This window comes from Oncorhynchus nerka, linkage group LG18 (assembly GCF_034236695.1).
Source record: "Oncorhynchus nerka isolate Pitt River linkage group LG18, Oner_Uvic_2.0, whole genome shotgun sequence".
NCBI lineage: Eukaryota > Metazoa > Chordata > Actinopteri > Salmoniformes > Salmonidae > Oncorhynchus > Oncorhynchus nerka.
The window spans coordinates 85,110,488-85,371,206 of NC_088413.1; the positions used below are offsets into that span (position 1 = coordinate 85,110,488).

Consider the following 260,719-nt stretch of genomic DNA (forward strand, 5'->3'; position numbering starts at 1 on the left):
TCTGGTATGATGGGGTGGTGTAGGTTAGGGTGGTGTGGGGTATGGTATGATTGGTTGGTGTAGGTTAGGGTGGTGTAGGGTCTGGTATGATTGGGTGGTGTAGGTTAGGGTGGTGTGGGGTCTGGTATGATGGGGTAGTGTGGGGTCGTGTCTTTACTATCATTAAATTGAAGACTTAGTTGTCAAAGATTCTCTGTAATTAGTATTACGCGATCAACTGATTAATCATGTAACTGTAACTAACTAGGAAGTCGGGGCACCAAGGAAAATATTCAGATTAAAGTTATAATTTCCTAAAATAAGTCTTTAGACATTTTATCTGACCAATTAGTCTTCAAATTAATTAATTATTTATTTTACCTCACGTTATTCTCATTCCAAACGTCGTAAATTGTTGGTTATGTGCACTTACCCAGTCTTCACTATGAGTCATCCATACATCAATTGTCTTAAATAATTTATTTATTACTAACTAAGTAATTCACAGAAATGCACAAACAAACAAGGTAAATGGGCTCATGAAATGAGAATGTCCCAGGATGCCTGGCCTGAACTGGGCTCATGGGCTGTCCCATGATGACAAAAGGGAACTGGGCTCATAAGAAGTCCCAGAGTTAATAATTATAACAATTGAAATGCTAATCCTTTACACATGAACATTCACTCATTCGGGAACAATTGCAATCAATATATATATTTACGCTCAGTGTGTCGTCTTGATCTTTGTTGAAAAGTTGGTTTCTGTTGGAGAGTTTTCGTCCTTGCAGAATAGGGGCTGTCCCAGGATGCCTGACCTTAACTGGGCTCATGAGCTGTCCCAGGATGCCTGACCTTAACTGGGCTCATGGGCTGTCCCAGGATGCCTGACCTTAACTGGGCTCATGGGCTTTCCCAGGATGCCTGACCTTAACTGGGCTCATAGGCTGTCCCAGGATGCCTGGCCTTAACTGGGCTCATGGGCTGTCCCAGGATGCCTGACCTTAACTGGGCTCATGGGCTGTCCCAGGATGCCTGACCTTAACTGAGCTCATGGGCTGTCCCAGGATGCCTGACCTTAACTGGGCTCATGGGCTGTCCCAGGATGCCTGACCTTAACTGGGCTCATGGGCTGTCCCAGGATGCCTGACCTTAACTGGGCTCATGGGCTGTCCCAGGATGCCTGGCCTTAACTGGGCTCATGGGCTGTCCCATGATGCCTGACCTTAACTGGGCTCATGAGCTGTCCCATGATGCCTGACCTTAACTGGGCTCATGGGCTGTCCCATGATGCCTGGCCTTAACTGGGCTCATGGGCTGTCCCATGATGCCTGACCTTAACTGGGCTCATGGGCTGTCCCAGGATGCCTGACCTTAACTGGGCTCATGGGCGGTCCAGGATGCCTGACCCTAACTGGGCTCATGGGCTGTCCCAGGATGCCTGGCCTTAACTGGGCTCATGGGCTGTCCCATGATGCCTGGCCTTAACTGGGCTCATGGGCTGTCCCATGATGCCTGGCCTTAACTGGGCTCATGGGCTGTCCCATGATGCCTGACCTTAACTGGGCTCATGGGCTGTCCCAGGATGCCTGACCTTAACTGGGCTCATGGGCGGTCCAGGATGCCTGACCCTAACTGGGCTCAGGGGCGGTCCTCTGATTTAGTTCAACTCAAAAGGGAATTGGAGTTTCCTTCATTAAACAGTCCAAAATCAAATTACCCAATTTTACAAACAGTATCATACTCACTCATTCATCTTATACAACAATTAGATGTAAACCTCATATCTGAGGCTATTATATAAACAGCGTTATGGTAATGTGGCCACACCGTCTCCCATGAGCTTCCCAAGTTGTGACAAACGGACCAGTTCGTAGCTGGATTCTTCACCGATCTTTTATACTTTCTCCGGAACATAAACGTTGTTCGGACCTCAAGTTATGTGAGGTGGAAGAAATTCCTTTGTTCTCTATGAAAATCCACTCTGTCTCTTATACTGTGTGGCCATGAGGCAGGGTCTTGGCCTGGTTGAGCGGGTAGATGGTGTTCGCTGTACCCAAAGCGGGCAACGTCATGACAGAGCTATATCCCCTATGTAGTGCGCTATATTTGGAATTCGGATGCACAATGTGTTTTTTTGAGTGTGCCAAAATGGGCTGTCCTCGTTCTTCCTCACTTGACCCTCTTCTTCCCCTCAGCAACTCCTCCGTGAGATGCAGCAGATGGCTAGCCGGCCGTTCGCCACCATCAATGTTGCCTTGGAAATGGACGAGGAGCCACCGGACCTAATTGGTGGAAACGTCAAGGTGAGTGACATCACTGTCCCTTCCCCCCAAGCCACTTGTCCTAAGAGCTGTGGTGTCGGTGGCAATGGGGGAATGCTATCATCATCAGTTCTTTCATTATGTTATTGGTGAAAAGGTTTGAGTGTTCCTATCAGTAACACTTTATTTTCATAGAGGAGATTATAACAGTACATGGCCAAGATGTTCAAATGTTCATAGATGACCAGCAGGGTCAAAATAATAATAATCACAGTGGTTGTAGAGGGTGCAACAGGTCAGCACCTCAGGAGTAAATGTCAGTTGGCTTTTCATAGCCGAGCATTCAGAGTTCGCGACAGCAGGTGCGGTAGAGAGAGAGAGTTGAAAACAGCAGGTCCAGGACAAGGTAGCACGTCCGGTGAACAGGTCAGGGTTCCATAGCCGCATGCAGAACAGTTGAAACTGGAGCAGCAGCACAACCAGGTGGACAGCAAGGAGTCATCATGCCAGGTAGTCCTGAGGCATAGTCCCAAGGGTTCAGGTCCCCAAGGAGGAGAGAAAGAGAGAGAGAGAATTAGAGGAGCATACTTAAATTTACACAGGACACCGGATAAGACCGGAGAAATACTCCAGATATAACAATGACCCTAGCCCCCCGACACATAAACTACTGCAGCATAAATACTGGAGGCTGAGACAGGAGAGGTCGGAATACACTGTGGCCCCATCCGACGATACCCCCGGAGAGGGCCAACCAGGGAGGATATAACCCCAAAGCACAGCCCCAAATCTCTAGAAGGATATCTTCAACCACCAACTTATCATCCTGAGACAAGGCAGAGTATAGCCCACAAAGATCTCCCACGAACCCGAGGGAGGGCGCCAACCCAGACAGGAAGATCACATCAGTGACTCAACCCACTCAACTGACACACCCCTCCTAGGGACGGGATGGAAGAGCACCAGTAAGCCAGTGACTCAGCCCCTGTAATAGGGTTAGAGGCAGAGAATCCCAGTGGAAAGAGGGGAACCGGCCCGGCAGAGACCGCAAGGGCAGTTCGTTGCTCCAGAGCCTTTCCATTGACCTTCACACTACTGGACCAGACTACACTCAATCATATGACCTACTGAAGAGATGAGTCTTCAGTAAAGACTTAAAGGTTGAGACCGAGTTTGCGTCTCACATGGGTAGGCAGACCGTTCCATAAAAATGGAGTTCTATAGGAGAAAGCCCTTCCTCCAGCTGTTTGCTTAGAAATTCTAGGGACAGTAAGGAGGCCTGCGTCTTGTGACCGTAGCGTACGTGTAGGAGAGATAGGTAGGAGCAAGCCCATGTAATGCTTTGTAGGTTAACAGTAAAACCTTGAAATCAGCCTTGCCTTTACAGGAACCCAGTGTAGAGAGGCTAGCACTGGAGTAATATGATAAAAAATATTTTATCTAGTCAAGATCCTAGCAGCCGTGTTTAGCACTAACTGAAGTTTATTTTGTGCTTTATTCGTGTAGCCGGAAAGTAGAGCCTTTCAGTAGGCTAATCTAGAAGTGACAAAAGCATGGAGTAACTTTTCTGCATCATTACAATGTTATGAATATGGAAAATGGCTGTCCTTGAAATGTTCGTCGAAAGAGAGATCTGGGTCCAGGGTAACACCGAGGTCCTTCACAGTTTTATTTGTGACCACTGCACAACCATCAAGATGAATTGTCAGATCCAACAGAAGATCTCTTTGTTTCTTGGGACCTAGAACTAGCATCTCTGTTTTGTTCGAGTTTAAAAGTAGAACATTTGCCACTTCCTTATGTCTGAAACACAGGCTTCCAGGGAGGGCAATTTTGGTGTAGTCACAATGTTTCATCGAAATGTACAGCTGTGTGTCATCCGCATAGCAGTGAAAGATGACATCACAAAGAGGTAGAATATATAGTGAAAACAATAGTGGCCCTAAAACGGAACTTTGAGGAATACCAAAACGCACAATTAATTTGTCAGATGACAGAGCATCCACAGAGACAAACTGATATCTTTCCGACAGATAAGATCTAAACCAGGGAAGAACTTGTCCGTGTAGACCAATTAAGGTTCCTAATCTCTCCAGAAGAATGTGGTGATTGATTGTATCAAAAGCAGCACTATGGTCTATGAGCACGAGGACAGATGCAGAGCCTTGGTCTGATGTCATTAAAATGTAATTGACTAACTTCACGAGTGCAATCTCAGTGCTATGATGGGGTCAAAAACCAGAATGAAGCGTTTCGTATACATTGTCTTCAGGAAGGCAGTGAGTTGATGGGCAACAGCTTTTTCAAAAATGTTAGAGAGGAATGGGAGATTTGATATAGGCCGATTTTAGTTTTTTTTACATTTTCCCGGCCAAGGTTTGGATTCTTCAAGAGGCTTTATTACTGACTATTTTTATGAATGTGTCAAGAATTACAGGATTTAAAACCCTTGATGTCCAGGACAACTGAGCAGATTCAAAGAGGAGTCCATAATTTGCTTTCTATTGATCATGATGTTTTCATCAAAGAAGTTCATGAATTTATCACTGCTGAAGTGATGAATGCTGCTTTTTAGTTTAGTTAGTTTGGCGACAGTAAATAGATTATTCTGAATTAGGTTGGAAAAATAGGATGATCGAGCAGCAGTGAAGGCTCTTCGGTACTGAACGGTAATGTCTTTCCAAGCTAGTCAGAAGACTTCCAGTTTGGTGGAGCAGCAGTGAGAGCTCTTCGGTACTGAACGGTAATGTCTTTCCAAGCTAGTCAGAAGACTTCCAGTTTGGTGGAGCAGCAGTGAGGGCTCTTCGGTACTGAACGGTACTGTCTTTCCAAGCTAGTCAGAAGACTTCCAGTTTGGTGGAGCAGCAGTGAAGGCTCTTCGGTACTGAACAGTAATGTCTTTCCAAGCTAGTCAGAAGACTTCCAGTTTGGTGGAGCAGCAGTGAGGGCTCTTCGGTACTGAACGGTAATGTCTTTCCAAGCTAGTCAGAAGACTTCCAGTTTGGTGGAGCAGCAGTGAGGGCTCTTCGGTACTGAACGGTAATGTCTTTCCAAGCTAGTCAGAAGACTTCCAGTTTGGTGGAGCAGCAGTGAAGGCTCTTCGGTACTGAACGGTAATGTCTTTCCAAGCTAGTCAGAAGACTTCCAGTTTGGTGGAGCAGCAGTGAGGGCTCTTCGGTACTGAACGGTAATGTCTTTCCAAGCTAGTCAGAAGACTTCCAGTTTGGTGGAGCAGCAGTGAGAGCTCTTCGGTACTGAACGGTAATGTCTTTCCAAGCTAGTCAAAAGACTTCCAGTTTGGTGGAGCAGCAGTGAAGGCTCTTCGGTACTGAACGGTAATGTCTTTCCAAGCTAGTCAGAAGACTTCCAGTTTGGTGGAGCAGCAGTGAGGGCTCTTCGGTACTGAACGGTAATGTCTTTCCAAGCTAGTCAGAAGACTTCCAGTTTGGTGTAGCAGCAGTGAGGGCTCTTCGGTACTGAACGGTAATGTCTTTCCAAGCTAGTCAGAAGACTTCCAGTTTGGTGGAGCAGCAGTGAGAGCTCTTCGGTACTGAACGGTAATGTCTTTCCAAGCTAGTCGGAAGACTTCCAGTTTGGTGGAGCAGCAGTGAGAGCTCTTCGGTACTGAACGGTAATGTCTTTCCAAGCTAGTCAGAAGACTTCCAGTTTGGTGTAGCAGCAGTGAGGGCTCTTCGGTACTGAACGGTAATGTCTTTCCAAGCTAGTCAGAAGACTTCCAGTTTGGTGGAGCAGCAGTGAGAGCTCTTCGGTACTGAACGGTAATGTCTTTCCAAGCTAGTCAGAAGACTTCCAGTTTGGTGGAGCAGCAGTGAGGGCTCTTCGGTACTGAACGGTAATGTCTTTCCAAGCTAGTCAGAAGACTTCCAGTTTGGTGTAGTCCCATTTCCCTTCCAATTTTCTGGAAGCTTCAGGGCTCAGGTATTTTCCAGGAGCAAATTTCTTGTAACAAATGTTTTTGTTTTGTTTTTATGGGTGCGACTGCATCTAGGTTATTACGCAAGGTTAAATTGAGGTCCTCAGTTAGGTGGTTAGACAATTTCTTGTCCTTGGGTAGGTGGAGGGAGTCTGGAAGGGTATCTAGAAATCTTTGGGTTGTCTGAGAATTTATAGCATGGCTTTTGATGATCCTTGGTTGGGGTCTGAGCAGATTATTTGTTACGATTGCAAACGTAATAAAATTGTGGTCCGGTAGTCCAGGATTATGAGGAAAAACATTAAGATCCACAACATTTATTCCATGGGACAGAACTAGGTCCAGAGTAAGACTGTGACAGTGAGTAGGTCCAGATACATGTTGGACAAAACCCACTGAGTCGATGATGATTCCGAAAGCCTTTTAGAGTGGGTTTAGGGATATTTCCATGTGAATATTAATATTCAAATTTTTGGTGACTTTATCTGCCGTGACTACAATGTCCAAATAGGAATTCAGGGAACTCAGTGAGGAACGCTGTATATGGCCCAGGAGGCCTGTAAACAGTAGCTATAAAAAGTGATTGAGTTGAGCTACATAGATTTCATGACTAGAAGTTCAAAAGAAGAAAACGCAGTCATTTTTTTTTTGTTGCAAATCGAAATTTGGTATCGTAAATGTTAGCAACACCTCCGCCTTTGCAGGATGCCCAGTGGATATGGTCACTAGTGTAACCAGGAGGAGAGGCCTCATTTACCACAGGGAATATGGTCACTAGTGTAACCAGGAGGTGAGGCCTCATTTAACACAGGGGATATGGTCACTAGTGTAACCAGGAGGTGAGGCCTCATTTAACACAGGGGATATGGTCACTAGAGTAACCAGGAGGAGAGGCCTCAATATGGTCACTAGAGTAACCAGGAGGAGAGGCCTCAATATGGTCACTAGAGTAACCAGGAGGAGAGGCCTCAATATGGTCACTAGTGTAACCAGGAGGTGAGGCCTCATTTAACACAGGGGATATGGTCACTAGAGTAACCAGGAGGAGAGGCCTCAATATGGTCACTAGAGTAACCAGGAGGAGAGGCCTCAATATGGTCACTAGTGTAACCAGGAGGAGAGGCCTCAATATGGTCACTAGAGTAACCAGGAGGTGAGGCCTCATTTAACACAGGGGATATGGTCACTAGTGTAGCCAGGAGGAGAGGCCTCATTTAACACAGGGGATATGGTCACTAGTGTAACCAGGAGGAGAGGCCTCATTTAACACAGGGGATATGGTCACTAGAGTAACCAGGAGGAGAGGCCTCAATATGGTCACTAGAGTAACCAGGAGGTGAGGCCTCATTATGGTCACTAGTGTAGCCAGGAGGAGAGGCCTCATTTAACACAGGGGATATGGTCACTAGTGTAACCAGGAGGAGAGGCCTCATTTAACACAGGGGATATGGTCACTAGTGTAACCAGGAGGTGAGGCCTCAATATGGTCACTAGTGTAACCAGGAGGAGAGGCCTCAATATGGTCACTAGAGTAACCAGGAGGTGAGGCCTCATTTAACACAGGGAATATGGTCACTAGTGTAACCAGGAGGTGAGGCCTCATTTAACACAGGGGATATGGTCACTAGTGTAACCAGGAGGAGAGGCCTCAATATGGTCACTAGAGTAACCAGGAGGTGAGGCCTCATTTAACACAGGGAATATGGTCACTAGTGTAACCAGGAGGTGAGGCCTCATTTAACACAGGGGATATGGTCACTAGAGTAACCAGGAGGAGAGGCCTCAATATGGTCACTAGTGTAACCAGGAGGTGAGGCCTCATTTAACACAGGGAATATGGTCACTAGTGTAACCAGGAGGAGAGGCCTCATTTAACACAGGGGATATGGTCACTAGTGTAACCAGGAGGAGAGGCCTCATTTAACACAGGGGATATGGTCACTAGTGTAACCAGGAGGTGAGGCCTCAATATGGTCACTAGAGTAACCAGGAGGTGAGGCCTCATTTAACACAGGGAATATGGTCACTAGTGTAACCAGGAGGTGAGGCCTCATTTAACACAGGGGATATGGTCACTAGAGTAGCCAGGAGGAGAGGCCTCATTTAACACAGTAAATTCATCAGGCTTAAGCCATGTTTCAGTCAGGCCAATCACATCAAGGTTATGATCAGTGATTAGTTAATTGGCTCTGACTGCCTTGGAAGTGAGGGATCTAACATTAAGTAGCCCTATTTTGAGGAATGAAGGTGGTCGTTATTCCAGTGAGATTGCTAAAATGAACACCGCCATGTTTAGTTTTGCCCAACCTAGATCGAGGCCCAGACACGGTCTCAATGGGGATAGCTGAGCTGACTACTTGTCACGATCTCTTTCAATAATGGCAGGAATGGAGGAGGTCTTTATCCTAGTGAGATTGCTAAGGCGAACACCACCATGTTTAGTTTTTCCCAACTTAGATCGAGGCACAGACACGGTCTCAATGGGGATAGCTGAGCTGACTACACTGACTGTGCTAGTGGCACACTCTACTAAGCTGGCAGGCTGGCTAACAGTATAGCCTGCTCGGCGAAGGATTCATGGGATGCTGCCCATTTTAAAGGAACTTGGAATTGGGACATGCCAATTGTGACGTCCTGCCTAGAAATACTGCCAGAAAAATACAACATCCTTGTTGATTGGAATAAGGCCTATGTGTGGGTTCCCTCTTGTTGATTGGGATAAGGCCTATATGTGGGTTCCCTCTTGTTGATTGGGATAAGGCCTATGTGTGGGTTCCCTCTTGTTGATTGGGACACAGCCTATGTGTGGGTTCCCTCTTGTTGATTGGGATAAGGCCTATGTGTGGGTTCCCTCTTCTTGATTGGGATACAGCCTATGTGTGGGTTCCCTCTTGTTGATTGGGACACAGCCTATGTTTGGGTTCCCTCTTGTTGATTGGGACACAGCCTATGTGTGGGTTCCCTCTTCTTGATTGGGATACAGCCTATGTGTGGGTTCCCTCTTGTTGATTGGGACACACCCTATGTGTGGGTTCCCTCTTCTTGATTGGGATACAGCATATGTGTGGTTTCCCTCTTGTTGATTGGGACACAGCCTGTGTGTGGGTTCCCTCTTGTTGATTGGGACACAGCCTATGTGTGGGTTCCCTCTTGTTGATTGGGGCACAGCCTATGTGTGGGGTCCCTCTTGTTGATTGGGACACAGCCTATGTGTGGGTTCCCTCTTGTTGATTGGGACACAGCCTATGTGTGGGTTCCCTCTTGTTGATTGGGACACAGCCTATGTGTGGGTTCCCTCTTGTTGATTGGGACACAGCCTATGTGTGGGTTCCCTCTTGTTGATTGGGACACAGCCTATGTGTGGGTTCCCTCTTGTTGATTGGGACACAGCCTATGTGTGGGTTCCCTCTTGTTGATTGGGACACAGCCTATGTGTGGGTTCCCTCTTGTTTATTGGGACATAGCCTATGTGTGGGTTCCCTCTTGTTGATTGGGACACAGCCTATGTGTGGGTTCCCTCTTGGAAAGAGAGTTATGTGTCCGTGTGCATGTGTGTGGGATAGAGGAAAGAGAGCGAGATAGATAGATAGACGAAGAAGAGGAGGGGAGAAGAGAGAGAAGGATAAAGCTGAAAGCAGAATAGAGATTGAAAGAGAGATTGTTAGAGATAGATGGTGAGAAGGGCTGTCGAGGAGGAAGAGAGAGATTGATAGAGAGATTGTTAGAGATAGATGGTGAGAAGGGCTGTCAAGGAGGAAGAGAGAGATTGATAGAGAGATTGATAGAGAGATTGATAGAGATAGATGGTGAGAAGGGCTGTCAAGGAGGAAGAGAGAGATTGATAGAGAGATTGATAGAGAGATTGATAGAGATAGATGGTGAGAAGGGCTGTCAAGGAGGAAGAGAGAGATTGATAGAGAGATTGATAGAGAGATTGATAGAGAGATTGATAGAGATAGATGGTGAGAAGGGCTGTCAAGGAGGAAGAGAGAGATTGATAGAGAGATTGATAGAGATAGATGGTGAGAAGGGCTGTCGAGGAGGAAGAGAGAGATTGAAAGAGAGATTGATAGAGATAGATGGTGAGAAGGGCTGTCGAGGAGGAAGAGAGAGATTGATAGAGAGATTGTTAGAGATAGATGGTGAGAAGGGCTGTCAAGGAGGAAGAGATAGATTGATAGAGAGATTGTTAGAGATAGATGGTGAGAAGGGCTGTCGAGGAGGAAGAGAGAGATTGATAGAGAGATTGATAGAGAGATTGATAGAGATAGATGGTGAGAAGGGCTGTCGAGGAGGAAGAGAGAGATTGATAGAGAGATTGTTAGAGAGATTGATAGAGATAGATGGTGAGAAGGGCTGTCGAGGAGGAAGAGCGAGATTGATAGAGAGATTGATAGAGAGATTGTTAGAGATAGATGGTGAGAAGGGCTGTCAAGGAGGAAGAGAGAGATTGATAGAGATAGATGGTGAGAAGGGCTGTCGAGGAGGAAGAGAGAGGTTGTTCTCTGTTGGGTGAGGCTAGAGTGTTAACTGTCTTAACACTGCGATCCACTGTGTCTGTCTGACTGGAGAGCTCTGATGAATTGTTGCAGTAAAGTGTACAGGAGCATTCAGCTGGTTATCCTGACTGCCAGTCTGTTTCTGCTCTTCAGCCAACTCCTTGTCACGCCCAGCAGGACTGTTGATATGACACAGAGAATTAAAAACAACGGAAATTGTATCTATAACGTCTTACCTGATGTCTCTCTTTCCTGTCCAGACGGTGCCCAAGCCCATCGCCATGGAGCCGTGTTTTGGGAACAAGGCTGCTGTCCTCTCCATCTTCGTCCGTTTACCCAGAGGCACCGGGGGCATCCCCCCACCCGGTCAGTCTGGTAAGATAGAGGGATGACCCCCCCGCTCACTCACTCTCTCCCCCAATCTCTCTCCCCCCCACTCTCTCTCTCCCTCTCCCCCTTCGCTCTCCCCCTATCTCTCCTTATCCCTCCCCCTCTCTCCCAGTCTGTCAGCTTTAGGTCTTTTATTAATTAAATTGTCACTCTGTCATAACAAACCCTTCCATCTGGAGCTCACAGAGGCGGCCTCCTCCCCAAGGTTATTTTTCAGGCCTTTACACAACATGTCATTTATCATCATGTTCTGACCATCAACAGCCCTGCTGCCATCACATAATGTTCTGACCATCAACAGCCCTGCTGCCATCACATAATGTTCTGACCATCAACAGCCCTGCTGCCATCACATCATCATGTTCTGACCATCAACAGCCCTGCTGCCATCACATCATCATGTTCTGACCATCAACAGCCCTGCTGCCATCACATCATCATGTTCTGACCATCAACAGCCCTGCTGCCATCACATCATAATGTTCTGACCATCAACAGCCCTGCTGCCATCACATCATCATGTTCTGACCATCAACAGCCCTGCTGCCATCACATCATCATGTTCTGACCATCAACAGCCCTGCTGCCATCACATCATCATGTTCTGACCATCAACAGCCCTGCTGCCATCACATAATGTTCTGACCATCAACAGCCCTGACCATCACATCATCATGTTCTGACCATCAACAGCCCTGCTGCCATCACATCATAATGTTCTGACCATCAACAGCCCTGCTGCCATCACATCATGTTCTGACCATCAACAGCCCTGCTGCCATCACATCATAATGTTCTGACCATCAACAGCCCTGCTGCCATCACATCATCATGTTCTGACCATCAACAGCCCTGCTGCCATCACATAATGTTCTGACCATCAACAGCCCTGCTGCCATCACATCATAATGTTCTGACCATCAACAGCCCTGCTGCCATCACATCATCATGTTCTGACCATCAACAGCCCTGCTGCCATCACATAATGTTCTGACCATCAACAGCCCTGCTGCCATCACATAATGTTCTGACCATCAACAGCCCTGCTGCCATCACATCATAATGTTCTGACCATCAACAGCCCTGCTGCCATCACATCATCATGTTCTGACCATCAACAGCCCTGCTGCCATCACATAATGTTCTGACCATCAACAGCCCTGCTGCCATCACATCATCATGTTCTGACCATCAACAGCACTGCTGCCATCACATAATGTTCTGACCATCAACAGCCCTGCTGCCATCACATCATAATGTTCTGACCATCAACAGCCCTGCCGCCATCACATAATGTTCTGACCATCAACAGCCCTGCTGCCATCACATCATCATGTTCTGACCATCAACAGCCCTGCTGCCATCACATCATAATGTTCTGACCATCAGCAGCCCTGCTGCCATCACATCATCATGTTCTGACCATCAACAGCCCTGCTGCCATCACATCATAATGTTCTGACCATCAACAGCCCTGCTGCCATCACATCATAATGTTCTGACCATCAACAGCCCTGCTGCCATCACATCATAATGTTCTGACCATCAACAGCCCTGCTGCCATCACATCATCATGTTCTGACCATCAACAGCCCTGCTGCCATCACATCATCATGTTCTGACCATCAACAGCCCTGCTGCCATCACATAATGTTCTGACCATCAACAGCCCTGCTGCCATCACATCATCATGTTCTGACCATCAACAGCCCTGCTGCCATCACATCATAATGTTCTGACCATCAACAGCCCTGCTGCCATCACATAATGTTCTGACCATCAACAGCCCTGCTGCCATCACATCATAATGTTCTGACCATCAACAGCCCTGCTGCCATCACATAATGTTCTGACCATCAACAGCCCTGCTGCCATCACATAATGTTCTGACCATCAACAACCCTGCTGCCATCACATCATAATGTTCTGACCATCAACAGCCCTGCTGCCATCACATCATGTTCTGACCATCAACAGCCCTGCTGCCATCACATCATAATGTTCTGACCATCAACAGCCCTGCTGCCATCACATCATCATGTTCTGACCATCAACAGCCCTGCTGCCATCACATCATAATGTTCTGACCATCAACAGCCCTGCGTCCATCACATCATCATGTTCTGACCATCAACAGCCCTGCGTCCATCACATCATCATGTTCTGACCATCAACAGCCCTGCTGCCATCACATAATGTTCTGACCATCAACAGCCCTGCTGCCATCACATAATGTTCTGACCATCAACAGCCCTGCTGCCATCACATCATAATGTTCTGACCATCAACAGCCCTGCTGCCATCACATCATCATGTTCTGACCATCAACAGCCCTGCTGCCATCACATCATGTTCTGACCATCAACAGCCCTGCTGCCATCACATCATAATGTTCTGACCATCAACAGCCCTGCTGCCATCACATCATCATGTTCTGACCATCAACAACCCTGCTGCCATCACATCATAATGTTCTGACCATCAACAGATGTTATTGGTCACATGGTTAGCAGATGTTATTGGTCACATGGTTAGCAGATGTTATTGGTCACATGGTTAGCAGATGTTATTGGTCACATGGTTAGCAGATGTTATTGGTCACATGGTTAGCAGATGTTATTGGTCACATGGTTAGCAGATGGTATTGGTCACATGGTTAGCAGATGTTATTGGTCACATGGTTAGCAGATGGTATTGGTCACATGGTTAGCAGATGTTATTGGTCACATGGTTAGCAGATGTTATTGGTCACATGGTTAGCAGATGTTATTGGTCACATGGTTAGCAGATGTTATTGGTCACATGGTTAGCAGATGTTAATGGTCACATGGTTAGCAGATGTTATTGGTCACATGGTTAGCAGATGTTATTGGTCACATGGTTAGCAGATGTTATTGGTCACATGGTTAGCAGATGGTATTGGTCACATGGTTAGCAGATGGTATTGGTCACATGGTTAGCAGATGTAAATGTGAGTGTAGCGAAATGCTTGTGCTTCTAGCTCCGACAGTGCAGTAATAACCAACAAGTCATCTAACAATTCCACAACTACTTAATGAACGCACATCTAAGTAAAGGAATGGAATAAGAAAATATACAAATAAATATATGGATGAGCAATGACAGAGCGGCATAGGCAAGATGCAATATATGGTATAAAATACAGTATATACATTTCTGTATAGGAGGATGTGAGCTGTGATTAGCATCTGGACCGGATTAAAATGCTTTAATTCTGAACACTGATGTAGAACTATGTTAATAGACTATATGTTTATCTGAACACTGACGTAGAACTATGTTAATAGACTGTATGTTTATCTGAACACTCTGACGTAGAACTATGGTGATAGACTGTACACTCTTGACGTAGAACTATGTTAATAGACTGTATGTTTATCTGAACACTCTGACGTAGAACTATGTTAATAGACTGTTTATCTGAACACTCTGATGTAGAACTATGTTAATAGACTGTATGTTTATCTGAACACTCTGACACATAACTATGTTAATAGACTGTATGTTTATCTGAACACTGACGTAGAACTATGGTGATAGACTGTATGTTTATCTGAACACTCTGACACATAACTATGTTAATAGACTGTATGTTTATCTGAACACTCTGATGTAGAACTATGTTAATAGACTGTATGTTTATCTGAACACTCTGATGTAGAACTATGGTAATAGACTGTATGTTTATCTGAACACTCTGACGTAGAACTATGGTAATAGACTGTATGTTTATCTGAACACTCTGACGTAGAACTATGTTAATAGACTGTATGTTTATCTGAACACTCTGACGTAGAACTATGTTAATAGACTATATGTTTATCTGAACACTCTTGACGTAGAACTATGTTAATAGACTGTTTATCTGAACACTGACGTAGAACTATGGTAATAGACTGTTTATCTGAACACTCTGATGTAGAACTATGGTAATAGACTGTTACCATAGTTCTACGTTAGAGTGTTCAGATAAACAGTCTATTACCATAGTTCTACATCAGTGTTCAGATAAACAGTCTCTAAACATAGTTCTACGTCAAGAGTGTTCAGATAAACTTATAGTCTATTAACATAGTTCTACGTCTATAGAACCATGTTTATCTGAACACTCTTGACGTAGAACTATGGTAATATAGTCTATGTTAATAGACTGTTTATCTGAACACTCTGACGTAGAACTATGGCAATAGACTGTTTATCTGAACACTCTGATGTAGAACTATGTTAATAGACTGTTTATCTGAACACTGATGTAGAACTATGGTAATAGACTGTATGTTTATCTGAACACTCTGACGTAGAACTATGTTAATAGACTGTTTATCTGAACACTCTGATGTAGAACTATGGTAATAGACTGTATGTTTATCTGAACACTCTGACGTAGAACTATGGTAATAGACTGTATGTTTGTCTAGTTCTAACGTAGAACTATGTTAATAGACTGTATGTTTATCTGAACACTCTGACGTAGAACTATGTTAATAGACTGTATGTTTATCTGAACACTGATGTAGAACTATGGTAATAGACTGTATGTTTATCTGAACACTCTGACGTAGAACTATGTTAATAGACTGTATGTTTATCTGAACACTCTGATGTAGAACTATGGTAATAGACTGTATGTTTATCTGAACGCTGACGTAGAACTATGTTAATAGACTGTTTATCTGAACACTCTGATGTAGAACTATGTTAATAGACTGTATGTTTATCTGAACACTCTGATGTAGAACTATGTTAATAGACTGTTTATCTGAACACTCTAACGTAGAACTATGTTAATAGACTGTATGTTTATCTGAACACTCTGACGTAGAACTATGTTAATAGACTGTTTATCTGAACACTCTGATGTAGAACTATGTTAATAGACTGTATGTTTATCTGAACACTGACGTAGAACTATGGTGATAGACTGTATGTTTATCTGAACACTGACGTAGAACTATGGTAATGGACTGTTTATCTGAACACTCTGATGTAGAACTATGTTAATAGACTGTTTATCTGAACACTCTGACGTAGAACTATGGTAATAGACTGTGTGTTTATCTGAACACTCTGACGTAGAACTATGTTAATAGACTGTGTGTTTATCTGAACACTCTGACGTAGAACTATGTTAATAGACTGTTTATCTGAACACTCTGACGTAGAACTATGTTAATAGACTGTTTATCTGAACACTCTGATGTAGAACTATGTTAATAGACTGTTTATCTGAACACTCTGACGTAGAACTATGGTAATAGACTGTATGTTTATCTGAACACTCTGACGTAGAACTATGGTGATAGACTGTATGTTTATCTGAACACTCTGACGTAGAACTATGGTGATAGACTGTATGTTTATCTGAACACTCTGACGTAGAACTATGGTGATAGACTGTATGTTAATTCTGACACATAACTATGTTAATAGACTATGTTTCTCTATATACTAAACACTAATCAGATAAACCTATATAATGAACACTACTCATATATGAATCTATATAATTAGTCTTTCAAACCTCAGAGTGGTTTGATGAATAATTATATTAATACGTCATATTCTATTTGTTTAAATCGCAACCATCGCCTGAATTCAACACATGTATGTAATGTATCCTAAGGCCCATATTGTTTAGTGACAAACTAATACATCACTTCCTGTTACTAATATATCACTTCCTGTCTCTGTGTAGGTCTAACGGTGGCCTCGGCCCTGGTGGATGTGTCTCAGCAGATGTGTCTTGGTTACAAGGAGAAGTCATGTGGTCTGAGGAACAGGAAGCAACACCCCTCTGCACAGCCCTCCACCTGTATCTGACCACACCCCCTGCCACAGTCCTGGACCCCACCCTGCTCCACCCTAACCCCTCCCCCTGCCCCAGAGACTACACCCCCGGACTGGAAGGAGGGATGAAGAGAGAGAGAGGCAGGGGGTTTCCTGGGGGGAGCTGCATACCTGCTGAGAGGAGGAGGGGAGCGGGAGAGGGATGTCTGATGGACAGTCACACCCTGCAGCTTCCCAACGGACACCTGCTGCACCTGGGGAACCACACCTGGCTGACAGACATGTGGAACTTAGGGGAAAGAAAAAAAGACTTGTATTAGTCCTCTACCACCTGGTCAGAGTAAAGGAGAAGCTTGATCGCTGTCTATTGTCTGATCAAGTACCAGTCATTCTACTTGGTATGCTGTCTGTCTGTCTGTCTGTCTGTCTGTCTGTCTGCTAGACTGTCTGATCAACTACCAGTCATTCTACTTGGTATGCTGTCTGTCTGTCTGTCTGTCTGTCTGTCTGTCTGCTAGACTGTCTGATCAACAACCAGTCATTCTACTTGGTATGCTGTCTGTCTGTCTGTCTGTCTGTCTGCTAGACTGTCTGATCAACAACCAGTCATTCTACTTGGTATGCTGTCTGTCTGTCTGTCTGTCTGTCTGTCTGCTAGACTGTCTGATCAACAACCAGTCATTCTACTTGGTATGCTGTCTGTCTGTCTGTCTGTCTGCTAGACTGTCTGATCAACAACCAGTCATTCTACTTGGTATGCTGTCTGTCTGTCTGTCTGCTAGACTGTCTGATCAACTACCAGGCAACCTACTTGGTATGCTGTGTGTCTGTCTGTCTGTCTGTCTGTCTGTCTGTCTGTCTGTCTGTCTGTCTGTCTGTCTGCTAGACTGTCTGATCAACTACCAGTCATTCTACTTGGTCTGTCTGTCTGTCTGTCTGTCTGATTAACTACCAGTCATTCTACTTGGTATGCTGTCTGTCTGTCTGATCAACTACCAGTCATTCTACTTGGTCTGTCTGTCTGTCTGTCTGTCTGTCTGTCTGTCTGTCTGTCTGTCTGTCTGTCTGTCTGTCTGTCTGTCTGTCTGATTAACTACCAGTCATTCTACTTGGTATGCTGCCTGTCTGTCTGATCAACTATCAGTCATCCTACTTGGTATGCTGTCTGTCTGCTAAACTACCAGTCATCCTACTTGGTATGCCTTCTACTACCAGATAGCGGTCACATTTAGTTTGTTTCTACACCTCACCAGTTATATCAGTTAGTCCCCAGCCTGAGTGCCAGTCTGTTTGTCTGTCTTGACAATGACAGCAATGGAGTTGGCAAGAGCACAAACAGATGTGTCACTCAGGCTCTGTATAATAGCCTGTTGTTTACTTTACTGTAGCAGTAAGCTAGGTGTTGATAGTAACTGGCTGACTCATTCAGGGCTAATGTAACGTTAGTCTAGTAGGGCGTCTAGTAGGGCTAACGCTAGCAGTCTAGCAGGGCTAACGTTAGCAGTCTAGTAGGGCTAATGCTAGCAGTCTAGCAGGGCTAACGTTAGCAGTCTAGTAGGGCTAATGCTAGCAGTCTAGCAGGGCTAACGTTAGCAGTCTAGTAGGGCTAATGCTAGCAGTCTAGCAGGGCTAACGTTAGCAGTCTAGTAGGGCTAATGCTAGCAGTCTAGCAGGGCTAACATTAGCAGTCTAGTAGGGCTAACGTTAGCAGTCTAGTAGGGCTAACGTTAGCAGTCTAGTAGGGCTAACGTTAGCAGTCTAGCAGGGCTAACCTTAGCAGTCTAGTAGGGCTAACATTAGCAGTCTAGTAGGGCTAACGTTAGCAGTCTAGTAGGGTTAACGTTAGCATTTTTTTCACCTTTATTTAACCAGGTAGGCCAGTTGAGAACAAGTTCTCATTTACAACTGCGACCTGGCCAATATAAAGCAAAGCAGCCCGACACAATCAACAACACAGAGTTACACATGGAATAAACAAACATACAGTCAATAACACAATAGAAAAGTCTATATACAGTGTGTGCAAATGAGGTAAGATTAGTGAGGTAAGGCAATAAATAGGCCGTAGTGGCGAAGTAATTACAATATAGCAATTAAACACTGGAATGGTAGATGTGCAGAAGATGAATGTGGAAGTAAAGATACTGGGGTGCAGAGGAGAAAAAAATATATAACAATATGGGGATGAGGTAGTTGGATGGGCTATTTACAGATGGGCTGTTTACAGATGGACTATGTACAGGTGCAATGATCTGTGAGCTGCTCTGACAGCTGATGCTTAAAGTTAGTGAGGGAGATATGAGTCTCCAACTTCATTGATTTTTCCAGTCATTGGCAGCAGAGAACTGGAAGGAAAGGCGGTCAAAGGAGGAATAGGCTTTGGGGGTGACCAGTGAAATATACCTGCTGGATCGTGTACTACGGGTGGGTGCTGCTATGGTGACCAGTGAGCTGAGATAAAGCGGGGCTTTACCTAGCAAAGACTTATAGATGACCTGGAGCCAGTGGGTTTGGTGATGAATATGAAGCGAGGGCCAACCAACGAGAGTGTACAGGTCGCAGTCATGGCTAGTATATGGGGCTTTGGTGACAAAACGAATGGCACTGTGATAGACTGCATCCAGTTTGCTGAGTAGAGTGTTATAGGCTATTTTGTAAATGACATCGCCGAAGTCAAGGATCAGTAGTATAGTCAGTTTTACGAGGGTATGTTTGGCAGCGAGTGAAGGATGCTTTGTTGCGAAATAGGAAGCCGATTCTAGATTTAATGTTGGATAGGAGATGCTTAAAGTGAGTCTGGAAGGAGAGTTTACAGTCTAACCAGACACCTAAGTATTTGTAATTGTCCACATATTCTAAGTTAGAACCGTCCCAAGTAGTGATGCTGGACGGGCAAGCAGGTGTGGGCAGCGATCGGTTGAAGAGCATGCATTTAGTTTTACTTGTATTTAAGAGCAGTTGGAGGCCACGGAAGGAGAGTTGTATGGCATTGAAGCTCGTCTGGAGGTTAGTTAACACAGTGTCCAACGACGGGCCAGAAGTATACAGAATGGTGTCGTCTGCATAGAGGTGGATCTGAGAATCACCAGCAGCAAGACCAACATCATTGATGTATACAGAGAATAGAGTCGGGCTGAGAATTGCACCCTGTGGCACCCCCATAGAGACTGCCAGAGGTCCGGACAACAGGCCCGCCGATTTCACACACGGAACTCTTTCTGAGAAGTAGTTGGTGAACCAGGTGAGGCAGTCATTTGAGATACCAAGGCTGTCGAGTCTGCCGATAAGAATATGGTGATTGACAGAGTCGAAAGCCTTTGCCAGGTCGATGAAGACGGCTGCACAGTATTGTCTTTTATCGATGGCGGTTATGATATCGTTTAGGACCTTGAGCGTGGCTGAGGTGCACCCATGGCCAGCTTGGAAACCAGATTGCATAGTGGAGAAAGTACGGTGGGATTCGAAATGGTCGGTGATCTGGTCGGGACAGTTAGCTAGCAACTTTGTAAGTTGATTTGTAACAATAAATTCATAGTATTTGCTTGTAAGTTGGCTAAAAATTCTATTCAAACCAGTAGTCATGACGATTTGGTTTAATTGTATACATTTGAAGTTATATTTTGTTGGAGTTTACGTTATAGGGAATAGGCTTGATGGGTCCTCTATTATTACATCACACCCGGAAAAACATTTTCTGACATGACTTGGGCATTGTTGGGAATTCTGATGGGTGTTCTGTCTTAACTCCTGTAATAGAAAAGGGAGGGATATTTGCATTGGGACTTTTGATGAGTAAACTAGTGTAAATCATTACATGTTACATTACATGTGGTTATGTTTATGCTAACTACCCTTTAAATAGTTAGCATAGTGGTGGTTAGAGTGTTGGGCCAGTAACTGAAAGGTTCCTAGATCGAATCCCGAGCTGACAAGATAAAACATCTGTTGTTCTGCCCCTGAACAAGGCAGTTAACCCACTGTTCCCCTGAACAAGGCAGTTAACCCACTGTTCCCCGGTAGGCCGTCATTGTAAATAAGAATTTGTTCTTAACTGACTTGCCTAGTTAGATAAAGGTTAAAATAAAGGTTAAATATATTTTTATTTTAAACACTTAAATGCAGCAACACATCCAGACAGAGCTGTTGGAGAGAACAGGCATCATGGACTATGTGTCTTACTAGTTTAGAACAGGACCTTATGGCTGTGCTTTATTCAATCCCAGATCTGTTTATGTTGTCTTGCCAGCTCCCTGTGGTCATTGACATGCCAAACTGATCTGGGACCAGGCTAGTCCATGTTTTCTTCCCCTCTTGTGTTTCCTCTGTTGATGTCCTGACTCACTGACACCCCTGAATACTCCAGCCTCCTCTGTTAGGCTGGAAAACCCCAGTCAGATTGTATAGTTTTAACCGGAGCTACCAACCACATCCTTGTAGGTTAAAGCCACTGGGCTGTGCTGGTTCATTCCTGTACAGGCGTTGTTTTCCCATATGTTAATATTCAAAACACACCTCAATAACCCCAGCTCTCTGCCTCCCCTCTTAGCCTGTAAGTCCTCATGGAGCCAGTCAGGCGGTGTAGTTGATAGTTGTCTCCATGTCTCTCTCTCCTAACAGAGATCTCCATGTCTCTCTCTCCTAACAGAGATATCATGTCTCTCTCTCCTAACAGAGATATCATGTCTCTCTCTCCTAACAGAGATCTCCATGTCTCTCTCCTAACAGAGATATCATGTCTCTCTCTCCTAACAGAGATATCATGTCTCTCTCTCCTAACAGAGATATCATGTCTCTCTCTCCTAACAGAGATATCATGTCTCTCTCTCCTAACAGAGATATCATGTCTCTCTCTTAACAGAGATATCATGTCTCTCTCCTAACAGAGATCTCCATGTCTCTCTCTCCTAACAGAGATATCATGTCTCTCTCTCCTAACAGAGATATCATGTCTCTCTCTCCTAACAGAGATCTCCATGTCTCTCTCTCCTAACAGAGATATCATGTCTCTCTCCTAACAGAGATATCATGTCTCTCTCTCCTAACAGAGATATCATGTCTCTCTCTCCTAACAGAGATCTCCATGTCTCTCTCTCCTAACAGAGATATCACGTCTCTCTCTCCTAACAGAGATATCACGTCTCTCTCTCCTAACAGAGATATCACGTCTCTCTCTCCTAACAGAGATATCATGTCTCTCTCTCCTAACAGAGATCTCCATGTCTCTCTCTCCTAACAGAGATCTCCATGTCTCTCTCTCCTAACAGAGATATCATGTCTCTCTCTCCTAACAGAGATATCATGTCTCTCTCTCCTAACAGAGATCTATGTCTCCTCCAGCCTCCTCTCCTCTGAGAGCCTGTAGCCTCCTCTCCTCTGAGAGCCTGTAGCCTCCTCTCCTGTGAGAGCCTGTAGCCTCCAGTCTCCTGTGAGAGCCTGTAGCCTCCTCTCCTGTGAGAGCCTGTAGCCTCCTCTCCTGTGAGAGCCTGTAGCTTCCTCTCCTGTGAGAGCCTGTAGCCTCCAGTCTCCTAAATTGAAGATGCATTTCCCGTCATTTTCGCTCGCATTACTCTTCTCATTGTTTAAAATTCTTCCGCATTTATGACAAGAATTATGGGATCTTAGAATCCTCTTGTCCTAACCTGGGCATCTCCACCTAGTATCTAACAACCTCCAACCCACCTGGCTTCTGAAGGACCTTCTGTGCGGCAATACATTGGTAGGGCTTGGGGAGGGATTTGACCCGTGGAGGCAGTGTAAACTTCCTCTCTTCTCCTCCCATCTTCACAGCAGCCGCAGATCTCCCTCTATACCTCGCTGGGACAGACAGGCTGGGGGACATGTACATGTCTATGACCTCTTATGGGACAGACAGGCTGGGGGACATGTACATGTCTATGACCTCTTATGGGACAGACAGGCTGGGGGACATGTACATGTCTATGACCTCTTATGGGACAGACAGGCTGGGGGACATGTACATGTCTATGACCTCTTATGGGACAGACAGGCTGGGGGACATGTCTATGACCTCTTATGGGACAGACAGGCTGGGGGACATTTAAATTTGATTACATTTAGTAATAATAACACAAAGGGGAAAATATTGTTCTCTGTAAATGAATGTAGGCCTTTGGCAAGAGAAACTGTCATGGGATGAGTGTCTCTGTGAACTCTATCATGGGATGAGTGTCTCTGTGACCTGTAGACCTGTATTATGGCAAGAGAAACTGCAACCTCTATCATGGGATGAGTGTCTCTGTGAACTCTATCATGGGATGAGTGTCTCTGTGACCTGTAGACCTGTATTATGGCAAGAGAAACTGCAACCTCTATCATGGGATGAGTGTCTCTGTGAACTCTATCATGGGATGAGTGTCTCTGTGAACTCTATCATGGGATGAGTGTGTCTGTGAACTCTATCATGGGATGAGTGTCTCTGTGAACTCTATCATGGGATGAGTGTCTCTGTGAACTCTATCATGGGATGAGTGTCTCTGTGACCTGTAGACCTGTATTATGGCAAGAGAAACTGCAACCTGTATTATGGGATGAGTGTCTCTGTGACCTGTAGACCTCTATTATGGGATGAGTGTCTCTGTGACCTGTAGACCTCTATTATGGGATGAGTGTCTCTGTGACCTGTAGACCTCTATTATGGGATGAGTGTCCCTGTAGACCTCTATCATGGGATGAGTGTCTCTGTGACCTGTAGACCTGTATTATGGGATGAGTGTCTCTCTGACCTCTATTATGGGATGAGTGTCTCTGTGACCTGTAGACCTCTATTATGGGATGAGTGTCTCTGTGACCTGTAGTCTTCTATTATGGGATGAGTTTCTCTGTGAACTGTAGACCTCTATTATGGGATGAGTTTCTCTGTGAACTGTAGACCTGTATTATGGGATGAGTGTCTCTGTGAACTCTCTTATGGGATGAGTGTCTCTGTGACCTGTAGATCTCTATTATGGGATGAGTTTCTCTGTGATCTCATACAGTAAATCCCTCTACAGAGAGAGATGCAGGCAGGGGGTACAATATTTTCAACCAGTCCCCTGTACCCTGTCCTCTACCTGGGGTGGCACCTGTACCCTGTCCTCTACCTGGGGGAGGGGGCCCTGTACCCTGTCCTCTACCTGGGGGAGGGGGCCCTGTACCCTGTCCTCTACCTGGGGGAGGGGGCCCTGTACCCTGTCCTCTACCTGGGGTGGCACCTGTACCCTGTCCTCTACCTGGGGGAGGGGGCCCTGTACCCTGTCCTCTACCTGGGGGAGGGGCCCTGTACCCTGTCCTCTACCTGGGGGGGGCCTGTACCCTGTCCTCTACTCTCCTCATTACATCATGATGCCCCTTGCCTGGTGACACCTTTTAAAATCTGTCCAACAGGTAACCAAACCCCTGCTGCCCCTCCTATTCTGTCAGCTCATGCTATCACACAACAACCCCCTAGGAACTGGTCTCCGTTAACAGAGATACACAACAACCCCCTAGGAACTGGTCTCCGTTAACAGAGATACACAACAACCCCCCTAGGAACTGGTCTCCCAGAGTTAGGAACTGGTCTCCGTTAACAGAGATACACAACAACCCCTAGGAACTGGTCTCCGTTAACAGAGATACACAACAACCCCTAGGAACTGGTCTCCGTTAACAGAGATACACAACAACCCCTAGGAACTGGTCTCCGTTAACAGAGATACACAACAACCCCTAGGAACCCCGTTAACAGAGAACTGGTCTCCGTTAACAGAGATACACACCCCCTGGGAACTGGTCTCTCCGTTAACAGAGATACACAACAACCCCCTAGGAACTGGTCTCCGTTAACAGAGATACACAACAACCCCCTAGGAACTGGTCTACGTTAACAGAGATACACAACAACCCCCTAGGAACTGGTCTCCGTTAACAGAGATACACAACAACCCCCTAGGAACTGGTCTCCGTTAACCCTAGGAACTGGGTTAACAGAGATACACAACAACCCCCTAGGAACTGGTCTCCGTTCTAGGAACTGGTCTCCGTTAACAGAGATACACAACAACCCCTAGGAACTGGTCTCCGTTAACAGAGATACACAACAACCCCCTAGGAACTAACAGAGATACACAACAACCCCCTAGGAACTGGATGTTAACAGAGATACACAACAACCCCCTAGGAACTGGTCCCGTTAACAGAGGAACTGGTCTCCATTAACAGAGATACACAACAACCCCCTAGGAACTGGTCTCCGTTAACAGAGATACACAACAACCCCCTAGGAACTGGTCTCCGTTAACAGAGATACACAACAACCCCCTAGGAACTGGTCTCCGTTAACAGAGATACACAACAACCCCTAGGAACTGGATGTTAACAGAGATACAACAACCCCCTAGGAACTGGTCTCTATGTTAACAGAGATACACAACAACCCCTAGGAACTGGTCTATGTTAACAGAGATTAACAGAGATACACAACAACCCCTAGGAACTGGTCTCCGTTAACAGAGATACAACAACCCCCAACTGGTCTCCGTTAACAGAGAACTGAACTGGTCTCCGTTAACAGAGATACACAACAACCCCCTAGGAACTGGTCTCCGTTAACAGAGATACACAACAACCCCCTAGGAACTGGTCTCCGTTAACAGAGATACACAACAACCCCCTAGGAACTGGTCTATGTTAACAGAGATACACATCAACCCCCTAGGAACTGGTCTATGTTAACAGATACACAGATAGGACCTGGTCTATGTTAACATACAACAACCCCTAGGAACTGGTCTCCATTAACAGAGATACACAACAACCCCCTAGGAACTGGTCTCCGTTAACAGAGATACACAACAACCCCCTAGGAACTGGTCTCCGTTAACAGAGATACACAACAACCCCCTAGGAACTGGTCTCCGTTAACAGAGATACACAACAACCCCCTAGGAACTGGTCTCCGTTAACAGAGATACACAACAACCCCCTAGGAACTGGTCTCCGTTAACAGAGATACACAACAACCCCTAGGAACTGGTCTCCAGAGATACACAACAACCCCTAGAACTGGTCTCCGTTAACAGAGATACACAACAACCCCCTAGGAACTGGTCTCCGTTAACAGAGATAGGAACTGGTCTCCGTTAACAGAGATACACAACCCCTAGGAACTGGTCTCCGTTAACAGAGATACACAACAACCCCCTAGGAACTGGTCTCCGTTAACAGAGATACACAACAACCCCTAGGAACTGGTCTCCGTTAACAGAGATACACAACAACCCCTAGGAACTGGTCTCCCGTTAACAGAGATAACAGACACACAACAACCCCCCCTAGGAACTGGTCTCCGTTAACAGAGATACACAACAACCCCTAGGAACTGGTCTCCGTTAACAGAGATACACAACAACCCCCTAGGAACTGGTCTCCGTTAACAGAGATACACAACAACCCCTAGGAACCTGGTCTCCGTTAACAGAGATACACAACAACCCCTAGGAACATACATACCCTGGTCTCCGTTAACAGAGATACACAACAACCCCTGGTCTCCGTTAACAGAGATACACAACAACCCCTAGGAACCTGGTCTCCTAACAGAGTCAACAACCCCTAGGGATACCCTGGTCTCCGTTAACAGAGATACACAACAACCCCTAGGAACTGGTCTCCGTTAACAGAGATACACAACAACCCCCTAGGAACTGGTCTCCGTTAACAGAGATACACAACAACCCCTAACCCCCTAGGACCTGGTCTCCCCACTAGGAACTGGTCTCCGTTAACAGAGATACACAACAACCCCTAGGAACTGGGAGATACACAACAACCCCTAGGAACATACATACCCTGGTCCGTTAACAGAGATACACAACAACCCCTAGGAACTGGTCTCCGTTAACAGAGATACACAACAACCCCCTAGGAACTGGTCTCCGTTAACAGAGATACACAACAACCCCCTAGGAAAATACGTACCCTGGTCTCCGTTAACAGAGATACACAACAACCCCTAGGAACTGGTCTCCGTTAACAGAGATACACAACAACCCCTAACTGGTCTCCGTTAACAGAGAGATACACAAGAACCCCCTAGGAACTGGTCTCCGTTAACAGAGATACACAACAACCCCTAGGAACATACATACCCTGGTCTCCGTTAACAGAGATACACAACAACCCCAGACCCTGGTCTCCGTTAACAGAGATACACAACAACCCCTAGGAACCTGGTCTCCGTTAACAGAGATACACAACAACCCCTAGGAACATAGGATACCCTGGTCTCCGTTAACAGAGATACACAACAACCCCCTAGGAACATACATACCCTGGTCTCCGTTAACAGAGATACACAACAACCCCCTAGGAACATACATACCCTGGTCTCCGTTAACAGAGATACACAACAACCCCCTAGGAACATACATACCCTGGTCTCCGTTAACAGAGATACACAACAACCCCCTAGGAACTGGTCTCCGTTAACAGAGATACACAACAACCCCCTAGGAACTGGTCTCCGTTAACAGAGATACACAACAACCCCCTAGGATACCCTGGTCTCCGTTAACAGAGATACACAACAACCCCCTAGGAACTGGTCTCCGTTAACAGAGATACACAACAACCCCCTAGGAACTGGTCTCCGTTAACAGAGATACACAACAACCCCCTAGGAACTGGTCTCCGTTAACAGAGATACACAACAACCCCCTAGGAACATACATACCCTGGTCTCCGTTAACAGAGATACACAACAACCCCCTAGGAACATACATACCCTGGTCTCCGTTAACAGAGATACACAACAACCCCCTAGGAACATACATACCCTGGTCTCCGTTAACAGAGATACACAACAACCCCCTAGGAACATACATACCCTGGTCTCCGTTAACAGAGATACACAACAACCCCCTAGGAACATACATACCCTGGTCTCCGTTAACAGAGATACACAACAACCCCCTAGGAACTGGTCTCCGTTAACAGAGATACACAACAACCCCCTAGGACCTGGTCTCCGTTAACAGAGATACACAACAACCCCCTAGGAACATACATACCCTGGTAACAGAGATACACAACAACCCCCTAGGAACATACATACCCTGGTATCCAACAACCCCTAGGAACATACATACCCTGGTCTCCAACAACCCCCTAGGAACATACATACCCTGGTCTCCGTTAACAGAGATACACAACAACCCCCTAGGAACTGGTCTCCGTTAACAGAGATACACAACAACCCCCTAGGAACTGGTCTCCGTTAACAGAGATACACATCAACCCCCTAGGAACTGGTCTCCGTTAACAGAGATACACAACAACCCCCTAGGAACATACATACCCTGGTCTCCGTTAACAGAGATACACAACAACCCCCTAGGAACATACATACCCTGGTATCCAACAACCCCTAGGAACATACATACCCTGGTCTCCGTTAACAGAGATACACAACAACCCCTAGGAACATACATACCTGGTCTCCCAACAACCCCCTAGGAACATACATACCCTGGTATCCAACAACCCCCTAGGAACTGGTCTCCGTTAACAGAGATACACAACAACCCCCTAGGAACATACATACCCTGGTCTCCAACAACCCCCTAGGAACATACATACCCTGGTCTCCAACAACCCCCTAGGAACATACATACCCTGGTCTCCAACAACCCCCTAGGAACATACATACCCTGGTATCCAACAACCCCCTAGGAACATACATACCCTGGTCTCCGTTAACAGAGATACACAACAACCCCCTAGGAACTGGTCTCCGTTAACAGAGATACACAACAACCCCCTAGGACCTGGTCTCCGCTAACAGAGATACACAACAACCCCCTAGGAACATACATACCCTGGTATCCAACAACCCCCTAGGAACATACATACCCTGGTATCCAACAACCCCCTAGGAACATACATACCCTGGTATCCGTTAACAGAGATACACAACAACCCCCTAGGAACTGGTCTCCGTTAACAGAGATACACAACAACCCCCTAGGAACTGGTCTCCGTTAACAGAGATACACATCAACCCCCTAGGAACTGGTCTCCGTTAACAGAGATACACAACAACCCCCTAGGAACATACATACCCTGGTCTCCGTTAACAGAGATACACAACAACCCCCTAGGAACATACATACCCTGGTATCCAACAACCCCCTAGGAACATACATACCCTGGTCTCCGTTAACAGAGATACACAACAACCCCCTAGGAACATACATACCCTGGTCTCCAACAACCCCCTAGGAACATACATACCCTGGTATCCAACAACCCCCTAGGAACTGGTCTCCGTTAACAGAGATACTAGGAACAACAACCTGGTCTCCAACAACCCCTAGGAACATACATACCCTGGTCTCCAACAACCCCAACATACATACCCTCCAACAACCCCTAGGAACATACATACCCTGGTCTCCAACAACCCCTAGGAACATACATACCCTGGTCTCCAACAACCCCTAGGAACATACATACCCTGGTCTAGGAACCAACAACCCCCTAGGAACATACACCCTGGTCTCCAACAACCCCTGGTACCCTGGTCTCCAACAACCCCCTAGGAACATACAACCCTGGTCTCCGTTAACAGAGATACACAACAACCCCGAACATACATACCCTGGTCTCCAACAACCCCTAGGAACATACATACCCTGGTCTCCAACAACCCCTAGGATACACAACAACCCCCTAGGAACATACATACCCTGGTATCCAACAACCCCTAGGAACATACAACCCTGGTATCCAACAACCCGTTAACAGAGATACCCTGGTACAACAACCCCTAGGAACATACATACCCTGGTATCCAACAAAGCCTCAAATTCCTCAGAGTTTTCTGTTTTATCTCTCCCTTTCTCCTCTCTCTTCTCTCTCTTCTCTCTCTTCTCTCTCTTCTCTCTCTTCTTCTCTCTCTCTCTTCTCTCTCTCTCTCTCTTCTCTCTCTTCTCTCTCTTCTCTCTCTTCTCTCTCTTCTCTCTCTTCTCTCTCCTCTCTCTCTTCTCTCTCTTCTCTCTCTTCTCTCTCTTCTCTCTCTTCTCTCTCTTCTCTCTCTTCTCTCTCTTCTCTCTCTTCTCTCTCTTCTCTCTCTTCCTCTCTTTGTAAATTGGCATTGTAGATACTTGAGGAAATAGTTTGTTAATATGTATAATTTAGCAGCAATGCTGTTTTTTTCTTTTTTAAATAATGACAAAGTATTGTGAATGATATATTTGTTGATTGGTTTTGAAAATCCAACTCCTGAGGCTCTTAAAGTACAGTAATGTAAGGCGGCACATGATGTTCAGCAGAACAAAAAGCTCCACTAGAAAAGTGATTAAACTATGTTGAAACTGAGGATTACTAGCTAAGTGATGATATTGTAATTACAAATGTAAATAAAATAATGACATGAATGTTTTATAATTAAATGGTAAAATTCACCTGTTGTTGTCTACCTTTTTCTGTTGTGTTAGAAACTAAAGCTGTGTTTTTAAATGAGAACAGGTATTGATCTGAAGCCGGGTGGAAAAAATAAGGAAATTCACATGAGCACCACCAATGCCTATTCCACCCATGCTTTACCAAGGTTTTCCATCACACAGCTTCGACCTACTACAGTAGCTATGTTGATATTGTACCCCAAACTATGTGTAGGCAGGTTTTGCTTAGGATTCAAACCTCAAACATCCTAATTCACACTCTTAGAGGAGGCGCTTCCACACAATAATGGGATTTGTACCACATACAAGATGAAGTATTGGATTCTCCACAGTAAGACATTATCATACAGCTATTTTATTATTAAATAAACGCAGGCTTTGCAAGGCTTGACGGAGCTGTTTTGTCTCGTATAAATGTGGTGCCTTTTTATTTCCTTAAACCTGTATTTTAGCAAAACATCAGAATTAACTATAGCTTTGTTGGTCAGTAGGTAAACAGCAGGTGGAGATGTGATGGACAGCTCAGATAAAGCCTGTCTGCATTCCTGGTTTATGTAACCGTTAGTTTACCTACCAAAACATCAGAATAACTATAGCTTTGTTGGTCAGTAGGTAAACAGCAGGTGGAGATGTGATGGACAGCTCAGATAAAGCCTGTCTGCATTCCTGGTTTATGTAACCGTTAGTTTACCTACCAAAACATCAGAATAACTATAGCTTTGTTGGTCAGTAGGTAAACAGCAGGTGGAGATGTGATGGACAGCTCAGATAAAGCCTGTCTGCATTCCTGGTTTATGTAACCGTTAGTTTACCTACCAAAACATCAGAATAACTATAGCTTTGTTGGTCAGTAGGTAAACAGCAGGTGGAGATGTGATGGACAGCTCAGATAAAGCCTGTCTGCATTCCTGGTTTATGTAACCGTTAGTTTACCTGTGGAATATTGACATAAACTCAGGACCGCTTGTGTTTCCAACGTGGTCCTGGTTAATCATGGCTATGCTGGCCAATAGACAGTTCCTTACCTCTGTCAAAGTAATATGTAGCTTAAAGATGTGTGTTTGTACTCGTATTTCTTTGCGCAATAATGATGGTGACGCAACAATAATACACATTTACAATAGGTCTATATCAACAAATACATACAGACAAATAATCTACAGTGCATTCAGGAAGTATTCAGATCCATTGGCTTTTAACACATTTTGTTTGTTAGGTTACAACCTCATTCTAAAATTGATTAAATATTAGATTAAAAAAAACATCTACACAACACCACATAATAACAAAGCGAAAACAGGTTTTAGAATTTTTTGTAAATTTATTTAAAAAAATAAACAGATACCTTATTTACACAAGTATTCAGACTCTTTGCTATGAGACTCTAAATTTAGTTCAAGTGCATCTTGTTTCCATTGATCATCCTTGAGATGTTTCTACAACTTGATTGGAGTCCACCTGTGTTAAATTCAATTGATTGGACATGATTTGGAAAGGCACACACCTGTCTATATAAGGTCCCACAGTTGACGGTGAATGTCAGAGCAAAAACCAAGTAATGAGGTCCAAGGAATGGTCCGTAGAGCTCAGAGACAGGATTGTGTCGAGGCACAGATCTGGGGAAGGGTACCAAATTGTTTTTGCATCATTGAAGGTCCCCAAGAACACAATGGCCTCCATCATTCTTAACTGGAAGAAGTTTGGAACCACCAAGACTCTTCCTAGAACTGGCTGTCCGGCCAAACTGAGCAATCGGGGGAGAAGGGCCTTGGTCAGGGAGGTTACCAAAAACCCAATGGTCACTCTGACAGAGAGCTCTAGAGTTCCCCTGTGGAGATGGGAGAACCTTCCAGAAGGACAACCATTTCTGCAGCACTCCACCAATCAGGCCTTTATGGCCGAGTGGCCAGACGGTAGCCACTCCTCAGTAAAAGGCACATGACAGCCCACTTGGAGTTTGCCAAGAGGCACCTAAAGGACTCTCAGACCATGAGAAACAAGATTCTCTGGTTTGATGAAACCAAGATTGAACTCTTTGGCCTGAACCTGGTTACATCCCTATGGTGAAGCATGGTGGTGGCAGCATCATGCTGTGGGGATGTTTTTCAGCAGCAGGGACTGGGAGACTAGTCAGGATCGAGGTAAACATGAACAGAGCAAAGTGCAGAGATCCTTGATGAAAACCTGTTCCAGAGCGCTCAGGATCTCAGACTGGAGTTAAGGTTCACCTTCCAACAGGACAACAGCCCCAAGCTCACAGCCAAGACAACGCAGGAGTGGCTTCGGGACAAGTCTCTGAATGTTTAATTCAGTTTCATTTCAAAATAGCGTTTTCGTGTCTCAATTACTTTTAATTGAGATTTTAATTTAATTTAATTATATTGTATAATTATGTTGTATTATGATGCCAGTCAACTAGGCAGAGTTGCAAAGAAAAAGATATCTCAGACTGGCCAATAAAAATAAGAGATTAAGATGGGCAAAAGTACACAGACCCCGGACAGAGGAACTCTGCCTAGAAGGCCAGCATCCCGGAGTCGCCTCTTCACTGTTGACATTGAGACTGGTGTTTTGCGGGTACTATTTAATGAAGCTGCCATTTGAGGACTTGTGAGGCGTCTGTTTCTCAAACTAGACACTCTAATATACTTGTCCTCTTGCTCAGTTATGCATCGGGGCCTCCCACTCTTTCTATTCTGGTTAGAGCCAGTTTGTGCTGTTCTAGGAAGGGAGTTGTACGAGATCTTCAGTTTCATGGAATAGCCTTCATTTCTCAGAACAAGAGAAGACTGATGCGTCTCAGAAGAAAGTTCTTTGTTTCTGGTCATTTTGAGCCTGTAATCGAACCCAGAAATGCTGATGCTCCAGATACTCTGGAGTCTAAAGAAGGCCAGTTTTATTGCTTCTTTAATCAGGACAACAGTTTTCACCTGTGCTAACATAATTGCAAAAGGGTTTTCTAATGATCAATTAGCCTTTTAAAATGATAAACTTGGATTAGCTAACACAACGTACCATTGGGAGCACAGGAGTGATGGTTGCTGATAATGGGACTCTGTACGCCTATGTAGATATTCCATTTAAAAAATCTTCAGTTTCCAGCTACAATAGTCATTTACAACATTACATTAACAATGTCTACACTGTGTTTCTGATCAATTTGATGTTATTTTAATGGACAAAAAATGTGCTTTTCTTTCAAAAACAAGGACATTTCTGAGTGACCCCAAACTTTTGAACGGTATATTTAGTCCCTGTTTATTTTGTATTTAGTGGATTACATTTATAAAAATCCTGTTTTCACTCTATTTAGCAATATTTAGCATTTATTTACCAAATTAGTGCCGTTCTGCCGTTGATCAAACCACAGAGTTATATTTAAGTGATAATTGATATATTATAGGATATATTGAACATAGTTATATTTAAGTGAAAACTTATACAACGGCTTACGAATAATGCTGTACATATATTTTCATTACAAACTTTATGCAGAGGCCTCCCGAGTGGTGCAGCTGTCTAAGCCACTGCATCGCATTGCTGAGGCTTCACTACAGATCTGGGTTCGATCCCAGACTGTGTCACAAACCTGCCCTGAAGTTAAACTGTCATGGTCAAAACATATTGACACATCAGAAGCTAAGAGGTGGAGAAGTATGTCCATAATAAAGCGCTGCTCTTCTTGACAGCATTATCAACAAGGCAGGTCCTTTAGGCTCTAGTTTTGTCGCACCTGGACTACTGTTTAGTCGTGTGGTCAGGTGCCACAAAAAAGGACTTAGGAAAATTACAATTGGCTCAGAACAGGGCCGCACGGTTGGCCCTTGGATGTACACAGAGAGCTAATATTAATAATATGCATATCAATCTCTCCTGGCTCAAAGTGGAGGACAGATTGACTTCATCACTACTTGTATTTATGAAGAGGTATTGACATGTTGAATGCACCGAGCTGTTTGTCTGAACTACAGGCACACAGCTCGGACACCCATGCATAGCCCACAAGACATGGCACCAGAGGTCTCTTCACAGTCCCCAAGTCCAGAACAGACTATGGGAGGCACACAGTACTACATAGAGCCATGACTACATGGAACTCTATTCCACATTACTATATAGAGCCATGACTACATGGAACTCTATTCCACATTACTATATAGAGCCATGACTACATGGAACTCTATTCCACATTACTACATAGAGCCATGAGTACATGGAACTCTATTCCACAGTACTACATAGAGCCATGACTACATGGAACTCTATTCCACAGTCCTACGTAGAGCCATGACCACATGGAACTCTATTCCACAGTACTACATAGAGCCATGACTACATGGAACTCTATTCCACAGTACTACATAGAGCCATGACTACATGGAACTCTATTCCACAGTACCACATAGAGCCATGACTACATGGAACTCTATTCCACAGTCCTACGTAGAGCCATGACCACATGGAACTCTATTCCACAGTACTACATAGAGCCATGACTACATGGAACTCTATTCCACAGTACTACATAGAGCCATGACTACATGGAACTCTATTCCACAGTACTACATAGAGCCATGACTACATGGAACTCTATTCCACAGTACTACATAGAGCCATGACTACATGGAACTCTATTCCACAGTACTACATAGAGCCATGACTACATGGAACTCTATTCCACAGTACCTCATAGAGCCATGACTACATGGAACTCTATTCCACAGTACTACATAGAGCCATGACTACATGGAACTCTATTCCACAGTACTACATAGAGCCATGACTACATGGAACTCTATTCCACAGTACTACATAGAGCCATGACTACATGGAACTCTATTCCACAGTACCTCATAGAGCCATGACTACATGGAACTCTATTCCACATCAGGTAACTCACGCCAGCAGTAAAATTAGATTTTAAAAAACATTACAAAAACACCTTGCGGAACAGCGTGGACTGGGAAGAGACACTAACATAGGCACACACACACACACACACACACACACACACACACACACACACACACAATACCACACGCACACACACACACACACACACACGATACCACACGCACACACACACACACGATACCACACGCACACACACACACACACACGATACCACACGCACACACACACACACACACACACGATACCACACGCACACACACACACACACACACACGATACCACACGCACTATACACACACGTACACATGGATTTAGTACTGTAGATATGTAGTAGTGGTGGGTACACTGTCTGAGTGTATTGTGATGTTTTAAAATGCCTTAATTCTGAAGCTGGACACTGTTGTTCAGAGGAGCTAGCCAACAACACAGCTGTCACAATCACTTCAAACTGAAGCTGGAAACTGTTGTTCAGAGGAGCTAGCCAACAACACAGCTGTCACAATCACTTCAAACTGAAGCTGGACACCTGTTGTTCAGAGGAGCTAGCCAACAACACAGCTAACACAATCACTTCAAACTGAAGCTGGACACCTGTTGTTCAGAGGAGCTAGCCAACAACACAGCTAACACAATCACTTCAAACGGAAGCTGGAAAGACTTCAAACTAGTTTCACTTCGTTTGGTTTACCTGTTTTCTATTGATAGTTCTTTGAATATATACAAATGCTGCTGATTCATGATTTTGACTGGCTGAGAAACGCTGTCTCGTCCTGACTCCCGACACATTCATTACTACGGGACAGCTGGAGATCGAATTTGAATATTGAAACAATGTTACAAATGTCGGCGAGACAGACAGCAGGTTTATACAAATCTCCGCTGTTGAAAACTAAATGTTAGTTTAAAAGAAATGTGAGATAATGTCTAGATGCTTTTTATAGTGGATACCAAGTTTATACATTCCCTGCCTGGGCTGATGAGATAGTGGATTGCACAGTCAGATGGAACAGAGTAAATAGGCATTTTAATTGTCATAGATTTAGCCGGCGCTAACTTGTGGAATAGACACCGGTTGGAATGCGCTTTTAACCAATCAGCATTCAGGATTAGACCCACCCGTTGTATAATGAGCAGTGACTACTTTTTGATCATGTCTGTGGTTACATTTCATTCACTTTTCAACATGGTAAATTGTTGGTTACTTTTAAAACATATATATGGTGGAGGTGTGGTTTGTTTTTCTGACTTTTCTATAAATCTTGAATGAATTAATCATTTCATTGGAAAAGTACCCAATTGTCATACTTGAGTAAAAGTAAAGATATCTTAATGGAAACTCAAGACTCAAGTGAAAGTCACCCACTAAAATACTACTTGAGTAAAAGTATTTGGTATTAAATATACTAAAGTATCTAAAGTAAATGTAATTGCTAAAATATACTTAAGTTTCAAAAGTAAAAGTATAAATCATTTCAAATTTAATTTACTGAGGGGGCACACTCCAACACTCACATCATTTACAAATGAAGCATTTGTGTTTAGTGTTTCCTTCAGATCAGAAGTTTTCTTGATCATGAATTGGACCATTTTCCTTTCCTGTAACGAGTACTTTTGGGTGTCAGGGAAAATGTATGGAGTAAAAAGTATATTATTTTCTGTAGGAATGTAGTGAAAGTAAAAGTACAGATACCCCCAAAACTACTTAAGTAGTACTTTAAAGTATTTTTACTTAAATACTTTACACCACTGCCCATGATGACTAAAAAAATATATAGCTAGGTAGCTTTCCTCGCTTGTTGGTTAGTGACCTAGCCAACGTTAGCTCTCATATGACAGGTATAAAAAATAAAACCAAATACCTATATTTGCCTGTTCATTAGCTAGCTAGCTTTCAGATGACTGTTGTTAGCTAGCTACAGAGACTAACTGCTGGACTTTGTACAAGCATGCTAACGTTAGCTAGGTAATGTTAGCTAGCTAGCTACCTAGCTAATCAAACTATCTGCTTGCATTTATTCATTAACCTCAGCATAGATACCACCGTATCGCTAGCTATCTACAGTAGCCTAGGTTTGTTAGCATTATGACTGGCTGCCAGGTGCAAGCAGCTGTGTTGTTGCCCAGCAACACAGCACGGTCAGAAATACTACAAAAAGGAAGCACCTATGAGGATGCATCATAAAAGTAATAAAAACTGTTTAACCTACGAACCTAAAAATGTAAATCCATTTGTCACTTTATGGACGCTATAGTCTCATTTTAATCCGACATCTATAATTTGAGTTTGGTAGCCTGTTGGGAAAATTATGATTAAATGACTGAACAAATCATTTTAAATGGAACTGTAACTAAGTAAACTTATACTCTGTTTTATTATATCTGATTAACAATATGAGTTCATAAGAAGGGATTGTGTGACACGGACAAGGAGTATTTAAAGTTAATGAACACCATTCCAACTGGGCAGAAACGAATGGGTTGTGGATTAAGTAAACAGATAAGGTAGTTAACCTATGGTTGAACCGACGAAACTGAGCCCTGGGGTGTTTTAGATAAGGAAGTGAGTGCATTCCTAGGTTTTCTGTTAATTAGATCTGCCAGCTAAGTGGTGATCAATAATGTTGGGGGGTCAAAAGATAATTCAGTTATGTTGTGTGACCTGGGAGTGTGTTAGTAAGTTAGAATTAACTATTAACCTCACTTTGTCCCGGTCGAGAGGAGGGGATTCCGTTAAGCAATGAAATGACGTCATGTTACTGTATATAAACTGTTGCTCGTGGTAACGTGGCAGCTCGCTCCGAGAATACATTCTGTTACCTATTATTGAAAAGACTGGTCTCCGTCTATTTTATGCAAACAAGAATCTTACAAATTCTCATAAAATAGATTAAGGGTTTTCAATGAATGAAAACACATTGGCATCATTAAATTACAGTAACATAGCAAGCAGAAAATACTCAATTGCCAACTAAGGTGTTCAAAACCGGTATGTGGTTCTTGATACTGGCCAGATGAATCATGATGAGAAGTGGGGAGTGTGTAGTGTACCTCAAACTCCCCCTCAGCAGCCCCGTCCTACTCCCCCTCAGTAGCCCCGTCCTCCTCCCCCTCAGTAGCCCCGTCCTCCTCCCCCTCAGTAGCCCCGTCTCCCCCTCAGTAGCCCCGTCCTCCTCCCCCTCAGTAGCCCCGTCCTCCTCCCCCTCAGTAGCCCCGTCCTACTCCCCCTCAGTAGGCCCGTCCTCCTCCCCCTCAGTAGCCCCGTCCTCCTCCCTCCTCAGTAGCCCCGTCCTACTCCCCTCAGTAGCCCCCTCCCCCTCAGTAGCCCCGTCTCCCCTCAGTAGCCCCGTCTCCCCCTCAGTAGCCCCGTCCTACTCCCCCTCAGTAGCCCCGTCCTCCTCCCCCTCAGTAGCCCCGTCCTCCTCCCCCTCAGTAGCCCCGTCCTCCTCTCTCCTCAGTAGCCCCGTCCCTACTCCCCCTCAGTAGCCCCGTCTCCCCCTCAGTAGCCCTGTCTCCCCCTCAGTAGCCCCGTCCTACTCCCCCTCAGTAGCCCCGTCCTCCTCCCCCTCAGTAGCCCCGTCCTCCTCCCTCCTCAGTAGCCCCGTCCTACTCCCCCTCAGTAGCCCCGTCCTCCTCCCCCTCAGTAGCCCTGTCCTCCTCTCTCCTCAGTAGCCCTGTCCTCCTCTCTCCTCAGTAGCCCCGTCCTACTCCCCTCAGTAGCCCCGTCTCCCCCTCAGTAGCCCTGTCTCCCCCTCAGTAGCCCCGTCCTCCTCCCCCTCAGTAGCCCCGTCTCCCCCTCAGTAGCCCCGTCCTCCTCCCCCTCAGTAGCCCCGTCCTACTCCCCCTCAGTAGGCCCGTCCTCCTCCCCCTCAGTAGCCCCGTCCTCCTCCCTCCTCAGTAGCCCCGTCCTACTCCCCCTCAGTAGCCCCGTCTCCCCCTCAGTAGCCCCGTCTCCCCCTCAGTAGCCCAGTCCTCCTCCCCCTCAGTAGCCCCGTCCTACTCCCCCTCAGTAGCCCCGTCCTACTCCCCCTCAGTAGCCCCGTCCTCCTCCCCCTCAGTAGCCCCGTCCTCCTCTCTCCTCAGTAGCCCCGTCCTGCTCCCCTCAGTAGCCCCGTCTCCCCCTCAGTAGCCCTGTCTCCCCCTCAGTAGCCCCGTCCTACTCCCCCTCAGTAGCCCCGTCCTCCTCCCCCTCAGTAGCCCCGTCCTCCTCCCTCCTCAGTAGCCCCGTCCTACTCCCCCTCAGTAGCACCGTCTCCCCTCAGTAGCCCCGTCCTCCTCCCCCTCAGTAGCCCCGTCCTCCTCCCCTCAGTAGCCCCGTCCTACTCCCCCTCAGTAGCCCCGTCCTCCTCCCCCTCAGTAGCCCCGTCCTACTCCCCCTCAGTAGCCCCCTCCTCCCCTCAGTAGCCCCGTCATCCTACCCCTCAGTAGCCCCGTCCTCCTCCACCTCAATAGCCCCGTCCACCTCCCCCTCAGTAGCCCCGTCCTCCTCCCCCTCAGTAGCCCCGTCCTCCTCCCCCTCAGTAGCCCCGTCCTACTCCCCTCAGTAGCCCCGTCCTACTCCCCCTCAGTAGCCCCGTCCTCCTCCCCCCTCCTCCCCCTCAGTAGCCCCGTCTCCCCCTCAGTAGCCCCGTCCTACTCCCCCTCAGTAGCCCTCCTCCTCCCCTCAGTAGCCCAATCCTCCTCCCCTCCTAGCCCCCCCTCAGTAGCCCTGTCCTCCTCCCCTCAGTAGCCCCGTCCTCCTCCCCCTCAGTAGCCCCGTAGCCCTCCTCCTCCCCCTCAGTAGCCCCGTCCTCCTCCCCTCAGTAGCCCCGTCCTCCTCCCCCTCAGTAGCCCCGTCCTACTCCCCCTCAGTGGCCCCATCCTCCTCCCACCTCAGTGGCCCCGTCGTCCTCCTCCCCTCAGTAGCCCCGTCCTCCTCCCCCTCAGTAGCCCCATCCTCCTCCCCCTCAGTAGCCCCGTCCTCCTCCCCCTCAGTAGCCCCGTCCTACTCCCACCTCAGTAGCCCCGTCTCCCCCTCAGTAGCCCCGTCCTCCTCCCCCTCAGTAGCCCCGTCCTCCTCCCCTCAGTAGCCCCGTCCTCCTCCCCCTCAGTAGCCCCGTCCTCCTCCCACCTCAGTGGCCCTGTCCTCCTCCCCCTCAGTAGCCCCGTCCTCCTCCCTTCAGTAGCCCTGTCCTCCTCCCCCCTCAGTAGCCCCGTCCTCCTCCCCCTCAGTAGCCCCGTCCTCCTCCCCCTCAGTAGCCCCGTCCTCCTCCCCCTCAGTAGCCCCGTCCTCCTCCCCCTCAGTAGCCCCGTCCTACTCCCCTCAGTAGCCCCGTCCTCCTCCCACCTTTGTGGCCCCGTCCTCCTCCCCCTCAGTAGCCCCGTCCTCCTCCCCCTCAGTAGCCCCGTCCTCCTCCCCTCAGTAACCCCCTCCCCTCAGTAGCCCCGTCCTCCTCCCCTCAGTAGCCCCGTCCTACTCCCCCTCAGTAGCCCTGTCCTACTCCCCCTCAGTAGCCCCGTCTCCCCCTCAGTAGCCCCGCCCTACTCCCCCTCAGTAGCCCGTCCTCCTCCCCCTCAGTAGCCCCGTCCTCCTCCCCCTCAGTAGCCCCGTCCTCCTCCCCCTCAGTAGCCCCGTCCTCCTCCCCCTCAGTAGCCCCGTCCTACTCCCCTCAGTGGCCCCATCCTCCTCCCACCTCAGTGGCCCCGTCGCTGCCCTCCTCCTCCCCTCAGTAGCCCCGTCCTCCTCCCCCTCAGTAGCCCCATCCTCCTCCCCCTCAGTAGCCCCGTCCTCCTCCCCTCAGTAGCCCCGTCCTACTCCCACCTCAGTAGCCCCGTCTCCCCCTCAGTAGCCCCGTCCTCCTCCCCCTCAGTAGCCCCGTCCTCCTCCCCCTCAGTAGCCCCGTCCTCCTCCCCTCAGTAGCCCCGTCCTCCTCCCACCTCAGTGGCCCTGTCCTCCTCCCCTCAGTAGCCCCGTCCTCCTCCCCCTTCAGTAGCCCTGTCCTCCTCCCCCTCAGTAGCCCCGTCCTCCTCCCCCTCAGTAGCCCCGTCCTCCCTCTCCCCCCTCAGTAGCCCCGTCCTCCTCCCCCTCAGTAGCCCCGTCCTCCTCCCCCTCAGTAGCCCCGTCCTACTCCCCTCAGTAGCCCCGTCCTCCTCCCACCTTTGTGGCCCCGTCCTCCTCCCCTCAGTAGCCCCGTCCTCCTCCCCCTCAGTAGCCCCGTCCTCCTCCCCCTCAGTAACCCCCTCCCCCTCAGTAGCCCCGTCCTCCTCCACCTCAGTAGCCCCGTCCTACTCCCCTCAGTAGCCCCGTCCTACTCCCCCTCAGTAGCCCCGTCCTACTCCCCCTCAGTAGCCCCGTCCTCCTCCCCTCAGTAGCCCTTTCCTACTCCCCCTCAGTAGCCCCGTCCTCCTCCCCACTCAGTAGCCCCGTCCTCATCCCCCTCAGTAGCCCCGTCCTCCTCCCCTCAGTAGCCCCCTACTCCCCTCAGTAGCCCCGTCCTCCTCCCCCTCAGTAGCCCCGTCCTACTCCCCCTCAGTAGCCCCGTCCTCCTCCCCTCAGTAGCCCCGTCCTCCTCTCCCTCAGTAGCCCCGTCCTCCTCCCCCTCAGTAGCCCCGTCCTCCTCCCCCTCAGTAGCCCCGTCCTCCTCCCCTCAGTAGCCCCGTCCTACTCCCTCCTCAGTAGCCCCGTCCTCCTCACCCCTCAGTAGCCCCGTCCTCCTCCCCACTCAGTAGCCCCGTCCTCCTCCCCCTCAGTAGCCCCGCCCTCCTCCCCCTCAGTAGCCCCGTCCTCCTCCCCCTCAGTAGCCCCGCCCTCCTCCCCCTCAGTAGCCCCGTCCTCCCTCCCCTCAGTAGCCCCGTCCTCCTCCCCTCAGTAGCCCCGTCCTCCTCCCACCTCAGTGGCCCCGTCCTGCTCCCCTCAGTAGCCCCGTCCGCCTCCCCTTCAGTAGCCCCGTCCTCCTCCCCCCTCAGTAGCCCCATCCTCCTCCCCCTCAGTAGCCCCGTCCTACTCCCCCTCAGTAGCCCCGTCCTCCTCCCCTTCAGTAGCCCCGTCCTCCTCCCCCTCAGTAGCCCCATCCTCCTCCCCCTCAGTAGCCCCGTCCTACTCCCCTCAGTAGCCCCGTCCTCCTCCCACCTCAGTGGCCCCGTCCTCCTCTCCCTCAGTAGCCCCGTCCTCCTCCCACTCAGTAGCCCCGTCCTCCTCCCCTCAGTAGCCCCGTCCTCCTCCCCTCAGTAGCCCCGTCCTCCTCCCACCTCAGTGGCCCCGTCCTCCTCCCCTCAGTAGCCCCGTCCGCCTCCCCCTTCAGTAGCCCCGTCCTCCTCCCCCTCAGTGGCCCCGTCCTCCTCCCCCTCAGTAGCCCCGTCCTACTCCCCCTCAGTAGCCCCGTCCTCCTCCCCCTCTGTAGCCCCGTCCTCCTCCCCATTCAGCATGTCACGGTAAGGTCTACTACACCTGTTGTATTCAGCATGTCACGGTAAGGACTACACCTCTTGTATTCAGCATGTCACGGAAAGGTCTACACCTGTTGTATTCAGCATGTCACGGTAAGGACTACTACACCTGTTGTATTCAGCATGTCACGGTAAGGTCTACTACACCTGTTGTATTCAGCAAGTCACGGTAAGGTCTACACTTGTTGTATTCAGCATGTCATGGTAAGGTCTACACCATCTCGAATCCCACCGTACCTTCTCCGCTGTGCAATCTGGTTTCCGAGCCGGTCACGGGTGCACCTCAGCCACGCTCAAGGTACTAAACGATATCATAACCCCCATCGATAAAAGACAGTACTGTGTAGCCGTCTTCATCGACCTTGCCAAGGCTTTCGACTCTGTCAATCACCATATTCTTATCGGCAGACTTAGTAGCCTCTGTTTTTCGGATGACTGCCTTGCCTGGTTCACCAATTACTTTGCAGACAGAGTTCAGTGTGTCAAATCGGAGGGCATGCTGTCCGGTCCTCTGGCAGTCTCTATGGGGGTGCCACAGGGTTCAATTCTCGGACCGACTCTTTTCTCTGTATATATCAATGATGGTGCTCTTGCTGCGGGCGATTCCCTGATCCACCTCTACGCAGACGACACCATTCTATATACATCCGGCCCGTCCTTGGACACTGTGCTATCTAACCTCCAAACGAGCTTCAATGCCATACAACACTCCTTCCGTGGCCTCCAACTGCTCTTAAACGCTAGTAAAACCAAATGCATGCTTTTCAACCGTTCGCTGCCTGCACCCGCACGCCTGACCAGCATCACCACCCTGGATGGTTCCGACCTTGAATATGTGGACTTCTATAAGTACCTAGGTGTCTGGCTAGACTGTAAACTCTCCTTCCAGACTCATATCAAACATCTCCAATCGAAAATCAAATCAAGAGTCGGCTTTCTATTCCGCAACAAAGCTTCCTTCACTCACGCCGCCAAACTTACCCTAGTAAAACTGACTATCCTACCGATCCTCGACTTCGGCGATGTCATCTACAAAATTGCTTCCAACACTCTACTCAGCAAACTGGATGCAGTTTATCACAGTGCCATCCGTTTTGTCACTAAAGCACCTTATACCACCCACCACTGCGACTTGTATGCTCTAGTCGGCTGGGCCTCGCTACATATTCGTCGCCAGACCCACTGGCTCCAGGTCATCTACAAGTCCATGCTAGGTAAAGCTCCGCCTTATCTCAGTTCACTGGTCACGATGGCAACACCCATCCGTAGCACGCGCTCCAGCAGGTGTATCTCACTGATCATCCCTAAAGCCAATGTGACAGGTTAAAGGACATATTCATAGCCTGTTATACATTGAAAAGTATGAGTAAGTTCATAGTATGTGAGGATCTTAAAACATCTAAGGTTAAAATATGCATTCAGTATTAGTTGATAGAGATTGATAACATTCATATAATTGTGTTAAAGTTCAAATCTGTCAAAGGGTACGAATTGTGAGAGTAATGTGTAAACGTTATATTGATTACTTTATTTTGTGGTGCCTAAAAGTGTTAATCTGTGATCTACGAAATGCTTTTAATCTATGAGCCGGAGATCGATTGCTCTGGTCTCCACCCATATTCCTGGGGAAATTCGCGGTCTTTTTCTCATTGAACTAAATGTTGACTTGAGAATACAACACCGTATCACTCTCGTGATTATTTCTCCCCTGTTTTCAGGTATTTTATTGATGATAAAAATAGTAATTTAAATGTTATAACTAGCGAACATGTCAAGAGTGTTTAAGGTGTGTTTTAGTAACGTCTTGAGGAAGTTAGAGTTAAGTTTGAAGAGAGTAATATTAGCCCTGCTCGGTTGAAGTGAAGGATAGCATCGTACTGAGAGTAGCTGCCATTTTATGTTGATTGTGAATGAACGTGCGTGTTGTTAATAAGATATTTTGCTGTGTTATTTGTATAATGGGTTTTCTGTTATGTAATGTGTTACTTTTGTGAAATCATTGAACTAAATGTTGACTTGAGAATACAACACCGTATCACTCTCGTGATTATTTCTCCCCTGTTTTCAGGGGCGTAACACCAACACCTCATTTAGCCGCCTTTCGTTCCAGTACTCTGCTGCCAGTGACTGGAACGAATTGCAAAAATCGCTGAAGTTGGAGACTTTTATCTCCCTCACCAACTTCAAACATCAGCTATCTGAGCAGCTAACCGATCGCTGCAGCTGTACATAGTCTATTGGTAAATAGCCCACCCATTTTCACCTACCTCATCCCCATACTGTTTTTATTTATTTACTTCTCTGCTCTTTTGCACACCAATATCTCTACCTGTACATGACCATCTGATCATTTATCACTCCAGTGTTAATCTGCAAAATTGTAATGATTCGCCTACCTCCTCATGCCTTTTGCACACAATGTATATAGACTCCCCTTTTTTTCTACTGTGTTATTGACTTGTTAATTGTTTACTCCATGTGTAACTCTGTGTTGTCTGTTCACACTGCTATGCTTTATCTTGGCCAGGTCGCAGTTGCAAATGAGAACTTGTTCTCAACTAGCCTACCTGGTTAAATAAAGGTGAAAAAAATCATTTTAAAAAACACTTGTTTTATTCAGCATGTCACGGTAAGGTCACAAACTTCTACAGATGCACAATCGAGAGCATCCTGGCGGGCTGTATCACCGCCTGGTACGGCAACTGCTCCGCCCTCAACCGTAAGGCTCTCCAGAGGGTAGTGAGGTCTGCACAACGCATCACCGGGGGCAAACTACCTGCCCTCCAGGACACCTACACCACCCGATGTTACAGGAAGGCCATAAAGATCATCAAGGACATCAACCACCCGAGCCACTGCCTGTTCACCCCGCTATCATCCAGAAGGCGAGGTCAGTACAGGTGCATCAAAGCTGGGACCGAGAGACTGAAAAACAGCTTCTATCTCAAGGCCATCAGACTGTTAAACAGCCACCACTAACATTGAGTGGCTGCTGCCAACACACTGACATTGACACTGACCCAACTCCAGTCACTTTAATAATGGGAATTGATGGGAAATGATGTAAATATATCACTAGCCACTTTAAACAATGCTACCTTATATAATGTTACTTACCCTACATTATTCATCTCATATTATACGTATATACTGTACTCTATATCATCGACTGCATCCTTATGTAATACATGTATCACTAGCCACTTTAACTATGCCACTTTGTTTACTTTGTCTACATGCTCATCTCATATGTATATACTGTACTCGATACCATCTACTGTATGCTGCCCTGTACCATCACTCATTCATATATCCTTATGTACATATTCTTTATCCCCTTACACTGTGTATAAGACAGTAGTTTTGGAATTGTTAGCTAGATTACTTGTTGGTTATTACTGCATTGTCGGAACTAGAAGCACAAGCATTTCGCTACACTCGCACTAACATCTGCTAACCATGTGTATGTGACCATGTGTATGTAAAATTTGATTTGATTTGATGAAGCTGACAACCTAACTCCACCTGCGAGAAACCGGCGTTCCAGAGAACAGGAACATTGTTGTCCAGCTAACTTTGATAAACAGCAAGACACATATCTTGATTTCCAGTTTGACTAAGAAAACTACATTTGTAGATTAGTTGTTGAGCCAATTTTAAGTCTATGGCCGAGATTCAATCTGGGTCGCGGAAGATCTGCGCTTTATTCACTTGTTTTTTTTAATAGTTAACTTATTGATCCAGCTTTCTGTAACAGCCCACAGAGAAACTGGTGGAAGTACACGCCACTCTACAGTGTTATCTGGCATCTTTATTGGCAGGGACTGAGAGTGACACATGAGATCCTCCAATCAGAGAGCCAGGAACCAATTGCCCCAAGAGAGAGAGGAACAGGAAGCAGGTTAGTCAGTCATTTCTGTCTCGGTGCAGAAGAACATCAGAACACCTCCTGACTGGTTCACTGCCTTCATAACAAACCAATCAGAACAGACCAGGGCAACAGAATTGTGCTGGGTTCAACTAGTGATGGGAGACAGAGGCTTCCAGGACAAGGCATTATGGATTTAACTGTTTTAGTCTATACTTGACTAGAGTTGAAAATCCAGGTATTTTCTCACAAATTTCCAGGTTTTCCAAAAATCCCATGTGGAAGATTATTGGAATCAGAAGGGAATAAGCCAGGAATCCAAAAATCCTCCAACCAGGATTTCTGGAAAACCTGGGAATTTGGGGAAAGTTTCCTAAATTTTTGCAACCCTCTCTGTACCTAAGCCCAGGACCTGTGCTATCCGTTCATCAAACCCGTCTCTCATCACTAGAGTCAATATTTAAAATGATATCATGGCTTTTTAAAGAAATCCTGTTCTGTTTGTCCCATGTAGGTAGTAGTTCCCTGTGAAAGGTACACTATACAGTGCATTCGGAAAGTATTCAGACCCCTTGACTTTTTCCACATTTTGTTACGTAAACCGCCCTATTCTAAATGAATTTAATATTTTTTTCCCCTCATCAATCTACACACAATACCCCATAATGACGAAGCAAAAACAGGTTTTAAGACATTTTTGCAAATGTATAAAAATAAGAAAAATGTAAGTATTCAGACCCTTTACCCAGTACTTTGTTGAAGCACCTTTGGCAGTGATTACAGACTTCTTGGGTATGACGCTACAAGCTTGGCACACCTGTGTTTCTCCCATTCTTATCTGCAGATCCTCTAAAGCTCTGTCAGGTTGGATGTGGAGCGTCACTGTACAGCTATGTTCAGGTTTCTCCAGAGATGTTCAATCGGGTTCAAGTCTGGGCTCTGGTTGGGCCACTCAAGGACATTCATATTTGTCCCGAAGCCACTCCCGTTGTCTTGGCTGTGTGCTTAGAGTCGTTGTCCTGTTTGAGGTTCTGAGCATTCTCGAGCAGGTTTCCATCAAGGATCTCTCTGTACTTTGACCCGTTCATCTTTCCCTCGATCCTGACTAGTCTCCCAGTTCTTGCAACTGAAAAACATCCCCACAGCATGATGCTGCCACCACCATGCTTCACAGTGGGATGGTGCCAGGTTTCCTCCAGACGTGACGCTTGGCATTGAGACTAAAGAGTTCAATCTTGGTTTCATCAGACCAGAGAATCTTGTTTCTCATGGTCTGAGAGTCTTTAGGTGCCTTTTGACAAACTCCAAGCGGGCTGTCATGTGACTTTTACTGAGGAGTGGCTTCCGTCTGTCCACTCTACAATAAAGGCCTGATTGGTGGAGTGCTGCAGAGATGGTTGTCCTTCTGGAAGCTTCTCCCATCTCCACTGAGGAACTCTGGAGCTTTGTCAGAGTGACCATCAGGTTCTTGGTCACCTCCCTGACCAAGGCTCTTGTCCCCTGATTGCTCAGTTTGGCTCTAGGAAGAGTCTTGGTGGTTCCAAACTTCTTCCATTTAAGAATGATGGAGGCCACTGTGTTCTTGGGGACCTTCAATGCTGCAGAATGATGGAGGCCACTGTGTTCTTGGGGACCTTCAATGCTGCAGAATGATGGAGGCCACTGTGTTCTTGGGGACCTTCAATGCTGCAGAATGATGGAGGCCACTGTGTTCTTGGGGACCTTCAATGCTGCAGAATGATGGAGGCCACTGTGTTCTTGGGGACCTTCAATGCTGCAGAATGATGGAGGCCACTGTGTTCTTGGGGACCTTCAATGCTGCAGAATGATGGAGGCCACTGTGTTCTTGGGGACCTTCAATGCTGCAGACATGTTTTAGTACCCTTTCCCAGATCTGTGCCTCGAAACAATCCTGTCTCTGAGCTTTATGGACAATTCCTTCGACCTCATGGCTTGGTATTTGCTCTGACATGCACTGTCAACTGTGGGACCTTATATAGACAGGTGTGTGCCTTTCCAAATCATGTCCAATCAATTTAATTTATCACAGGTGGACTCCAACCAAGTTGTAGAAACATCTCAAGAATGATCAACGGAAACAGGATGAACCTGAACTCAATTAATTATTATTATGCACCTGAGTTCAATTTAGAATCTCATAGCAAAAGGTCTGAATAATAAATAACGTATTTCTGTTTTAGTTTCTTTTATACATTTGCAAACATTTCTAAAAACCTGTTTCACTTAGTCATTATGGGGTATTGTGATGTCTACGTATGTGTGGATTGTTGAGGAATAATTATTATTTAATCCATTTTAGAATAAGGGCTGTAAGAAAATGTGGAAAAAGTCAAGGGGTCTGAATACTTACCGAATGCACTGTATTTACAAAAATATGTGGCACCTTCATAGGATGCCACCTTTCCATCAAGTCAGTTCGTCAAATGTCCACCCTTCTCGAGCTGCCCCAGTCAAATGTCAGTGCTGCTATTGTGAAGGGGAAATGTCTGGGAGCAATAACGGCTCAGCCGCAAAGTGGTAGGCCACACAAGCTCACATAATGGGACCGCCGAGTGCTGAAGCGCTTAAAAATGGTCTGTCCTCGGTTGCAACACTCAGTACCGAGTTCCAAACTGCCTCTGGATGCAACAGCACAAGAACTGTTCGCCGGGAGCTTCATGAAATGGGTTTCCATGGCCGTGCAGCGGCACACAAGCCTAAGATCAGGCCTGCGAGTCAGGTCTAATCGCCCAACATCAGTCCCCGACCTCACTAATGCTCTTGTGGCTGAATGGAAGCAAGTCCCCGCAGCAATGTTCCAACATCTAGTGGAAAGCCTTCCCAGAAGAGTGGAGGCTGTTATAGCAGCAATGTTCCTACATCTAGTGGAAAGCCTTCCCAGAAGAGTGGAGGCTGTTATAGCAGCAATGTTCCTACATCTAGTGGAAAGCCTTCCCAGAAGAGTGGAGGCTGTTATAGCAGCAATGTTCCTACATCTAGTGGAAAGCCTTCCCAGAAGAGTGGAGGCTGTTATAGCAGCAATGTTCCAACATCTAGTAGAAAGCCATCCCAGAAGAGTGGAGGCTGTTATAGCAGCAAAGAGGGGACCAACTCCATATTAAAGCCCATGATTTTGTAATGAGATGTTCGACAATCAGGTGTCCACATACTTTTGGTCATGTAGTGTCTGTTCTGTTTGTCCCATATGGTGAGTAGTTCCCTGTGAAAGGCTAATATGGAACATGTTTACTCTTAGGACGTGTCCCAATTAACTCTCTTTCCTCCTGAAGTGTGCACTTGTACACTTCCCTTCGTGGATTTGAAAGGAAAGGGACATATATATGGAAACTCCCTCTCAAGCCCAAGACCAACCCGATGCTGTGTGGAGTAGTGAACGAGTGCACACTTCTGGAGGTACAAGAGATCATTGAGATGCAGCCCTCTGACTGTAGAAAGATAGGCTGACACATGGAACATAGTGAGATCCATGGCATCTGTCTTGCCCCGGGATCTCCACAATGGTGTGGTGAAGTCCAATTACATTCAAATAAATGTACTTCTCTCTTAACATCTTAAACATTTAATTTGAATATCTACATTATTGAGGAATCCCTCGCAGGTACAAGTCCAACCAGAGTTCCAAATGGCCCCCTATTCTTTATATAGTGCACTACTTTAGACCAGAGCCCTATTAGAGATCTATGGGTCCTGGTCACAGTGCCCTATTAGAGCCCTATGGGCCCTGGTCAACGAGCCCTATTAGAGCCCTATGGGTCCTGGTCAAAGTGCCCTATTAGAGCCCTATGGGTCCTGGTCACAGAGCCCTATTAGAGCCCTATGGGTCCTGGTCAAAGTGCCCTATGGGTCCTGGTTAAAGTGCCCTATTAGAGCCCAATGGGTCCTGGTCACAGAGCCCTATTAGAGCCCTATGGGTCCTGGTCAAAGTGCCCTATTAGAGCCCTATGGATCCTGGTCAAAGTGCCCTATGGGTCCTGGTCACAGAGCCCTATTAGAGCCCTATGGGTCCTGGTCAAAGTGCCCTATTAGAGCCCTATGGGTCCTGGTCAAAGTGCCCTATTAGAGCCCTATGGGTCCTGGTCAAAGTGCCCTATTAGAGCCCTATGGGTCCTGGTCACCGTGCCCTATTAGAGCCCTATGGGTCCTGGTCACCGTGCCCTATTAGAGCCCTATGGGTCCTGGTCAAAGTGCCCTATTAGAGCCCTATGGGTCCTGGTCAAAGTGCCCTATTAGAGCCCTATGGGTCCTGGTCAATGTGCCCTATTAGAGCCCTATGGGTCCTGGTCAAAGTGCCCTATTAGAGCCCTATGGGTCCTGGTCAAAGTGCCCTATTAGAGCCCTATGGGTCCTGGTCAATGTGCCTTATGGGTGATGGTATAGGGAATAGGGTGCCATTTGGTCGTTAACCTTCTTCTTCCTCCACTCGCCCTGTAAATGATGTCATGACAACAGAATGTTCTTCACCAGATGTTTGTAACTTAAACATTACCATACATTACCATACAATACCAAACAGTTTAGTAAAAGGTTAACAGCATGGTGTAACCATTCTCATCCTATGTAGTTGTGCTCAGAGTGTCTGGTAACAAAGTGAACTATGACATAATTTAGTGTTGCTGGTAACATAGTGAACTATGACATAATTTAGTGTTGCTGGTAACAAAGTGAACTATGACGTAACTTAAGTAAAAGGGTGAGTTGCTTGAAGATGGAATTTAGTGTACTACTTTTGATGAGAGTCCTATGGGCCCTAGTCAAAAGTAGTGCACTACATAGGGAACAGGGTGACATTTGGGATGCAAGCTAATTCTCTGTTCTGATGTTGTGCTGCTGTGTCTATCAGGCCAGTTGGTATTGGAGAAGGTGGAGTCTTCAGAATGTTCACATTGATATATCACATGACGGAGGAAAGTTCTGAATGTCCTGAGCCGTTAGAATTCGGTCGGCCCATTCGGACAGAGAGTGCATCTGATCTGAGTGATCCATAGAAAATAGAGGGAAAAAAGACTGGTTTGTGAAGGGGGAGAGATGAGAGTGGTTTGTGAAGGAAGGAGGAGAGATGAGAGTGGTTTGTGAAAGGAGGAGAGATTAGTGGTTTGTGAAAGGAGGGTGGAGAGATGAGTGGTTTGTGAAGGAAGGAGGAGAGATTAGTGGTTTGTGAAAGGAGGGTGGAGAGATGAGTGGTTTGTGAAGGAAGGAGGAGAGATTAGAGTGGTTTGTGAAGGAAGGAGGAGAGATGAGTGGTTTGTGAAGGAAGGAGGAGAGATGAGTGGTTTGTGAAAGGAGGAGGAGAGATGAGAGTGGTTTGTGAAGGAAGGAGGAGAGATGAGTGGTTTGTGAAGGAAGGAGGAGAGATGAGAGTGGTTTGTGAAGGAAGGAGGAGAGATGAGTGGTTTGTGAAGGAAGGAGGAGAGATGAGAGTGGTTTGTGAGGGAAGGAGGAGAGATGAGTGGTTTGTGAAGGAAGGAGGAGAGATGAGTGGTTTGTGAAAGGAGGAGGAGAGATGAGTGGTTTGTGAAAGGAGGACGAAGGGGGAGAGATGAGTGGTTTGTGAAGGAAGGAGGAGAGATTAGTGGTTTGTGAAAGGAAGGAGGAGAGATGAGTGGTTTGTGAAGGGGGGACGAAGGGGGAGAGATGAGTGGTTTGTGAAGGAAGGAGGAGAGATTAGTGGTTTGTGAAAGGAGGGTGGAGAGATGAGTGGTTTGTGAAGGAAGGAGGAGAGATTAGTGGTTTGTGAAAGGAGGGTGGAGAGATGAGTGGTTTGTGAAGGAAGGAGGAGAGATTAGTGGTTTGTGAAAGGAGGGTGGAGAGATGAGTGGTTTGTGAAGGAAGGAGGAGAGATGAGAGTTGTTTGTGAAGGAAGGAGGAGAGATGAGAGTGGTTTGTGAAGGAAGGAGGAGAGATGAGTGGTTTGTGAAGGAAGGAGGAGAGATGAGAGTGGTTTGTGAAGGAAGGAGGAGAGATGAGTGGTTTGTGAAGGAAGGAGGAGAGATGAGTGGTTTGTGAAGGAAGGAGGAGAGATGAGTGGTTTGTGAAGGAAGGAGGAGAGATGAGTGGTTTGTGAAGGAAGGAGGAGAGATGAGTGGTTTGTGAAAGGAGGAGGAGAGATGAGTGGTTTGTGAAAGGAGGAGGAGAGATGAGTGGTTTGTGAAGGAAGGAGGAGAGATGAGAGTGGTTTGTGAAGGAAGGAGGAGAGATGAGTGGTTTGTGAAGGAAGGAGGAGAGATGAGTGGTTTGTGAAGGAAGGAGGAGAGATGAGTGGTTTGTGAAGGAAGGAGGAGAGATGAGTGGTTTGTGAAGGAAGGAGGAGAGATGAGTGGTTTGTGAAAGGAGGAGGAGAGACAGAACATACCTTCCTTTTCTTTACACATGTACAGGGGCTTCAGAAAGTATTCACACCCCTTGACTTATCCACATGTTGTTGTTACAGCCGGAATTCAACATGGATTAAAGTTGTTTCACCGAAATACACACAATACCCCATAATGAAACAATGAAAACATTTTTTTTTACATTTTTGCAAATGTATTGATAATGAAATACAGAAATATCTTATTTACATACAGTGAGCTCCAGAAGTATTGGGACAGTGACCATGTCTTGGTGTTGTTTAGCCTCTATACTCCAGAAGTATTGGGACAGTGACCATGTCTTGGTGTTGTTTAGCCTCTATACTCCAGAAGTATTGGGACAGTGACCATGTCTTGGTGTTGTTTTGCCTCTATACTCCAGAAGTATTGGGACAGTGACCATGTCTTGGTGTTGTTTTGCCTCTATACTCTAGAAGTATTGGGACAGTGGCCATGTCTTGTTGTTTTGCCTCTATACTCTAGAAGTATTGGGACAGTGGCCATGTCTTGTTGTTTTGCCTCTATACTCCAGAAGTATTGGGACAGTGACCATGTCTTGGTGTTGTTTTGCCTCTATACTCCAGAAGTATTGGGACAGTGACCATGTCTTGGTGTTGTTTTGCCTCTATACTCCAGAAGTATTGGGACAGTGACCATGTCTTGTTGTTTAGCCTCTATACTCCAGAAGTATTGGGACAGTGACCATGTCTTGTTGTTTTGCCTCTATACTCCAGAAGTATTGGGACAGTGACCATGTCTTGTTGTTGTTTTGCCTCTATACTCCAGAAGTATTGGGACAGTGACCATGTCTTGTTGATGTTTTGCCTCTATACTCCAGAAGTATTGGGACAGTGACCATGTCTTGTTGTTTTGCCTCTATACTCCAGAAGTATTGGGACAGTGACCATGTCTTGGTGTTGTTTTGCCTCTATACTCCAGAAGTATTGGGACAGTGACCATGTCTTGTTGTTTTGCCTCTATACTCTAGAAGTATTGGGACAGTGGCCATGTCTTGTTGTTTTGCCTCTATACTCCAGAAGTATTGGGACAGTGACCATGTCTTGTTGTTTTGCCTCTATACTCGAGAAGTATTGGGACAGTGACCATGTCTTGTTGTTTTGCCTCTATACTCCAGAAGTATTGGGACAGTGACCATGTCTTGGTGTTGTTTTGCCTCTATACTCCAGAAGTATTGGGACAGTGACCATGTCTTGTTGTTTTGCCTCTATACTCCAGAAGTATTGGGACAGTGACCATGTCTTGGTGTTGTTTTGCCTCTATACTCCAGAAGTATTGGGACAGTGACCATGTCTTGTTGTTTTGCCTCTATACTCTAGAAGTATTGGGACAGTGGCCATGTCTTGTTGTTTTGCCTCTATACTCCAGAAGTATTGGGACAGTGACCATGTCTTGTTGTTTTGCCTCTATACTCCAGAAGTATTGGGACAGTGACCATGTCTTGTTGTTTTGCCTCTATACTCCAGAAGTATTGGGACAGTGACCATGTCTTGGTGTTGTTTTGCCTCTATACTCCAGAAGTATTGGGACAGTGACCATGTCTTGTTGTTTTGCCTCTATACTCCAGAAGTATTGGGACAGTGACCATGTCTTGGTGTTGTTTTGCCTCTATACTCCAGAAGTATTGGGACAGTGACCATGTCTTGGTGTTGCATTGCCTCTATACTCCACAAGTATTGGGACAGTGACCATGTCTTGGTGTTGTTTTGCCTCTATACTCCAGAAGTATTGGGACAGTGACCATGTCTTGTTGTTTTGCCTCTATACTCCAGAAGTATTGGGACAGGGACCATGTCTTGGTGTTGTTTTGCCTCTATACTCCAGAAGTATTGGGACAGTGACCATGTCTTGTTGTTGTTTTGCCTCTATACTCCAGAAGTATTGGGACAGTGACCATGTCTTGTTGTTGTTTTGCCTCTATACTCCAGAAGTATTGGGACAGTGACCATGTCTTGTTGATGTTTTACCTCAATACTCCAGAAGTATTGGGACAGTGACCATGTCTTGTTGTTGTTTTGCCTCTATACTCCAGAAGTATTGGGACAGTGACCATGTCTTGTTGTTTTGCCTCTATACTCCAGAAGTATTGGGACAGTGACCATGTCTTGGTGTTGTTTTGCCTCTATACTCCAGAAGTATTGGGACAGTGCCCATGTCTTGTTGTTGTTTTGCCTCTATACTCCAGCACTTTGAATTTGACCTGATACCTGATACATGACTATTGGGTTAACTATTGGGTAGACTGTCAGCTCTAATTGGAGGGTATTTTCATCCATATTAGGTGAATCATTTAGAAATTACAGCACTTCCTGTACCTAATCCCCCCATTTTAGGGGACCAAAGGTATTGGGACAAATTCACTTACAGTATATGTGTATTAAAATAGTCAGAAGTATTCGGTCCTATATTCTTAGCACGCTATGATTACATCAAGCTTGTGACTCTACGAACCTGTTGGATGAATCTGCTGTTTGTTTTGGTCGTTTCGTGCCAGTGACCATGTCTTGGTCTTGGTGCCCAATTACATTTATTGTAAAAAATAATATAGAACACATTGAGTGGACACAACATTAGGAACACCTGCTCTTTCCATCGACTGACCAGGTGAATTCAGGTGAAAGATATGATTCCTTATTGATGTCACTTGTTAAATCCACTTCAATCAGTGTAGATGAAGGTTAAAGAAGGATTTTTAAGCCTTGAGACAATTGAGACATTGATTGTGTATGTGTGCCAATCAGACGGTGACTTGGCAAGACAAAAGATGTGTGCCTTTGAACAGGGTATGGTATTAGGTGCCAGGCTCACCGGTTTGTGTCAAAAATTGCAACGCTGCTGGGTTTTTCACACTCAAGCTAAACCGTTTCCTGTGTGTGCCACGAACGGTCCACCACGGAAAGGACATCCAGCCAACTTGACACAACTGTGGGAAGCATTGGAGTCAACATGGGCCAGCATCCCTGTGGAACGCTTTAGACACTTTGTAGAGTCAACATGGACCAGCATCCCTGTGGAACGCTTTAGACACCTTGTAGAGTCAACATGGACCAGCATCCCTGTGGAACGCTTTAGACACCTTGTAGAGTCCATGTCCCTGACGAATTGAGGCAGTTCTGAGGGAAAAAGAGGGTGCAACACCATTAGGAAGGTGTTTCTGAACACTTCTACATTAATGTGGATGCTACCATGGTTACGGATAGTCCTGAATGAATTGCGAATAATGATGAGTGAGAAAATTACAGACGTACAAATATCATGATGTGATGAGGGATATATCTGGTAAAATGTATACCATAGTTTAGAGTGTTGGAAATTTACAAGAGCACAGTGGTCTCCATCATTTGGAAATGGGAAAAAATATGGAGCTACCCAGACTCTGTCTGGAGTTGGCCGTCCGACCAAACTGAGTTCCCGTGGCAAGAAGAACCTTGGTCAGGGTGGTGACCAAGAACCCAGTGACCACAGAGTTTTACAGTTCCTTGGCTGAGATGGGAGAACCTTCCAGAAGGATAACAGTCTCTACAGCATGCCACCAATCTGGGCTTTATGGGAGAGTGGGTAGACAGAAGCCACTCCTGAGAAAAAGGCACATGACAGCACGCCTGGATGTTTGCAAAAAGGCACGTGAAAGACTCTGAGATCATAAGGCAAAACATTGTGTGATCTGGTGAGATAAAACATTTACACTTTGTCCTGAATGTAAAGCACTATGTCTGGAGAAAACCAGGCACAGCTCATCACCTGTCTGACACCCTCCCTACCACGAAGCATAGTGGTGGCAGCATCCTGCCATGGGGATGCTTTTCAGCGGCAGGGACTAGCAAACTGGTAAGATTAGAGGGAACAATGAATAGAGCCAAATACAGGCAATTCCTTGATGAGAACCTGCTTCAGAGCGCAAACGACCTTAGACTGGGGTGAAGATTTACGTCCTAACAGGACAATGACCCCAAGCAAACAGCCAAAGCAATGCTGGAATTGCTTCAAACAAGAATGTGAAAGTCCTTGAGTGGCCCAGCCAAAGCCCAGACTTGAATCCCATTGACAATCTGTGGGAAAAAAATGAAGATTGCTGTTCACTGCCTCTCCCCATCTAACGTAACGGAGCTTGAGAAAATCTGCAGGGAAGAATGGTAGAAAATCACCAAATCCAGATGTGTTCACTTTGTCATTATGGGGTATTGTGTCAAGATGGGTGAGAATTATTTTTCAATTCAGGCTGTAACACAAAATGTGGTCAAAGGATATGCATACTTCCTGAAGGCATTGTACATACATCTCTCTCTCTCTCTCTCTCTCTCTCTCTCTGTGCTGTGTTTCTCTCTCTCTCTCTCTCTCTCTCTCTCTCCACCCCCAGTTTTGATCAGTGTGTAGTGTAGTCTATGGAGCCCCAGGGCCAGGCCAGACTACTGGTAGCACAGCAGCATGGAGAGACCCAGGGGAATGGTCCAGCCTAGGGCAGACAGGTGGAGGGGAGGGGCTCCATGGTCTAATAGCTCCGGCAGGGTCGAGTCTTCACCATCATCACCCCACAGTCTATCCTTGTCATTCACCTGCATGGGGAGACACAAACTCTGTTAGTAAGTAGCAGTTTAAACTGTATTTCATTCACCTGGGGAAGAAGGGAATTGTTTGAACAAAAAGACAACACTACACCGCAAGTCTCCTGCACGTAATGCATTTACACAATAAGGATGGACTGAATTAGCGACTGCGATAGACTAGTGTCCTGTCCAGGGGGTGTCCTGTACATCAAGCTGTCTCACTACAGAAGCAGGAGATAGACCAGTGTCCTGTCCAGGGGGTGTCCTGTACATCAAGCTGTCTCACTACAGAAACAGGAGATAGACCAGTGTCCTGTCCAGGGGGTGTCCTGTACATCAAGCTGTCTCACTACAGAAACAGGAGATAGACAAGTGTCCTGTCCAGGGGGTGTCCTGTACATCAAGTGAGACTATCCTATTCTACTATTGGTTAAGGACACTATCCAATTCTGCTATTGGTTAGTGAGACCACACCTTGTTACTGTAGGACTGCCTGTTACATCATCGTGGCTGTTACCTCAGGTTCTCTACTGTTACCTCATCATGGCTGTTACCTCAGGTTCTCTACTGTTACCTCATCATGGCTGTTACAGCAGGTTCTCTCCTGTTACAGCAGGTTCTCTCCTGTTACCTCATCATGGCTGTTACAGCAGGTTCTCTCCTGTTACCTCATCATGGCTGTTACAGCAGGTTCTCTCCTGTTACCTCATCATGGCTGTTACAGCAGGTTCTCTCCTGTTACCTCATCATGGCTGTTACAGCAGGTTCTCTACTGTTACCTCATCATGGCTGTTACAGCAGGTTCTCTCCTGTTACCTCATCATGGCTGTTACAGCAGGTTCTCTACTGTTACCTCATCATGGCTGTTACAGCAGGTTCTCTCCTGTTACAGCAGGTTCTCTCCTGTTACAGCAGGTTCTCTATTGTTACCTCATCATGGCTGTTACAGCAGGTTCTCTCCTGTTACAGCAGGTTCTCTCCTGTTACCTCATCATGGCTGTTACAGCAGGTTCTCTCCTGTTACAGCAGGTTCTCTCCTGTTACAGCAGGTTCTCTCCTGTTACCTCATCATGGCTGTTACAGCAGGTTCTCTCCTGTTACAGCAGGTTCTCTCCTGTTACCTCATCATGGCTGTTACAGCAGGTTCTCTCCTGTTACAGCAGGTTCTCTCCTGTTACCTCATCATGGCTGTTACAGCAGGTTCTCTCCTGTTACAGCAGGTTCTATCCTGTTACAGCAGGTTCTCTCCTGTTACCTCATCATGGCTGTTACAGCAGGTTCTCTCCTGTTACAGCAGGTTCTCTACTGTTACCTCATCATGGCTGTTACAGCAGGTTCTCTCCTGTTACAGCAGGTTCTCTACTGTTACCTCATCATGGCTGTTACAGCAGGTTCTCTCCTGTTACCTCATCATGGCTGTTACAGCAGGTTCTCTCCTGTTACCTCATCATGGCTGTTACAGCAGGTTCTCTACTGTTACCTCATCATGGCTGTTACAGCAGGTTCTCTACTGTTACCTCATCATGGCTGTTACAGCAGGTTCTCTCCTGTTACCTCATCATGGCTGTTACAGCAGGTTCTCTACTGTTACAGCAGGTTCTCTACTGTTACAGCAGGTTCTCTCCTGTTACAGCAGGTTCTCTCCTGTTACAGCAGGTTCTCTACTGTTACCTCATCATGGCTGTTACAGCAGGTTCTCTCCTGTTACCTCATCATGGCTGTTACAGCAGGTTCTCTACTGTTACAGCAGGTTCTCTACTGTTACAGCAGGTTCTCTCCTGTTACAGCAGGTTCTCTCCTGTTACAGCAGGTTCTCTCCTGTTACCTCATCATGGCTGTTACAGCAGGTTCTCTACTGTTACCTCATCATGGCTGTTACAGCAGGTTCTCTACTGTTACAGCAGGTTCTCTACTGTTACAGCGGGTTCTCTCCTGTTACAGCAGGTTCTCTCCTGTTACAGCAGGTTCTCTCCTGTTACCTCATCATGGCTGTTACAGCAGGTTCTCTACTGTTACAGCAGGTTCTCTCCTGTTACCTCATCATGGCTGTTACAACAGGTTCTCTACTGTTACAGCAGGTTCTCTACTGTTACCTCATCATGGCTGTTACAGCAGGTTCTCTCCTGTTACCTCATCATGGCTGTTACAGCAGGTTCTCTCCTGTTACCTCATCATGGCTGTTACAGCAGGTTCTCTACTGTTACCTCATCATGGCTGTTACAGCAGGTTCTCTCCTGTTACCTCATCATGGCTGTTACAGCAGGTTCTCTACTGTTACCTCATCATGGCTGTTACAGCAGGTTCTCTCCTGTTACCTCATCATGGCTGTTACAGCAGGTTCTCTACTGTTACAGCAGGTTCTCTCCTGTTACAGCAGGTTCTCTACTGTTACCTCATCATGGCTGTTACAGCAGGTTCTCTCCTGTTACAGCAGGTTCTCTCCTGTTACAGCAGGTTCTCTACTGTTACCTCATCATGGCTGTTACAGCAGGTTCTCTCCTGTTACCTCATCATGGCTGTTACAGCAGGTTCTCTACTGTTACCTCATCATGGCTGTTACAGCAGGTTCTCTCCTGTTACAGCAGGTTCTCTCCTGTTACAGCAGGTTCTCTCCTGTTACCTCATCATGGCTGTTACAGCAGGTTCTCTCCTGTTACATCAGGTTCTCTACTGTTACCTCATCATGGCTGTTACAGCAGGTTCTCTCCTGTTACAGCAGGTTCTCTCCTGTTACCTCATCATGTCTGTTACAGCAGGTTCTCTACTGTTACAGCAGGTTCTCTCCTGTTACAGCAGGTTCTCTCCTGTTACATCATCATGGCTGTTACAGCAGGTTCTCTCCTGTTACAGCAGGTTCTCTACTGTTACAGCAGGTTCTCTCCAGTTACAGCAGGTTCTCTCCTGTTACAGCAGGTTCTCTCCTGTTACCTCATCATGGCTGTTACAGCAGGTTCTCTCCTGTTACCTCATCATGGCTGTTACAGCAGGTTCTCTACTGTTACAGCAGGTTCTCTCCTGTTACAGCAGGTTCTCTACTGTTACCTCATCATGGCTGTTACAGCAAGTTCTCTCCTGTTACATCAGGTTCTCTCCTGTTACCTCATCATGGCTGTTACAGCAGGTTCTCTACTGTTACAGCAGGTTATCTCCTGTTACAGCAGGTTCTCTACTGTTACATCATCATGGCTGTTACAGCAGGTTCTCTCCTGTTACCTCATCATGGCTGTTACAGCAGGTTCTCTCCTGTTACCTCATCATGGCTGTTACAGCAGGTTCTCTCCTGTTACCTCATCATGGCTGTTACAGCAGGTTCTCTACTGTTACAGCAGGTTCTCTACTGTTACAGCAGGTTCTCTCCTGTTACCTCATCATGGCTGTTACAGCAGGTTCTCTCCTGTTACAGCAGGTTCTCTACTGTTACCTCATCATGGCTGTTACAGCAGGTTCTCTCCTGTTACCTCATCATGGCTGTTACAGCAGGTTCTCTCCTGTTACAGCAGGTTCTCTACTGTTACCTCATCATGGCTGTTACAGCAGGTTCTCTACTGTTACAGCAGGTTCTCTCCTGTTACAGCAGGTTCTCTACTGTTACCTCATCATGGCTGTTACAGCAGGTTCTCTCCTGTTACCTCATCATGGCTGTTACAGGAGGTTCTCTCCTGTTACCTCATCATGGCTGTTACAGCAGGTTCTCTCCTGTTACCTCATCATGGCTGTTACAGCAGGTTCTCTACTGTTACAGCAGGTTCTCTCCTGTTACAGCAGGTTCTCTACTGTTACCTCATCATGGCTGTTACAGCAGGTTCTCTACTGTTACCTCATCATGGCTGTTACAGCAGGTTCTCTCCTGTTACCTCATCATGGCTGTTACAGCAGGTTCTCTACTGTTACAGCAGGTTCTCTCCTGTTACAGCAGGTTCTCTACTGTTACCTCATCATGGCTGTTACAGCAGGTTCTCTCATGTTACAGCAGGTTCTCTCCTGTTACAGCAGGTTCTTTACTGTTACCTCATCATGGCTGTTACAGCAGGTTCTCTCCTGTTACCTCATCATGGCTGTTACAGCAGGTTCTCTCCTGTTACCTCATCATGGCTGTTACAGCAGGTTCTCTCCTGTTACCTCATCATGGCTGTTAGCAGGTTCTCTCCTGTTACCTCATCATGGAACACACATTAGGCCTGTGTTCCAAATGACACCCTATGCACTACTTACCTGAGTGGGCATCTGTGCTCCCAAGACGTTAAGTTCAGTTTCCATGGTGATGCCAGAGACGGTGGTTGCCAGGCGCTGGATGTGGTTGTTGAGGGTAGTGTGAGCCGGGCCGGGCATGTCTGGTTGGCTTGCTGCTCCTGCGGAGAACTGCGTGTCTGTCCCATTCCCAAACGCTAGCATGGCTTTCCCTGTTCAGAATGACAGAAGACAGTGAAGTGAGGTAGGTAGGTAGGTAGGTAGGTAGGTAGTTGGGTAGGTAGGTAGGTAGGTAGGTAGGTAGGTAGGTAGGTAGGTAGGTAGGTAGGTAGGTAGGTAGTTGGGCAGGCAGGCAGGCAGGCAGTTGGGCAGGCAGGCAGGCAGGCAGGCAGGCAGGCAGGCAGTGGGCAGGCAGGCAGGCAGGCAGGCAGGCAGTGGGCAGGCAGGCAGGCAGGCAGGCAGGCAGGCAGGCAGGTGGGTGGGTGGGTGGGTGGGTGGGCAGGCAGGCAGGCAGGCAGGCAGGCAGGCAGGCAGGCAGCAGGCAGGCAGGCAGGCAGGCAGGCAGGCAGGCAGGTGGGCAGGGTGCAGGTGGGTGGGTGGGTGGGTGGGTGGGTGCAGGTAGGTGGTTGGGTGGGTAGTTGGGCAGGCAGGCAGGCAGGCAGGCAGGCAGGCAGTTGGGCAGGCAGGCAGGCAGGCAGTTGGGTGGGCAGGCAGGCAGGCAGGCAGGCAGGCAGGCAGGCAGGCAGGCAGGTGGGTGGGTGGGTGGGCAGGCAGGTAGTTGCAGGCAGTTGGGCAGGCAGGCAGGCAGGCAGGCAGGCAGGCAGTTAGGGGTGGGGGCAGGCAGGCAGGCAGCAGGCAGGCAGGCAGGCAGGCAGGTGGGCAGACAGGCAGGCAGGCAGGCAGTTTGGCAGGCAGGCAGGCAGGCAGGCAGGTGGGCAGCAGGCAGGCAGGCAGGCAGGCAGGCAGGCAGGCAGGCAGGCAGGCAGGCAGGCAGGTGGGTGGGTGGGTGGGTGGGTGGGCAGGCAGGCAGGCAGGCAGGTGGCAGATAGGCAGGCAGGCAGGTAGTTGGCAGGCAGGCAGGCAGGCAGGCAGTTGGGCAGGCAGGCAGGCAGGCAGGGTAGGTAGTTGGGCAGGCAGGTGGGTAGGCAGGCAGGCAGGCAGGCAGGCAGGCAGGCAGGCAGGCAGGCAGGCAGGCAGGTAGGTGGGCAGGCAGGTAGGTAGGTGGGTGGGTGGGTGGGTGGGTGGGTGGGTGGGCAGGCAGGCAGTTGGGCAGGCAGTGGGCAGGCAGGCAGGCAGGCAGGCAGGCAGGCAGGTAGGCAGTTGGCAGGCAGGCAGGCAGGCAGGCAGTTGGGCAGGCAGGCAGGCAGTTGGGTGGGCAGGCAGGCAGGCAGGCAGGCAGGTGGGCAGACAGGCAGGCAGGCAGGCAGGCAGGCAGGCAGGCAGGCAGGCAGTTGGGCAGGCAGGCAGTTGGGCAGGCAGGCAGGCAGTTGGGCAGGCAGGCAGGCAGGCAGGCAGGCAGGTGGGTGGATGGGTGGGTGGGTGGGTGGGCAGGCAGGGTAGTTGGGCAGGCAGGCAGGCAGGCAGGCAGGCAGGCAGGTGGGCAGACAGGCAGGCAGGCAGGTCGTTGGGCAGGCAGGCAGGCAGGCAGGCAGGCAGGCAGGCAGGCAGGTAGTGGCAGGCAGGCAGGCAGGCAGGTAGGTGGGGGGGGTGGGTGGGTGGGCAGGCAGGTGGGCAGGCAGGCAGGCAGGCAGGCAGGCAGGCAGGCAGGCAGGCAGGCAGCTGGGCAGGCAGGCAGGCAGGCAGGTTGGGTGGGCAGGTATGCAGCCAGGCAGGCAGGCAGGCAGTTGGGCAGGCAGGCATGCAGGCAGGCAGTTGGGCAGGCAGGTAAGCAGGCAGGCAGGCAGGCAGGCAGGCAGGTGGGTGGGTGGGTGGGTGGGTGGGTGGGCAGGTGGGTGGGTGGGTGGGCAGGCAGGCAGGCAGGCAGGCAGGCAGGCAGGCAGGCAGGCAGGCAGGCAGGCAGGCAGGCAGGCAGGCAGGCAGGCAGGCAGGCAGGCAGGCAGGTGGGTAGGTGGGTGGGTGGGTGGGTGGGTGGGTGGGTGGGTGGGCAGGGTGGGTGGGTGGGTGGGTGGGTGGGTAGGCAGGCAGGCAGGCAGGCAGGCAGGCAGGCAGTGGCAGGCAGGCAGGCAGGCAGGCAGGCAGGCAGGCAGGCAGGCAGTTGGGCAGGCAGGTAGCAACAGGCAGGCAGGCAGGCAGGCAGGCAGGTGGGCAGGCAGGCAGGCAGGCAGGTGGCAGGCAGTTGGGCAGGCAGGCAGGAAGGCAGGCAGGCAGTTGGGCAGGCAGGCAGGCAGGCAGGCAGTTGGGCAGGCAGGCAGGCAGGCAGGCAGGCAGTTGGGCAGGCAGTTGGGCAGCCAGGTATGCAGTCAGGCAGGCAGGCAGGCAGGCAGTTGGGCAGGCAGGCATGCAGGCAGGCAGTTGGGCAGGCAGGCAAGCAGGCAGGCAGTTGGGCAGGCAGGCAGGCAGGCAGGCAGTTGGGCAGGCAGGCAGGCAGGCAGGCAGGCAGGCAGTCAGGCAGGCAGGCAGGCAGTTGGGTGGGTAGACAGGCAGGCAGGTGGGCAGACAGGCAGGCAGGCAGGCAGTTGGGCAGGCAGGCAGGCAGGCAGGTAGTTGGGCAGGCAGGCAGGTGGGTGGGTGGGTGGGTGGGCAGGCAGGCAGGCAGGCAGTTGGGTAGGCAGGCAGGCAGGCAGGCAGGTGGGCAGGCAGGCAGTTGGCAGGGTGGCAGGCAGGCAGGCAGGCAGGCAGGGTGGCAGTTGGGCAGGCAGGCAGGTAGGTGGCAGGCAGGCAGGCAGGTGGCAGGCAGGTGGGTTGGCAGGCAGGCAGGCAGGCAGGCAGTTGGGCAGGCAGGCAGGCAGGCAGGCAGGTTGGGCAGGCAGGCAGGCAGGCAGGCAGGCAGGCAGGTTGGGCAGGCAGGCAGGCAGGCAGGCAGTTGGGCAGGCAGGCAGGCAGGTATGCAGGCAGGCAGGCAGTTGGGCAGGCAGGCAGGCAGGCAGTTGGCAGGCAGGCAGGCAGGCAGGCAGTGGTTGGCAGGCAGGCAGGCAGGCAGGCAGGCAGGCAGTTGGGCAGGCAGGCAGGCAGGCAGTCAGGCAGGCAGGCAGGCAGTTGGGCAGGCAGGTATGCAGGCAGGCAGGCAAGCAGGCAGGCAGTTGGGCAGGCAGGCAAGCAGGCAGGCAGTTGGCAGGCAGGCAGGCAGGCAGGCAGGCAGGCAGGCAGGTATGTAGGCAGGCAGGCAGGCAGGCAGGCAGGCAGGCAGGCAGGCAGTTGGCAGGCAGGCAGGCAGGCAGGCAGGCAGGCAGTTGGGCAGGCAGGCAGGCAGGCAGGCAGTTGGGGCAGGCAGGCAGGCAGGCAGGCAGTTGGGCAGGCAGGCAGTTGGGCAGGCAGGCAGGCAGGCAGGCAGTTGGGCAGGCAGGCAGGCAGGCAGGTGGTTGGGCAGGCAGGCAGGCAGGCAGGCAGGCAGGCATGCAGGCAGGCAGGCAGGCAGGCAGTTGGCAGGCAGGCAGGCAGGCAGGCAGGCAGGCAGGCAGGCAGGTGGTAGTTGGGCAGGCAGGTATGTAGCAGGCAGGCAGGCAGGCAGGCAGTTGGGCAGGCAGGCATGCAGGCAGGCAGTTGGGCAGGCAGGCAAGCAGGCAGGCAGTTGGGCAGGCAGGCAGGCAGGCAGGTAGTTGGGCAGGCAGGCAGGCAGGCAGGCAGGCAGGCAGGCAGGTGGGCAGCCAGGCAGGCAGGCAGGCAGTTGGGTGGGCAGATAGGCAGGCAGGTGGGCAGACAGGCAGGCAGGCAGGCAGTTGGGCAGGCAGGCAGGCAGGCAGTTGGCAGGTAGGCAGGTGGGTGGGTGGGTGGGTGGGTGGGCAGGCAGTAGGGCAGGCAGGCAGGCAGGCAGGTGGGCAGGCAGGCAGTAGGTGGGCAGGCAGGCAGGCAGGCAGGCAGGCAGGTTGGGCAGGCAGGCAGGCAGGCAGGCAGGCAGGCAGGCAGGCAGGCAGGCAGGCAGGGTGGGCAGGCAGGCAGGCAGGCAGGCAGGGCAGGTGGGGCAGGCAGGCAGGCAGGCAGGTGGGCAGGCAGGCAGGCAGGCAGGCAGGCAGGCAGGCAGGTGGCAGGCAGGCAGGCAGGCAGGGTGGGCAGGCAGGCAGGCAGGCAGGCAGTGGGCAGGCAGGCAGGCAGGCAGGTGCAGGCAGGCAGGCAGCTGGGCAGGCAGGCAGGCAGGCAGTTGGGCAGGCAGGCAGGCAGGCAGGCAGGCAGTTGGGCAGGCAGGCAGGCAGGCAGGCAGGCAGTTGGGCAGGTAGTTGGGCAGGCAGGCAGGCAGTTAGGCAGGCAGGCAGGCAGTTGGGCAGGTAGGTATGCAGGCAGGCAGGTAAGCAGGCAGGTAGTTGGGCAGGCAGGCAAGCAGGCAGGCAGTTGGGCAGGCAGGCAGGCAGGCAGGCAGGCAGGCAGGTAGGTATGTAGGTAGGTAGGTAGGTAGGTAGGTAGGTAGTTGGGTAGGTAGGTAGTTGGGTAGGTATTTGGGTAGGTAGGTAGGTAGTGCGTGCGTGCGTGCGTGCGTGCGTGTGGAGGCTCTACTCCATGGGTCTCCAACATTTTCCAGAATGAGAGCTAATTTAAAAAATGAAACATTTCACAAGCTACTCATTTAGTCTTGAGTAGAGTTTACAGTGAAAGAACACCGTGTTTGAGGAGAGTTTACAGTGAAAGAACACCGTGTTTGAGGAGAGTGCACAGTGAAGGAACACCGTGTTTGAGGAGAGTGCACAGTGAAAGAACACCGTGTTTGAGGAGAGTGCACAGTGAAAGAACACCGTGTTTGAGGAGAGTGCACAGTGAAAGAACACCGTGTTTGAGGAGAGTTTACAGTGAAAGAACACCGTGTTTGAGGAGAGTTTACAGTGAAAGAACACCGTGTTTGAGGAGAGTGCACAGTGAAAGAACACCGTGTTTGAGGAGAGTTTACAGTGAAAGAACACCGTGTTTGAGGAGAGTGCACAGTGAAAGAACACCGTGTTTGAGGAGAGTGCACAGTGAAAGAACACCGTGTTTGAGGAGAGTGCACAGTGAAAGAACACCGTGTTTGAGGAGAGTTTACAGTGAAAGAACACCGTGTTTGAGGAGAGTTTACAGTGAAAGAACACCGTGTTTGAGGAGAGTGCACAGTGAAAGAACACCGTGTTTGAGGAGAGTTTACAGTGAAAGAACACCGTGTTTGAGGAGAGTTTACAGTGAAAGAACACCGTGTTTGAGGAGAGTGCACAGTGAAAGAACACCGTGTTTGAGGAGAGTGCACAGTGAAAGAACACCGTGTTTGAGGAGAGTGCACAGTGAAAGAACACCGTGTTTGAGGAGAGTGCACAGTGAAAGAACACCGTGTTTGAGGAGAGTGCACAGTGAAAGAACACCGTGTTTGAGGAGAGTGCACAGTGAAAGAACACCGTGTTTGAGGAGTGTTTACAGTGAAAGAACACCGTGTTTGAGGAGAGTTTACAGTGAAAGAACACCGTGTTTGAGGAGAGTTTACAGTGAAAGAACACCGTGTTTGAGGAGAGTTTACAGTGAAAGAACACCGTGTTTGAGGAGAGTTTACAGTGAAAGAACACCGTGTTTGAGGAGAGTGCACAGTGAAAGAACACCGTGTTTGAGGAGATTGCACAGTGAAAGAACACCGTGTTTGAGGAGAGTTTACAGTGAAAGAACACCGTGTTTGAGGAGAGTGCACAGTGAAAGAACACCGTGTTTGAGGAGAGTGCACAGTGAAAGAACACCGTGTTTGAGGAGAGTGCACAGTGAAGGAACACCGTGTTTGAGGAGAGTGCACAGTGAAAGAACACCGTGTTTGAGGAGAGTGCACAGTGAAAGAACACCGTGTTTGAGGAGAGTGCACAGTGAAAGAACACCGTGTTTGAGGAGAGTTTACAGTGAAAGAACACCGTGTTTGAGGAGAGTTTACAGTGAAAGAACACCGTGTTTGAGGAGAGTGCACAGTGAAAGAACACCGTGTTTGAGGAGAGTTTACAGTGAAAGAACACCGTGTTTGAGGAGAGTTTACAGTGAAAGAACACCGTGTTTGAGGAGAGTTTACAGTGAAAGAACACCGTGTTTGAGGAGAGTGCACAGTGAAAGAACACCGTGTTTGAGGAGAGTGCACAGTGAAAGAACACCGTGTTTGAGGAGAGTGCACAGTGAAAGAACACCGTGTTTGAGGAGAGTGCACAGTGAAAGAACACCGTGTTTGAGGAGAGTGCACAGTGAAAGAACACCGTGTTTGAGGAGAGTGCACAGTGAAAGAACACCGTGTTTGAGGAGAGTTTACAGTGAAAGAACACCGTGTTTGAGGAGAGTTTACAGTGAAAGAACACCGTGTTTGAGGAGAGTTTACAGTGAAAGAACACCGTGTTTGAGGAGAGTTTACAGTGAAAGAACACCGTGTTTGAGGAGAGTGCACAGTGAAAGAACACCGTGTTTGAGGAGAGTTTACAGTGAAAGAACACCGTGTTTGAGGAGAGTTTACAGTGAAAGAACACCGTGTTTGAGGAGAGTGCACAGTGAAAGAACACCGTGTTTGAGGAGAGTGCACAGTGAAAGAACACCGTGTTTGAGGAGAGTGCACAGTGAAGGAACACCGTGTTTGAGGAGAGTGCACAGTGAAAGAACACCGTGTTTGAGGAGAGTGCACAGTGAAAGAACACCGTGTTTGAGGAGAGTGCACAGTGAAAGAACACCGTGTTTGAGGAGAGTTTACAGTGAAAGAACACCGTGTTTGAGGAGAGTTTACAGTGAAAGAACACCGTGTTTGAGGAGAGTGCACAGTGAAAGAACACCGTGTTTGAGGAGAGTTTACAGTGAAAGAACACCGTGTTTGAGGAGAGTGCACAGTGAAAGAACACCGTGTTTGAGGAGTGTGCACAGTGAAAGAACACCGTGTTTGAGGAGAGTGCACAGTGAAAGAACACCGTGTTTGAGGAGAGTTTACAGTGAAAGAGCACCGTGTTTGAGGAGAGTTTACAGTGAAAGAACACCGTGTTTGAGGAGAGTTTACAGTGAAAGAACACCGTGTTTGAGGAGAGTGCACAGTGAAAGAACACCGTGTTTGAGGAGAGTTTACAGTGAAAGAACACCGTGTTTGAGGAGAGTGCACAGTGAAAGAACACCGTGTTTGAGGAGAGTGCACAGTGAAAGAACACCGTGTTTGAGGAGAGTGCACAGTGAAAGAACACCGTGTTTGAGGAGAGTGCACAGTGAAAGAACACCGTGTTTGAGGAGAGTGCACAGTGAAAGAACACCGTGTTTGAGGAGAGTTTACAGTGAAAGAACACCGTGTTTGAGGAGAGTGCACAGTGAAAGAACACCGTGTTTGAGGAGAGTGCACAGTGAAAGAACACCGTGTTTGAGGAGAGTGCACAGTGAAAGAACACCGTGTTTGAGGAGAGTGCACAGTGAAGGAACACCGTGTTTGAGGAGAGTGCACAGTGAAAGAACACCGTGTTTGAGGAGAGTGCACAGTGAAAGAACACCGTGTTTGAGGAGAGTGCACAGTGAAGGAACACCGTGTTTGAGGAGAGTGTACAGTGAAGGAACACCGTGTTTGAGGAGAGTTTACAGTGAAAGAACACCGTGTTTGAGGAGAGTTTACAGTGAAAGAACACCGTGTTTGAGGAGAGTTTACAGTGAAAGAACACCGTGTTTGAGGAGAGTGCACAGTGAAAGAACACCGTGTTTGAGGAGAGTTTACAGTGAAAGAACACCTGGTTTGAGGAGAGTTTACAGTGAAAGAACACCGTGTTTGAGGAGAGTGCACAGTAAAAGAACACCGTGTTTGAGGAGAGTGCACAGTGAAAGAACACCGTGTTTGAGGAGAGTGCACAGTGAAAGAACACCGTGTTTGAGGAGAGTGCACAGTGAAAGAACACCGTGTTTGAGGAGATTGCACAGTGAAAGAACACCGTGTTTGAGGAGAGTTTACAGTGAAAGAACACCGTGTTTGAGGAGAGTGCACAGTGAAAGAACACCGTGTTTGAGGAGAGTGCACAGTGAAAGAACACCGTGTTTGAGGAGAGTGCACAGTGAAGGAACACCGTGTTTGAGGAGAGTGCACAGTGAAAGAACACCGTGTTTGAGGAGAGTGCACAGTGAAAGAACACCGTGTTTGAGGAGAGTGCACAGTGAAAGAACACCGTGTTTGAGGAGAGTTTACAGTGAAAGAACACCGTGTTTGAGGAGAGTTTACAGTGAAAGAACACCGTGTTTGAGGAGAGTGCACAGTGAAGAGTGCACAGTGAAAGAACACCGTGTTTGAGGAGAGTTTACAGTGAAAGAACACCGTGTTTGAGGAGAGTTTACAGTGAAAGAACACCGTGTTTGAGGAGAGTGCACAGTGAAAGAACACCGTGTTTGAGGAGAGTGCACAGTGAAAGAACACCGTGTTTGAGGAGAGTTTACAGTGAAAGAACACCGTGTTTGAGGAGAGTTTACAGTGAAAGAACACCGTGTTTGAGGAGAGTGCACAGTGAAAGAACACCGTGTTTGAGGAGAGTGCACAGTGAAAGAACACCGTGTTTGAGGAGAGTGCACAGTGAAAGAACACCGTGTTTGAGGAGAGTGCACAGTGAAAGAACACCGTGTTTGAGGAGAGTACAGTGAAAGAACACCGTGTTTGAGGAGAGTGCACAGTGAAAGAACACCGTGTTTGAGGAGAGTGCACAGTGAAAGAACACCGTGTTTGAGGAGAGTGCACAGTGAAAGAACACCGTGTTTGAGGAGAGTGCACAGTGAAGGAACACCGTGTTTGAGGAGAGTGCACAGTGAAAGAACACCGTGTTTGAGGAGAGTGCACAGTGAAAGAACACCGTGTTTGAGGAGAGTGCACAGTGAAGGAACACCGTGTTTGAGGAGAGTGCACAGTGAAGGAACACCGTGTTTGAGGAGAGTGCACAGTAAAGGAACACCGTGTTTGAGGAGAGTGCACAGTGAAAGAACACCGTGTTTGAGGAGAGTGCACAGTGAAAGAACACCGTGTTTGAGGAGAGTGCACAGTGAAAGAACACCGTGTTTGAGGAGAGTGCACAGTGAAAGAACACCGTGTTTGAGGAGAGTGCACAGTGAAAGAACACCGTGTTTGAGGAGAGTGCACAGTGAAAGAACACCGTGTTTGAGGAGAGTTTACAGTGAAAGAACACCGTGTTTGAGGAGAGTGCACAGTGAAAGAACACCGTGTTTGAGGAGAGTGCACAGTGAAAGAACACCGTGTTTGAGGAGAGTGCACAGTGAAAGAACACCGTGTTTGAGGAGAGTGCACAGTGAAAGAACACCGTGTTTGAGGAGAGTGCACAGTGAAAGAACACCGTGTTTGAGGAGAGTTTACAGTGAAAGAACACCGTGTTTGAGGAGAGTGCACAGTGAAAGAACACCGTGTTTGAGGAGAGTGCACAGTGAAAGAACACCGTGTTTGAGGAGAGTTTACAGTGAAAGAACACCGTGTTTGAGGAGAGTGCACAGTGAAAGAACACCGTGTTTGAGGAGAGTGCACAGTGAAAGAACACCGTGTTTGAGGAGAGTGCACAGTGAAAGAACACTGTGTTTGAGGAGAGTGCACAGTGAAATCAAATCAAATCAAATGTATTTATATAGCCCTTCGTACATCAGCTGATATCTCAAAGTGCTGTACAGAAACCCAGCCTAAAACCCCAAACAGCAAACAATGCAGGTGTAAAAGCACGGTGGCTAGGATAAACTCCCTAGAAAGGCCAAAACCTAGGAAGAAACCTAGAGAGGAACCAGGCTATGTGGGGTGGCCAATCCTCTTCTGGCTGTGCCGGGTAGAGATTATAACAGAACATGACCAAGATGTTCAAATGTTCATAAATGACCAGCATGGTCGAATAATAATAAGGCAGAACAGTTGAAACTGGAGCAGCAGCACAGTCAGGTGGACTGGGGACAGCAAGGAGTCATCATGTCAGGTAGTCCTGGGGCACGGTCCTAGGGCTCAGGTCCTCCGAGAGAGAGAAAGAAAGAGAGAATTAGAGAGAGCATATGTGGGGTGGCCAGTCCTCTTCTGGCTGTGCCGGGTGGAGATTATAACAGAACGTGGCCAAGATGTTCAAATGTTCATAAATGACCAGCATGGTTGAATAATAGTAGAGTGCACAGTGAAAGAACACCGTGTTTGAGGAGAGTGCACAGTGAAAGAACACCGTGTTTGAGGAGAGTGCACAGTGAAAGAACACCGTGTTTGAGGAGAGTGCACAGTGAAAGAACACCGTGTTTGAGGAGAGTGCACAGTGAAAGAACACCGTGTTTGAGGAGAGTGCACAGTGAAAGAACACCGTGTTTGAGGAGAGTGCACAGTGAAAGAACACCGTGTTTGAGGAGAGTTTACAGTGAAAGAACACCGTGTTTGAGGAGAGTTTACAGTGAAAGAACACCGTGTTTGAGGAGAGAGCGTCTGCTAAATGACTTAAATGTAAATGTAAATGTTAGGAACTTGAAATTGTATTAATAAACCATCACACTTGGTCAGTCTTGAACTGTAACGGAAAGGTTCATTGGATGTTCTTTGTATTATCTTTAACCAGATCTAATGTGTTATATTCTCCAATATTAATTTTACATTTCCACAAACTTCAAATTGTTTCCTTTCAAATGGTATCAAGAATATGCATATCCTTGCTTTAGGTCCTGAGCTACAGGCAGTTAGATTTGGGTAGAGGTGGATTCTATAAATCACATCAGAAGACCATTTTTGAGGTAAAAAAAAATGATAACACATTTAGATTTTTGACTGTAATTCATTGTGCATCTAGCAAGAGAGGAATGTCAGTATTTCTGTGTTTCTGCTGTTAGGCCTACTGCTGTTAGGCCTACTGCTGTTAGGCCTACTGCTACAGCACATCATGGCAAAATGGCAAAATAATAATCTTTGGCAAAATAATCGCCACCCAATTGATGCAAATAATTATTATACAGTCTACTTTGTAGCTAACATTTAATTGAGAAGGTTTTGGGGAAAGTGTTTCTGTCTCCCCACAAGACCGTTCTGATTATTATAATAATAATTATTATTATTATCATTAGCATCACTGTCTGGCTACATAACCCCGCAGGGTCTACAGTCAATCACAGATTACAAAAGATAACCCGTCTTGCTCCCAGACAAATTAAACAACTTATTTTCTCACTTTGACAATACGGTACCACTGACAACAGCCCGCTACCAAAGCCTGTGGGCTCTCCTTCTCCGTGGCCAACGTCATCAAGTTTGCAGACAACACTACAGTGGTAGGATTGATTACCAACAATGACGAGACGGCCTACAGGGAGGAGGTGAGGGCCCTCGGAGTGTGGTGTCAGGAAAATAACCTCTCACTCAATGTCAACAAAACAAAGGAGATGATCGTGGACTTCAGGAAACAGCAGAGGGAGCAGCCCCCTATCCACATCGACGGGACAGTAGTGGAGAGGGTAGCAAGTTTTAAGTTCCTCGGCATACACATCACAGACAAACTGAATTGGTCCACTCACACTGACAGCGTCGTGAAGAAGGCGCAGCAGCGCCTCTTCAACCTCAGGAGGCTGAAGAAATTCAGCTTGTCACCAAAAGCACTCACAAACTTCTACAGATGCACAATCGAGAGCATCCTGGCGGGCTGTATCACCGCCTGGTACGGGTGGAAAGGTAAGTTCCTCGGCGTACACATCACGGACAAACTGAAATGTTCCACCCACACAGACAGCGTGGTGAAGAAGGCGGCTGAAGAAATTCGGCTTGTCACCAAAAACACTACCGGGCTTCACAAACTTCTACAGATGCACACCTGGTGTGGCTCCTCCCACAACCGAAAGGCTCTCCAGAAGCTGCCAACACACTGACTCAACTCCAGCCACTTTAATAATGGAAAAATGTATGTAATAAATGTATCACTAAACAATGCCACTTTATATAATGTTTACATACCCTACATTACTCATCTCATATGTATATACTGTACTCTATACTATCTACTGCATCTTGATGTAATACATGTATCACTAGCCACTTAATATAATGTTTACATACCCTACATTACTCATCTCATATGTATATACTGTACTCTGTACCATCTACTGCATCTTGCCTATGCCGTTCGGCCATCACTCATCCATATATTTATATGTACATATTCTTATTCATTCCTTTACACTTGTCTATTTAAGGTAGTTGTTGTGAAATTGTTAGGTTAGATTACTTGTTAAGATATTACTGCATGGACGGAATTAGAAGCACAAGCATTTCGCTACACTCGCATTAACATCTGCTAACCATGTGTATGTGACAAATAACATTTGATTTGAGTAAAACATTTAAACGTGTTAACTCTCGCAAGGCTGCCGGTCCAGAAGGAATCCCTCGCCGCGTCCTCAGAGAATGTGCAGATCAGCTGGCTGGTGTGTTTACGGACATATTCAACCAATCCCTATCCCAGTCTGTTGTCCCCACATGCTTCAAGATGGCCACTATTGTTCCTGTACCCAAGAAGGCAAAGATAACTGAACTAAATGACTACCGCCCCGTAGTACTCACTTCCGTCATCATGAAGTGCTTTGAGAGACTAGTCAAGGACCACATCACCTCCACCCTACCTGACACCCTAGACCCACTCCAATTTGCTTACCGCCCCAATAGGTCCACAAATGACGTAATCTCAACCACACTGCCCTAACCCATCTGGACAAGAGGAATACCTATGTGAGAATGCTGTTCATCGATTACAGCTCGGCATTTAACACCATAGTACCCTCCAAGCTCGTCATCAAGCTCGAGACCCTGGGCCTCGACCCCGCCCTGTGCAACTGGGTACTGGACTTCCTGACGGGCCGCCCCCAGGCGGTGAGGGTAGGTAACAACATCTCCACCCCGCTGATCCACAACACTGGGGCCCCACAAGGGTGCGTTCTGAGCCCTCTCCTGTACTCCCTGTTCACCCATGACTGCGTGGCCATGCACGCCTCCAACTCAGTTATCAAGTTTGCAGGCGACACTACAGTGGTAGGCTTGATTACCAACAACAACGAGACGGCCTACAGGGAAGAGGTGAGGGCCCTCCTAGTGATGTCAGGAAAATAACCTCTCACTCAATGTCAACAAAACAAAGGAGATGATCGTGGATTTCAGGAAACAGCAGAGGGAGCCCCCCCCATCCACATCGATGAGCAGGGGTGGAGAAGGTGGATCGATTTTAAGTTCCTCGGGGTACACATCACTGACAAACTGAAATGGTCCACCCACACAACCTCAGGAGGCTTAAGAAATTTGGCTTGTCATCTAAAACACTCACAAACTTTGACAGATGCACAATCGAGAGCATCCTGTCGGGCTGTATCACCGCCTGGTATGGCAATTGTACCGCCCTCAACCGCAAGGCTCTCCAGAGGGTAGTGAGGTCTGCACAACGCATCACCGGGGGGGAAACTACCTGCCCTCCAGGACACCTACACCACCCGATGTTACAGGAAGGCCATAAAGATCATCAAGGACAACAACCACCCGAGCCACTGCCTGTTCACTCCACTATCATCCAGACGGCGAGGTCAGTACAGGTGCATCAAAGCTGGGACAGAGAGACTGAAAAACAGCTTCTATCTCAAGGCCATCAGACGGTTAAACAGCTTCTATCTCAAGGCCATCAGACTGTTAAACAGCCACCACTAACATTGAGAGGCTGTTGCCAACATACAGACTCAACTCCAGCCACTTAAGTAAATGGACTTGATAAAGGCATCACTAGTCACTTTAATAATGATTACATAGCCTACATTACTCGTCTCATAAGTTGAAGAGTAGGCAGCACCATAAGTACAGTTGAAGAGTAGGCAGCACCATAAGTACAGTTGAAGAGTAGGCAGCACCATAAGTACAGTTGAAGAGTAGGCAGCACCATAAGTACAGTTGAAGAGTTGAAGGCAGCACCATAAGTACAGTTGAAGAGTAGGCAGCACCATAAGTACAGTTGAAGAGTAGGCAGCACCATAAGTACAGTTGAAGAGTAGGCAGCACCATAAGTACAGTTGAAGAGTAGGCAGCACCATAAGTACAGTTGAAGAGTAGGCAGCACCATAAGTACAGTTGAAGAGTAGGCAGCACCATAAGTACAGTTGAAGAGTAGGCAGCACCATAAGTACAGTTGAAGAGTAGGCAGCACCATAAGCACAGTTGAAGAGTAGGCAGCACCATAAGTACAGTTGAAGAGTTGAAGAGTAGGCAGCACCATAAGTACAGTTGAAGAGTAGGCAGCACCATAAGTACAGTTGAAGAGTAGGCAGCACCATAAGTACAGTTGAAGAGTAGGCAGCACCATAAGCACAGTTGAAGAGTAGGCAGCACCATATGTACAGTTGAAGAGTAGGCAGCACCATAAGTACAGTTGAAGAGTAGGCAGCACCATAAGTACAGTTGAAGAGTAGGCAGCACCATAAGTACAGTTGAAGAGTAGGCAGCACCATAAGTACAGTTGAAGAGTAGCAGCAGCACCATAAGTACAGTTGAAGAGTAGGCAGCACCATAAGTACAGTTGAAGAGTAGGCAGCACCATAAGTACAGTTGAAGAGTAGGCAGCACCATAAGTACAGTTGAAGAGTAGGCAGCACCATAAGTACAGTTGAAGAGTAGGCAGCACCATAAGTACAGTTGAAGAGTAGGCAGCACCATAAGTACAGTTGAAAGAGTAGGCAGCACCATAAGTACAGTTGAAGAGTAGGCAGCACCATAAGTACAGTTGAAGAGTAGGCAGCACCATAAGTACAGTTGAAGAGTAGGCAGCACCATAAGTACAGTTGAAGAGTAGGCAGCACCATAAGCACAGTTGAAGAGTGAAGGCAGCACCATAAGTACAGTTGAAGAGTAGGCAGCACCATAAGTACAGTTGAAGAGTAGGCAGCACCATAAGTACAGTTGAAGAGTAGGCAGCACCATAAGTACAGTTGAAGAGTAGGCAGCACCATAAGTACAGTTGAAGAGTAGGCAGCACCATAAGTACAGTTGAAGAGTAGGCAGCACCATAAGTACAGTTGAAGAGTAGGCAGCACCATAAGTACAGTTGAAGAGTAGGCAGCACCATAAGTACAGTTGAAGAGTAGGCAGCACCATAAGTACAGTTGAAGAGTAGGCAGCACCATAAGTACAGTTGAAGAGTAGGCAGCACCATAAGTACAGTTGAAGAGTAGGCAGCACCATAAGTACAGTTGAAGAGTAGGCAGCACCATAAGTACAGTTGAAGAGTAGGCAGCACCATAAGTACAGTTGAAGAGTAGGCAGCACCATAAGTACAGTTGAAGAGTGAAGGCAGAAGTACAGTTGAAGAGTAGGCAGCACCATAAGTACAGTTGAAGAGTAGGCAGCACCATAAGTACAGTTGAAGAGTAGGCAGCACCATAAGTACAGTTGAAGAGTAGGCAGCACCATAAGTACAGTTGAAGAGTAGGCAGCACCATAAGTACAGTTGAAGAGTAGGCAGCACCATAAGTACAGTTGAAGAGTAGGCAGCACCATAAGTACAGTTGAAGAGTAGGCAGCACCATAAGTACAGTTGAAGAGTAGGCAGCACCATAAGTACAGTTGAAGAGTAGGCAGCACCATAAGTACAGTTGAAGAGTAGGCAGCACCATAAGTACAGTTGAAGAGTAGGCAGCACCATAAGTACAGTTGAAGAGTAGGCAGCACCATAAGTACAGTTGAAGAGTAGGCAGCACCATAAGTACAGTTGAAGGGTAGGCAGCACCATAAGTACAGTTGAAGAGTAGGCAGCACCATAAGTACAGTTGAAGAGTAGGCAGCACCATAAGTACAGTTGAAGAGCACCATAGGCAGCACCATAAGTACAGTTGAAGAGTAGGCAGCACCATAAGTACAGTTGAAGAGTAGGCAGCACCATAAGTACAGTTGAAGAGTAGGCAGCACCATAAGTACAGTTGAAGGGTAGGCAGCACCATAAGTACAGTTGAAGAGTAGGCAGCACCATAAGTACAGTTGAAGAGTAGGCAGCACCATAAGTACAGTTGAAGAGTAGGCAGCACCATAAGTACAGTTGAAGAGTAGGCAGCACCATAAGTACAGTTGAAGAGTAGGCAGCACCATAAGTACAGTTGAAGAGTAGGCAGCACCATAAGTACAGTTGAAGAGTAGGCAGCACCATAAGTACAGTTGAAGAGTAGGCAGCACCATAAGTACAGTTGAAGAGTAGGCAGCACCATAAGTACAGTTGAAGAGTAGGCAGCACCATAAGTACAGTTGAAGAGTAGGCAGCACCATAAGTACAGTTGAAGAGTAGGCAGCACCATAAGTACAGTTGAAGAGTAGGCAGCACCATAAGTACAGTTGAAGGGTAGGCAGCACCATAAGTACAGTTGAAGGGTAGGCAGCACCATAAGTACAGTTGAAGAGTAGGCAGCACCATAAGTACAGTTGAAGAGTAGGCAGCACCATAAGTACAGTTGAAGAGTAGGCAGCACCATAAGTACAGTTGAAGAGTAGGCAGCACCATAAGTACAGTTGAAGAGTAGGCAGCACCATAAGTACAGTTGAAGAGTAGGCAGCACCATAAGTACAGTTGAAGGGTAGGCAGCACCATAAGTACAGTTGAAGAGTAGGCAGCACCATAAGTACAGTTGAAGAGTAGGCAGCACCATAAGTACAGTTGAAGAGTAGGCAGCACCATAAGTACAGTTGAAGAGTAGGCAGCACCATAAGTACAGTTGAAGTAGGAAGTTTACATACACCTCAGCCAAATACATTTAAACTCAGTTTTTCACAATTCCTGACATTTAATCCTAGTAAAAATTCCCTGTTTTAGGTCAGTTAGGATCACCACTTTATTTTAAGAATGTGAAATATCAGAATAATAACAGAGATAATTATTTATTTTAGCATTTATTTATTCACTTTTCACACCAAAGTACGTTCATCTCTAGGAGACAGAATGAGTCTCCTTCCTGAGCGGTATGACGGCTGCGTGGTCCCATGGTGTTTATAGTTGCGTACTATTGTTTGTACAGATGAACGTGGTACCCTTCAGGCATTTGGAAATTGCTCCCAAGGATGAACCAGACTTGAGGAGGTCTACAATTTTTGTCTGAGGTCTTGGCTGATTTCTATTGAATTTCCCATGATGTGAAGCAAAGAGCACTGAGTTTGAAGGTAGGCCTTGAAATACATCCACAGGTACATCTCCAAATGACTCAAAAAAGCTTCTAATGCCATGATATCATATTCTAGAAATTTCCAAGCTGTTTAAAGATACAGTCAATTTCGTGTACGGTATGTAAACTTCTGACCCACTGAAATTGTGATACAGTGAATTATAAGTTAAATAATCTGTCTGTAAACAATTGTTGGAAAAATGACCTACACAAAGTAGATGTCCTAACCGACTTGCCAAAATATAGTTTGTTAACCTCTTGTGGAGTGGTTGAAAAACTAGTTTTAATGACTCCAACCTAAGTGTATGTAAACTTAACGTATCTACCTGTTGGAGAGCCCTGGCTTAACTACCTTAACTAACTTATCTACATGTTGGGGAGCCCTGGCTTAACTAACTTATCTACATGTTGGGGAGCCCTGGCTTAACTACCTTAACTAACTTATCTACCTGTTGGAGAGCCCTGGCTTAACTAACTTATCTACCTGTTGGAGAGCCCTGGCTTAACTATCTTAACTAACTTATCTACCTGTTGGAGAGCCCTGGCTTAACAATCTTAACTAACTTATCTACCTGTTGGAGAGCCCTGGCTTAACTATCTTAACTATCTTATCTACCTGTTGGAGAGCCCTGGCTTAACTACCTTAACTAACTTATCTACCTGTTGGAGAGCCCTGGCTTAACTACCTTAACTAACTTATCTATTTGTTGGAGAGTCCTGTCTTAACTACCTTAACTAACTTATCTACCTGTTGGAGAGCCCTGGCTTAACTACCTTAACTAACTTATCTATTTGTTGGAGAGTCCTGTCTTAACTACCTTAACTAACTTATCTACCTGTTGGAGAGCCCTGGCTTAACTACCTTAACTAACTTATCTATTTGTTGGAGAGTCCTGTCTTAACTAACTTATCTATTTGTTGGAGAGCCCTGGCTTAACTATCTTATCTACCTGTTGGAGAGTCCTGTCTTAACTACCTTAACTAATTTATCTACCTGTTGGAGAGCCCTGGCTTAACTACCTTAACTAATTTATCTACCTGTTGAAGAGCCCTGGCTTAACTACCTTAACTCATTTATCTATTTGTTGGAGAGCCCTGGCTTAACTACCTTAACTGATGAGGAATCTCCAGACAGGCAGCTGAACTAACACCAGTTTATTGTACAGTATGGTGAGGGGCTGAAACACTTGTCCATAGTGTTAGTGGTGTTATGGCAGACAATGTTGATGGTGTGGTGGTAATTTGACAGTGTTACTACAGTTGTAGTGTTTTGGCGGCAGTGTTACTACAGCTATAGTGTGTTGTTGTTAATTGACAGTGTTTCTACGGTTACTATAGTGCACGTTGACTGGTGCTGTCACTCACTCAGGCAGATGTTGTCATGGAAATATTCCAGGAAGTCATCGCACTGCTCTCGGTGGTTCCCGGAGGCAGAGCACGAACACCACGGACCCACATTAGACGTCGAGTTATCCAGGTAGTTAGGCGTTATCGTACTGCCTGGAGAGAGAGAAGGCGGGAGGGTGAGAGAGAGGCAGGACGGGAGGGTGAGAGAGAGGCAGGGCGGGAGGGTGAGAGAGAGAAGGCGGGAGGGTGAGAGAGAGGCAGGGCGGAAGGGTGAGAGAGAGGCAGGGCGGAGGGTGAGAGAGAGGCAGGGCGGGAGGGTGAGAGAGGCAGGCGGGAGGGTGAGAGAGAGAAGGGTAGAGGTGAGAGAGAGGCAGGGCGGGAGGGTGAGAGAGAGAGGCAGGGCGGGAGGGTGAGAGAGAGGCAGGGCGGGAGGGTGAGAGAGAGGCAGGGCGGGAGGGTGAGAGAGGCAGGGCGGGAAGGTGAGAGAGAGGCAGGGCGGGAGGGTGAGAGAGAGAAGGCGGGAGGGTGAGAGAGAGGCAGGGCGGAAGGGTGAGAGAGAAGGTGGGAGGGTGAGAGAGAGGCAGGGCGGGAGGGTGAGAGAGAGGCAGGGCGGGAGGGTGAGAGAGAGGCAGGGCGGGAGGGTGAGAGAGAGAAGGTGGGAGGGTGAGAAAGAGGCAGGGCGGGAGGGTGAGAGAGAGGCAGGGCGGGAGGGTGAGAGAGAGAAGGCGGGAGGGTGAGAGAGGCTGGGCGGGAGGGTGAGAGAGAGGCAGGGGCGGGAGGGTGAGAGAGAGAAGGTGGGAGGTGTGAGAGAGAGGCAGGGCGGGAGGGTGAGAGAGAGAAGGTGGGAGGGTGAGAAAGAGGCAGGGTGGGAGGGTGAGAGAGAGGCAGGGCGGGAGGGTGAGAGAGAGGCAGGGCGGGAGGGTGAGAGAGAGAAGGCGGGAGGGTGAGAGAGAGGCAGGGCGGGAGGGTGAGAGAGAGCCAGGGCGGGAGGGTGAGAGAGGCAGGGCGGGAGGGTGAGAGAGAGGCAGGGCGGGAGGGTGAGAGAGAGAAGGCGGGAGAGTGAGAAAGAGAAGGCGGGAGGGTGAGAGAGAGGCAAGGCGGGAGGGTGAGAGAGAGGCAGGGTGGGAGGGTGAGAGAGAGGCAGGGCGGAGGGTGAGAGAGAGAAGGCGGGAGGGTGAGAGAGAGGCAGGGCGGGAGGGTGAGAGAGAGGCAGGGCGGGAGGGTGAGAGAGAGGCAGGGGGGAGGGTGAGAGAGAGGCAGGGCGGGAGGGTGAGAGAGAAGGCGGGAGGTGAGAGAGAGGCAGGGCGAGGGAGGGTGAGAGAGAGCAGGGCGGGGGAGGGTGAGAGAGAGGCAGGGCGGGAGGGTGAGAGAGAGGCAGGGCGGGGGGTGAGAGAGAGGCAGGGCGGGAGGGTGAGAGAGAGGCAGGGCGGGAGGGTGAGAGAGAGGCAGGCGGGAGGGTGAGAGAGGGAGGGCGGGAGGGTGAGAGAGAGGCAGGGGCGGGAGGGTGAGAGAGAGAAGGCGGGAGGGTGAGAGAGAGGCAGGCGGGGAGGGTGAGAGAGAGAAGGCGGGAGGGTGAGAGAGGCAGGGCGTGAGGGTGAGAGAGAGGGAGGGCGGGAGGGTGAGAGAGAGGCAGGGCGGGAGGGTGAGAGAGAGGCAGGGCGGGAAGGTGAGAGAGAGGCAGGGCGGGAGGGTGAGAGAGAGAGAAGGCGGGAGGGTGAAAGAGAGGCAGGGCGGAAGGGTGAGAGAGAGAATGTGGGAGGTGAGAGAGAGGCAGGGCGGGAGGGTGAGAGAGGCAGGGCGGGAGGGTGAGAGAGAGGCAGGGCGGGAGGGTGAGAGAGAGGCAGGGCGGGAGGGTGAGAGAGAGGCAGGGCGGGAGGGTGAGAGAGAGGCAGGGCGGGAGGGTGAGAGAGGCAGGGCGGGAGGGAGAGAGAGAGAGGGAGGGCGGGAGAGAGAGGCAGGGCGGGAGGGTGAGAGAGAGGCAGGGCGGGAGGGTGAGAGAGAGGCAGGGCGGGAGGGTGAGAGAGAGGCAGGGCGGGAGGGTGAGAGAGGCAGGGCGAGAGGGTGAGAGAGGCAGGGCGGGAGGGTGAGAGAGAGGCAGGGCGGAGGGTGAGAGAGAGGCAGGGCGGGAGGGTGAGAGAGAGAAGGCGGGAGGGTGAGAGAGAGGCTGGGCGGGAGGGTGAGAGAGAGGCAGGGCGGGAGGGTGAGAGAGAGAAGGTGGGAGGGTGAGAGAGGCAGGGCGGGAGGTGAGAGAGAGAGAAGGGGAGGAGAGAGAGGCAGGGCGTGAGGGTGAGAGAGAGAGGAGGGCGGGAGGGTGAGAGAGAGGCAGGGCGGGAGGGTGAGAGAGAGGCAGGGCGGGAAGGTGAGAGAGAGGCAGGGCGGAGGGTGAGAGAGAGAAGGCGGGAGGGTGAAAGAGAGGCAGGGCGGAAGGGTGAGAGAGAGAATGTGGGAGGGGAGAGAGAGGCAGGGCGGGAGGGTGAGAGAGAGGCAGGGCGGGAGGGTGAGAGAGAGGCAGGGCGGGAGGGTGAGAGAGAGGCAGGGCGGGAGGGTGAGAGAGGCAGGGCGGGAAGGTGAGAGAGAGGCAGGGCGGGAGGGTGAGAGAGAGAAGGCGGGAGGGTGAGAGAGAGGCAGGGCGGAAGGGTGAGAGAGAGAAGGTGGGAGGGTGAGAGAGAGGCAGGGGGCGGGAGGGTGAGAGAGAGGCAGGGCGGGGGGTGAGAGAGAGAAGGTGGGAGGGTGAGAAAGAGGCAGGGCGGGAGGGTGAGAGAGAGGCAGGGCGGGAGGGTGAGAGAGAGGCAGGCGGGAGGGTGAGAGAGAGAAGGCGGAGGGTGAGAGAGAGGCTGGGCGGGAGGGTGAGAGAGAGGCAGGGCGGGAGGTGAGAGAGAGAAGGTGGGAGGGTGAGAGAGAGGCAGGGCGGTAGGGTGAGAGAGAGAAGGTGGGAGGGTGAGAAAGAGGCAGGGTGGGAGGGTGAGAGAGAGGCAGGGCGGGAGGGTGAGAGAGAGGCAGGGCGGGAGGGTGAGAGAGAGAAGGCGGGAGGGTGAGAGAGGCAGGGCGGGAGGGTGAGAGAGAGCCAGGGCGGGAGGGTGAGAGAGAGGCAGGGCGGGAGGGTGAGAGAGAGGCAGGGCGGGAGGTGAGAGAGAGAAGGCGGGAGAGTGAGAAAGAGAAGGCGGGAGGGTGAGAGAGAGGCAGGGCGGGAGGGTGAGAGAGAGGCAGGGTGGGAGGGTGAGAGAGAGGCAGGGCGGGAGGGTGAGAGAGAGAAGGCGGGAGGGTGAGAGAGAGGCAGGGCGGGAGGGTGAGAGAGAGGCAGGGCGGGAGGGTGAGAGAGAGAGGCAGGGAGGGAGGGTGAGAGAGAGGCAGGGCGGGAGGGTGAGAGAGAGAAGGCGGGAGGGTGAGAGAGGCAGGGCGTGAGGGTGAGAGAGAGGCAGGGCGGGAGGGTGAGAGAGAGGCAGGGCGGGAGGGTGAGAGAGGCAGGGCGGAGGGTGAGAGAGAGGCAGGGGCGGGAGGGTGAGAGAGAGGCAGGGCGGGAGGGTGAGAGAGAGGCAGGGCGGAGGGTGAGAGAGAGGCAGGGCGGGAGGGTGAGAGAGAGAAGGCGGGAGGGTGAGAGAGAGGCAGGGCGGGAGGGTGAGAGAGAGAAGGCGGGAGGGTGAGAGAGGCAGGGCGTGAGGGTGAGAGAGAGAGGGCGGGAGGGTGAGAGAGAGGCAGGGCGGGAGGGTGAGAGAGAGGCAGGGCGGGAAGGTGAGAGAGAGAGGCAGGGCGGGAGGGTGAGAGAGAGAAGGCGGGAGGGTGAAAGAGAGGCAGGGCGGAAGGGTGAGAGAGAGAATGTGGGAGGGTGAGAGAGAGGCAGGGCGGGAGGGTGAGAGAGGCAGGGCGGGAGGGTGAGAGAGAGGCAGGGCGGGAGGGTGAGAAGAGAGGCAGGGCGGGAAGGTGAGAGAGAGGCAGGGCGGGAGGGTGAGAGAGAGAAGGCGGGAGGGTGAGAGAGAGGCAGGGCGGAAGGGTGAAGAGAGAGAAGGTGGGAGGGTGAGAGAGAGGCAGGGCGGGAGGGTGAGAGAGAGAGGCAGGGCGGGAGGGTGAGAGAGAGAGGAGGGAGGGTGAGAGAAAAGGTGGGAGGGTGAGAAAGAGGCAGGGCGGGAGGGTGAGAGAGAGGCAGGGCGGGAGGGTGAGAGAGAGGCAGGGCGGGAGGGTGAGAGAGAGAAGGCGGAGGGTGAGAGAGAGGCTGGGGAGGGTGAGAGAGAGGCAGGGCGGGAGGGTGAGAGAGAGGCAGGCGGGAGGGTGAGAGAGAGGCAGGGCGGGAGGATGAGAGAGAGGCAGGGCGGGAGGGTGAGAGAGAGAAGGCGGGAGGGTGAGAGAGGCAGGGCGTGAGGGTGAGAGAGAGGCAGGGCGGGAGGGTGAGAGAGAGGCAGGGCGGGAGGGTGAGAGAGAGGCAGGGCGGGAGGGTGAGAGAGAGGCAGGGGCGGGAGGGTGAGAGAGAGGCAGGGCGGGAGGGTGAGAGAGAGGCAGGGCGGGAGGGTGAGAGAGAGGCAGGCGGGAGGGTGAGAGAGAGGCAGGGCGGGAGGGTGAGAGAGAGGCAGGGCGGGAGGGTGAGAGAGAGGCAGGGCGGAGGGTGAGAGAGGCAGGGCGAGAGGGTGAGAGAGGCAGGCGGGAGGGTGAGAGAGAGGCAGGGCGGGAGGGTGAGAGAGAGGCAGGGCGGGAGGGTGAGAGAGAGAAGGCGGGAGGGTGAGAGAGAGGCTGGGCGGGAGGGTGAGAGAGAGGCAGGGCGGGAGGGTGAGAGAGAGAAGGTGGGAGGGTGAGAGAGAGGCAGGGCGGGAGGGTGAGAGAGAAGGTGGGAGGGTGAGAAAGAGGCAGGGTGGGAGGGTGAGAGAGAGGCAGGGCGGGAGGGTGAGAGAGAGGCAGGGCGGGAGGGTGAGAGAGAGAAGGCGGGAGGGTGAGAGAGAGGCAGGGCGGGAGGGTGAGAGAGAGCCAGGCGGGAGGGTGAGAGAGAGGCAGGGCGGGAGGGTGAGAGAGAGGCAGGGCGGGAGGGTGAGAGAGAGAAGGCGGGAGAGTGAGAAAGAGAAGGCGGGAGGGTGAGAGACAGGCAGGGCGGGAGGGTGAGAGAGAGAGGCAGGGCGGGAGGGTGAGAGAGAGGCAGGGCGGGAGGGGTGAGAGAGAGGCAGGGCGGGAGGGTGAGAGAGAGAAGGCGGGAGGGTGAGAGAGAGGCAGGGCGGGAGGGTGAGAGAGAGGCAGGGCGGGAGGGTGAGAGAGAGGCAGGGGGGGAGGGTGAGAGAGAGGCAGGGCGGGAGGGTGAGAGAGAGAAGGCGGGAGGGTGAGAGAGAGAGGCTGGGCGGGAGGGTGAGAGAGAGGCAGAGCGGGAGGGTGAGAGAGAGGCAGGGCGGGAGGGTGAGAGAGGCAGGGCGGGAGGGTGAGAGAGAGGCAGGGCGGGAGGGTGAGAGAGAGGCAGGGCGGGAGGGTGAAAGAGAGAGGCAGGGCGGGAGGGTGAGAGAGGCAGGGCGAGAGGGTGAGAGAGGCAGGGCGGGAGGGTGAGAGAGAGGCAGGGCGGGAGGGTGAGAGAGAGGCAGGGCGGGAGGGTGAGAGAGAGGCAGGGCGGGAGGGTGAGAGAGAGGCAGGGCGGGAGGGTGAGAGAGAGGCAGGGCGAGAGGGGGGGATGGAAGGGGAGATGTGAAATGAGACATCTATGCAACATTTAAAATACAGAATCAGTTGGGGAATCTAATTGTGCAACCTTGTTGTTTGAGGCAGACTGCTCTGACACACATGTTGGTTGAGGCAGACTGCTCAGACACACATGTTGGTTGAGGCAGACTGCTCTGACATATGTTGGTTGAGGCAGACTGCTCTGACACATATATGTTGGTTGAGGCAGCCTGCTCTGACACACATATGTTGGTTGAGACAGACTGCTCAGACACACATGTTGGTTGAGGCAGACTGCTCTGACACACATATGTTGGTTGAGACAGACTGCTCTGACATATGTTGGTTGAGGCAGACTGCTCTGACACACATGTTGGTTGAGGCAGACTGCTCTGACACACATGTTGTTTGAGGCAGACTGCTCTGACATATGTTGGTTGAGACAGACTGCTCTGACATATGTTGGTTGAGGCAGACTGCTCTGACACACACATGTTGGTTGAGGCAGACTGCTCTGACACACATGTTGGTTGAGGCAGACTGCTCTGACATATGTTGGTTGAGGCAGACTGCTCTGACACACACATGTTGGTTGAGGCAGACTGCTCTGACACACATATGTTGGTTGAGACAGACTGCTCTGACATATGTTGGTTGAGACAGACTGCTCTGACACACACATGTTGGTTGAGGCAGACTGCTCTGACACACATATGTTGGTTGAGGCAGACTGCTCTGACACACACATGTTGGTTGAGACAGACTGCTCTGACATATGTTGGTTGAGACAGACTGCTCTGACATATGTTGGTTGAGGCAGACTGCTCTGACACACACATGTTGGTTGAGACAGACTGCTCTGACACACACATGTTGGTTGAGACAGACTGCTCTGACACACATGTTGGTTGAGGCAGACTGCTCTGACATATGTTGGTTGAGGCAGACTGCTCTGACATATGTTGGTTGAGGCAGACTGCTCTGACATATGTTGATTGAGGCAGACTGCTCTGACATATGTTGGTTGAGACAGACTGCTCTGACATATGTTGGTTGAGGCAGACTGCTCTGACATATGTTGGTTGAGGCAGACTGCTCAGACACACATGTTGGTTGAGGCAGACTGCTCTGACACACATATGTTGGTTGAGGCAGACTGCTCTGACATATGTTGGTTGAGGCAGACTGCTCTGACATATGTTGGTTGAGGCAGACTGCTCTGACACATATGTTGGTTGAGGCAGACTGCTCTGACATATGTTGGTTGAGGCAGACTGCTCAGACACACACGTTGTTTGAGGCAGACTGCTCTGACACACATATGTTGGTTGAGACAGACTGCTCTGACATATGTTGGTTGAGACAGACTGCTCTGACACACATATGTTGGTTGAGACAGACTGCTCTGACATATGTTGGTTGAGGCAGACTGCTCTGACATATGTTGGTTGAGGCAGACTGCTCTGACATATGTTGGTTGAGGCAGACTGCTCTGACATATGTTGGTTGAGACAGACTGCTCAGACACACATGTTGGTTGAGGCAGACTGCTCTGACACACATATGTTGGTTGAGACAGACTGCTCTGACATATGTTGGTTGAGGCAGACTGCTCTGACACACATGTTGGTTGAGGCAGACTGCTCTGACACACATGTTGTTTGAGGCAGACTGCTCTGACATATGTTGGTTGAGACAGACTGCTCTGACATATGTTGGTTGAGGCAGACTGCTCTGACACACACATGTTGGTTGAGGCAGACTGCTCTGACACACATGTTGGTTGAGGCAGACTGCTCTGACATATGTTGGTTGAGGCAGACTGCTCTGACACACACATGTTGGTTGAGGCAGACTGCTCTGACACACATATGTTGGTTGAGACAGACTGCTCTGACATATGTTGGTTGAGACAGACTGCTCTGACACACACATGTTGGTTGAGGCAGACTGCTCTGACACACATATGTTGGTTGAGGCAGACTGCTCTGACACACACATGTTGGTTGAGACAGACTGCTCTGACATATGTTGGTTGAGACAGACTGCTCTGACATATGTTGGTTGAGGCAGACTGCTCTGACACACACATGTTGGTTGAGACAGACTGCTCTGACACACACATGTTGGTTGAGACAGACTGCTCTGACACACATGTTGGTTGAGGCAGACTGCTCTGACATATGTTGGTTGAGGCAGACTGCTCTGACATATGTTGGTTGAGGCAGACTGCTCTGACATATGTTGATTGAGGCAGACTGCTCTGACATATGTTGGTTGAGACAGACTGCTCTGACATATGTTGGTTGAGGCAGACTGCTCTGACATATGTTGGTTGAGGCAGACTGCTCAGACACACATGTTGGTTGAGGCAGACTGCTCTGACACACATATGTTGGTTGAGGCAGACTGCTCTGACATATGTTGGTTGAGGCAGACTGCTCTGACATATGTTGGTTGAGGCAGACTGCTCTGACACATATGTTGGTTGAGGCAGACTGCTCTGACATATGTTGGTTGAGGCAGACTGCTCAGACACACACGTTGTTTGAGGCAGACTGCTCTGACACACATATGTTGGTTGAGACAGACTGCTCTGACATATGTTGGTTGAGACAGACTGCTCTGACACACATATGTTGGTTGAGACAGACTGCTCTGACATATGTTGGTTGAGGCAGACTGCTCTGACATATGTTGGTTGAGGCAGACTGCTCTGACATATGTTGGTTGAGGCAGACTGCTCTGACATATGTTGGTTGAGACAGACTGCTCTGACATATGTTGGTTGAGGCAGACTGCTCTGACATATGTTGGTTGAGGCAGACTGCTCAGACACACATGTTGGTTGAGGCAGACTGCTCTGACACACATATGTTGGTTGAGGCAGACTGCTCTGACATATGTTGGTTGAGGCAGACTGCTCTGACATATGTTGGTTGAGGCAGACTGCTCTGACATATGTTGGTTGAGGCAGACTGCTCTGACATATGTTGGTTGAGGCAGACTGCTCAGACACACACATGTTGGTTGAGGCAGACTGCTCTGACATATGTTGGTTGAGGCAGACTGCTCTGACATATGTTGGTTGAGACAGACTGCTCTGACATATGTTGGTTGAGGCAGACTGCTCTGACATATGTTGGTTGAGGCAGACTGCTCAGACACACATGTTGGTTGAGGCAGACTGCTCTGACACACATATGTTGGTTGAGGCAGACTGCTCTGACACACATGTTGGTTGAGGCAGACTGCTCTGACACACATGTTGGTTGAGGCAGACTGCTCTGACATATGTTGGTTGAGGCAGACTGCTCAGACACACATGTTTTTTATTTATTTTATTTATTTCACCTTTATTTAACCAGGTAGGCAAGTTGAGAACAAGTTCTCATTTACAATTGCGACCTGGCCAAGATAAAGCAAAGCAGTTCGACACATACAACGACACAGAGTTACACATGGAGTAAAACAAACATACAGTCAATAATACAGTAAAAAAAACAAGTCTATATACAATGTGAGCAAATTAGGTGAGAAGGGAGGTAAAGGCAAAAAAGGCCATGGTGGCAAAGTAAATAAAATATAGCAAGTAAAACACTGGAATGGTAGTATTGCAATGGAAGAATGTGCAAAGTAGAAATAAAAATAATGGGGTGCAAAGGAGCAAAATAAATAAATAAATTAAATACAGTTGGGAAAGAGGTAGTTGTTTGGGCTAAATTATAGGTGGGCTATGTACAGGTGCAGTAATCTGTAAGATGCTCTGACAGTTGGTGCTTAAAGCTAGTGAGGGAGATAAGTGTTTCCAATTTAAGAGATTTTTGTAGTTCGTTCCAGTCATTGGCAGCAGAGAACTGGAAGGAGAGGCGGCCAAAGAAAGAATTGGTTTTGGGGGTGACTAGAGAGATATACCTGCTGGAGCGTGTGCTACAGGTGGGAGATGCTATGGTGACCAGCGAGCTGAGATAAGGGGGACTTTACCTAGCAGGGTCTTGTAGATGACATGGAGCCAGTGGGTTTGGCGACGAGTATGAAGCGAGGGCCAGCCAACGAGAGCGTACAGGTCGCAATGGTGGGTAGTATATGGGGCTTTGGTGACAAAACGGATAGCACTGTGATAGACTGCATCCAATTTGTTGAGTAGGGTATTGGAGGCTATTTTGTAAATGACATCGCCAAAGTCGAGGATTGGTAGGATGGTCAATTTTACAAGGGTATGTTTGGCAGCATGAGTGAAGGATGCTTTGTTGCGAAATAGGAAGCCAATTCTAGATTTAACTTTGGATTGGAGATGTTTGATATGGGTCTGGAAGGAGAGTTTACAGTCTAACCAGACACCTAAGTATTTGTAGTTGTCCACGTATTCTAAGTCAGAGCCGTCCAGAGTAGTGATGTTGGACAGGCGGGTAGGTGCAGGTAGCGATCGGTTGAAGAGCATGCATTTAGTTTTACTTGTATTTAAGAGCAATTGGAGGCCACGGAAGGAGAGTTGTATGGCATTGAAGCTTGCCTGGAGGGTTGTTAACACAGTGTCCAAAGAAGGGCCGGAAGTATACAGAATGGTGTCGTCTGCGTAGAGGTGGATCAGAGACTCACCAGCAGCAAGAGCGACCTCATTGATGTATACAGAGAAGAGAGTCGGTCCAAGAATTGAACCCTGTGGCACCCCCATAGAGACTGCCAGAGGTCCGGACAGCAGACCCTCCGATTTGACACACTGAACTCTATCAGAGAAGTAGTTGGTGAACCAGGCGAGGCAATCATTTGAGAAACCAAGGCTGTCGAGTCTGCCGATAAGGATGTGGTGGTTGACAGAGTCGAAAGCCTTGGCCAGATCAATGAATACGGCTGCACAGTAATGTTTCTTATCGATGGCGGTTAAGATATCGTTTAGGACCTTGAGCGTGGCTGAGGTGCACCCATGACCAGCTCTGAAACCAGATTGCATAGCAGAGAAGGTATGGTGAGATTCGAAATGGTCGGTAATCTGTTTGTTGACTTGGCTTTCAAGACCTTAGAAAGGCATGGTAGGATAGATATAGGTCTGTAGCAGTTTGGGTCAAGAGTGTCCCCCCTTTGAAGAGGGGGATGACCGCAGCTGCTTTCCAATCTTTGGGAATCTCAGATGACACAAAAGAGAGGTTGAACAGGCTAGTAATAGGGGTGGCAACAATTTCGGCAGATAATTTTAGAAAGAAAGGGTCCAGATTGTCTAGCCCGGCTGATTTGTAGGGGTCCAGATTTTTCAGCTCTTTCAGAACTTCAGCTGAATGGATTTGGGAGAAGGAGAAATGGGGAAGGCTTGGGCGAGTTGCTGTTGGGGGTGCAGTGCTGTTGACCGGGGTAGGAGTTGCCAGGTGGAAAGCATGGCCAGCCGTAGAAAAATGCTTATTGAAATTCTCAATTATGGTGGATTTATCAGTGGTGACAGTGTTTCCTATCTTCAGTGCAGTGGGCAGCTGGGAGGAGGTGTTCTTATTCTCCATGGACTTTACAGTGTCCCAGAACTTTTTAGAGTTAGTGTTGCAGGAAGCAAATTTCTGCTTGAAAAAGCTAGCCTTGGCTTTTCTAACTGCCTGTGTATAACGGTTTCTAGCTTCCCTGAACAGCTGCATATCACGGGGGCTGTTCGATGCTAATGCAGAACGCCATAGGATGTTTTTGTGTTGGTTAAGGGCAGTCAGGTCTGGGGAGAACCAAGGGCTATATCTGTTCCTGGTTCTAATTTTCTTGAATGGGGCATGTTTATTTAACATTGTTAGGAAGGCATTTTTAAAAAATATCCAGGCATCCTCTACTGACGGGATGTTGGTTGAGGCAGACTGCTCAGACACACATATGTTGGTTGAGGCAGACTGCTCTGACATATGTTGGTTGAGGCAGACTGCTCTGACATATGTTGGTTGAGACAGACTGCTCTGACACACATATGTTGGTTGAGGCAGACTACTCTGACATATGTTGGTTGAGGCAGACTGCTCTGACATATGTTGGTTGAGACAGACTGCTCTGACACACATATGTTGGTTGAGGCAGACTGCTCTGACATATGTTGGTTGAGACAGACTGCTCTGACACACATATGTTGGTTGAGGCAGACTGCTCTGACCCCACATATGTTGGTTGAGGCAGACTGTTCTGACATATGTTGGTTGAGGCAGACTTCTCAGACACACATGTTGGTTGAGGCAGACTGCTCTGACACACATATGTTGGTTGAGGCAGACTGCTCTGACACATGTTGGTTGAGGCAGACTGCTCTGACACACATATGTTGGTTGAGGCAGACTGCTCTGACATATGTTGGTTGAGGCAGACTGCTCTGACACATGTTGGTTGAGGCAGACTGCTCTGACACAAATATTCACATGTTGCACTACTGTCACGTTCTGACCTTAGTTCTTTTGTTATGTCTTTGTTTTAGTATGGTCAGGGCGTGAGTTGGGTGGGTTGTCTATGTTCCGTTTTCTATGTTGTGTTTGCGTTTGACCTGGTATGGTTCTCAATCAGAGGCAGGTGTCGTTAGTTGTCTCTGATTGAGAATCATACTTAGGTAGCCTTTTCCCACTTGTGCTTCGTAGGTGTTTATTTTCTGTTCTGCGTTTTATTTCACCGTTCAGGACTGTTTGTTTGTCATTTTATTGTTTTTGTTTCAGTGTTCACTATTCGTATTAAAAATCAAGATGAACACTTACCATGCTGCGCTTTGGTCCTCTCCTTCATACGACGACCGTTACAACTACTAATAGTCTTAACAAATATACATGTTCTGTTTCAAAAGAACAATTCCCAGAGCATATTGTTTTCCACAGACTATGAACGGGGAATATGGAGGGTGGAGGGGAGGGTGAATGGATACCTGGTAGGGGGAGTGGAGGCTAAATGGATACCCGGTAGGGGGAGTGGAGGGTGAATGGATACCCGGTAGGGGGAGTGGAGGGTAAATGGATACCCGGTAGGGGGAGTGGAGGGTGAATGGATACCCGGTAGGGGGAGTGGAGGGTGAATGGATACCCGGTAGGGGGAGTGGAGGGTGAATGGATACCCGGTAGGGGAGTGGAGGGTGAATGGATACCCGGTAGGGGGAGTGGAGGGTAAATGGATACCCGGTAGGGGGAGTGGGGGAGGCTAAATGGATACCCGGTAGGGGAGTGGAGGGTGAATGGATACCCGGTAGGGGGAGTGGAGGGTGAATGGATACCCGGTAGGGGAGTGGAGTGGAGGCTAAATGGATACCCGGTAGGGGGAGTGGAGGGTGAATGGATACCCGGTAGGGGGAGTGGAGGGTGAATGGATACCCGGTAGGGGGGAGTGGAGGGTAAATGGATACCCGGTAGGGGGAGTGGAGGCTAAATGGATACCCGGTAGGGGGAGTGGAGGCTAAATGGATACCCGGTAGGGGGAGTGGAGGGTGAATGGATACCGGTAGGGGGAGTGGAGGGTAAATGGATACCCGGTAGGGGGAGTGGAGGGTGAATGGATACCCGGTAGGGGGAGTGGAGGGTGAATGGATACCCGGTAGGGGGAGTGGAGGGTGAATGGATACCCGGTAGGGGGAGTGGAGGGTGAATGGATACCGGTAGGGGGAGTGGAGGGTAAATGGATACCCGGTAGGGGGAGTGGAGGGTAAATGGATACCGGTAGGGGGAGGGAGGGTGAATGGATACCCGGTAGGGGGAGTGGAGTGTAAATGGATACCTGGTAGGGGAGTGGAGGGAGGGTAAATGGATACCCGGTAGGGGGAGATAAAGGGGGGTGGAATGGATGAATGGATACCCGGAGTGGGGGGAATGGATGGAGTGGAGGGTAAATGGATACCCGGTAGGGGGAGTGGAGGGTAAATGGATACCCGGTAGGGGAGTGGAGGGTAAATGGATACCCGGTAGGGGGTGGAGGGAGGGTGAATGGAGGTAAATGGATACCCGGTAGGGGGAGTGGAGGGTAAATGGATACCCGGTAGGGGGTGGAGGGGAGGGTGAATGGATACCCGGTAGGGGGGTGGGGAGGGTAAATGGATACCCGGTAGGGGGGGAGTGGAGGGTAAATGGATACCCGGTAGGGGGAGTGGAGGGGAGGGTGAATGGATACCCGGTAGGGGGGTAAATGGAGGGAGGGTAAATGGATACCCGGTAGGGAGAGTGGAGGGTAAATGGATACCGGTAGGGGGTGGAGGGTAAATGGACCCGGTGAATGGATACCCGGTAGGGGGAGGGAGGGTAAATGGATACCCGGTAGGGGGAGTGGAGGGGAGGGTAAATGGATACCCGGTAGGGGGAGGGATACCGGAGGTGGAGGAGGGTAAATGGATACCCGGTGGAAGGGGGAGGGGAGGGTAAATGGATACCCGGTAGGGGGAGTGGGGGGTAAAGGTAGGGGGAGAGGAGGGTAAATGGATACCGGTAGGGGGAGGGGAGGGTGAATGGATACCCGGTAGGGGAGGGGAGGCTAAATGGATACCCGGTAGGGGGAGTGGACCCGGGGGAGGGTAAATGGATACCCGGTAGGGAGTAAAGGAGGGTGAATGGATACCCGGTAGGGGGTAAAGGGGTGAATGGGAGTGGAGGGTGAATGGATACCGGTAGGGAGTGGAGGGTGAATGGATACCCGGTAGGAGTGGAGGGTAAATGGATACCCGGTAGGGGGAGTGGAGTGTAAATGGATACCCGGTAGGGGGAGTGGAGGGTAAATGGATACCGGTAGGGGGGTGGAGGGAGGGTGAATGGATACCCGGTAGGGGGAGGGGAGGGTAAATGGATACCGGTAGGGGGAGTGGAGGGTAAATGGATACCGGTAGGGGGAGTGGAGGGGAGGGTGAATGGATACCCGGTAGGGGGAGTGGAGGGGAGGGTGAATGGATACCCGGTAGGGAGAGAGGGAGGGTAAATGGATACCCGGTAGGGGGAGGGAGGGTGAATGGATACCCGGTAGGGGGGGAGGGTAAATGGATACCGGTAGGGGGGAGTGGAGGGGAGGGTAAATGGATACCCGGTAGGGGAGTGGAGGGTAAATGGATACCCGGAAGGGGGAGTGGAGGCTAAATGGATACCCGGTAGGGGGAGTGGAGGTTAAATGGATACCCGGTAGGGGGAGTGGAGGGTAAATGGATACCCGGTAGGGGGAGTGGAGGGAGGGTGAATGGATACCCGGTAGGGGGAGGGGAGGGTAAATGGATACCCGGTAGGGGGAGTGGAGGGGAGGGTGAATGGATACCCGGTAGGGGGGGAGGAGGGTAAATGGATACCCGGTAGGGGGAGGGGAGGGTAAATGGATACCCGGGGGAGTGGAGGGTAAATGGATACCCGGTAGGGGGGGGAGGGTGAATGGATACCCGGTAGGGGAGGGGAGGCTAAATGGATACCCGGTAGGGGGAGTGGAGGGTAAATGGATACCCGGTAGGGGGAGTGGAGGGTAAATGGATACCCGGTAGGGGAGTGGAGTGGAGGGTGAATGGATACCCGGTAGCGGGAGTGGAGTGGAGGGTGAATGGATACCCGGTAGGGGGAGTGGAGGGTGAATGGATACCCGGTAGGGGAGTGGAGTGGAGGGTGAATGGATACCCGGTAGGGGGAGGGAGTGGAGGGTAAATGGATACCCGGTAGGGGGAGGGAGTGGAGGGTGAATGGATACCCGGTAGGGGGAGTGGAGGGTGAATGGATACCGGTAGGGGGTGGAGTGGAGGGTAAATGGATACCCGGTAGGGGGAGTGGAGGTTAAATGGATACCGGTAGGGGGAGTGGAGGGTGAATGGATACCCGGTAGGGGGAGTGGAGGGTGAATGGATACCCGGTAGGGGAGTGGAGTGTAAATGGATACGCGGTAGGGGGAGTGGAGGGTAAATGGATACCCGGTAGGGGGAGTGGAGGGTGAATGGATACCCGGTAGGGGAGTGGAGGGTGAATGGATACCCGGTAGGGGAGTGGAGGGTGAATGGATACCCGGTAGGGGGAGTGGAGCGTGAATGGATACCGGTAGGGGGAGTGGAGGCTAAATGGATACCCGGTAGGGGAGGGAGGCTAAATGGATACCCGGTAGGGGGGAGTGGAGGCTAAATGGATACCCGGTAGGGGAGTGGAGGGTAAATGGATACCCGGTAGGGGGAGTGGAGGGTAAATGGATACCCGGTAGGGGGAGTGGAGTGTAAATGGATACCCGGTAGGGGGAGTGGAGGGTAAATGGATACCCGGTAGGGGGTGGAGGGGAGGGTGAATGGATACCCGGTAGGGGGAGGGAGGGTAAATGGATACCCGGTAGGGGGAGTGGAGGGTAAATGGATACCCGGTAGGGGGAGTGGAGGGAGGGTGAATGGATACCCGGTAGGGGGAGTGGAGGAGGGTGAATGGATACCCGGTAGGGAGAGGGAGGGTAAATGGATACCCGGTAGGGGGAGGGGAGGGTGAATGGATACCCGGTAGGGGGAGGGGAGGGTAAATGGATACCCGGTAGGGGAGTGGAGGGGAGGGTAAATGGATACCCGGTAGGGGGAGTGGAGGGTAAATGGATACCCGGAAGGGGAGTGGAGGCTAAATGGATACCCGGTAGGGGGAGTGGAGGTTAAATGGATACCCGGTAGGGGAGTGGAGGGTAAATGGATACCCGGTAGGGGGAGTGGAGGGGAGGGTGAATGGATACCCGGTAGGGGGAGGGAGGGTAAATGGATACCCGGTAGGGGGAGTGGAGGGAGGGTGAATGGATACCCGGTAGGGGGAGGGGAGGGTAAATGGATACCCGGTAGGGGGGGAGGGAGGGTAAATGGATACCCGGTAGGGGGAGTGGAGGGTAAATGGATACCCGGTAGGGGGAGGGAGGGTGAATGGATACCCGGTAGGGGGAGGGGAGGCTAAATGGATACCCGGTAGGGGGAGTGGAGGGTAAATGGATACCCGGTAGGGGGAGTGGAGGGTAAATGGATACCCGGTAGGGGGAGTGGAGTGGAGGGTGAATGGATACCCGGTAGCGGGAGTGGAGTGGAGGGTGAATGGATACCCGGTAGGGGGAGTGGAGGGTGAATGGATACCCGGTAGGGGGAGTGGAGTGGAGGGTGAATGGATACCCGGTAGGGGGAGTGGAGTGGAGGGTAAATGGATACCCGGTAGGGGGAGTGGAGTGGAGGGTGAATGGATACCCGGTAGGGGGAGTGGAGGGTGAATGGATACCCGGTAGGGGGAGTGGAGTGGAGGGTAAATGGATACCCGGTAGGGGGAGTGGAGGTTAAATGGATACCCGGTAGGGGGAGTGGAGGGTGAATGGATACCCGGTAGGGGGAGTGGAGGGTGAATGGATACCCGGTAGGGGGAGTGGAGTGTAAATGGATACGCTGTAGGGGGAGTGGAGGGTAAATGGATACCCGGTAGGGGGAGTGGAGGGTGAATGGATACCCGGTAGGGGGAGTGGAGGGTGAATGGATACCCGGTAGGGGGAGTGGAGGGTGAATGGATACCCGGTAGGGGGAGTGGAGCGTGAATGGATACCCGGTAGGGGGAGTGGAGGCTAAATGGATACCCGGTAGGGGGAGGGGAGGCTAAATGGATACCCGGTAGGGGGAGTGGAGGCTAAATGGATACCCGGTAGGGGGAGTGGAGGGTAAATGGATACCCGGTAGGGGGAGTGGAGGGTGAATGGATACCCGGTAGGGGGAGTGGAGGCTAAATGGATACCCGGTAGGGGGAGTGGAGGCTAAATGGATACCCGGTAGGGGGAGGGGAGGGTAAATGGATACCCGGTAGGGGGAGTGGAGGGTAAATGGATACCCGGTAGGGGGAGTGGAGTGAAGGGTGAATGGATACCCGGTAGGGGGAGTGGAGTGTAAATGGATACCCGGTAGGGGGAGTGGAGGGTGAATGGATACCCGGTAGGGGGAGTGGAGTGTAAATGGATACCCGGTAGGGGGAGTGGAGTGTAAATGGATACCCGGTAGGAGGAGTGGAGGGTAAATGGATACCCGGTAGGGGGAGTGGAGGGTGAATGGATACCCGGTAGGGGGAGTGGAGGGTGAATGGATACCCGGTAGGGGGAGTGGAGGGTAAATGGATACCCGGTAGGGGGAGTGGAGGGTAAATGGATACAGGGTAGGGGGATTGGAGGGTGAATGGAAACCCGGTAGGTATCACATAACCCAACAGTGCTGGGTCACAATAACCCAGTGATGTAATATAGTTACCCAGTGATGTAATATAGTTACCCGGTGATGTAATATAGTTACCCAGTGATGTAATATAGTTACCCAGTGATGTAATATAGTTACCCAGTAATGTAATATAGTTACCCGGTGATGTAATATAGTTACCCAGTAATGTAATATAGTTACCCAGTGATGTAATATATTTACCCAGTAATGTAATATAGTTACCCAGTAATGTAATATATTTACCCAGTGATGTAATATAGTTACCCAGTGATGTAATATAGTTACCCAGTGATGTAATATAGTTAACCAGTAATGTAATATAGTTACCCAGTGATGGGAATGTAATATAGTTACCCAGTGATGTAATATAGTTACCCAGTGATGTAATATAGTTACCCAGTAATGTAATATAGTTACCCAGTGATGTAATATAGTTACCCAGTGATGTAATATAGTTACCCAGTGATGTAATATAGTTACCCAGTGATGTAATATAGTTACCCAGTGATGTAATATAGTTACCCAGTGATGTAATATAGTTACCCAGTAATGTAATATAGTTACCCAGTGATGTAATATAGTTACCCAGTAATGTAATATATTTACCCAGTAATGTAATATAGTTACCCAGTAATGTAATATAGTTACCCAGTAATGTAATATAGTTACCCAGTAATGTAATATAGTTACCCAGTGATGTAATATAGTTACCCAGTGATGTAATATAGTTACCCAGTGATGGGAATGTAATATAGTTACCCAGTGATGTAATATAGTTACCCAGTGATGTAATATAGTTACCCAGTGATGTAATATAGTTACCCAGTGATGTAATATAGTTACCCAGTGGTGGGAATGTAATATAGTTACCCAGTGATGTAATATAGTTACCCAGTGATGTAATATAGTTACCCTGTGATGTAATATAGTTACCCAGTGATGTAATATAGTTACCCAGTGATGTAATATAGTTACCCAGTGATGTAATATAGTTACCCAGTGATGTAATATAGTTACCCAGTGATGTAATATAGTTACCCAGTAATGTAATATAGTTACCCAGTGATGTAATATAGTTACCCAGTAATGGGAATGTAATATAGTTACCCAGTAATGGGAATGTAATATAGTTACCCAGTGATGTAATATAGTTACCCAGTGATGTAATATAGTTAGTTACCCAGTGATGGGAATGTAATATAGGTACCCAGTGATGTAATATAGTTACCCAGTAATGTAATATAGTTACCCAGTAATGTAATATAGTTACCCAGTGATGTAATATAGTTACCCAGTGATGGGAATGTAATATAGTTACCCAGTGATGTAATATAGTTACCCAGTGATGTAATATAGTTACCCAGTGATGGGAATGTAGTATAGTTACCCAGTGATGGGAATGTAATATAGTTACCCAGTGATGTAATATAGTTACCCAGTAATGTAATATAGTTACCCAGTGATGTAATATAGTTACCCAGTAATGTAATATAGTTACCCAGTAATGTAATATAGTTACCCAGTAATGTAATATAGTTACCCAGTAATGTAATATAGTTACCCAGTGATGTAATATAGTTACCCAGTGATGTAATATAGTTACCCAGTGATGTAATATAGTTACCCAGTGATGTAATATAGTTACCCAGTGATGTAATATAGTTAACCAGTAATGTAATATAGTTACCCAGTGATGTAATATAGTTACCCAGTGATGGGAATGTAATATAGTTACCCAGTGATGTAATATAGTTACCCAGTGATGGGAATGTAATATAGTTACCCAGTGATGTAATATAGTTACCCAGTGATGTAATATAGTTACCCAGTGATGTAATATAGTTACCCAGTGATGGGAATGTAATATAGTTACCCAGTGATGTAATATAGTTAACCAGTAATGTAATATAGTTAACCAGTAATGTAATATAGTTACCCAGTGATGTAATATAGTTACCCAGTGATGTAATATAGTTAACCAGTAATGTAATATAGTTAACCAGTAATGTAATATAGTTACCCAGTGATGTAATATAGTTACCCAGTGATGTAATATAGTTACCCAGTGATGGGAATGTAATATAGTTACCCAGTGATGTAATATAGTTACCCAGTAATGTAACATAGTTACCCAGTGATGTAATATAGTTACCCAGTGATGTAATATAGTTACCCAGTGATGTAATATAGTTACCCAGTGATGGGAATGTAATATAGTTACCCAGTGATGTAATATAGTTACCCAGTGATGGGAATGTAATATAGTTACCCAGTGATGTAATATAGTTACCCAGTAATGTAATATAGTTACCCAGTGATGTAATATAGTTAACCAGTAATGTAATATAGTTACCCAGTGATGTAATATAGTTACCCAGTGATGTAATATAGTTACCCAGTGATGTAATATAGTTACCCAGTAATGTAATATAGTTACCCAGTGATGTAATATAGTTACCCAGTGATGTAATATAGTTACCCAGTGATGGGAATGTAATATAGTTACCCAGTGATGTAATATAGTTACCCAGTGATGGGAATGTAATATAGTTACCCAGTGATGTAATATAGTTACCCAGTGATGTAATATAGTTACCCAGTGATGTAATATAGTTACCCAGTGATGTAATATAGTTACCCAGTGATGTAATATAGTTACCCAGTAATGTAATATAGTTACCCAGTGATGTAATATAGTTACCCAGTGATGTAATATAGTTACCCAGTGATGTAATATAGTTACCCAGTGATGTAATATAGTTACCCAGTGATGTAATATAGTTACCCAGTGATGGGAATGTAATATAGTTACCCAGTGATGTAATATAGTTACCCAGTGATGTAATATAGTTACCCAGTGATGGGAATGTAATATAGTTACCCAGTGATGTAATATAGTTACCCAGTGATGTAATATAGTTACCCAGTAATGTAATATAGTTACCCAGTAATGTAATATAGTTACCCAGTGATGGGAATGTAATATAGTTACCCAGTGATGTAATATAGTTACCCAGTGATGTAATATAGTTACCCAGTGATGGGAATGTAATATAGTTACCCAGTGATGTAATATAGTTACCCAGTGATGTAATATAGTTAACCAGTAATGTAATATAGTTACCCAGTGATGTAATATAGTTACCCAGTGATGTAATATAGTTACCCAGTGATGGGAATGTAATATAGTTACCCAGTGATGTAATATAGTTACCCAGTGATGGGAATGTAATATAGTTACCCAGTGATGTAATATAGTTACCCAGTGATGTAATATAGTTACCCAGTGATGTAATATAGTTACCCAGTGATGTAATATAGTTACCCAGTAATGTAATATAGTTACCCAGTGATGTAATATAGTTACCCAGTGATGTAATATAGTTACCCAGTGATGTAATATAGTTACCCAGTAATGTAATATAGTTACCCAGTGATGGGAATGTAATATAGTTACCCAGTGATGTAATATAGTTACCCAGTAATGTAATATAGTTACCCAGTGATGTAATATAGTTACCCAGTGATGTAATATAGTTACCCAGTGATGTAATATAGTTACCCAGTGATGTAATATAGTTACCCAGTGATAGGAATGTAATATAGTTACCCAGTAATGTAATATAGTTACCCAGTGATGTAATATAGTTACCCAGTGATGTAATATAGTTACCCAGTAATGTAATATAGTTACCCAGTAATGTAATATAGTTACCCAGTGATGGGAATGTAATATAGTTACCCAGTGATGTAATATAGTTACCCAGTGATGGGAATGTAATATAGTTACCCAGTGATGTAATATAGTTACCCAGTGATGTAATATAGTTACCCAGTGATGTAATATAGTTACCCAGTGATGGGAATGTAATATAGTTACCCAGTGATGTAATATAGTTACCCAGTGATGTAATATAGTTACCCAGTAATGTAATATAGTTACCCAGTGATGTAATATAGTTACCCAGTGATGTAATATAGTTACCCAGTGATGTAATATAGTTACCCAGTGATGGGAATGTAATATAGTTACCCAGTGATGTAATATAGTTACCCAGTGATGTAATATATTTACCCAGTGATGGGAATGTAATATAGTTACCCAGTGATGTAATATAGTTACCCAGTGATGTAATATAGTTACCCAGTGATGGGAATGTAATATAGTTACCCAGTGATGTAATATAGTTACCCAGTAATGTAATATAGTTACCCAGTAATGGGAATGTAATATAGTTACCCAGTGATGTAATATAGTTACCCAGTGATGTAATATAGTTACCCAGTGATGGGAATGTAATATAGTTACCCAGTGATGTAATATAGTTACCCAGTGATGTAATATAGTTACCCAGTGATGTAATATAGTTACCCAGTGATGTAATATAGTTACCCAGTGATGTAATATAGTTACCCAAATTGGGTCATTATTGACCCAGCATTATTTGTGTTAAAATTAGTACAATAATATTAAAAATGAAATACAGAAATATCTAATTTACATAAGTATTCACACCCCTGAGTCAATACTTTGTAGAAGCACCTCTGTCAGCAATTACAGCTTGTGAGTCATTCTAAGAGTAAACTTGCCCAAACTATAGTTTGTTAGCAAGAAATCTGTGGAGTGGTAGAAAAATGAGTTTTAATGACTCCAACCTAAGTGTATGTAAACTTCCAACTTCAACTGCTGTTATTACAGACTCTGTCAGGGACAGGTTGGAAATGTCAGTGAAGACACTTACCAGCTGGTCAGCGCATGCTTTGAGTATGCTTCCTGGTAATCCGTCTGGCTCTGCGCCCTTGTGAATGTTAACCTTTTTAAGGTCTTACTCACATCAGCTACGGAGAGCTTGATCACAGACGTCCGGAACAGCTGGTGTTCTCATGCATGGTTCAGTGTTGCTTGCCTCGACGCAAGCATAGAAGGAATTTAGCTTGTCTGGTAGGCTCACGTCATTGGACAGTTCACAGCTTTGTCTTTCCTTTGTAAACCATAATAGTTTGCAAGCCCTGCCACATTACACATAATGTAACTGATATTAACTGATGTGTTCAGGTAATGTAATTGATATAAACTGATGTGTTCAGGTAATGTAATTGATATAAACTGATGTGTTCAGGTAATGTAACTGATATAAACTGATGTGTTCAGGTAATGTAACTGTAAATTAAGGTCAAATTTAAAAACATCGACTGTGTATCGGTACCCGCCTGTATATAGTCTCGCTATTATTATTTTACTGCTGCTCTTTAATTACTTGTTACTCTTATTTCTTATTCTTATCCACATTTTTTTTTAAACAAAATTGTTGGTTAGGGGCTCGTAGTAAGCATTTCACTGTAAGGCTGTATTCTGTGCATGTGACTAATACAAATTGATTTGGACCCCAGGACGAGTAGCTGCTGCCTTGGCAGGAATTAATGGGGATCCATAATAAACCCCAGGAAGAGTAGCTGCTGCCTTGGCAGGAACTAATGGGGATCCATAATAAACCCCAGGAAGAGTAGCTGCTGCCTTGGCAGGAACTAATGGGGATCACCACCCTGGATGGTTCCGACCTAGAATATGTGGACATCTATAAGTACCTAGGTGTCTGGCTAGACTGTAAACTCTCCTTCCAGACTCATATCAAACATCTCCAATCTAAAATCAAATCTAGAGTCGGCTTTCTATTCCGCAACAAAGCCTCCTTCACTCACGCCGCCAAACTTACCCTAGTAAAACTGACTATTGTTGGGGAATAATTCAGAATTAGTTGGTAACATAGGTAAGATGTTTTATATTCATCATATGTTTGTAAGTTACTTCTCATCAGAATGGTATGTTTATATAATACTGTGGTTGCAGTCATCTGTTCTATGTCAAGACTAAGTTACATGGGCCGCAGAGAGGGGAGAGGTCAAAGTGTCATCACGTGTAAACATATCTTTTACTCCCTACCTTTTTCTAGTGGGGAAAGGAGGGTGGCAGTGTCTGGAATCATTCTCATGCTCCCTTTTATCTTAACCTATAGCCTCACTCTCCTCTCCGTGAGCTTGTCCAGGATTGGTTGTATTTATAATTGGTTGTATCTAAATGACAATTTGATATATATCATAGGGTGGGGGTAATGTCTTGGTACCATTTTGTACCAAGGATGAAAAAAAGAGCTTTGTTTAGGAGACCAAACTGAATGATAATTTACAGCCAACTCTGTCTGGCTAGGGGATACTGCTCTCTGAAGAAAAGTATTTTCTTTGTGTAAGTTCCTAAAGACCTGTGGTTTGTCATGTCGTCTAGGGGGGGTGGATCTTTGCTATAAAGGATCTCAGTTGCAATATAGAGGGGGCTCTCAGAGAATTCATTGATAGACACTGAATTGATCTGAGAGTCACAGGGTTGTGATGGAGCTCATATAATTAAAGATGGACTTTATGATAACTCTGACTTGTGTTGTGGTTTGCTCTCATGATTTGGTAAATAGAGGAAATTTCCACGACACTATCCTACCGATCCTCGACTTCGGCGATGTCATCTACAAAATAGCTTCCAATACTCTACTCAGCAAACTGGATGCAGTTTATCACAGTGCCATCCATTTTGTTACTAAAGCACCTTATACCACCCACCACTGCGACCTGTATGCTCTAGTCGACTGACCCTCGCTACATATTCGTCGCCAGACCCACTGGCTCCAGGTCATCTACAAGTCCATGCTAGGTAAAGCTCCGCCTTATCTCAGTTCACTGGTCACGATGGCAACACCCACCCGTAGCACACGCTCCAGCAGGTGTATCTCACTGATTATCCCTAAAGCCAACACCTCATTTGGCCGCCTTTCGTTCCAGTTCTCTGCTGCCTGTGACTGGAACGAATTGCAAAAATCACTGAAGTTGGAGACTTTTATCTCCCTCACCAACTTCAAACATCTGCTATCTGAGCAGCTAACCGATCGCTGCAGCTGTACATAGTCTATCGGTAAATAGCCCACCCAATTTTACCTACCTCATCCCCATACTGTTTATATTTATTTACTTTTCTGCTTTTTTGCACACCAATATCTCTACCTGTACATGACCATCTGATCATTTATCACTCCAGTGTTAATCTGCTAAATTGTAATTATTCGCCTACCTCCTCATGCCTTTTGCACACAATGTATATAGACTCTCTTTTTTTTCTACTGTGTTGTTGACTTGTTCATTGTTTACTCCATGTGTAACTCTGTGTTGTCTGTTCACACTGCTAAGCTTTATCTTGGCCAGGTCGCAGTTGCAAATGAGAACTTGTTCTCAACTAGCCTACCTGGTTAAATAAAGGTGAAATATATATATATATATATATTTTAAATAAAAAAATCCATAATAAACCCCAGTAAGAGTAGCTGCTGCCTTGACAGGAACTAATGGGGATCCATAATAAACCCCAGTAAGAGTAGCTGCTGCCTTGACAGGAACTAATGGGGATCCATAATAAACCCCCAGGAAGAGTAGCTGCTGCCTTGGCAGGAACTAATGGGGATCCATAATAAACCCCAGTAAGAGTAGCTGCTGCCTTGACAGGAACTAATGGGGATCCATAATAAACCCCAGGAAGAGTAGCTGCTGCCTTGACAGGAACTAATGGGGATCCATAATAAACCCCAGGAAGAGTAGCTGCTGCCTTGACAGGAACTAATGGGGATCCATAATAAACCCCAGGAAGAGTAGCTGCTGCCTTGGCAGGAACTAATGGGTATCCATAATAAACACCAGGAAGAGTAGCTGCTGCCTTGACAGGAACTAATGGGGATCCATAATAAACCCCAGGAAGAGTAGCTGCTGCCTTGACAGGAACTAATGGGTATCCATAATAAACCCCAGGAAGAGTAGCTGCTGCCTTGACAGGAACTAATGGGTATCCATAATAAACCCCAGGAAGAGTAGCTGCTGCCTTGACAGGAACTAATGGGTATCCATAATAAACCCCAGGAAGAGTAGCTGCTGCCTTGACAGGAACTAATGGGTATCCATAATAAACCCCAGGAAGAGTAGCTGCTGCCTTGACAGGAACTAATGGGTATCCATAATAAACCCCAGGAAGAGTAGCTGCTGCCTTGACAGGAACTAATGGGGGTCCATAATAAACCCCAGGAAGAGTAGCTGCTGCCTTGGCAGGAACTAATGGGGATCCATAATAAACCCCAGGAAGAGTAGCTGCTGCCTTGACAGGAACTAATGGGGATCCATAATAAACCCCAGGAAGAGTAGCTGCTGCCTTGACAGGAACTAATGGGGATCCATAATAAACCCCAGGAAGAGTAGCTGCTGCCTTGACAGGACCTAATGGGGATCCATAATAAACCCCAGGAAGAGTAGCTGCTGCCTTGACAGGAACTAATGGGGATCCATAATAAACCCCAGGAAGAGTAGCTGCTGCCTTGACAGGAACTAATGGGGATCCATAATAAACCCCAGGAAGAGTAGCTGCTGCCTTGACAGGAACTAATGGGGATCCATAATAAACCCCAGGAAGAGTAGCTGCTGCCTTGACAGGAACTAATGGGGATCCATAATAAACCCCAGTAAGAGTAGCTGCTGCCTTGACAGGAACTAATGGGGATCCATAATAAACCCCCAGGAAGAGTAGCTGCTGCCTTGGCAGGAACTAATGGGGATCCATAATAAACCCCAGTAAGAGTAGCTGCTGCCTTGACAGGAACTAATGGGGATCCATAATAAACCCCAGGAAGAGTAGCTGCTGCCTTGACAGGAACTAATGGGGATCCATAATAAACCCCAGGAAGAGTAGCTGCTGCCTTGACAGGAACTAATGGGGATCCATAATAAACCCCAGGAAGAGTAGCTGCTGCCTTGGCAGGAACTAATGGGTATCCATAATAAACACCAGGAAGAGTAGCTGCTGCCTTGACAGGAACTAATGGGGATCCATAATAAACCCCAGGAAGAGTAGCTGCTGCCTTGACAGGAACTAATGGGTATCCATAATAAACCCCAGGAAGAGTAGCTGCTGCCTTGACAGGAACTAATGGGTATCCATAATAAACCCCAGGAAGAGTAGCTGCTGCCTTGACAGGAACTAATGGGTATCCATAATAAACCCCAGGAAGAGTAGCTGCTGCCTTGACAGGAACTAATGGGTATCCATAATAAACCCCAGGAAGAGTAGCTGCTGCCTTGACAGGAACTAATGGGTATCCATAATAAACCCCAGGAAGAGTAGCTGCTGCCTTGACAGGAACTAATGGGGGTCCATAATAAACCCCAGGAAGAGTAGCTGCTGCCTTGGCAGGAACTAATGGGGATCCATAATAAACCCCAGGAAGAGTAGCTGCTGCCTTGACAGGAACTAATGGGGATCCATAATAAACCCCAGGAAGAGTAGCTGCTGCCTTGACAGGAACTAATGGGGATCCATAATAAACCCCAGGAAGAGTAGCTGCTGCCTTGACAGGACCTAATGGGGATCCATAATAAACCCCAGGAAGAGTAGCTGCTGCCTTGACAGGAACTAATGGGGATCCATAATAAACCCCAGGAAGAGTAGCTGCTGCCTTGACAGGAACTAATGGGGATCCATAATAAACCCCAGGAAGAGTAGCTGCTGCCTTGGCAGGAACTAATGGGTATCCATAATAAACACCAGGAAGAGTAGCTGCTGCCTTGACAGGAACTAATGGGGATCCATAATAAACCCCAGGAAGAGTAGCTGCTGCCTTGACAGGAACTAATGGGTATCCATAATAAACCCCAGGAAGAGTAGCTGCTGCCTTGACAGGAACTAATGGGTATCCATAATAAACCCCAGGAAGAGTAGCTGCTGCCTTGACAGGAACTAATGGGTATCCATAATAAACCCCAGGAAGAGTAGCTGCTGCCTTGACAGGAACTAATGGGTATCCATAATAAACCCCAGGAAGAGTAGCTGCTGCCTTGACAGGAACTAATGGGTATCCATAATAAACCCCAGGAAGAGTAGCTGCTGCCTTGACAGGAACTAATGGGGGTCCATAATAAACCCCAGGAAGAGTAGCTGCTGCCTTGGCAGGAACTAATGGGGATCCATAATAAACCCCAGGAAGAGTAGCTGCTGCCTTGACAGGAACTAATGGGGGTCCATAATAAACCCCAGGAAGAGTAGCTGCTGCCTTGACAGGAACTAATGGGGATCCATAATAAACCCCAGGAAGAGTAGCTGCTGCCTTGACAGGAACTAATGGGGTCCATAATAAACCCCAGGAAGAGTAGCTGCTGCCTTGACAGGAACTAATGGGGGTCCATAATAAACCCCAGGAAGAGTAGCTGCTGCCTTGACAGGAACTAATGGGGGTCCATAATAAACCCCAGGAAGAGTAGCTGCTGCCTTGACAGGAACTAATGGGGGTCCATAATAAACACCAGGAAGAGTAGCTGCTGCCTTGACAGGAACTAATGGGGGTCCATAATAAACCCAAGGAAGAGTAGCTGCTGCCTTGACAGGAACTAATGGGGGTCCATAATAAACACCAGGAAGAGTAGCTGCAGGAACGTAACCTTAATAAAGTTGGGAATTGATTGAGATATTTTCTTGGAAAAATATTTTCTTATTTTGGAGTATTTCTCACAGTAGAGGAAGAAGTGAAATCTGTCTTCCTCCCCCGTCTCCCCTGCCTTCCTCCCCCTTAATCCCCTGCCTTCCTCCCCCTTAATCCCCTGCCTTCCTCCCCCTTAATCCCCTGCCTTCCTCCTCTGGCTCCCCTGCCTTCCTCTCCCTCTCACTCCCCTTTCTCCCCGTCTTCCCTTCCTCCCCCTTACTCACCTGCCTTCCTCCCGTCTCCCTGCTTTCCTCCCCCTTACTCCCCTGCCTTCCTCCCGCCTCCCTGCCTTCCTCCCGCCTCCCTGCCTTCCTCCCCCTTACTCCCCTGCCTTCCTCCCCCTTACCCACCTGCCTTCCTCCCATCTCCTGCCCCCCTTACTCACCTGCCTTCCTCCCGTCTCCCTGCCTTCCTCCCCCTTACTCACCTGCCTTCCTCCCCCTTACTCACCTGCCTTCCTCCCATCTCCCTGCCTTCCTCCCCCTTAATCCCCTGCCTTCCTCCCCCTTACTCACCTGCCTTCCTCCCGTCTCCCCTGCCATCCTCCTCCTTACTCACCTGCCTTCCTCCACCCTTACTCACCTGCCTTCCTCCCCCTTACTCACCTGCCTGCCTCCCCTTACTCACCTGCCTTCCTCCCCCTTACTCACCTGCCTTCCTCCTGTCTCCTGCCTTCCTCCCCCTTACTCACCTGCCTTCCTCCTGTCTCCCTGCCTTCCTCCCCCTTACTCACCTGCCTTCCTCCTGTCTCCCTGCCCCCCTTACTCACCTGCCTTCCTCCCATCTCCATGTCTTCCTCCCCTTACTCACCTGCCTTCCTCCCGTCTCCCTGCCTTCCTCCCCTTACTCACCTGCCTTCCTCCCCCTTACTCACCTGCCTTCCTCCCGTCTCCTGCCTTCCTCCCCCTTACTCATCTGCCTTCCTCCCGTCTCCCTGCCTTCCTCCCCCCTTACTCACCTGCCTTCCTCCCCCTTACTCACCTGCCTTCCTCCCCTTACTCACCTGCCTTCCTCCCGTCTCCTGCCTTCCTCCCCCTTACTCACCTGCCTTCCTCCCCCTTACTCACCTGCCTTCCTCCCGTCTCTCCTGCCTTCCTCCACCCTTACTCACCTGCCTTCCTCCACCCTTACTCACCTGCCTTCCTCCCCCCCCTTACTCACCTGCCTTCCTCCCCCTTACTCACCTGCCTTCCTCCCCCTTACTCACCTGCCTTCCTCCCCCTTACTCACCTGCCTTCCTCCCCCTTACTCACCTGCCTTCCTCCCCCTTACTCACCTGCCTTCCTCCCCCTTACTCACCTGCCTTCCTCCCCCTTACTCACCTGCCTTCCTCCTCCTGTCTCCTGCCTTCCTCCCCCTTACTCACCTGCCTTCCTCCCCCTTACTCACCTGCCTTCCTCCCCTCTTACTCACCTGCCTTCCTCCTGTCTCCCTGCCTTCCTCCCCCTTACTCACCTGCCTTCCTCCCGTCTCCCTGCCTTCCTCCCGTCTCCCCTGCCTTCCCCCCCTACTCACCTGCCTTCCTCCCGCCTCCCTGCCTCCCCCCCTTACTCACCTGCCTTCCTCCCGTCTCCCTGCCCCCCACCTTACTCACCTGCCTTCCTCCCGCCTCCCCTGCCTCCCCCTACCCCCTGCCTCCCCCCTTACTCACCTGCCTTCCTCCCGTCTCCCCTGCCTTCCTCCTCCCTCCCGTGCCTTCCTCCCCCTTACTCACCTGCCTTCCTCCCGCCTCCCCTGCCTTCCTCCCCCTTACTCACCTGCCTTCCTCCCGTCTCCCTGCCTTCCTCCCCCTTACTCACCTGCCTTCCTCCCGTCTCACCTGCCTTCCTCCCCCTTACTCACCTGCCTTCCTCCCCCCTACTCACCTGCCTTCCTCCCCCTTACTCCCCTGCCTTCCTCCCCTTACTCCCCCTGCCTTCCTCCCCCCTTACTCCCCTGCCTTCCTCCCCCTTACTCACCTGCCTTCCTCCCCCTTACTCCCCTGCCTTCCTCCCCCCTTACTCCCCCTGCCTTCCTCCCCCTTACTCCCCTGCCTTCCTCCCCCCTTACTCCCCTGCCTTCCTCCCCCCTTACTCCCCTGCCTTCCTCCCCCTTACTCCCCTGCCTTCCTCCCCCTTACTCCCCTGCCTTCCTCCCCCTTACTCACCTGCCTTCCTCCCCCTTACTCACCTGCCTTCCCCCCCCTTACTCCCCTGCCTTCCTCCCCCTTACTCACCTGCCTTCCTCCCGTCTCCTGCCTTCCTCCCCCTTACTCACCTGCCTTCCTCCAGTCTCCCTGCCTTCCTCCCCCTTACTCACCTGCCTTCCTCCCCTTACTCACCTGCCTTCCTCCCCCCCTTACTCACCTGCCTTCCTCCCCCTTACTCACCCTGCCTTCCTCCCCCTTACTCACCTGCCTTCCTCCCCCTTACCCCCTTCCTCCCCCTTACTCACCTGCCTTCCCCCCTTACTCCCCTGCCTTCCTCCCCTTACTCCCCTGCCTTCCTCCCGTCTCCCCTGCCTCCCCCCTACTCACCTGCCTTCCTCCCATCTCCCTGCCCCCTTACTCACCTGCCTTCCTCCCGTCTCCCCTGCCTCCCCCTTACTCACCTGCCTTCCTCCCGTCTCCCCTGCCTTCCTCCCTTCTCCCCTGCCTTCCCCCTACTCCCCTGCCTTCCTCCCGTCTCCCTGCCTTTCTCCCCCTACTCACCTGCCACCCCCTTACTCACCTGCCTTCCTCCTGTCTCCCTGCCTTCCCCCTTACACACCTGCCTTCCTCCCGTCTCCCTGCCTTCCTCCCCCCTTACTCACCTGCCTTCCTCCCGTCTCCCCTGCCCCCCTTACTCACCTGCCTTCCTCCCGTCTCCCCTACCTCCCCCTTACTCACCTGCCTTCCTCCCATCTCCCCTGCCCCCCTTACTCACCTGCCTTCCTCCCGTCCCCCTGCCTCCCCCTTACTCACCTGCCTTCCTCCCGTCTCCCCTGCCTTCCTCCCGTCTCCCCTGCCTCCCCCCTACTCCCCTGCCTTCCTCCCGTCTCCCCTGCCTTCCTCCCGCCTCCCTGCCTTTCTCCCCCTACTCACCTGCCACCCCCTTACTCACCTGCCTTCCTCCTGTCTCCCCCTGCCTTCCCCCCTTACACACCTGCCTTCCTCCGGTCTCCATGCCTTCCTCCCCCTTACTCACCTGCCTTCCTCCCGTCTCCCCTGCCCCCCCTTACTCACCTGCCTTCCTCCCGTCTCCCCTACCTCCCCCCCTTACTCACCTGCCTTCCTCCCGTCTCCCTGCCTTCCCCCTTACTCCCCTGCCTTCCTCCCCCCTTCCTCCCTGCCTTCCTCCCCCTTACTCACCTGCCTTCCTCCCCCTTACTCACCTGCCTTCCCCCCCTTACTCACCTGCCTTCCTCCCCCTTACTCACCTGCCTTCCCCCTTACTCACCTGCTCCCCCCTTACTCACCTGCCTTCCCCCTTACTCACCTGCCTTCCTCCCCCTTTCTCACCTGCCTTCCTCCCCCTTACTCACCTGCCTCCCCCCTTACTCACCTGCCTTCCCCTTACTCACCTGCCTTCCCCCTTACTCACCTGCCTTCCCCCCCTTACTCACCTGCCCCCCTTACTCACCTGCCTTCCCCCCTTACTCACCTGCCTCCCCCCCTTACTCACCTGCCTTCCCCCTTACTCACCTGCCTTCCCCCTTACTCACCTGCCTCCCCCCCTACTCACCTGCCTTCCCCCCCCACTTACTCACCTGCCCCCCTTACTCACCTGCCTCCCCCCTTACTCACCTGCCTTCCCCCTTACTCACCTGCCTTCGCCCCCTTACTCACCTGCCTTCCCCCTTACTCACCTGCCTTCGCCCCCTTCCTCACCTGCCTTCCCGCCCTTACTCACCTGCCTTCCTCCCCCTTACTCACCTGCCTTCCTCCCGTCTCCCTGCCCCCACCCCCTTACTCACCTGACTTCCTCCAGTCTCCCTGCCTTCCTCCCCCTTACTCACCTGCCTTCCTCCCGTCTCCCCTGCCCCCCCCCACCCCCCCTTACTCACCTGCCTTCCTCCGCCTCCCTGCCCCCACCCCCTTACTCACCTGCCTTCCTCCCGTCTCCCTGCCTTCCTCCCCCTTACTCACCTGCCTTCCTCCCTCTCCTGCCTTCCTCCCCCTTACTCACCTGCCTTCCTCCCGCCTCCCCTGCCCCCCTTACTCACCTGCCTTCCTCCAGTCTCCCTGCCTTCCTCCCCCTTACTCACCTGCCTTCCTCCCGTCTCCCCTGGCCCCCCTTACTCACCTGCCTTCCTCCCCCTTACTCACCTGCCTTCCTCCCGTCTCCTGCCTTCCTCCCGTCTCCCCTGCCTTCCTCCTCTTTGCTCCTCTGCCTTGCTCCCCCGTCTCCCTGCCTTCCTCCTCTTTACTCCTCTGCCTTGCTCCCCCGTCTCCCTGCCTTCCTCCTCTTTACTCCTCTGCCTTGCTCCCCCGTCTCCCTGCCTTCCTCCCCCTGTCTCACCTGCATTCCTCCACCATCTACCCAGCTTACCCCCAGGTTTCATTTGAATAAACGGGAGCATCTCACGATCTGCAAATTTTATCCGTCCAGTTTTGCAAGCCTATTATTAACAAACATGTTAGTGTTAGTTCTTACCTATGAGGCCGGTATAGGCAAGGAGACAGACTGCGTAATTGTCCTGCTTGCAACCGCTGGCAACGTGCTCTGAGGGCTGGCAGTCATACTGGAACTGGGCCCAGCGGGACCTGGGGAGGAGGAGGGAGGAATGCAGAATACAACATCCATCACTTACCACAGAGCCTTACCCACAGATGGCTACCACGGAGACTTACCCACACATGGCTACCACAGAGCCTTACCCACACATGGCTACCACAGAGCCTTACCCACACATGGCTACCACAGAGCATCACCCACACATGGCTACCACAGAGACTTACCCACTCATGGCTACCACAGAGCATCACCCACACATGGCTACCACAGAGACTTACCCACTCATGGCTACCACAGAGCTTTACCCACACATGGCTACCACAGAGCCTTACCCACACATGGCTACCACAGAGTCTTACCCACACATGGCTACCACAGAGCATTACCCACACATGGCTACCACAGAGACTTACCCACTCATGGCTACCACAGAGCCTTACCCACACATGGTTACCACAGAGCCTTACCCACACATGGCTACCACAAAGCATTACCCACACATGGCTACCACAGAGACTTACCCACTCATGGCTACCACAGATGCAGAGCCTTAACCACACATGGCTACCACAGAGCCTTACCCACACATGGCTACCACAGAGCCTTACCCACACATGGCTAACACAGAGACTTACCCACTCATGGCTACCACAGAGTCTTACCCACACATGGCTACCACAGAGCATTACCCACACATGGCTACCACAGAGACTTACCCACTCATGGCTACCACAGAGCCTTACCCACACATGGTTACCACAGAGCCTTACCCACACATGGCTACCACAAAGCATTACCCACACATGGCTACCACAGAGACTTACCCACTCATGGCTACCACAGATGCAGAGCCTTAACCACACATGGCTACCACAGAGCCTTACCCACACATGGCTACCACAGAGCCTTACCCACACATGGCTAACATAGAGACTTACCCACTCATGGCTACCACAGAGTCTTACCCACACATGGCTACCACAGAGCCTTACCCACACATGGCTACCACAGAGACTTACCCACTCATGGCTACCACAGAGCATTACCCACACATGGCTACCACAGAGACTTACCCACTCATGGCTACCACAGATGCAGAGCCTTACCCACACATGGCTACCACAGAGACTTACCCACACATGGCTACCACAGAGCCTTAGCCACTCATGGCTACCACAGAGCCTTACCCACACATGGCTACCACAGAGCCTTACCCACACATGGCTACCACAGAGACTTACCCACTCATGGCTACCACAGAGACTTACCCACACATGGCTACCACAGAGACTTACCCACTCATGGCTACCACAGATCCTTACCCACACATGGCTACCACAGAGCCTTACCCACACATGGCTACCACAGAGACTTACCCACTCATGGCTACCACAGAGGCTTACCCACACATGGCTACCACAGAGACTTACCCACTCATGGCTACCACAGAGACTTACCCACTCATGGCTACCACAGATGCAGAGCCTTACCCACACATGGCTACCACAGAGCCTTACCCACACATGGCTACCACAGAGCCTTACCCACACATGGCTACCACAGAGCCTTACCCACACATGGCTACCACAGAGACTTACCCACTCATGGCTACCACAGAGCCTTACCCACACATGGCTACCACAGAGCCTTACCCACACATGGCTACCACAGAGCCTTACCCACACATGGCTACCACAGAGACTTACCCACTCATGGCTACCACAGATGCAGAGCCTTAACCACACATGGCTACCACAGAGACTTACCCACTCATGGCTAGCACAGAGCCTTAACCACACATGGCTACCACAGAGCCTTTACCACACATGGCTACCACAGAGCCTTACCCACACATGGCTACCACAGAGCCTTACCCACACATGGCTACCACAGAGCCTTACCCACACATGGCTACCACAGAGCCTTACCCACACATGGCTACCACAGAGCCTTACCCATACATGGCTACCACAGAGACTTACCCACTCATGGCTACCACAGAGACTTACCCACTCATGGCTACCACAGATGCAGAGCCTTACCCACACCACGCTGTATTACATAAATGCCAAAGTGATGTTAGCTGATGAAGATTATCTCATAGAACAAAATGTATAAGATCTCCTGGCTGCTAGTCCAAGGGAATTAGACTAATGACTGCTAGACCAAGGGAATTAGACTAATGACTGCTAGACCAAGGGAATTAGACTAATGACTGCTAGACCAAGGGTATTAGACTAATGACTGCTAGACTAAGGGTATTAGACTCATATGGATCTGCTATGATATACAGTACCATACCTCATACCCACTAACACCCTCCCGTGTCCCTCATCATCATCATCATATAGAACTCCTTCTCTTCCCTTCTCCTCTCCTCCTCCTCTTCCCTTCGACCAAGATGGAGGTAAAGGTTACAGAGAGGTCTATGTGGGTTCACGCCAGACATTTTATGGCTCCTGAGAGGAGCAGAACAGCACAAAGCAAGAAGTGGCCACAATGCAACTGAAGTATGCAACACCAGCATAGTCCCACGGCGACTTAAATAACAGCCACTCCAGCTCGAGCCAACCGCAGGCTCAGGACGAGACTTAAATAACAGCCACTCCAGCTCGAGCCAACCGCAGGCTCAGGACAGGAGTCCAGCAAACAATAACCGCCACATTGCTGGAAGAAGCAGGAGGTCGATGCTGAACGCCTGTACTGTGGACAGTGTCAACGTGATGACTGTCCTCTTTGTACAGATGAAGAGTGTATTCCTGTGTAACTGTATAAATGATGATTCCCTGAAGAATGTTTTGCACCATGTGAAGGTAAAAAAAACTCAGAGGCTCAACAGAAGCCATTTACAAAGATAATGTACTAGTGTAAGAAAACCCTCTCCAACAATGTTTTATATTTTGCTTGGTTGAATTTTTGCTTAGATTATGACATAATTGGCTTACATTATGAATTATTACGTACATGCTTACTTGTAATTTAGTATTAGGTTGAAATTAGTCTCAAAAGGGAGGAATATGGTGGGGACAATAACAAACTCTGTTATGCGCATGTGCTGTACAAGCCTTAAACCTGTACATTTCCACTGTCTGTTTCTGTCATGAAAGAAGAAGCAAGTATTTTTCCTCTCTTGTCTCAGTGTAACTTAGTCACGTGGCCAAAGACAAAGGGCTGCCTGAGAGTGACCAATTTTTGGTCCATCCTATTCGTATCTTTCAAGGGCACAGCTGTGAGGTGATATGAAGATAACATAGGCTAGCTGGAGCAGCATCAGCTAGATAGTAACGAAACTGGCGTTATGACTTGTTTGTACGCTATGTTCCCACCAGGCTCTCACACATCTGTTAAACTGCCACGTAGACAAAGGTTATAAAAGCTGAGACCCAACTCTTGTTCGTTCTTAACTCTGCACCTTTTGAGTGATTGTTAACCGTTCCAGATCTTATAATAAAAAGTTGTTGTGTGAAGAATCAACAGTCTCTCTTCCTTTCTGGTTAGAATTTCCATGACAACAGTGCTTTGCATTCAGGCCAAATAGTTAAATGTTGGTCTGATCAGACCACATAATCTTTTGCCAAATGCTTTCCAAAGTCTTTCATGTGTCTTTTTGCAAACTGCTGTCATGTGCCTTTTTCTCAGGAGTGGCTTCTATCTGGCAGATTGGTGAAGTGCTATAGAGACTGATGTCATTCTGGCAGGTTCTCCCATCAAAGCCAAGGAACTCTGTGGTTCTGCCAGAGTGGTCATTGGGTTCTTGGTCACCTCCCTGACCAAGGTCCTTCTTGCCTGGTTGCTGTTTGGTTGGGCAGCCATTTCTAGACAGAGACTGGGTAGTTCTATATTTTTTTCTAATCCACAATGATGGAGACCACTGTGCTCTTGGAGACTTTCAACACTCTAAAAATATTTTTATACTCTTCCCCAGATACAGTGCTGTGAAAAAGTATTTGCCCCCTTTCTCATATTGCATATTTTTGGTACTGAATGTTATCAAATCTTTAACCAAAAACTAATATTCGATCAAAGGAACCTGAGCACTTCCTGAAGTTATCGATCAGTCTCTAACTGGACCATCCAACAATATAGTATGTTGAACTGGACCCTCCAACAGTATAGTATGTTGAACTGGACCCTCCAACAGTATAGTATGTTGAACTGGACCCTCCAACAGTATAGTATGTTGAACTGGACCCTCCAACAGTATAGTATGTTGAACTGGACCATCCAACAGTGTAGTATGTTGAACTGGACCCTCCAACAGTATAGTATGTTGAACTGGACCCTCCAACAGTATACTATAGTAGTATGTTGAACTGGACCCTCCAACAGTATACTATAGTAGTATGTTGAACTGGACCATCCAACAGTATAGTATGTTGAACTGGACCATCCAACAGTGTAGTATGTTGAACTGGACCATCCAACAGTATAGTATGTTGAACTGGACCATCCAACAGTGTAGTATGTTGAACTGGACCATCCAACAGTATAGTGTGTTGAACTGGACCATCCAACAGTATAGTATGTTGAACTGGACCATCCAACAGTATAGTATGTTGAACTGGACCCTCCAACAGTATACTATAGTAGTATGTTGAACTGGACCATCCAACAGTATACCATAGTAGTATGTTGAACTGGACCATCCAACAGTATAGTATGTTGAACTGGACCCTCCAACAGTATACTATAGTAGTATGTTGAACTGGACCATCCAACAGTATAGTATGTTGAACTGGACCATCCAACAGTGTAGTATGTTGAACTGGACCATCCAACAGTATAGTATGTTGAACTGGACCATCCAACAGTGTAGTATGTTGAACTGGACCATCCAACAGTATAGTATGTTGAACTGGACCATCCAACAGTATAAAATAGTAGTATGTTGAACTGGACCCTCCAACAGTATAGTATGTTGAACTGGACCCTCCAACAGTATAGTATGTTGAACTGGACCCTCCAACAGTATACTATAGTAGTATGTTGAACTGGACCCTCCAACAGTATAAAATAGTAGTATGTTGAACTGGACCATCCAACAGTATAGTATGTTGAACTGGACCATCCAACAGTATAGTATGTTGAACTGGACCCTCCAACAGTATAGTATGTTGAACTGGACCATCCAACAGTATAGTATGTTGAACTGGACCCTCCAACAGTATACTATAGTAGTATGTTGAACTGGACCATCCAACAGTATAGTATGTTGAACTGGACCATCCAACAGTGTAGTATGTTGAACTGGACCCTCCAACAGTATAGTATGTTGAACTGGACCATCCAACAGTATAGTATGTTGAACTGGACCATCCAACAGTGTAGTATGTTGAACTGGACCATCCAACAGTATAGTATGTTGAACTGGACCCTCCAACAGTATAGTATGTTGAACTGGACCCTCCAACAGTATACTATAGTAGTATGTTGAACTGGACCATCCAACAGTATAGTATGTTGAACTGGACCCTCCAACAGTATAGTATGTTGAACTGGACCATCCAACAGTATACTATAGTAGTATGTTGAACTGGACCATCCAACAGTATACTATAGTAGTATGTTGAACTGGACCATCCAACAGTATAGTATGTTGAACTGGACCATCCAACAGTGTAGTATGTTGAACTGGACCATCCAACAGTATAGTATGTTGAACTGGACCATCCAACAGTATAGTATGTTGAACTGGACCCTCCAACAGTATACCATAGTAGTATGTTGAACTGGACCCTCCAACAGTATAGTATGTTGAACTGGACCCTCCAACAGTATAGTATGTTGAACTGGACCATCCAACAGTGTAGTATGTTGAACTGGACCATCCAACAGTATAGTATGTTGAACTGGACGCTCCAACAGTATACCATAGTAGTATGTTGAACTGGACCCTCCAACAGTATAGTATGTTGAACTGGACCCTCCAACAGTATAGTATGTTGAACTGGACCATCAAACAGTATAGTATGTTGAACTGGACCATCCAACAGTATAGTATGTTGAACTGGACCCTCCACCCGTATAGTATGTTGAACTGGACCCTCCAACAGTATAGTATGTTGAACTGGACCCTCCAACAGTATAGTATGTTGAACTGGACCCTCCAACAGTATACTATAGTAGTATGTTGAACTGGACCATCCAACAGTATAGTATGTTGAACTGGACCATCCAACAGTGTAGTATGTTGAACTGGACCATCCAACAGTGTAGTATGTTGAACTGGACCATCCAACAGTATAGTATGTTGAACTGGACCATCCAACAGTGTAGTATGTTGAACTGGACCATCCAACAGTATAGTATGTTGAACTGGACCATCCAACAGTGTAGTATGTTGAACTGGACCATCCAACAGTATAGTATGTTGAACTGGACCATCCAACAGTATAGTATGTTGAACTGGACGATCCAACAGTATAAAATAGTAGTATGTTGAACTGGACCCTCCAACAGTATACTATAGTAGTATGTTGAACTGGACCCTCCAACAGTATAAAATAGTAGTATGTTGAACTGGACCATCCAACAGTATAGTATGTTGAACTGGACCCTCCAACAGTATAGTATGTTGAACTGGACCATCCAACAGTGTAGTATGTTGAACTGGACCATCCAACAGTATAGTATGTTGAACTGGACCCTCCAACAGTATACTATAGTAGTATGTTGAACTGGACCATCCAACAGTATAGTATGTTGAACTGGACCCTCCAACAGTATAGTATGTTGAACTGGACCATCCAACAGTGTAGTATGTTGAACTGGACCATCCAACAGTATAGTATGTTGAACTGGACCATCCAACAGTATAGTATGTTGAACTGGACCCTCCAACAGTATACCATAGTAGTATGTTGAACTGGACCCTCCAACAGTATAGTATGTTGAACTGGACCCTCCAACAGTGTAGTATGTTGAACTGGACCATCCAACAGTATAGTATGTTGAACTGGACCCTCCACCCGTATAGTATGTTGAACTGGACCCTCCACCCGTATAGTATGTTGAACTGGACCCTCCAACAGTATACTATAGTATTATGTTGAACTGGACCCTCCAACAGTATAGTATGTTGAACTGGACCATCCAACAGTATAGTATGTTGAACTGGACCCTCCAACAGTATAAAATAGTAGTATGTTGAACTGGACCCTCCAACAGTATAGTATGTTGAACTGGACCCTCCAACAGTATAGTATGTTGAACTGGACCATCCAACAGTATAGTATGTTGAACTGGACCCTCCAACAGTATACCATAGTAGTATGTTGAACTGGACCATCCAACAGTATACCATAGTAGTATGTTGAACTGGACCATCCAACAGTGTAGTATGTTGAACTGGACCATCCAACAGTATACCATAGTAGTATGTTGAACTGGACCATCCAACAGTGTAGTATGTTGAACTGGACCATCCAACAGTATACCATAGTAGTATGTTGAACTGGACCATCCAACAGTGTAGTATGTTGAACTGGACCATCCAACAGTATAGTATGTTGAACTGGACCATCCAACAGTATAGTATGTTGAACTGGACCCTCCAACAGAATAACTCTAGACTCTGTGGAAACGTATGGTCTCAACACACCCCCACAAATATACATTCAAACACACAAAGCTGCACATCCGCCCACCCAACCAGCCAACCCACCCACCCACCCATGCATATACCCACCCATACAGCCACCCACCCAGCCATCCCACCCATACACCCACCCACCCAGCCCACCCAGCCAACCCACCCATACACCCACCCACCCACCAACCCACCCAGCCAACCCACCCATACACCCACACAGCCAACCAACCAACCTAGCCAACCCACCTAGCCAACCAACCCAGATAACCCACCCATACACCCACCCACCCCACCCAGCCAGCCAGCCAGCCAGCCAACCCACCCACCCACCCAGCCAACCCACCCAGCCAGCACACCCATACAACCACCCACCCAGCCAACCCACCCAGCCAGCCAACCAACCCACCCATACACCCACCCATACACCCACCCACCCAGCCAACCCACCCAGCCAGCCAGCCAACCAACCCAGCCAACCCACCCATACACCCACCCACCCAGCCAACCCACCCATACACCCACCCACCCACCCATACACCAACCCACCCAGCCAGCCAACCCACCCATACACCCACCCACCGAGCCAACCCACCCAGCCAACCCACCCAGCCAGCCAGCCAGCCAACCAACCCAGCCAACCCACCCATACACCCACCCACCCAGCCAACTCACCCAGCCATACACCCACCCACCCAGCCAACCCACCCACCCATACACCCACCCACCCAGCCAACCCACCCATACACCCAGCCCACCCACCCATACACCCACCCACCCATACACCCACCCACCCAGCCAACCCACCCATACACCCACCCACCCAGCCAACCCACCCACCCACCCAGCCAACCCACCCATACACCCACCCACCCACCCACCCAGCCAACCCACCCAACCCACCCATACACCCACCCACCCAGCCCACCCACCCACCCAGCCCACCCACCCATACACCCATCCACCCACCCAGCCCACCCACCCATACACCCACCCACCCAGCCAACCCACCCATATACCCACCCACCCAGCCAACCCACCCATACAGCCACCCACCCAGCCAACCCACCCATACACCCACCCACCCAGCCAACCCAGCCAACCCACCCACCCACCCAGCCAACCCACCCACCCACCCAGCCAACCCAGCCAACAAACCCACCCACCCACCCAGCCAACCCAACCAACCCACCCACCCACCCACCCACCCACCCACCCAGCCAACCCACCCAGCCAACCCAGCCTTACCTGCAGACGTAGTCGTTCTACAGAGTCGCAGTGCAGCCAGACAGTTGGGTTTGTCTTGGTCCTCGTAGGAGCAGGCTGGTATGATGGTCTGTCTCCGTCTCTCAGCGCACGCCATGTCTGGACAGGGTTAGACTGGGTTAGTTCCACACTCACCCACCCACTACACTCAAACACACACACCCACACACTACACTTACACTCACTCACACACCCACACACTACACTTACACTCACTCACACACCCACACACTACACTTACACTCACTCACACACCCACACACTACACTTACACTCACTCACACACCCACACACTACACTTACACTCACTCACACACCCACACACTACACTTACACTCACTCACACACCCACACACTACACTTACACTCACACACCCACACACTATACACACCCACACACTACACACACTATACACACCCACACACTACACACACACACACACACACCCACACACACACACACCCACACACTACACTTACACTCACACACCCACACACACTACACTTACACCCACACACTACACACACTATACACACCCACACACTACACACACACACACACACTCACTCACACACCCACACACTACACTTAAACTCACTCACACACCCACACACTACACTTACACTCACTCACACACCCACACACTACACTTACACTCACACACCCACACACTATACACACCCACACACTACACACACTATACACACCCACACACTACACACACACACACACACACACACACACACACACACCCACACACTACACTTACACTCACTCACACACCCACACACTATACTTACACTCACACACCCACACACACTACACTTACACTCACACACCCACACACTATACACACCCACACACTACACACACACACACACACTACACTTACACTCACACACTATACACACCCACACACTACACACACACACACACACTACACTTACACTCACACACCCACACACTATACACACCCACACACACACTATACACACCCACACACTACACTCACACACCCACACACTATACACACCCACACACTACACACACACACTATACACACCCACACACACACACTCACCCACTACACACACTACACACTCACACACTACACTAGACACCCACACACTATACACACCCACACACTATACACACCCACACTACCCCCCGCCCCTCCTACCTGTGCAGGGGCAGAACAGCAGCTGGTGGGTGTAGTCAGGAGGGACCCGGTCGAAGAACTTCCTGAGAGCCTTGTTACACCTGGCTCTGTTACAGGGGCCTGAGCGGGCCGACGGCTGGATGCAGGCCGAGACGTATTCCGTACGGAGCTTCTGACACGTCTCGTCCACGTTACACGCCTTCGCCGCGTCCAGACAACGGTTCAACGTCGTTATGCCTACCTCATCTACTGGAAACAAAACAAGGAATAACACTTTGTGACATCGGATTATGTAAAAACAGCTTCATTAATAAATAATAACTATAAATACATTTAAAAAATATATTTCATTGAGTAAATGTTGACTTTAAGTCTGGTCCCTAACCCTGTCCCCTATGTAGTGGTCCCTAACCCTGTCCCCTATGTAGTGGTCCCTAACCCTGTCCCCTATGTAGTGGTCCCTAACCCTGTCCCCTATGTAGTGGTCCCTAACCCTGTCCCCTATGTAGTGGTCCCTAACCCTGTCCCCTATGTAGTGGTCCCTAACCCTGTCCCCTATGTAGTGGTCCCTAACCCTGTCCCCTATGTAGTGGTCCCTAACCCTGACCAGGACCCAAACAGGATGTCTTCTGACCAGGACCCAAACAGAGTGTCTTCTGACCAGGACCCAATCAGGATGTCTTCTGACCAGGACCCAAACAGGATGTCTTCTGACCAGGACCCAAACAGAGTGTCTTCTGACCAGGACCCAAACAGGATGTCTTCTGACCAGGACCCAAACAGGATGTCTTCTGACCAGGACCCATACAGGATGTCTGTCCCAATGATTAATAAGACTAATTGAAGTTTTTAGTGATAAGCCTCCTGCATCTGGAAATTAAATGAAAAGGATTCATTCTATGTAAATTAAAAAGCAATCTAAAATAAGTCTTATCTGTAGAAGGTACTAAATATAACATGAATCAAGTGTTGGATGTGTCTGTTCTGTCTGGACACTGTCTGAGTTTAATTAGCCCTCATCGTTTAATATCATATTTTGGAGGGTTAATGCAGAGCTCTGTGTGCCTTGCCTTGCCTTGCCTTGCCTTGCCTTGCCTTGCCTTGCCTTGCCTTGCCTTGCTGAACAATTCATTGCATGTTATTTTATATAATTATATAAATATGGTATCAAAATGTTGAAAATGATCATAGTTTAAAGAAACAGGCCCGAAGAAGAGTGAGTTTATCTGTGGTGGTCGGTGAACCCCTCCAACCCCTAAAGACGAACAATGGGTACATATTGAAGATGTACATGCTCGTCCCCAGAATCTTTTCACATGACGATCTTCAAAGGATACGCAAGGAAAATTAATTCGCTTTTCACAATTCACAGATAAATTGGTCCACATGGGAAAACTAAAGGCATAGAAACCACAAATGGTAATAGGAAATACATTTATTTCCATGGCAGAAATAAAAAGTCATTTTGGACTGACCAAATAAATGCAACTTAAAAGTTACATATCACGAAATGTCTATTCTATAGACAGGTTAGTCTAGTTGGTCCCAGGGTAGACACACAGACAGGTTAGTCTAGTTGGTCCCAGGGTAGACACACAGACAGGTTAGTCTAGTTGGTCCCAGGGTAGACACACAGACAGGTTAGTCTAGTTGGTCCCAGGGTAGACACACAGACAGGTTAGTCTAGTTAGACACACAGACAGGTTAGTCTAGTTGGTCCCAGGGTAGACACACAGACAGGTTAGTCTAGTCCCAGGTCAGACCAGGGTAGACACACAGACAGGTTAGTCTAGTTGGTCCCAGGGTAGACACACAGACAGGTTAGTCTAGTTGGTCCCAGGGTAGACACACAGACAGGTTAGTCTAGTTGGTCCCAGGGTAGACACACAGACAGGTTAGTCTAGTTGGTCCCAGGGTAGACACACAGACAGGTTAGTCTAGTTGGTCCCAGGGTCAGACAGGTTAGTCTAGTTGGTCCCAGGGTAGACACACAGACAGGTTAGTCTAGTTGGTCCCAGGGTAGACACACAGACAGGTTAGTCTAGTTGGTGGTAGACCCAGACAGGTTAGTCTAGTTGGTCCCAGGGTAGACACACAGACAGGTTAGTCTAGTTGGTCCCAGGGTAGACACACAGACAGGTTAGTCTAGTTGGTCCCAGGGTAGACACACAGACAGGTTAGTCTAGTTGGTCCCAGGGTAGACACACAGACAGGTTAGTCTAGTTGGTCCCAGGGTAGACACACAGACAGGTTAGTCTAGTTGGTCCCAGGGTCCAGGGTTAGTCTAGTTGGTCCCAGGGTAGACACACAGACAGGTTAGTCTAGTTGGTCCCAGGGTAGACACACAGACAGGTTAGTCTAGTTGGTCCCAGCGTAGACACACAGACAGGACTATAGCTGTCCCAGGGTAGACCCAGACAGGTTAGTCTATCTACCCCCAGGGTAAACACAGGTTAGTCACCTAGACACACAGACAGGTTGTCTAGTTGGTTAGAGACACACAGCACAGGACTATAGCTACCCCCAGGGTAAACACTCACCTGCAGTGATAGAGGCACAGGACTATAGCTGCCCCCCTCTATCTACCCCCAGGGTAAACACTCACCTGCAGCCATGTAGGCCAGGACTATAGCTGCCCCCCTCTATCTACCCCCAGGGTAAACACTCACCTGCAGCCATGTAGGCCAGGACTATAGCTGCCCCCTCTATCTACCCCCAGGGTAAGCACTCACCTGCAGCCATGTAGGCCAGGCGTACGTAGTCAAAGCCCCTCTCCTCTGGTTCGTACGGGTAACTCTCCACCAGACTCAGTCCTGCAGACAGACACACGTCAATGTTTTCAGGAATCACCCAATAAATGTTTAGTAATTGAAGTAGGTGGACATACAGTCGAGCTGACAAAGTAGGTACAGACTAGAGTTCCTTGACCCCGTGTCTGATCTTTGACCCCTGACATCTCCCCTGGCCTTTCCTGTGGTCTCACTATGCAGGCTCCAATAGATACTGAGACAGTTTGTCTCTCCCTGTCCCTCTCTCTCTCTCTCCCTGACACTCTCTCTCAACCTGTCCCTTTCTCTCCTTGTCCTCTCTCTCTCTCTCTCTCTCTCTCCCTGTCCCTCTCTCTCTCAACCTGTCCCATTCTGTCCTTGTCCTCTCTCTCTCTCAATCTCCCTGTCCTCTCTCAATCTCACTGTCCTCTCTCAATCTCCCTGTCCTCTCTCAATCTCCCTGTCCCTCTCTCTCCCTGTCCCATTCTGTCCTTGTCCTCTCTCTCTCCTTGTCCTCTCTCAATCTCCCTGTCCTCTCTCAATCTCCCTGTCCCTCTCTCCCTGTCCCATTATCTCCTTGTCCCCTCTCTCTCTCTCCTTGTCTACTCTCTCCCTCTCCCTGTCCTCTCTCAATCTCCCTGTCCCTCTCTCTCCCTGTCTCTCTCTCTCTCTCTCTCTCCCTGTCCTCTCAATCCCATGTCCCTAAGTGCTATAGACTAAACATGTAGGACAGACTGGTACTATAGATTAGGAGTAGGTGTTATATAGACTGGTACTATAGATTAGGGGTAGGTGTTATACAGACTGGTACTATAGATTAGGGCTAGGTGTTATATAGACTGGTACTATAGATTAGGGCTAGGTGTTATATAGACTGGTACTATAGATTAGGGCTAGGTGTTATATAGACTGGTACTATAGATTAGGACTAGGTGTTTTATAGACTGGTACTATAGATTAGGGTTAGGTGTTATATAGACTGGTACTATAGATTAGGGCTTGGTGTTATATTGACTGGTACTATAGATTAGGGCTAGGTGTTATATAGACTGGTACTATAGATTAGGGCTAGGTGTTATATAGACTTGTACTATAGATTGGGGTTAGGTGTTATCACCATTGACTGGTACTATAGATTAGGGCTAGGTTTTATATAGACTGGTACTATAGATTAGGGCTAGGTGTTATATAGACTTGTACTATAGATTGGGGTTAGGTGTTATAATCTCACCATGTAGGATAGACTGGTACTATAGATTAGGGCTAGGTTTTATATAGACTGGTACTATAGATTAGGACTAGGTGTTATATAGACTTGTACTATAGATTGGGTGTTATATAGTGGTACTATAATTAGGCTAGGTGTTATATTGACTGGTACTATAAATTAGGGCTGTGTTATATAGACTGGTACTATAGATTAGGTTAGGTGTTATATAGACTGGTACTATAGATTAGGGCTAGGTGTTATATTGACTGGTACTATAGATTAGGGCTAGGTGTTATATAGACTGGTACTATATGTTATATAGACTGGTACTATAGATTAGGACTAGGTGTTATATAGACTGGTACTATAGATTAGGACTAGGTGTTATATAGACTGGTACTATAGATTAGGGCTAGGTGTTATATAGACTGGTACTATAGATTAGGGCTAGGTGTTATATTGACTGGTACTATAGATTAGGGCTGTGTTATATAGACTGGTACTAGATTAGATTAGACTGGTAATATAGATTAGGAATATATTGACTGGTACTATAGATTAGGCTAGGTAATATATCTCACCATAGACTGGTACTATAGATTAGGGCTAGATGTTATATAGACTGGTACTATAGATTATGACTACGTGTTATATAGACTGGTACTATAGATTAGGGCTAGGTGTTATATAGACTGGTACTATAGATTAGGGCTAGGTGTTATATTGACTGGTACTATAGATTAGGGCTAGGTGTTATATTGACTGGTACTATAGATTAGGACTAGGTGTTATATTGACTGGTACTATAGATTAGGGCTAGGTGTTATATTGACTGGTACTATAGATTAGGACTAGGTAATATAATCTCACCATGTAGAACAGACCGGTACTATAGATTAGGGCTAGATGTTATATAGACTGGTACTATAGATTATGACTACGTGTTATATAGACTGGTACTATAGATTAGGGCTAGGTGTTATATAGACTGGTACTATAGATTAGGCTAGGTGTTATATTGACTGGTACTATAGATTAGGCTAGGTGTTATATTGACTGGTACTATAGATTAGGGCTAGGTGTTATATAGACTGGTACTATAGATTAGGACTAGGTGTTATATAGACTGGTACTATAGATTAGGACTAGGTAATATAATCTCACCATGTAGGACAGACCGGTACTATAGATTAGGGCTAGATGTTATATAGACTGGTACTATAGATTATGACTACGTGTTATATAGACTGGTACTATAGATTAGGGCTAGGTGTTATATAGACTGGTACTATAGATTAGGGCTAGGTGTTATATTGACTGGTACTATAGATTAGGGCTGTGTTATATAGACTGGTACTATAGATTAGGACTAGGTGTTATATAGACTGGTACTATAGATTAGGGCTAGGTGTTATATAGACTGGTACTATAGATTAGGACTAGGTGTTATATAGACTGGTACTATAGATTAGGCTAGGTGTTATATAGACTGGTATTATAGATTAGGGCTAGGTGTTATATAGACTGGTATTATAGATTAGGGCTAGGTGTTATATTGACTGGTACTATAGATTAGGGCTAGGTGTTATATAGACTGGTACTATAGATTAGGACTAGGTGTTATATAGACTGGTACTATAGATTAGGGCTGTGTTATATAGACTGGTACTATAGATTAGGACTAGGTGTTATATAGACTGGTACTATAGATTAGGGCTAGGTGTTATATAGACTGGTACTATAGATTAGGACTAGGTGTTATATTGACTGGTACTATAGATTAGGGCTAGGTGTTATATAGACTGGTACTATAGATTAGGACTAGGTGTTATATAGACTGGTACTATAGATTAGGACTAGGTAATATAATTTCACCATCAGGACAGAATCAAATTTAGATTTATATAGACTGGTACTATAGATTATGACTAGGTGTTAAAGCTGGTACTATAGAAGGGCCAGGTGTTATAAACTGGTACTACAGAAACAAGGTGTTATATAGACTGGTACTATAGATTATGAAATAGACTGGTACTATAGATTAGGGCTAGGTGTTATAAACTGGTATTATAGATTAGGGCTAGGTGTTATAAGAATGGTATTATAGATTGGGCTGGTGTTATATTGACTGGCTATAGATTAGGGCTGGGTGTTATATTGACTGGTACTATAGATTAGGGCTAGGTGTTATATTGACTGGTACTATAGATTAGGACTAGGTAATATAATCTCACCATAAGGACAGACCGGTACTATAGATTAGGGCTAGATGTTATATAGACTGGTACTATAGATTATGACTAGTCCTCTTCTGGCGTGTCATATAGACTGGTACTATAGATTAGGGCTAGGTGTTATATAGACTGGTACTACAGATTAGGGCTAGGTGTTATATTGACTGGTACTATAGATTAGGGCTGTGCCAGTATAGACTGGTACTATAGATTAGGGCTAGGTGTTATATAGACTGGTACTATAGATTGTTCAAATGTTATAAATGGTACTATAGATTAGGCTGTGTTATATAGACTGGTACTATAGATTAGGACTAGGTGTTATATAGACTGGTACTATAGATTAGGGCTAGGTGTTATATAGACTGGTACTATAGATTAGGACTAGTATATATGTCAGGTAGATTAGGGCTGTGTTATATAGACTGGTACTATAGATTAGGACTAGGTGTTATATAGACTGGTACTATAGATTAGGGCTAGGTGTTATATAGACTGGTACTATAGATTAGGACTAGGTGTTATATAGACTGGTACTATAGATTAGGGCTTGGTGTTATATAGACTGGTACTATAGATTAGGACTAGGTGTTATATAGACTGGTAATATAGATTAGGAATAGGTGTTATATAGACTGGTACTATAGATTAGGACTAGGTGTTATATAGACTGGTACTATAGATTAGGACTAGGTGTTATATAGACTGGTACTATAGATTAGGGCTAGGTGTTATATAGACTGGTACTATAGATTAGGACTAGGTGTTATATAGACTGGTACTATAGATTAGGGCTTGGTGTTATATAGACTGGTACTATAGATTAGGACTAGGTGTTATATAGACTGGTAATATAGATTAGGAATAGGTGTTATATAGACTGGTACTATAGATTAGGACTAGGTAATATAATCTCACCATGTAGGACAGACCGGTACTATAGATTAGGGCTAGATGTTATATAGACTGGTACTATAGATTATGACTACGTGTTATATAGACTGGTACTATAGATTAGGGCTAGGTGTTATATAGACTGGTACTATAGATTAGGGCTAGGTGTTATATTGACTTGTACTATAGATTAGGGCTAGGTGTTATATTGACTGGTACTATAGATTAGGACTAGGTGTTATATTGACTGGTACTATAGATTAGGGCTAGGTGTTATATTGACTGGTACTATAGATTAGGACTAGGTAATATAATCTCACCATGTAGGACAGACCGGTACTATAGATTAGGGCTAGATGTTATATAGACTGGTACTATAGATTATGACTACAGTGTTATATAGACTGGTCACCTATAGATTAGGGCTAGGTGTTATATAGACTGGTACTATAGATTAGGCTAGGTGTTATATTGACTGGTACTATAGATTAGGCTGTGTTATATAGACTGGTACTATAGATTAGGCTAGTTTATATAGACTGGTACTATAGATTAGGACTAGGTATTATATAGACTGGTACTATAGATTAGGGCTGTGTTATATAGACTGGTACTATAGATTAGGACTAGGTGTTATATAGACTGGTACTATAGATTAGGGCTAGGTGTTATATAGACTGGTACTATAGATTAGGACTAGGTATTATATAGACTGGTACTATAGATTAGGGCTGTGTTATATAGACTGGTACTATAGATTAGGACTAGGTGTTATATAGACTGGTACTATAGATTAGGGCTAGGTGTTATATAGACTGGTACTATAGATTAGGACTAGGTGTTATATAGACTGGTACTATAGATTAGGGCTTGGTGTTATATAGACTGGTACTATAGATTAGGACTAGGTGTTATATAGACTGGTAATATAGATTAGGAATAGGTGTTATATAGACTGGTACTATAGATTAGGACTAGGTGTTATATAGACTGGTACTATAGATTAGGACTAGCTGTTATATAGACTGGTACTATAGATTAGGAATAGGTGTTATATAGACTGGTATTATAGATTAGGGCTAGGTGTTATATAGACTGGTATTATAGATTAGGGCTAGGTGTTATATTGACTGGTACTATAGATTAGGGCTAGGTGTTATATAGACTGGTACTATAGATTAGGACTAGGTGTTATATAGACTGGTACTATAGATTAGGGCTGTGTTATATAGACTGGTACTATAGATTTTATTTATATAGACTGGTACTATAGATTAGGCTAGGTGTTATATAGACTTCAACTATAGAAGGACTAGGTGTTATATTGACTGGTACTATAGATTAGGGCTAGGTGTTATATAGACTGGTACTATAGATTAGGACTAGGTGTTATATAGACTGGTACTATAGATTAGGACTAGGTAATATAATTTCACCATGTAGGACAGACCGGTACTATAGATTAGGGCTAGATGTTATATAGACTGGTACTATAGATTATGACTAGGTGTTATATAGACTGGTACTATAGATTAGGGCTAGGTGTTATATAGACTGGTACTATAGATTAGGACAAGGTGTTATATAGACTGGTACTATAGATTATGACTGGGTGTTATATAGACTGGTACTATAGATTAGGGCTAGGTGTTATATAGACTGGTATTATAGATTAGGGCTAGGTGTTATATAGAATGGTATTATAGATTAGGGCTAGGTGTTATATTGACTGGTACTATAGATTAGGGCTGGGTGTTATATTGACTGGTACTATAGATTAGGGCTAGGTGTTATATTGACTGGTACTATAGATTAGGACTAGGTAATATAATCTCACCATGTAGGACAGACCGGTACTATAGATTAGGGCTAGATGTTATATAGACTGGTACTATAGATTATGACTACGTGTCATATAGACTGGTACTATAGATTAGGGCTAGGTGTTATATAGACTGGTACTATAGATTAGGGCTAGGTGTTATATTGACTGGTACTATAGATTAGGGCTGTGTTATATAGACTGGTACTATAGATTAGGGCTAGGTGTTATATAGACTGGTACTATAGATTAGGACTAGGTATTATATAGACTGGTACTATAGATTAGGGCTGTGTTATATAGACTGGTACTATAGATTAGGACTAGGTGTTATATAGACTGGTACTATAGGGACTAGATTAGGACTAGGTATTATATAGACTGGTACTATAGATTAGGCTGTGTTATATAGACTGGTACTATAGATTAGGCTAGGTGTTATATAGACTGGTACTATAGATTAGGAGTGTTATATAGACTGGTACTATAGATTAGGACTAGGTGTTATATAGACTGGTACTATAGATTAGGAGGTGTTATATAGACTGGTACTATAGATTAGACAGGTGTTATATAGACTGGTTATAGATTAGGAATAGGTGTTATATAGACTGGTACTATAGATTAGGACTAGGTTATATAGACTGGTAATATAGATTAGGACATCAGGTGTTATATAGACTGGTACTATAGATTAGGCTAGGTGTTATATAGACTGGTACTATAGATTAGGACTAGGTGTTATATAGACTGGTACTATAGATTAGGGCTTGGTGTTATATAGACTGGTAATATAGATTAGGAATAGGTGTTATATAGACTGGTACTATAGATTAGGACTAGGTAATATAATCTCACCAGAAGGACAGACCGGTACTATAGATTAGGGCTAGATGTTATATAGACTGGTACTATAGATTGGACTAGGTGTTAATGGTACTATAGATTAGGGCTAGGTGTTATATAGACTGGTACTATAGATTAGGACAAGGTGTTATATAGACTGGTATTATAGATTGTTCTTATTTATAGACTGGTATTATAGATTAGGGCTAGGTGTTATATAGACTGGTACTAGATTAGCTATATAGACTGGTACTAGGCTGTGTTATATAGACTGGTACTATAGATTAGGCTAGGTGTTATATAGTGGTATTATAGATTAGGGCTAGGTGTTATAGACTGGTACTATAGATTAGTGTTATTTGGTGTTATATAGACTGGTACTATAGATTTAGGTGATTATATTAGACTGGTACTATAGATTAGGGGTGTTATATAGACTGCTACTATAGATTAGGACTAGGTGTTCAGAGACTGGTACTATAGATTAGGGCTGTGTATTAGACTGGCTATAGATTAGACTAGGTGTTATATTGACTGGTACTATAGATTAGGGCTAGGTGTTATATAGACTGGTACTATAGATTAGGACTAGGTGTTATATTGACTGGTACTATAGATTAGGCTAGGTGTTAGACTGGTACTATAGATTAGGGCTCTGACTGGTACTATAGATTAGGACTAGAGTAATATAATCTCACCATAGACTGGTACTAGATGTTAAGGGCTCAAGGAGGCTAGGTGTTATATTGACTGTACTATAGATTAGGCTGTGTTATATAGACTGGTACTTTTAGATATAGGGCTAGGTGTTATATAGACTGGTACTATAGATTAGGGCTAGGTGTTATATAGACTGGTACTATAGATTAGGACTAGGTGTTATATAGACTGGTACTATAGATTAGGGCTAGGTGTTATATAGACTGGTACTATAGATTAGGACTAGGTGTTATATAGACTGGTACTATAGATTAGGGCTTGGTGTTATATAGACTGGTACTATAGATTAGGACTAGGTGTTATATAGACTGGTAATATAGATTAGGAATAGGTGTTATATAGACTGGTACTATAGATTAGACTAGGTAATATAATCTCACCATAGGACAGACTGGTACTATAGATTAGAGCTAGATGTTACATAGACTGGTACTATAGATTGGGGTTAGGTGTTATAATCTCACCATGTAGGAGAGACTGGTGCTATAGATTAGGGCTAGGTGGTATATAGACTGGTACTATAGATTGGGGTTAGGTGTTATAATCTCACCATGTAGGACAGACCGGAACTATAGATTAGGGCTAGGTGTTAAACAGACTGGTACTATAGATTAGGGCTTGGTGTTATATAGACTGGTACTATAGATTAGGACTAGGTGTTATACAGACTGGTACTATACATTAGGGCTAGGTGTTATATAGACTGGTACTATAGATTAGGACTAGGTGTTATACAGACTGGTACTATAGATTAGGACTAGGTGTTATACAGACTGGTACTATAGATTAGGACTAGGTGTTACATAGACTGGTACTATAGATTAGGACTAGGTGTTATATAGACTGGTTCTATAGATTAGGGCTGGTCTATATAGACTGGTACTATAGATTAGGGCTGTGTTATATAGACTGGTACTATAGATTAGGGCTGTATTATATTGACTTGTACTATAGATTAGGGCTAGGTGTTATATAGAGTGGTACTATAGATTAGGGCTAGGTGTTATATAGACTGGTACTATAGATTAGGACTAAGTGTTATATAGACTGGTACTATAGATTAGGGCTGTGTTATATAGACTGGTAGTATAGATTAGGGCTAGGTGTTATATAGACTGGTGCTATAGATTAGGGCTAGGTGTTATATAGACTGGTACTATAGATTAGGGCTAGGTGTTATAATCTCACCATGTGGACAGACTGGTGCTATAGATTAGGCTAGGTGTTATATAGACTGGTACTATAGATTACGGTTAGGTGTTATTGTCTCACCATGCAGGACAGACTGGTACTATAGATTAGGGCTAGGTGTTATATAGACTGGTACTATAGATTAGGAGTAGGTGTTATATAGACTGGTAATATAGATTAGGGTTAGGTGTTAAACAGACTGGTAATGTAGATTAGGGTTAGGTGTTATATAGACTGGTACTATAGATTAGGACTAGGTGTTATATAGACTGGTAATATAGATTAGGAATAGGTGTTATATAGACTGGTACTATAGATTAGGACTAGGTAATATAATCTCACCATGTAGGACAGACCGGTACTATAGATTAGGGCTAGATGTTACATAGACTGGTACTATAGATTGGGGTTAGGTGTTATAATCTCACCATGTAGGAGAGACTGGTGCTATAGATTAGGGCTAGGTGGTATATAGACTGGTACTATAGATTGGGGTTAGGTGTTATAATCTCACCATGTAGGACAGACCGGAACTATAGATTAGGGCTAGGTGTTAAACAGACTGGTACTATAGATTAGGGCTTGGTGTTATATAGACTGGTACTATAGATTAGGACTAGGTGTTATACAGACTGGTACTATACATTAGGGCTAGGTGTTATATAGACTGGTACTATAGATTAGGACTAGGTGTTATACAGACTGGTACTATAGATTAGGACTAGGTGTTATACAGACTGGTACTATAGATTAGGACTAGGTGTTATACAGACTGGTACTATAGATTAGGACTAGGTGTTACATAGACTGGTACTATAGATTAGGACTAGGTGTTATATAGACTGGTTCTATAGATTAGGGCTGGTCTATATAGACTGGTACTATAGATTAGGGCTGTGTTATATAGACTGGTACTATAGATTAGGGCTGTATTATATTGACTTGTACTATAGATTAGGGCTAGGTGTTATATAGAGTGGTACTATAGATTAGGGCTAGGTGTTATATAGACTGGTACTATAGATTAGGACTAGGTGTTATATAGACTGGTAATATAGATTAGGAATAGGTGTTATATAGACTGGTACTATAGATTAGGACTAGGTAATATAATCTCACCATGTAGGACAGACCGGTACTATAGATTAGGGCTAGATGTTACATAGACTGGTACTATAGATTGGGGTTAGGTGTTATAATCTCACCATGTAGGAGAGACTGGTGCTATAGATTAGGGCTAGGTGGTATATAGACTGGTACTATAGATTGGGGTTAGGTGTTATAATCTCACCATGTAGGACAGACCGGAACTATAGATTAGGGCTAGGTGTTAAACAGACTGGTACTATAGATTAGGGCTTGGTGTTATATAGACTGGTACTATAGATTAGGACTAGGTGTTATACAGACTGGTACTATACATTAGGGCTAGGTGTTATATAGACTGGTACTATAGATTAGGACTAGGTGTTATACAGACTGGTACTATAGATTAGGACTAGGTGTTATACAGACTGGTACTATAGATTAGGACTAGGTGTTACATAGACTGGTACTATAGATTAGGACTAGGTGTTATATAGACTGGTTCTATAGATTAGGGCTGGTCTATATAGACTGGTACTATAGATTAGGGCTGTGTTATATAGACTGGTACTATAGATTAGGGCTGTATTATATTGACTTGTACTATAGATTAGGGCTAGGTGTTATATAGAGTGGTACTATAGATTAGGGCTAGGTGTTATATAGACTGGTACTATAGATTAGGACTAAGTGTTATATAGACTGGTACTATAGATTAGGGCTGTGTTATATAGACTGGTAGTATAGATTAGGGCTAGGTGTTATATAGACTGGTGCTATAGATTAGGGCTAGGTGTTATATAGACTGGTACTATAGATTAGGGCTAGGTGTTATAATCTCACCATGTAGGACAGACTGGTGCTATAGATTAGGGCTCGGTGTTATATAGACTGGTACTATAGATTACGGTTAGGTGTAATTGTCTCACCATGCAGGACAGACTGGTACTATAGATTAGGGCTAGGTGTTATATAGACTGGTACTATAGATTAGGAGTAGGTGTTATATAGACTGGTAATATAGATTAGGGTTAGGTGTTAAACAGACTGGTAATGTAGATTAGGGTTAGGTGTTATATAGACTGGTACTATAGATTAGGACTAGGTGTTATATAGACTGGTAATATAGATTAGGAATAGGTGTTATATAGACTGGTACTATAGATTAGGACTAGGTGTAATATAATCTCACCATGATTAGGGCTTGGGACAGACTGGTACTATAGATTAGGCTAGATGTTACATAGACTGGTACTATAGATTGGGGTTAGGTGTTATAATCTCACCATGTAGGAGAGACTGGTGCTATAGATTAGGGCTAGGTGGTATATAGACTGGTACTATAGATTGGGGTTAGGTGTTATAATCTCACCATGTAGGACAGACCGGAACTATAGATTAGGGCTAGGTGTTAAACAGACTGGTACTATAGATTGGGCTTGGTGTTATATAGACTGGTACTATAGATTAGGACTAGGTGTTATACAGACTGGTACTATACATTAGGGCTAGGTGTTATATAGACTGGTACTATAGATTAGGACTAGGTGTTATACAGACTGGTACTATAGATTAGGACTAGGTGTTACATAGACTGGTACTATAGATTAGGACTAGGTGTTATATAGACTGGTTCTATAGATTAGGGCTGGTCTATATAGACTGGTACTATAGATTAGGGCTGTGTTATATAGACTGGTACTATAGATTAGGGCTGTATTATATTGACTTGTACTATAGATTAGGGCTAGGTGTTATATAGAGTGGTACTATAGATTAGGGCTAGGTGTTATATAGACTGGTACTATAGATTAGGACTAAGTGTTATATAGACTGGTACTATAGATTAGGGCTGTGTTATATAGACTGGTAGTATAGATTAGGGCTAGGTGTTATATAGACTGGTGCTATAGATTAGGGCTAGGTGTTATATAGACTGGTACTATAGATTAGGGCTAGGTGTTATAATCTCACCATGTAGGACAGACTGGTGCTATAGATTAGGGCTCGGTGTTATATAGACTGGTACTATAGATTACGGTTAGGTGTTATTGTCTCACCATGCAGGACAGACTGGTACTATAGATTAGGGCTAGGTGTTATATAGACTGGTAATATAGATTAGGGTTAGGTGTTAAACAGACTGGTAATGTAGATTAGGGTTAGGTGTTATATAGACTGGTACTATAGATTAGGGCTAGGTGTTAAACAGACTGGTGCTATAGATTAGGGTTAGGTGTTATTGTCTCACCATGCAGGACAGACTGGTGCTATAGATTAGGGCTAGGTGTTAAACAGACTGGTGCTATAGATTAGGGCTAGGTGTTATTGTCTCACCATGCAGGACAGACTGGTATTATAGATTAGGGCTAGGTGTTAAACAGACTGGTAATATAGATTAGCGCTAGGTGTTATTGTCTCACCATGCAGGACAGACTGGTGCTATAGATTAGGGCTAGGTGTTAAACAGACTGGTGCTATAGATTAGGGTTAGGTGTTATATAGACTGGTGCTATAGATTAGGGCTAGGTGTTAAACAGACTGGTGATATAGATTAGGACTAGGTGTTATATAGACTGGTGCTATAGATTAGGGTTAGGTGTTATATAGACTGGTAATATAGATTAGGGTTAGGTGTTATTGTCTCACCATGCAGGACAGACTGGTGCTATAGATTAGCGCTAGGTGTTATTGTCTCACCATGTAGGACAGACTGGTGCTATAGATTAGCGCTAGGTGTTATTGTCTCACCATGTAGGACAGACTGGTAATATAGATTAGGGCTAGGTGTTATTGCCTCACCATGCAGGACAGACTGGTGCTATAGATTAGGGCTAGGTGTTTAAACAGACTGGTGCTATAGATTAGGGCTAGGTGTTATTGCCTCACCATGCAGGACAGACTGGTGCTATAGATTAGGGCTAGGTGTTATATAGACTGGTAATATAGATTAGGGTTAGGTGTTAAACAGACTGGTAATATAGATTAGGGTTAGGTGTTATATAGACTGGTACTATAGATTAGGGCTAGGTGTTAAACAGACTGGTGCTATAGATTAGGGTTAGGTGTTATTGTCTCACCATGCAGGACAGACTGGTGCTATAGATTAGGGCTAGGTGTTAAACAGACTGGTACTATAGATTAGGGCTAGGTGTTATTGTCTCACCATGCAGGACAGACTGGTGCAGGCTCCAATAGATACTGAGGCAGTTCTTCTCTCTCTTCATGCCTCGTTTACACTGGCAGCCATGCAGTGGGGAGGACAGCAGGGCCGTGACTGCGTTCTCACACTGGTTCCTGGCTCCAGGGCCCAGCTTCACACTGCCGTCCCCCGCCACACACTGTCTCAGCGTCCGCAGACGAGGGCTGCATGTGTCATCACTGGAGCAGGTGTCCCCAGCCTGTAGACAGTCTCTGTCCCTCCCCGCAGACACAAATAGGGGTAGCCCTGGGGAAAATAGAAACAGCAGTGGTTAGAGGTCAGGGGTTAGAGTTAGAGGTCAGGGTTTAGGGTTAGAGATCAGGGATTATGGTTAGAGGTCAGGGGTTATGGTTAGAGGTCAGGGGTTATGGTTAGAGGTAAGGGATTAGAGGTCAGGGGTTAGGGTTAGAGGTAAGGGATTAGAGGTCAGGGGTTATGGTTAGAGGTCAGGGGTTATGGTTAGAGGTAAGGGATTAGAGGTCAGGGGTTAGGGTTAGAGGTAAGGGATTAGAGGTCAGGGGTTATGGTTAGAGGTCAGGGGTTAGAGGTCAGGGGTTAGAGTTAGAGGTCAGGGGTTAGGGTTAGAGGTAAGGGATTAGAGGTCAGGGGTTAGGGTTAGAGGTTAGGGTTAGGGATCAGGGATTATGGTTAGAGGTCAGGGGTTATGGTTAGAGGTAAGGGATTAGAGGTCAGGGGTTAGGGTTAGAGGTTAGGGTTAGAGGTCAGGGGTTAGAGCTCAGGGGTTAGGGTTAGAGGTAAGGAGTTAGAGGTTATGGTTAGAGTTCAGGGGTTAGGGTTAGAGGTCAGGGATTAGAGGTAAGGGATTAGGGGTGAGGGGTTAGGGTTAGAGGTCAGGGTTTAGAGGTCAGGGGTTGGGGTTAGAGGTCAGGGGTTATGGTTAGAGTTCAGGGGTTAGGGTTAGAGGTCAGGGATAAGAGGTAAGGGATTAGGGGTGAGGGGTTAGGGTTAGAGGTCAGGGTTTAGAGGTCAGGGGTTGGGGTTAGAGGTCAGGGGTTATGGTTAGAGTTCAGGGGTTAGAGGTCAGGGGTTACTGGTTATGGTTAGAGGTCAGCGTTTAGGGTTAGGACTAGTTTATGATATGTCATCTTTTAGAATGCAGTATAACAGCAGGGGTCAGGAACAGGTCAGTATAACAGCAGGGGTCAGGAACAGGTCAGTATAACAGCTGGGGTCAGGAACAGGTCAGTATAACAGCTGGGGTCAGGAAGAGGTCAGTTTAACAGCAGGGGTCAGGAAGAGGTCAGTATAACAGCAGGGGTCAGGAACAGGTCAGTATAACAGCAGGGGTCAGGAAGAGGTCAGTATAACAGCAGGGGTCAGGAAGAGGTCAGTATAACAGCTGGGGTCAGGAAGAGGTCAGTATAACAGCAGGGGTCAGGAAGAGGTCAGTATAACAGCTGGGGTCAGGAAGAGGTTAGTATAACAGCTGGGGTCAGGAAGAGGTCAGTATAACAGCTGGGGTCAGGAACAGGTCAGTATAACAGCTGGGGTCAGGAAGAGGTCAGTATAACAGCAGGAGTCAGGAAGAGGTCAGTATAACAGCTGGGGTCAGGAAGAGGTCAGTATAACAGCTGGGATCAAGAAGAGGACAGAATGACACAAAGTAGAGTAGAACAGCCCTGAAACAGAGACCCTACACAGACGCTGTGCCCCAGAAGAGGAAAGAACTGATCCCAGCCATGAAAGCTGCCAGAGCGCGTGAGGATATTGCTTACATCCGCTATGACAGGCTCATTGTCCACCCTCCCTCCTGGAAGCCTGGAAGGATTGAGAGAGCCAAGCCTGTGGATTCATAGCTTTTATTTTTACCTTTATTTAACTAGGCAAGTCAGTTACGAACAAGCTTCAACCCCACAGCGCGCGCACGCACACACACACACACGCACACACGCACACACGCACCCACGCACGCACGCACGCACGCACGCACGCACGCACACACACACACACACACACACACACACACACACACACACACACACCAACTGATTAATGGGCTACTGAATGTATGTATTTGTAATCTTCTTTGTTTGTCTTTTCCATATTATGTCTATTTATTACAAACTTCCCAGGAAATGTCTGAAAATAGCCAATATTAATACATGTAGCCTTTGAAATAAGGTTCGTGAAATCAATAACTTACTAACATCAGATAACATTCATATATTAGCCATTTCTGAGACTCACTTAGATAATTCATTTGATGATACAGCAGCAGAAATACAAGGATATAACATCTAGAAGAGACAGGAATGTTTATAGGGGAGGTGTTGTTGTATATATTCAGAGCCATATCCCTGTAATGTTTATAGGGGAGGTGTTGCTCTCTATATTCAGAGCCATATCCCTGTAATGTTTATAGGGGAGGTGTTACTGTATATATTCAGAGCCATATCCCTGTAATGTTTATAGGGGAGGTGTTGCTCTCTATATTCAGAGCCATATCCCTGTAATGTTTATAGGGGAGGTGTTACTGTATATATTCAGAGCCATATCCCTGTAATGTTTATAGGGGAGGTGTTGTATATATTCAGAGCCATATCCCTGTAATGTTTATAGGGGAGGTGTTGTATATATTCAGAGCCATATCCCTGTAATGTTTATAGGGGAGGTGTTGCTGTATATATTCAGAGCCATATCCCTGTAATGTTTATAGGGGAGGTGTTGTTGTATATATTCAGAGCCATATCCCTGTAATGTTTATAGGGGAGGTGTTGCTGTATATATTCAGAGCCATATCCCTGTAATGTTTATAGGGGAGGTGTTGCTGTATATATTCAGAGCCATATCCCTGTAATGTTTATAGGGGAGGTGTTGCTGTATATATTCAGAGCCATATCCCTGTAATGTTTATAGGGGAGGTGTTGTATATATTCAGAGCCATATCCCTGTAATGTTTATAGGGGAGGTGCTGTATATATTCAGAGCCATATCCCTGTAATGTTTATAGGGGAGGTGTTGCTGTATATATTCAGAGCCACGTCCCTGTAATGTTTATAGGGGAGGTGGTGTTGTATATATTCAGAGCCATATCCCTGTAATGTTTATAGGGGAGGTGTTGCTGTATATATTCAGAGCCATATCCCTGTAATGTTTATAGGGGAGGTGTTGCTGTATATATTCAGAGCCATATCCCTGTAATGTTTATAGGGGAGGTGTTGTATATATTCAGAGCCATATCCCTGTAATGTTTATAGGGGAGGTGTTGTTGTATATATTCAGAGCCATATCCCTGTAATGTTTATAGGGGAGGTGCTGTATATATTCAGAGCCATATCCCTGTAATGTTTATAGGGGAGGTGTTGCTGTATATATTCAGAGCCATAATCCCTGTAATGTTTATAGGGGAGGTGTTACTGTATATATTCAGAGCCATATCCCTGTAATGTTTATAGGGGAGGTGTTGTATATATTCAGAGCCATATCCCTGTAATGTTTATAGGGGAGGTGCTGTATATATTCAGAGCCATATCCCTGTAATGTTTATAGGGGAGGTGTTGCTGTATATATTCAGAGCCATATCCCTGTAATGTTTATAGGGGAGGTGTTGTTGTATATATTCAGAGCCATATCCCTGTAATGTTTATAGGGGAGGTGTTGCTGTATATATTCAGAGCCATATCCCTGTAATGTTTATAGGGGAGGTGTTGTTGTATATATTCAGAGCCATATCCCTGTAATGTTTATAGGGGAGGTGTTGTTGTATATATTCAGAGCCATATCCCTGTAATGTTTATAGGGGAGGTGTTGTTGTATATATTCAGAGCCATATCCCTGTAATGTTTATAGGGAGGTGTTGTTGTATATATTCAGAGCCATATCCCTGTAATGTTTATAGGGGAGGTGCTGTATATATTGTATATGTTTCAGAGCCATTCAGAGCCATCCCTGTAATGTTTATAGGGAGGTGTTGCTGTATATATTCAGAGCCATATCCCTGTAATGTTTATAGGGGAGGTGTTGCTGTATATATTCAGAGCCATATCCCTGTAATGTTTATAGGGGAGGTGTTGCTGTATATATTCAGAGCCATAATCCCTGTAATGTTTATAGGGGAGGTGTTGTTGTATATATTCAGAGCCATATCCCTGTAATGTTTATATGGGAGGTGTTGCTGTATATATTCAGAGCCATATCCCTGTAATGTTTATAGGGGAGGTGTTGCTGTATATATTCAGAGCCATATCCCTGTAATGTTTATAGGGGAGGTGTTGCTGTATATATTCAGAGCCATATCCCTGTAATGTTTATAGGGGAGGTGTTGCTGTATATATTCAGAGCCATATCCCTGTAATGCTTATAGGGGAGGTGTTGTATATATTCAGAGCCATATCCCTGTAATGCTTATAGGGGAGGTGTTGTTGTATATATTCAGAGCCATATCCCTGTAATGTTTATAGGGGAGGTGTTGCTGTATATATTCAGAGCCATATCCCTGTAATGTTTATAGGGGAGGGGTTGTTGTATATATTCAGAGCCATATCCCTGTAATGTTTATAGGGGAGGTGTTGTATATATTCAGAGCCATATCCCTGTAATGTTTATAGGGGAGGTGTTGTATATATTCAGAGCCATATCCCTGTAATGTTTATAGGGGAGGTGTTGCTGTATATATTCAGAGCCATATCCCTGTAATGTTTATGGGGGAGGTGTTGTATATATTCAGAGCCATATCCCTGTAATGTTTATAGGGGAGGTGCTGCTGTATATATTCAGAGCCATATCCCTGTAATGTTTATAGGGGAGGTGTTGTATATATTCAGAGCCATATCCCTGTAATGCTTATGGGGGAGGTGTTGCTGTATATATTCAGAGCCATTTCCCTGTAATGTTTATAGGGGAGGTGTTGCTGTATATATTCAGAGCCATATCCCTGTAATGTTTATAGGGGAGGTGTTGCTGTATATATTCAGAGCCATATCCCTGTAATGTTTATAGGGGAGGTGTTCCTGTATATATTCAGAGCCATATCCCTGTAATGTTTATAGGGGAGTGTTTGTATATATTCAGAGCCATATCCCTGTAATGTTTATAGGGGAGGTGTTGTTGTATATATTCAGAGCCATATCCCTGTAATGTTTATAGGGGAGGTGTTGCTGTATATATTCAGAGCCATATCCCTGTAATGTTTATAGGGGAGGTGTTGCTTTATATATTCAGAGCCATATCCCTGTAATGTTTATGGGGTTGGTGTTGTTGTATATATTCAGAGCCATATCCCTGTAATGTTTATAGGGGAGGTGTTGCTGTATATATTCAGAGCCATATCCCTGTAATGTTTATAGGGGAGGTGTTACTGTATATATTCAGAGCCATATCCCTGTAATGTTTATAGGGGAGGTGTTGTATATATTCAGAGCCATATCCCTGTAATGTTTATAGGGGAGGTGTTGTATATATCCAGAGCCATATCCCTGTAATGTTTATAGGGGAGGTGTTGCTGTATATATTCAGAGCCATATCCCTGTAATGTTTATAGGGGAGGTGTTGCTGTATATATTCAGAGCCATATCCCTGTAATGTTTATAGGGGAGGTGTTGTTGTATATATTCAGAGCCATATTGTCACGAACCGGCTCAAAGCCCGTAACAAAGGGAGACAACGTGGAGATAAGGAGTAGCAAAACATATATTTATTAACTAAAAAACTAAGTATAATATACAATGGTGTGTGTAATCAGTAATCAGTAGTGTAAGTGAGTGTTTTGCATGCATGAATGTGATAAAGCAGGGTGTTGAAAGGTGCCAAAGCAAACAAACAAAAGGCCACCAAGAACCACAACACAATCTACAAAGGTGTCTGCATGGAGAGAGTCTCCTCCATGAATGTGGAAGAGGTCTATTTATCCTGGGAGACACCTGGCCCAGGTGTTTCCCATGTAGCTGACGACCCTCCCAACTCCGCCCACCGGCATCCTAATAAGGAAACAAGAACAAAGACAGAATACGGCAGACAGAGTGGGAGGGTCGTCACAATCCCCCCCATAAAACCGGGGACCAGCAAGGACCCCGGAACAACATACCAGCCTCCCGCGTCCCAAATTGACACAGGCCTCCCGCGTCCCAAATTGACACAGGCCTCCCGTGTCCCAAATTGACACAGGCCTCCCGCGTCCCAAATTGACGAGGGGTTATGTGTTCACATCTCCACCTGCACCAACCAACCTCCTCCTCCCCAGACCTCAGCAACCTTTGTGCATAGGAAGCAATATTTTAAGAGGAAAGAAGAACACAAGACCAGGAGGGAACAGACAGCAAAGATAGAACATGACAACCCGAAACAATGGTCAGTCACGTAAACATTCAGGAACATGGCACAAAAGACCAACAGCTACAAACTCCAACGAAAAGAACATCAGGGTCCTTCTTAATTTTTACAACTCCCAACGATTCATAGTCACTTCCAACGATTCATAGTCACTTCCAACGATTCATAGATTTCACGTGCCCTACTCGTCAGTGGCACCTGCCAATAGCCTTTTAACAGGTCAAATTTGCTCACAAACTTAGCTGCACCGACTTGATCAACACAGTCCTCCATCCGAGGAAGAGGAAATGAATCTGGCTTTGTGACAGTGTTTACCTTACGGTAGTCCGTACAAAACGGTTTGTTCCATCCGGTTTACTGACCAAGATACAGGAGAAACCCAACTGGAGAAAGAAGGCTCTGCTATCTTACTCTCCAGCATGTACTTGACCTCAGCATCCAGACAACGTAATTTCTCTGAAGAAACTCTATAGAACCGCTGACGAATGGGGTCAGCACCTCCAATGTCAATATCATGTTCTATTAAGTTTGTACGTGTAGGTGTATCAGAAAACAAACCTGGAAATCTCTGAATCAGACCAACCATTTCTTTCCGCCCATCAACAGGTAGGTGAGTGAGAAGACCGTCTAAAATATCCAGTGTTTCTGAATTTTTCAATCTACCCTGCAATATACAATCGTCAGGACCAGGAACATCTTCCTCCTCATGCACAGATCTAGCACGACAAGAACCCAAGGAAACAACGGTATCAGCCAAAAGAACAGGTTTACCGTCCTCTGTAGAATCACACTGTTCAGTCTCAGAGGAAGGTGCATAATAGGGTTTTAACAGATTTACATGGCACAGCTGGTGTGCTTTCCTCCATTCTGGAGTGGCAACTAGATAATTTTGCTCAGTGTACTGGCACACCACTGTATATGGACCTTGAAACTTGGCTTGAAAAGGAGAACCAACAATTGGTGAAGATGATAACTTCTCTTTAGCCATTTCACCAGCGGCGTACAGCCATCGCCGGAAATCACACACATACGATAACAGGGACTGAGGAGGCTCGGGAGACTTCCAGTCATCCTGGAGAACAGATAAAAGTCCACGCACCCTATGTCCAAACACAAGGTCATTTGGACTGAAACCTGTGCTCTCCTGTGAAACTTCCCTAGCGGCTAACAGTAACCAAGGCAACCCCTCCTCCCAATCCTTATCCATCTCAGTACAATAAGCTCTCAACAAAGACTTAAGTGTTTGATGGAAACGTTCCAGTGCTCCTTGACTTTGCGCGTGATAGGCGCTAGACAAATTGTGTTTAATATGGAGCTGTTGAAGAACCTGACCAAACAGATTAGAGGTAAAATTAGATCCTTGATCACTCTGAATGACCTTAGGGATTCCAAACAATGAGAGAAACTGAGTCAGAGCTTTTAACACCGATTTTGTCGTGATAGATCGGAGAGGATAGGCAGCAGGAAACCTAGTGGTGTGACACATCACAGTGAACAGGTAACTGCTACCCTTTTTAGAACGAGGCAGAGGACCCACACAGTCAATAATCAGATACTCAAAAGGTTGGCTGAGTACAGGAATAGGAAACAATGGTACTGGTTTAATAGCTTGATTAGGCTTACCAGTTAATTGACAGGTGTGACAAGTTTTGATAAAATCAGAAACATCCCTCTTTAATCTAGGCCAAAAGAAATGTCTTAATATGCGATTGTAGGTTTTCCTCACCCCCATATGTCCAGCCACGTCGCTGTGAGAAGTTTCCAACACCAACTCACGAAGCTTAACTGGTACAACAACCTGACTAATTGCCTCCCCCAGAAAAACACTATCATGAGACACCCACTTTCTCATCAGGACATCCTCTTGGAGAAAATAGCCATGGGCGACAACTCCCAACTGTTCTATAGGCACAATTTGATCACGCAACTCTTCCAACGTGGGGTCATCCCGTTGTGCCTTGATTAGATCTGAGCGGGTTACAGATAACGGGTTAACCTCTTCAGTCGACCCTCTACTTTTTTGAACATTCTGTTAAAAATCGCGCAACATTTCAGCGCCCTGCTACTCATGCCAGGAATATGGTATATGCATTTGCTTAGTCTGTGTGGATAGAAAACACTCAGCCGTTTAAAAAACTGGTTAAATCACTGCTGTGGCTTTACCAGAACGGCATTTACATCGAAAAGCACAGGAAAAACTGATCACTGAAAATGGGGAAAATATATCCATGCGCTACTTGAACCCATTGATAAACGTGAACCACAATTAATTGACTGAGGTTGCAGTACCTACAGCTTCCACAGGGTGTCTAGAGTCTTGTCATTTCCCTTCGAGTTTTTTCTTGGTCAAACACATACAGGACACCGTATCTAATCCGGTCTAGGACCGGATATTTTCGTTGAGTTTCTAGCCGGACATTTTTCCAGACGGACAGCTAATGATCTTTACATCGCCTCCTGATGAATTTTATCGCTTATTAACGTTTACTAATACCTAAAGTTGCATTACAAACGTATTTGAAGTGTTTTGTGAAAGTTTATCGTCGACTTTTGAATTTTAAAAAATGACGTTACGTTTTGAAACGATGTTTTTTTCGTTTATCACACAGTCTACATATAACAATATCTAGGCTTTATATGGACCGATTTAATCGAAATAAAGACCCAAATAGTGTTTATGGGACATCTAGGAGTGCCAACAAAGAAGATGGTGAAAGGTAATGAATGTTTTCTATTTTATTGTGCGGTTTGTGTAACGCCGAAATGCTAATTATTTTGTTTACGTCCCCTGTGGGTCTTTTGGGGTGTTGCATGCTATCAGATAATAGCTTCTCATGCTTTCGCCGAAAAGCATTTTAAAAATCTGACTTGTTGCCTGGATTCACAACGAGTGTAGCTTTAATTCGATACCCTGCATGTGTATTTTAATGAACTTTTGAGTTTTAACTAATACTATTAGCATTTAGCGTAGCGCATTTGCATTTCCAGAGCTCTAGTTGGGACGCAAGCGTCCCGAGTAGAAGCAACAGGATAACAGGGAAAGCAGTGACATACTTTGTATTATTATCATTAGTCGGCGCAGTGACCAGTTCGCCACGGCTCATAGAACGTGTCACTGCACACGCAGAGAACACCTCTGGGAAACTCTGTACACTCTCATCAGGAATCCCAACAAATGACGGCTTAGTGGAAACCACTAGAGATGGAAACACGACAGGCCATACACGCTCACCAGCCAAGTTATTCCCAAGGATAACATCGATACCCTCAATAGGCAACGAAGGACGCACACCCACAACAACTTCACCCTGCACCAGCCCACAATCCAACATCAGTTTATGCAATGGAACTGACAGAGTGTTCAAACCTATTCCCCTAATTAGAACACTATTCCCCGAATCAGTCTCAGCAGAAAAGGGTAACACAGACTCCAACACAAATGATTCAGAGGCACCTGTGTCTCTCAGGATCTTCACTGGCACTAGGTCTTTACTTCCTAACATAGACACAAAACCTTCCGTAATGAAAGGTAAATAGTCTGGATCAATATGGACTTTCACATTCTCCTGGGCCTGAGGAAATGAGTCATGAATGAACTGATGTGGAACAGGTGCAGCTAACGCAGTAGGCTTAGATTTAGCGTAAGCACCCTTTGACCTGAGAAGTGGACATTCGTTTTTCCAATGACCTGAACCTTGACAGTAGTGACACTACTGCCCAAAGTCAGCTTTACCATGGGAGTCAGGTTCAACCCTAGTTGAATAGAACTCTGCCGGAGAACCAAAGTATCTCGGTGAGCGAAGCCCAAATCTATCCGAACGCCCCCACTCTTTCCGAATACGGGGCTCTGCAAAGACACTTTTGTGAGTCAACACATACTCGTCCGCCAAAACCGCAGCTTCAGCAACATTCTTTACTTTCTGTTCATTAATATACGTGGCAATACGATCAGGAATTGTGTCCTTAAATTGCTCTAACATAATCAGATCACACAGCCCTTGGAAAGTCACAACTGCAGAGGCGGAACACCAGCGATTAAACTGTAAAGATAACTGTCGCGCAAACTCAACATGAGTCTGGTTATCATCCCTTTTAAAGTTCTAAATCGTTGGCGGTAAGCCTCAGGGACCAATTCATAAATCTGTAACACAGCTGTTTTAACTTTATCATAACTGGCACTGTCGTGTACACTAAGAGCTGAATATGCTTCCTGCGCTTTACCAGTCAGCACACACTGCAACATTAAAGTGCGGTCAGAATCAGGCCAACTCCTAGCGTCAGCAACCCGCTCAAACAACGAAAAGAATGTCTCGGGGTCCCTTTCATTAAACCGAGGCAATAACCGTAAGTTCCCAACAATATCAAATGTCTCTGGGGCACGACCAAAAGCAGAACTACCCCTAGGTAAATCTGGGTCATCTTCCCAAAACAAACTCTCCCCTGAGATCTTTCCTTCCCTAACCAACTCTATACGTTCTTGTTGCAACTTGATTTTAGCACGCTCCATTTCTTGTTTAAATGCCAATTCCTTTTCATATTTTACACGATCATGCTCTAGCTTCTCACGATCATGCTCCCGATCATGCTCTCTCTTCTCACGATCATGCTCCAGCTGTAACAAAAGCAGTTCTTTCTGCTGTTCAAAAAGAAGGCTACTAGGACTAACCGATGGAATGGCCATTGTAACGTTATGGGGAGACGACAAATCCTCAGCAGAGGCTGGCCCAGTGGTAACTTCAAGAATACCACTCTCCATCAGATTGGCCTTCAATATCAACCTAATAGAATTCTTTAGACGTTTATCACTAATCTCAACCTCGTAGTGTTCCGTGACCTTTAACAGCTGTTCTTTAGTACCTAAATCTAACAATTCCTCTGATGGAGAGCGAATGAACTTATCTACATAAGACGCCATAATCACACAAAAAAAATTCTCGCTCTTCCCTTCTGCTGAGCACACCAGACCACAACCCGAGAATTGACAATCACCCTGAGCACCACAGAAGAGAGATGAGATACGGAGCTTCCCCAAAACCTACAATAACTCAACCCTAGTCTTCGTGCAGATTTGCGGTGGGAATTTACGCACTGTAGCCCGCTGGCAAGGAAATAGACCTCCCCAGCATGCTGGCAAATTCCACCAAGCCACGGATGTGCCCCCGAGACAACTGCTCAGTCCACAGACACCACACAAAAATAACAAACATTAACCATGCCCAACATATTCCAAAAAATGAAACACGTCGCTAAACCTATCAGGGGAAAAAGGCTATAGCTCCGGGTAGCAAGTTCCACTACCCTACCCAAATCTCCCACCGAGGTACACAGCAGATTTACTCACCTCCTCAGACTGACTTCCCAACAGAAAGTAGAACAAGAGTTCAGGCTAGGCAGGGCCTGGAAACTAACCATTATAGTCTCTCCAACACAGCACACAAACCAAACAACAAAGGCAACCAATACTGGGCCGATCACACTCAAACACCATATTCAAACCAAACACGTACCTCCATGGTCTCCCAAACCAATACTGGGCCGATCACACTCAAACACCATATTCAAACCAAACACGTACCTCCATGGTCTCCCAAACCAATACTGGGCCGATCACACTCAAACACCATATTCAAACCAAACACGTACCTCCACGGTCTCCCAAACCAATACTGGGCCGATCACACTCAAACACCATATTCAAACCAAACACGTACCTCCACGGTCTCCCAAACCAATACTGGGCCGATCACACTCAAACACCATATTCAAACCAAACACGTACCTCCACGGTCTCCCAAACCAATACTGGGCCGATCACACTCAAACACCATATTCAAACCAAACACGTACCTCCACGGTCTCCCAAACCAATACTGGGCCGATCACACTCAAACACCATATTCAAACCAAACACGTACCTCCACGGTCTCCCAAACCAATACTGGGCCGATCACACTCAAACACCATATTCAAACCAAACACGTACCTCCACGGTCTCCCAAACCAATACTGGGCCGATCACACTCAAACACCATATTCAAACCAAACACGTACCTCCATGGTCTCCCAAACCAATACTGGGCCGATCACACTCAAACACCATATTCAAACCAAACACGTACCTCCACGGTCTCCCAAACCAATACTGGGCCGATCACACTCAAACACCATATTCAAACCAAACACGTACCTCCACGGTCTCCCAAACCAATACTGGGCCGATCACACTCAAACACCATATTCAAACCAAACACGTACCTCCACGGTCTCCCAAACCAATACTGGGCCGATCACACTCAAACACCATATTCAAACCAAACACGTACCTCCACGGTCTCCCAAACCAATACTGATCACACTCAATCACACTCAAACACCATATTCAAACCAAACACATACAAACTCCACGGTCTCCCAAACCAATACTGGGCCGATCACACTCAAACACCATATTCAAACCAAACACGTACCTCCACGGTCTCCCAAACCAATACTGGGCCGATCACACTCAAACACCATATTCAAACCAAACACGTACCTCCACGGTCTCCCAAACCAATACTGGGCCGATCACACTCAAACACCATATTCAAACCAAACACGTACCTCCACGGTCTCCCAAACCAATACTGGGCCGATCAAACTCAAACACCATATTCAAACCAAACACGTACCTCCATGGTCTCCCAAACCAATACTGGGCCGATCACACTCAAACACCATATTCAAACCAAACACGTACCTCCACGGTCTCCCAAACCAATACTGGGTCTATCAAACTCAAACACCATATTCAAACCAAACACGTACCTCCAAGGTCTCCCAAACCAATACTGGGCCGATCACACTCAAACACCATATTCAAACCAAACACGTACCTCCACGGTCTCCCAAACCAATACTGGGCCGATCACACTCAAACACCATATTCAAACCAAACACGTACCTCCACGGTCTCCCAAACCAATACTGGGCCTATCACACTCAAACACCATATTCAAACCAAACACGTACCTCCACGGTCTCCCAAACCAATACTGGGCCGATCACACTCAAACACCATATTCAAACCAAACACGTACCTCCACGGTCTCCCAAACCAATAGTTCAAATATCCCGGATGAGCCCCCACTTGTCACGAACCGGCTCAAAGCCCGTAACAAAAGGGAGACAACGTGGAGATAAGGAGTAATAAAATATATATTTATTAAATAAGTAACCAAGTATAAATTACAATGGTGTCTGTAATCAGTAGTCAGTAGTGTAAGTGAGTGTTTTGCATGAATGTGATAATGCAGGGTGTTGAAAGGTTCCAAAGCAAACAACCAAAAAAAAACACCAAGAAAAACAACCACATCTATAAAGGTGTCTGCATGGAGAGAGTCTCCTCCATGAATGGGGAAGTGGTGTATTTATCCTGGGAGACACCGGGCCCAGGTGTTTCCCATGTAGCTGACGACCCTCCCAACTCCGCCCACCAGCATCCTAATAAGGAAATAACAGAGAGAATACGGCAGACAGAGTGGGAGGGTCGTCACAATATTCAGAGCCATATCCCTGTAATGTTTATAGGGGAGGTGTTGTTGTATATATTCAGAGCCATATCCCTGTAATGTTTATAGGGGAGGTGTTGTATATATTCAGAGCCATATCCCTGTAATGTTTATAGGGGAGGTGTTGTATATATTCAGAGCCATATCCCACATTTTTACTAATACTGTAGAACTTTGTTCTAAAGCTGTATCCATACCCGTTGGATGCAGTGATCACAACAAAATAGTATAAAATAGTATAAGAGATCATACAAAATATTTAACTGTGACCCTTATGCTCTGACTCAGATGTGGCAGGGCTTGAGAACTATTACAAAAGGGAGATCTAGACGCGAGCTGCCCAGTGACGAGAGCCTACCAGAAGACCTAAATGCCTTTTTTTCCGAGGCAAGCAACACTGAAGCAGCTGTTCTGGACGACTGTGTGGTAACGCTCTCGGTAGCCAATGTGAGCAAGACCTTTAAACACGTCAACATCCACAAAACTGCAGGGCCAGATGGATTACCAGGACGTGTACTGCGAGCATGCGCGGACCAACTGGCAAGTGTCTTCACTGACATTTTCAATGTCTCCCTGACCGAGTCTGTAATAACCACGTTTCAAACAGACCACCATAATCCCTGTGCCCAATGAAGTGAAGGTAACCTGTCTAAATAATTACCGCCCCATAGCACTCCCGTCCATAGCCATGAAGTGTTTTGAAAGGCTGGTCATGGCGCATATCAACAGCATCCTCCCGGATACACCAGAACCACTCCAATTGGCATATTATTTTTTACTTTAGTTTATTTGGTAAATATTTTCTTAACTCTTCTTGAACTGCACTGTTGGTTAAGGGCTTGTAATAAGCATTGTATTCAGCGCATGTGACAAATAAAGTTTGATTTGAAAATATATTTATATTTGAGATACTTCAAAGTAACCACCAGCAGGAGTTTAAAAACAAACAAAAAAAAAAAAACTAATTTGTCACATGCGCCAAATAAAACAGGTGTAGACCTTACCGTGAAATGCTGAATACAAGCCCTTAACCTTACCGTGAAATGCTGAATACAAGCCCTTAACCTTACCGTGAAATGCTGAATACAAGCCCTTAACCTTACCGTGAAATGCTGAATACAAGCCCTTAACCTTACTGTGAAATGCTGAATACAAATGCTGAATACATCCTCAGCCCTTAACCTTACCGTGAAATGCTGAATACAAGCCCTTAGCCTTACTGTGAAATGCTGAATACAAGCCCTGCTGAAATGCATCTAACCTTGAACTGTGAAATGCTGAATACAAGCCCTTAACCTTATCTGCGTGAAATGCGCCCAACAAAATGCTGAATACAAGCCCTTAACCTTACTGTGAAATGCTGAATACAAGCCCTTAACCTTACTGTGAAATGCTGAATACAAGCCCTTAACCTTACTGTGAAATGCTGAATACAAGCCCTTAACCTTACTGTGAAATGCTGAATACAAGCCCTTAACCAACAGGTGGAGACCTTACTGTGAAATAGATGGTGGTGTAGATGAGGCTGGGTCTAGTCATGTTATGGATGAGGCTGGGTCTAGTCATGTTATAGATGAGGCTGAGTCTAGTCATGTTATGGATGAGGCTGGGTCTAGTCATGTCATGGATGAGGCTGGGTCTAGTCATGTTATAGATGAGGCTGGGTCTAGTCATGTCATAGATGAGGCTGGGTCTAGGGTCATAGATGAGGCTGGGTCTAGTCATGTTATAGATGAGGCTGGGTCTAGTCATGTTATGGATGAGGCTGGGTCTAGTCATGTTATAGATGAGGCTGGGTCTAGTCATGTCATAGATGAGGCTGGGTCTAGTCATGTTATAGATGAGGCTGGGTCTAGTCATGTTATAGATGAGGCTGGGTCTAGTCATGTTATAGATGAGGCTGAGTCTAGTCATGTTATAGATGAAGCTGGGTCTAGTCATGTTATAGATGAGGCTGGGTCTAGTCATGTTATAAATGAGACTGGGTCTAGTCATGTTATAGATGAGGCTGGGTCTAGTCATGTCTAGTCATGTTATAGATGAGGCTGGGTCTAGTCATGTTATAGATGAGATTGGGTCTAGTCATGTCTAGTCATGTTATAGATGAGGCTGGGTCTAGTCATGTTATAGATGAGGCTGGGTCTAGTCATGTTATAGATGAGACTGAGTCTAGTCATGTTATAGATGAGGCTGGGTCTAGTCATGTTATGGATGAGGCTGGGTCTAGTCATGTTATAGATGAGGCTGGGTCTAGTCATGTCATAGATGAGGCTGGGTCTAGTCATGTTATAGATGAGACTGGGTCTAGTCATGTTATAGATGAGACTGGGTCTAGTCATGTTATAGATGAGACTGGGTCTAGTCATGTTATAGATGAGGCTGGGTCTAGTCATGTTATAGATGAGACTGGGTCTAGTCATGTTATAGATGAGACTGGGTCTAGTCATGTTATAGATGAGACTGGGTCTAGTCATGTTATAGATGAGGCTGGGTCTAGTCATGTTATAGATGAGACTGGGTCTAGTCATGTTATAGATGAGACTGGGTCTAGTCATGTTATAGATGAGACTGGGTCTAGTCATGTTATAGATGAGACTGGGTCTAGTCATGTCTAGTCATGTTATAGATGAGACTGGGTCTAGTCATGTTATAGATGAGACTGGGTCTAGTCATGTTATAGATGAGACTGGGTCTAGTTATGTTATAGATGAGACTGGGTCTAGTCATGTTATAGATGCGGCTGAGTCTAGTCAGGCTATAGATGGTGGTGTAGATGAGGCTGGGTCTATTCATGTTATAGATGGTGGTGTAGATGAGGCTGGGTCTAGTCATGTTATGGATTGTGGTGTAGATGAGGCTGGGTCTATAAAGGCCCTCTGCGGGAGTGGGAGAGAGTAGCAGCATGTCTAGTCATGTTATAAAGGGGTCGGGCAATGATGAAACTGGGTCTGGGTGGCCATTTGATTAGACATTCAGGAGCCTTATGGCTTGGGGTTAGAAGCTGTTTAGAAGCGTCTTCGACCTAGACTTGGCACTCCGGTATTGCTTGCCGTGCGGTAGCAGAGAGAACAGTCTATGACTTGGGTGACTGGAGTCTTTGACAATTTTTTGGGCTTTCATCTGACACCGCCTAGTATATAGGTCCTGGATGGCGGGAAGCTTGGCCCCAGTGATGTACGCACTGTCCTCTGTAGCACCTTACGGTCAGAAGCCAAGCAGTTGCCATACCAGGCGGTGATGCAACCGGTCAGGATACTCTTGATGGTGCAGCTGTATAACTTTTTGAGGATCTGGGGACCCCTGTCAAATCTCCTGACGGGGAAAAGGTTTTGTCGTGCCCTCTTCATGATTGTGTTGGTGTTTGGACCATTATAGTTTGTTGGTGATGTGGACACCAAGGAACTTGACGCAGTCGACCTGCTCAACTACAGCTAGACCCAGCCTCATCTACAACATGACTAGACTCAGCCTCATCTATAACAGGCCCCCAATAACATTGATGGGGCTGAGATGATTGTGGACTTCAGGAAACAGCAGAGGGAGCACCCCCCTATCCACATCGATGGAACAGTAGTGGAGAGGGTAGCAAGTTTTAAGTTCCTCGGCATACACATCACAGACAAACTGAATTGGTCCACTCACACAGACAGCATCGTGAAGAAGGCGCAGCAGCGCCTCTTCAACCTCAGGAGGCTGAAGAAATTCGGCTTGTCACCAAAAGCACTCACAAACTTCTACAGATGCACAATCGAGAGCATCCTGGCGGGCTGTATCACCGCCTGGTACGGCAACTGCTCCGCCCTCAACCGTAAGGCTCTCCAGAGGGTAGTGAGGTCTGCACAACGCATCACCGGGGGCAAACTACCTGCCCTCCAGGACACCTACACCACCCGATGTTACAGGAAGGCCATAAAGATCATCAAGGACATCAACCACCCGAGCCACTGCCTGTTCACCCCGCTATCATCCAGAAGGCGAGGTCAGTACAGGTGCATCAAAGCTGGGACCGAGAGACTGAAAAACAGCTTCTATCTCAAGGCCATCAGACTGTTAAACAGCCACCACTAACATTGAGTGGCTGCTGCCAACACACTGACACTGACACTGACTCAACTCCAGCCACTTTAATAATGGGAATTGACGGGAAATGATGTAAATATATCACTAGCCACTTTAAACAATGCTACCTTATATAATGTTACTTACCCTACATTATTCATCTCATATGCATACGTATATACTGTACACTATATCATCGACTGCATCCTTATGTAATACATGTATCACTAGCCACATCATTAACTATGCCACTTTGTTTACATACTCATCTCATATGTATATACTGTACTCGATACCATCTACTGTATCTTGCCTATGCTGCTCTGTACCATCACTCATTCATATATACTTATGTACATATTCTTTATCCCCTTACACTGTGTATAAGACAGTAGTTTTGTAATTGTTAGTTAGATTACTTGTTGGTTATTACTGCATTGTCGGAACTAGAAGCACAAGCATTTCGCTACATTCGCATTAACATCTGCTAACCATGTGTATGTGACAAATACATTTTGATTTGGTTTGATTTGATTTTCCTGCAGTCCACGATCAGCTCCTTTGTCTTGCTCACATTGAGGTAAAGGTTGTTGTCCTGGCACCACACAGCCAGGTCTTTGACCTCTTCCCTATAGGTTGTCTCATCGTTGTCGGTGTTGGGAGTCGTGTTTGGCCACACAGTCGTGGGTAAACAGGGAGTACAGGAGGAGACTAAGCACGCACCTCTGAGGGGCCCCAGTGTTGAGGATCAGCGTGGCAGATGTGTTGTTGCCTACCCTCACCACCTGGGGACAGCCCGTCAGGAAGTCCAGGATCCAGTTGCAGAGGGAGGTGTTTATTCCCAGGGTTCTTAGCTTAGTGATGAGCTTTGAGGGCACTATGGTGTTGAACGCTGAGCTGTAGTTAACCTCTCTAGGATACGTGGGACGGTAGCGTCCCACCTGTCAACAGCCAGTGAAACTGCAGGGCGCCAAATTCAAAACAACAGAAATCCCATAATTAAAATTCCTAAAACATATAAGTATTTAACACCATTTTAAAGATATACTTGTTGTAAATCCAGTCACAGTGTCCGATATCAAAAAGGCTTTACGACGAAAGCAAACCAAACGATTATGGTCAGAGCCAAGTCACAGAAAAACACAACCATTTTTCCAGCCAAAGAGAGGAGTCACAAAAATCAGAAATATAGCTGCTGGCAGACCTATGACTCATTCCCCTCTCATTTGGCCCCACTTCACAGTAGAAGCATCAAAGAAGTTTCTAAAGACTGTTGACATCTAGTGGAAGCCTTAGGAAGTGTAACATGACCCCATAGACACTGTGTATTCGAAGAGTCGAAAAACTACAAACCTCAGATTTCCCACCTCCTGGTTTTTTCCTGCCATATGAGTTCTGTTATACTCACAGACATCATTCAAACAGTTTTAGAAACTTGAGTGTTTTCTATCCAAATCGACTAATTATATGCATATTCTAGCTTTTATGGCAGAGTAGCAGGAAGTTTAATTTGGGCACGCTTTTCATCCAAAATTCCCAATGCTGCATCTTACCCTAGAGAAGTTAATGAACACCATTCTCACATAGGTGTTCCTTTTGTCCAGGTGGTAAAGGGCAGTTTGGAGTGCGATTGAGATTGTGTCATCTGTGGATCTGTTGGGGCAGTACGCACATTTGAGTGGGTGTTTCTGGCATGATGGTGTTGTGAGCCATGACCAGCCTTTCAAAGTACTTCATGGCTACAGACGTGAGTGCTACGGGGCAGCAATCATTTAGGAAAGTTACCTTTCTTGGGCACAGGGACTATGGTGGTCTGTTTGAAACATGTAGGTATTATAGACTCGGCCAGGGAGAAGCTGAAAATGTCAGTGAAGAAACTTGCCTCTTCCTCTGTGCATGCTTTGAGTACACGTCCTTGTAATCCGTCTGGCCCTGTGGCTTTGTGAATGTTGACCTGTTTAAAGGACTCTCCCACAGTGGCTACGGTGAGCCTGATCACACAGTCATCCAGAACAGCTGATGCTCTCATGCATGCTTCAGTGTTGCTTGCCTCGAAGCGAGCATAAAAGGCTCGTCTGGTGGGCTCGCGTCACTAGGCAGCTTGTGGCTGGGTCTCCCTTTGTAGTCCGAAATAGTTTTCAAGCCCTGCCACATCCGACGAGCATCAGAGCCGGTGTAGTAAGATTCAGTCTTAGTCCTGTATTGACGCTTTACCTGTTTGATGGTTCGTCTGAGGGCAGAGCGGGATTTCTTATAAGCGTCCGGATTAGTGTCCCGCTCCTTGAAAGCATCAGCTCCACTATGGGGTGGCAAAGTCTAATTATGATTTTATTCATACACTATGGGGTGGCAAAGTCTAATAATGAGGCCCAGTAAAGTCAAACACGTAATTTTCCTGTGTTCATATTTATTTCCAAACTATGAGGTTGAATCTTCATGGTACATGAATGGTACAGCTACATGGATAACAGACATCTATCATGGTACAGCTACATGGATAACAGACATCTATCATGGTACAGCTACATGGATAACAGACATCTATCATGGTACAGCTACATAGATAACAGACATCTATCATGGTACAGCTACATGGATAACAGACATCTATCATGGTACAGCTACATGGATAACAGACAGACATCTATCATGGTACAGCTACATAGATAACAGACAGACATCTATCATGGTACAGCTACATGGATAACAGACAGATATCTATCATGGTACAGCTACATGGATAACAGACATCTATCATGGTACAGCTACATGGATAACAGACATCTATCATGGTACAGCTACATGGATAATAGACATCTATCATGGTACAGCTACATGGATAACAGACATCTATCATGGTACAGCTACATGGATAACAGACATCTATCATGGTACAGCTACATGGATAACAGACAGACATCTATCATGGTACAGCTACATGGATAACAGACAGACATCTATCATGGTACAGCTACATGGATAACAGACAGACATCTATCATGGTACAGCTACATGGATAACAGACAGACATCTATCATGGTACAGCTACATTGATAACAGACATCTATCATGGTACAGCTACATGGATAACAGACATCTATCATGGTACAGCTACATGGATAACAGACAGACATCTATCATGGAACAGCTACATGGATAACAGACATCTATCATGGTACAGCTACATGGATAACAGACAGACATCTATCATGGTACAGCTACATGGATAACAGACATCTATCATGGTACAGCTACATGGATAACAGACATCTATCATGGTACAGCTACATGGATAACAGACATCTATCATGGTACAGCTACATGGATAACAGACATCTATCATGGTACAGCTACATGGATAACAGACATCTATCATGGTACAGCTACATGGATAACAGACATCTATCATGGTACAGCTACATGGATAATAGACATCTATCATGGTACAGCTACATGGATAACAGACAGACATCTATCATGGTACAGCTACGTGGATAACAGACATCTACCATGGTACAGCTACATAGATAACAGACATCTATCATGGTACAGCTACATGGATAACAGACAGACATCTATCATGGTACAGCTACATGGATAACAGACATCTATCATGGTACAGCTACATGGATAACAGACATCTATCATGGTACAGCTACATGGATAACAGACAGATATCTATCATGGTACAGCTACATGGATAACAGATATCTATCATGGTACAGCTACATGGATAACAGACATCTATCATGGTACAGCTACATGGATAACAGACATCTATCATGGTACAGCTACATAGATAACAGACAGATATCTATCATGGTACAGCTACATGGATAACAGACATACATCATGGTACAGCTACATGGATAACAGACATCTATCATGGTACAGCTACATGGATAACAGACATACATCTATCATGGTACAGCTACATGGATAACAGACATATATCATGGTACAGCTACATTGATAACAGACATCTATCATGGTACAGCTACATGGATAACAGACATCTATCATGGTACAGCTACATGGATAACAGACAGACATCTATCATGGTACAGCTACATGGATAACAGACAGACATCTATCATGGTACAGCTACATGGATAACAGACATCTATCATGGTACAGCTACATGGATAATAGACAGACATCTATCATGGTACAGCTACATGGATAACAGACATCTATCATGGTACAGCTACATGGATAACAGACAGACATCTATCATGGTACAGCTACATGGATAACAGACAGACATCTATCATGGTACAGCTACATGGATAACAGACAGACATCTATCATGGTACAGCTACATGGATAACAGACATCTATCATGGTACAGCTACATGGATAACAGACATCTATCATGGTACAGCTACATGGATAACAGACATCTATCATGGTACAGCTACATGGATAACAGACATCTATCATGGTACAGCTACATGGATAACAGACATCTATCATGGTACAGCTACATGGATAACAGACATCTATCATGGTACAGCTACATGGATAACAGACATCTATCATGGTACAGCTACATGGATAACAGACATCTATCATGGTACAGCTACATGGATAACAGACATCTATCATGGTACAGCTGCATGGATAACAGACAGACATCTATCATGGAACAGCTACATGAATAACAGACATCTATCATGGTACAGCTACATGGATAACAGACATCTATCATGGTACAGCTACATAGATAACATACAGACATCTATCATGGTACAGCTACATGGATAACAGACATCTATCATGGTACAGCTACATGGATAACAGACATCTATCATGGTACAGCTACATGGATAACAGACAGACATCTATCATGGTACAGCTACATGGATAACAGACATCTATCATGGTACAGCTACATGGATAACAGACATCTATCATGGTACAGCTACATGGATAACAGACATCTATCATGGTACAGCTACATGGATAACAGACATCTATCATGGTACAGCTACATGGATAACAGACATACATCTATCATGGTACAGCTACATGGATAACAGACAGACATCTATCATGGTACAGCTACATGGATAACAGACAGACATCTATCATGGTACAGCTACATGGATAACAGACATCTATCATGGTACAGCTACATGGATAACAGACAGACATCTATCATGGTACAGCTACATGGATAACAGACATCTATCATGGTACAGCTACATGGATAACAGACATCTATCATGGTACAGCTACATGGATAACAGACATCTATCATGGTACAGCTACATGGATAACAGACAGACATCTATCATGGTACAGCTACATTGATAACAGGCATCTATCATGGTACAGCTACATAGATAACAGACATCTATCATGGTACAGCTACATGGATAACAGACATCTATCATGGTACAGCTACATAGATAACAGACAGATATCTATCATGGTACAGCTACATGGATAACAGACATACATCTATCATGGTACAGCTACATGGATAACAGACATCTATCATGGTACAGCTACATGGATAACAGACATCTATCATGGTACAGCTACATGGATAACAGACATCTATCATGGTACAGCTACATGGATAGACAGACATCTATCATGGTACAGCTACATGGATAACAGACATCTATCATGGATACAGCTACATGGATAACAGACATCTATCATGGTACAGCTACATGGATAACAGACAGACATCTATCATGGTACAGCTACATGGATAACAGACATCTATCATGGTACAGCTACATGGATAACAGACATCTATCATGGTACAGCTACATGGATAACAGACAGACATCTATCATGGTACAGCTACATGGATAACAGACATCTATCATGGTACAGCTACATGGATAACAGACATCTATCATGGTACAGCTACATGGATAACAGACATCTATCATGGTACAGCTACATGGATAACAGACATCTATCATGGTACAGCTACATGGATAACAGACATCTATCATGGTACAGCTACATGGATAACAGACAGACATCTATCATGGTACAGCTACATGGATAACAGACATCTATCATGGTACAGCTACATGGATAACAGACATCTATCATGGTACAGCTACATGGATAACAGACATCTATCATGGTACAGCTACATGGATAACAGACAGACATCTATCATGGTACAGCTACATGGATAACAGACATCTATCATGGTACAGCTACATGGATAACAGACAGACATCTATCATGGTACAGCTACATGGATAACAGACATCTATCATGGTACAGCTACATGGATAACAGACATCTATCATGGTACAGCTACATGGATAACAGACATCTATCATGGTACAGCTACATGGATAACAGACATCTATCATGGTACAGCTACATGGATAATAGACAGACATCTATCATGGTACAGCTACATGGATAACAGACATCTATCATGGTACAGCTACATAGATAACAGACATCTATCATGGTACAGCTACATGGATAACAGACATCTATCATGGTACAGCTACATGGATAACAGACATACATCTATCATGGTACAGCTACATGGATAACAGACATACATCTATCATGGTACAGCTACATGGATAACAGACATATATCATGGTACAGCTACATTGAAAACAGACATCTATCATGGTACAGCTACATGGATAACAGACATCTATCATGGTACAGCTACAGACATCTATCATGGTACAGCTACATGGATAACAGACAGACATCTATCATGGTACAGCTACATGGATAACAGACATCTATCATGGTACAGCTACATGGATAATAGACAGACATCTATCATGGTACAGCTACATGGATAACAGACATCTATCATGGTACAGCTACATGGATAACAGACAGACATCTATCATGGTACAGCTACATGGATAACAGACAGACATCTATCATGGTACAGCTACATGGATAACAGACAGACATCTATCATGGTACAGCTACATGGATAACAGACATCTATCATGGTACAGCTACATGGATAACAGACATCTATCATGGTACAGCTACATGGATAACAGACATCTATCATGGTACAGCTACATGGATAACAGACATCTATCATGGTACAGCTACATGGATAACAGACATCTATCATGGTACAGCTACATGGATAACAGACATCTATCATGGTACAGCTACATGGATAACAGACATCTATCATGGTACAGCTACATGGATAACAGACATCTATCATGGTACAGCTACATGGATAACAGACAGACATCTATCATGGAACAGCTACATGGATAACAGACATCTATCATGGTACAGCTACATAGATAACAGACAGATATCTATCATGGTACAGCTACATGGATAACAGACAGACATCTATCATGGTACAGCTACATGGATAACAGACATCTATCATGGTACAGCTACATGGATAACAGACATCTATCATGGTACAGCTACATGGATAACAGACATCTATCATGGTACAGCTACATGGATAACAGACATCTATCATGGTACAGCTACATGGATAACAGACAGACATCTATCATGGTACAGCTACATGGATAACAGACATCTATCATGGTACAGCTACATGGATAACAGACATCTATCATGGTACAGCTACATGGATAACAGACATCTATCATGGTACAGCTACATAGATAACAGACATCTATCATGGTACAGCTACATGGATAACAGACAGACATCTATCATGGTACAGCTACATGGATAACAGACAGACATCTATCATGGTACAGCTACATGGATAACAGACATCTATCATGGTACAGCTACATGGATAACAGACAGACATCTATCATGGTACAGCTACATGGATAACAGACATCTATCATGGTACAGCTACATGGATAACAGACATCTATCATGGTACAGCTACATGGATAACAGACATCTATCATGGTACAGCTACATGGATAAGAGACAGCCATATATCATGGAACAGCTACATGGATAACAGACATCTATGATGGTACAGCTACATGGATAACAGACATCTATCATGGTACAGCTACATGGATAACAGACAGATATCTATCATGGAACAGCTACATGGATAACAGACATCTATCATGGTACAGCTACATGGATAACAGACAGACATCTATCATGGAACAGCTACATGGATAACAGACATCTATCATGGTACAGCTACATGGATAACAGACAGATATCTATCATGGTACAGCTACATGGATAACAGACATCTATCATGGTACAGCTACATGGATAACAGACATCTATCATGGTACAGCTACATGGATAACAGACATCTATCATGGTACAGCTACATGGATAATAGACATCTATCATGGTACAGCTACATGGATAACAGACATCTATCATGGTACAGCTACATGGATAACAGACATCTATCATGGTACAGCTACATGGATAACAGACATCTATCATGGTACAGCTACATGGATAACAGACATCTATCATGGTACAGCTACATGGATAACAGACAGACATCTATCATGGTACAGCTACATGGATAACAGACAGACATCTATCATGGTACAGCTACATGGATAACAGACATCTATCATGGTACAGCTACATGGATAATAGACATCTATCATGGTACAGCTACATGGATAACAGACATCTATCATGGTACAGCTACATGGATAACAGACATCTATCATGGTACAGCTACATGGATAATAGACAGACATCTATCATGGTACAGCTACATGGATAACAGACATCTATCATGGTACAGCTACATAGATAACAGACATCTATCATGGTACAGCTACATGGATAACAGACATACATCTATCATGGAACAGCTACATGGATAACAGACATCTATCATGGTACAGCTACATGGATAACAGACATCTATCATGGTACAGCTACATGGATAACAGACAGATATCTATCATGGTACAGCTACATGGATAACAGACATCTATCATGGTACAGCTACATGGATAACAGACAGACATCTATCATGGAACAGCTACATGGATAACAGACATCTATCATGGTACAGCTACATGGATAACAGACAGACATCTATCATGGTACAGCTACATGGATAACAGACATCTATCATGGTACAGCTACATGGATAACAGACATCTATCATGGTACAGCTACATGGATAACAGACATCTATCATGGTACAGCTACATAGATAACAGACAGACATCTATCATGGTACAGCTACATGGATAACAGACAGACATCTATCATGGTACAGCTACATGGATAACAGACATCTATCATGGTACAGCTACATGGATAACAGACATCTATCATGGTACAGCTACATGGATAACAGACAGACATCTATCATGGTACAGCTACATGGATAACAGACAGACATCTATCATGGTACAGCTACATGGATAACAGACATCTATCATGGTACAGCTACATGGATAGACAGACATCTATCATGGTACAGCTACATGGATAACAGACATCTATCATGGTACAGCTACATAGATAACAGACATCTATCATGGTACAGCTACATGGATAACAGACATCTATCATGGTACAGCTACATGGATAACAGACATCTATCATGGTACAGCTACATGGATAACAGACATCTATCATGGTACAGCTACATGGATAACAGACATCTATCATGGTACAGCTACATGGATAACAGACATCTATCATGGTACAGCTACATGGATAACAGACATCTATCATGGTACAGCTACATAGATAACAGACAGACATCTATCATGGTACAGCTACATGGATAACAGACAGACATCTATCATGGTACAGCTACATGGATAACAGACATCTATCATGGTACAGCTACATGGATAACAGACAGACATCTATCATGGTACAGCTACATGGATAACAGACATCTATCATGGTACAGCTACATAGATAACAGACATCTATCATGGTACAGCTACATGGATAACAGACATCTATCATGGTACAGCTACATGGATAACAGACATCTATCATGGTACAGCTACATGGATAACAGACATCTATCATGGTACAGCTACATGGATAACAGACATCTATCATGGTACAGCTACATGGATAACATACATCTATCATGGTACAGCTACATGGATAACAGACATCTATCATGGTACAGCTACATAGATAACAGACATCTATCATGGTACAGCTACATGGATAACAGACAGACATCTATCATGGTACAGCTACATGGATAACAGACAGACATCTATCATGGGAACAGCTACATGGATAACAGACATCTATCATGGTACAGCTACATGGATAACAGACATCTATCATGGTACAGCTACATGGATAATAGACAGACATCTATCATGGTACAGCTACATGGATAACAGACATCTATCATGGTACAGCTACATAGATAACAGACATCTATCATGGTACAGCTACATGGATAATAGACATCTATCATGGTACAGCTACATGGATAACAGACATCTATCATGGTACAGCTACATGGATAACAGACATCTATCATGGTACAGCTACATGGATAACAGACATCTATCATGGTACAGCTACATGGATAACAGACATCTATCATGGTACAGCTACATGGATAACAGACATCTATCATGGTACAGCTACATAGATAACAGACAGACATCTATCATGGTACAGCTACATGGATAACAGACAGACATCTATCATGGTACAGCTACATGGATAACAGACATCTATCATGGTACAGCTACATGGATAACAGACATCTATCATGGTACAGCTACATGGATAACAGACATCTATCATGGTACAGCTACATAGATAACAGACAGACATCTATCATGGTACAGCTACATGGATAACAGACAGACATCTATCATGGTACAGCTACATGGATAACAGACATCTATCATGGTACAGCTACATGGATAATAGACAGACATCTATCATGGTACAGCTACATGGATAACAGACATCTATCATGGTACAGCTACATAGATAACAGACATCTATCATGGTACAGCTACATGGATAACAGACATCTATCATGGTACAGCTACATGGATAACAGACATCTATCATGGTACAGCTACATGGATAACAGACATCTATCATGGTACAGCTACATGGATAACAGACATCTATCATGGTACAGCTACATGGATAACATACATCTATCATGGTACAGCTACATGGATAACAGACATCTATCATGGTACAGCTACATAGATAACAGACATCTATCATGGTACAGCTACATGGATAACAGACAGACATCTATCATGGTACAGCTACATGGATAACAGACAGACATCTATCATGGGAACAGCTACATGGATAACAGACATCTATCATGGTACAGCTACATGGATAACAGACAGACATCTATCATGGTACAGCTACATGGATAACAGACATCTATCATGGTACAGCTACATGGATAACAGACATCTATCATGGTACAGCTACATGGATAATAGACAGACATCTATCATGGTACAGCTACATGGATAACAGACATCTATCATGGTACAGCTACATAGATAACAGACATCTATCATGGTACAGCTACATGGATAACAGACAGACATCTATCATGGTACAGCTACATGGATAACAGACAGACATCTATCATGGTACAGCTACATGGATAACAGACATCTATCATGGTACAGCTACATGGATAACAGACATCTATCATGGTACAGCTACATTGATAACATACATCTATCATGGTACAGCTACATGGATAACAGACATCTATCATGGTACAGCTACATGGATAACAGACATCTATCATGGTACAGCTACATGGATAACATACATCTATCATGGTACAGCTACATGGATAACAGACAGACATCTATCATGGTACAGCTACATGGATAACAGACATCTATCATGGTACAGCTACATGGATAACAGACATCTATCATGGTACAGCTACATGGATAACAGACATCTATCATGGTACAGCTACATAGATAACATACATCTATCATGGTACAGCTACATGGATAACAGACAGACATCTATCATGGTACAGCTACATGGATAACAGACAGACATCTATCATGGGAACAGCTACATGGATAACAGACATCTATCATGGTACAGCTACATGGATAACAGACAGACATCTATCATGGTACAGCTACATGGATAACAGACATCTATCATGGTACAGCTACATGGATAACAGACATCTATCATGGTACAGCTACATGGATAACAGACATCTATCATGGTACAGCTACATGGATAAGAGACAGACATCTATCATGGAACAGCTACATGGATAACAGACATCTATCATGGTACAGCTACATGGATAACAGACATCTATCATGGTACAGCTACATGGATAACAGACAGATATCTATCATGGAACAGCTACATGGATAACAGACATCTATCATGGTACAGCTACATGGATAACAGACAGACATCTATCATGGAACAGCTACATGGATAACAGACATCTATCATGGTACAGCTACATGGATAACAGACAGACATCTATCATGGTACAGCTACATGGATAACAGACATCTATCATGGTACAGCTACATGGATAACAGACAGACATCTATCATGGTACAGCTACATGGATAACAGACATCTATCATGGTACAGCTACATGAATAACAGACATCTATCATGGTACAGCTACATGGATAACAGACATCTATCATGGAACAGCTACATGGATAACAGACATCTATCATGGTACAGCTACATGGATAACAGACATCTATCATGGTACAGCTACATGGATAACAGACATCTATCATGGTACAGCTACATGGATAACAGACATCTATCATGGTACAGCTACATGGATAACAGACATCTATCATGGTACAGCTACATGGATAACAGACATCTATCATGGTACAGCTACATAGATAACAGACATCTATCATGGTACAGCTACATGGATAACAGACAGACATCTATCATGGTACAGCTACATGGATAACAGAGACATCTATCATGGTACAGCTACATGGATAACAGACATCTATCATGGTACAGCTACATGGATAACAGACATCTATCATGGTACAGCTACATGGATAATAGACAGACATCTATCATGGTACAGCTACATGGATAACAGACATCTATCATGGTACAGCTACATAGATAACAGACATCTATCATGGTACAGCTACATGGATAACAGACATCTATCATGGTACAGCTACATGGATAACAGACATCTATCATGGTACAGCTACATGGATAACAGACATCTATCATGGTACAGCTACATGGATAACAGACATCTATCATGGTACAGCTACATGGATAACAGACATCTATCATGGTACAGCTACATGGATAACAGACATCTATCATGGTACAGCTACATAGATAACAGACAGACATCTATCATGGTACAGCTACATGGATAACAGACAGACATCTATCATGGTACAGCTACATGGATAACAGACATCTATCATGGTACAGCTACATGGATAACAGACATCTATCATGGTACAGCTACATGGATAACAGACATCTATCATGGTACAGCTACATGGATAACAGACAGACATCTATCATGGTACAGCTACATGGATAACAGACAGACATCTATCATGGTACAGCTACATGGATAACAGACATCTATCATGGTACAGCTACATGGATAATAGACAGACATCTATCATGGTACAGCTACATGGATAACAGACATCTATCATGGTACAGCTACATGGATAACAGACATCTATCATGGTACAGCTACATGGATAACAGACATCTATCATGGTACAGCTACATGGATAACAGACATCTATCATGGTACAGCTACATGGATAACAGACATCTATCATGGTACAGCTACATGGATAACAGACATCTATCATGGTACAGCTACATGGATAACAGACATCTATCATGGTACAGCTACATGGATAACAGACATCTATCATGGTACAGCTACATGGATAACAGACATCTATCATGGTACAGCTACATGGATAACAGACAGACATCTATCATGGTACAGCTACATGGATAGACAGACATCTATCATGGTACAGCTACATGGATAACAGACATCTATCATGGTACAGCTACATGGATAACAGACAGACATCTATCATGGTACAGCTACATGGATAACAGACATCTATCATGGTACAGCTACATGGATAACAGACATCTATCATGGTACAGCTACATGGATAATAGACAGACATCTATCATGGTACAGCTACATGGATAACAGACATCTATCATGGTACAGCTACATGGATAACAGACATCTATCATGGTACAGCTACATGGATAACAGACAGACATCTATCATGGTACAGCTACATGGATAACAGACAGACATCTATCATGGTACAGCTACATGGATAACAGACATCTATCATGGTACAGCTACATGGATAACAGACATCTATCATGGTACAGCTACATTGATAACAGACATCTATCATGGTACAGCTACATGGATAACAGACATCTATCATGGTACAGCTACATGGATAACAGACATCTATCATGGTACAGCTACATGGATAACAGACATCTATCATGGTACAGCTACATGGATAGACAGACATCTATCATGGTACAGCTACATGGATAACAGACATCTATCATGGTACAGCTACATGGATAACAGACATCTATCATGGTACAGCTACATGGATAACAGACATCTATCATGGTACAGCTACATGGATAACAGACATCTATCATGGTACAGCTACATGGATAACAGACAGACATCTATCATGGTACGCTACATGGATAACAGACAGACATCTATCATGGTACAGCTACATGGATAACAGACATCTATCATGGTACAGCTACATGGATAACAGACACATCTATCATGGTACAGCTACATGGATAACAGACATCTATCATGGTACAGCTACATGGATAACAGACATCTATCATGGTACAGCTACATGGATAACAGACATCTATCATGGTACAGCTACATGGATAACAGACAGACATCTATCATGGTACAGCTACATGGATAACAGACATCTATCATGGTACAGCTACATGGATAACAGACATCTATCATGGTACAGCTACATGGATAACAGACATATATCATGGTACAGCTACATGGATAATAGACAGACATCTATCATGGTACAGCTACATGGATAACAGACATCTATCATGGTACAGCTACATAGATAACAGACATCTATCATGGTACAGCTACATGGATAACAGACATCTATCATGGTACAGCTACATGGATAACAGACATCTATCATGGTACAGCTACATGGATAACAGACATCTATCATGGTACAGCTACATGGATAACAGACATCTATCATGGTACAGCTACATGGATAACAGACATCTATCATGGTACAGCTACATGGATAACAGACATCTATCATGGTACAGCTACATGGATAACAGACAGACATCTATCATGGTACAGCTACATGGATAACAGACAGACATCTATCATGGTACAGCTACATGGATAACAGACATCTATCATGGTACAGCTACATGGATAACAGACATCTATCATGGTACAGCTACATGGATAACAGACATCTATCATGGTACAGCTACATGGATAGACAGACATCTATCATGGTACAGCTACATGGATAACAGACAGACATCTATCATGGTACAGCTACATGGATAACAGACATCTATCATGGTACAGCTACATGGATAATAGACAGACATCTATCATGGTACAGCTACATGGATAACAGACATCTATCATGGTACAGCTACATAGATAACAGACATCTATCATGGTACAGCTACATGGATAACAGACATCTATCATGGTACAGCTACATGGATAACAGACATCTATCATGGTACAGCTACATGGATAACAGACATCTATCATGGTACAGCTACATGGATAACAGACATCTATCATGGTACAGCTACATGGATAACAGACATCTATCATGGTACAGCTACATGGATAACAGACATCTATCATGGTACAGCTACATGGATAACAGACATCTATCATGGTACAGCTACATGGATAACAGACATCTATCATGGTACAGCTACATGGATAACAGACATCTATCATGGTACAGCTACATGGATAACAGACATCTATCATGGTACAGCTACATGGATAACAGACAGACATCTATCATGGTACAGCTACATGGATAACAGACATCTATCATGGTACAGCTACATGGATAACAGACATCTATCATGGTACAGCTACATGGATAACAGACATCTATCATGGTACAGCTACATGGATAACAGACATCTATCATGGTACAGCTACATAGATAACAGACATCTATCATGGTACAGCTACATGGATAACAGACAGACATCTATCATGGTACAGCTACATGGATAACAGACAGACATCTATCATGGTACAGCTACATGGATAACAGACATCTATCATGGTACAGCTACATGGATAACAGACATCTATCATGGTACAGCTACATTGATAACATACATCTATCTTGGTACAGCTACATGGATAACAGACATCTATCATGGTACAGCTACATGGATAACAGACATCTATCATGGTACAGCTACATGGATAACAGACATCTATCATGGTACAGCTACATGGATAACAGACATCTATCATGGTACAGCTACATGGATAACAGACATCTATCATGGTACAGCTACATGGATAACAGACATCTATCATGGTACAGCTACATGGATAACAGACATCTATCATGGTACAGCTACATGGATAACATACATCTATCATGGTACAGCTACATGGATAGACAGACATCTATCATGGTACAGCTACATGGATAACAGACAGACATCTATCATGGTACAGCTACATGGATAACAGACATCTATCATGGTACAGCTACATTGATAACAGACAGACATCTATCATGGTACAGCTACATGGATAACAGACATCTATCATGGTACAGCTACATGGATAACAGACATCTATCATGGTACAGCTACATGGATAACAGACATCTATCATGGTACAGCTACATGGATAACAGACATCTATCATGGAACAGCTACATGGATAACAGACATCTATCATGGTACAGCTACATGGATAACAGACATCTATCATGGTACAGCTACATGGATAACAGACATCTATCATGGAACAGCTACATGGATAACAGACATCTATCATGGTACAGCTACATGGATAGACAGACATCTATCATGGAACAGCTACATGGATAACAGACATCTATCATGGTACAGCTACATGGATAACAGACAGACATCTATCATGGTACAGCTACATGGATAACAGACATCTATCATGGTACAGCTACATGGATAACAGACAGACATCTATCATGGTACAGCTACATGGATAACAGACATCTATCATGGTACAGCTACATGAATAACAGACATCTATCATGGTACAGCTACATGGATAACAGACATCTATCATGGAACAGCTACATGGATAACAGGCATCTATCATGGTACAGCTACATGGATAACAGACATCTATCATGGTACAGCTACATGGATAACAGACAGACATCTATCATGGAACAGCTACATGGATAACAGACAGACATCTATCATGGTACAGCTACATGGATAACAGACATCTATCATGGTACAGCTACATTGATAACAGACATCTATCATGGTACAGCTACATGGATAACAGACATCTATCATGGTACAGCTACATGGATAACAGACAGACATCTATCATGGTACAGCTACATGGATAACAGACATCTATCATGGTACAGCTACATGGATAACAGACAGGCATCTATCATGGTACAGCTACATGGATAACAGACATATATCATGGTACAGCTACGTGGATAACAGACATCTATCATGGTACAGCTACATGGATAACAGACATCTATCATGGTACAGCTACATGGATAACAGACAGACATCTATCATGGTACAGCTACATGGATAACAGACAGACATCTATCATGGTACAGCTACATGGATAACAGACATCTATCATGGTACAGCTACATGGATAACAGACATCTATCATGGTACAGCTACATGGATAACAGACATCTATCATGGTACAGCTACATGGATAACAGACATCTATCATGGTACAGCTACATGGATAATAGACAGACATCTATCATGGTACAGCTACATGGATAACAGACATCTATCATGGTACAGCTACATGGATAACAGACATCTATCATGGTACAGCTACATGGATAACAGACAGACATCTATCATGGTACAGCTACATGGATAACAGACATCTATCATGGTACAGCTACATGGATAACAGACATCTATCATGGTACAGCTACATGGATAACAGACATCTATCATGGTACAGCTACATGGATAACAGACATCTATCATGGTACAGCTACATGGATAACAGACATCTATCATGGTACAGCTACATGGATAACAGACATCTATCATGGTACAGCTACATGGATAACAGACAGACATCTATCATGGTACAGCTACATGGATAACAGACATCTATCATGGTACAGGTACATGGATAACAGACATCTATCATGGTACAGCTACATGAATAACAGACATCTATCATGGTACAGCTACATGAATAACATACATCTATCATGGTACAGCTACATGGATAACATACATCTACCATGGTACAGCTACATGGATAACAGACATCTACCATGGTACAGATACATGGATAACAGACATCTACCATGGTACAGCTACATGGATAACAGACATCTATCATGGTACAGCTACATGGATAACAGACATCTATCATGGTACAGCTACATTGATAACAGACATCTATCATGGTACAGCTACATGGATAACAGACAGACATCTATCATGGTACAGCTACATGGATAACAGACATCTACCATGGTACAGCTACATGGATAACAGACATCTACCATGGTACAGCTACATGGATAACAGACATCTATCATGGTACAGCTACATGGATAACAGACATCTATCATGGTACAGCTACATGGATAACAGACATCTATCATGGTACAGCTACATGGATAACAGACAGACATCTATCATGGTACAGCTACATGGATAACAGACATCTATCATGGTACAGCTACATGGATAACAGACATCTATCATGGTACAGCTACATGGATAACAGACATCTATCATGGTACAGCTACATGGATAACAGACAGACATCTATCATGGAACAGCTACATGGATAACAGACAGACATCTATCATGGTACAGCTACATGGATAACAGACAGACATCTATCATGGTACAGCTACATGGATAACAGACATACATCTATCATGGTACAGCTACATGGATAACAGACAGACATCTATCATGGAACAGCTACATGGATAACAGACAGACATCTATCATGGAACAGCTACATGGATAACAGACATCTATCATGGTACAGCTACATGGATAACAGACATCTATCATGGTACAGCTACATGGATAACAGACAGATATCTATCATGGAACAGCTACATGGATAACAGACATCTATCATGGTACAGCTACATGGATAACAGACAGACATCTATCATGGAACAGCTACATGGATAACAGACATCTATCATGGTACAGCTACATGGATAACAGACAGACATCTATCATGGTACAGCTACATGGATAACAGACATCTATCATGGTACAGCTACATGGATAACAGACATCTATCATGGTACAGCTACATGAATAACAGACATCTATCATGGTACAGCTACATGGATAACAGACATCTATCATGGAACAGCTACATGGATAACAGACATCTATCATGGTACAGCTACATGGATAACATACATCTATCATGGTACAGCTACATGGATAACAGACAGACATCTATCATGGTACAGCTACATGGATAACAGACAGATATCTATCATGGTACAGCTACATGGATAACAGACATCTATCATGGTACAGCTACATTGATAACAGACATCTATCATGGTACAGCTACATGGATAACAGACATCTATCATGGTACAGCTACATGGATAACAGACATCTATTATGGTACATCTACATGGATAACAGACAGACATCTATCATGGTACAGCTACATGGATAACAGACATCTATCATGGTATAGCTACATGGATAATAGACATCTATCATGGTACAGCTACATGGATAACAGACATACATCTATCATGGTACAGCTACATGGATAACAGACATCTATCATGGTACAGCTACATGGATAACAGACATCTATCATGGTACAGCTACATGAATAACATACATCTATCATGGTACAGCTACATGGATAACAGACATCTACCATGGTACAGCTACATGGATAACAGCCATCTACCATGGTACAGCTACATGGATAACAGACATCTATCATGGTACAGCTACATGGATAACAGACATCTATCATGGTACAGCTACATGGATAACAGACATCTATCATGGTACAGCTACATGGATAACAGACAGACATCTATCATGGTACAGATACATTGATAACAGACATCTATCATGGTACAGCTACATGGATAACAGACATCTATCATGGTACAGCTACATGGATAACAGACATCTATCATGGTACATCTACATGGATAACAGACAGACATCTATCATGGTACAGCTACATGGATAACAGACAGACATCTATCATGGTACAGCTACATGGATAACAGACATCTATCATGGTACAGCTACATGGATAATAGACATCTATCATGGTACAGCTACATGGATAACAGACATACATCTATCATGGTACAGCTACATGGATAACAGACATCTATCATGGTACAGCTACATGAATAACATACATCTATCATGGTACAGCTACATGGATAACAGACATCTACCATGGTACAGCTACATGGATAACAGCCATCTACCATGGTAGAGCTACATGGATAACAGACATCTATCATGGTACAGCTACATGGATAACAGACATCTATCATGGTACAGCTACATGGATAACAGACATCTATCATGGTACAGCTACATGGATAACAGACAGACATCTATCATGGTACAGCTACATGGATAACAGACATCTATCATGGTACAGCTACATGGATAACAGACATCTAACATGGTACAGCTACATGAATAACAGACATCTATCATGGTACAGCTACATGAATAACATACATCTATCATGGTACAGCTACATGGATAACATACATCTACCATGGTACAGCTACATGGATAACAGACATCTACCATGGTACAGCTACATGGATAACAGACATCTATCATGGTACAGCTACATGGATAACAGACATCTATCATGGTACAGCTACATTGATAACAGACATCTATCATGGTACAGCTACATGGATAACAGACAGACATCTATCATGGTACAGCTACATGGATAACAGACATCTATCATGGTACAGCTACATGGATAACAGACATCTATCATGGTACAGCTACATGGATAACAGACATCTATCATGGTACAGCTACATGGATAACAGACAGACATCTATCATGGAACAGCTACATGGATAACAGACAGACATCTATCATGGTACAGCTACATGGATAACAGACAGACATCTATCATGGTACAGCTACATGGATAACAGACAGACATCTATCATGGTACAGCTACATGGATAACAGACAGACATCTATCATGGTACAGCTACATGGATAACAGACAGACATCTATCATGGTACAGCTACATGGATAATAGACATCTATCATGGTACAGCTACATGGATAACAGACAGACATCTATCATGGAACAGCTACATGGATAACAGACAGACATCTATCATGGTACAGCTACATAGATAACAGACAGACATCTATCATGGTACAAGTATATTAGAGTGTCTAGTTTGAGAAACAAACGCCTCACAAGTCCTCAAATGGCAGCTTCATTAAATAGTACCCGCAAAACACCAGTCTCAACGTCAACAGTGAAGAGGCGACTCTGGGATGCTGGCCTTTCTGTCCAGTGTCTGTGTTCTTTTTTTCCATCTTAATCTTTTCTTTTTATTGGCCAGTCTGAGATTAGGCTTTTTTCTTTGCAACTCTGCCTTTTCGTTTCGTCAACATGAAGGAGAGGAGGATGGCATCGGTGCTCCTCTACAACTAGGGAGTCAACATGTTTTTCTACTTGAACTAACACGCACACACACACACACACATACACACACACACACACACACACGCACACACGCACGCACGCACACACGCACGCACGCACACACGCACGCACGCACACACGCACACACACACGCACCAATCAGAACCATGGAGAGCCACATCATATTTATCTTATGTTGACTGAGCTAAATAGTTTTTGGTATCTTTTAGTTGTCACTGTATTAAACTAAGCAGAGGTGATTTTATATTGAAATGGTGCTGAAATAGTGGAGGCAGCTCCTGTTTTCTACTTTCTCCGTGGTTCTAAATCAATAGTTGTTTAATGTCGGAAACACCCAACCAGGTAACTATCTGTTACTAGCTGTAGGTCATGTAACTAACTATCTGTTACTAGCTGTAGGTCATGTAACTATAGTTACTAGCTGTAGGTCATGTAACTATCTGTAGGTCATGTAACTATAGTTACTAGCTGTAGGTCATGTAACTATAGTTACTAGCTGTAAGTCATGTAACTATAGTTACTAGCTGTAGGTCATGTACCTATAGTTACTAGCTGTAGGTCATGTAACTATAGTTACTAGCTGTAGGTCATGTAACTATAGTTACTAGCTGTAGGTCATGTAACTATAGTTACTAGCTGTAGGTCATGTAACTATAGTTACTAGCTGTAAGTCATGTAACTATAGTTACTAGCTGTAGGTCATGTAACTATCTGTTACTAGCTGTAGGTCATGTAACTATAGTTACTAGCTGTAGGTCATGTAACTATAGTTACTAGCTGTAGGTCATGTAACTATAGTTACTAGCTGTAGGTCATGTAACTGTTACTAGCTGTAGGTCATGTAACTATAGTTACTAGCTGTAGGTCATGTAACTATAGTTACTAGCTGTAGGTCATGTAACTGTTACTAGCTGTAGGTCATGTAACTATAGTTACTAGCTGTAAGTCATGTAACTATAGTTACTAGCTGTAGGTCATGTAACTATAGTTACTAGCTGTAGGTCATGTAACTATAGTTACTAGCTGTAGGTCATGTAACTGTTACTAGCTGTAGGTCATGTAACTATAGTTACTAGCTGTAAGTCATGTAACTATAGTTACTAGCTGTAGGTCATGTAACTATAGTTACTAGCTGTAGGTCATGTAACTATAGTTACTAGCTGTAGGTCATGTACCTATAGTTACTAGCTGTAGGTCATGTAACTGTTACTAGCTGTAGGTCATGTAACTATAGTTACTAGCTGTAAGTCATGTAACTATAGTTACTAGCTGTAGGTCATGTAACTATAGTTACTAGCTGTAAGTCATGTAACTATAGTTACTAGCTGTAGGTCATGTAACTATCTGTTACTAGCTGTAAGTCATGTAACTATAGTTACTAGCTGTAGGTCATGTAACTATAGTTACTAGCTGTAGGTCATGTAACTATAGTTACTAGCTGTAGGTCATGTAACTATAGTTACTAGCTGTAGGTCATGTAACTATAGTTACTAGCTGTAGGTCATGTAACTATAGTTACTAGCTGTAAGTCATGTAACTGTTACTAGCTGTAGGTCATGTAACTATCTGTTACTAGCTGTAGGTCATGTAACTATAGTTACTAGCTGTAGGTCATGTAACTATAGTTACTAGCTGTAGGTCATGTAACTATCTGTTACTCTACATGGTTGAATTTGCCCCTGTCTTCTTATTGTCTCTGCCTTTAGGCCTCTATATCACAGTCACAAGGCATATGAACTAACAGGTTATAGAGCAAACAATACAAACATTACAACACATAGAGCTTCCCCAGTGAGTTTACCCATGCACCGCTAATGCTAACAACTGACAACAAGAACCAAACAGGTTTATAAAATGGGTTCTGAAAGGCATCCATTGGGGTGCCTACTGCCTGGGTGGTGGCCAAGCAAAAATGGAACTGATGACAGCTTTGCACACTCTTGATATTCTCTCAACCATCTTCACCTGGAATGCTTTTCTAACAGTCTTGAAAAAGTTCCCACATATGCTGAGCACTTGTTGGCTGCTTTTCCTTCACTCTGCAGTCCAACTCATGAGGTCGGGTGATTGTGGAGGCCGGGTCATGTGATGCAGCACTCCATCACTCTCCTTCTTGGTCAAATAGCCCTTACACAGCCTGGAGATGTGTTGGGTCATTGTCCTATTGAAAAACAAATATGTGGAAACTCCTTCAAAACTGTTGGAAAGGCATTCCAGGTGAAGCTGGTTGAGAGAATGCCAAGAGCGTGCAAAACTGTCATCTAGGCAAAGGGTGGCTACTTTGGAGAATCTCAAATATAAAATATGTTTGAATTTGTTTAACACTTTTTTGGTGAGTATATTATTCTATATGTGTTATTTCATAGTTTTGATGTCTTCAGTATTAGTCTACAATGTAGAAAATAGTAAAAATAAAGAAAAACTATTGAATGTGTAACGGCTCTCTTCTATCTCCTCCTCTGACGAAGAGGTAGAACAAGGATCGGACCAAAATGCAGCGTGATGATGATTCATGATATTTTAATGAAGGAAAAACTATACATACAGAAACTACAAAAATAAATGAAATGAAATAACGAAAACCTATACAGCCTATCTGGTGCAAACACAAAGACAGGAACAATCACCCACCAAACACTCACAGAATATGGCTGCCTAAATATGGTTCCCAATCAGAGACAACGATAATCACCTGACTCTGATTGAGAACCGCCTCAGGCAGCCATAGACTACGTAGACACCCCACAAAACCCCAAGACGGAAACACACCACAATAATCCATGTCACACCCTGGCCTGACCAAATAAATAAAGAAAACACAAAATACTAAGACCAAGGCGTGACAGAACCCCCCCCCCCCTAAGGTGCGGACTCCCGGACGCACATCAAAACCATAGGGAGGGTCCGGGTGGGCGTCTGTCCATGGTGGCGGCTCCGGCTCGGGACGTGGACCCCACTCCATAAATGTCTCAGTTCCTCCCCCTCCCGTCCTGGGATAGTCCACCCTCGCCGCCGACCATGACCTAGTAGTCCTCACCCAGAACCCCACTGGACTGAGGGGCAGCTCGGGACTGAGGCAGCTCGGGACTGAGGGGTAGCTCGGGACTGAGGGGAAGCTCGGGACTGAGGGGCAGCTCGGGACTGAGGGGCAGCTCGGGACTGAGGGGCAGCTCGGGACTGAGGGGCAGCTCAGCACTGAGGGGAAGCCCAGCACTGAGGGGAAGCTCAGCACTGAGAGGAAGCTCAGCACTGAGAGGAAGCTCAGCACTGAGAGGAAGCTCAGGCAGGTAGTTGGCTCCGGCAGATCCTGGCTGGCTGGCGGATCTGGAAGAGTCTGCTTGACTGGCAGATCTGGAAGAGTCTGGTTGACTGGCAGATCTAGCTGCTCTGGCTGCTCCATGCAGACTGGCAGCTCTGGCTGCTCCATGCAGACTGGCAGCTCTGGCTGCTCCATGCAGACTGACAGCTCTGGCTGCTCCATGCAGACTGACAGCTCTGGCTGCTCTATGCAGACTGACAGCTCTGGCTGCTCCATGCAGACTGGCAGCTCTGGCTGCTCTATGCAGACTGGCAGCTCTATGCAGACTGGCAGCTCTGGCTGCTCTATGCAGACTGGCAGCTCTATGCAGACTGGCAGCTCTGGCTGCTCTATGCAGACTGGCAGCTCTATGCAGACTGGCAGCTCTATGCAGACTGGCAGCTCTGGCTGCTCTATGCAGACTGGCGCTCTATGCAGACTGGCAGCTCTGGCTGCTCTATGCAGACTGGCAGCTCTGGCTTCTCCATGCAGACTGGCAGCTCTGCAGACTGGCAGCTCTGGCTGCTATGCAGACTGGCAGCTCTGGCTGCTCTATGCAGACTGGCAGCTCTGGCTGCTCTATGCAGACTGGCAGCTCTATGCAGACTGGCAGCTCTGGCTGCTCCATGCAGGCTGACAGCTCTGGCTGCTCCATGCAGGCTGACAGCTCTGGCTGCTCTATGCAGGCTGACAGCTCCATGCAGACTGGCAGCTCTGGCTGCTCCATGCAGACTGGCAGCTCTGGCTGCTCCATGCAGACTGACAGCTCTGGCTGCTCCATGCAGACTGGCAGCTCTGGCTGCTCCATGCAGACTGGCAGCTCAGGCTGCTCCATGCAGGCTGACAGCTCTGGCTGCTCCATGCAGACTGGCAGCTCAGGCTGCTCCATGCAGACTGGCAGCTCAGGCTGCTCCATGCAGGCTGACAGCTCTGGCTGCGCTGAACAGGCAGGAGACTCCAGCAGCGCTGTAGAGGAGGAAGGCTCTGGCAGCGCTGAACAGGCGGGAGTCTCCAGCAGCGCTGTAGAGGAGGAAGGCTCTGGCTGCGCTGAACAGGCAGGAGACTCCAGCAGCGCTGTAGAGGAGGAAGGCTCTGGAAGCGCTGAACAGGCGGGAGACTCCAGCAGCGCTGTAGAGGAGAAAGGCTCTGATAGCGCTAGACAGGCGGGAGACTCCGACAGCGCTGGAGAGGCGAGGCGCACTGTAGGCCTGATGCGTGGTGCTGGCACTGGTGGAACTGGACCGAGAACACGCACAGGAAGCCTGGTGCGGGGAGCTGGCACCGGAGGACTGGTGTGTGGAGGTGGCTCTGGATAGACCGGACCGTGCAGGCGCACTGGAGCTCTTGAGCACCGAGCCTGCCCAACCTTACCTGGCTCGATGCCCACTCTAGCCCGGCCAATACGAAGAGCTGGTATGTACCGCACCGGGCTATGCACCCGCACTGGAGACACCGTGCGCTCCATAGCATAACACGGTGCCTGCCCCCCGGTAAGCACAGGGAGTTTGCGCAGGTCTCCTACCTGGCATAGCCATACTCCCTGTGAGCCACCCCCCAATAAATGTTTGGGGCTGACTCTCAGGCTTCCATCCGCGTCGCCGTGCTGCCTCCTCATACCAGCGCCTCTCCGCTTTCGCCGCCTCCAGTTCTTCCTTGGGGCGGCGATATCCTCCAGGCTGAGCCCAAGGTCCTTCACCGTCCAGTTCGTCCTCCCATGTCCAGTCCCTCTCTCGCTGCACCTTGGTGCGGCTACACTCCGCTGGTTTAGCCCAGGGTCCTCTCCCGTCGAGGATTTCCTCCCAAGTCCAGAAATTCTTGTCGCGCTGCTCCTGCTGCTGCTGTTGCCTGTTACCACGCCGCTTGGTCCCGTTGCGGTGGGTGATTCTGTAACGGCTTTCTTCTATCTCCTCCTCTGACGAAGAGGTAGAACAAGGATCGGACCAAAATGCAGCGTGATGATGATTCATGATATTTTAATGAAGGAAAAACTATACATACAGAAACTACAAAAATAAATGAAATGAAATAACGAAAACCGAGACAGCCCTATCTGGTGCAAACACAAAGACAGGAACAATCACCCACCAAACACTCACAGAATATGGCTGCCTAAATATGGTTCCCAATCAGAGACAACGATAATCACCTGACTCTGATTGAGAACCGCCTCAGGCAGCCATAGACTACGTAGACACCCCACAAAACCCCAAGACGGAAACACACCACAATAATCCATGTCACACCCTGGCCTGACCAAATAAATAAAGAAAACACAAAATACTAAGACCAAGGCGTGACAGAACCCCCCCCCCCCCCCTAAGGTGCGGACTCCCGGACGCACATCAAAACCATAGGGAGGGTCCTGGGTGTGCGTCTGTCCATGGTGGCGGCTCCGGCTCGGGACGTGGACCCCACTCCATAAATTTCTCAGTTCCTCCCCCTCGCCGCCGACCATGACCTAGTAGTCCTCACCCAGAACCCCACTGGACTGAGGGGCAGCTCGGGACTGAGGCAGCTCGGGACTGAGGGGTAGCTCGGGACTGAGGGGAAGCTCGGGACTGAGGGGCAGCTCGGGACTGAGGGGCAGCTCGGGACTGAGGGGCAGCTCAGCACTGAGGGGAAGCCCAGCACTGAGGGGAAGCTCAGCACTGAGAGGAAGCTCAGCACTGAGAGGAAGCTCAGCACTGAGAGGAAGCTCAGGCAGGTAGTTGGCTCCGGCAGATCCTGGCTGGCTGGCGGATCTGGAAGAGTCTGCTTGACTGGCAGATCTGGAAGAGTCTGGTTGACTGGCAGATCTAGCTGCTCTGGCTGCTCCATGCAGACTGGCAGCTCTGGCTGCTCCATGCAGACTGGCAGCTCTGGCTGCTCCATGCAGACTGACAGCTCTGGCTGCTCCATGCAGACTGACAGCTCTGGCTGCTCTATGCAGACTGACAGCTCTGGCTGCTCCATGCAGACTGGCAGCTCTGGCTGCTCTATGCAGACTGGCAGCTCTATGCAGACTGGCAGCTCTGGCTGCTCTATGCAGACTGGCAGCTCTATGCAGACTGGCAGCTCTGGCTGCTCTATGCAGACTGGCAGCTCTATGCAGACTGGCAGCTCTATGCAGACTGGCAGCTCTGGCTGCTCTATGCAGACTGGCGCTCTATGCAGACTGGCAGCTCTGGCTGCTCTATGCAGACTGACAGCTCTGGCTTCTCCATGCAGACTGGCAGCTCTGGCTTCTCCATGCAGACTGGCAGCTCTGGCTGCTCTATGCAGACTGGCATCTCTGGCTGCTCTATGCAGACTGGCAGCTCTGGCTGCTCTATGCAGACTGGCAGCTCTATGCAGGCTGGCAGCTCTGGCTGCTCCATGCAGGCTGACAGCTCTGGCTGCTCCATGCAGGCTGACAGCTCTGGCTGCTCTATGCAGGCTGACAGCTCCATGCAGACTGGCAGCTCTGGCTGCTCCATGCAGACTGGCAGCTCTGGCTGCTCCATGCAGACTGACAGCTCTGGCTGCTCCATGCAGACTGGCAGCTCTGGCTGCTCCATGCAGACTGGCAGCTCAGGCTGCTCCATGCAGGCTGACAGCTCTGGCTGCTCCATGCAGACTGGCAGCTCAGGCTGCTCCATGCAGACTGGCAGCTCAGGCTGCTCCATGCAGGCTGACAGCTCTGGCTGCGCTGAACAGGCAGGAGACTCCAGGCTGTAGAGGAGGAAGGCTCTGGCAGCGCTGAACAGGCGGGAGCAGCAGCGCTGTAGAGGAGGAAGGCTCTGGCTGCGCTGAACAGGCAGGAGACTCCAGCAGCGCTGTAGAGGAGGAAGGCTCTGGAAGCGCTGAACAGGCGGGAGACTCCAGCAGCGCTGTAGAGGAGAAAGGCTCTGATAGCGCTAGACAGGCGGGAGACTCCGACAGCGCTGGAGAGGCGAGGCGCACTGTAGGCCTGATGCGTGGTGCTGGCACTGGTGGAACTGGACCGAGAACACGCACAGGAAGCCTGGTGCGGGGAGCTGGCACCGGAGGAGGACTGGTGTGTGGAGGTGGCTCTGGATAGACTGGACCGTGCAGGCGCACTGGAGCTCTTGAGCACCGAGCCTGCCCAACCTTACCTGGCTCGATGCCCACTCTAGCCCGGCCAATACGAAGAGCTGGTATGTACCGCACCGGGCTATGCACCCGCACTGGAGACACCGTGCGCTCCATAGCATAACACGGTGCCTGCCCCCGGTAAGCACAGGGAGTTTGCGCAGGTCTCCTACCTGGCATAGCCATACTCCCTGTGAGCCACCCCCCAATAAATGTTTGGGGCTGACTCTCAGGCTTCCATCCGCGTCGCCGTGCTGCCTCCTCATACCAGCGCCTCTCCGCTTTCGCCGCCTCCAGTTCTTCCTTGGGGCGGCGATATCCTCCAGGCTGAGCCCAAGGTCCTTCACCGTCCAGTTCGTCCTCCCATGTCCAGTCCCTCTCTCGCTGCACCTTGGTGCGGCTACACTCCGCTGGTTTAGCCCAGGGTCCTCTCCCGTCGAGGATTTCCTCCCAAGTCCAGAAATTCTTGTCGCGCTGCTCCTGCTGCTGCTGTTGCCTGTTACCACGCCGCTTGGTCCCGTTGCGGTGGGTGATTCTGTAACGGCTTTCTTCTATCTCCTCCTCTGACGAAGAGGTAGAACAAGGATCGGACCAAAATGCAGCGTGATGATGATTCATGATGATTTTAATGAAGGAAAAACTATACATACAGAAACTACAAAAATAACTAAATGAAATAACGAAAACCGAAACAGCCCTATCTGGTGCAAACACAAAGACAGGAACAATCACCCACGAAACACTCACATGTGGCTGAATATGGCTGCCTAAATATGGTTCCCAATCAGAGACGATAATCACCTGACTCTGATTGAGAACCGCCTCAGGCAGCCATAGACTACGTAGACACCCCACAAAACCCCTAAGACAAAAACACACCACAATAACCCATGTCACACCCTGGCCTGACCAAATAAATAAAGAAAACACAAAATACTAAGACCAAGGCGTGACAGAATGATTAAGTGTGTTCAAACTTTTGACTGGTATATAATTAGTTGATTAAAATATTGAATTTGGCCTTTAGTACTACAGCCCATAGAAACACATGTTTATTATGTTACTTAGATTGACACAGCATCATTCAACTATAAAGGATTATTAATGACTGATCAACATTTACATTTACATTTACATTTAAGTCATTTAGCAGACGCTCTTATCCAGAGCGACTTACAAATTGGTGCTTTCACCTTATGACATCCAGTGGAACAGCCACTTTACAATAGTGCATCTAGGTCTTTTAAGGGAGGGGGTGAGAGGGATTACTTTATCCTATCCTAGGTATTCCTTAAAGAGGTGGGGTTTCAGGTGTCTCCGGATGGTGGTGATTGACTCCGCTGTCCTGGCGTCGTGAGGGAGTTTGTTCCACCATTGGGGGGCCAGAGCAGCGAACAGTTTTGACTGGGCTGCACGGGAACTGTACTTCCTCAGTGGTAGGGAGGCGAGCAGGCCAGAGGTGGATGAACGCAGTGCCCTTGTTTGGGTGTAGGGCCTGATCAGAGCCTGGAGGTACTGAGGTGCCGTTCCCCTCACAGCTCCGTAGGCAAGCACCATGGTCTTGTAGCGGATGCGAGCTTCAACTGGAAGCCAGTGGAGAGAGCGGAGGATTATTAAAACTAACCTAATTGACAGAGCAAAAATAAGGAAGCCTTTACAGAACAAAACATATTCCGAAACATGCATCCTGTTTGCAATATGGCACTAAAGTAAAACAGCAAAAAATGTGGAGAAGAAATTCACTTTCTGTCCTGAATACAAAGTGTAATGTTTATGGCAAATCCAATACAACCACATTGCAGAATTCCAGACTTTATAGGTTTAAGCATAGTGGTGGCTGCATCATGTTCTGGGTATGCTTGTAATCGATAAGGACTAGGGAGTTTTTTACTATACAAATAAAAATGGAATAGAGTTAAGCACAGGCAAAATCCTAGAGGAAAACCTGGTTCAGCTTTCCACCAGACACTGGGAGACACATTCACCTTTCAGCAGGACAATAACCTGGTTCAGTCTGCTTTCCACAGACACTGGGAGACACATTCACCTTTCAGCAGGACAATAACCTGGTTCAGTCTGCTTTCCACACAGACACTCAGCAGGGGAGACACATGGGAGACACATTCACCTTTCAGCAGGACAATAACCTGGTTCAGTCTGCTTTCCAACAGACACTGGGAGACACATTCACCTTTCAGCAGGACAATAACCTGGTTCAGTCTGCTTTCCAACAGACACTGGGAGACACATTCACCTTTCAGCAGGACAATAACCTGGTTCAGTCTGCTTTCCAACAGACACTCATTCACCTTTCAGCAGGACAATAACAGTCTGCTTTCCAACAGACACTGGGAGACACATTCACCTTTCAGCAGGACACCTGGTTCAGTCTGCTTTCCAACAGACACTGGGAGACACATTCACCTTTCAGCAGGACAATAACCTGGTTCAGTCTGCTTTCCACCAGACACTGGGAGACACATTCACCTTTCAGCAGGACAATAACCTAAAACACAAGGCCAAATATATACTGGAGTTGCTGACCAAGACGACGTAGAATGTTTCTGAGTGGCCGAGTTACAGTTTTCCACTTCTGTAATCGCTGCCAAAGGTGATTCTAACATGTATTTACTCAGGGGTGTGAATACATACAGTGGGCTCCAGAATTACTGGCACCCCTGACTGGCAACACACAAACAATACTTAAACAAATATAAACAATATAATTATAGAGATAAACTCAAAACGTGAGAAATGCTGTACTTTATTCATGTTTCAAAGGCTTCCTTATTTTTGCTCTGTCAATTAGGTTAGTATTAATAATCCTTGTGACTACAATGTTATTGATCCATGGATGTTATTGATCCGTCAATGGAACCCACCAAAATCATAGAATTATTTAATACAAAATACATTTCACCAAAATCAAGGTTTCATATTTATTGGCACTCCTCATTTAGTACTTAGTGCCACCAGCTCTGGCAAGGATAACAGCATGGAGTCTTTTCCTGTAATGTTTGACAAGGTAAAGGAACACATTTGGAGGGATTTTGGACCATTCCTCTATGCAGATCCTTTCAAGATCCCTCACATTCTTGGGTTTGTGCTCATCAACTGGCCTCTTCCACTCAGCCCACAGGTTTTCCATTGGATTGAGGTCAGGTGACTGAGATGGCCATGGCAGAACATTGATTTTGTTGTGACAGAACCATTTCTGTGTGGATCTTAAGGTATGTTTTGGGTCATTGTCTTGTTGGAAAGTCGGCCAAGTCCCAGCCTTCTGGCAGCCTTCTGGCAGAGGCAACCAGATTGTCAGCCAAGATTTCCTGATGCTTGGTGGAATTTCTTTATGCCATCACTTAAAACCAGTGCCCCTGGACCTCTGGAATTAAAACAGCCCCAAAACATCACTGATCCAACAACATATTTCCCCGTGGGTATGAGGTGCCTCTCCTTTTTCACACCAAACATGCCGATGCTGTATCTGACCAAAACGTTCCATTTTGGTCTCATCTGACCAGAGCACCTTCTTCTAGTCATAATTTAAATGACGCGTGGCAAACTCCCAGCGCTTGTGTCTGTGTATTGGGGTCATTAAGGTCTTTCTTCTGGCAACCCTTCCAAAGAGCCTGTGGTTGTGGAGGTGGCGTCTGGCCTGCAATTCTTTCACAGTGGTTCTTAGGGATTTTGTTGCTTCTCTCACCATCCTCCTCCCTATCCTGGGGGGCAAAATGCATTTGTGTCCTCTATCTGTGAGGTTTTCAACTGTTCCATGTCTTTTGAATGTTCTAATAATTTCCCTGACAGTGCTCAGGGGTATATTCAACCGTTTGTGGATCTTCTTGTAGCCGTTACCAGGTTTATGAAGGTCTACGACCATCTGTCTCTTTTCAACTGCCAGTTCTGTTGTTTTCTTCATGGTGTTGGATGACAAAGGGATATTACATGTGTGTTACCTCATTTTTATACCCTAGTGAAACAGGAAGTGATGTAATGGCTCAATATAGTTCCTTAACACTTAGATAAACTTAAATTAGTCAAATGTAAATCCGGATTTAATTTAGGTAGATGTTATTTACAATAATATTTAAGGGTGCCATTAATTGTGAAACCTTGATTTGGAGGACAGATTTTTAATTAAATCAGTAAATGATTTTAGTGTTTTCCATTGAAACAGTAACAAAGTACAGTATTTCTCACATGTTGGTATTTTGAGTTTATCTCTATAATTATATTTTTATATTGAATTGTTCAATACATTTGCAAACATTTCTAAAAACATGTTTTTAGAAATGGGTGAGAAAAAAATATATATTTTGAATTGTAACAAGGCTGTAACACAATATGTTGAATAAGTCAAGGGGTATGAATACTTTCTGATTAAACTTTATCCCCCTGACTGCGTGTGAATCACCTTCAGTCCTCTCTCTCTGTAGGTGAATCACCTTCAGTCCTCTCTCTCTGTAGGTGAATCACCTTCAGTCCTCTCTCTCTGTAGGTGAATCACCTTCAGTCCTCTCTCTCTGTAGGTGAATCACCTTCAGTCCTCTCTCTCTCTGTAGGTGAATCACCTTCAGTCCTCTCTCTCTGTAGGTGAATCACCTTCAGTCCTCTCTCTCTCAGTAGGTGAGACCTGAAGGTTTTTGATGCAGCCTTGTACTCACGCTGCCAGACCTGAAGGTTTTGACACTGAGTTCTTTTCAAAGTTTAATCGCAGCACTAACCTGTCTGTCCTGAGATAGATGATATCCTTGATGTGCTGAAGGAGGAAATGTACCAAGATCTGAATCAGCTGAGCTGAGCTGCGAAGAGTTGATTTGATAAAAACACTGTTCTGGTGTTGCCAAAGCAACTACATGCTTCCTGGTTTCATTTGAACGCTCAGAGCCTGATGGGCTAAATATATATAACGGACAACAGCTATTCATATTCTAGGTAAGTGGTAAGTGGTATTGCCCTAAAAAAGTACTGGGAATCTTAATCTGCTGCATGAAGAAAACAGTGTAATTAAGAGAGAGGGAGGGCGGGAGAGGTGGAGAGAGAGGGGCTGAGAGAGGGAGGGAGAGGCAGAGGGACTGAGAAAGAGAGAGGTAGAGTGCGAGAGAGAGAGACAGAGAGAGAGAGAGAGAGAGAGAGAGAGAGAGAGAGCGAGAGAGAGAGAGAGGGCGGTTGAGTAGCTCAGATTTCCAGGGAGGGAGAAGGTGTAGTACTGAAGGTGTAAACTTGGCAGTAGAAATGGAAACAATTTATTTCACCTCTCAGCTTCCCTATGAAAATCGAAACAGAAAATTAACAACAATGACAAATGGTTTGATGAACAATGCAAAAACATAAAGAAATTGAGAAACCGTTCCAACCAAAAACAGAGACCCAGAAAACCTGAGTCTACGCCTTCACTATGGTGAATCACTAAAACAATACAGAAATACACTACGGAAAAAGAAGGAACAGCAAGTCAGAAATCAGCTCAATGCAATTGAAGAACAACCACATCTGGGAAAACTGGAAAACACTAAACAAACAACACAAAGAGTTATCTATCCAAAACAGAGATGTCTGGGTAAACCACTTCTCCAATCTTATTGGCCCTGTAACAAAGAACATGAAGAGTTATCTATCCAAAACAGAGATGTCTGGGTAAACCACTTCTCCAATCTTATTGGCCCTGTAACAAAGAACAAACAGCAATAACATATACATGATCAAATACAAATCATAGAATCAACTATTAAAGACTATCAGAACCCACTGGATTCCAGAACCCACTGGATTCCAGAACCCACTGGATTCTCCAATTACGTTGAATGAGCTACAGGACAAAATACAAACCCTCCAACCCAAAAAGGCCTGTGGTGTCGAAGGTATCCTCAATGAAATGCTAAAATATACAGACCACACATTCCATTTGGCTACACTTAAACTCTTTAACATCATCCTTAGCTCTGGCACCTTCCCCAATATTTGGAACCAAGGACTGATCACCCCAATCCACAAATGTGGAGACAAATTTGACCCTAATACCTACTGTGGGATATGCGTCAACAGAAACCTTGGGAAAATCCTCTGCATTATCATTAACAACAGACTTCTACATTTCCCCAGTAAAAACAATGTACTGACAAATGTCAAATTGGCTTTTTACCAAATTATCGTACGACAGACCATGTAGTGGTAGAGATACTCTGAATGATCGGCTATGAAAAGCCAACTGACATTTACTCCTGAGGTGCTGACCTGTTGCACCCTCTACAACCACTGTGATTATTATTATTTGACCCTGCTGGTCATCTATGAACATTTGAACATCTTGACCATGTTCTGTTATAATCTCCACCCGGCACAGCCAGAAGAGGACTGGCCACCCCTCATAGCCTGGTTCCGCTCTAGGTTTCTTCCTAGGTTTTGGCCTTTCTAAGAAGTTTTTTTCTAGCCACTGTGCTTCTACACCTGCATTGCTTGCTGTTTGGGGTTTTAGGCTGAGTTTCTGTACAGCACGTTGAGATATCAGCTGATGTAATAAGGGCTTTATAAATACATTTGATTTGATTTATTCAACCTGCACACCCTAATTGACAAACAAACAAACCAAAACAAAGTCTTCTCGTGCTTTGTTGATTTCAAAAAAGCCTTTGGCATGAGGGTCTGCTATACAAATTGATGGAAAGTGGTGATGGGGGAAAAACATAAGACATTATAAAATTCATGCAAAAATTGGCAAAAAACACACATTTCTTTCCACAGGGCCGTGGGTTGAGACAGGGATGCAGCTTAAGCCCCACCTTCTTCAAAATATATATCAACAAATTGACGAGGGCACTAGAACAGTCTGCAGCACCCTACTAGAATCTGAAGTGAAATGTCACCGTTTGCTGATGATCTGATGCTTCTGTCCCCAACCAAGGACCTACAGCAGCACAGATTGTACAGACCCGGGCCCTGACAGTAAATCTCAGTAAGACAAAAATAATGGTGTTCCAAAAAAGGTCAAGTCGCCAGGATCACAAATACAAATTCCATTTAGACACCGTTGCCCAAGAGCAGTGGTTCCCAAACCTTTTATAGTCCCTTCAAACATTCCACCTCCAGCTGCGTACCTCCTCTAGCACCAGGGTCAGCGCACTATCAAATGTTTTTTTGTTGCCATCATTGTAAGCCTGCCACACACACACATTTATTAAACATAAGAATGAGTTCGAGTTCAAGCCAAACCTTGACCCAGAAAAATAAAAAAAACTATCGGCCTATATCGAATCTTCCATTCCTCTCAAATTTTTTTAGAAAAGGCTGTTGCGCAGCAACTCACTGCCTTCCTGGAGACAAACAATGTATACGAAAATGCTTCAGTCTGGTTTTAGACCCCATCATAGCACTGAGTCGGCAATTGTGAAGGTGGTAAATGACATTTTAATGGCATCGGACCGAGGCTCTGCATCTGTCCTCGTGCTCCTAAACCTTAGTGCTGATTTTTATTTTTCTTTGTAACAGTATTTTTATTGAAATTTCACAATTTTCACCCATATTAAGAGATACAACAACAGAGACAAAGCACACAGAACAAAGAGAAACACAGCCCCCACTTACCCATATCTACGTGCATATACATACACATACATACATACCCATACATACACACATATACATATACCCACACATATACATACACATATACATACACATACATACACACATATACATATACCCATGCATATACCCACACATATACATATACCCACACATATACATACACATACATACATACCCATACATACACACATATACATATACCCATGCATATACACACACATATGCATACACACATATACACACATATACACACATATACATATACCCATACATATACACACACATATGCATACACACATATACACACATATACATATACCCATGCATATACCCACACATATGCATACACATACATACATACCCATACATACACACATATACATATACCCATGCATATACATACACATATACATACACATACATACATACCCATACATACACACATATACACACATATACATATACCCATGCATATACACACACATATGCATACACACATATACACACATATACATATACCCATGCATATACCCACACATATGCATACATACACGCACGCACGCACGCACACACATATACACACCCATACATACGTACACCATTTTCCTCTCCCCGCTCTGTGCTTCTCTCACCCCATCACCATCATTACGTCCCTCAATACATACATTTTAAACAAACTTACAAACAGAAATTAAACAAAAAAGCTCAGTTTAAACCAAGAGGTTAGGTTCCACACATGGAACGTACAGTGTAGTTCTGAAATACATAGATCCCCGCCATTCTAAGAGAATCCTTGCAGCATAATAGCTGATACCTCAGGTTCTAGGTCATTTAGATAAGGTTCCCATACATGGAACGTACAGTGTAGTTCTGAAATACATAGATCCCCGCCATTCTAAGAGAATCCTTGCAGCATAATAGCTGATACCTCAGGTTCTAGGTCATTTAGATAAGGTTCCCATACTATGTAGAACTGGTCTGTTTTAGAATGCAATGTACATGTCAGATATTCCAGAGGCACCCATTCAAATAGTATCTTATGCCAGTCTTTAATAGAAGGAACCTTATCACTAATCCACTGTAAAAGGATGTTTTTCCTCGCTGCGAAGGTAAGAATGTTACAGACAGAAGTAACATGCCTACTAGGGAGACCTAACAGTAAAGAAACTGGGTCCAATTCTAGATCAACCCCTAGGATCTTTTCAATTTCTTGCAGGACACCAGACCAGTATCTTTGTATTTTGGTACATGACCATAAACAATGTGTTAGGGTGCCTGTATCAGTTTTGCATTTAAGACACTGAGGGGAAGAGGAAGTGGGGCTAAAAGCATGTCTGCGATTTGGGGATATATGCAATCTGTGTATTATTCTTAATTGGATTGCTCTAGTACGGTTACATATAGATATTGTTTTTGCATATCTCCAAATGTCCTCCCACATCTCTTCGTCAATAGTAACAGACAATTCTTTCTCCCACACTTGTTTCACCCTCTGTGTGTTGACAGCAGAAAAGGACCTTAAAGTATCATAAAACAGACTTACAGACATTTTCCTTTGTGGGAAAAAAAGCATTCTTTCAATGACAGACATATCAGGGTTACCAATTAAGGTGGTGCTCTCCAGAATATAATGTCTTACTTGTAGGAAGCGGAAAAAGTCCTGCTTTGGGAGTCGATATTTCTCGACCATCTGCTCAAATGACAACAAAATCTTGTCAGCAAATAAGTCGTTTAGCCTGCGTATGCCCTTATTAAGCCAAGTTAAAGCCAGCATCCAGCAATCCTGGACTGAAATCTGGGTTGTTAAGAATTGGGGTAAAAGCAGAGGTTAGTTTGGACCTTCCCAGGAAGCGTTGAACTGACCTCCATACTTTGAGTGTGTTAAGTGTAACTGGATTATTGCAGTGTTCTTCTACAGACTTGAAACTTCTGAAAAATAAAAGATCCTGTAAGGGGTATTTTGAAAGAGAAGTCTCAATGTCTAACCAAATAGAGGAGTCATCATTTGTGATCCAGTCAGAAATATAACAAAGGTGGGCACACCATTGATAGAACTTGATATTGGGCAGGTCCAAGCCGCCCATAGAACTTGGCAGCTGCAATATTGCCATCTTAAGTCTTGGCTTGCGTTTACTCCATATAGAGGAACTTAGCCATCCATTTACATCCTTTATTACCTTATTGGAGAGTAATACTGGGATCATTTGGATTGGGTAAAGTAGTCTAGATAAAATGTTCATTTTCAAGAGGGATATTCTACCCAACCAAGAAATCGGGAGAGAGTTCCAGCGCTCCAGATTCTGTCTTATTGTATCAAACAAGGGAACAAAATTGGCTTTGTACATTAGCTGGAATTTAGGAGTTACAAATATACCCAGATACATGAAACCTGAGGGAGACCATTTAAAAGGGAAGGGGGGAGAAGTATTAGGTACAGAGTGTAGGCTACCAAGTGGCCTAGCCTCTGACATAGTTAGGTTAATCTTGTAGCCTGAGAATTCACTGAATAATTCAATTATATTAATAAGAGATGTAATTGAAGTCATGGGACTAAAGATGAATATCAGGACATCATCAGCATACAAGCTTATTTTATGGTGAACATCACCAATGAGCAGCCCCTGTATAGCAGGCGTTACCCTGATGGCCTCGGCCAGTGGTTCCATAACGAGTGCAAAGAGGAGGGGGGATAAAGGACAGCCCTGTCTGGTACCTCTGTGTATAGAGAAGCTATTTGACCGTAGCCCATTAGTAAGGACAGCCCTGTCTGGTACCTCTGTGTATAGAGAAGCTATTTGACCGTAGCCCATTAGTAAGGACAGCCCTGTCTGGTACCTCTGTGTATAGAGAAGCTATTTGACCGTAGCCCATTAGTAAGGACAGCCCTGTCTGGTACCTCTGTGTATAGAGAAGCTATTTGACCTTAGCCCATTAGTTAGGACAGCCCTGTCTGGTACCTCTGTGTATAGAGAAGCTATTTGACCGTAGCCCATTAGTAAGGACAGCCCTGTCTGGTACCTCTGTGTATAGAGAAGCTATTTGACCGTAGCCCATTAGTAAGGACAGCCCTGTCTGGTACCTCTGTGTATAGAGAAGCTATTTGACCGTAGCCCATTAGTTAGGACAGCAGCCTGAGGATCATCATATAGAACTTTCACCCATTTTATAAAGTTGTCCCCCAGACCAAATTTATTTAGAGCAAATAATAGGTAAGACCACTCCACACGATCAAATGCTTTGTCAGCATCTAGGGAGAGCACAAGACCATCTACAGCACTTTGTTGGTAGGCTTGAATTACATTAAGAAGCCGCCTGACGTTGTTGCATGACTTACGGCCCCTAATGAAGCCAGTTTGGTCTCCTTTCACAATTAGTGGCAATGAGTCCTCTAATCTTGTGGCTAGAATTTTAGAAAGCAATTTTCTATCCACATTCAGAAGGGAAATTGGTCTGTACGAGGAACAAGACTCTGGACATTTTCCCTTTTTGAGAATAAGTGAAATGTTGGCTTCTCTCAGCGTTTGAGGGAGTTGGTCATTTGAAAATGAGTGGTTAAACATATCACGCAATGGCTCAAGGATCAGGCCATGGAACTCTTTATAGAACTCACTACAAAACCCGTCTGGTCCTGGGGCCTTACCATTTTGCAGATTCTTAATTGCGAACATTATCTCTTCCTTGGTAATAGGGTCATTAAGGAGGGACCTCTGCTCTTCAGAGATAGTAGGGAGCTCAATCTTACCAAAGAAGTTCTCCATTAATTTGGGTGCATCCTTTGGCAGTTCTGAGGCATAAAGGTTTGTATAAAATTTCTTAAATGAGTCACTTATCAATTTATTTTCATATAAATGATTACCATCAGAATCAGTAATCGTAGCAATTGACTGAGAGTCAGCCCTCTTTTTAGCTAGGTATGCCAAGTACTTTCCTGGCTTATCGCCATGTTCATATAGCTTTTGCCTGACAAATCTCATTTTCTTTTCAGCGTCCTGTGTTAGGAGAGAGTCTAGCGTTGATCTAATGACTGATATTTCCTTTAACCTCTTAAGTCGGCCCTCTACTTTTTTGAACATTCTGTTAAAAATCGCGCAACATTTCAGCGCCCTGCTACTCATGCCAGGAATATAGTATATGCATTTGCTTAGTCTGTGTGGATAGAAAACACTCAGACGTTTAAAAAACTGGTTAAATCACTGCTGTGGCTTTACCAGAACGGCATTTACATCGAAAAGCACAGGAAAAACTGATCACTGAAAATGGGAAAATATATCCATGCGCTACTTGAACCCATTGATAAAGGTGAACCACAATTAATTGACTGAGGTTGCAGTACCTACAGCTTCCACACGGTGTCTAGAGTCTTGTCATTTCCCTTCGAGTTTTTTCTTGGTCAAACACATGCAGGACACCGTATCTCCTCCGGTCTAGGACCGGATATTTTCGTTGAGTTTCTAGCCGGACATTTTTCCAGACGGACAGCTAATGATCTTTACATCGCCTCCTGATGAATTTTATCGCTTATTAACGTTTACTAATACCTAAAGTTGCATTACAAACGTATTTCGAAGTGTTTTGTGAAAGTTTATCGTCGACTTTTTGAATTTTAAAAATGACGTTACGTTTTGAAACGATGTTTTTTTCGTTTATCACACAGTCTACATATAACGATATCTAGGCTTTATATGGACCGATTTAATCGAAATAAAGACCCAAATAGTGTTTATGGGACATCTAGGAGTGCCAACAAAGAATATGGTGAAAGGTAATGAATGTTTTCTATTTTATTGTGCGGTTTGTGTAACGCCGAAATGCTAATTATTTTGTTTACGTCCCCTGTGGGTCTTTTGGGGTGTTGCATGCTATCAGATAATAGCTTCTCATGCTTTCGCCGAAAAGCATTTTAAAAATCTGACTTGTTGCCTGGATTCACAACGAGTGTAGCTTTAATTCGATACCCTGCATGTGTATTTTAATGAACTTTTGAGTTTTAACTAATACTATTAGCATTTAGCGTAGCGCATTTGCATTTCCAGAGCTCTAGTTGGGACGCAAGCGTCCCGAGTAGAAGCAACAGGTTAATATGGCAGGAGTGGGCGTTTTAATGTAGTCCTTCTCTTTAGTTTCTAATTCACCCTCTAACATGCTTTTCCCGCTTTTTCCGTGTCTTAGTAGCTGTGTATGACATAATCAGACCCCTGGCTTTACAGGTCTCCCAAAGGAGCGAGGGGTTATCTGTTGATTGAGAGTTAATAGAGAAAAATGCTTTAAACTCTGTTATAAAATATGATGTGAATGTATGGTCTTTAAGAATGGTTGTGTTCAACCTCTAATGTCTTGACCGATTGAATGCCCCGTTGAGTTTTATGTCCAGGATCACCTCAGCATGATCAGATATGACTATGCTTCCTATCCTAGCAGATAAAACAGACTGCAAAGACGTCTTGGGCATAAAAAAATAATCTATTCTAGTCTGACATCCATGAGGTGCAGAGAAAAAAGTGAACTCTCTGTTGGAGGGATGGAAAGCTCTCCAGACATCCGCATACCCCAGATCATCACAAATAGCTTTAAGTGACTTAGCTTGAGGAGAGAGTGAAGCTATACCACTGGGAAACTTATCAATAAGGGGGTTCAACAAGCAGTTAAAATCTCCTCCAACCACTGCAGTGTCTGAGTTTAATTCTGAAAAGTCTAGAAATGCCTTAGTGAGGAAATCAGGGGGGTGAGCAGGGGGGAAGTAAATATTCATTATGGAAATGTTCTGCCCTTGTAAAGTACCATTAATTATAACAAAGCGACCAAATTTATCTTTCACACAATTCAAGACCTTAAGTGGTAAGTTCTTTTTCACCAGAATTGCTACACCTCTACTTCTGGATGTAAATGATGAGAAAAACACTTGACCAAACCCTCCTTGTTGTAATTTCAGGTGCTCCTTATCATCCAAATGGGTTTCTTGCAACACGGCAATATCAATATTTTCTTTTTTCAAAAAAGACAATACTTTCTTCCTCTTAATGGGGTTACGGCTCCCTCTAATGTTCCACGTACATACACGCAGTCTGTTATCTGCCATTGTATCTTGACCATTCAATATTCAGACTGGATCCTACTGTAAAAGTGGGGTGGTACCTTTTTCCATGTGTTGAACTCTCCTCTATCTCACTGAGCATAAACAAAAAATATGAACCCTGAACTCGAACTATACTAAACCCAAAAATTAAACATGTAAAAATCCAAAAGGGGGTTTTCCCACTAGCTAACATGCAGGGGATTTCAACTCTCCAATGTAGACTCTTAAGTCCGCATTGCCGCTCAATAGCCTCATCCTTTATATATATGGAAAAGAGAATCAATAGAAGAAGATTGAGGCTCTTCCACCTAAAACCAAGCCTGGGCACCAATATGGATTCACACATATCTCAGCCTGAGCTATAGCGGCTATTAATTTAGCAAGAAAAATAATAAAGTTATGAATATTACTGAGCCGGAGTACGTGGGGACTCACACCACTGTTTCGTGATCAGATTCAACCAACAATAATAAAGTTACGAATATTACTGAGCCGGAGTACGTGGGGACTCACACCACTGTTTCGTGATCAGATTCAACCAAAAATAAGCAAACGTGGGTTATTCAATGCTGTGGAGGTGCAGCTTAAAGTTATTTACCCGAGAGAGTCAATAAACGCAGCAGCCTCTTCAGGTGTGTAGAGCTTTTTAGGTGATCCGTTGACCATAATCTTCAATGTGGCCGGGTACAACAGTGCGTAGTCCATCTTCATTCTCATGAGTCGAGCCTTCGCCTCATCAAACGCTTTGCGTCTTCGTACAACCGCTGTGGAATAATCATTGAAGAATGAGACCTTTGGACCTTTATGTTGACTACCATCAGAGCCGATGTTTCTAGCCGCATCCATGACGCGCTGCTTGTCGGTGAAGTTGTGGAACTTTATAACCACCGGCCGTGGGCGTTGATTGGGGCCCGGTATCGGTGCTTGAGAGCGATGGGCTCTGTCCAGCTTCACACGACCAGCCTTAGTGTCCATTTGTAGGTAGCCAGGGATCCATTCCTCAAAGAATTTTACTGAACGTGTCCCTTCAGAATTTTCCGGGAGTCCCACAACACGAATATTGCATCTGCGTCCTCGATTATCCAAGTCGTCAATGTGCTCCGCCATTTCGCGCACCTGTTTCTCAAGTGCTTTTATCTTAGCGTCCATAGATGTAGTTGAAGTTTCCACTGCAGCAATTCTTCCTTCCGCCTCAACAACACGTTTCACAACGCTCTGTATTTCAGCTGAATGGGCTGCTATTGCTTCCAAGACCGTTCTTATCTTAGCATCGATCACTTTAGTAATGTTATCAGTCATCTTTTGAATCATCAGGTCCATTGTGCCCGGGTCCGCAATGGTGTTAGCTTCGCTAACGTTAGCTAGCTCCTCATGCACATCCACAGGGGTGGTGGTTTTGGTCGACTTCTTAGTAGTTCTATTGGGCATGTTGTCGGAGATTTTTGCGAAATAGTCGTCAAGACTCATTATATGGTAACTTATTTAGCCAATTCTACCACTTTTTCAAGCTAGGAGATTAATGTAAGAATATAAATTTACGAATGCCACGAGAGCTCGCTGAAACACCGGGTTCTCTCTACGGCGCCATTTTGTCCCCCCCTAGTGCTGCTTTTGATACCATCAATCACCAGATTCTTTTGGAGAGATTGGAAACCCAAATTGGTCTACACGGACAAGTTCTGGCCTGGTTTAGATCTTATCTGTAGGAAAGATATCAGTTTGTCTCTGTGAATGGTTTGTCCTCTGACAAATCAACTGTACATTTCGGTGTTCCTCAAGGTTCCGTTTTAGGACTACTATTGTTTTCACTATATATTTTACCTCTTGGGGATGTTATTCGAAAACATAATGTTAACTTTCACTGCTATGCGGATGACACACAGCTATACATTTCAATGAAACATGGTGAAGCCCCCAAAATTGCCCTTGCTAGAAGCATGTGTTTCAGACATAAGGAAGTGGATGGCTGCAAACTTTCTACTTTTAAACTCGGACAAAACAGAGATGCTTGTTCTAGGTCCCAAGAAACAAAGAGATCTTCTGTTGAATCTGACAATTAATCTTAATGGTTGTACAGTCGTCTCAAATAAAACTGTGAAGGACCTCGGTGTTACTCTGGACCCTGATCTCTCTTTTGAAGAACATATCAAGACCATTTCAAGGACAGCTTTTTTCCATCTACGTAACATTGCAAAAATCTGAAACTTTCTGTCCAAAAATGATGCAGAAAAATGTATCCATGCTTTTGTCACTTCTAGGTTAGACTACTGCAATGCTCTACTTTCCGGCTACCCGGATAAAGCACTAAATAAACTTCAGTTAGTGCTTAATACGGCTGCTAGAATCCTGACTAGAACCCCAAAAAATGTATCATATTACTCCAGTGCTAGCCTCTCTACACTGGCTTCCTGTCAAAGCAAGGGCTGATTTCAAGGTTTTACTGCTAACCTACAAAGCATTACATGGGCTTGCTCCTACCTATCTCTCTGATTTGGTCCTGCCGTACATTGCTACACGTACGCTACGGTCACAAGACGCAGGCCTCCTAATTGTCCCTAGAATTTCTAAGCAAACAGCTGGAGGCAGGGCTTTCTCCTATAGAGCTCCATTTTTATGGAACGGTCTGCCTACCCATGTCAGAGACGCAAACTCGGTCTCAACCTTTAAGTCTTTACTGAAGACTAATCTCTTCAGTGGGTCATATGATTGAGTGTAGTCTGGCCCAGGAGTGGGAAGGTGAACGGAAAGGCTCTGGAGCCTCTAACCCTATTACAGGGGCTGAGTCTCTGGCTTACTGGGGCTCTCTCATGCCGTCCCTGGAAGGGGTGCGTCACCTGAGTGGGTTGATTCACTGATGTGGTCATCCTGTCTGGGTTGGCGCCCCCCCTTGGGTTGTGCCATGGCGGAGATCTTTGTGGGCTATACTCAGCCTTGTCTCAGGATGGTAAGTTGGTGGTTGAAGATATCCCTCTAGTGGTGTGGGGGCTGTGCTTTGGCAAAGTGGGTGGGGTTATATCCTTCCTGTTTGGCCCTGTCCGGGGGTGTCCTCGGATGGGGCCACAGTGTCTCCTGACCCCTCCTGTCTCAGCCTCCAGTATTTATGCTGCAGTAGTTTATGTGTCGGGGGGCTAGGGTCAGTTTGTTATATCTGGAATACTTCTCCTGTCCTATTCGGTGTCCTGTGTGAATCTAAGTGTGCGTTCTCTAATTCTCTCCCTCTCTCTTTCTTTCTCTCTCTCGGAGGACCTGAGCCCTAGGACCATGCCCCAGGACTACCTGACATGATGACTCCTTGCTGTCCCCAGTCCACCTGGCCATGCTGCTGCTCCAGTTTCAACTGGCCTGGGCCCTAGGACCATGCCCCAGGACTACCTGACATGATGACTCCTTGCTGTCCCCAGTCCACCTGGCCGTGCTGCTGCTCCAGTTTCAACTGTTCTGCCTTATTATTATTCGACCATGCTGGTCATTTATGAACATTTTAACATCTTGGCCATGTTCTGTTATAATCTCCACCCGGCACAGCCAGAAGAGGACTGGCCACCCCACATAGCCTGGTTCCTCTCTCTGTTTCTTCCTAGGTTTTGGCCTTTCTAGGGAGTTTTTCCTAGCCACCGTGCTTCTACACCTGCATTGCTTGCTGTTTGGGGTTTTAGGCTGGGTTTCTGTACAGCACTTTGAGATATCAGCTGATGTACGAAGGGCTATATAAATACATTTGATTTGATTTGAGTTTGTCACAACCCGGCTCGTGGGAAGTGACAAAGAGCTCTTATAGGACCAGGGCACAAATAATAATATAATAATAATAATTTTGCTCTTTATTTAACCATCTTACATGTAAAACCTTATTTGTTCATCTAAAATGGTGAATAATTCACCACAGCTTAATGAGAAGGCTTGAAAGCACGTAACTGCATCTTAAATATTTTTTTCACACAAAGTCTGTGTCTGTATTTAGTTTTCATGCTAGTGAGGGCCGAGAATCCACTCTCACATAGGTACGTGGTTGCAAAGGGCATCCGTGTCTTAACAGCGTGATCTGCCAGGGCAGGATACTCTGAGCGCAGCCCAATCCAGAAATCTGGCAGTGGCTTCTGATTAAATTCAATTTTCACAGAACCGCTTGTTCCAATTTTGAGGCTCTCTTGTTCAGATATCAGTAAGTGGACTGGAGGCAGGGCATGCAAGGGATAACGAATACAGTTGTTTGTGTCCTTTTCTTTTCTTTTTTTTGACCATTTATCAATTTTCGAGAAGAATGAGCAGCAGCTACGTTTGGAACATTAGTGGAATTCCTAACGGTTCATTTGACTGGATGTTAATTATGTGACTACCTGTATTCGACTAGATGGTTTAATTGTATTTTTTGAAACGAGGCGAGAAAAAAACATCAACCTCATGTATTGCCCCGCTGGAAAATCTAAATGGACTGTTTGAAAATGTGAATCAAACTTTTATTTGGCGTACCCCGAAGGCATTGCACGTACCCCAGTTTGGGAATACCTGCCTTAGAACAGAAAAAAATATATACATACCTCGGCCTAAACATCAGCGCCACAGGTAAGTTCCACAAAGCTGTGAACGAGCTGAGAGACAATGCAAGAAGGGCCTTCTATGCCATCAAAAGGAACATCAAATTCAACATACCAATTAGGATCTGGCCAAAAATACTTGAATCAGTTATAGAACCCACTGCACTTTATGGTTGTGAGGTCTGGGGTCCGCTCACCAACCAAGAATTCACAAAATGGGACAAACACCAAATTGAGACTCTGCATGCAGAATCCTGCAAAAAATATCCTCTGTGTACAACGTAGAACACCAAATAATGCAGAGCAGGATTAGGCCGATACCCTCTAATTGTCATAATCCAGAAAATAGACTTTACAATTTACAACCTCCTAAAATGAAGCGATTCCCAAACATTCCATAACAAAGTCATCACCTTTTGAGAGATGAATTTGGAGAAGAGTGATTTAAGCAAGTTGGTCTCATGGCTCTATTCACAAATTCAAACAGACCCCACAGAGCTAAAGGACAGCAACACAATTAGACCCAACCAAATCATGAGAAAACAAAAAGATAATTACTTGACACATTGGAAAGAATTAGCAAAAAAACTAAGCAAACTAGAATGCTATTTGGCACTAAACAGAGAGTACACAGTGGCAGAATACCTGACCACTGTGACTGACCCAAACTTAAGGAAAGCTTTGACTATGTACAGACTCAGTGAGCATAGCCTTGCTACAGAGAAAGACCGTCATAGGCAGGCTCTTAAAAACTTCTTACGGTATAGTGGATGCTTGATTCCCACTTTGCCAAAAGGGAAAATGCAGCAAATTCAAATAAAATTATATAAAAATCACACTTTTGCGCGTTTGATCCAGAAAGACACTGCTTCCATTTTGCGCAACGTCACTACAAAATATCTCAAAAGTTACCTGTAAACTTTGACAAAACATTTCAATCTACTTTTTGTAATACAACTTGAGGTATTTTTAAACGTTAATAATCGATCAAATTGAAGACGGGTCTATCTGTGTTCAATACTGGAAGACAACAAACCAACGCTACTTTTCAAGTCTTGCGCAACTCTCAACAGTGTTGTGTTACGCAGTTCCTAGATGGCCTACTTCTTCATTGCACAAAGGAATAACCTCAACCAAATTCCAAAGTCTGGTGACATCCAGTGGAAGCGGTAGGAACTGAAAACAAGTGCCTAAGAAATATCGTTTCCCAATGAGACATTACTGAACAGACCTAAAAATAATAATAATTCTGAACGGTTAGTCCTCGGGGTTTTGCTACATAAGTTATGTTATACTCACAGACATGATTCAAACAGTTTTAGAAACTTCAGAGTGTTTTCTATCAAAATCTACTAATAATATGCATATCATATATTCTTGGCATGAGTAGCAGGAAGTTGAAATTGGGAACGCTATTTATCCAAAAGTGAAAATGCTGCCCCCTATACCTTAAGAAGTTTTAATTAAGAGAAGACAGGCTATGTGTTCACTGCCCACAAAATGAGGTGAAGAATACAACCCATATTTACGTGTATTTATTTTCCCTTTTGTACTTTAACCATTTGCACATCGTTACATCACTGTAGATACACACACATTTGTAAAGTCTTTATACTGTTGAAACTTCTGTATGTGTATTATCTACTTCAAATCAATGTTATTAGTAACAGTGAAATGCCGAATACAACAGGTGTAGACCTTACAGTGAAATGTTGAATACAACAGGTGTAGTAGACCTTACAGTGAAATGCTGAATAAAAAAGGTTGAGACCTTACAGAGACCTTATGTCACGCCTTGACCTGAGATAGCTCTGTTTTCTTTATATTTTGGTTAGGTCAGAGTGTGACTAGGGTGGGTACGCTAGTTTTTGTATTGTCTAGGGTTTTGTATGTCTAGAGTTTTGTAAGTCTAGGAGTTTTTGTACTTCTTTGTTGGCCTGATATGGTTCCCAATCAGAGACAGCTGTTTATCGTTGTCTCTGATTGGGGATCATATATAGGTAGCCATTTCCTTTTGGTGTTTGTGGGATCTTGTCTATGAGCCTGTTCAGCACTCATTTGTATAGCGTCACGTGTCGTTAACTTCTTGGTGACAGGGGCCAGTATTTTCACGTCCGGATGAAATGCATGTCCAAGTTCAACTACCTGCTGCTCATCCCCAGAAGATAAGATATGCATATTATTAGTAGATTTTGATAGAAAATACTCTGAAGTTTCTAAAACTCTTTGAATCATGTCTGTGAGTATAACAGAACTTATTTAGCAGGTGAACCCGCGAGGACAAACCATTCGTACGGAAGTACGGCCATCTTGAACGAGGGTTACTTGAAGTGTACTGTTAGATAGAGGCGCGTGACCAGAAAGCAGTTTGCTACAGTTTTGTCTTCTTCCTGTATCCCGTCTTCAATTTTATCAATTATTTACGTAAAAATACCTAAAGTTGTATTACAAAAGTAGTTTGAAATGTTTTGGCAAACTTTACAAAGTAACTTTTGAGATATTTGGTAGTCAAGTTGAGCAAGATGGAACCTGTGTTTTTCTGGATCAAACGCGCCAAATACATGGACATTTTGGATATATATCGACGGAATGAATCGAACAAAAGGACCATTTGTAATGTGTATGGGACATATTGGAGTGCCAACAAAAGAAGCTCGTCAAAGGTAAGGCATGAATTGATGGTGGGTTTGTGTTAGAGGTCGACCGATTATGATTTTTCAACGCCGATACTGATACTGATTATTGGAGGACCAAAAAAAAAAGCCGATACCGATTTAAAAAAAAATGTAATAATGACAATTACAACAATACTGAATGAACACTTTTATTTTAACTTAATATAATACATACATGAAATCAATTTAGTCTCAAATAAATAAAATAATTAAACATGTTCAGTTTGATAATAATGTATTGTTTGTGTGTTGTGTGAAGAAAGTAAAAGTGCAATTTGTGTTAAATCATCATCTGTTTGGCAAAGTTGAAGAGGTTCTAGAATAGAGACAGGGTTCTATCTGGGTTACAGACTGGAGCAGGGGAGGTTCTAGAATAGAGACAGGGTTCTATCTGGGTTACAGACTGGAGCAGGGGAGGTTCTAGAATAGAGACAGGGTTCTATCTGGGTTACAGACTGGAGCAGGGGAGGTTCTAGAATAGAGACAGTGACAGGCTGTGATTGGATGATAAATTCACAGGCACAGCATTGATTATATACAACGCAGGACAAGCTAGTTAACCTAGTAATATCATCAACCATGCTTAACTAGTGATTATTTTAAGATTTATTGTTTTTTTATAAGATGAGTTTAATGCTAGCTGGCAACATACCTTGGCTTCTTGCAGCCACAAGGTCCTTTTTGATGCTGCGCGTAACAGGTGGTAACAGGTGGTCGCGTAACAGGTGGTCAGCCTGCCACACAGTCTCCTCGTGGATTGCAATGTAATTGGCCATAATTGGCGTCCAAAAAGGCAGATTACCGATTGTTATGAAAACTTGAAATCGGCCCTAATTAGTCGGCCATGCCGACCTCTAGTACGCTCTACCCTCTGCAGTGCTTTGCGGTCAGAGGTAAAGCAGTTGCCATACCAGGCAGTGATGAAACCAGTCAGGATGCTCTAGACGGTGCAGCTGTAGAACCTTTTGAGGATCTGAGAACAAATGCTAAATCTTTTCAGTCTCCTGGGGGTGGAATTAGTTTTGTTGTTCCCTCTTCACAACTGTCTTGGTGTGCTTAGACCATATTAGTTTGTTGGTGATGTGGATAACAAGGAACTTGAAACTCTCAACCTGCTCCATTACAGCCCCGATGATGAGAATGGGGGCGTGCTCGGTCCTCCTTTTCCTGTAGTCCACAATCATCTCATTTGTCTTGTTCTGGCACCACCTGGCCAGGTCTCTGACATCCTCCCTATAGGCTGTCTCCTAGTTGTTGGTGATCAGTCCTACCACTGTTGTGTAATCGGACAACTTAATGATGGTGTTGGAGTCATGCCTGGCCGTACAGTCATGAGTGAACAGGGAGTACAGGAGGGGACTAAGCACGCACCCCTGAGGGGCCCCGTGTTGAGGATCAGCGAGGCGGACATGTTGTTACCTACCCTTACCACCTGAGCGTGGCCCGTCAGAGACTATGGACTATGGGACTATGGTGGTCTGCTTAAAACATGTTGGTATTACACACTCGGACAGGGAGAGGTTGAAAATGTCAGTGAAGACACTTACCAGTTGGTCAGCGCATGCTCGCAGTACACGGCCTTGTAATTCGTCTGTTCCTGCGGCCTTGTGAATGTTGATCTGTCTAAATGTCTTACTCACATCGGCTGCCGAGAGCGTGATCCCACATGCGTCCGGAACAGCTGGTGGTCTCATGCATGGTTCAGTGTTATTTGCCTCGAAGCAAGCATAGCAGTTTAGCTCGTGTCACTGGGCAGCTTTTGGCTGTGCTTCCCCTCTGTAGTCTGTAATGGTTTGCAATCCCTGCCACATCTGACGAGTGTCGGAGCCGGTGTAGTACGATTCGATCATAGTCCTGTATTGAAACTTTTCCTGTTTGATGGTTCGTCAGAAGGCATAGGGGGATCTCTTATAAGCTTCCGGGTTAGAGTCCCGCTCCTTGAAAGCAGAAGCTCTAGCCTTTAGCTCAGTGTGGATTTTGCCTGTAATCCATGGCTTCTGGTTGGGGTATGTACGTACGCTCATTGTGGGGACGACATCATTGGTGAAGCTAATGACTGATGTGGTCTACTCCCAAAACATGTTCCAGTCTGTGATAGCAAAACAGTCCCGTAGCTTAGCATCGGCTTTATCTGACCACTTTTTTATTGACAGAGTCACTAGTACTTCCTGCTTTAATCTTTGCTTGTAAGCAGGAATCGGGAGGATAGAATTATGGTCCCGATTTGCCAAATGGAGGGCGTGAGAGAGCTTTGTATGCGTCTCTGTGTGTGGAGTAAATGTGGTCTAGAGTTGTTTTCCCTCTGGTTGCACATTTAACATGCGGTCTTTGTGCCAGCATCGGTCTGTGGTGGTATGTAGACAGCTACTAAAAATACAGATGAAAACGCTCTCGGTAGATAGTGTGGTCTACAGCTTATCATGAGATACTCTACCTCAGACGAGCAAAACCTCAAGACTTCCTTAGATATTGTGCACCAGCTGGTGTTTACATATATACATAGTCCGCCTCCCTTGTCTTACCAGACGCCACTGTTCTATCCTGCAGGTACAACATATAACCAAGCCAGCTGTATGTTGATGATGTCATCGTTCAGCAACGACTCGGTGAAGCTTAAGATATTACAGTTTTAATGTTTAATGCTGGTTAAATCTTCCTCGTAGATTTTATTTTCCAATGACTGCACGTTAGCTAGAACAACGAAAGGCAGGGAGGGCTTATTCGATTGCCTACAAATTCTCAGAAGGCAGCCCGACCTCTGTCTTCTTTTTCTCCGTCGTCTCTTCACACAAATTATGGGGATTTGGGCCTGTTCCCGGGGAAAGCAGTATGGCTTCATGTCGGACTCATTAAAGGAAAAAAAGATGCTGGTGAGAATGTTGGTGAGGAATCGCTGTTCTGATGTCCAGAAGTTATTTTCAGTCATAAGAGACAGTAGCAGCAACATGATGTACAGAATAAGTAAAAAAAAAAAAAAACGTGTTTTGGCAAAATGTTAACATATGTTTCCCAAATCAATACACCAATACATCTAAATCTAAATGGAGCGGGAGACAGGTCGAGTGGCTCAGATTACCTGGGTGGGAGGGAGGTTGAGTGGCTCAGATTACCTGGGTGGGAGGGAGGGAGGTTGAGTGGCTTAGATTGTCTGGGAGGGAGGTTGAGTGGCTCAGATTACCGGGGTGGGTGGGTGGGAGGTTGAGTGGCTCAGATTACCTGGGTGGGTGGGAGGTTGAGTGGCTCAGATTACCTGGGTGGGAGGGAGGTTGAGTGGCTCAGATTACCTGGGTGGGAGGGAGGTTGAGTGGCTCAGATTACCTGGGTGGGAGGGAGGTTGAGTGGCTCAGATTACCTGGGTGGGAGGGAGGGAGGTCGAGTGGCTCAGATTACCTGGGTGGGAGGGAGGGAGGTTGAGTGGCTCAGATTACCTGGGTGGGAGGGAGGGAGGTCGAGTGGCTCAGATTACCTGGGTGGGAGGGAGGGAGGTTGAGTGGCTCAGATTACCTGGGTGGGAGGGAGGGAGGTCGAGTGGCTCAGATTACCTGGGTGGGAGGGAGGGAGGTCGAGTGGCTCAGATTACCTGGGTGGGAGGGAGGAGGTCGAGTGGCTCAGATTACCTGGGTGGGAGGGAGGGAGGTCGAGTGGCTTAGATTGTCTGGGAGGGAGGTCGAGTGGCTTAGATTGTCTGGGAGGGAGGTTGAGTGGCTCAGATTGCCTGGGAGGGAGGGGGAGGGAGGGAGGTTGAGTGGCTTAGATTGCCTGGGAGGGAGGTTGAGTGGCTCAGATTGCCTGGGAGGGAGGGGGAGGGAGGGAGGTTGAGTGGCTCAGATTGCCTGGGAGGGAGGGGGAGGGAGGTTGAGTGGCTCAGATTGCCTGGGAGTAAATTACAAAACAACAAAAGGATTTTCTAACAAGAATCTGTCTTTAATTATTAAAAACAACAAATAAGCTCTCTCTAGTTCCGAGCCCCTTTACAAAGAAGGAACGAGGAGGGACATTAACATTTTTATTCATGGTGACATCTTGTTTCTACAGACTGGTCCTGTGTAAAGCTTTCATCAGAGAAGAGTTGTTGTGTTGTCTATTCCCTACACCCTATTCCCTACACCCTGGTCCAAACTAATGCGATATGTAGGGAATAGGGTGCCATTTGGGAGACACAGTCTCTGTCCTATGGTATGTTAGATTCTATAAATGACATGTGGCTCTGAGATTCTGCTGGCTTTACAGTCTGAACGGGAGAGGAGATGAGCTGGAGCTGTATCTATTGTTAATTATCTAGTGTCTGTCAGCTGTGGAGTCATCAACAACAGTTCTATCTATAGTCACAGATGTACTGAGGCTGTACGGTGGTAACCAACAGGCCTTCACCTTGTTCTGCTATTACCGGTCAACTACAGAGAGACTTAGTCCACGCCACCCAGTCAACAAGCTGCTCAGTCCAGTCCCTTTAGAAACACTGGAACATGCTGGAACGACACACTTACACAACCAGAGTAGCTATGTTGTTTATATCAGGCTTCAACCAGAGTAGCTATGTTGTTTAAATCAGGCTTCAACCAGAGTAGCTATGATGTTTATATCAGGCTTCTCTTCCTTCTGCTCCACTCGTAGATAAGGTATGATAAGGTATGAGGAGTGGGACAGTGAGAGGAGTGGGACAGTGAGGTATACTGTGGAGGAAGCAGGAGAGAGGAGTGGGACAGTGAGGTATACTGTGGAGGAAGCAGGAGAGAGGAGTGGGACAGTGAGGTATACTGTGGAAGAAGCAGGAGAGAGGAGTGGGACAGTGACAGGAGTGGGATGGTGAGGTATACTGTGGAGGAAGCAGGAGAGAGGAGTGGGACAGTGAGGTATACTGTGGAGGAAGCAGGAGAGAGGAGTGGGACAGTGAGGTATACTGTGGAGGAAGCAGGAGAGAGGAGTGGGACAGTGAGATATACTGTGGAGGAAGCAGGAGAGAGGAGTGGGACAGTGAGGTATACTGTGGAGGAAGCAGGAGAGAGGAGTGGGACAGTGAGGTATACTGTGGAGGAAGCAGGAGAGAGGAGTGGGACAGTGAGATATACTGTGGAGGAAGCAGGAGAGAGGAGTGGGACAGTGAGGTATACTGTGGAGGAAGCAGGAGAGAGGAGTGGGACAGTGAGGTATACTGTGGAGGAAGCAGGAGAGAGTGGGACAGTGATGTATACTGTGGAGGAAGCAGGAGAGAGGAGTGGGACAGTGATGTATACTGTGGAGGAAGCTGTGGAGGAAGCAGGAGAGGAGTGGGACAGTGAGGTATACTGTGGAGGAAGCAGGAGAGAGGAGTGGGACAGTGAGGTATACTGTGGAAGAAGCAGGAGAGAGGAGTGGGACAGTGATGTATACTGTGGAGGAAGCAGGAGAGAGGAGTGGGACAGTGAGATATACTGTGGACGAAGCAGGAGAGAGGAGTGGGACAGTGAGATATACTGTGGACGAAGCAGGAGAGAGGAGTGGGACAGTGAGGTATACTGTGGAGGAAGCAGGAGAGAGGAGTGGGACAGTGAGGTATACTGTGGAGGAAGCAGGAGAGAGGAGTGGGACAGTGAGATATACTGTGGACGAAGCAGGAGAGAGGAGTGGGACAGTGAGGTATACTGTGGAGGAAGCAGGAGAGAGGAGTGGGACAGTGAGGGGAGTGGGACAGTGAGGTATACTGTGGACGAAGCAGGAGAGAGGAGTGGGACAGTGAGGTATACTGTGGAGGAAGCAGGAGAGGAGTGGGACAGTGAGATATACTGTGGACGAAGCAGGAGAGAGGAGTGGGACAGTGAGGTATACTGTGGAGGAAGCAGGAGAGGAGTGGGACAGTGAGATATACTGTGGACGAAGCAGGAGAGAGGAGTGGGACAGTGAGGTATACTGTGGAGGAAGCAGGAGAGAGGAGTGGGACAGTGAGATATACTGTGGAGGAAGCAGGAGAGAGGAGTGGGACAGTGAGGTATACTGTGCCTAAAGCAGCTGCTAACTACAGCATTAACAGAAACATCATGGTTAGCACAGCCTGATTGTATGTGATATCAGAACGCTATAAGATTGTGATCGAGTTCATATGAATATTTAGCAGATGCCTTTTCGTATCCCTACATGAATTATTAATTGTCTTTATTAATATTATGCAAATGTTGTGTTAAGGTTGTGATATGCAAATAATATGTTGTCATGGTTGTCAACAATATTAATGGGAGAGAAAGCAGGCTAAAAGTCAGTTGAAGGACTAAATATGTATGAATCACAACACATTATGTGTGTGTGTGTGTGTGTGTGTGTGTGTGTGTGTGTGTGTGTGTGTGTGTGTGTGTGTACACGTGATTATGCTTGGTTTTCATTATAGGCTTCATTAGGTTTGGCCTTCCGGGGCTTCAGCCCCGAAGGTTTTTGGTCCAGCCCCAAACCGTTTGATGTTCTAAGAACTTAGAAATTGCAGACTGTTACGTCTGATATGAGTTTCCATCACTGACTTCGGGCAGTAGAGCAGGCACTGCAAGAAACCCCTGGAATTAATCTCAAATCGCAATGCCTCATGTGATTGGTTGAGATTTCACAACACACTGGACTGCTCTGGCAATATTCTCTGCTTTTCTGAAACATGGCTTTCAGACAAGATACCCCCCCATGGCGATCCAACTGGATGGATTCTCCATTCACCAAGCAGATTGTGAGGATCGACGCTGGAGACAGGAAGCTGGTATAGGGAGAACATGTAATAAATAACGGACAGGAAACAGGACAGGAACAGCATCTGGACAGGGGACAAAGTAACGACATTAATGCAAACGCAGAGAATAACGTGAGGAACAGACAGATAATTGATGGAGCTCAGGTGGGTCCAATGAGGAGGCTGGTGAGCGTAACGAAGGGGTGTGACAGGTGTACGTAATGATAGGCAGTATGGCGAGGGAGAGCGGGAGCAGGCATGACACAGACAGGACATTGGATTCAGGTAAATGCAGAGTTGGAGGGGTATGCCTCTTCATCAACAGCCAATGGTGTGCTGACCATTGTTCACTCGTCTTGGAATACCAGATGGTCAAATGCCAACCCTTCTAACCCCCCGAGAGAGTTTTCATCTGTTATGGTGACTGCTGTATATATTCCACCTCGGGACAAGAAAAACAACAAGCTGGCACTTAACAAACTGTACAAGGCTGTAAACAAGCAGGAAACCATAAACCCGGAGGTTTTTAATGCCCAACTTCCAGCAACACGTCTCCTTCTCCACTAGGGGGCGATACAGTTCTAGACCACTGTTACTCTACCCACAAGCAAGCATTCAAGGCCCTCCCTCATCCCCCCCGTAGGTAAATTAGATCATGACTCTATACTCCTGCTTCCTGTTTACAAGCAGAAACTCAAAACAGGAACTACCCATGACGCGATCCGTTGAGAAACAGTCCTCTACCAAACTGCTTTGCTAGCGCTGAATGTATAATGTTCTGGGACTCCGTCCGATAGCATCGACGTGCTAACTACCTCTGTCACCAGCTTCATTAATGCCGACGTTGTCCCCACAGTGGAGATTCGCTGCTTCAAAAGCCCTGGAATAACGCAGATGTTGGCGCTAATCTAAAGGACAGGGCTACTGTACAAAGCGCTATCGCAGCCTACGGCTGAAGACACAGACGAAGAAGTCCTTCTACGAGCTCCCATCAAACAAGCAAAGGGACAATATATGAACAAGGTGGAATCCACAGACTCCGAATCCTGCCGCATGCTTACAAGGAAAGACCCAGCTATGATCTGCCCAACAATAACTCTCTAAAAGATTAACTCAATGCATTTTATGCGTGCTTCGACAAAAACAACACTGATCTGTGCTCAAGGGCCCACGCTGCCCCTGGGTAATCTCCCTCTCCGAGGCCGACGTGAGTAAGGTTTTTAATCAGTTCAGCACTCGTAAGGCCGAAAGGGCTGGACGGTATTTCCGGGCGCGTTCACAGAGCACCCGCAGACCGGCATTCACGGTCAGAACCATTCAACCTTTCCTCGTCCCAGTCTGTAATCCCCACGTCTCAAACTGACCACCATCATTCCTGATCTTAAGAGCTCTAAGACTACCTGCCCTGTAGCATCTGTCATCATGATGTGCCTTCACATCACTAAAGTCCACATCACTAGACTTAAAATGGTCTAAACACAGAGCACAACAGAATAGACGCATTAAACATGGCTGGTACTGCTGCTGTTGTTGTTGTTGTTGATACCCAAGTTGTGAAACCTATTGTTATTCTTAGATCATTTACTTTGGCCAAATAACTCAAGCATAGATTAGTAACTGGAGACTGGAGCTCCCTGTGGCTCCGGGTAGAGCCGTCATGGCTGTGCCTCAGTGCAGTCTGATGGACAGAGAACATCTCCTGTGTTGACATTTCCCTGAAAAGGTGAAAACTTCAGCAGAAAAACACAATGGACTAGGGGCTCTGCCGTGACGTGTATCTCCACTGAATGAGGGCTCTGACGTGACGTGTGTGTGTGTGAATGTGTGCTTGCTTGCGCGTGTGTGTGTGCCTGCCTGCCTGCCTGCCTGCCTGCTTGCGTGCGCGTGTGTGTGTCTACCGTGACGAGTAGTTCCACAGCTTTGTTGTCATGGTGGGGGTGGTAATACTGTAGAGAAAGGATGGGGTTCAGCCTTGTTGTGATGGTGATGTGGTAATACTGTAGAGAAAGGATGGGGTTCAGCCTTGTTGTGATGGTGATGTGGTAATACTGTAGAGAATGGACGGGGTTCAGCCTTGTTGTGATGGTGATGTGGTAATACTGTAGAGAAAGGATGGGGTTCAGCCTTGTTGTGATGGTGATGTGGTAATACTGTAGAGAATGGACGGGGTTCAGCCTTGTTGTGATGGTGATGTGGTAATACTGTAGAGAAAGGATGGGGTTCAGCCTTGTTGTGATGGTGATGTGGTAATACTGTAGAGAAAGGATGTGGTTCAGCCTTGTTGTGATGGTGATGTGGTAATACTGTAGAGAATGGACGGGGTTCAGCCTTGTTGTGATGGTGATGTGGTAATACTGTAGAGAATGGACGGGGTTCAGCCTTGTTGTGATGGTGGTAATACTGTAGAGAAAGGACGGGGTTCAGCCTTGTTGTGATGGTGGTAATACTGTAGAGAAAGGATGGGGTTCGGCCTTATTGTGATGGTGATGTGGTAATACTGTAGAGAAAGGACGGGGTTCAGCCTTGTTGTGATGGTGGTAATACTGTAGAGAAAGGATGGGGTTCTGCCTTGTTGTGATGGTGGTAATACTGTAAAGAAAGGACGGGGTTCAGCCTTGTTGTGATGGTGATGTGGTAATACTGTAGAGAAAGGACGGGGTTCAGCCTTGTTGTGATGGTGGTAATACTGTAGAGAAAGGATGGGGTTCAGCCTTGTTGTGATGGTGATGTGGTAATACTGTAGAGAAAGGACGGGGTTCAGCCTTGTTGTGATGGTGGTAATACTGTAGAGAAAGGATGGGGTTCTGCCTTGTTGTGATGGTGGTAATACTGTAGAGAAAGGATGGGGTTCAGCCTTGTTGTGATGGTGATGTGGTAATACTGTAGAGAAAGGACGGGGTTCAGCCTTGTTGTGATGGTGGTAATACTGTAGAGAAAGGATGGGGTTCTGCCTTGTTGTGATGGTGGTAATACTGTAAAGAAAGGACGGGGTTCAGCCTTGTTGTGATGGTGATGTGGTAATACTGTAGAGAAAGGACGGGGTTCAGCCTTGTTGTGATGGTGGTAATACTGTAGAGAAAGGATGGGGTTCAGCCTTGTTGTGATGGTGATGTGGTAATACTGTAGAGAAAGGACGGGGTTCAGCCTTGTTGTGATGGTGGTAATACTGTAGAGAAAGGATGGGGTTCTGCCTTGTTGTGATGGTGGTAATACTGTAGAGAAAGGACGGGGTTCAGCCTTGTTGTGATGGTGGTAATACTGTAGAGAAAGGATGGGGTTCTGCCTTGTTGTGATGGTGGTAATACTGTAGAGAAAGGACGGGGTTCAGCCTTGTTGTGATGGTGGTAATACTGTAGAGAAAGGACGGGGTTCAGCCTTGTTGTGATGGTGGTAATACTGTAGAGAAAGGACAGGGTTCTGCCTTGTTGTGATGGTGGTAATACTGTAGAGAAAGGATGGGGTTCAGCCTTGTTGTGATGGTGATGTGGTAATACTGTAGAGAAAGGACGGGGTTCAGCCTTGTTGTGATGGTGGTAATACTGTAGAGAAAGGATGGGGTTCTGCCTTGTTGTGATGGTGGTAATACTGTAGAGAAAGGATGGGGTTCTGCCTTGTTGTGATGGTGGTAATACTGTAGAGAAAGGACGGGGTTCAGCCTTGTTACTAGACAGTAATCAAGATGGGACAAGATCAGAACAACTAGTACAGTTGATTTTCATGTCAAAAACACATAATATATTTTTATAACAAACATTTGTATTTGTATTTATTAGGGTTCCCCATTAGCTGTTGCCAAGGCAACATCTACTCTTCCTGGGGTTTATTAGGGTTCCCCATTAGTTCCTGCCAAGGCAGCATCTACTCTTTCTGGGGTTTATTAGGGTTCCCCATTAGCTGTTGCCAAGGCAACATCTACTCTTCCTGGGGTTTATTAGGGTTCCCCATTAGCTGTTGCCAAGGCAACATCTACTCTTCCTGGGGTTTATTAGGGTTCCCCATTAGCTGTTGCCAAGGCAACATCTACTCTTCCTGGGGTTTATTAGGGTTCCCCATTAGCTGTTGCCAAGGCAACATCTACTCTTCCTGGGGTTTATTAGGGTTCCCCATTAGTTCCTGCCAAGGCAGCATCTACTCTTCCTGGGGTTTATTATGGTTCCCCATTAGCTGTTGCCAAGGCAACATCTACTCTTCCTGGGGTTTATTAGGGTTCCCCATTAGTTCCTGCCAAGGCAGGATCTACTCTTCCTGGGGTTTATTAGGGTTCCCCATTAGCTGTTGCCAAGGCAGCATCTACTCTTCCTGGGGTTTATTATGGTTCCCCATTAGTTCCTGCCAAGGCAACATCTACTCTTCCTGGGGTTTATTAGGGTTCCCCATTAGTTCCTGCCAAGGCAGGATCTACTCTTCCTGGGGTTTATTAGGGTTCCCCATTAGCTGTTGCCAAGGCAGCATCTACTCTTCCTGGGGTTTATTAGGGTTCCCCATTACCTGTTGCCAAGGCAGCATCTACTCTTTCTGGGGTTTATTAGGGTTCCCCATTAGCTGTTGCCAAGGCAGCATCTACTCTTCCTGGGGTTTATTAGGGTTCCCCATTAGCTGTTGCCAAGGCAGCATCTACTCTTCCTGGGGTTTATTAGGGATCCCCATTAGCTGTTGCCAAGGCAGCATCTACTCTTCCTGGGGTTTATTAGGGTTCCCCATTAGCTGTTGCCAAGGCAGCATCTACTCTTCCTGGGGTTTATTAGGGTTCCCCATTAGCTGTTGCCAAGGCAGCATCTACTCTTCCTGGGGTCCAAACACATTAAGGCACTTATATGAGTGACTGTTTTCTATTTTGTAATGTAACATTATTACACCACTACATATATACAATACAAAAATGTTTAATACCACCATACAACATTATTACAATGTATGTGTGTGTAGAGTACACCTGCAAGAGCTTGTGTGCGTGCGTATGCGTGTGACAATCCCCTCCCCCTCTTCACAACAAGTGTCACTATGAGGAGCGAAGCAGAGTCCAGTCATGTTGTGATCATGTAGCAGTGGCGTTAGCAGGTCCAACTGGATCCTGTCCTAATGGAGCGCAGGGTCACCTGGTGGTGAAGGTTAGATTTACCTCTCACTGGGCACACAACGTCATTTCAACGTGGATAATTAGGTCATATTTGGTTGAGGCTTTGCTCAATGAGATTCCAACGTTTATTCACCCAGTCAAAAAGACAGCCAGAAGTTAGTTGAATTCCCAATGTGTTATCACTGTGATTTCAACCATCTAAAAGCACAACCAAATTCCCAATTGAAAACTATGTATGACTTTTGGTTTAGTTGTCACAGTCTATCACTGGGCTTTCAACCATTTAAAAGCACAGCAAAGGTCAAATGGGAAGACAATGTCAGCTATTTTGTTGATTTATACAACTGATTAATGTGATTTATTTAACCTTTATTTGATCAGTTCGTCTACTGAGACCAAGTTCTCTTTACAGATCAGCTCTGAATTACAGAAATGACAGAATATTCACACATCAAAATATAAAGCAGAGAGACAAACACGTTCATTAAAAACAAACATTCATCAGGTCCTCAATCAGCTTTCTGAATTACCATAGAGGCACCACAAGCTCACATTGAAGAACAAGATGGTTCCACAAATAAGGAGCAAGAGGCTGATTTATCTCAATCAGCAGGGACCAAAATAATTCCCTGAGTTAACCATCGCTGAGGCTGGGTGTGGTAACTCGCATGTCTAAAGTTTAGTAAAGATGTTTAGTACAGTGCCCTCACTACACTACATATTAATCGCCAGATCCACTGGCTCCAGGTCATCTATAAATCTATGCTAGGTAAAGCTCCGCCTTATCTCAGCTCACTGGTCACGATAACAACAGCCACCCGTAGCACTCGTTCCAGCAGGTATATCTCACTGGTCACGATAACAACAGCCACCCGTAGCACTCGTTCCAGAAGGTATATCTCACTGGTCACGATAACAACAGCCACCCGTAGCACTCGTTCCAGCAGGTATATCTCACTGGTCACGATAACAACAGCCACCCGTAGCACTCGTTCCAGCAGGTATATCTCACTGGTCACGATAACAACAGCCACCCGTAGCACTCGTTCCAGCAGGTATATCTCACTGGTCACGATAACAACAGCCACCCGTAGCACTCGTTCCAGCAGGTATATCTCACTGGTCACGATAACAACAGCCACCCGTAGCACTCGTTCCAGCAGGTATATCTCACTGGTCACGATAACAACAGCCACCCGTAGCACTCGTTCCAGCAGGTATATCTCACTGGTCACGATAACAACAGCCACCCGTAGCACTCGTTCCAGCAGGTATATCTCACTGGTCACGATAACAACACCCACCCGTAGCACTCGTTCCAGCAGGTATATCTCACTGGTCACGATAACAACACCCACCCGTAGCACTCGTTCCAGCAGGTATATCTCACTGGTCACGATAACAACACCCACCCGTAGCACTCGTTCCAGAAGGTATATCTCACTGGTCACGATAACAACAGCCACCCGTAGCACTCGTTCCAGCAGGTATATCTCACTGGTCACGATAACAACAGCCACCCGTAGCACTCGTTCCAGAAGGTATATCTCACTGGTCACGATAACAACAGCCACCCGTAGCACTCGTTCCAGCAGGTATATCTCACTGGTCACGATAACAACACCCACCCGTAGCACTCGTTCCAGAAGGTATATCTCACTGGTCACGATAACAACACCCACCCGTAGCACTCGTTCCAGAAGGTATATCTCACTGGTCACCATAACAACAGCCACCCGTAGCACTCGTTCCAGAAGGTATATCTCACTGGTCACGATAACAACACCCACCCGTAGCACTCGTTCCAGCAGGTATATCTCACTGGTCACGATAACAACAGCCACCCGTAGCACTCGTTCCAGAAGGTATATCTCACTGGTCACGATAACAACAGCCACCCGTAGCACTCGTTCCAGCAGGTATATCTCACTGGTCACGATAACAACACCCACACGTAGCATGCGCTCCAGTAGGTATATCTCACTGGTCACGATAACAACACCCACCCGTAGCACTCGTTCCAGCAGGTATATCTCACTGGTCACGATAACAACAGCCACCCGTAGCACTCGTTCCAGAAGGTATATCTCACTGGTCACCATAACAACACCCACCCGTAGCACTCGTTCCAGCAGGTATATCTCACTGCTCACGATAACAACACCCACCCGTAGCACTCGTTCCAGAAGGTATATCTCACTGGTCACGATAACAACAGCCACCCAAAGCACTCGTTCCAGCAGGTATATCTCACTGGTCACGATAACAACAGCCACCCGTAGCACTCGTTCCAGAAGGTATATCTCACTGGTCACTATAACAACAGCCACCCGTAGCACTCGTTCCAGCAGGTATATCTCACTGGTCACGATAACAACAGCCACCCGTAGCACTCGTTCCAGCAGGTATATCTCACTGGTCACGATAACAACACCCACCCGTAGCACTCGTTCCAGAAGGTATATCTCACTGGTCACGATAACAACAGCCACCCGTAGCACTCGTTCCAGAAGGTATATCTCACTGGTCACCATAACAACACCCACCCGTAGCACTCGTTCCAGCAGGTATATCTCACTGCTCACGATAACAACACCCACCCATAGCACTCGTTCCAGAAGGTATATCTCACTGGTCACGATAACAACAGCCACCCAAAGCACTCGTTCCAGCAGGTATATCTCACTGGTCACGATAACAACAGCCACCCGTAGCACTCGTTCCAGAAGGTATATCTCACTGGTCACTATAACAACAGCCACCCGTAGCACTCGTTCCAGCAGGTATATCTCACTGGTCACGATAACAACAGCCACCCGTAGCACTCGTTCCAGCAGGTATATCTCACTGGTCACGATAACAACACCCACCCGTAGCACTCGTTCCAGAAGGTATATCTCACTGGTCACGATAACAACAGCCACCCGTAGCACTCGTTCCAGCAGGTATATCTCACTGGTCACGATAACAACAGCCACCCGTAGCACTCGTTCCAGAAGGTATATCTCACTGGTCACGATAACAACAGCCACCCGTAGCACTCGTTCCAGCAGGTATATCTCACTGGTCACGATAACAACAGCCACCCGTAGCACTCGTTCCAGAAGGTATATCTCACTGGTCACGATAACAACAGCCACCCGTAGCACTCGTTCCAGCAGATATATCTCACTGGTCACGATAACAACAGCCACCCGTAGCACTCGTTCCAGCAGGTATATCTCACTGGTCAGGATAACAACAGCCACCCGTAGCACTCGTTCCAGCAGGTATATCTCACTGGTCACGATAACAACAGCCACCCGTAGCACTCGTTCCAGCAGGTATATCTCACTGGTCACGATAACAACACCCACCCGTAGCACTCGTTCCAGAAGGTATATCTCACTGGTCACGATAACAACAGCCACCCGTAGCACTCGTTCCAGCAGGTATATCTCACTGGTCACGATAACAACAGCCACCCGTAGCACTCGTTCCAGAAGGTATATCTCACTGGTCACGATAACAACAGCCACCCGTAGCACTCGTTCCAGCAGGTATATCTCACTGGTCACGATAACAACACCCACCCGTAGCACTTTCGTTCCAGAAGGTATATCTCACTGGTCACGATAACAACACCCACCCGTAGCACTCGTTCCAGAAGGTATATCTCACTGGTCACCATAACAACAGCCACCCGTAGCACTCGTTCCAGAAGGTATATCTCACTGGTCACGATAACAACACCCACCCGTAGCACTCGTTCCAGCAGGTATATCTCACTGGTCACGATAACAACAGCCACCCGTAGCACTCGTTCCAGAAGGTATATCTCACTGGTCACGATAACAACAGCCACCCGTAGCACTCGTTCCAGCAGGTATATCTCACTGGTCACGATAACAACACCCACACGTAGCATGCGCTCCAGTAGGTATATCTCACTGGTCACGATAACAACACCCACCCGTAGCACTCGTTCCAGCAGGTATATCTCACTGGTCACGATAACAACAGCCACCCGTAGCACTCGTTCCAGAAGGTATATCTCACTGGTCACCATAACAACACCCACCCGTAGCACTCGTTCCAGCAGGTATATCTCACTGCTCACGATAACAACACCCACCCATAGCACTCGTTCCAGAAGGTATATCTCACTGGTCACGATAACAACAGCCACCCAAAGCACTTGTTCCAGCAGGTATATCTCACTGGTCACTATAACAACAGCCACCCGTAGCACTCGTTCCAGCAGGTATATCTCACTGGTCACGATAACAACAGCCACCCGTAGCACTCGTTCCAGCAGGTATATCTCACTGGTCACGATAACAACACCCACCCGTAGCACTCGTTCCAGAAGGTATATCTCACTGGTCACGATAACAACAGCCACCCGTAGCACTCGTTCCAGCAGGTATATCTCACTGGTCACGATAACAACAGCCACCCGTAGCACTCGTTCCAGAAGGTATATCTCACTGGTCACGATAACAACAGCCACCCGTAGCACTCGTTCCAGCAGGTATATCTCACTGGTCACGATAACAACACCCACCCGTAGCACTCGTTCCAGAAGGTATATCTCACTGGTCACGATAACAACACCCACCCGTAGCACTCGTTCCAGAAGGTATATCTCACTGGTCACGATAACAACAGCCACCCGTAGCACTCGTTCTAGCAGGTATATCTCACTGGTCACGATAACAACACCCACCCGTAGCACTCGTTCCAGAAGGTATATCTCACTGGTCACGATAACAACAGCCACCCGTAGCACTCGTTCCAGAAGGTATATCTCACTGGTCACGATAACAACACCCACCCGTAGCACTCGTTCCAGAAGGTATATCTCACTGGTCACCATAACAACAGCCACCCGTAGCACTCGTTCCAGAAGGTATATCTCACTGGTCACGATAACAACACCCACCCGTAGCACTCGTTCCAGCAGGTATATCTCACTGGTCACGATAACAACAGCCACCCGTAGCACTCGTTCCAGAAGGTATATCTCACTGGTCACGATAACAACAGCCACCCGTAGCACTCGTTCCAGCAGGTATATCTCACTGGTCACGATAACAACACCCACACGTAGCATGCGCTCCAGTAGGTATATCTCACTGGTCACGATAACAACACCCACCCGTAGCACTCGTTCCAGCAGGTATATCTCACTGGTCACGATAACAACAGCCACCCGTAGCACTCGTTCCAGAAGGTATATCTCACTGGTCACCATAACAACACCCACCCGTAGCACTCGTTCCAGCAGGTATATCTCACTGCTCACGATAACAACACCCACCCATAGCACTCGTTCCAGAAGGTATATCTCACTGGTCACGATAACAACAGCCACCCATAGCACTCGTTCCAGCAGGTATATCTCACTGGTCACGATAACAACAGCCACCCGTAGCACTCGTTCCAGAAGGTATATCTCACTGGTCACTATAACAACAGCCACCCGTAGCACTCGTTCCAGCAGGTATATCTCACTGGTCACGATAACAACACCCACCCGTAGCACTCGTTCCAGCAGGTATATCTCACTGGTCACGATAACAACAGCCACCCGTAGCACTCGTTCCAGCAGGTATATCTCACTGGTCACGATAACAACACCCACCCGTAGCACTCGTTCCAGCAGGTATATCTCACTGGTCACGATAACAACAGCCACCCGTAGCACTCGTTCCAGAAGGTATATCTCACTGGTCACGATAACAACAGCCACCCGTAGCACTCGTTCCAGAAGGTATATCTCACTGGTCACGATAACAACAGCCACCCGTAGCACTCGTTCCAGCAGGTATATCTCACTGGTCACGATAACAACAGCCACCAGTAGCACTCGTTCCAGCAGGTATATCTCACTGGTCACGATAACAACAGCCACCCGTAGCACTCGTTCCAGCAGGTATATCTCACTGGTCACGATAACAACACCCACCCGTAGCACTCGTTCCAGCAGGTATATCTCACAGGTCACGATAACAACAGCCACCCGTAGCACTCGTTCCAGCAGGTATATCTCACTGGTCACGATAACAACAGCCACCCGTAGCACTCGTTCCAGAAGGTATATCTCACTGGTCACGATAACAACAGCCACCCGTAGCACTCGTTCCAGCAGGTATATCTCACTGGTCACGATAACAACAGCCACCCGTAGCACTCGTTCCAGCAGGTATATCTCACTGGTCACGATAACAACAGCCACCCGTAGCACTCGTTCCAGCAGGTATATCTCACTGGTCACGATAACAACAGCCACCCGTAGCACTCGTTCCAGCAGGTATATCTCACTGGTCACGATAACAACAGCCACCCGTAGCACTCGTTCCAGAAGGTATATCTCACTGGTCACGATAACAACAGCCACCCGTAGCACTCGTTCCAGCAGATATATCTCACTGGTCACGATAACAACAGCCACCCGTAGCACTCGTTCCAGCAGGTATATCTCACTGGTCAGGATAACAACAGCCACCCGTAGCACTCGTTCCAGCAGGTATATCTCACTGGTCACGATAACAACAGCCACCGTAGCACTCGTTCCAGCAGGTATATCTCACTGGTCACGATAACAACACCCACCCGTAGCACTCGTTCCAGAAGGTATATCTCACTGGTCACGATAACAACAGCCACCCGTAGCACTCGTTCCAGCAGGTATATCTCACTGGTCACGATAACAACAGCCACCCGTAGCTTTTCGTTCCAGCAGGTATATCTCACTGGTCACGATAACAACAGCCACCCGTAGCACTCGTTCCAGAAGGTATATCTCACTGGTCACGATAACAACAGCCACCCGTAGCACTCGTTCCAGCAGGTATATCTCACTGGTCACGATAACAACACCCACCCGTAGCACTCGTTCCAGAAGGTATATCTCACTGGTCACGATAACAACACCCACCCGTAGCACTCGTTCCAGAAGGTATATCTCACTGGTCACCATAACAACAGCCACCCGTAGCACTCGTTCCAGAAGGTATATCTCACTGGTCACGATAACAACACCCACCCGTAGCACTCGTTCCAGCAGGTATATCTCACTGGTCACGATAACAACAGCCACCCGTAGCACTCGTTCCAGAAGGTATATCTCACTGGTCACGATAACAACAGCCACCCGTAGCACTCGATCCAGCAGGTATATCTCACTGGTCACGATAACAACACCCACACGTAGCATGCGCTCCAGTAGGTATATCTCACTGGTCATGATAACAACACCCACCCGTAGCACTCGTTCCAGCAGGTATATCTCACTGGTCACCATAACAACAGCCACCCGTAGCACTCGTTCCAGCAGGTATATCTCACTGGTCACCATAACAACACCCACCCGTAGCACTCGTTCCAGCAGGTATATCTCACTGGTCACGATAACAACACCCACCCATAGCACTCGTTCCAGAAGGTATATGTCACTGGTCACGATAACAACAGCCACCCATTGCACTCGTTCCAGAAGGTATATCTCACTGGTCACTATAACAACACCCACCCGTAGCACTCGTTCCAGCAGGTATATCTCACTGGTCACGATAACAACAGCCACCCATAGCACTCGTTCCAGAAGGTATATCTCACTGGTCACGATAACAACAGCCACCCGTAGCACTCGTTCCAGAAGGTATATCTCACTGGTCACGATAACAACAGCCACCCGTAGCACTCGTTCCAGCAGGTATATCTCACTGGTCACGATAACAACACCCACCCATAGCACTCGTTCCAGAAGGTATATCTCACTGGTCACGATAACAACAGCCACCCGTAGCACTCGTTCCAGAAGGTATATCTCACTGGTCACCATAACAACAGCCACCCGTAGCACTCGTTCCAGAAGGTATATCTCACTGGTCACGATAACAACAGCCACCCGTAGCACTCTTTCCAGCAGGTATATCTCACATGTCACCATAACAACACCCACCCGTAGCACTCGTTCCAGAAGGTATATCTCACTGGTCACGATAACAACACCCACCCGTAGCACTCGTTCCAGCAGGTATATCTCACTGGTCACTATAACAACACCCACCCGTAGCACTCGTTCCAGCAGGTATATCTCACTGGTCACGATAACAACACCCACCCGTAGCACTCGTTCCAGAAGGTATATCTCACTGGTCAATATAACAACAGCCACCCGTAGCACTCGTTCCAGAAGGAATATCTCACTGGTCACGATAACAACACCCACCCGTAGCACTCGTTCCAGCAGGTATATCTCACTGGTCACGATAACAACAGCCACCCGTAGCACTCGTTCCAGCAGGTATATCTCACTGGTCACCATAACAACAGCCACCCGTAGCACTCGTTCCAGAAGGTATATCTCACTGGTCACGATAACAACAGCCACCCGTAGCACTCGTTCCAGCAGGTATATCTCACATGTCACCATAACAACACCCACCCGTAGCACTCGTTCCAGAAGGTATATCTCACTGGTCACGATAACAACACCCACCCGTAGCACTCGTTCCAGCAGGTATATCTCACTGGTCACTATAACAACACCCACCCAATCTAGCACTCGTTCCCCAGCAGGTTTATATCTCACTGGTCACGATAACAACACCCACCCGTATCACTACTTGCGTTCCAGAAGGTATATCTCACTGGTCAATATAACAACAGCCACCCGTAGCACTCGTTCCAGAAGGAATATCTCACTGGTCACGATAACAACACCCACCGTATATAGACTTTCTTTTTTTCCAGCAGGTATATCTCACTGGTCACGATAACAACAGCCACCCGTAGTTGTCTGTTCCAGAAGGAATATCTCACTGGTCACGATAACAACACCCACCCGTAGCACTCGTTCCAGAAGGTATATCTCACTGGTCAAATAACAACAGCCACAAATAGCACTCGTTCCAGCAGGTATATCTCACTGGTCACGATAACAACAGCCACCCGTAGCACTCGTTCCAGCAGGTATATCTCACTGGTCACGATAACAACAGCCACCCGTAGCACTCGTTCCAGAAGGTATATCTCACTGGTCACTATAACAACAGCCACCCATAGCACTCGTTCCAGAAGGTATATCTCACTGGTCACTATAACAACAGCCACCCATAGCACTCGTTCCAGAAGGTATATCTCACTGGTCACGATAACAACAGCCACCCGTAGCACTCGTTCCAGCAGGTATATCTCACTGGTCATCCCCAAAGCCAATTCCTCCTTTCGCCGCCTTTCCTTACAGTTCTCTGCTGCCAGTGACTGGAACGAATTGCAGAAATCGTTGAAGCTGGAGACTTATATTTCCCTCACTAACTTTAAACATTGGCTATCTAAGCAGCTAACTGATCACTGCAGCTGTATATAGTCCATCTGTAAATAGCCCACCCAATCTACCTACCTCATCCCCATACTGTTTTTATTTACTTTGCTGCTCTTTTGCACACCAGTATCACTACTTGCACACCATCATCTGCTCATCTATCACTCCAGTGTTAATCTGCTAAATTGTAATTACTTCGGTACTATGGCTTATTTATTGCCTTACCTCCTCAAGCCATTTGCACACACTGTATATAGACTTTCTTTTTTTCTACTGTGTTATTGACTTGTTAATTGTTTACTCCATGTGTAACTCTGTGTTGTCTGTTCACACTGCTATGCTTTATCTTGGCCAGGTCGCAGTTGTAAATGAGAACTTGTTCTCAACTAGCCTACCTGGTTAAATAAAATAATAATAAATGTGAAATAAATAAATACAAATATATATTTTGGGGGAAATGCACACATCTGTCTATATAAGGTCCCACAATTGACAGTGCATGTCAGAGCAGAAACCAAGTCACGAGGTCAAAGGAATTGTCCGTAGACCACTGAGACAGGATTGTGTCGAGGCACAGATCTGGGGAAGGTTACCCAAACATTTCTGCTGTATTGAAGATCCCCAAGAACACAGTGGCCTCCATCATTCTTAAATGGAAGACGTTTTGAACCACCAAGACTCTTCATGGAAATGGCCACCCGGCCAACTGAGCAATCTGGGGAGAAGGACCCGATGGTCAGGTCACAGCTCCAGAGTTCCTCTGTGGAGAAGGGAGAACCATCCAGAAGAACAACCTTCTCTGTAGCACTCCACCAATCAGGCCTTTATGGTAGAGCGGCCAGACGGAAGCATCGTGGTACAGTGAGAACTACGTTCAGCTCACATCCAAAGTCAGAACTGAGAGCATACGTTTAGGCAATACACTATTACCTATTGCAGTGTACTGTAACACACTGGAAATGTGTATGTTTGAGAACATGGTGAGATGAGAACATTGTTCATACCATAGTCGAAGAGAAGTAGTTTGTAAGTGGGGGGGACTAGTAAAGACCGATGCAGAAGGCACGGTACACTATTTAATACAGGACTAGTAAAGGCCCAGTACACTATTTAAAACAGGACTAGTAAAGGCCCAGTACACTATTTAATACAGGACTAGTAAAGGACTAGTAAAGACCCAGTACACTACTTTAATACAGGACTAGTAAAGACCCAGTACACTACTTTAATACAGGACTAGTAAAGACCCAGTACACTACTTTAATACAGGACTAGTAAAGACCCAGTACACTACTTTAATACAGGACTAGAAAAGACCCAGTACACTACTTTAATACAGGACTAGTAAAGACCCAGTACACTACTTTAATACAGGACTAGTAAAGGACTAGTAAAGACCCAGTACACTACTTTAATACAGGACTAGTAAAGACCCAGTACACTACTTTAATATAGGACTAGTAAAGGACTAGTAAAGACCCAGTACACTACTTTAACACAGGACTAGTAAAGACCCAGTACACTACTTTAATACAGGACTAGTAAAGACCCAGTACACTACTTTAATACAGGACTAGTAAAGACCCAGTACACTACTTTAATACAGGACTAGTAAAGGACTAGAAAAGACCCAGTACACTACTTTAATACAGGACTAGTAAAGACCCAGTACACTACTTTAATACAGGACTAGTAAAGACCCAGTACACTACTTTAATACAGGACTAGTAAAGGACTAGAAAAGACCCAGTACACTACTTTAATACAGGACTAGTAAAGACCCAGTACACTACTTTAATACAGGACTAGAAAAGACCCAGTACACTACTTTAATACAGGACTAGTAAAGACCCAGTACACTACTTTAATACAGGACTAGTAAAGGACTAGTAAAGACCCAGTACACTACTTTAATACAGGACTAGTAAAGACCCAGTACACTACTTTAATATAGGACTAGTAAAGGACTAGTAAAGACCCAGTACACTACTTTAACACAGGACTAGTAAAGACCCAGTACACTACTTTAATACAGGACTAGTAAAGACCCAGTACACTACTTTAATACAGGACTAGTAAAGACCCAGTACACTACTTTAATACAGGACTAGTAAAGGACTAGAAAAGACCCAGTACACTACTTTAATACAGGACTAGTAAAGACCCAGTACACTACTTTAATACAGGACTAGTAAAGACCCAGTACACTACTTTAATACAGGACTAGTAAAGGACTAGTAAAGACCCAGTACACTACTTTAATACAGGACTAGTAAAGACCCAGTACACTACTTTAATACAGGACTAGTAAAGACCCAGTACACTACTTTAATACAGGACTAGTAAAGGACTAGTAAAGACCCAGTACACTACTTTAATACAGGACTAGTAAAGACCCAGTACACTACTTTAATACAGGACTAGTAAAGACCCAGTACACTACTTTAATACAGGACTAGTAAAGACCCAGTACACTACTTTAATACAGGACTAGTAAAGACCCAGTACACAACTTTAATACAGGACTAGTAAAGACCCAGTACACTACTTTAATACAGGACTAGTAAAGACCCAGTACACTACTTTAATACAGGACTAGTAAAGGACTAGTAAAGACCCAGTACACTACTTTAACACAGGACTAGTAAAGACCCAGTACACTACTTTAATACAGGACTAGTAAAGACCCAGTACACTACTTTAATACAGGACTAGTAAAGACCCAGTACACTACTTTAATACAGGACTAGTAAAGGACTAGAAAAGACCCAGTACACTACTTTAATACAGGACTAGTAAAGACCCAGTACACTACTTTAATACAGGACTAGTAAAGACCCAGTACACTACTTTAATACAGGACTAGTAAAGACCCAGTACACTACTTTAATACAGGACTAGTAAAGACCCAGTACACTACTTTAATACAGGACTAGTAAAGACCCAGTACACTACTTTAATACAGGACTAGTAAAGGACTAGTAAAGACCCAGTACACTACTTTAATACAGGACTAGTAAAGACCCAGTACACTACTTTAATACAGGACTAGTAAAGACCCAGTACACTACTTTAATACAGGACTAGTAAAGACCCAGTACACTACTTTAATACAGGACTAGTAAAGACCCAGTACACAACTTTAATACAGGACTAGTAAAGACCCAGTACACTACTTTAATACAGGACTAGTAAAGACCCAGTACACTACTTTAATACAGGACTAGTAAAGGACTAGTAAAGACCCAGTACACTACTTTAATACAGGACTAGTAAAGACCCAGTACACTACTTTAATACAGGACTAGTAAAGACCCAGTACACTACTTTAATACAGGACTAGTAAAGGACTAGTAAAGACCCAGTACACTACTTTAATACAGGACTAGTAAAGACCCAGTACACTACTTTAATACAGGACTAGTAAAGACCCAGTACACTACTTTAATACAGGACTAGTAAAGGATTAGTAAAGACCCAGTACACTACTTTAATACAGGACTAGTAAAGACCCAGTACACTACTTTAATACAGGACTAGTAAAGGACTAGTAAAGACCCAGTACACTACTTTAATACAGGACTAGTAAACACCCAGTACACTACTTTAATACAGGACTAGTGAAGGACTAGTAAAGACCCAGTACACTACTTTAATACAGGACTAGTAAAGGACTAGTAAAGACCCAGTACACTACTTTAATACAGGACTAGTAAAGACCCAGTACACTACTTTAATACAGGACTAGTAAAGGACTAGTAAAGACCCAGTACACTACTTTAACACAGGACTAGTAAAGACCCAGTACACTACTTTAATACAGGACTAGTAAAGACCCAGTACACTACTTTAATACAGGACTAGTAAAGACCCAGTACACTACTTTAACACAGGACTAGTAAAGACCCAGTACACTACTTTAATACAGGACTAGTAAAGACCCAGTACACTACTTTAATACAGGACTAGTAAAGACCCAGTACACTACTTTAATACAGGACTAGTAAAGACCCAGTACACTACTTTAATACAGGACTAGTAAAGGACTAGTAAAGACCCAGTACACTACTTTAATACAGGACTAGTAAAGGACTAGTAAAGACCCAGTACACTACTTTAATACAGGACTAGTAAAGGACTAGTAAAGACCCAGTACACTACTTTAATACAGGACTAGTAAAGGACTAGTAAAGACCCAGTACACTACTTTAATACAGGACTAGTAAAGACCCAGTACACTACTTTAATACAGGACTAGTAAAGACCCAGTACAATACTTTAATACAGGACTAGTGAAGGACTAGTAAAGACCCAGTAAACTACTTTAATACAGGACTAGTAAAGGACTAGTAAAGACCCAGTACACTATTTAATACAGGACTAGTAAAGACCCAGTACACTATTTAATACAGGACTAGTAAAGGACTAGTAAAGACCCAGTACACTACTTTAATACAGGACTAGTAAAGACCCAGTACACTACTTTAATACAGGACTAGTAAAGGACTAGTAAAGACCCAGTACACTACTTTAATACAGGACTAGTAAAGACCCAGTACACTACTTTAATACAGGACTAGTGAAGGACTAGTAAAGACCCAGTACACTACTTTAATACAGGACTAGTAAAGGACTAGTAAAGACCCAGTACACTACTTTAATACAGGACTAGTAAAGACCCAGTACACTACTTTAATACAGGACTAGTAAAGGACTAGTAAAGACCCAGTACACTACTTTAATACAGGACTAGTAAAGGACTAGTAAAGACCCAGTACACTACTTTAATACAGGACTAGTAAAGGACTAGTAAAGACCCAGTACACTACTTTAATACAGGACTAGTAAAGACCCAGTACACTACTTTAATACAGGACTAGTAAAGACCCAGTACAATACTTTAATACAGGACTAGTGAAGGACTAGTAAAGACCCAGTAAACTACTTTAATACAGGACTAGTAAAGGACTAGTAAAGACCCAGTACACTACTTTAATACAGGACTAGTAAAGACCCAGTACACTATTTAATACAGGACTAGTAAAGACCCAGTACACTATTTAATACAGGACTAGTAAAGGACTAGTAAAGACCCAGTACACTACTTTAATACAGGACTAGTAAAGACCCAGTACACTACTTTAATACAGGACTAGTAAAGGACTAGTAAAGACCCAGTACACTACTTTAATACAGGACTAGTAAAGACCCAGTACACTACTTTAATACAGGACTAGTGAAGGACTAGTAAAGACCCAGTACACTACTTTAATACAGGACTAGTAAAGGACTAGTAAAGACCCAGTACACTACTTTAATACAGGACTAGTAAAGACCCAGTACACTACTTTAATACAGGACTAGTAAAGGACTAGTAAAGACCCAGTACACTACTTTAATACAGGACTAGTAAACATTTACATTTAAGTCATTTAGCAGACGCTCTTATCCAGAGCGACTTACAAATTGGTGCTTTCACCTTATGACATCCAGTGGAACAGCCACTTTACAATAGTGCATCTAGGTCTTTTAAGGGGGGGGGGAGAAGGATTACTTTATCCTATCCTAGGTATTCCTTAAAGAGGTGGGGTTTCAGGTGTCTCCGGAAGGTGGTGATTGACTCCGCTGTCCTGGCGTCGTGAGGGAGTTTGTTCCACCATTGGGGGGCCAGAGCAGCGAACAGTTTTGACTGGGCTGAGCGGGAACTGTACTTCCTCAGTGGTAGGGAGGCGAGCAGGCCAGAGGTGGATGAACGCAGTGCCCTTCTTTGGGTGTAGGGCCTGATCAGAGCCTGGAGGTAGTGAGGTGCCGTTCCCCTCACAGCTCCGTAGGCAAGCACCATGGTCTTGTAGCGGATGCGAGCTTCAACTGGAAGCCAGTGGAGAGAGCGGAGGAGCGGGGTGACGTGAGAGAACATGGGAAGGTTGAACACCAGACGGGCTGCGGCGTTCTGGATGAGTTGTAGGGGTTTAATGGCACAGGCAGGGAGCCCAGCCAACAGCGAGTTGCAGTAATCCAGACGGGAGATGACAAGTGCCTGGATTAGGACCTGCGCCGCTTCCTGTGTGAGGCAGGGTCGTACTCTGCGGATGTTGTAGAGCATGAACCTACAGGAACGGGCCACCGCCTTGATGTTATTTGAGAACGACAGGGTGTTGTCCAGGATCACGCCAAGGTTCTTAGCGCTCTGGGACGAGGACACAATGGAGTTGTCAACCGTGATGGCGAGATCATGGAACGGGCAATCCTTCCCCGGGAGGAAGAGCAGCTCCGTCTTGCCGAGGTTCAGCTTGAGGTGATGATCCGTCATCCACACTGATATGTCTGCCAGACATGCAGAGATGCGATTCGCCACCTGGTCGTCAGAAGGGGGAAAGGAGAAGATTAATTGTGTGTCGTCTGCATAGCAATGATAGGAGAGACCATGTGAGGTTATGACAGAGCCAAGTGACTTGGTGTATAGCGAGAATAGGAGAGGGCCTAGAACAGAGCCCTGGGGGACACCAGTGGTGAGAGCACGTGGTGAGGAGACGGATTCTCGCCACGCCACCTGGTAGGAGCGACCTGTCAGGTAGGACGCAATCCAAGCGTGGGCCGCGCCGGAGATGCCCAACTCGGAGAGGGTGGAGAGGAGGATCTGATGGTTCACAGTATCGAAGGCAGCCGATAGGTCTAGAAGGATGAGAGCAGAGGAGAGAGAGTTAGCTTTAGCAGTGCGGAGCGCCTCCGTGATACAGAGAAGAGCAGTCTCAGTTGAATGACTAGTCTTGAAACCTGACTGATTTGGATCAAGAAGGTAATTCTGAGAGAGATAGCGGGAGAGCTGGCCAAGGACGGCACGTTCAAGAGTTTTGGAGAGAAAAGAAAGAAGGGATACTGGTCTGTAGTTGTTGACATCGGAGGGATCGAGTGTAGGTTTTTTCAGAAGGGGTGCAACTCTCGCTCTCTTGAAGACGGGAGGGACGTAGCCAGCGGTCAGGGATGAGTTGATGAGCGAGGTGAGGTAAGGGAGAAGGTCACCGGAGATGGTCTGGAGAAGAGAGGAGGGGATAGGGTCAAGCGGGCAGGTTGTTGGGCGGCCGGCCGTCACAAGACGCGAGATGTCATCTGGAGAGAGAGGGGAGAAAGAGGTCAGAGCACAGGGTAGGGCAGTGTGAGCAGAACCAGCGGTGTCGTTTGACTTAGCAAACGAGGATCGGATGTCGTCGACCTTCTTTTCAAAATGGTTGACGAAGTCATCTGCAGAGAGGGAGGAGGGGGGGGGAGGAGGATTCAGGAGGGAGGAGAAGGTGGCAAAGAGCTTCCTAGGGTTAGAGGCAGATGCTTGGAATTTAGAGTGGTAGAAAGTGGCTTTAGCAGCAGAGACAGAGGAGGAAAATGTAGAGAGGAGGGAGTGAAAGGATGCCAGGTCTGCAGGGAGGCGAGTTTTCCTCCATTTCCGCTCGGCTGCCCGGAGCCCTGTTCTGTGAGCTCGCAATGAGTCGTCGAGCCACGGAGCGGGAGGGGAGGACCGAGCCGGCCTGGAGGATAGGGGACATAGAGAGTCAAAGGATGCAGAAAGGGAGGAGAGGAGGGTTGAGGAGGCAGAATCAGGAGATAGGTTGGAGAAGGTTTGAGCAGAGGGAAGAGATGATAGGATGGAAGAGGAGAGAGTAGCGGGGGAGAGAGAGCGAAGGTTGGGACGGCGCGATACCATCCGAGTAGGGGCAGTGTGGGAAGTGTTGGATGAGAGCGAAAGGGAAAAGGATACAAGGTAGTGGTCGGAGACTTGGAGGGGAGTTGCAATGAGGTTAGTGGAGGAACAGCATCTAGTAAAGATGAGGTCGAGCGTATTGCCTGCCTTGTGAGTAGGGGGGAAGGTGAGAGGGTGAGGTCAAAAGAGGAGAGGAGTGGAAAGAAGGAGGCAGAGAGGAATGAGTCAAAGGTAGACGTGGGGAGGTTAAAGTCGCCCAGAACTGTGAGAGGTGAGCCGTCCTCAGGAAAGGAGCTTATCAAGGCATCAAGCTCATTGATGAACTCTCCGAGGGAACCTGGAGGGCGATAAATGATAAGGATGTTAAGCTTGAAAGGGCTGGTAACTGTGACAGCATGGAATTCAAAGGAGGCGATAGACAGATGGGTAAGGGGAGAAAGAGAGAATGACCACTTGGGAGAGATGAGGATCCCGGTGCCACCACCCGCTGACCAGAAGCTCTCGGGGTGTGCGAGAGCACGTGGGCGGACGAAGAGAGAGCAGTAGGAGTAGCGGTGTTGTCTGTGGTGATCCATGTTTCCGTCAGAGCCAAGAAGTCGAGGGACTGGAGGGAGACATAGGCTGAGATGAACTCTGCCTTGTCGGCCGCAGATCGGCAGTTCCAGAGGCTACCGGAGACCTGGAACTCCACGTGGGTCGTGCGCGCTGGGACCACCAGATTAGGGTGGCTGCGGCCATGCGGTGTGGAGCGTTTGTATGGTCTGTGCAGAGAGGAGAGAACAGGGATAGACAGACACATAGTTGACAGGCTAGAGAAGAGGCTACGCTAATGCAGAGGAGATTGGAATGACAAGTGGACTACACGTCTCGAATGTTCAGAAAGTTAAGCTTACGTAGCAAGAATCTAATTGACTAAAATGATTAAAATGATAGAGTACTGCTGGGGTAGGCTAGCTGCGTTGTTGACACTACCCTAATCAAGTCGTACCGTTGAGTGTGAAGTTTCTACAATGCTGCTTATCGGGAGCTAGCTGGCTAGCTAGCAGTGTTGGTTACGTTACGTAGGAGAACGACAATAGCTGGCTAGCTAACCTAGAAAATCGCTCTAGACTACACAATTATCTTTGAAACAAAGACGGCTATGTAGCTAGCTATGTAGCTAGCTACGATCAAACAAATCACACCGTTGGGACTGTAATGAAATGAAGTGAAAAAGTGATACTACCTGTGGAGCGACGCGGAATGCGACCGGAATGCGAAAGTTCTATTCAGTAGACCCAGTACACTACTTTAATACAGGACTAGTAAAGGACTAGTAAAGACCCAGTACACTACTTTAATACAGGACTAGTAAAGACCCAGTACACTACTTTAATACAGGACTAGTAAAGACCCAGTACACTACTTTAATACAGGACTAGTAAAGACCCAGTACACTACTTTAATACAGGACTAGTAAAGACCCAGTACACTACTTTAATAAAGGACTAGTAAAGACCCAGTACACTACTTTAATACAGGACTAGTAAAGACCCAGTACACTACTTTAATACAGGACTAGTAAAGACCCAGTACACTACTTTAATACAGGACTAGTAAAGACCCAGTACACTACTTTAATACAGGACTAGTAAAGGACTAGTAAAGACCCAGTACACTACTTTAATACAGGACTAGTAAAGACCCAGTACACTACTTTAATACAGGACTAGTAAAGACCCAGTACACTACTTAATACAGGACTAGTAAAGACCCAGTGCACTACTTTAATACAGGACTAGAAAAGACCCAGTACACTACTTTAATACAGGACTAGTAAAGACCCAGTACACTACTTTAATACAGGACTAGTAAAGGACTAGTAAAGACCCAGTACACTACTTTAATACAGGACTAGTAAAGACCCAGTACACTACTTTAATACAGGACTAGTAAAGACCCAGTACACTACTTTAATACAGGACTAGTAAAGGACTAGTAAAGACCCAGTACACTACTTTAATACAGGACTAGTAAAGACCCAGTACACTACTTTAATACAGGACTAGTAAAGACCCAGTACACTACTTAATACAGGACTAGTAAAGACCCAGTGCACTACTTTAATACAGGACTAGTAAAGACCCAGTACACTACCTTAATACAGGACTAGTAAAGACCCAGTACACTACTTTAATACAGGACTAGTAAAGACCCAGTACACTACTTTAATACAGGACTAGTAAAGGACTAGTAAAGACCCAGTACACTACTTTAATACAGGACTAGTAAAGACCCAGTACACTACTTTAACACAGGACTAGTAAAGACCCAGTACACTACTTTAATACAGGACTAGTAAAGACTCAGTACACTACTTTAATACAGGACTAGTAAAGACCCAGTACACTACTTTAATACAGGACTAGTAAAGACCCAGTACACTACTTTAATACAGGACTAGTAAAGACCCAGTACACTACTTTAATACAGGACTAGAAAAGACCCAGTACACTACTTTAATACAGGACTAGTAAAGACCCAGTACACTACTTTAATACAGGACTAGTAAAGGACTAGTAAAGACCCAGTACACTACTTTAATACAGGACTAGTAAAGACCCAGTACACTACTTTAATACAGGACTAGTAAAGACCCAGTACACTACTTAATACAGGACTAGTAAAGACCCAGTGCACTACTTTAATACAGGACTAGAAAAGACCCAGTACACTACTTTAATACAGGACTAGTAAAGACCCAGTACACTACTTTAATACAGGACTAGTAAAGGACTAGTAAAGACCCAGTACACTACTTTAATACAGGACTAGTAAAGACCCAGTACACTACTTTAATACAGGACTAGTAAAGACCCAGTACACTACTTAATACAGGACTAGTAAAGACCCAGTGCACTACTTTAATACAGGACTAGTAAAGACCCAGTACACTACCTTAATACAGGACTAGTAAAGACCCAGTACACTACTTTAATACAGGACTAGTAAAGACCCAGTACACTACTTTAATACAGGACTAGTAAAGGACTAGTAAAGACCCAGTACACTACTTTAATACAGGACTAGTAAAGACCCAGTACACTACTTTAACACAGGACTAGTAAAGACCCAGTACACTACTTTAATACAGGACTAGTAAAGACCCAGTACACTACTTTAATACAGGACTAGTAAAGACCCAGTACACTACTTTAATACAGGACTAGTAAAGACCCAGTACACTACTTTAATACAGGACTAGTAAAGACCCAGTACACTACTTTAATACAGGACTAGAAAAGACCCAGTACACTACTTTAATACAGGACTAGTAAAGACCCAGTACACTACTTTAATACAGGACTAGTAAAGGACTAGTAAAGACCCAGTACACTACTTTAATACAGGACTAGTAAAGACCCAGTACACTACTTTAATACAGGACTAGTAAAGACCCAGTACGCTACTTAATACAGGACTAGTAAAGACCCAGTGCACTACTTTAATACAGGACTAGAAAAGACCCAGTACACTACTTTAATACAGGACTAGTAAAGACCCAGTACACTACTTTAATACAGGACTAGTAAAGGACTAGTAAAGACCCAGTACACTACTTTAATACAGGACTAGTAAAGGACTAGTAAAGACCCAGTACACTACTTTAATACAGGACTAGTAAAGACCCAGTACACTACTTTAATACAGGACTAGTAAAGACCCAGTACACTACTTTAATACAGGACTAGTAAAGACCCAGTACACTACTTTAATACAGGACTAGTAAAGACCCAGTACACTACTTAATACAGGACTAGTAAAGACCCAGTGCACTACTTTAATACAGGACTAGTAAAGGACTAGTAAAGACCCAGTACACTACTTTAATACAGGACTAGTAAAGACCCAGTACACTACTTTAATACAGGACTAGTAAAGACCCAGTACACTACTTTAATACAGGACTAGTAAAGACCCAGTACACTACTTTAATACAGGACTAGTAAAGACCCAGTACACTACTTTAATACAGGACTAGTAAAGACCCAGTACACTACTTTAATACAGGACTAGTAAAGACCCAGTACACTACTTTAATACAGGACTAGTAAAGACCCAGTACACTACTTTAATACAGGACTAGTAAAGACCCAGTACACTACTTTAATACAGGACTAGTAAAGGACTAGTAAAGACCCAGTACACTACTTTAATACAGGACTAGTAAAGACCCAGTACACTACTTTAATACAGGACTAGTAAAGACCCAGTACACTACTTTAATACAGGACTAGTAAAGGACTAGTAAAGACCCAGTACACTACTTTAATACAGGACTAGTAAAGACCCAGTACACTACTTTAATACAGGACTAGTAAAGGACTAGTAAAGACCCAGTACACTACGTATGTGACTTTTTCAAACTAAATGCATTTGAGTGTTTACCAGCATTTGTAACATGAGTCTGATAATTATCTGTAGAAAACAGTTCATCGGATAATACTTTTGGAATATAAAATACTTGCTTAATATATGTTTCCCAGTACATATTGGAATATAAAATACTTGCTTAATATATGTTTCCCAGTACATATTGGAATATAAAATACTTGCTTAATATATGTTTCCCAGTACATATTGGAATATAAAATACTTGCTTAATATATGTTTCCCAGTACATATTGGAATATAAAATACTTGCTTAATATATGTTTCCCAGTACATATTGGAATATAAAATACTTGCTTAATATATGTTTCCCAGTACATATTGCGATGTGAAAACTGAAATGGTCCATTCATTCCTTTTTCGTAGACAGTCTTACCCAGAGCAACTTACAGTAGTGAGCAAATTCATTTTCATACTTTTTCATACTGGTCCCCAACATTGCAAGAGCCATGCTCTACCAACTGCCACTATGTTCTTTCTTTAAACCATTAGAGCGACATCACAGAGAAAGAGAAACAACTCTTACAATTACAACTGTTGAATCCTGCAAGATACTGCTCTTAATTATACAAATACCTTTTCTGCCAAAGCGAAGATACTGAAATGTTTTTGCCTGCAATACAGATGTCTACTATTGATATAATATCAGTCTGTTAATACAAATAAAGGCCCACTGCACTACTTTAGTAAAACAAAATGAGTTTTTTCCAAAAAATATATTTTTGGTGTGATTTTTCAGGAGGTGCTGCAGCATCCTCAGCACCACTATTTCTCATGTCTATGGTTCACACACACGCACACACACACACACACACACACACACACACACACATTGATTCATTCACCCCACTACAGCCAAATGTGCAGGACAGAAACATCTTCATAAACTACTGAAATTAAGCCCAAAAACAAATAACATTAAATGAGGGTCTGTGAAGTTCAATGGTGTAAAGGTAACTCCAGAATTCTTTCTTCACACTCTGTTCAGCCTGCGACCCTGTACAACATTGCTTTGGTATATGCAGACTATTACGCATCTACATCAATTTGCAATAATCCCTCATCCACAAAACAATAAGCAATACTTTACGGTCATTCCATAGAAATAGAGTCAGAACTGTAGTATGTCTGTTTCTTCAGAATAATCTAGATGGATGAGAATATTGTACATACTGATTCAATTACCCCAGCCAAATACATTTGCCCCCCTCATCCCCCCGATTAGTCTGACCAGCGCAAGGACTTTACAGTCTTTTAATTGAAAATAATGTCCGACGTGTTGTACTCACCAATAAGGACCATCTGGAGAAAGTAAAGGCATACGAAGTCCATTCTGGAAGGCGACATTTAATTTTAACTGTCGGAATCCTGAGTGTAGTTTGATGTACGACGAGATGAATGCCTTCTCGATGTTGAAATTGTCGCCGGAGGAAGATATTAAAAACCACGTCTGTTGTTCTGCGGTGATTCCCCCGTTTAGGGTAGACGCAAGATTCTAAAGCATGGTTTGAAAAAAATGGAAAAAGAAAAACATCCTTGGAAATAGTCTAACTTTTACCAGATATAAAATAATACAGGCTACAAACTGTAGCTTAACATACAAAGTCTAGAGCGTTCGTCAAGAAATGTAACGCTATACACAGAAATTGAAATTAGACTAGGCTAATTATATCGTAAATACAATTAAAAAATAAATGGTTATTTTTTTTTATGTCAAACCTTGCGGCTTATGACAGATTGAAAATGCCCTCTATTTCTATTTCAGCGGCTCTTCCTGTCCTGTAACGGTTGGGTTCTCTCTCCATGCTCGCTCGCTAGTCCGGTCGCCGTTCGTCCACCTGCGCACGGAGTGTGAGAAATTTGCGGATGAGTCCAATCCATAGACATTAAAACCAGGGGTCCAATCACAGAAATTGAAACCAGGGGTCCAATCCATAGACATTAAAACCAGGGGTCCAATCACAGAAATTGAAACCAGGGGTCCAATCCATAGACATTAAAACCAGGGGTCCAATCACAGACACACGACGCTACGCGCGCTCTCAGCTGCAGCCGTTAACGTGGTAATGTTGGTCTGACATTCGGACCTGCCAATAAAATAGCTCGAGCACGATTTGAGCATCATACCCGATGAAGGAAAACAGGTGTACAACATTCCACAGGTCATAATTTCCTGAATCTAACCTGAGTTTCCTGGTGCACCGTCGTTGCAACGAGTTGGGGAATGTCAACAAAGTGCATGATCACACTATTCAAATCAAATGTACAAATGTCAATAGCTCTTCAACCACGTTACTTAGCAATCTCATATACATTGTGCCCATAGGCGACATTGTTGCCGGTGATGTCTGGTGACGACCTGTCTTACAACAGGCCTACAAGCCCTCAGTCCAGCCTTTCTCAGCCTATTGAGGACAGTCTGAACACTGATGGAGGGATTGTGCGTTCCTGGTGTAACTCGGGCAGGTGTTGTTTCCATCCTGTACCTGTCCCACAAGTGTGATGTTCGGATGTACCGATCCTGTGCAGGTGTTGTTACAAGTGGTCAGCCACAGCGAGGATGATCAGCTGTCCCTCCTGTCTCCCTGTAGCGCTGTCTCAGGCATCTCATAGTGTGGACATTGCAATGTATTGCTCTGGCCAGATCTGCAGTCCTCATGCCTCCTTGCAGCATGCCCAAGGCACCTTCACGCAGATGAGCAGGGACCCTGGGCATCTTTATTTTGATGTTTTTCAGAGTCAGTAGAAAGGCCTCTTTAGTGTCCTATGTTTTCATAACTGTGACCTTAATTGCCTACTGTCTGTAAGCTGTTAGTGTCTTAACGACCGTTCCACAGGTGCATGTTCATTAATTGTTTATGGTTCATTGAACAAGCAGGGAAACAGTGTTTAAACCCTTTATAATGAAGATCTGTGAAGGTATTTGGATTTTTTCGAATTTCTTTGTAAGACAAGATCCTGAAAAAGGGCCATTTCTTTTTTTGCTGAGTTTATTTGTGAAAAATCACTTCCATATAGCTCCTTGACCATGTGACCTAGCCACCACAAACCAACATTGGATTGTTCATGGGGTAGGGACATACATCACACACCCTTTGGATTTTCTTAAAAAGCCATTTCTTTTACATGTCACCCATTGAGCATGTTCGGGATGCTCTGGATCAACGTGTACGACAGCATGTCCCAGTTCCTGAAAATATCCAGCAACTTCTCACAGACATTGAAAAGGAGTGGGACAACCTTCCACGGGCCACAATCAACAGCCTGATCAACTTTATGTGAAGGCGATGTCATGCTACATGAGGCAAATGGTGGTCATTCCAGATAGTGACTGGTTTTCTGATCCATGCCCTTACCTTTTTTAAGGTATCTGTGACCAATAGATGCATATCCATAGATTAATGAATTGATTTAAATTGACTGATTTCCTTACAGCGGTTCCTCCTTTAAAATGTACATTATACTGCAGTAGAATTCTATGGCACGTTATTTAAATGTCAGACATTTTTACCTTTAATGCTAGTTAGTGCTAGTTTGACCACCAGAGGGCATATTTGAAAAGCATTTGATAGTCTTCAATATTGGCATTACTAGAGAATTTAAGACCTTTTTTGTAAGAACATAGTATATGGGATTGATTTAAACATTTTTAGCTTAATTAATTGGATTAATATTATGGATTAATATTATGGTGTTTCAATTCCAAGAAAAACGAAACCCTCCGGGTTTCCGTTAGGATGGAACGGAAAATATGGCGCTGTACAACGTGACGGTCGGGAGCAGGCTACAGTACTAAGAGCATACAAGGATTGGAGGATTCTAAATTAATATTTAAGGGGCATTTTTCATTAGGCTCTGTGAGAATATCTAAGGGGCTTTTATATAATTCTAAATTAATATTTAAGGGGCATTTTTCATTAGGCTCTGTGAGAATATCTAAGGGGCTTTTATATAATTCTAAATTAATATTTAAGGGGCATTTTTCATTAGGCTCTGTGAGAATATCTAAGGGGCTTTTATATAATTCTAAATTAATATTTAAGGGGCATTTTTCATTAGGCTCTGTGAGAATATCTAAGGGGCTTTTATATAATTCTAAATTAATATTTAAGGGGCATTTTTCATTAGGCTCTGTGAGAATATCTAAGGGGCTTTTATATAATTCTAAATTAATATTTAAGGGGCATTTTTCATTAGGCTCTGTGAGAATATCTAAGGGGCTTTTATATAATTCTAAATTAATATTTAGGGCATTTTTCATTAGGCTCTGTGAGAATATCTAAGGGGCTTTTATATAATTCTAAATTAATATTTAAGGGGCATTTTTCATTAGGCTCTGTGAGAATATCTAAGGGGCTTTTATATAATTCTAAATTAATATTTAATAATAATAATTGCTTTGTTTAAAAAATAATGATCTTTGGAGAAGTTTTAATTTAATTTAATTTAACCTAGAGTGAACAAGAAAAAGGCCATTCTTGAACATGAGGTGAGACATTCTCACTCATTTGTAAATAAAGCCAATTCGTTATTTACAATGATTCATTTCTGTTTTTAGAGGGAGAGAAACTAAAAGCCTGGGTCAACCGGTCGCAGGTATTGAACCAGCATCTGTAGCAATGCAGTGTCTTAGACCACTGTGCCACTTGGACGCTGTACGACATAACCGGTCGGTAGTATTCTACAATACTACAGTGAGAGCAAAATAATCCTAACATATCCGCACCCTAATTGTAGTCTAAATGTATTTAGAATCAAAACCTTAGTATCACAGTTTTAGTAAGTAATGCTGAAGCTTACGAGAAGTAAGAAAAAAAACAAGTGTATTTTTAGAGACACAGTAGCACCTTGGGACCCCAAAAAATAATCAGTGCTCTAACTCTCCTAAATCTCCTTCTACTGGAGCAATGAAGTAGTGATGCAGGGTACCGTAATAAACCATAAAAGCGGCATAATCGCAAAACTTTTAATTTTTCCTACCATACCCTTGTCTGTACATTAAGCCTTGAATCTATTCTTCCGCGCCCAGAAATCTGCACCTTTTACTCTCTGTTCAGAATGCACTAGACGACCAGTTCTTAACTGATGTTATGGTATGTTATGCTATATCTATCAAAAATAGTGTTCTCCCTCCTCTGGGTCCTTATCTGATGTTATGGTATGTTATGCTACTTCTCATTGTGCACATTGTCTGAATGCTATTAACCATCGTTGATCACTTTGTCCTTAATTTCACACCACTGGACACTGAAACTTCCCAACATCTTCACCAAAACCTGGTAAAAAATCTCATTTCCACTCCACCCACTCCACTACTCACCTACACATATTTCTGATGTGCTGCACACCTAAATCCCATGTCACTCACATTTAATGATTTATCTAAAAACCAAAGCGATACAAAGTTGATTTGAGGTGTGTATGGTTTGACAGACCTACCTAGTGTCCCTTTAAGTGTTACTAGATCATCAAAGTAACACATGGAAGTATTGGTGCTCATATATAATGAACAAAAATATAAACACAAAATGACACAATTCTTTTTAGGTTTCACTGAGTTACAGTTCATGTAAAGAAATCAGTCAATTGAAATCAATTGATTAGGCCCTAATCTACGGATATGCATCTATTGGTCACAGATACAGTTGAGTCAGAAGTTTACATACACCTTACCCAAATATATTTAAAGTTTTTCACAATTCCTGACATTTAATCCTAGTAAAAAATTCCCTGTCTTCGGTCAGTTAGGATCACATTCTTATTTTAAGAATGTGACATGTCAGAATAATAGTAGAGAGAATTATTTATTTATTTCAGCTTTTATTTCTTTCATCACATTCCCAGTGGGTCAGAAGTTTACATTCACTCTATTAGTATTTGGTTGCATTGCCTTTAAATTGTTTAACTTTGGTCAAACATTTTGGGTAGCCTTCCACAAGCTTCCCACAATAAGTTGGGTGAATATTGGCCCATTCCTCCTGGCAGAGCTGGTGTAACTGAGTCAGGTTTGTAGGCCTCCTTGCTCAAACACGCTTTTTCAGTTCTGCCCACATATTTTCTATAGGTTTGAGGTCAGGCTTTGTGATGGCCACTCCAAAACCTTGACTTTGTTGTCCTTAAGCCATTTTGCCACAACTTTAGAAGTATGCTTGGGGTCATTGTCAATTTGGAAGACCCATTTGCGACCAAGCTAACTTCCTGACTGATGTCTTAAGATGTTGATTCAATATATCCACATAATTTCCCTACCTCATGATGCCATCTCTTTTGTGAAGTGCACCAGTCCCTCCTGCAGCAAAGCACCCCCACAACAAGATGCTGCCACCCCCGTGCTTCAAGGTTGGAATGGTGTTCTTGGGCTTGCAAGCCTCCCACTTTTTCTAACCAAACATAACGATGGTCATTATGACCAAACAGTTATATTTTTGTTTCATCGGACCAGAGGACATATCTCCAAAAATTATGAACTTTGTCCCCATTTGCATTTGCAAACCGTAGACTGGCTTTTTTATGGCAGTTTTGGAGCACTGCATTCTTCCTTGCTGAACGGCCTTTCAGGTTATGTCGATAATATGACTTGCATTACTGTGGATATAGATACTTTTGTACTTGTTTCCTCCGTCTTCACAAGGTCCTTTGCTGTTGTTCTGGGATTGATTTGCACTTTTCACACAAAAGTACCAAACACGTCTCCTTCCTGAGCGGTATGACGGCTGCGTGGTCCCATGTTGTTTATACTTGCGTACTATCGCTTGTACAGATGAACGTGGTACCTTCAATCGTTTGGAAATTGCTCCCAAGGATGAACCAGACTTGTGGATGTCTACAATTTGTTTTCTTTGGTCTTGGCTGATTTCTTTTGATTTTCCCATGACATCAAGCAAAGAGGCACTGAGTTTGAAAGTAGGCTTTGAAATACATACACAGGCACACCTCCAATTGACTCAAATTATGTCAATTAGCCTATCAGAAGCTTCTAAAGCCATGCAATAATTTTCTGGAATTTTCCAAGCTGTTTAAAGGCACAGTCAACTTACTGCATGTAAACTTCTGACCAACTGGGTTTGTGATACAGTGAATTATAAGTGAAATAATCTGTCTGTAAACAATTGTTGGAAAAAAATGACTTGTGCCATGCACAAAGTAGATGTCCTAAACAACTTGCCCAAACTATAGTTTGTTAACAAGACATTTGTGGAGTGGTTGAAAACGAGTTTTAATGACTCCAACCTAAGTGGATGTTTTGCTTCCTGTTTAAGAATGATAAATAGCCAGAAGAAGAGTGGAACTGTGAAGCTAGCATTAAGACTGCTGCTGTTACATTTCCAATGAGCAATAAATGACACTGATGTTCAAGATAGCTTGGTTTTATATTCACTTTATGCATTGATAACTAATATTGCTAGGTGACAAATGATGCAATACAACTAGATTAGAAGGTCTAGACTACTTCATCCTGACGTAACCTAAATTAATTGGATACAAAACAAACACTGGCATATTATAAAAGAATATCAAACAGGAATATATATTAAATGAAATTAATACAGTATTGTAATATGATGCCTGTCTCTCTCCTTGCAGGGGATTAGACAGACTCCCCAGGGGATTAGACAGACTCCCCAGGGGATTAGACAGACTCCCCAGGGATTAGACAGACTCCCAGATGATGCCTGTCTCCCTCCTTGCAGGGGATTAGACAGACTCCCAGGATTAGGACAGACTCCCCAGGGGATTAGACAGACTCCCCAGGGGATTAGACAGACTCCCCAGATGATGCCTGTCTCCCTCCTTGCAGGGGATTAGACAGACTCCCCAGGGATTAGACAGACTCCCCAGGGATTATAGACAGACTTCCCAGGGGATTAGACAGACTCCCCAGGGATTAGACAGACTCCCAGGGGATTAGACAGACTCCCCATGGGATTAGACAGACTCCCCAGGGGATTAGACAGACTCCCAGGGGATTAGACAGACTCCCCAGGGGATTAGACAGACCCCAGGGGATTAGACAGACTCCCATGGGATTAGACAGACTCCCCAGGGATTAGACAGACTCCCCAGGGATTAGACAGACTCCCCAGGGGATTAGACAGACTCCCAGGATTAGACAGACTCCCCATGGGATTTAGACAGACTCCCCATGGGATTAGACAGACTCCCCATGGGATTAGACAGACTCCCCATGGGATTAGACAGACTCCCAGGATTAGACAGACTCCCCAGGGGATTAGACAGACTCCCAGGGGATTAGACAGACTCCCCAGGGGATTAGACAGACTCCCCAGGTTAGACAGACTCCCCAGGGGATTAGACAGACTCCCCATGGGATTAGACAGACTCCCCAGGATTAGACAGACTCCCCAGGGATTAGACAGACTCCCCAGGGATTAGACAGACTCCCAGGGGATTATAGACAGACTCCCCAGGGGATTAGACAGACTCCCCAGGGGATTAGACAGACTCCCCAGGATTAGACAGACTCCCCAGGATTAGACAGACTCCCCAGGGGATTAGACAGACTCCCCATGGGATTAGACAGACTCCCCATGGGATTAGACAGACTCCCCAGGGGATTAGACAGACTCCCCAGGGGATTAGACAGACTCCCCAGGGGATTAGACAGACTCCCCATGGGATTAGACAGACTCCCCATGGGATTAGACAGACTCCCTAGATGATGCCTGTCTCTCTCCTTGCAGGGGATTAGACAGACTCCCCAGGGGATTAGACAGACTCCCCATGGGATTAGACAGACTCCCCAGGGGATTAGACAGACTCCCAGGATTAGACAGACTCCCCATGGGATTAGACAGACTCCTAGATGATGCCTGTCTCTCTCCTTGCAGGGGATTAGACAGACTCCCCAGGGGATTAGACAGACTCCCCATGGGATTAGACAGACTCCCCAGGGGATTAGACAGACTCCCCAGGGGATTAGACAGACTCCCCAGGGGATTAGACATACTCCCTAGATGATGCCTGTCTCTCTACTTGCAGGGGATTAGACAGACTCCCTAGATGATGCCTGTCTCCCTCCTTACAGGGGATTAGACAGACTCCCCAGGGGATTAGACAGACTCCCCAGGATTAGACAGACTCCCCAGGGGATTAGACAGACTCCCCAGGGATTAGACAGACTCCCAGGGATTAGACAGACTCCCCAGGGGATTAGACAGACTCCCATGGGATTAGACAGACTCCCCATGGATTAGGACAGACTCCCCAGGGATTAGACAGACTCCCCAGGATTAGACAGACTCCCTATGGGATTAGACAGACTCCCCATGGGATTAGACAGACTCCCTAGATGATGCCTGTCTCTCTCCTTGCAGGGATTAGACAGACTCCCCAGGGGATTAGACAGACTCCCCAGGGATTAGACAGACTCCCAGGGGATTAGACAGACTCCCCAGGGGATTAGACAGACTCCCAGATGATGCCTGTCTCTCTCCTTGCAGGGGATTAGACAGACTCCCCAGGGGATTAGACAGACTCTCCAGGGGATTAGACAGACTCCCAGGGATTAGACAGACTCCTAGATGATGCCTGTCTCTCTACTTGCAGGGATTAGACAGACTCCTAGATGATGCCTGTCTCCTCCTTACAGGGGATTAGACAGACTCCCAGATGATGCCTGTCTCTCTCCTTGCAGGGGATTAGACAGACTCCCAGGGGATTAGACAGACTCCCCAGGGATTATAGACAGACTCCCTAGATGATGCCTGTCTCTCTCCTTACAGGGGATTAGACAGAATCCCCAGATGATGCCTGTCTCTCTCCTTGCAGGGGATTAGACAGACTCCCCAGGGATTAGACAGACCCCAGGGATTATAGACAGACTCCCTAGATGATGCCTGTCTCTCTCCTTGCAGGGATTAGACAGACTCCCCAGATGATGCCTGTCTCTCCTTGCAGGGGATTAGACAGACTCCCCAGGGGATTAGACAGACTCCCAGGGGATTAGACAGACTCCCAGGGGATTAGACAGACTCCCAGGATTGTGACAGACTCCCCAGGGATTAGACAGACTCCCCAGGATTAGACAGACTCCCAGGATTAGACAGACTCCCCAGGGGATTAGACAGACTCCCAGGGATTAGACAGACTCCCCAGGGGATTAGACAGACTCCCCAGGGGATTAGACAGACTCCCCATGGGATTAGACAGACTCCCCAGGGGATTAGACAGACTCCCTATGGGATTAGACAGACTCCCATGGGATTAGACAGACTCCCTAGATGATGCCTGTCTCTCTCCTTGCAGGGGATTAGACAGACTCCCCAGGGGATTAGACAGACTCCCAGGATTAGACAGACTCCCCAGGGATTAGACAGACTCCCAGGGATTAGACAGACTCCCCAGATGATGCCTGTCTCTCCTTGCAGGGATTAGACAGACTCCAGGGGATTAGACAGACTCCCAGGGGATTAGACAGACTCCCCAGGGGATTAGACAGACTCCCTAGATGATGCCTGTCTCCCTCCTTGCAGGATTAGACAGACTCCCCAGGGATTAGACAGACTCCCCAGGGGATTAGACAGACTCCCCAGGGGATTAGACAGACTCCCAGATGAGGCCTGTCTCTCCTTGCAGGGGATTAGACAGACTCCCCAGGGATTAGACAGACTCCCAGGGGATTAGACAGACTCCCAGGGATTAGACAGACTCCCTAGATGATGCCTGTCTCCTCCTTGCAGGGGATTAGACAGACTCCCTAGAGAATGCCTGTCTCCCTCCTTGCAGGGATTAGACAGACTCCTAGATGATGCCTGTCTCCTCCTTGCAGGGGATTAGACAGACTCCTAGATGATGCCTGTCTCCTCCTTGCAGGGGATTAGACAGACTCCCAGATGATGCCTGTCTCTCTCATTAGACAGATAAACTGCAGCTTCAGATGCCCAAGCCTCAAAACCAGAAACATGTGGAGACATCAACACTTGTTGATTAATAAATGAATAAATGATGGGTTGTGCTCCAACCTGAGGAGACCAGAAACATAAGGCCAATGGGGGAAGAAACCTGACTTTCAGTGCTGGTTCAAGTTGCTGAGAACCACAAATACCTTTGTTAATAATGTGCTATAGTTTAGTCAACAGTTTTGCATATTGATGTTGTCACCGGTTTACTTTTAATTGAAAATATGCTAAAATTGTCTTTATGTGGTGAAACACGAAGGAGGGGAAGTGACAGAAGAAAGTTAGCTAACGTAAACAGACACTGCATGGATTGACTGATCGTGTAAGAATGCACAAATAACTGGCTGGCTAGCAAGATTGAACGCCACATAGCTAGTTGCTAACCCAAGTTTTGAATCAGATGTTAAAATGTCTTACCTCCAAACCAGTAGGGCACAACTGTTTTGTCCTGCCATTGCCATGGACTGAAATTAACAAATCACTTTGCCATCTGTCCCTGAAAACAAAACAAAAACAAATAGCCTCATTTGTTATTAGCTGTCTAGCAAGGAGAACAACAAGTGGCTTCCTAGTCACATGGATTCCTAAATCACTGCGATAAATTATAACAGTTTCTGGTCATTGTTTTCAGGCTGGTTGGAAAATGGACGCGTTTTCCCACTAGTGGTGTTTCCACCAAATGGACATGTTGCAGATTTTTTTTTTTAAACGTGCGTGATGACCTCGTGACCTTCGCTTAAATGTTTAATTACCGAATTAAAATGGAACATTCAACGTGTTTCCATCGCATTTCCAACTGTTAGTTTTGTCACAAAACCACTGTGTTAAATAGCCTACTCTGGTCTTGGCACGTGTGGTTAAGCACACAGCTAGCAGATACAGTGCGGGTAAGCTAGTCTACATGGATAAGAGCTGGAATGTTTTTATTTTTCAAGCGGCAGTAAAGCATCAATCATCATGTCAGCAGAATAAGACCCTCAATATTTATTGGAAAGGAGCATCAAGCTCATCACTGTGGACTTTCACCACCCTGTGAAGTTCATCTTCACTTATTTCATCTGTAGTCTAATAAACTGCATGGTTTCCTGAGTCGTAGTGGGAGGACCACACACCATATCATCACGTGACTCCAAGTTTACCTCAAAACGATGTGTTTTTTATATCAATATTTGTGCATAAAGCATTTCCACCACTATTTCTCGTATAATGTATTTTACAGATAGAAAAATACCCCACCATTTCGAACAAACAAATGATCTGTCTGCATATATAAAATTGTACCGAAACTTCCTGTTTCCATCGCAGCTGTCGTGAGTTGTTGTTATACGGTATGACTTCACTCGCATAAAAACTATGGATGAAATGTGGTTAAAAGATAGTAGAGTAGAGTAGAGTAGAGTAGAGTAGTGTAGAGTAGAGTAGAGTAGTGCAGAGTAGAGTGGTGTAGAGTATAGTAGAATATAGCATAGTGTAGAAGAGTAGAGTAGAGTACAGTAGAGTACAGTAGAGTAGTGCAGAGTAGAGTATGGTGAAGTACAGTACAGTATAGTATAGTGTAGAAGAGTAGAGTATAGTAGTGTATATTAGAGTAGAGAGTAGAGTAGAGTAGAGTATAGGACAGTAGAGTAGAGTAGTGTAGAGTACAGTAGAGTGCTGCAGAGTAGAGTATAGTGAAGTACATTACAGTAGAGTATAGTAGTGTATAGTAGAGTAGAGTAGTGTAGTGTAGAGTAGAGTATAGTACAGTAGAGTAGAGTATAGTACAGTAGCGTACAGTAGAGTAGAGTATAGTATAGTACAGTATAGTACTGTAGAGTAGAGTATGGTGAAGTACAGTAGAGTATAGTAGTGTATAGTAGAGTAGTGCAGAGTAGTGTAGAGTAGAGTATTGTACAGTACAGTAGAGTATAGCATAGTGTAGAAGAGTATAGTATAGTATATAGAGTATAGTATAATAGAGAGTAGAGTAGTGTAGTGTAGAGTAGTGTAGAGTAGAGTAATGTACAGTAGAGTATAGTGAAATACAGTACAGTAGAGTAGAGTATTGTACAGTACAGTAGACTATAGTAGAGTGCTGTAGAGTAGAGTATGGTGAAGTACAGTACAGTAGAGTAGAGTAGTGTATAGTAGTGTATAGTAGTGTAGAGTAGAGTATAGTACAGTAGAGTATAGTACAGTAGAGTAGAGTACGGTAGAGTAGAGTAGAGTGAAGTACAGTACAGTACAGTAGAGTATAGCATAGTGTAGAAGAGTAGAGTAGAGTAGTGTATAGTATAATAGAGTAGAGTAGTGTAGTGTAGAGTAGTGTAGAGTAGAGTACATTAGAGAGTAGTGTAGAGTAGATTGGAGTACAGTACAGTACAGTAGAGTAGTAGAGTAATGTACAGTAGAGTATAGTGAAATACAGTACAGTAGAGTAGAGTAGTGTAGAGTCGTGTAGAGTACAGTAGAGTAGTGTAGAGTATAGTAGAGTAGACTATAGTAGCAGAGTAGAGTAGTGTACAGTAGAGTATAGTGAAATACAGTACAGTAGAGAGTATATAGCATAGTGTAGAAGAGTAGAGTAGAGTAGAGTAGTGTAGTGTAGTGTATAGTAGAGTCGTGTAGAGTAGAGTAGTGTACAGTAGAGTATAGTGAAGTACAGTACAGTAGAGTATAGCAGAGTAGAGTAGAGTAGAGTATTGTACAGTAGGGTACTGTAGAGTAGAGTATAGTGAAGTACAGTACAGTAGAGTATAGTATAGCATAGTGTAGAAGAGTAGAGTAGAGTGTAGTGAGGCAAATAAGTATGAGAACATGATTCAAACAAATAGAAAGGTCCCCTTCATATAGCTATATCAACGAATCAATCAATCAAATGTATTTTTTACGCCAGCTGATGTCACTAAGTGCTGTACAGAAACCCAGCCTAAAACCCAAAACAGCAACAATGCAGGTGTAGAAGCACGGTGGCTAGGAAAAACTCCCTAGAAAGGTCAAAACCTAGGAAGAAACCTAGAGAGGAACCACGCTATGAGGGTTGGCCAGTCCTCTTCTGGCTACGCGGGGTGGAGATTATAACAGAACATGGCCAAGATGTTCAAATGTTTATAGATGACCAGCAGGGTCAAATAATAATAATCACAGTGGTTGTAGAGGGTGCAACAGGTCAGCACCTCAGGAGTAAATGTCAGAAAGAGAGAGAGAAACAGAGAGAATTAGAGAGAGCATACTTAAATTCACACAGAACACCGGATAAGACAGGAGAAATACTCCAGATATAACAGACTGGTCCTAGCCTCCCTACACATGAAGTATTGCAGCATAATTACTGGAGGCTAAGAGAGGAAGGGTCGGGAGACACTGTGACCCCGTCGGACTACACACCTGGACAGGGCCAAACAGGAAGGATATAACCCCACCCACTTTGCCGAAACACAGCCCCCACACCACTAGAGGGATATCTTCAATCACCAACTTACCATCCTGAGACAAGGCTGAGAATAGCCCACAAAGATCTCCCCACGGCACAAACCCAAGGGGGCGCCAACCCAGACAGGAAGATCACGTCAGTGACTCAACCCTCTCAAGTGACGCACCTCCTAGGGATGGCATGGAAGAGCACCAGTAAGCCAGTGACTCAGCCCCTGTAATAGGGTTAGAGGCAGAGAATCCCAGTGGAAAGGGGGAACCAGCCAGGCAGACAGCATTGGCGGTTCGTTGCTCCAGTGCCTTTCCATTCACCTTCACACTTGGGCCAGACGACACTCAATCATGAGTGAGTCTTCATTAAAAACACAAAGGTCGAGAACGAGTCACTCTTCTCTCACATGGATAGGCAGACCACTCCTTAAAATTTGAGCTCTATAGGAGAGGTTTGGTTTGCCTTTTTCAAGAGAGGCTTTATTACTGCCACTTTTAGTGAGTTTGGTACACATCCGGTGGATAGAGAGACGTTTATTATGTTCAACATAGGAGGCCAAGCACAGGGAAGCAGATCTTTCAGTAGTTTAGTTTGAATACGGTCCAGTATGCAGCTTGAAGGTTTAGAGGCCATGATTATTTTCATCATTGTGTCAAGAGATGTAGTATCAAAACTTGAGTGTCTCCTGATCCTAGGTCCTGGCAGAGTTGTGCAGACTCAGGACAACTGGAGCTTTGGAGAAACACGCAGATTTAAAGAGGAGTCCGTAGTTTGCTTTCTAATGATCATGATCTTTTCCTCAAAGAAGTTCATGAATTTAATACCGCTGAAGTGAAAGCCATCCTCTCTTGGAGAATGCTGCTTTTTCGTTGGCTTTGCGACAGTATCAAAAATACATTTTGGATTGTTCTTATTCTCCTCAATTAAGTTGCAAAAATAGGATGATCGAGCAACAGTATTTCTTTAAAAAATATATATATTTCACCTTTATTTAACCAGGTAGGCTTGGGAGATAAAAGTCTCCAACTTCAGCGATTTTTGCAATTCGTTCCAGTCACAGGCAGCAGAGAACTGGAAGGAAAGGCGGCCAAATGAGGTGTTGGCTTTAGGGATGATCAGTGAGATACACCTGCTGGAGCGCGTGCTATGGGTGGGTGTTGCCATCGTGACCAGTGAACTGAGATAAGGCGGAGCTTTACTTAGCATGGACTTGTAGATGACCTGGAGCCAGTGAGTCTGGCGAATGAATATGTAGCGAGGCCAGTCGACTAGAGCATACAGGTCACAGTGGTGGGTGGTATAAGGTGCTTTAGTAACAAAACGGATGGCACTGTGATAAACTGCATCCAGTTTGCTGAGTAGAGTATTGGAAGCTATTTTGTAGATGACATCGCCGAAGTCGAGGATTGGTAGGATAGTAAGGGCTCTTCGATACAGTCCAGTACTGTCTTTCCAAGCTAATCGGAAGACTTCCAGTTTGGGGTGGCGCCATTTCCGTTCCAATTTCTGGAAGCATGCTTCAGAGTTCGGGTATTTCTGTATACCAGAGCTAGTTTCTTGTGACAAATATTTTTGTTTTTAGGTTAAACTGCATCTAGGGTATTACGCAAGGTTAAATTAAGTTCCTCAGTTAGGTGGTTAACCAATTGTTTTACTCTGATGTCCTTGGGTAGGTGCAGGGAGTCTGGAATTGGCATCTAGGTGTAATGAACACGATGGGAGACAGAGAGCTGGTTTCAAGCGCAGGCGCAGCACAACATTTATTCCATGGGACAAACTAGGTCCAGAGTATGACTGTGGCAGTGAGTAGGTCCGGAGACATGTTGGACAAAACTCACTGAGTCGATGATGGCCCGAAAGCCTTTTGGAGTGGGTCTGTGGACTTTTCCATGTGAATATTAAAGTCACCAAAAATTTGAATATTATGTTTAATGACTACAATGTCTGATAAGAATTCAGGGAACTCAGTGAGGAACGCTGTATAGGGCCCAGGAGGCCTGTAAACAGTAGCTATAAAAAGTGATTGAGTAGGCTGCATAGATTTCATGGCTAGGAGCTCAAAAGACAAAAATGCAGTCTTTTTTGTAATTTGAAATTTGGTATCGTAAATGTTAGCAACACCTCCGCCTTGAATGAATGGGGATATGGTCACTAGTGTAACCAGGGAGGAGATGCCTCATTTAACACAGTAAATTCATCAGGCCTGAGCCATGTTTCAGTCAGGCCAGTCACAGCAATATAATGATCAGTTCATTGACTATAACTGCCTTGGAAGTGAGGGATCTAACATTAAGTAGCCCTATTTTGAGATGTGAGGTATCACAATCTCTTTCAATAATGTCAGGTAATGGAGGAGGTCTTTATTCCAGTGAGATTGCTAAGAAGGCGAACACCGCCATGTTTAGTTTTGCCCAACCCAGGTCGAGGCACAGACCGTTCTCAATGGGGATAGCTGAGCTGACTACACTGACTGTGCTAGTTGCAGACTCCACTATGCTGGCAGGCTGGCTGGCTAACAGTATCACTTAAACAAGTCCACAAGCTGTGACAGGAAGTGATGTCAGCACGTCATCAACCCCCTTCTTATAGCTACAGTTTATCATGTGTCTTCAGATGATGAATACTTTAGTGCCTTGTTGCAAACAGGATGCATTTTAAATATTTTATATTTGTTCAATTAGGACCTAGACAATGAGGTGAGGGGAGTTCCTTACTATTCAGCGACCAATTAGACCAAGACAATGAGGAGGGGAGTTCCTTACTATTCAGCGACCAATTAGGACCAAGACAATGAGGTGAGGGGAGTTCCTTACTATTCAGCGACCAATTAGGACCAAGACAATGAGGTGAGGGGAGTTCCTTACTATTCAGCGACCAATTAGGACCAAGACAATGAGGTGAGGACAGTTCCTTACTATTCAGCGACCAATTAGGACCAAGACAATGAGGTGAGGGGAGTTCCTTACTATTCAGCGACCAATTAGGACCAAGACAATGAGGTGAGGGGAGTTCCTTACTATTCAGCGACCAATTAGGTCCTAGACAATGAGGTGAGGAGTTCCTTACTATTCAGCGACCAATTAGGACCAAGACAATGAGGTGAGGGAGTTCCTTACTATTCAGCGACCAATTAGGACCAAGACAATGAGGTGAGGGGAGTTCATACTATTCAGCGACCAATTAGGACCAAGACAATGAGGTGAGGGAGTTCCTTACTATTCAGCGACCAATTAGGTCCTAGACAATGAGGTGAGGGGAGTTCCTTACTATTCAGCGACCAATTAGGTTTCAATCTCTCCCCCAAAAGTGGTGATCGATGGTGTCAAAAGCAGCACTCAAGGTCTAGGAGCACGAGGGACAGATGCAGAACCTCGGTCTGATGCAATTAAAAGATAATTTACCACTTTCAGAGTGCAGTCTCGTGCTATGATGGGGTCGAAACCAGACCGAAGCATTTCGTGTACATTGTTTGTCTTCAGGAAGTCAATGAGTTGCTGCGCATCAGCTTTTTCTAAAATGTTTGAGAAGAATGGGGAGACTCGACATAGGCCAATAGTTTATTAAATGTTGGGGATTTTTTCTGGGTCAAGGTTCGGCCTTTTCAAGAGAGGCTTTTAGTATGAAAACACTTGTCTCCATGGCAGCGTTTAACTTTTAAATTTTTGTAAAAATTCCTTTTGACATTTTGGGGGTATTGTATTTAGGCTGGTAACAAGAAATGTAAATACAATCTATTTTAAATGAAGGCTGTAACACAAGAAAATGTGTAAAAGTGAGGTGAATACTTTCTGAAGGCATTCCACCTTCCACTCAAACCAGGGTGGGAGCATTAGAATGAGGAGCTAAGAGGAATCATTCAGGAGATAGCACACTCCAGAATTAATGGCATGTATTTAAATATTTGCATATTGGCAGCTGTTATGCGGACTATGTCTACTTTATGAGAAAAATGTCATGAATAAATTCAAGCCTTTCGTGAACTAAAACTCAATTTCTAACTGACACTCTAATTCTAACTGACACTCTAATTCTAACTGACACCTAATTCTAACTGACACTCTAATTCTAACTGACGCTCTAATTGTAACTGACACTCTAATTGTAACTGACACTCTAATTCTAACTGACACTCTAATTCTAACTGACACTCTAATTCTAACTGACACTCTGACTCACTACTGTAGTGGCTCTGGATAAGAGAGTCTGTTAAATGACTCACTACTGTAGTGGCTCTGGATCAGAGAGTCTGCTAAATGACTCACTACTGTAGTGGCTCTGGATCAGAGAGTCTGTTAAATGACTCACTACTGTAGTGGCTCTGGATAGAGTCTGCTAAATGACTCACTACTGTAGTGGCTCTGGATAAGAGAGTCTGCTAAATGACTCACTACTGTAGTGGCTCTGGATCAGAGAGTCTGTTAAATGACTCACTACTGTAGTGGCTCTGGATAAGAGAGTCTGCTAAATGACTCACTACTGTAGTGGCTCTGGATCAGAGAGTCTGTTAAATGACTCACTACTGTAGTGGCTCTGGATCAGAGAGTCTGTTAAATGACTCACTACTGTAGTGGCTCTGGATCAGAGAGTCTGCTAAATGACTCACTACCGTAGTGGCTCTGGATCAGAGAGTCTGTTAAAATGACTCACTACTGTAGTGGCTCTGGATCAGAGAGTCTGTGAAATGACTCACTACTGTAGTGGCTCTGGATAAGAGAGTCTGCTAAATGACTCACTACTGTAGTGGCTCTGGATCAGAGAGTCTGCTAAATGACTCACTACTGTAGTGGCTCTGGATCAGAGAGTCTGTTAAATGACTCACTACTGTAGTGGCTCTGGATCAGAGAGTCTGTTAAATGACTCACTACTGTAGTGGCTCTGGATCAGAGAGTCTGCTAAATGACTCACTACTGTAGTGGCTCTGGATCAGAGAGTCTGTTAAATGACTCACTACTGTAGTGGCTCTGGATCAGAGAGTCTGTGAAATGACTCACTACTGTAGTGGCTCTGGATAAGAGAGTCTGCTAAATGACTCACTACTGTAGTGGCTCTGGATCAGAGAGTCTGCTAAATGACTCACTACTGTAGTGGCTCTGGATCAGAGAGTCTGCTAAATGACTCACTACTGTAGTGGCTCTGATAAGAGAGTCTGTTAAATGACTCACTACTGTAGTGGCTCTGGATAAGAGAGTCTGTTAAAAATGACTCACTACTGTAGTGGCTCTGGATCAGAGAGTCTGCTAAATGACTCACTACTGTAGTGGCTCTGGATCAGAGAGTCTGTTAAATGACTCACTACTGTAGTGGCTCTGGATCAGAGAGTCTGTGAAATGACTCACTACTGTAGTGGCTCTGGATAAGAGAGTCTGCTAAATGACTCACTACTGTAGTGGCTCTGGATCAGAGAGTCTGCTAAATGACTCACTACTGTAGTGGCTCTGGATCAGAGAGTCTGCTAAATGACTCACTACTGTAGTGGCTCTGGATAAGAGAGTCTGTTAAATGACTCACTACTGTAGTGGCTCTGGATAAGAGAGTCTGTTAAATGACTCACTACTGTAGTGGCTCTGGATCAGAGAGTCTGCTAAATGACTCACTACTGTAGTGGCTCTGGATCAGAGAGTCTGTTAAATGACTCACTACTGTAGTGGCTCTGGATCAGAGAGTCTGTTAAATGACTCACTACTGTAGTGGCTCTGGATCAGAGAGTCTGCTAAATGACTAACATGTAAATGTAAAGAAAATGTGATCAGAGGGAATCGTGCCATAGGCCTACAGAACTGATTTAATGTGCTCATAGGCCTACAGAACTGATTTAATGCTCGTAGGCCTACAGAACTGATTTAATGTGCTCATAGGCCTACAGAATTGATTTAATGTGCTCATAGGCCTACAGAACTGATTTAATGTGC

At 45.8% G+C, this 260,719-nt stretch overlaps 1 protein-coding gene, 1 long non-coding RNA gene and 1 pseudogene across 2 annotated transcripts in view; 1 reads left to right on the plus strand and 2 right to left on the minus strand.

The window, feature by feature from the left end:
* The window catches only part of LOC115124680 (attractin-like), a 258,129-nt gene extending 236,140 nt beyond the window's left edge, over nt 1-21,989 (plus strand). The window contains exons 27-29 of the mRNA XM_065004469.1: nt 2,175-2,282; nt 10,934-11,048; nt 16,780-21,989. Coding sequence (XP_064860541.1) covers nt 2,175-2,282; nt 10,934-11,048; nt 16,780-16,904 — 348 coding nt within the window. The 3' untranslated portion in view covers nt 16,905-21,989. The remainder of the gene's footprint in view (nt 1-2,174; nt 2,283-10,933; nt 11,049-16,779) is intronic.
* A 24,456-nt stretch (nt 21,990-46,445) lies between these two features.
* On the minus strand, nt 46,446-242,165 carry LOC115126862 (GDNF family receptor alpha-4-like; annotated as a pseudogene).
* LOC135561937 (uncharacterized) lies at nt 188,545-191,507 on the minus strand. The gene is made up of 3 exons (XR_010459822.1): nt 191,150-191,507; nt 188,806-188,931; nt 188,545-188,698 (listed from the first exon to the last, which is right to left on the minus strand). It is a non-coding gene; the product is annotated as an uncharacterized LOC135561937 (long non-coding RNA).
* Nucleotides 242,166-260,719: the final 18,554 nt, after the last annotated feature.